This window comes from Dryobates pubescens, chromosome 3 (assembly GCF_014839835.1).
Source record: "Dryobates pubescens isolate bDryPub1 chromosome 3, bDryPub1.pri, whole genome shotgun sequence".
NCBI classification, from domain to species: Eukaryota; Metazoa; Chordata; class Aves; order Piciformes; family Picidae; genus Dryobates; species Dryobates pubescens.
Window position 1 is genome coordinate 43,637,292 of NC_071614.1, and position 243,793 is coordinate 43,881,084.

The 243,793-nt window shown below is 42.1% G+C and overlaps 6 protein-coding genes across 13 annotated transcripts in view; 4 read left to right on the forward strand and 2 right to left on the reverse strand.

The window, feature by feature from the left end:
• Positions 1 to 11,436, reverse strand: part of BCL11A (BCL11 transcription factor A) — a 71,893-nt gene extending 60,457 nt beyond the window's left edge. For 4 of the 5 annotated variants that reach the window (XM_054180060.1, XM_054180059.1, XM_054180058.1 and 1 more), the window contains exons 1-2: positions 10,884 to 11,436; positions 4,961 to 5,290 (exon numbers count right to left, since the gene is read on the reverse strand). In XM_054180060.1, the coding sequence (XP_054036035.1) occupies positions 4,961 to 5,290; positions 10,884 to 10,938 (385 nt within the window). In that variant the 5' untranslated portion in view covers positions 10,939 to 11,436. The remainder of the gene's footprint in view (positions 1 to 4,960; positions 5,291 to 10,883) is intronic. The other variant, XM_054180061.1, reaches the window with a different exon arrangement.
• Positions 11,437 to 105,028: 93,592 nt separating this feature from the next.
• PAPOLG (poly(A) polymerase gamma) lies at positions 105,029 to 140,611 on the forward strand. The gene is made up of 27 exons (XM_054180177.1): positions 105,029 to 105,093; positions 105,258 to 105,416; positions 105,505 to 105,571; positions 106,756 to 106,837; positions 106,981 to 107,090; positions 108,369 to 108,422; positions 109,794 to 109,905; positions 110,919 to 111,008; positions 111,558 to 111,696; positions 111,842 to 111,914; positions 111,996 to 112,116; positions 112,388 to 112,472; positions 112,854 to 112,907; positions 113,660 to 113,779; positions 114,042 to 114,151; positions 115,151 to 115,272; positions 115,352 to 115,521; positions 116,391 to 116,497; positions 116,574 to 116,812; positions 117,676 to 117,747; positions 118,270 to 118,326; positions 118,867 to 118,961; positions 131,510 to 131,650; positions 133,285 to 133,435; positions 134,435 to 134,477; positions 138,883 to 139,005; positions 140,481 to 140,611. The coding sequence occupies exons 1-27, from the start codon at positions 105,029 to 105,031 to the stop codon at positions 140,609 to 140,611; spliced, it is 2,892 nt and encodes a 963-aa protein (XP_054036152.1).
• Positions 140,612 to 140,849: 238 nt separating this feature from the next.
• On the forward strand, positions 140,850 to 174,115 carry REL (REL proto-oncogene, NF-kB subunit). 2 transcript variants are annotated; one of them, XM_054180062.1, is made up of 10 exons: positions 140,850 to 140,948; positions 146,229 to 146,371; positions 149,216 to 149,364; positions 153,572 to 153,663; positions 166,729 to 166,869; positions 170,547 to 170,651; positions 170,920 to 171,132; positions 171,463 to 171,531; positions 171,643 to 171,717; positions 172,336 to 174,115. In XM_054180062.1, the coding sequence occupies exons 1-10, from the start codon at positions 140,942 to 140,944 to the stop codon at positions 173,082 to 173,084; spliced, it is 1,743 nt and encodes a 580-aa protein (XP_054036037.1). In that variant the 5' UTR covers positions 140,850 to 140,941; the 3' UTR covers positions 173,085 to 174,115. The 2 variants fall into 2 exon arrangements, with proteins under 2 accessions (XP_054036037.1, XP_054036038.1); XM_054180063.1 differs by lacking the exons at positions 140,850 to 140,948; positions 146,229 to 146,371; positions 153,572 to 153,663 and having other exon boundaries at positions 149,263 to 149,364.
• Positions 174,116 to 177,434: 3,319 nt separating this feature from the next.
• On the reverse strand, positions 177,435 to 207,942 carry PUS10 (pseudouridine synthase 10). Of its 3 annotated transcripts, none has more exons than XM_054180066.1 (18): positions 207,919 to 207,942; positions 206,261 to 206,397; positions 204,464 to 204,727; positions 202,852 to 202,938; positions 198,156 to 198,190; positions 195,869 to 195,980; positions 194,131 to 194,192; positions 191,604 to 191,649; positions 188,823 to 188,887; positions 187,749 to 187,834; positions 185,104 to 185,229; positions 183,690 to 183,746; positions 182,736 to 182,812; positions 182,588 to 182,643; positions 182,346 to 182,463; positions 180,977 to 181,119; positions 179,886 to 179,985; positions 177,435 to 178,473 (listed from the first exon to the last, which is right to left on the reverse strand). In XM_054180066.1, exons 2-18 carry the CDS (start codon positions 206,384 to 206,386, stop codon positions 178,435 to 178,437), a joined length of 1,599 nt encoding a protein of 532 aa, XP_054036041.1. In that variant the 5' UTR covers positions 206,387 to 206,397; positions 207,919 to 207,942; the 3' UTR covers positions 177,435 to 178,434. The 3 variants fall into 3 exon arrangements, with proteins under 3 accessions (XP_054036041.1, XP_054036039.1, XP_054036042.1); XM_054180064.1 differs by lacking the exon at positions 207,919 to 207,942 and adding an exon at positions 207,816 to 207,901; XM_054180067.1 differs by lacking the exons at positions 194,131 to 194,192; positions 195,869 to 195,980; positions 207,919 to 207,942 and adding an exon at positions 207,816 to 207,901.
• Positions 207,943 to 208,033: 91 nt separating this feature from the next.
• On the forward strand, positions 208,034 to 213,814 carry PEX13 (peroxisomal biogenesis factor 13). The gene is made up of 4 exons (XM_054180068.1): positions 208,034 to 208,144; positions 210,308 to 211,002; positions 211,406 to 211,531; positions 212,539 to 213,814. Exons 1-4 carry the CDS (start codon positions 208,071 to 208,073, stop codon positions 212,832 to 212,834), a joined length of 1,191 nt encoding a protein of 396 aa, XP_054036043.1. The 5' UTR covers positions 208,034 to 208,070; the 3' UTR covers positions 212,835 to 213,814.
• Positions 213,815 to 219,540: 5,726 nt separating this feature from the next.
• Positions 219,541 to 241,629, forward strand: SANBR (SANT and BTB domain regulator of CSR). Its single transcript, XM_054180069.1, has 21 exons — positions 219,541 to 219,692; positions 222,822 to 222,987; positions 224,393 to 224,579; positions 227,209 to 227,302; positions 227,910 to 228,148; positions 229,216 to 229,274; positions 230,061 to 230,221; positions 231,385 to 231,471; positions 231,572 to 231,682; positions 233,566 to 233,689; positions 233,867 to 234,019; positions 234,266 to 234,411; positions 234,720 to 234,819; positions 235,657 to 235,689; positions 237,276 to 237,375; positions 238,420 to 238,514; positions 238,621 to 238,649; positions 238,744 to 238,817; positions 239,866 to 239,954; positions 240,295 to 240,386; positions 241,512 to 241,629. The coding sequence occupies exons 2-21, from the start codon at positions 222,838 to 222,840 to the stop codon at positions 241,546 to 241,548; spliced, it is 2,160 nt and encodes a 719-aa protein (XP_054036044.1). The 5' UTR covers positions 219,541 to 219,692; positions 222,822 to 222,837; the 3' UTR covers positions 241,549 to 241,629.
• The last annotated feature ends 2,164 nt before the right edge of the window (positions 241,630 to 243,793 follow it).

Below are 243,793 nucleotides of genomic sequence, written 5' to 3' on the forward strand. Positions count from 1 at the left end.
ATGCTTCTGCCCATGGTGAGTTCCACAATTACATGTCCCATACAGTAGGAGAAAGAATGCAAAATGTACTTCTGAGCCTGTATGCCTGTATACCAGATTTGACTTGCAGGAAACAACAGACCAGAAGGATTCATGGCACCACACCACCCTCATGCTCCCCAGGAAGAATCATGACAAGGCAGAGGAAAACTTTCTACCCTGCCTCTGTGCTTCAAGTGAATTCGTGTTTGTTTCCAAGAAAGAGCCATTTTTACATGAGTGGTCTGTTAACAGCAGGGAATGGGAAAACTAAGACAATCTTTACTTTGTACAAAGGATGATATTAGTGTCATGGGCTTGCTTCTTAAAAAAATATTATTTATAAAAGGCAACAGGGAAAGCAGAGAAACTACTGACTCTCCCCTGTATCCCAACACAAGTAGCATTGGAGCAACTTTTTGATCCCCTACATTTTTCACATTTCCCCCCCTTCAAGAAGTAGATTTCACAGCCATACAGGCCACCGCCTTTAATTAAGCTTTCAAAAGTCTTCTGACAATGCCAACAATTGCAAGACACTTCTAGAGCTCAATCATGCAATCATCGTGACACTTCTATTTACAATTTGTCTTAGAAAGAGTTTCTCTGACATTGTACTTTGACAAAACAGCAAGCTGCTGGTTCACAACCTTTATCTGTCTTACTTACAAATATATATTGTACTCAGGGTTCCGAATCGCAGGAGTGGGAGCCTTGGAGTATCACTCTCACTATTTTCCTGCCTGTGACTGTTTTCCCCAATCTGTGCTCTGTTTCCTTTGTATGGGGAATGTAAACAGAATTTGACTTCAAAATCTTTCCATACACCCTTTTTTCACCTTTTTTTTTTAAGCTTCAATGCTAACTAGTTAAGGTAGGCATCAATAGTTTTTTGTCTCCACAACAAAACAAAATCATAAGGAACTGCAATTTACAACCTACAGAATTACAATGGCAACTATGAATAATCGCCCAAGAAAATATCTGTGGTGTAATGACTACTCCAAGACATTACCTCCTGAGAACTGCAATAATCAAATGTACTTGGTGCAAAAATTTAGCACCAAATCATGTCCACCTTCCCCTCACTACTGCAGAGAGGATTTTTTCAACGTTATTTTCTCATGTATTTTATTTGAATGCCACAAGCAGATTGAGAATAAAGGATTCAAGCAGTAAAAATGACGTCCCCTCCTCCTCCCCTTTTTGTACAGTAAATACAGCATCTGCAGATACACACTCGGCATTGTAAAGGGTAATATGCAGCAGCACTCAAAAGTGATCCTACCAACTGAATCCAAGTAACATTTAAGATCCTTCCTCACTCAAAAAAATACAATCTTTCATTAATTCCCTCGGATTTATACATTCAACAAACAAACTGCTGAAACCTGACACCGGCAACTGATAAATATTTCTTCAGCCTTTTCAATAAATGACCAGCAATTTTACATTCACTGATCTCCAGATACTTCAGTTAATATTTCCTCCTATTGTAAAATATGAGAGCGGATAAGTAAAGCCCTGCTGTAGCACTCACTGCAAATCACGGGCTGCCGGTATCTGGTGGTAAGGCTTTGACATACATATTGATGAAAGCTGCCTCATTGGACCCACACAACACATCCTATTAATTTTCAGCTAAATTTATGACATTTCAACTCCGGCACTGGATCAGCATCACTCAAAATTTTTATAGCAAGTCACAGTCAGACACCCACATGGAAGAGACAGGTATGCATGCCTGCACCTCAGAGGATCTCACAACTACTGCACAGGTTGCACACACATATATACAAGCTCTCAGAATCATCCCTGTCTCTGGAAAAATGGCGAGGACAGAGAGCAGCCTATCTACAGTTAAAATAGACATCATTTCTCCCTGCATTTGACTGACTCACAGCTTCCTTCCTCATCTTTAGTTGTTGATCCTTAACCATTACTTATTTTCACACTTATTGGTGTGTTCACTGAAACACACCAACTTACAGGGTCCAGAACTGCAGACAGAGCACATCCAGTACTTAAGGCTAATCTACAGCACCTCTGGGTCCAGAGCTAACCTGTAACACCTCCTTCAGCCTAACAACTAACCGAGGACATTTTTATAGTGCACCAAATAGATACTTTCTGGTCTCTTACCAGACAGAATCAGCTCCCTCAGCTCCTGCATATTGTTCTGAAGTCAGCCCCAATCCTGGTTTTTTCTCTTTCTCAGTTACGCACTCACGTCTTTTTGGATTTTTTATTCTTGTACACAAATCTGATAAAAAATGCCAGAATGGAAGAGGTTCACTGCAGGGGCCTTCCAGAAACTGAGCACAGCTCCCTCTAAGACCCTCACTGGGAATTTTACTGAGAGACCCCACAAACTTCTGGCTACAAGCGATGGGTCACTCCAGCTACAGCCATGATTCTTTGTGATACAAGGGAGGTCAGCTCACACAAATGAAAGCAGAGGTGAAAACACAAAAGGGAGGAGCATTGCCAAGACCCTGTAACTCCTAGTGCTCCATACCTCTCCCAAAGCCCAGTTCCCACCAGTGGGAACAACTGGGGAACCCCAGTGCCCCTCAACTTCATCCCAATCAAGGACAGGTGCAGGAGAAGACCTGAGCTCTTGGACCTCTCATCCACAGGCTGAGCTGGGCACTACCGTGCAGAAACTTGGGGCAGGAGATGCCACAACTCGATCTTTGCTGATCACAACAACACGTGCATCACAGACCTCCCCCCTGCATGGTAACACAGCTGCTGCTAGTTGGGCCCACTGCAGAGCAAGAACAGACATGTAAGAGCACACAGAATCAAGCCCCTGGCCATGTGCACCTCTTCACACTCACTGCCCTCTTCTCCCTGAACTATGTTAAGTCAGTTAAAACCAAAGTCTTTACTGCATTAAAATCCTCATGACATCACACAAGGCCAAATCCTGCTCACTTCACATCACCTGCACCAAACGAGTGGCAGAGCAAGACCCTCAGCTGAGGAGTTTCCCTTGTGAAGACCTGGTGTGGCCACCCCTTCAGCCAAGGGACCTACTTGGGACAACAGCGCAGAGAGCGGGTTTAATTCTTGCTTGACAGATACTGTGTTTTGTCTTTTCAACAGAGCAGCACGATACGTAAATACAGCGTTACATCACACCACAGCTCCTCCATATTTGGTGATTTAGTATGGCTCCAGAGCTCAGAAGACTACAAATCCCTTCCGCCAGGCTCCTGATTCATTAATCATGCCTATGCTTCTGCTCCTTTTCCATCAGATTGCGGGCAGCACATGGAAATGGGCACTGCCCTCTACCACTCTGGGAGAAAAATAAAAAATTCTTTAACATCTGTGGCTGAGAAGCGCAGTATGTGTGATTAGCAGGATTTTAAAGCCTTGCTTAAAACATAGCGAGCCAACAGCTGAGCCTCTTTTTGCTCTTAAACACACATATACACATGCGTTAAAAATAATACCCCAACTCTGCAGAAACAGGATGTATTCGTTCACAAGGTACGCGAGCGTACACAGATGGTTTTGCATACATGTATGTGTACAGAAACACATGCGTGCACTGATACTTATTTGCAGCCACTGCAAAGCCTTCTGAACTACAGCTCTCCAGCGTTCATTTACTGGCCAGTGTGAAGGCCAGAGAGGCTGCAGGAGGATTGAGCTGAACCTCCCAGCTCCTACTGCCCTATTATGGTTTAACTTTGTGGCCAAAGCAAGCCCAAGACAAGCTTCAGCACATCATGTGATGATGTACTGTGCCTCTGATAATGCAGAGCGGTCCTGTGGCTCCCCAAAGAGAGGTATCAGCAGTGCCACAGCCCAGACGTCGCTGGGAGAGGGGGTTCTGAAACCAGTTCAGGCATTTATTGGCATTGACAGGCCGCCGTCTCGCCTTTTTTGACTGGCAGTATCGGTGCCGTCTGAAGTGATTTGCAACGCCTGTTGCAAATGGGTAGTACTTTTGTTTACTAGCAGGATTTTAAAAGCAGAGCATGCCTTCTTACACTCCCAGGGCTCTGGGATTTTCTCTCACTCTTTTTTTTTTAATCTCATTTGTGAAAATATCTGCCCAGTGAACGGCTTATTGGCTTAACAAAAAAAAAAAAAAGTCATTATGCTAAGAAATGGAAGTTGGGTGTTTTTTTTAAAAGAACCCTGCATTTCATACTGTTTGTTGCAAAAAACAGAACTATGCCTTGGACATTTGTACGGCTGACATGTGGTTATGTAAACCGCAAACAAAATCAAGATACATCTGTCAAAACCACATCAGAGACAAGAGAGAGCACAGCGAAGCATTTATCATTTGGCTGAGGAGGCAGGCTGCAGAGAGCGGCCTTTCCTGTCAAACCAACCTTTTGAAATTTCCAACATGCCCTTAAACTTTTCGAGTAAGCATGTCTGTGCGCTTCAGCAACTGCCCTCTCTACTCTGGCCTGGCCAGTCGAAAATGGCATCTTAAAGTCAAGGTCGGTGGTGTCACTTTGCCATGGGGCTGTGTTTAATTACAGTCCGTACGCTGACAGCCAATATGGAACCAAGGCTTGCTGATGCTCAGTTAACTCTTTCACCCCTGACTTTGCCAAAGACTCACAAGCTCCTTGCTGTATCACTCGGCAGGCTATGAAAATCTCCTCCTGCAGTGCTACAGCAAGCGAGACACTGCGAAACAGTGACTACAATACAGGCAAATCACAAGAGCAGCCTCAAACAATACCGTTAGAAATGCTGGCTGGCATGGCACGTGCCTGTTGATCCTGCCTCTGCACAGGCACTAGGAAACACCAGTCCTGTGCTCCCCAACCAAAGGCAGGGTATCTAACATGTCGGCAGTCACAGTGAGCAGAAGACAGACAGACAACGGCAGTTTAGAACTATGAACAGGCTATGTTGCAACTGAAACAGAAATACACTCGCAAACACTTCTCCTTGAATTTACCTGCTATATGTTCCTGTTTAGGGCAAATTCCTCTAGATGACGTTGATAAACAATCGTCATCTTCTGGCGTAACCTGGATGCCAACCTCCACAGGATTGGATGCTTTTTTCAGCTCACTTGGTGAGGGTGAAGGTGGCTTATCCACAGCCTTCTCTAAGCAGAGACTGCCATTGCATTGTTTCCGTTTGTGCTCAATAAAAATAAGAATGTCCCCCAACGGGAAGTTCATCTGACACTGGCCACAAGTGAGGAGGTCATGGTCCCCTTCTGGAGCTCCCAGTGTGCCATGTTCAGGTTCCTCATCAGTGAGAATGGCTTCAAGAGGTTCGGCTGCAGTTTGAGAAACAAAAGGAGAATCATTAGAGCTCTCAGGGAAAGGCACTGGGCACAGGAGGGTTGAGGAACACACAGACCCCCCCACTTCATGAATATTACACCCCACTCACAACATCTGCCTGTTCTGCCCCAACTAAACCCATGCAACACGGCTATTAGCACGGCAGCGAGGAGATGAATTCATCAGTTACAGGGAAGAGGTTCTGCAGAAGCAGCTGTAGCATACAGAACTCAGAAAGCGAGCACTGCAACCCTCTCCGTGCTCCTAAATGAGGACAAATTTCTGACTTGACTGAATGATTTGGCGCTAAAATTAAATGAATAGGTTGGGAGAATACACTGCAAAACTCTTGTGGTACTACAAAGAGAAGTGAATAGTGTTTTATTGCCAGAGGCACCACTCATGTATATGAATTCAAGGCTAAATGCACTGCACACGCTCTCTCACACACTCATGGGTGTGTATTTTCCACCAGCGAGACCTACTTTCTGAAATTCAGAAGGCTTAACTACATGGGTGCAGACAAAAGGTGTTTCAACATATAGATACTGCACATTCCCTATACAGGCCATGCAAGTAGCATGTGTTAAAAGAAAGGGAGACCCAGACCACATGGCCACCCACACCCAGGCAGCGATACACAGGGCACATACAGCTTTATAACGCACGTTCACATGTATACATGTGTATTTGCGTCACTGTGCCCCTCAGCCTGTGTTCAGTTTCCAATTTAAAAACTCAAAAGATAGGAGCTCTTTTGGGGGAGGGAGGGCATGGGGCAAATACACTAATGAATGGCAGAATCCAAAATGATAAAAAGCAAGTGCAGCAGAAACGCCTGCGGGGCGAGGGGAGGCACTTCTGACTTTTCATCTACTCCTTGGGATTCAAACAAATATCAAATTCATGATGGAGTCTACCCCAAGATATTATCTAGATGGGATATTTTTAGTACTTAAGGAAACCAGGCAATCAGTCATTTTTTCATTTTTCCCTGAAATAAAGGAATGCCTAAATGATCTCAAATGTGTTGGCACTGGTGGCCCTCAGCACCTAAAAATCAGCATGGCCAAGCAACTGCCACATTTTCTCTTAGCAGTGAGAAGTGCCTTCTTTAAACTGAAAATACCTTGCCTAATGTTATCAATGTTGACAAATTTCCTGAATGAGCTCCAAAAAGCTTCATTATGAGGCTATTTCTGCTCACAGAATCATCAGTAGATGCTCTAACAAGGCAGATGTGGCTCTCCTGTCTTGTAGCCTTTTTTTGTTGTTGTTGGTTTTGGTTTTGTTGCTAAGTTTGCAGAGAAATACCTTGCTAATCTGTGCGCAGCCTCCATCACCATTGCCTTTCACAAGAGGAAAAAAAAATATAAATACTAACAGCGTGCTGGTATTCCTCTCTCTGCACAATACAACACCCAGGCTAACAGCAGCGAGCAGGAAAGGGTACTAGCAAATACAACCCACATCAAAACACTGCCAGGTAACGTAGTGGGAGAGAAGATAACTCCTAAACAGTTAATCACTCTGACCTTCTTTAGCTGGCTGCCAATTTCACATTTAATGAACTTAAAGCCACAGAGAATCAAAAAATAGATTTTAATTTGACTGCACGATATTGGAACTGATTCTGATAAAGTGCAAAAATCCAGTGAACTCAGGTTAAATTTATTTCAACCCTACCCAGGCTGCATATTGAGGAGGAAGATCTAGAGTAGCTCCCAGTTGTGCTGGGTAAAATAATATCAAAAGAGCACACTACCTCACCGTACCTCAGCTCCAACTAGGACACAGGGATCCAGCCCATCATTTCTTGCCTCTGGTACTACTTCTAATTTAACGTAAGGTCAACCACAGGAATATGAAGGTTACATTCCGATTAATAAAAACAATGTCTTAATCGGTGGGGTTTTCTTCTGAACTTGCAGACCGACTAGATAAGCCGAACAGTGTGCGTTCCACACTCCTCGGGAATCTGAAAACGGAGCAGTGTGTTTCTGCGGGATTGCTGGGCATGGCATTCCTTCTCCCCAGCCATTCCTCTGCGTTCAGACCGAGGAAGTAAGTTACGACAGGGCTAATTCCACCAGTAGCTCACTGCACACCACAGACAAAGGTATTTTGCAAAGCCAACTTCTAGCTCCCGAACTCGGCGAAAGACACGAAATAACCCGTATTCCCCTTACAAGTGGCTTAAGTGCGGAGCTCTGCATAATCATTCCTCAATTACAATGTTTTCCCGCGGCCTGATTTCTTTCTGACACTGTCAGTATTATTAAGCAGGAGAAGGTAAGCTGCTGCTTCAACACCAAACAGTTTAAAAAAAGCACTAAACAAAAATAGAATTTGCTAAAGTCTTTACTAGCTGGGCTGATTTACAGTCCAAACCAGGAAATGAAGTGGTAATTCAGAGGTTGCTGATTACACCTCCACATTTCACCTAATTAATTTTATAGGAGGCAAAGTTCTTGAAAATAACAAGATGATCAAATGTACAGATATAAAACCTGTAACCTCAACATTTTCTATGCTCTTAATGTAAATTATTGCTAATTAACAAGAATTACATACTAATGTATGAAATACATCTGGCACCGTGTTCACTGCAAAACATTTGGCTCCTGACAGAGGCAGAACCAGAAAAAAAAAAAGGGGGGTTATTATTCCTGCTACTTTTAAAGCAGTATCTAAAACACTGGCTTTATAAAGAAAACAACAAAAATACAAATCACCTGGTCTCGCTACTGAGCTGCAGAATACACGTTTTAATTCTGGGGCAATCAAAATTCCCTGCCTGGGTCCCTAATCATCCGTCCCTATTTTTCATGCAAATTGCCCTTACACCAACATGTCTTTTCTTTGCCCTCCTACTCCCCCCCCCCCCCCCCCGCCCCCCTTCTCAGTCACCCAAACAACCGCACTGTCTGTCTGGCAAAAAGCGGGACGGATTTTGGAGAGAAAGGAGGTACGGGGGGTGATGGGGAAGGGAGGTGGGATGCCACGGTACGGCGAAGGGAAATGCCCCGGCAGCGCAGATGCACTGCCGGGGCACTTCCCTTCGCCGTGCCGTGAGAAGGATGGAAAAGAGGCTGTTTAATGCCAAGTTTATGTCCTGGGATCGTAGAAAGGGGATAAAACTTGGGGATACAGTGGGTACCAACAGGTTTTGGGAGTGGAGGGAACCCGGGAGATGGTAGATAAGAGCATCACTCGCTGCCTCCCGGAGCAAGCAAACTCCGCGCAAAATTAAGAACAAAGAAGAAGGGGGTGGGGGTGGAGGGAACTGGGCGCCCTCCCCCCTCCCGCCGCGGGCCGGGAGACAGCACAGGAACTGGCCAGGTTCAAGTTCGCGGGGCTGCCCGGTCCTTGTTTGATCTCGCTGTGCCTCCTAGCGACCGAATCGGGCAGGCGGACCTTCCACCGCACCGGCATCCCCCCGCAGCTCGGCTCCCCCAGCTCGGCCTCCCTCTCCTCCCTGTTTCTCCCAACCCACCCACACCTCCCCCTTTCCCATCCTCATCGCCGGCGCAACTCTCGCCGAAGGGAGCCACACACACACATACACACACACCACCCCCCCCATTTCCACGGGACAGTCCCAGCCGCCGCCACTCCCGCCCCACATGTGCGGAAACTGCGCCGGGCCGCGGGTGTCTCAGCGGGGGGATCTCGCTCGTCTCCTCTGCCCCCGGGGACGACTCGCAGACTCCCCCCTCTCTGTGATGTCTTTTCCCCACTCGGGAAAGCCCACCCCTCGTAGACCATTTGGGGGAGGGTAGTGGGAAGGGGGGGGGTGGGGGGGGTGTTGCACACGCCATGAAATCGTAACCCCCACCCTAACATGCAATTCAAAGAAAGGAGAAGAAAGGGGGGGGGGGGGGGGGGGGGGGGGGGGGGGGGAGGAGGAGGGAAATCCCTGAGAAGTGGAGGGGAAAGAGGGCAAAACTGGCGGGTTGGGGAGGCTGAAGGAGTGAGTCCTTCGATCTCCCACTCCGGGTTTTAGGGAAAACTTTGGCAGGACAGAGCTCCTTGGCCGGCAGCGTTTCGCTCACGGGTGCTCCATGTGCGAACCTGGCTGGAAACGTCTGTGCAGCCGTGGGGGGCCAGAAATAACAACGTAAAGTTTGAGGTGGTTTTGCAAACGGATAGGGATTTCTAGCAGGCAGAAATAGTCCTGGATTTTATCTGACATCCCTGGGAACAAAACCCAGGGAGTAAGGGGGGGGGGGGGGACGGCGACAGAAAGTGGGGCGAGTTAAAAGAAGCGAGAAGCATGCATTTCCCCTTTTCCCCCCAGCTCACCCAGAGGAAAAGGGGCTTTGTTGTTGTGTTTTGGTCTGGGGTTTTTATCCCTTCTTTCCCACCCCCCCTAGCCCCAAACGTTTCCAGCTCGAGTTGCCTTTTGTTGTGCAAAGAGCGCTCCCGCTTATCTTGCATCTAGCCCTGGTGTGTGTGCAGGCGGCTGGAGAGAGGGAGGAAGCCAAGGAGTTTTTGTTGCGAACGATGCATGGTGGGGGATCGGAGGTTTAGTTGCCTTCTTCTTTTTTTTTTTTTTTTTTTTTTCCTCCCGGGTACAGCGGATTTGGTTTGGGGTTGCAATGCAGAGGGTGAGAACAGGGGCCGTTAGCGGGTGCGAGTGTGTGTGAGCGTGTGCGTGCTCAGCTCGGGCTCTAGGCTCGCCTGTGTTTGTTGGCAGGAGGCTCCCCGCACACGCGGTGCTTGTAAACATTCAGACACGAGATTTTTCCCAATCAAAATCCACTTCCACTTTTTTTTTTTTTTTTTTGAAAATCTTCCAAAAAATAGTAAGCAAGCGGGAGAACGCGAAGCGAAGGCGAGGAGGGAATCCCTCCAGGCACGGCTCAGCTCGGCTGCCTCGCCTCCCGGTTGCCGCCCCCCGCCCCAGCCAGCCCCGAGTCCGAGCAGCGGCGGGGCGAGGTCGAGGCGGCGGAACCCCGCACGATGCCGGCCCGGGGACGGCCACCCCGCAACCCCACGGCGGGAACAAAAGGGAGGCGGCTCAGTTCGGCTCCCCCTCCTTAGGAGGGTGGCCGCGGGGCGACGGGGCGAGCCTGCCGGCAGCGGATGGGCTGCAAGCGCTGGACTTTCTCCTCGCTCTCCTCGCCCGCAGCTCCCGCCCTCCCGATCAAGGTGTCCGGTATCCATACCGCCGCTCCCATTGGAATTTCTTTACACTTTCGGTCGATTCTGACCCGCGGTAGCCCCGCACCGAGCCCGCGCGGAGCGACTGGCCGCCAGTACCGGGGCGAAATCTGCCGCGCTTGCCGCCAAAGAGCGGGGAAAGCGGGAGGAGCGGGGAGAAAGGAGCGCAGCGGGGCAGGGCAAGAGCACAGGGTAAGAGAAAAGAGAAGAAAAGTGATCAAGGTGATTAAATTAAAGAGGGAGAAATTAACCGGAATGCTGAGAATCCCGAAATGGATGAGTTCATCTTTTTCCCCGACTCGCTCTTACTTTTTTCTTTCTCCCCCTCTCTCCCCCCCCTTTTTTTTTCCTCGTTCTCACTCGAATTAAAAATTAAACCGTGAAAGGGAAATTAAATAAATCGCTCTCCGGGTTACTTACGTGAAAATTCCCGTTTGCTTAAGTGCTGGGGTTTGCCTTGCTTGCGGCGCGACATGGTGGGTTGGTGGCTTCGGTGGCTTGTGAGTCGCTCGGTTCACATCGGGAGAGACGGGTTAGAGAGGAAGGAGACTCCAGAGAAAATATCTTCATCAATGTCTTTTGACATCCAAAATAAATTAGAAATAATACAAAGATGGCGCAGGGAAGATGAATTGTGGGATAGCAGTCATGGCTTTTTTTTTTTTTTTTTTTTTTTTTTTTTTTTTTTTTCCAAGGGAAAAAAAAAAAAGAGAGGGAGAGAGAGAGAGAGAGGGAGAGAGAAGGAGAGAGAGAGATGAAAAAAAATGGCAAAAGCCCCCCTGAGCTGCAAGTTCAAGTGCGGACGTGACGTCCCTGCGAACTTGAACGTCAGGAGCCTGGATGGACAGAGACATACAAAACATGGGCAGGGCAAGCCGGGGAGAGGGGAGGAGGGAAGGCGAAGGCAACACCAATGGACACTCATCAGGGGCTGGACATGAAAAAGAGAGCAGGACAAGCCAATGGACAGTGATCGCAGGGGGGAGAGGGGAGGGGGCGCGGCGGGAGGGGGTGCACCGGCCGCCCTGCGCACGCTGCCGAATGGGGCCGGGGGGCCGGGGACGGAGGTGGCGGCTGCTGCCCCGCAAGTGGCCGCGGAGGAGCGGCTGCGGGAGGGGAGTGGAGAGAGGGGCGAGGGAAGGCAATTAAACACGCACACGGGGAGAAAAAAGGGAGGGAAGAGAGAGGGAGAAAGCGAGCAGCGGCGGCATACGCACGCACACCCCCGCTGCAAAAGCAAATATATCAATGAAGCAGCAAAAGCCGGGCAGGGGGGGCTGCGGGGCACGCGAGCCCCGGGACGTTGCCGGGAGGTGGGAGAGCTGGGGGACGCCAGGTAGGACCGGAGACCACCCGAAAAACAGGCGGGGGCGGGGGGGCACATGGCTCCCGGCTTCCCCACTGGTATGTGTCCCCCCCGCCTCGAAGCTGCCGAGTCCCCTCCTCCCGGGAGCTGCGGCCCGTCCCCTGAGGACGGCGGCAGTAGCCCCGGGGGGGGTGGTGAGGATGGCGGCGGGCACCAGAGGGAAACTTCGGCCTTGCCCCGCCGCTGAGCTGCGGTTCTCGCCGCGGGGGGAGAAGCGAACGGAGTTTGGCGATCGGGAAAGCGGCAAAGCACAGAAGGAGAAGCCGCGGGGCGGGGTGGAGGGGAGAGAAGGCCGGCGGGATCGCGCAGCTTTCTCCGTAGGCTTCTCTCGCCCACCAGTCTGGACACTCTCTGCCGGCGGAACTCCGAGCCCTCGCTGTAGCGACAGACTCTTAACGAAAGCGAAACGCGGGGCTGCCGGCGGAGGGCTGGCACTAGGGGAGGGCGTGGAGGGGAGAGAGACGGGGCGCGGGAGGCACCGAGAAGTGGCTGGAGTTGGGAGGATGCGGCTGCAACAAGCGGCTGCAACTTCGCCCCAAACACTCGGAGAGACGCAGAGGCTGCCGGCACCGGGAGGGATCAGGTTGCAGTAAGGAGTAAGCACCGGAGGCGAACGGGCATTTTGGAGCAAAATGTGGCTGCGAAAGGAATGCGAGGGGGGAATGAGAACAGTGCCCAGGACAGAGGCGGAGGGACAGTGGCCCGGTAGGAGGAGAGAGTCGGACGGGAGACCGGGGGGGGATCGGGAGTTGCTCGCCGCTTGTGAGAAAGATTGGAACTCGACGAGCTGCGATCGCCTGGACACAGCCGTGGGAACATAGAAGGGCGGGTAGGGAGAGGGACTCGGCAGGGGACTGAGGCTCAATGGTGGACGGGGCTTGGCTGGGACATGTTGGCGACGCGAGCCCAGCCCAGCCGGGGCTGTCAGCCCAGAGCGACTGGCTCCCGCGTGGAACCGTTTCAGCTTCCCGCCAGCAGCTCGCCCACACCCCCTGCCCCGGCTCCGCCCGCGCCGGCCGGCCCCGCCGTTCTCCTGCCGCATGCGAGCCCAGTCGTGGCTGTCACCGCAGCCCCCAGGGGTACCAGGAGGGCATGTGGAAGGTAGTCTCCGTCCTACGTGACTTTACGGGGGGTACCTAGCCGCAGGTGACGATGCAACTGCGCCTGGGTTTTTCCTTTAAGGTCTGTCTGCCGTAACCAGCCGTACATATGTTCCTGTATGAAACGTATAGAAACAGGCAGATGGGTGTACCGGAGATACAGATATAGATACGGAATTTTATTTATATCTAATAGCACGTATAAAGCTTTTCAGGGTGGCTCCAGTGTAAAAAGTAATGACTTTTACTAGCCCGGAAAGGTTATGCAGTTCACAGTTAACAGTCCCCTGAATTACAATTCATTAGGCAGTTGTGCCAACCTGTATCAAAATCTGTCTGTGGCAATCCCCAGTAAACAACAGGCAACGTTTCACTGATTTTCTTTACAAAATCATCGCAAATTAAGCACTTAGTTACAACTACATCTGTTTTATCGTCGTACCGTATTTGAGATTCCAGAAGTGACTTCCCATACCGCATCTTCAAACATACAGTGAGGAGCTAATCTTACAGATGTGTTCATGAATGGCAGTGAGGATGTTCCTACTGTTAGCGTACCCTTAATTCCAGCACCGTAAAACGCCTCGAATTAAATGGGAAGTCGCAGCCTTAAAACCTGTATTTCATCCTGGCTGGATAATTATGAATATTGGCATTTGATCTCAATAGTGCTATGCATCCCCCACCACCCCCCCGCGTACATCCCCCTCTTCCACCGCTTCATTGTCATGCGATAGATAACAAACCTCAAGAAAGAAAAGGAGTCAGAAGATATTTTTAACATGGCATAACCACAGATTAATAATGCAGGTGGGTTTGTATTTTATTGTATTTTTAGGAGAAAGGAACAAGGATGTTTAACGAGCAGTCGTGGACGTGAAGTAACTGTATTTACAATCCTTGATGTCACTTTCAGTGGGTAATAAATTATGACAATATTAAAATTATTTTCTGGCATCCCAGTAATCTGCATTGGGGACCGTAAAGCCCTCACTGATTCCATTTATGTGTTGTAATTACGGTCCACAAGCTCTCCCTGAACCCTTTGGTGTACATTGTGTGTAAACTTTTAGCTAATAGACCTTTTTTGAATGGAGGGACTTTTCTCAGTACTTCCTGCAGTATATATTCTGCCTCTGATCTCTGTATGTAATGGCCGAGTCCTGGTTTATGCTTTATAATGTGTTGACAAGTTTTCTAACAGACTTTCTGAAATAATGCACATATATTCACGTCGGTTAGAAACTCCACAGTATTTTTAGAGTCGAGTAGATGTATATCCTAATGCACTGAGAGGGAGTGTAAATCATACAGGATTTCATAGCCCTTTCAGTAGTTTTCTGTATGAAGTATGAGCAGCGTGGCCTCCAGACGTAACCTTTTAGAAAAAAAGACACTGCTTTTATTTTATGGTGTAAAGTGCTTTTAGCTTCAGGGCTCGGAACGTGAATGTGGTCAACAAACAGCTCTTGCGAGGCAGTTTGCTGCAGCCTCTGCCCCATCGTCGAGGCTCTGCCTTCGTAACGGGGAGAGTTACGGGGGCATCTCCAAGCCGTAGGGCCGGCCTCAACCTCACCCCTCACAGCCTCCGCGCCCCGACGAGTCCCGTCCCCCAAGCACCCCCCGCCGCAAGCCGCCGGATGCACGTCTGTCTGGCCCCCACACCCCCACCCCGGGAAACGGGAGGAAGGGGGTGGATGGCCCTCGGCGCAGCGGGAGGGACTGCTGATGGTGGGGTCAGCCCCACTGGGACTGCCTCCGGCTTGCCGGGCGAGGGTGGGGGGGCGGTGTGAGCGGCCTCCAAGCTGGCCCCGGCGCCAGTGGCGAAGACAGGGCCAGGTGTAGAGCTCAGGGGCCAGCTAGCCTTTTGGGGGAGCCGTGGGATAGAAGGCAATGTCTTCCATCGCCGTTTCCCCACTGTACCTCATGCCCTGCTCGTCCTGCACTATCTCCTCTACTCCCTGCTTCACGCACAACCTGCACTACAGCGCTGACACAAAGACCATCGTTAGCCTTGGCTGTACCTGTTACACAGCAGTGTCGCTCTGGTTCATCATACTAACAAACCTAGTGAGCATGGCAATTAAAAACAAATGCTCAAATAGTGACTGCTAACACCTTAATATACTGGTAGATGAAAACACACCCAGACCAACACTAAAAGAGAGCCCACTGATGAGACACTAAGGATTGACACAAATTTGTGACTTACCTCTTCCTCCACAACCTTTGCCCAAGCTGTGGAGGATGCCCCACAATCCTGCCTCAGCAGTTTGAGGTGCTGTCACCCCCAGCCATCTTACCTGCTGCTCTTTGGCTATGGACTACCAGCCCTAGAGCAAAGTCAGAGGAAATGTAGCCCCAGATGTTTGCTGTGTGTGATCAAACTACAAGGTATGCTGAAACCGGGGCCATGGTTGTTTTCAGGCTACCTTCAAGGGTAAGTCAACCTTGGAGAAGCATCTGCATTGTGAGATGTCCATCTTGAGCTGTCCAATACCAAACAGAACACGTGAGAAGCCAAACATCCTGGAGCAGCTGAGGGCACACATAGACACCCATCCCACTCTGCCATCTCCAGGCAAGGGCAGTAACCTGCAGGGCAGGAAAGGCCCAGGTGAGAACACTTGACACAGTAAAATTAGGTTAACGTTTAAATCTGTCCCTTTCCTCATGCCTCAGCTCATTCTGAAAAATAGTGTGATTCTCCTTCCATTCAAGCATGTGAGATGCTTAGAGGTTGCCGTAAAAGGGAACATAAAGCTGCCTAAAATTGAGAAGTGTGGCCTTCCTCCATCTTGCTGGTAGGCATGTGGTCCTCCCGTCCAGGACTGGGACCCAAAGGTGCAAAGGAGTGTGACACAGTTCACACCATGTACTGCTGTCCCTGCCTGTCTGCTAATTTAGCGACAGACTTGGCAGTGGGTGAGTTCAGCAGCTTCGGTGGGCAAATGTTCCTGCTTCAAAACTCCAACTGTCACTCATTTGAAGCAGGAATCTCACTTGCCAACTCCGTATAGAACATTAGGACCAAACACAAATTCCAAAATTCTGCCAGTTCTCCAGAGCTGGGCTGTGTTATGTAACAGCAGAGCACACGGGGTGCTTTCCGACACCATCTTGATAGGCTCAATCAGGCAGAGGCAACGTGGGTGGAACTCTTATCATACCCGGCTAACTCCCCATGAATGAGTAGAGGACTTGCACGTTCTCTAAATAGTACGTGCATTAGGATAATGCATCAGAAAGTTGGGCATGCTGCTTTTCCTTTTCTCTCTCTCTTTTTTCCCCCCTTCTTTTAAAAATAAAGGCTCAAAATAAACTCCAAATCTGCAAGTGCTTACTAGTGAGCACAGCAGCAAGTCTGTGCAGGATCACAAACATCTGAGTGCCAGGTGACAGATTTTGTTGTCAGCTTGCCCTAGGCAGAACCCAGAATAAACCCCTGAACTCAGGGAGGCTTTTTCAGCAAGGTTTGGGATTTTAGCCTGCCTTTGCTTGCACTGAACCAGCATGATGGAGCCCTGAACTGGACTTTCTGAGGATGACTGCAAAAAGTGCTCAGGAAACAGATTTCAGATGCAAAACCCCTCCTTTGAAGAATGCAGTTCTGCTTATGTGTGGGCGGGCAGGGGGAATGCACCAGTAAATGCCCATAAAAATCTCATTTTAATCAAATGTTTGATTCAAAGTGGTTTTAGTTTGTACTCCTCTAGCACTTACTGAACTATTTGTCATTTTGTATGTTTTTGGGGTTTTTTGTTTGGTTTGGTTTTAATAAGGAAACATGTAACTTGTCTCTAATAGTTTCTATCCTAGGTTTCAAACCAACATGATTTAAACTATGTGTGTTTTAAAACCTCCCAGAACTTGACCTATAATGTAAATCCATACAGTCTTAATTATAGCAGCACCCGCAGCCACCACACAAGTGAAATAGTTGAGCTTTCATTACTAAAGAGACACAGTAGTTAAGGTCTATCAGTGTTCCTGTTACAATCCCCATCTTGAAGAGGTTATAACTTGGGCTGTGTAAATTTGATTGAGCTGAAACTTGGGACTCAAACTGTCAGTCCATATAGGGAATTATCTGATGAATAATTGGCTAACCCATTGCTTGATTCACAGACCTTTATAAAACAATTTTTAATGGGCTTTAATGCTTTTTTTCTTTTACTGACATCTAGGGTATGAACTTGGTACTTCCAGCTCTTATGAAGCTCCTTACCAGCATGTATGTAAGTATCCGTGTTAAAGCTACAGCTACCCCGAGGAGTTCATGGGCAATATATGCCACTCTTCCCACCTGTGTGTAGCCATACACAGATAAAAGACCACAAACAAGAAATGGCCCTTAAATCTATCTCAAAAGAGTCTCCTAACAGATGATGAGTCAGGGCTAGAAAGATAAGCCACAAGCCATTAAGCCCACCTCAACAGACAGTTACAGAGCAGGAACACCTTGCTGCATACCTGAACTCATGAGTAGCATCTCCAACAGTTTCAGGAAGAATTTTGACCAAGCCAGGCTGCAGCATCAGGCTATCTCACTGCAGGGCTATTGTGTGCAGGTCATTCTGAACCAATGCACTGTGAGAAATATGCTCCCCACATCCCAACCCGCTGTTCATCAGGGCTACTCTATTTGGCCTCACAGAAATTGATGATGTCACAATCCCAGAGAAGTTGGTGCTTTAGAGTCACTGCTGAGATCCCAAGTCATTTACCTAAGCAGGTCACTAACTTCAAACCTGTGAGCCATAAGGAGAAGAGGTCACTGACACGAATGTCCTTTATGACTCATTTTCTCACTTGGCTAGGACAAGGTACAGAATTACAGCCCATGAAGGCCATGCAGAGAAAGCATCCACCAGCACTGAGGCAGCTGAACTCAAATATTATGAGCATCTGCACAGGTAGGAAAGAGTAAGGCCAGGATTGAGCCCTGAAGGGGCAAACTCTTAGTAAGGTTCAAACCAGTTACAAACAGACTGCAGCTCAAGGTTTAAAGTAACAGCATGTCTAACAATGGGACACAGTCACACTTCATCTCCAAAGTATCTGTTTATCAGTGAGGAAGGGCAGGAGAGGTGGGCAGACACAGTCTGATCCTGACCAAATATATGGGGCATCTACTGATCTTGTAACGCAGCAGTTGCTTATGAGCAAGACCTTCTTAGTATCATAAGAAGATTGTCACACTTCTGTGCAAGATTATATCCAAGGGACTCAAACTCTCCCTACAAGGAAATCTGAAAAGCCTTGTTCTAGATGTGACAGGTGGGAAAAGGAGGAACTGCAAATGTGTTGTCTTGAAGAATAAAACCAGCTGTACCTCTTTTTTTTTTTTCCCTTTCCTTTTTTTTTTAAGTAGACTTGAAAAAAATAATAAACTCCACTAATCTGAGAAACCCACTATCAACAATCAAAAATGTTATTTCCATTGAGAAATTCTGCTGCACAGGGTGAAGAAAGATTTAGTTATTTTCTTGTATGCTGCTGCTTCTTAGCACACTTGGTATGAGGGACAACAGAGAAGGACAGTGCAATAAAAAAGGATTTTTCTTCTCTAACCCTGCTTGATATATCCCCTTCCAGAAGAATCTACTTGGCCTTGGGTACTGCACAATTCTTAAACACATATTTCTCTTTGGGCACATCAGCTGTACTTATATGTTTGTAATAAGCATGGACTCAAGCATGCTGTTAGACTAGCGGCTTAGCATCTTCAATAAATAACTTCTATTGCGTGGCTTTTTAGAGATTCAGCTTTTAGTTACTTAGAATGTATTGAGCTGAAATTTAACACACACAATCATCATTCTCTGTATTCGCTTTACATTACTGTTTCAGGTGACATTTAAGTTTAGCTTTAGCAAGGAAAAAAATGCACATGCTTTGCAGAACAGGACTTAGTTTGAGTGAGGATCCAGAGGAAAAAGAATTAATTGTTGAGATAGCAGAGCTCTGTTTCTGCATTGAAAAATAAGGACAGACTTACTGTGGATGTTCTTCCTGGCCGTATTTATTCTGTGCTGAATTTCAGTTTAATTGTTAGAATGTTCACAATAATATTTTAATGCAACTCTCTGTAGACAGAAGAGTGTATTGTTATATAGCCCAAAGCTGCATGGAAAGATGCAGTGAAGAGAGGTGCTGGAGCAATGGTGAATAAGCTGTGATAACAGCCCACTCCTTTGAGCAGTTTGGATAGTTTTGCAACCATTTGTTATTGTCAGCACATATAATTTTTACTGTACAGTATGAATCGTGACTGCAGTGAAAAGAATGCAGTCTACTACCAGTATGAATAAGATTTCACTCAATTAAAATAACATGCAAGAATATTGTATACTGTGACATAGAAAGCTGATGTGCATTAAGTATGAATGCTGGGTTTGGAGGGAGTTATTGTACTAAAGGAATTGTTTGGTGAGCAACAATTCCTTCAGCATTTAAACAACAACAAAGAAAAAGTAATGAAAATTAAATACAGAAATCAGAAATACATACAATGTTTGATATTACCATACTGTAATTCATGCATTCACAATTTAATTTGCCCTATTGTACTAAGTTGGGCAGCGTCTGAGTGTATTTAAAGGGAGAAATAGATGTAGACACATGGAGAGAGATGAGATCCATAGATTGCCCATGCTGAAATCCACCACCTTCAGATGTTATGCTGATAGGCGCTACGGGTAATGCAGGGTAAATACCGGCCTATCATCACACCCTCTAAGTGCCATTTCCCACCAGCAGAAAGGAGAAGTTTGGTCTAGATGTGGCTGGAGCAATGTGATCTGCTACAATCCCCACTCCCCAACAGCTTCAAAGGGCTCCTCAGCACAGGGGTGAGGTGAGCTACAGCGTTCCCGGCGCCCTGGTTCATGCTCCCCAGAACTGAAGGCAGCTGAACATGTACATATATGGGGACACAGCCACAGCAGCTTCTACGAGGAAGGCCAGAAGTGTCTCGGAGCTGAGGTATATCTTAGGCAGCCATTGTACTCGGAGCCAATAAAAATGAAACTATTCTCTACTGAGACCTAATTAGCTTTTATATACAAACCCTTACTGCACATTTGTACTTTGCTTATGAGCGGGACTGAAAAATATATGTACCATGACACTATACTTTTAAAGTAGTCTATCGAATGTTTTTGCCGTTCTCCAAGGGACTGACTCCTCCCTTGGATGTATACATTCCCTGAATATGACGAGGCTAATTATTTTTTTCCCCTGAAACAATCGGTGCTTTTCTCCAGCAGTTTGCACAGAAGCACGGACCTCGGAACTTAAAACACCAACAAGAACCACCACTGCCTTCATATCCTAAGACAAAAAAACTGTTTGGTAAACAAGTTTCCTGCCGGGGGCTTTACACAGCTTATTCTTCTATCAGAGCCCCTGTGCACGCTGGGGTTTGGTTGGTTATTTGTTGTTTGGGTTTTGCGGTGGTTTGTGGTTTGTTTTTTGTGTTGTTTTTTTCAAGCGAGGGTTCTGTATTTTTCTGCTACGTTTCCCGCCCGTAAAGCAATCACGAAGAACGGCAGGAGGTACCATAAATATGCAAATTGCTGCCAGATAACTGGTTTCGCTGGTTCCGCCGCCGCGGGGGGAGGTGGGGAGCGTTATCCGCGGGGCCTCTCTGCGGCGGAGTTCGAGTACCCCCTCACCTCTCCAGGGTTAGCCTCCGCGGGGGCCCCGGAACAGGGATCGGCAGCGAGGAGAGCGCTTCTGTGATTCCCACTCGCTCCTGCCTGTGTTCGAGCTCACTGCCACGGCTTTTTTGGGTGCGTTTGGGAGCTTTTCTGCTTCATCATCTTTTTGGGAAGGGGGATTTGAGTCCTCTTTGTTTACCTCAAGAAGCACTGGCAGTTTGATAGCACCTCTAATTATAATGTTAAGGTTTTCATGTCTCACATCAGCTCACCTGAGAGGTAGCCCTAGGAGCGGGGTGGAGAAAGGACAAGCTCATCCCTGCGTAGGATGGCAGACCTATTCAGGAACCTCTGAGATCACTCGTAGATTTTTAGCCTGAAACACACGCGAACACCGTCTAAATCTCAGGGGTTTGAAGGATTAAAAGGAACCAGTGTTTTTCAAATTAAAACATAATTCGCAGGTAAATATTTGCGGAAGTATGAGAGACCAGTTTAAAAATCACAGTGATCTGGTGTGGACTCTGGATTTGCTCTTTTGGTAAATTCAAAGCAGCATTGCTTATTATGCCAACCTTTTATTTATTCATCAAGACCAGGGGCTGAGCATTTGGGTGTTTAGAAAACCACCTAAGTAAACAAGACAGCTAATTTCTAAGTGTTCAGATGTGCAGGCATTTAAACACAAATATTCCTATCAGTATGGCAGTGGCCTCACATAACACATGAAGTTCAGTTCTTTGATAGTTTATTGAATAAATAATATGCATTTTTAAGACTGCCTGGAAACGTGTTCATATGGTAAAATCTAATCATTCAGGTGGAGCTTTTACTCTTGATCAAATAATAAAAATTGTTAGAGACCACTTTGTCATCTCATTGCCCACCAGCCTCTATGAGGACTGGTTTATGTTCTTCTCATTTAACTAAGACAGGAGAGCAAGAAGAAAAACATAAACCACGTAAGAGTTACTACAGACATTAACTTTTAAGCCAGAAAAGCACGAGAATTGAGAAGGCAAGCAGGGGAATTGTTCTCATCACTCTATACCCACCGAGGGTACCGCTGAAGCCTCTGGACCATGGATCATATCAGGACAAGATTGCACTCCCCAAGCCTCAAGGGATGTCACCAGTCTGCCCCCAGAATCCCTTTTTCACTGTGTATTTAAGTCTACCAGGGAAGGGGACTGGTTGGACAGACAGTTAGAGGCTGTGGACAGATGAGAGTCGCAGTGGGATGGAGCGAGTGGCTGTGGCCTTGTCCGTGGAGAAGGAAGCTGAAGTGCAGAGTAGCAATAGTAATGGTGATTACTATTAAAGTGCAAAGATTTTCATTACTGAAAACTTCCAATAACTCTCCTGAACTATATTTGAGACAGGGTTTTTTTGATGTTAACTCCAGGTTTGATTGCTGGAAAAGGTTGACCGCTAGAAAAGGAAAAACAGTGCAGCGCACAGCAGTGGGGAATCGAAGCCCTTCTTTACCAGAACCCCTGCCACATACATACTGTCACTCGCCTTCCAGACACTCAGTACAACCATTCAATCTATTGAATCAAGAGACTGTTTGATCTTATCTGCATCTGTGAGCTGACTGTCAACCTGCTTAGGCTGCATATTAAATCATCTATAGTAGCTGTATCAAGCTGGGATGATCTGTTAATTCTAAATTTATTAACCCTTGGAGTGCAATCATCATGTTTAATCTAGTAAAGCCAGCATTTATTTTACAAGACTAAATCCTTCTTTTAAGATATATCTGTGCTGTAGAGGAGGAGGAGATGGTGAATGGGAAGAGCTCACTTTGATATCTGAAAGCCAGCTGTCAGCATCATTGCTCCAAACATGTATGTGTGTACTTGCATCATGCTCCTGTATCCATTTGAGGGGTGTGCACACACCTATGTACCTAATAGTGTTTCTTCAGAAAGTTTTGCCTGAGACAAGAAAGAAAAGGAGAGGCCTTGAAACAATGCCCAAGCCCTATGCCTCCAAAATCACCAATCCCAATGACAACACAGCACTGTGACACAAGTTGAAGGTGGCTGCAGGCAAAGTCCTGCAAGGACCCAACACCAAACCTCTCATCTGAGTGATCTCTTACTTCTTGGTCCGTAACTGCCATCCAAATCAATTAACAAGCATCCTTGAAGTGCTGAGGATCATGGCCACTGCAGCACTTGTGCTAAGTCGAGTGCTGCAATCCACCGATGTACAAGTATACCCCCATGCAGACACCTATACAAATAACACAGAGACGTACATACGCATCAATATGTTAATCTGTTCGTTACACACACAGGCTCTCCCTGCCCCTCTCTCCTGTTATCTATTATCCTTGCACATTGTAGATGGTATCAACATATTCACAGCTTTTATTTCAGTCACAAACTGCTAGGCATGCTTCCTTTTTTGGTAATCACGTGCCCAGTATCTCTCTAATGTAGCTTAATAACAATTTTAGCATTCAGATGAAGCGATTTCATTCTGTGACTGCCTTTTCTATTAGATTTGATTCTGAGAAGCCCCAGTGGGTGCCTCCGAGGCAGAGATCTATCTGTGAGGCTGCAACCGATTCAATAGCAGCCTGAGCTAACCTTGACCTTTCCCTAGACCCTGCTCCATCTGGTGCCAGCCTGGTCCCCCCCTTTTCCTCCTCCATGCTTCACAGTCAGCATTGATCAAGGCAGAACCAAGCGCCTCTCTCCCTCCAAGGGCTGGGCAGTCTCAGAAAGGACAGCACATTTCAATATATGGAAATGACCGAGCCTCTTATGCAATCATAAATCTGCATAGAGCCTTGTGATTTGATATTTCATTCACCTCCAAAGATTCTCCCCCTCCCTCCTTCCCTCCCCCCAGTAAGGATTTATAAACTATAAGACAACGGCTTTCCCCAACACCTGGAAATTATAAAGCTTGCTGCTTATCGGGAATGAAAGCCTGGTGATTCCAGCCGATTGTTTTTCTATTTCCATCTCACTCCGTAGTTCTCCCGGCATGCTAGGGCTATTTCGGTTTTATTTTTACGGTGGGTTCCCTCCTGCCCCGTTTCATTCGCAGTACAGGGAACGTTTTGAAGCCGCTGTTGTTTCAGCCCCCGAAGGAAGGTGCAAGGAGGGCTGAGCTCGGCGGCTTGCAGCGCCGGCTCTCGGTACCGGGCCCCCCTCCCCTCCCCGCCCCAGCCCCAGCCCCGCTCCACACCTGTCGGGGGCCGGGACCGGGACCGCTCAGGCATGGCTCAGCGACTGGAACCGAGCTTCTGCAGAATATCACGATGATTTTCTTTGGCCCACGCCGTCCGCCGCCTCGCCCCCGCCCCCCCGCCCCGTTCCCCCCTCCCCCCCCCCCCCCCCCCCCCCCCTTTTCTTTTCTCCTTTTTTTTTTTTTTTTTTTTTTTTAACGGGGAGGGCGTTTGCGGGGCCGGAGGGACATGCTGCTCCCAGCAGTGCTCCGGGACCCCCGACTGCCTGCCCCTGGCACTGGAGCAGCCGTGGTGCTGCCAAAGGTGCTCTTCATCCCTCCTAAGGTGTGAGTTACATGTTCAATAACAGTCAAAGTGGCTTTTAGCGTTGAGACAGACCCCGTGCTTTAATATTCCCGTGTGATCCTCCATTGCCAGGAAATTTACCAGCACTGGTTTTATTTTTCTTCCAGAGAATTCTGACAGAACCACATTTTTCAAAATCGCATACCAGCCTGGAGATTATATAACATATTATGTAAAATTATAATTGCAAGATAAAATATGCGGATGAATTATTATATAGGGTTTCCTGTGTATCTATAGCGAGGCACACAGCACGTATATTAAGAGTTGGTTCTGCAATGTCTGCAGAGCCAATTCTTCGGGCTGTAGATGCAGCTCTGAAAAGGAATGAGAAATATTTGGCAGTGCATATGTATAAGGGAGAGATATTACTTAATGGGAAAGGTACCTGGAAATATATTTCTCTCTGTTTGGAGGAATTTGTTTTGCCTTATCTCCACAGGTAGTAAAAAATAATAGGAAGAAACTGTGAATTACATTGGGAAAAAAAATAGATATATTCAATTTGTCAGTTTAATATTACACTTCCTTTCCACAGCACTACAAAGATGTAGAACATTTCCAAAACTTTCAGTTCTAATCTGTGTCTCAGGCTTGTTTGGAGAACCTGCCACCACATGCCAGCTAAAAATGAGTGTCAATTAATAATAAAAAAACACCCTTCCTTATTTCTGCACTCATCTAATTTAACAGGTTTTGATAAAACCACAGATGCAATGGTGAGAATTTTCCAATGCATGCAGTATTAACAGTTTTTGTTCTAAAGCATCAAAACTTCCTGAAATAGAATAGCTGAGTATTTATTCACTTTTCCCAATAGCCATCTACACATTCTTATACACTTAAAATATAAAGAATATTCAGCTCCTTAAAAAGTGTAGTTTGTTCTACCAGGAACATGGAAACAACCTCAAATCTAGACAGTTACACTAAGTGCTCTATTATCTGTGACCTCCAAAACAAGACACAATTTAAAACAAGGAGGGGAGGTTTTAAGATAGTGTTTTCCCCTTCATGAGAAGTAACCAGAAAATATTTGCACTTACAATGCAGGAAGACTCATAAGATCTTTGCTTTCTGAGCTACCTGAGCAATCACATAACCTTTGCAGAAGTGCCTGAGCATGGCTTGTTGTTGAAAAGCATATTGTACTTATTAGTAAAATGTGAAATGGCTTAAAAAAAAAACAGTTTGAGCTATGAATTGCCATCTGCTCAATGGGGGGAAAGAGAAAGTAACTGAATATATGTTCTCACCTTTTTTTATAGTAGCATAAACAACACTCCAGAACACTATAAACTTCTGACTGTATGAAAGACATTGGTACAGTTCATCATGCTTCAGGTCAGGACTTTGTCCACACTGTTAAAAGTTGTTTGTTTTAATTATCTGCACATGTCCCAGTGTATATTTTTCCCCCCTATTAAATAAGATGTCTTCTTTAATTTCAGGGATTAAAAACTTAATCCTGCTTCCCACGTGATACTCTGGAAACTGCCTCTGATAGAGAGCCAGACTGAGATCTCTGTGTGCCCCAAGATGCCAAAATATGGGTAAAGGAGAGTATACAACTTGTTCTAGTTCTTTGTTGGGAGGGGAAAGGGAAGGTGTTATGTTACCCAGCTTTTATGTAGCACTAGTGTCCATCACAAGATAAATTAATCTTTGTCCCCTCTCTTCCCCCTGCTCCTTGGAGAGAAAAAATGAGGAACCAAGTGGGATTGCTTCCTCTGGTGTGGAGCTTTGCCACTGCTGACAACACATTCCTCCTGTGCCTGGAAACTTGAGTGACCTGCCCAAGCACTGTGGGGTCAATGCTCCAAAATCAGCTCAATGCACAGGGAGGCCACTGCCCATCCCAGAAGAAAGGCCCCACAGCAGGGCAGTGCCTGCCCTAGTCTGCACCAGGAACTGGACTCCCTGCAAGCACTTAGGGAACCCATCTGTACTAAAAGTTGCCGCTCCCTGAGCCTTGGCTCACCACACAAACACTGTCACAAAGAGAACAAACAAGCATTGTTGTTTTGGTTTGGGGTTTTTTTTTCTACTTAACTGGAATTATTTCTTTGCTGTCCTTCAGCTTTATGCACCTGGGAACCCACACTTTTAAAAATCTGTTTATTCCATTTCTTGCCAACATCTTGACTCGGAATGAGTTTCACAAGAAGCACGAGGATAGGAGAGCTGTGAATTGTTACAGTTCCACCCCACAGGGCAAGCACGTGTCAGCCACTAATTCTGCAATGCAGAAATTTGACTTCATCTGCTTAATGCCTGACATCTTCTGCTCCCTGAAAGACCAACGCGTTGAGAGCATTGCTAAAAAATAACAACAATACAAGGAACAGCTTTTCTGCTCCCTTGGAACTTGGCAAGAGTATAAACACAATGTAAGAGAAGAGCAGAATCAAAAACAACAATAGGAAAGAAAAATACAGTGGTATAAAAGTGGCCTGTGCCTCTCACATTTTTATTGCCACAAATGCCTCGATGGGTCTGGGCAGAGCAAACACCTCAAGATTTACATGCAAAGCATGTAAGCTCATTGCAATAGCTGCATCATAGCACACGCCGTGATGTTTCACCCCTCACATACAGATCACCCCATAGCATTAAGATTCAAACCACCTGGCCTCCATCACTAATAAAAATGAAATATATTAGGGGAAGTTTTAATACAGTGGCCTGACAGAGTATGTCATGTCTCACAAATGAAGAAACGCTACAAGTGCAAGATCAAAAAGTAAATGCCCATTGTTGTGGCATAAGATTTTTCTCTTTCAAAGGGAAAATGCGTGCTTTGAGACAGAGGAAAGCCTGAACCCTTCAACTCCTATAGCCCCTGCGAGTACAGTGTGAGGCCAGCTCAGAACTCCCCACTATGCTGAGAAATACCATACATTTTTATGGGACTCACAGTTTTTCTTTTTGACCTCATTTTCGAGTGCACAGAATGTAAGCAAAGTACAAGAAGCAGCGTTGAATTTTGAGCGGTCCTTCCCTGATGGAGAAATTGTCACAGCAGAACACCACCTTATGGTGGAACTTCCCAATATTGTGACCACATAAAGGGTTTATCAGCATTTCTTTTCTAAACCTAAGCCATTCGGTAGCCTTAGACTCTACTAAGGCTAGAAAACAGGTAGATGAGCACATCTCCTGAGAGCTGCCAGGGCTGGTGGCATTTTCAGCCTGCCCTGGGCTTGTTGTTTCAGGAAAGCAAGAAGGTGGATGGCAAGTATGAACGACGGTGCCTTTGTGTTACAGAGCATTCACAACAGCCATCTGATAAGCATTGCGTCTCTCTAAGAGAGACGCAAACAAAGCGCAGGCACTGTCATTAAGGAAGGACGCCCAAGAGATTGTTTTGCTCTGCGCGAATGGCTACAGTATTGACACAAGTATGGACATTAGCACCTCCTTAACTAGTGCTCAACCTGTTGGAAGCTGTGCCCCTCCCCTAAATGAAGGGATAGAACCGATTCAAAAAGGCCTGTTACAGCTCAAGGGACTGGAGTCAGACATTTGTAAAGTTTGTTTGGTGTGGATTCACGTTTCCAAAAACTGCCACTGCTTCTAGGAAGGCAGATGCTTTAAGAAATTGCCAACAGTCTCATCCCAAGTAACCTCTGGGAAAAGCCCAATAGAGTTGCCTCAAATATGTCTCCAATTTTGGCACCTCAGTAGGTGGCCCTGTTGTTGGTTCCTCTGAAGAGGCACAGACTCCGGGGTCACCTCTTCCTTCTGAGATTGTGCTTCCAGAGATCGAGCTGGTGACAAAGACAGGAAAAAAAATCCATGTGCCACTGCTTGTGCCATACCTGCGTTCTGTAGATAGCGTGAGGACTTTGTTCCTCAGGACTGTCCATCTGGCGCCATTCCTCAGCAATAAAAACTCACCCACAAAGTATTTTAAAGCAAACAGTTGGTGTAATGAATACCTTAATACGCCTGTAGTTAGACAACAATACCACAAATAGTCATTCTTCTAAAAATACCCACTCAGTGAAAAGAACCCAAGTTCACATACCAGCTCCTTTGGCCAGACAGGACCTCACAGAAGCTGCGTTCATATCGCAATGGGGTGACTTTTGTCTCACTCCCCAGCGATTCCCTGTGGCTAATCCAAGCACACCAGCACACTTACCAAAAGAGATGTTCTAGCAACCCTTGAACCTGGAGAAGAGGCAAGCTGGCCACCAGTGCTGTCTCTTAGAAGGTAAATAGAAGTGTGTGTGCACTCACATCTGTGTGCATGGGGGTGTAGGATCAGGCATCAAATGTGATGGGGGGGGGGGGGAGGGAAAGGCGTGGTGGTATTTCTATAGTACACCACCTTCCTGAATATTTTTGTAATCTCTGTACAGATTCTCTCCCTACCTTCATCTAATCTAAAAAAGCAGTCTTGACAGCTGTGTACTATGTCTGATTTATCAGTGCATATCACGCACAGGAGCAATAGCTGATTTCATAAGATACCTGGAGGGGGTGGGAAATAGTGTCTTTACCATTTAAGATCAGAATTTAGGGGCATTATTTAAACTGAGGAATACACGCAAAAATCTGAACATCTGACTTAAAATTACTTTGTTACAATCTGTATTATTGTTCTTGTAATTCTCCCTTTTTAGGTGACTTTACAGAAGGTAGGCTTGAGACAACCCAGGACCAAATACTCGAGAGTTACATCCTAAGCTCTGAATTCCTTGATTCGAATTTTGGTGGTTCAAAACCAGATCCCTCTTTTTAACTTTTGAAACTGTTTAATGTATGTATTTAAAATAATTACATACACCAGGTGTATATATGCATTGTACTTAAGGAATACTTAAGAGCACCTCAGAGAACAAGGGGACTGCATGAAGCCATTTTTGTGACTGTGGTAGGTTTTTTATTTGTTTTGTTTTGGGCTGGGGTTTTTCTTTGTTTGCTTGTTGTTGTGGGGGTTTTTGGCTGGTTGGTTTTGGTTTTAGCATAGTACATTTCATTACTTACACCTTTTTATGTAGTTTTACCTGTATACCCTCTACCTAAAATGAAAACAATATTGATTCATAACCTCCCTGTAGTCCAAATTATACAGGCAAAAATTAGGCTTCTTACTCTTTTTAAGATTAAGTGTATCATCCACTGAACTTACAGCTCTTTTTTTCCACGAAAGCAAGTACTATTTACTGGGGGGGGGGCGGGGACACGACAGAGGGGAGGCTATTTCAGTGAGCTACATATTCTCTCATTTTCTCTAGTTGCTGCATTCAGATTAATAAACCCATTTCCTACTTAAAATGAAAAGAGAATTCAGAAATGTTTAGCACGAAGTGAAAAAAGCAGCAAGAAACTGACTAACAAATATCAACACAGTGCATATTTGTTTTGTCCTGTCAATTATTTTTAAAGGATTCCTTGCTTATGAAGGGAGATTTTTAAAAGACCTGAGCTAGCTATCAACTAACGATGTCCACAAACACCGGGTTCTTAATTTTTTCTCATTTTGGAGAACTACTGTAAAGGTTGGTTGCCTTCCCCCCCCCATTACACTTGACTGTATAGTTACCACTACTGGGGAAAAAAAAATTGCAAAACCCAAAAACCCACCACACTTCAAGGGTCATATCATAAACCTGCATAAAGAGTTTAGGATACTACAGTGACTCGTTTATGAATCGGAATACTCATCAGCATTTGCAGCCTTAGGAAATGGTATTGAATGTTCTTCACAGCACTTCGAAGCAGCAGCCAAATGGAAAGCACCACAGGTACCAGCTACTACTCCAAGTAAATCCTTTTGGAGGCCTAGATCTGGAGGTAATTTCAATGTGCTTGTATCCAGTCATGAACACACAATCATCTATTCAAAGTGTCTGGCTTGGAGTGCAGACAGATGGAGAGCACAGAGGTTAGTACAGCCAGGCCTTAGACTGACCTTTGCAGAGAGAATTAAATCAGTCTGACCTTGTTGTGAAGCCTAAATTATATCCATAGACCCCCAAATAGTGCATCTTTAATACCTCGCTGCCTTTTTTGTTTGGTTTTTTTTTGTATCAGCCTCCTTACCTTGGGGGTATCTTGCTTGCTAACTATTGATGTTAAATTGCAGCTATTTGTGCTTGCATTTGTGACCTAGGTGGACATCTTGTCACATTTTTCATGAACACTTGAAAAAAACAGCGAAATGTTTATATAAAGAAAATACATAAAACTAAGGTCTTGATTCACTTGGACATAAAATAAACACGAATAGGAAAAGAAATCTCCTGCAACTGGAGGGCACTGTATTTATTGTATAAGTCTAACAATAGTCATTGTGTAATTCTGAGCTTCAATATCACTCATAACCTATCATCTGGACAGCCTGAAAAAAACAGAATGGTGCTACATAACAGGATTTACAGTACCTTTGAAACACCTTTTCTTCTCAGGTATTTTTAATATTCCAGGATTATTTTTTTTTAAATTCAGAATAGTACTAAGAACAGAATAACCCCCGTGACACCTGTCAGGTGTGGTAATACAGACCTCTGGACAGAAACAATACCGACTCCTGCCTGGAAACTAGCTCGGTTCAGTGTAGGAAACGCTCAAAGGTACTTCTGTTGACTGTAACAGCAGAGGAGCCCAGTGGACGTTCAGCGGAACTGCATCCCTTCCCACCGGCCTAAAACCTGTGTTTCGTGGTTTACTATTGTACCTTAACCCGAACAAAAGATGCTTCCAAAAAAGGGTCTTAGTCCAGGATGTTGCTTTCCAAGTACCTTTATTCTCAGGTGCATTGAGTTCTCTGGCTTCTGTTAGTAAAAAAAAAAAAAAAAAAAACAACACCCAAAAAAAAGGACAAAACCCACAACAACTTCAGTTTAAACTACGGAAAGGCTTGAGGTTTTGTTCCTCTCCAATTAGTTTGGGGTTTTGGCTCGGCCACTGTCGGTCTTTATACTCTTGGGCAAGTCACAGAGAGCCACAACAGGGAATCCTCTGGGAATCTCCACATGAAAGCTGTGAGTCAACAGGCTAGCCAAAACCATGGAGGTGGCACCATACCATATCTGGGAACACTTTCCCTGGCAGTGGTGAGCTGTTCAGGTGGCTCGCCCATCTCATGGAATCACACATGTTCGCACAAGACATACTTCCACCCCAGGTTTGGCACTGCCACCTTGCTGACCTCATTCAGCTCTTTAAGTCATCAAACAAATATTTGCTACCTTTTTCCAAGACGTTTTCTGCTGGCTTAGCAAGCAGTATCAGGCAATTGAAGGGAGAGGCAAGCACCAGAAGCAGCACACAACAAGAGCGCACAGCTGCAGGGCAGAGAAGAGAGCAAACCAGTACAGAACTGATTTCCGTCAGCTACAGAACCACACCGTTAAACTGCTAGCTGAAAGTTAAGTTTGGTCTAATATTTGGCATTAAAGCAGATGAAATGAGAGAACATGATGCTTTCTCCTAGTTTTGCTCTGCAAAAGGAGCAGGCAGACCAGTAATTCCTTAAACTCAGAAAAGCCCAAACCATTAGAACTCTTATCTGCACTACTGAAGAGCTGCCCTCCAGGGAGAGCAGAATCAGTGACATTAAGACTAGTATTTATATGGTAAAATAAAAATGTATATTTTACCTTTTCCCTGACAGATTGAACTGTTTGTTTTCAAAACAGATGCAACATTGTAAGCTCCATCCCACACTGCCCACTCTTCAGGAAGCTCATTTCTTACCCCAGAAATTATTCTGGAATCAAGCTAGCATCCTGAAGATTCCTCATGCTAATAGAGGCAGTAAGCATCCCAAATGGCTTTGCTTGCACTGAGGAAAAGCTGTCCTCAGAAAATAACAACTGTTGGTTGAAAGCATAGCTGTGGACATAGAAAAAGTCACAGCTTCATTTGATGGAAACTATACGCTGTGATTTTAATGGGGTTTCCTTGGCTTACAAGCCTACAGGTTCCACTGAGAACCATGTAGGGATAATCTATGTAAAAAGCAGAAGTCAGTACAGTCCATGGAGCTGTGCCATTTGCATTTTATGCCTGAATACATGCTAGAAATGACCATAGACTAAAGTTTTATGTTGCCAAAACCACTGCAGAACACTAACAGCCCAGCTCAACCATATTTCTTGCAGATTCTGTCTGTTATTTTAAGGGTCTTCTCCCTGTATTTGAAGAGACAGGACCAGGAGCTGACAACAACAGCAACATACCAGTCTGTGAAGGACCCCAAAGCCAGAGTTACTACTATTGTTGCTGCCACAGAATGAGTGCTTGGGGTGGCTGCTACAGCCTAGGTTGGAAAAGCAGGTCCCTTCTGACAGCAGCAGTCTCTCCCCACCTTCCAACTTCTGACAGCTCCAAGGTATCAAAGCCTGTTCCCAAAATCTCATGGCTGAAGCAGCAAAACTCACTCATGACAGCCCTGTTGAGAAGTTGTGCTCCAGCTCTGATCCCACTGCTCATAATTCTTCTACTTATATTTGGTTCCCTTGTGGTTCTCCACAAGGTGGGTGTGGAGCGAGGAACAGAGCCCCAGGAATGGATAAATACCTATCTGTGTTTGCCCAGCCATAGAAGAAAAAGTTACAGGATGGAAAGGGTATGGGGGAGAAAGAGGTTGTGGGAAAAAGTCTTTGTTTTCAAAATCACTTAATTCTCCAGGGCTGCAAGCTTACAAAAAAAAAAATTTTTTAAAATCAAGCCTTAAAGCTTTATCTAAGCAGTCATATAGGAAATAACAAGTACAAACTAGTACCTACTTTTTTTTTCCTTTGTGGAAGCAAAAGAAGTGATAATCACAATGTTTGATTCCATGGTCTGATTCCTGTGTTACCATATTTTCTGGAGACTATAGCTCTGCGTACCACAACATGCCTGTCAAGATGTGGATTTACAGGTTACACTGTAGTAGAACCTGCTGGTTTTCAGCTCCAATTGACATTTGCTTGTCAGTACATGCCTGACAGAGTTGCAGTCCAGATTAGGAAACATTTGTTTATGCCCCAAAATCCCCAACATATTTTTCCAGTTCTGTTCCCAGTGCTGAGCTCCACACCGCTTCGGCTCTCTGGTAGTCAGCACTCACACTGCTTCCTGGTATAAAATTGATTAGAAGCAGCATGAAATGTCATCAAGCTGACCCATGGGAGGCTGGGCCCAAAAATAACAGATGGGAAAAGTGGCCTTTTGATTAAACTTTCAATTGCCCAAAACTGTACATTTCCCCTCACCATGCATGTGCATACACGTTGGAAGTCAAGATCAGTTTACATGAGCTGCAGACACAACAGTGGAGTTAGTATAGACCTATTCTTAACATCCTGAAGACAGCAGGACTCTTGCCATCAGCTCCAGTGGTGGCAGGAAAGGGTCCTTTGTTCCACTTTTTATTTCTCATCTTTTTCTTCCTGGTGTTGCTCAGCTGATACCAGAGAGAGGATGCAAAAGTAACACAGCAGGCCCAGGCTGGCTATTTGCGAACTAAGAGCTCATGGAGGGGGTGATGCAGTTTCTTGGGAAAGCAATGCAGATTTTTCAGGCATTCTATGAAATCCATGCCAGTGTGTTATCTGGGTGGTGCTGGGTAAGTGCAGATTGTGCCTTTCCAAGTAGCTGTAACTATCAAAAAACAGCCAAAAAGTTTTTCTGGTAGGGTCCTGAGTGATCCAGGTCCCACTCTAAGAAGCCAAATGAGCCACAAAGCTTTTTGGTGGGAAGAAAAACAACAAAGACAGAACCATATCCTCATGCACACCTATACTGATAGGAACTTCTGATAATATAAATCCAATTACATATTCATATATTTATATGTCTGACTGTTCCCATTTCAAAGAGCATTATTACCTAAATTGCTGTGAAACAGCCAGATGTGAAGGAATGAGGGAAGTATGGAATAGCAGACTTTGGAACCTGAATTTCCAGGCCTGTGTAGTTTTGCCACAGTCTTGTTTGCATAGATTTTTTTACTCTATCATACAAGTGCCAGCTTCCATGGAGCTCCTAATACATGCAGCATCTAGGCTAGAGATTGGTAAGAAAGCAGCTTAGCAAGGGGCTGAAACACAACCTCCCAGAGGTCTTCAGGTCCAACATTTAGAGCTTGTCCCTCACCCAGATAAAATCAATGATATCTAGTAACAGGCCATGAGCTACTATAATTTTGAGAACAGCATACATCAAAATTTATCACTGTTTTCCTAGATAGTTTAGTGCTGTCCTAGACCAGAATCTACTCCGTAGGGTTGTGTCTGGGACACAGTAGAATCCCATAGTTATTTTTTTTCTTTCACATATCAGTAGAGCCACAGTCAGTCTAGAATGTTTTTTTGAGATCAACTACAAGATTCATGCATTGTAAATAATAACAACTACTATTATTCCAAAAACAGGGCTTGAAGTGAGCCATCAAGAGCTAACATGATCTATGGCATACATTCTACTTCCTCTCACACTTCTTTCACTCTTTCAGAGGGTATGAGGGCCTTTTTGTTTCAACTGCAGCTGTAGTTCCTCAAAATTTGAAGAGGGCAGCTCCACTACTACCCTGTCACTTTTTTCATCATTTTCCCCCTCTCTTTTCCCCTCTCTTTTCCCATCATCTTCAATCACCGATTATGTAATGTGTATAATAAATTGGGGAAAAAAATAAAGAAGACTTATGTAGCAATTCTCAAGGATTCCCAAGTCCATTGAGATGGTATTTGGGAAATGATGGAAAGAAAGAAGAAAGTCGTGTGCATCACAGGGCACATCCGTCTTGAACAGTGTGTGCGCTGCACCTATGTGCAGCCTGCACACCCACAGCAATTCAAAGTAATATTTTGGTCAGCAGGTGGAGACCCCAAGTACACAGTGACTTAAGACCAGCTTTGAGAGAGGCAGAAACTGGAATTGCATTCTAGGGCTGTTTTTTAACATTCTACATATGTGAGATAGAGAATGAAAGAATAAGAATTATCTTAAAATCCCTGCTAAATCATGCCCTGCTTTCTCACGGCAACCTCGAGCTTTAGTAGTTCAGACAGATTCTCTAGCTGACAATTAATATTAATGGCTAGATTTCACAATGTGGCATTATCACACTGTGAGATGGGTGGGCATACCATCTGGGTTTTGGCAGGTATTAGATGTAATCAAAAGGATTACTTGGCTCAGGGAGAAACAGAAAACCTTGGGTTTGTTTAGGTTTTTTCTTCTTTTGTTTGGCTGCAGCTCTAGGTGTACTTAACTATTTTCTCCTTATCCTTTGTTTCTTGTGATGAGCGTTTCTGAGTTTACACGGGAAACGAGAGACAGACATCCAACACATTGTATTAGTTGAAGCCCGAACCAAATTGCCCGAGAGCCTCGCTGTCCCTCATGCATTGTTGTTTTGGGATCGATTGTCAGCTCGTTTAGCGGTCTGCTGCTGCATTTTAGAAGTCTAAACTGCGAATTTAAGCAGTGAAGGAATTAAAAATATTTAGACAATCAACCAGTCGGACCTTTTTCAAGATTCAAGCTGAAGAAATCAGGTGTGTGAAGAGATGTGCACGATAAGAAATAGACTTTGTCCTCTTCTTCCTACAAAGCAAACACCAAGTGCCAACTTTCCGGTGGGTGGACGAAATTCCCTCCTCCGTTTTCTTCCACCCAACCCAGCCACAAGAAGCCCCCGAGCATCAGCAACACTGCAGGGAGGGGGTTATGTTTTAGACTTTGGGAAAGCTATTGATGTGGCAGCTTTTCTCCTTTCCCGTCTGTGCCCCAGCTGATTGTAACTAAGTAATCCTCATCAATCTGTGGTAATGCAGGACCATGTTTATTGCTGTAGTAGTTAAGTTGTTGTTAATTTTACACTAAACGGTTGTTATGATGATGAATGAATAGCTCGGGCTGCCACCCCGGGGACTTCAGCCTATACAACCAACAAGAGTAAGCTCGCGAAGGGAAAAGACACTTGGTAACTTTTTGCAGACCACAAAACAAAACACAAAAGCTGATCTTCAGGTTTCTACTTGAATTTGGATGGTGGGGGGTAAAAGGTGCTGCCTAACTGTAATTGCAATCCGTTTATATACCGACTGGGATCAAAGAGAAGAATGAAAGTACCATTTCACGTCTTGGCCCACTCCGGCCCGGCAAAGCAACGGATGGGATTCTGCTCAAAAGCATCGCGCTCATTTGTTCTTGAAAATAAATAAATAAAATCCCATCCCTGTAGGTGGTTTTCCTGCGGCGCGAAGGTTCAATAACATAGCCAGCGAGCTGCAGACGCCGGGCATGAATCACCGGGCAGACTCCGGCCGCCAGCGCCACTCCTCCCCCGGCCCCACTGGGCACCGGCCCGGGGCGGTGCCGGCCCCCGCCGCTCGGCCTTTTGTCCCGCCGCCGCGACTCCGCGGCATGGCGCTGCCCCCGTGCGGTCGCAGCGCGGCACTGCCAGCCACAGCGCGGAGTGTGGAGGGGTCCCTGGTCGGTCTGACCCACGCCGGGTCTCCAAGGACGGTGGACACGTAACTAGCAGGCCTCCAGGATGGTCAAAGGTGTGGAGGAGGAAAGCTGAAAGAACTGGGTTTGGTTTTGGAAGAAAGAAGGTTTAGGGGAAACCGTGTCACCATGTTCCAGTATTTAAAGAGTGATTACAAAGAAGACAGAGATTACTCCTTTCTATGAGTCACAAAGGGGAATGGGTGCAAATTACTACTGGAGAGATTCCTATTAGTTACAAAAGGAAAATTTTCCCTAATAAGGATAATCAGCCATTGGAATAATCTCCCCAAGGAAGCAGTCAAGTCCCCTACACTGGACAGTTAAGATTCAGCTGGACCATCTTCTCTAGACCATGCTTTTCCCAAGAAGGGTTGGATCAGATGATCCTTGAGATCCCTTCCAGCCTGATGTTCTATGATTCTGCTCTTAACCTTAAGGAATTTTCCTCTCTGGTGGATGACATTGGTCTGAGAGCAGCACAGAGAGGGTCAACCTAAAATACTGCAAAGCTGAACAAGCTGTAAATCCTGCTGCAAATGAAAGTTCTTCCACCACCAACTTCTCTTGCTCTTGTAGAAGCATAACAGAACTGAGAGGCTCTATCAACACTGCTCAGCTACATGCTGTTTCTTCCTTTCACATTGCACCCTGTCCTTTCCCAGAGGAATTAATGCAGAATCTGAGTGTATCTCAGGGTGCCCATTTGGAGAGGAGGAGGCTCAGGGGAGACCTTATTGCTGTCTACAACTACCTGAAGGGAGGTTGTAGCCAGGACGGCGTTGGTCTCTTCCTCCGGGCAGCCAGCACCAGAACAAGAGGACACAGTGTCAAGCTGTACCAGGGGAGGTTTAGGCTGGATGTTAGTAAGAAGTACTTCATAGAAAGCATGATTTGCCATTGGAATGGGCTGCCCAGGGAGGTGGTGGAGTCGCCATCACTGGAGGTGTTTAGGGAGAGACTGGATGGGGCACTTGGTGCCATGGTTTAGTTGATTAGGTAGTATTGGATGATAGGTTGGACCTGATGATCTCAAAGGTCTTTTCCAACCTGGTTTATTCTATTCTACAGCTGGGCTCAAGAAGCCCTGAGATTCACAAAACCCCTTACAGCAGACAACAGTAGCTCAAACAGGTCTCTCAGGCCTACAGGTGTAACCTTGCTGGGGTTTGAAGCTCAGCACTGCTGGGAGGAAACACCCAAAGCCAATCCTCCACTTTAGCGACGATGGAGGTTATTGGAATCAATACGGCTGACCAATATGATCGGGTACTGATCCTTTATTGTTCCAGTATTGCAGACCTATGGCGCAGGCCTATGGTGAGAGCATGGCACAGCAGAGTAAAGCATGGAAGGAGGAGAGATAGGACAGGCAGAAGAAGAAGTGCGTAGCCAGGAAAACCACAACTTATATAAACTCAGGGTGCCTTGTTGACATGGACTCATTGGTCCCCTATGAGTGACCACACATCACACTGTTATAGATTATTGGTCCAACTACTGATGACACGTGAGGTTTGTTGATGCAGGTGCATGTCCTCTTGTCCCAAGATAACTTGCTATGTTTCTAGCTACCAGTGTCTTGTTTTAGTTACAGTGCTGCAGGCACAGCACTCTTTTGGTACACTGATAGCTGGCTCTGCACTTATGCTGAGCATGGCCTACCACCATGTCAGGCTCTGGGCCTGCACTGCCAGGTTGCTCACACTGCTTGTTGCTGGCATTCCCACACTCCACCCCTAACATAGCCCACTTGGACACATCTCAGACAATCCACCTACATGGAAAACGTCTTTGGAAATACTTGTCAAGTGGACCTGCACAGAATCTATGCAATGCACTCCCTCAGCCATCTGGATGTTCCCTGATGGTCCTCACATATCAGGAGACACTGCATTTGCTGTGCAAGACTATTAAAGTTACCAGAGTACTCTCCCATGCCAGGTTCCAAGATTAGTAGACCAAGACATAACTGGGATTGTGGCAGGTTACATGGTATTTCTTTGCATCTCTTAAGTCAGGGCAGGAACGCACCATTTTCCCTGCCATTCCCAGTCAGGCAGGTCAGGTGCATTTCTATTCTGTCCCAGAGCTCAGATTGAGTGAGAAAAATGAAATTTAAGCTGAGAGGATCTGACAGGGAAAGAATGAGAGAATCCAGGAGCTACAGAGATCCTCTATGATGATTCAAGAACCATCTCCTAGTGGGAGAAATTAGAGGCCAAAATCTGAACCTGAACATTATAAGTTTATCAGGTTCTTCTCCTCACCTGCCCCCCATTCTCCTCTCATTTCTTTCCTGTCTGCCTCCCCCCATCCTTCACTATCAGGTCACAGAAGAGAAACAAAAGACTACAGTCACCTTTCTGTGTCAGAGCTAAGTGCACCAGTGGGACAGCAGAGGAACAACATTTAAGAGGGAAAAAACAGATCATGCTCTCCAGGACAAGAAAATAGTTCTAACTGGGGCTTCTACTTCTAAGTTAACAGCCAAACATGTGAATCGTATAGGGTAGAATCAGAAGGAGTCTTATGTTCCATCCCAGCACTCTAGAAATGGGAAATAAGACAACCAGACCTTCTGAGCCCAACAAAAGCCATAACTGAAGGGCTTTGGCTCAAGAGAGAGTTTGGCTATCTTCAAAGATTACTCTAAAAAAGGTACGTCTCATACCTCACCTACCAGAGAAATACCATGCTTATTTTGCCTAAATGGTGCTTTTCCCCTGTCACTACACCACCTCCAATAGCTCAGACTCAGCATCTACAGGTGTACCTCCATAGCTTAGAGCCAGCATCTACAAGTACCCCAGTTCTGAGGGGTGTCCCATAGCAGTCTGCAGCAATGGGGTTGCAGTAAATAGCTCCATTGGCAGATGAGCTGTTCTTCAATTTCAAGGTTCAAACCCCAGGAAAACAGCTTAAGTCCATTAGAGTCAGAGGGGTACAGAAGACAGTATTTCAGCTCACTCTGACTTTGTTCCAACTCCAGACAGCACTATACTTGCTCAGTAAAAGCCCTGTAGTATTTTTTCTGATAAACCAGAGTTGGGCAGCTCAGAATGATAATGGTTCAGGTTACACTTTAACATGGAAACATGCCCTTGAGCTTGAATTATCTGGACAAAAGCTAGATGTAGGCAAGTCTCATAAAACTACTCAAGAGTACTCAAGAACCATTCTCAAGATGTTAAAGATGTCCATCTATCACACAAAGCAACACATGAAACATACTAGCACATTAAATGAGTACTATTAAGTAGGTAATTGAGGTAATTGTAAGAACCTTTAGTCATGTCACCCATCCTGGTTTTCCATGGTTATTAGCATTTCCAGACACTCAGCCTAGGAAGACAATCTTCCAACCTCTTTGCAACTCCAGCTCCAATGGGGATATTACATGAGTGCTCCAATGGCTAGGAGACTCTGTAAGCCATACATGTGGCTACTGTATACTTTTCATACCTATAGTGAACACTGAGTTTGGCACACTACTCGAAGCATCACCATGGTAGCCCTCTCTAGATCCTGCCAGCCAGCCCTGTACTGAGGCAATTGCAGTAGATGGGATTCTGTCATGAAAGCCAAAAATAAAAATAAAAAATCATGGATGGCTTTGAAAGCTTGACAGTCCACCACTAATTCTTTCTGCTTGCAGCTACTATCCATGCTGAGCAGGTGAGATCCATCTATCTAGGTTTTTGACATATCTATTGCAGATCTTGTATCCTCTTAGAACTTTCATAAAGCAACAGAATATGCCATTCTTTAGAAGAACAGTGAGAAATATTTTGCTTATGCTGCTTCAGACAGTTAGTTCTTCCTGGATCTCCCCTGTTGTACTCAGACTATTTCACAACTGGCAACACCTCACTATCAGGTACTGCCATATGGTCACCCGCCTGGCTCTGCCTGACAGATTTATCTTGGAGCAGGAGAGGGCATGTGACAAGGGAACCTTTGCACTCTTGCTCCCCAGTTAGAAATAAGGGCTCATCACATCAGGTGCTGGGGAAAAAAAAGGCAATTTCTGCCACAAATTGCTTGCAATCCAATGTGTTCTTAAGGCAGGGGCCAATATTTACTTCTTGTTACGAGTAGCTACAATTGGACACTGGAAACAGCCAGGCACATCAGCACTCCTTAAAATTAGTGGGTAATAAAATAAATGAGTTCTAGCTCTTCCTTATTGACATGGCTGTACCTGTTCTGAGCATGCTGTTACTCAATACTTCACTCTACAAGGAACACAGCTACTATGACACATAAGGCCTTGTGGTACCCTAAACAGCAAGAGGACACAGAGCCCTGCACAGTGACAATCCCTTTATATATTTAACCATACATAATCATAAGAAGAAAAAGAATGAGTTGGAGCATATGACATTTGAGTCTTTTCACAGATCTGCCATTGCCTTTCAGCACTGCTTTGAGCAATTCACTCAACTGACTGCGTTTATTTTTTCTCCCTGATTGACAGGTACCCTGTATGAAGCCAAAGGACCCAGTTTGTGGCTACTCTTGCCTAGGATAGTTTCCTGCTAGATGGTCTTCTGTGCATATATATCTGTGCTCCCACACAAGAGACCCTGGCAAAAGGCACCATCATGTCAGTAACAAGCAGGGAGAAGGGGCTGCTGGGTGGTCCTACCCCTAAATTACTTGCTGACTGCTTCCCTAGGGGCCATGGCAACTGTGGTACAGACAAGAAAATCCTTAACAGCAGCACTGAATTGGGTCACAGCCAGCCACTTGCAGGGGAAGAAAAAAGGAGAGGTCCTCATGTTGGCATGGGGATGAGATGCCATCTCTGGCCCCAACAATCTCCACTGTAAATTAAGGGGTACCATCCATTTGAAGAAAGGGGGGAAAAAAGGAAGCAAGTAGCAATACGAAGTGACCAGGCATTTATTCCTGGCCCACTAGCTCTTAATGGAGATAACAATACCTCACTTCTTGACAGCAAAGCAGGGAGACTTAATGCATGGAAGTTTGCCAAGTAAATTGAGATCTTTGTACAAAAGACACTTTAGACATGCCCAACTTCTGGCTTATTAAAGCAAAACAAAAACTGTTCACCTTGAAGAGCATTCTGAAATTAGGAGCCACAATTCCCTGTGGCACAGTGCCTTGCATGATTATTTAAGCTTGCACACATCTAAACAACAATGCTTGACTGTACAAGGGGACTTACAAGAAAGAAGGGGATGGTGTTTTTAGGAGGGCCTGTTGTGACAGGACATGGGGTAAAGGTTTTAAATTATGAGGATAGTTTTAGACTGAAGAAATACTTTTTTTATAGAGAGAGCACAAGTTGCCACAAGACGTGGAAACATTCAAGGTCAGGTTGGTCAGGGCTCTGAGCAACCTGATCTAGCTAAAGATGGTCCTGCTCACTGCAGCAGGGGTTGGACTATGTGGCCCTTAAAGGCCCTTTCCAAACCAAACCATTCTATGAATCTATGACTAGTTTGAACAGACAACATGCAAGGTGGAAAACAGTGAAGGTGCAGGACTGTTCTGTCTCTTCCACATAATTTTCCAGTCCTTCTCCAGGGCCTTACTCTGCTCCCCCTTGAGCAGCATGTGAGTCATCAAACAAGGCATTACATTGTAACCTTATCACCTTCTTACATCTAGTATAAACACGAGTATGAGACTGAGAGGGTTGCAAGTGGCCTATTTGAAAGGTTCCAGAATACTTTTTATGCTGTTTTCTTCTCACTTCCCCATCTCTCCCTCTACCAAAATGGTAGGTAACCAGAGCAACAGCATTGTGTGGATTGATCTGGAGGTGATCAATGCATTGGTATTCAGCTCTGGCCAGCTGCCATGTCATTGATTGTCTTAGAATCAAGTGGCACACCATTCCCACTCAGCACACCTGCCAAATCAGACAGAGAGGGAACAATGAAGTGGGAAAAAAAAAAAGTATTTGTGGTAGACACTTCATGGTGAAGGCACCATATGCCCAGAATTATGCTCCAAGTACTGTAAAACTTGTCCCAGCATGTTTGGCCACATCCCCCTTTCCACTCTCCTTTCCAGAATGGGCACTCAGCCCAGAGCTGGGAGGTCAAAGGCCCAGGCACCAGCCAGACAGCAAAAACAACCCCACCTGCCTTCTAAGGGGTAAATGACTACATGCACCCATCACGTGGGATGGCTCATGCCACTGCCAAGTAAGGGCATAATGCTAGCTTCACGCTTTCCATAGGCTAAAGCTGGTTGTTTACAAGATTGCCCATTGGCCAAATCCAGCCTCGAGAAACTTCTAAGTATTACCCCAACTTATAAACAAGTCACTCTCCCTTTGCTACTAGGCTTCTTTTGCTATTAAGCTGCTTGCTATTGCTTCTATTAAGCTCTGCTGACAAGCAAACTATCAGCCTCTGCAGTATGGAGAAGAAGCCAGATGGGAAAGGGCCATCAAGCCTCAGTTTACCCCAAAAATCTGCAAGGGAGAGTCTGTTGCTGAAGCCCCAGCTGGCCAGTACCATATTGCCCAGCCCCACCGGATCAGAAGAAGAGCCCACCATGTCTTAAAGAGGCCTGGACCTCCAAGGGTAAGCCTTTAGCCCAGACAGGGAAGAACTAGCCTGAGTTCAGCAGTCCAAGCACCTGCTACAGTCATAAGCAGCAGACAACGAGCCACAGAGCCTCTGTGTTTGGCTCGGAAAGCAGGAACAGCACTCATCCACACCCTGTGTAATGCTGCCCTTTGCAGGAAATGAGGAGCTGCCACTTGCACCTGCTCCACAGCCCTGTGCATGCCCAGGGGATTCAGAGCACTGTCCGTGCCTGTGATTCAGAGTCAGGACTGTTGGGAGTTCCGCCAGCTCCCTTCGAGCTACTTTCACTTCTCTCTCTACATCCCTCCCCTCCTCCAGGAGAAGGTGAAGGACCTGGACTGATTTCAGTGCTACTTTTAGCAATTCCTAGGAGAGAAGTCAGTGCAAAAAGGGGAACAACAGGAAATTCCCCTTCCCCAAAACAACCCTTTGACAAGAACCACCTACAAAAGTTAAAGAAACTAACATTTCTGCCTATAACACAGACACAGCAGGCCAAAGTTTGGTCTGGTATAGAAATCTTTTACAGTAGTATGCTCTTGTGCACCAGCCATGGAGGATACAGGTTTCTATTTCCTTATACCTCATCTAAAAGGGGTGCTAGAGTACTCCAACCCAAACATTTCAGAGATATCCACTACCAGTGGCAGCAACAATAAAAAACAAACAAAAAAAACCAAACCCAAAGAAAAACCCAAACAAAACAAAAAAATCAACCAACAAACCAAACAAAATACACCCCAAAAAACCCTATTAAAAAACAACAACAACAAAACAACCCACCACCAACCAAAAAACCACCCAGCCAACCAAAACAAAGAAACAAACAAAAACCTATAAACCCAAACAAACAAAACCAACCCAAAGCCAGAAGTAGTATGCTCAGGACAAATAGCTGGAGAGCCTATCTGATACCTATACTATTCACTAAGGCTATTGGTTGTCTTCAGGCTTCTAGGCAAGGCATGTAAGTAAGAGCTTGATTAGCAATTGGGATATTGTCCATGTCGGAAGTCAGTGGTAACATGGCTTGTGTAAACATGTGTGCACTGCTGATGTGTCCTTATTGCCTGTGCTTCTTAACTTTGGACTCAGGATGTTCTGATATCACAAACCAGCCAGTTATGTAATTTCTCTAATGAGTTTGTGATTTCCCTCCCCCACGTCATCACTGCTCTCCAGCAGATAGCAGGACTGGTTAGGCCACACCTTGAGTACTGCGTCCAGTTCTGGGCCCCTCAGTTTAGGAAAGATGTTGACTTGCTGGAACATGTCCAGAGGAGGACAACAAAGCTGGTGAGGGGTTTGGAGTACAAGCCTTATGAGGAGAGGCTGAGGGAGCCTGGAGAAGAGGAGGCTCAGGGGAGACCTTATTGCTCTCTAAAACTATCTGAAGGGAGCTTGTAGACAGGTGGGGGCTGGTCTCTTGGGCAACCAGCACCAGAACAAGAGAACACAATCTCAAGCTGCACCAGGGGAGGTTTAGGCTGGATGTTAGGAAGAAATTCTTTGTAGAGGGAATGGAATGGGCTGCCCGGGGAGGTGGTAGAGTCACCATCACTGGAGGTGTTTAGGAGGACACTTGATGGGGTGCTTGGTGCCATGGTTTAGTTGATTAGATAGTGTTGAATGATAGGTTGGACTCAATGGTCTTGAAGGTCTCTTCCAACCTGGTTTATTCTATTCTGTGCTATTCTTTTTACTGGATCAAAGATTTATTTCAGATTGATACAAAAGCTTTGCAAGGTGGCACTTGCATGCACCTTCAGCATCAAGATAGAAGTTACTCTCTCATCTTATTTCAGTTCTAATGTCACACATTAGATTCCCTACTTGAATCTTGGACAACTCCAAGTAAAACATATCCTGCTCCTACTATGCTTTTTTTGAAGAAAAAAAAGAAGTGTTCAAATTGCGGCCTCATCAGGGCAGAGTAGAGCTCTTGACCTATGAACCACACCCCTTCTAATACACCCCAGAATGGCACTGGCCTTCTTGGCCACAAGAGCATATTGCTGGCTCATGGTCAACCTTCCGTCCACTAGGACCACCACTTACACACAATTATGCATATCACAAAATCAACCAGGTTGAAGAGACCTCCAAGATCATCAAGTCCAACCGATCACCTAACCCTAACTAATCAAGTAGACCATGGCACTAAGTGCCTCATCCAGTCTTTTCTTAAACACCTCCAGGGACGCTGACCCCACCACCTCCCTGGGCAGCCCAATCCAATGGGCAGTCACTCTTTCTGTGATATAAGAAGCTCACTCACCTCTGAGCTACTGTCTACTTTAGAGACCATGGGAAAAAACCCACAAACAACTTACTGGAAATATAACTCAACCTAACTGAACAAAAATATAGCATGCTCTAGAAGTATTTTATCCCCATCCCCACCCCGTATTTACTATGCAGGGAATTTAGTTAAGATGAGATACTAACACCTACAAGGCAGGTGTCCACATTTAGTCAGTCCTTTTGGATTTCTCTAAGGTAATTAATTTCAGAGAATAAAACATTCATCACCTATTTTGAGGCAGCATGTCATAATAACCCGTCTTTCTGCCCACCTTTTCCCTTCAGGCTCTTCTTGATCCCTTCCATCCCACACAGATTATGAAGGTAATGTTCTTTGCCTTTTACCCCAGTCATTCTACTCAACGCTTTGAATTCCTCTAACATACCCAAACTGTTTCATCGCATCATCTTCAAATGCATTGTTCTGGGCTTCCACCTTCCCTGCTCCACTTACTCATCCTTGTCTCTTACCATGCAGCTCCTGCACCCTCAGTTCTGCTACTATGCCATTGTCAGCTTCACACACAAACAGCCATGCAGAAAGTCCTCCCTCACCATTTCCCCCCTCCACAAAGGGATTCTGTAAGGCCCTGTTCTTCCTCCACAATGTAACACAGGACTCACTGCTTTTGTGAGATCCACAAGACAGTAACAATGATGCTGTTTGGGTGGTGTTGGATGATAGGTTGGACATGATGATCTCAAAGGTCTCTTCCAACCTGGTCTATTCTATTCTATTCTATTCTATTCTATTCTATTCTATTCTATTCTATTCTATTCTATTCTGTTACTTACTAGTTGGGTACAATGAGTCCATATTACACAAAGTTTATATGAGTAGGAAACAAAAATGTGCTAAGCATCTGTCTTCTGAAAAATTAATCATTTAAAGAAAAATGTTTGGGCATCAAAAATTTCTGTAGTTATCCCACAATGGTATAAGTAATTTTGAAAATCTCAGTTACAGCGACTATTTTTCAAAAAGGGGGAGGTGGGGGGGGTGGGAAATGCACTTTTTGAGAGTACAGCCTTTTCTCCATTGCTCATATGTCACTTATACCCACTGGATTGAGTTCCAGACACACACAGTAGGAATTAATAAATCCTTAAAGGTAGTTTCTCAAAAATAGATTGCGAAGTCATGACTGCAACTTTCCTCAGTTCCAGTAGATTGCCAACTATCCCCTGGGCATTTCCTGAAGTTCAGAAAACAGCTTTGTGAAGAATAACTAATTTGAAGACAAAGGAGACTTCAGGGGATACTAGAAGCATTTTGAAGATAGATTCTGATAGAAAATACTTGAAGGCAGTGAGAGTCTGAAAGGCAGAGAAGTGTGGCCACCACTTCACAACAGGAAGCTGGAACACAGCTTCCTTCATCCTGTGGTGGCTGTGTGTTGATATAGATATCCTAATTACTTTCAGTCTAGCATATTAATACTATGTCTTACTGCACCTTGTGCTCTAACTTCAGTGGAGGCACATACCTAGAAAGGTTAAAACTCCTTTCTGACCCCAGGTTTAGGTAGACACCCCCAGCCTTGCTGTGCATGCTGCAATGTTAAGAATGTGCAATCACACTGCACTTACGAGTGTGTGGCTTTTCCACTGACATATTGTGGGGTAAAGAGGCACACTGATGCAAATGTCCAATTAATAAGTAGCTCCACATAAACTTCCTCTGTGGCTCATATTAGATTTGGTATTTTGGTGTATTTTAGGTGCTCTACAGAAGAGTTATTTATAGAGTTGGTTCCAAGAAATATGTTCTGTATCACAAGCTTTTGTTTCCTGTCTGAGAAAAGAGGTAGCTGTGGAATAGAAATAGTTCATTTACAAAGAATCAATCCCATCACACACAACTGCTTTGAACTCAGTTCAGAAAACAGTTCAGTGTGAAATATATCCATTCTCTGAAACAGAAAAAAGTGAGCATGACTGGGTGAATCATGATGGGTTGTGAAACAAAAGGAACTCATTCTGTCCTTTGGGTAAATATCTCCAGTCTCCGCCTTCATTCTGGTCATATCTAGAGCGAAGCTGATCACCTCCACAAGAAGCAGCTGCTTGCGCACTCCTGGTGACTTCAACAGAGAAAAGGTTCTGAGAAGTCTTGTCTCCTCCCTCACCACAAAAAACATATAGCCTGGTGGCTATTAGTTTGACTTGTAATATAACAGGACATCAGAAAAATTCCTGAGCTCCTGTACCTCTGCTATAATGTCTTCTTTCTTAATGCTATTTGTAAAGTTGAAAGCTAACCACAGAAGAGAAAGGGATTAATGTAGAGACTGTGCAGATAATTACTGAAAAACAGCTTGAACCAAAGAGTGACAGGGAGTGGGAGGGAAGGGTTAACTTTAGAGTGTGAAGTGAGCTTTCACTGGTTGGGGTTTTTGGTTGGTTGTGAGGTTTTTGTTTGGTTTTATTTGTCTGTTTTGTTGGGGTTTCTTAGAGTTTGGGAGGGGGGCCTTAGGGGTTTTTTGTGGCTTTTTGGGGTGTGTGTGTTTGTGTGTGGGGTGGTTGGTTATTTTTGCTTGTTTATTTGGGGGTTTTGTTCGTCTGGGGTTTGGGATTTGGTTTCTTGGTGTTTGGTTTTATTTAACTGTACAGCTGTCCAATGCAGAAATATCTTTCTCCCTACAGATGTGGCTATGACTGAAGCAGATTTATTTCTGTGTTCAGCCATGTCCACACACAACAGGTAGTGCTTTAATTGTACCACAAAAGACCTTGTGAAGATAGTTAGGCCATTGACAGATGAATTTTTCACAATCCAACTGAGGGCATTGCTGCTGTGAACTGTTCCTGCCCATCCACTCTTCTGCCAGCAGAAGAGATCACATGTTCACTTTCTAATGCATGTCAGAAAAAATCAGGCAGATGAGTTCAAGCCAGGTGTTTGAACTGGTTAAGCTATATGGGCTACCTTTGCTTGAAGCAGATGAGAGACACTTGGTGTCAGTGCTGCCTCTACAGCCAGCCAGCCGCATCTAGCTGTGATCAGCAGCTACAGGCCTTTGGCCTCCATAGAGGGAACCAGGAGGGGGCACCTCTCAATAGTTTTGCATTGCTGAGGGAGATTCATAACTTTCAGCTATTCCTATGAAGTTAGGAGCATGGACAATGTGGAAATAGGGTGGTTTTCCACCAATGTTTCAAAAACCAAAGGGTTTTATCTGTTATTAGTTAAAGAAAAACCACAATAATTTTAAGCTTAGTCTTTTAAGTCATCTCACACGTCTATATACACATACCAGCCTAAGGTAGTATCTTAGAGGAGAGTTAACACACAGCTTACTTGAGCAACCTCCCTATTTTATGCTGTTAGTAGCTAATTAGCATTCACAAGTTCTTTGAATCTTTCAGACTCACTCAAACCCATGCCAGTCATTAAAGGTTCACTGTATCAAGTATTTGATCAAGAGTGCAGAGAGTATCTGTGCACCGTTCTACTTCTTAATTCTGCATAGTTTTAATTATGAATTATCCAGTTTGTGAAATCTATGTCAAAGGAGTTACATGCTGTTCCTTCTACTTCTTAAATTGATAAGGATCTAATTGAAATTAGTCCATTGCTTAAGGTTATCTAGATGTTTCATGTACCGTGCTGAATCACGTGAGCTCACCTTGTATGATACATACCAATGCTGTAAATAAACTTATCCTTGTATCCTTGCCTCTTCTACCTATGATCCAAACCTTGCATTTCTCATCTACAACTACCAGCAATAGTAAGTCAGAGGCATACTCACTCAAGCAGGTTATTCTTGTGTTTTCTAAACATTCTTTATGAAGAAGCAAGGTGGACATCAGAAGAAAGGTGGACATCAGAAATGGGTATTCAAATATATAATAATGTAACTGTAACTTGTTTCTTAGATGGAAGCCAAGGTTTAAGCCAAAGGTTTCAGAAACTGGCTTTGAAATCCAGTATGGGGAAGTAGCTCTATCCCATCTGACAAAAATAGTCAAGTCCTCGTGGATCTCAGACACTTCTTTTTTCTCATTCACCTTCCACTCTGTAAGTGGCTGAAAGGGAAAGGATTGAGTATTTTGGAATAGATAGGGATGTATATCTGTGAAAATTCTAAGTAACTGTTGACTGTAAGGGAGCTCAGACAACAAAGAATCAGACACAGATTTGTGTTTTGCTGAATGCAGTAGATTTGAAACTGATCTGAGAGGTTTAGCAAGCCATAGACTCAAATATGCAGAGCCAGGAGGAGAAGCATGGAATAAAAAGGAAGAGGACAAACTTAATATCTAATCTAAGAACAACATTAGCAGAGGTCAGAGTCACACGTGCCTAAATCTCAAAATTCCTATCAATGGAACCAAAAAAGCAGTAGCATGACCACTACTGCAAAGTGCAGGAGAATAATAGGGCTGATACATCATTGATCTAAGACCACACACAACTGATGTGGTAAATTCAAAGCCAGGACCTCCATTCTTCCTACTTGGTGTAGTGTTTTTGAGCCTGAATAGTATATCCCAATTCTGTGGTGTCTGAAATTTTTGTTGTTGTCTAACTGTAGAAGAGAACCTTTCATTTCATGCTCAGTTTTAACCAAGGCAGTAAAATCTACTTGAGTTAGGATCTCAAATAATAACCAAGAAATGAAAACTCACCTACTTTGGGATGTTAGTTTCAAAGCATAACAATGGCACATAGAAGGTCAGCATCAGCTCTTCTGCTGAGAGCATTATAACAGATAAAACGGGACAGGTGGTGAATAGCAAAGAGTAGGGTTTGGAGCTCCTGCAAGGAAAGAAAGAAAAAAAAAAGGAGGAGAAACTGAAGAAAAAAAGGGAAATACACTGTGGTCCTAAAAGAGGGCATATTTTCCTACTGAACAGGGCTGTAACAAGGTCTAAACAGAGGAAATCAGATTATCACTAAACCAGTGCGTGAACTAAATGTCTTTGTGAACTCCTTCCAGTGACATCAGTAGTAGTGCCATTGTAGTCTGAAGGAAGGGTAGATTTACATTCACGTTAGCCTGCAGATCAAAACAAAAAGTACAGCTAGGTATTCTTCACCAGATTCTTTTTAATTTGCTCATTTAGACAGATCCTCAGCATTACTAAACCCATGAGTATCTGAGGAACAAAGTAAAACAGAGGGCATTTCAGGAAAACAAAACATCTGTGTTTTGTAGTTTAAAGTATGTGAGGCTTGTCTGGTGAAAACTGTAACATGCTGTTGCTGTTAATGACAGTTGCCACTGGAATGAATTACTGTACATCACCCAAATTCCATCATGCTCCACCACTGAGGGGTCAGTACATGCTCAGACTGAGGGAGGAATGTTTCATATCTGCATAGCTTAGCAGAAAAACTCAAGAAACTCTCAAACTATTTGAACTAAGGAAACAGGCTGACACTAACTTATGCAGGTTGCTTTTCTTTGAAAACTTAACCGAGTTTCTTGGCAAATGAATCAAGAAACATAGAAAGAAACTGTATTAAACAGAGGTATATATTTTGTTGTTAAAATTTCAATCCAAAAAATAAAAAGCTGATCTCAGCACCCCAAAAATTCAGAGAGGTAGGAGAAAGGAGTGAAGGAAGGGGTGAAATAAAGGTCAGAAGATGGTGTCTGAAAAGCACATGGGAAAAGCAGTTTAAAACTGTTTATAACCTAACATCTGAAAGTGAGGCTCTGAAAGCTGACAGTCTCTGAAACATTTTCTGGTGCTCATACAGCAGCTGAGACTGCAGATAGCAATATAACAACTAAAGCACAATTTAATGTTAGATCTTAAAATACGCACCAGGCCTGCCTTTCTGTGGGGAGTGTTTTACTGCAGGTTGACAGTGATGGACACACAGGTCCACACCACACTCTCCTTTCACCCAAACCTTGCTCAGCCCTAAGGAAGTGGCCTTGTAAGGCCTCAGTTTGAGCACCTTCATCTGATGGTTGATTAACTCTCTTCCCCCATGGAGTCTATGGCCAGTATGAAACCTGAATACAGACGAAACCAGAATGAAATACAAACTTGTTAAAAACTCTTTTCAGTGCTCAGGAATCCACCAGCAAGTCCAGCTGCCTTCACCCCCCCAAGTGCAGCACTTCCCATTATTTAACTTACCGTTGTCTTGTGGTATATATTTGCCAAGGCAACTCAGTACATTGCAGTAACATGTCTACACATCCCTGACCTTCCTCTGCTTGTTTTTTTTGTACACTGTTTCACCTTTTCTGTTCACCCTCTGCTTTCTACTGTCATTATGGATCCCCTCAACAGCACCACTCCATGCATGCCACCAGCAAAGATAAGCTGTATCAGCAATATAGCAAAGGATGGACAACAATTATGGCCTATGAGGAGAGGCTGAGGGAGCTGGGGTTGCTTAGCCTAGAAAAGAGGAGGCTCAGGGGAGACCTTATTGCTGTCTATAACTACCTGAAGGGAGGTTATTGTGGGGGGTGGTCTCTTCTCCAAGGCAACCAGCCCCACAACAAGAGGACACAGTCTCAAGCTGTGTCAGGGGAGGTTTAGGCCGGATGTTAGGAAGAAGTTCTTCACAGAAAGAGTGATTGGCCATTGGAATGGGCTGCCCAGGGAGGTGGTGGAGTCACCATCACTGGAGGTGTTTAAAAAGAGACTGGATGGGGTGCTTGGTGCCATGATTTAGTTGATTAGAATGTGTTGGATAATAGGTTGGACTCAATGATCTCGAAGGTCTTTTCCAACCTGGTTAATTCTATTCCATTATCTTGTGAATGTTACAGTCTAGTATCGTATTTTACAGGTAGAGTGGGATAATTAATTTGCAAAATAGGACTTTGAATTTTATTTCTGAAGGTTAGTAACAGGGCTCAAGTCAAAGTATGTTTTGTATTTTCCAGCTTCCTCTATTAACCAGACACCGCTACTCCCGTGCTTCTGGAAAACTTCTCTGCTATTACCTCCCATTTCCAAACAGGTGTATCTGTCACTTAAAGAGTGTTAATTAAGATGGATCCATTGTGATTTCAGAATACTTTTTGTCTAAGCTTGATACATTTATCACAGACAGCCTTAACAATACATAACGAGTTATAGCTGCACTTTCTGCAAGTCTATGCAATTAATTTTCTATTTGTGAAAGGAAATGGAAAATGAAATATTGTGCCCTTTCTAATGTAGAGGCAGATGTAATGAATGGCTTTGGCAAACAGCTGTCAAAGTATGTTAACTAGCATCTACAAAGCTTTTCCTTCCCCAACAATAGTTTTAGGTCCCATGGTAATTCATTCCCTTTTTTTGTCATACTCATATAACATACTGAATTTGCTGTATTGAGATAAAAGAAACATCATTGAAGTTGCAAACCAAATTGTCTTCATTTTTTAACCACTGGCTTGAGAGATTTACCTCCAGCCTCTTCGGGGGAAGGGGTGAGTGTTTCTCGGTTTCTTGCTACTGTCTGAGCTCTTAAACTCCAGTCAAGGCTCAGACCACAACACTCCTAAACTGGCCAGGCCCAAAACATATGGGCATTGGTGGCATTTCAGCATATTCTCTCTCTCTACACAAAGATGATCCTCCCTACAATCAATAGCAACAAACAACATTTCCTTCCAGTATCAGATGAATTAAGCATTCAGATCATTTCATCATGCAAAGAAACAAGTAGTAAGGGAAAAATTGCTGGAGTAATCAGTTGCTACTGATTCAAGTACTATCCCAGGAAATTCAGAGTTTGAGCAGATTTCTCTACCTCAGGTGAATACCTTAACCACCAAGTACTTTGTGCTTTGGAGAGTTCTCCAGTATTCCCTCTTGAGTCCCATTTCTACATTTGTTCAAATACCAAACAACATGCAAATAGAGGAGGCCACAAGAGTTTGAGGGTTAGACTATATGATGTTCAAAGGTTCCTTCCCATCCAAAGCAATTCATGATTCTGTAACTCTCTAGGCCAATGATAAGAGGATGGCTATAAAGTTTAGGGAGAAGATCAGCGACGTTTTTGCAAGCATGACTGGAATATAAGCATCTTTGAAGACCTCGCCAGCTGTACACATGCACATACTCAAAAAAGCCCCAAGCTCAGAAAGCACAGACATCTTTCTGATGTTACCAAGGTGTTTCTGACACACTTAGATGTCTTTTGGGCACGTTACATTTGAAAACACCCAGAACAGTCTAGCCAGTACTGCACCTGTTTCACCAAGTACCCATTACACTAGAGAAAAATAACAGAAACAGTAAAATGAATGCTGAAGACAAGATCATTGCTGAAGTCACAGAACCCACAGGCTGAATAAGCAGCATGAAGCTACTGAAAAGTTAGGTAAATTGTGGTTTTGCACAGATGCAGAAATTTTGTAAAACCATTAAAAAGCATTTATCAAGAAATACTACCTGACTTTTTTTTTTTTTTTACCAGGAGCAAAGTCTGGGTGCTCATTGCCAAAGAGAGAAAAAAGTACAAGTTACTGTGGAAGATTAACAGTTACCTCACTGCATGGTGAACATCATGTGAATGGCAAAAAATGCTATGTGAGACTCAACCTGCCACCGAGCAATGGTAACGTCATCAGCAAAAGCAACCAGCAGGAATTATGAGATTTGGAACAAAAATTGATGATATTCAGGTGCTAAGGGCACCGGCGACGGCGTGGCAGAAGAGGTGGCAGAGGACCGATGTATCTTCAGGTGTTTGCTAGAACACACTAAAGTGGTAAAAGTTAAACAAGTTGAAACTAGAAACAGCTGCAGAACTACACACAGCCAATTCTTTGCAGGAATTACAAGTTGTATTGCAGGAGTTACAAGTTGAACCTGAAAAGCAACTCTGAGGATACTACAGCTGAAAATGCAGCAGGGGTTAGGAGGTTATTTGGGCTTGTTGACATAATTTCTTCTGAGCCTCTTGGATGAAAACTACTGGTGTGAACAATGGGGAAAACTGCAATACAGATGATGTTGGTTTAGTGCAGCACAGCCTGCCAAAGAAGCTGGTGAAAAAGGACACCAGCCTCAGGATGCTGCCATGTAAAAAGAGGATGTTTAGTGAAGCCAAATACAGAGTCTTAGAATCATAGAATACACTGGGTTGGAAGGGACCTCTGGAGGTCATCTAGTCCATCCCTTCTGCAGTGAGCAGGGACACCCCCAACCAGATCAGGCTGCTCAGAACCCTATTAAGCCTGACCTTGGACATCTCCAGGGATGGGGCCTCCACCACATTTCTGGGCAACCTGTTACACTATTCTACCGTCCTCATGGTAAAGAACTTCTTCCCAATGTCCAATCTGAATCTACCCTGCTTGAGTTTAAAACCATTGCCCTTTATTCTGTTGCTAGATGCCCTTCTAAACAACCCCTCCTCAGCTTTCTTGTAGGCCCCCTTCAGGTACTAGAAGGCCTCTATAAGGTCTCCCTGGGGCCTTCTTCAGGTTGAACAACTCAACTCTCTCAGCCTGTCTTTATAGGAAAGGTGCTCCGACCTTCTGAAAATTGTTGTGGCCCTCCTCTGGACCTGCTCTATCAGGTCCATGTCCTTTTTGTGTTGAGGGCCCCAGAGCTGGACGCAGTACTCCAACATGAGGTATCACCAGGGCAGAGCTACAGAATCACCTCTCTTGATCTGCTGGCCACACTAATTTTGATGCAGCCCAGGATGCAAAATTTGCCTTCTGGGCTGCAAGTGTGCACAGCCAGCTGATGTCAAGCTTTCTATCCACCAGCACCCCTGGATCCTGTTCTGCAGTGCTGCTCTCAATCACATCATCCATCAGCCTTTATTGCTACGGAAGATTGCTCCAACCCTGCTGCAGAACCTTGCAGTTGTTTTTGTTGAACCTCACAAGATTTGTCTGTGCCCGCTTCTTCAGTTTGTTCTAGTCTCTCTGGACAATTTCCTGTCCCTCTGTCGTATCAACCACACAGCTCAGCCTGGTGGCCTCTGAAGACTTGCTGAGGGTGCACTCAATCTCACTATCTGTATTATTGATGAAGAAATTGAACAGCACCAGTCGCAGTACAGAGCCCTGAGGGACACCGCTTGTCTCCCATCTCCATCTGGATATGAAGCCATTAGAATAGAATAGAATAGAATAGAATAGAATAGAATAGAATAGAATAGACCAGGTTGGAAGAGACCTTCAAGATCATCGCGTCCAACCTATCAACTAATCCAACCCACCTAATCAACTAAACCATGGCACCAAGCACCCTATCAAGTCTCCTCCTGAACACCTCCAATGATGGTGACTCCACCACCTCCCCAGGCAGCCCATTCCAATGGGCAATCACTCTCTCTGTGTAGAACTTCTTCCTAACATGCAGCCTAAACCTCCCCTGGCACAGCTTGAGACTGTGTCCTCTTGTTCTGGTGCTGGCTGCCTGGGAGAAGAGACCAACATCCTCCTGTCTACAACCTCCCTTAAGGTAGTTGTAGAGAGCAATAAGGTCATGCCTGAGTCTCCTCTTCTCCAGGCTAAGCAACCCCAGCTCCCTCTGCCTCTCCTCACAGGGCTTGTGTTCCAAGCCCCTCACCAACTTCATTGCCCTTCTCTGGACATGCTCCAGCAAATCAACATCCTTCCCAAACTGAGGGGCCCAGAACTAGACACAGTACTCAAGGTGTGGCCTAACCAGTGCAGCGTACAGGGGCACAATGACCTCCCTGCTCCTGCTGACCACACTGTTCCTGATGCAGGCCATTGACCACTACCCTTGGGAAGTGATCATCCAACTAATTCCTTATCCACTGAATGGTCCACCCACCAAATCCATCTCTCTCCAGCTTGGAGAGAAGGATGTTGTGGGAGACCACATCAAAGACAGATGACATCCATTGGCCTTCCCTTCCCCACTGGTGTAGTCACTCCATTGTAGAAAGCCACTAGATCGGTGAGGTAGGACTTGCCCTTGGTGAAGCCATGCTGGCTGTCTCCACATACCCCATGTACTTTAGCATAACTTCTAGGAGGATCTACTGCATGATCTTCCCAGGCAGAGGCAAGGCTGGCAAGTTGTTAATTCCCAGGGTCCTCCTTCCTACCCTTTTTGATAATGAGTGTAATGTTTCCTTTATTCCAGTCACCATGGACTTCAGATGACTGCCAGGACTTTTCAAGTATCATGGAGGATCTTGCTACTTGACCCAAACTGAGTGGGTAACTGCTGCAGGGCTGCTTGAACATTTGGTTACTTCTTGTTCAGGAGCGTAAGAAGGAGATGGAAGTCACAAAAACTATGCTTTAGAGGTTAACCAGGACTCAGATGCATGTTCACAGCAGGCCTGGACAATTCAGCTCCAGCTCAACACAAAAGCATTTATTTTCCCATCACCATCACATGCAATTAAATGGAAGCAGGCACCCAAAAGACTTTCACCGTGTGATACAAGGATAATCAGGTTGAGTGCCTGTGGGTGTAAATTAGAGGAATGACCAACAAGGCTGACATCCTGGTTGGAGTCTCTTATAGACCACCCAACCAGGATGAAGAAGTTGATGAATTATTCTATAGGCAGCTAGAGGCTATCTCAAGATCACCAGACCTTGTTCTTACGGGTGATTTGAACCTGTCAGATATCTGCTGAGAGCTTAACACATCAGAGAGGAGGTTGTCCAGGAGGTTTTTAGAGTGTATGGAAGATAGCTTCTTATCCTAGCTGCTGTGTGAGCCTACCAGGGGTAAGGCTTTGCTTGACCTTCTTTCTACAAAAAGAGAAAGGCTGGTGGGAGATATGGTGGTTGGAGGCTGTCTGGGGTCCAGTGACCATGAAATAATTGAGTTTTCAATATGCAATCAAGCTAACTGCGTACATCAAATATCCTTTTCTTTTTGGTGCTGTAACGTGTCCAGAGAAGGGCAACAAAGCTGGTGAGGGGCTTGGAGCACAAGCCCTATGAGGAGAGACTGAGGGAGCTGGGGTTGCTTAGCCTGGAGAAGAGGAGGCTCAGGGCAGACCTTATTGCTGTCTACAACTACCTGAAGGAAGGTTGTAGACAGGTGGGGGCTGGTCACTTCTCCAAGGCAACCAGCACCAGAACAAGAGGACACAGTCTCAAGCTGTGCCAGGGGAGGTTTAGGCTGGATGTTAGGAAGAAGTTCTTCATAGAAAAGAGTGGTTGGCCATTGGAATGTGCTGCCCAGGGAGGTGGTTGAATCACCGTCACTGGAGGTGTTTAGGAAGAGACTGGATGGGGTGCTTGGTGCCATGGTTTAGGTGATTAGCGTTGGATGATAGGTTGGACTTAATGATCTCAAAGGTCTTTTCCAACCTGGTTTATTCTAGTCTAGTCTAGTCTAGTCTAGTCTATTCTCATCAAAATGTCAAAGTGAATAGGTAAATTATGAACAGCAATGACAATCAAGTCATTTCAGACCAGGGAATATCTAGGAAGGCATTGAGAGGAGCCTGGTGCAAATTTCTCCTCTGAATGCACATCAGTCCCAGTGCTGCTTTTTCCAACAACTGGTAGCAGAAATAACGATGGATGAAAGAGAACAGAGCTAAAATGTACAAGAACCAAAATCCACCTAGCATGAAAAGACAGCATTTAGAAATACATCAGACACTACTTATAAGAAATTTACTTCCTTTGCTAAATCATGCACTTCTAGGTAGTGTTTTAAACAGATGTATTTTCATTCTGATATAGTTTTTCTCAATCAAATTAATAAACTGGAAAAATGATAAAATATTAATATGAATTATTAAATATAAAAAATTATTTTCCCAAGCCAATTTGATTCAGGTTCATTTGCCTGGCCAATGATAGGTTAATTACACACAATAGGATGCTAATAAATAGTGGAATAACAGTCCAGAAAACTCAGAACTTGGAATATAGGGGAACATACTGGAAACTGCTTATACACACACAAAACATACAGCAATGCTGTCTGGGTGGCAAGATGGATCACCCAGGGTTCACAACAGAGTTAACCAAAAGGTTCGGGACCTGCTGAGCCACTTGGACACTCACAAGTCCATGGGACAGGATGGGATCCATCCTAGGGTGCAGAGAGAGCTGGCAGATGAGCTGGCCAAGCCCCTCTCCATCATTTTCCTCCAGTCCTGGCTCACCGGAGAGGTCCCAGATGACTGGAAACTGGCCAATGTGGTCCCCATCCACAAGAAGGGACGGATGGAGGAACCTGGAAACTCCAGGCCAGTCAGCCTGACCTCAGTGCCAGGGAAAGTGATGGAACAGATTATCCTGGCGGCAATAACTGCGCACCTGAAGGAGGGCCAAGGGCTCAGGCCCAGCCAACATGGATTTAGGAAGGGCAGGTCCTGCCTCTCCAACCTGATCTCCTTCTATGATCAGGTGACCCACCTGGTGGACGTGGGGCAGGCTGTGGATGTAGTCTACCTGGACTTCAGCAAGGCCTTTGACACCGTCCCCCACAGTAAACTGCTGGCTAAGCTGTCAGCTCATAGCTTGGACAGCAACACTCTGTGCTGGGTTAGGAACTGGCTGGAGGGCCAAGCCCAGAGAGTGGTGGTGAATGGTGCCACATCCAGCTGGCGGCCAGTCACCAGTGGCATCCCCCAGGGATCGGTGCTGGGCCCCATCCTCTTTAACATCTTCATTGATGATATGGATGAGGGGCTTGAGTCAGTCATCAGCAAGTTTGCAGATGACACCAAGTTGGGAACAGATGTTGGTCAGTTAGAGGGTAGAAAGGCTCTGCAGAGGGACCTTGACCAACTGGACAGATGGGCAGAGTCCAATGGGATGGCATTTAACAAGTCCAAGTGCCGGGTGCTGCACTTTGGCCACGGCAACCCCATGCAGAGCTACAGGCTGGGGTCAGAGTGGCTGGAGAGCTGCCAAACAGAGAGGGACCTGGGGGTGCTGATTGACACCCGCCTAAACATGAGCCAGCAATGTGCCCAGGTGGTCAAGAGGGCCAATGGCATCCTGGCTTGTATTAGGAATAGTGTGGCCAGCAGGAGCAGGGAGGTCATTGTGCCCCTGTACTCTGCATTGGTTAGGTCACACCTTGAGTACTGTGTCCAGTTCTGGGCCACTCAGTTTAAGAAGGACATCGAGACACTTGAACGTGTCCAGAGAAGGGCAACAAGGCTGGGGAGAGGCCTTGAGCACAAGCCCTGTGAGGAGAGGCTGAGGGAGCTGGGATTGTTTAGCCTGGAGAAGAGAAGGCTCAGGGGAGACCTCATTGCCCTCTACAACTACCTGAAAGGTGGTTGTAGCCAGGAAGGGGTTGGTCTCTTCTCCCAGGCAACCAGCACCAGAACAAGGGGACACAGTCTCAAGCTGCACCAGGGGAGGTTGAGACTCGAGGTGAGGAGAAAGTTCTTCACTCAGCGAGTTGTTCATCATTGGAATGGGCTGCCTTAGGGAGGTGGTAGAGTCACCGTCCCTGGAGGTGTTCAAGGGGAGATTGGACGTGGCACTTGGTGCCATGGTCTAGTCGTGAGGTCTGTTGAGACAGGTTGGACTTGATGATCCTTGGGGTCTCTTCCAACCTTAGTTATACTGTGATACTGTAAACAAGCTATAAACCTTAGAAATAACCAGATAAATTGGCATAAGTTACTCATGAACCACTGAGCCGTTAACTACCAAAACCAACGAAGCAATGCTCTGAGTATGTAGTTGTAATCCAAAGGGCAGGAATAATCCAATGGGTAGTATCCAAAATTAGAGGAAGTGAGAGAGGAGACACATTGCTGTGGTGGAGATCTAAACACTATGCTGTTAAGACAAAAGAAGCTAATGCCCTGAAGACAGAAGCATGAACTAGGTGCTTGTCGCTGCCTTGAATCCCATTAACAAATCAGGGGGGGGAGGAGGAGAAAACAAGAGAGAAAAAGAACGTGTGGGCTCTTGAAGTTTCCCCCCTATAAATTCCCTTTTTGAAAACTGAACGGCCCAATGGCACATTAGCTATTCAAATCCCACCAATCAGTTCAAAGTGTTGTCTGGTGGGAAAAACTGCACACGCCTCTTAGCCTCTGACATGTGCAGTTGCCTCTTTGACACGCGAGGCCCTGGGTCCAGCTTCCACCCCCTCCAGGCAGCCTTAACAGTGCCTGCCTATTGGCTCCTCAACCTCAAACCTCAAATGGAGAGGGAGGAGAAAGGGGAGTGGCTCAAACAGGTTTAGCTGGCTTGTTAATGCCTTGTCCAGGACACATTCACACAGCATGGTTATGGTATTGTCTTTCTCATTGAGATGGCAAAGTTGTGTGTGTGGGCAAATATGCCCACACACATCAGATGCATCAAGGACTGCAGAGAATGTTGAAAGTGATAAAACACTTGCTACAGCTGAGTAGGGGGGAGGAGAAAATGGGAAAAAAAAAAAAAAAAAGAAAAAAGAAAGAAGAAAGTAAAAAAGAACATTAGCTCATGAATATCTGGACACTTTCAAAATCCCCCAGACAATAAAGTCAGGACAACATCAAGCTCACAGGGAAATATCTGACTTGCCAATCAAATCAACAGATGCTCTAAAATCTGAGCTCACTATGTTTGTGCATTCAGATGTGTGCATGCTCATGATATTACAATGCTTATGGAAATACAGTAAGAAAGTTCTCAAAGCATGTTTACTTTTCATCTCTGATATATACAACAGAAAGGAAGTGATTAATATTCACCCAGAAGGCAGGAATCCTACAGAAATTATGTGTGTCTGTGGTTATGCATAGGAGCCTTCAGACATTACTTGTGAAAGAAATATCAAAGTAATCTTTAAAGAATTGAATTCAGGACTGAGCAACAGACTAGCTGTAGCAGCCTGGAGCTCAGCAGGGGCTAATTTATCCTGCTGGAAAGCGATCATCATGTAATTAGTGGAAACACCAGTCTTTATTTTGGGGAGTGGCTGTCAAATCTATCACAGAAGTTGTTAACTAAAGTATAATTTTATTAAATATGAAAACATTCTTTAATGATGGTGGAAAAGTTTAGTTCTATTTGCAGAAGTTTTTGGAAGAAAAAATGACTTGTAGACCATGCTTATATGATAGGTCACAAGAAGCAGGTTTTGTACATTGAGACAACAGGGGAACTGCATTCTACCCTAAACTTACTGTCTCGTGTCTTGATTTCATGACAAAACTCCTTTGAGATCCTCCCAGTATTAGTACTTCCTCTTCGCTGGTTGAATAAAGCTTCTGCTTCTCTCTGCTGCTCTATCCTTCTTTTGGGACACAGGAAGTATAAACAACCACAGTTTAAAGTGCTTGTTTCTCTGCACAAGGGAAATTAAGCCTTCAAATGAATAGCAGCAGCAGTATCTCAAATGAAAACAAGGGGCACTATCTCTAACAGCATTGCTTTCATAGTGATACAGCTAAACTGAGATAACTCTGCTGACAAACATCCACTATAGATATGCTGTATCTTGCAAGGTTTAGCTTGCACTGAAGTGATTTAGCTCAATTATGTTTTAATTTGCTTTGTTTAACCAGGCCTAGCATCTTAAAGTTAATGGCATTTGCTGCAAACAAGAGCGAACTAACTTCACTTCAGACAAAGGATGTATACTGCCCAGGAAGATAGCACTGTCTGAGGTGAAAAATCTAAACATTGGGAAGTTCTTCACCATGAGGGTGGTAAGGCACTGGGACAGGTTGCTCAGAGAAGTTGTGAAGGCTCCAATCTCAGAAGTGTTCAAAGCCAGGTTGGATGGCATCTTGAGCAACTTGGTATAGTAGGAGGTGTCCCTGCCCATGGCAAGGGGGTTGGAACTAGATGATATTTAAGGTCCCTTCCAACCTAAACCGTTCTATTATTTTATGAAATATAGCTGCATTGTCACAACCTGCTCCTCAACAGGAGTCTATCAACAGAGGAACTGTCTGACACAGATCATCTTCTAATGGCTGCATTAGGTATTCAAAGATAGCTCAGCTCTTTCTACGAGGCACTGAACCATGCCATATAGTCCCATCCAAGATTGCTCACCAGTATTCTGACCCTTAGTTGCTGAAGTGGCTTTTTTTGCAGATATACAATCTTGCATGTTCTAATATGCCCTGAAACAGCAAAGCAGCTGGACATTATCAGCGTTACAAGCAGACCATCACACTAACACACAGGCAAGTTGAATGAGACATGCTGCTACTAGTTCTTCAGGCTGCCAGCTCATCAAGAGAAGTAATTTTCTCATTCTGCATTCTTTAACTGCCTAATACAGTTAAGTTCTGTCTAGCCACTTGGGTTTCTGGGCACTGTAAAGTAAATAATGATACTGGTAGCTCTGACGGGTGAACACATCCTTCAGCCTCTTCTTCATTATCATGAGGGCTCCATGTCCTTCTCACCAACCCCAGTGCATTCCTTTCACTTCAATGCATGTCACCCAGAAAGCTGCATTTTCAGTGAATGATTTCGTAGGAGGTGGAGAGGGGAAGTAAAATGTAAAAACCCCACATCAACGCATAAAGCACGAGTGGTGTAGTATTTACACAAAGCCATATAGTTGTAAGGGCTTTGAGGAATTAAGACATGCCTTTCACCCCAAGGATCTTCAATGTAACGCAGACAAGCTATAGTATGTGAGGTGAGTCAACATGAGAAGGCAAGAGAACACTGCAGTGATTATAAAGTACATTGATGCTGCCTGTGCTGGGTTGAGGCAGCCCCCTCTCTCCCCACCACGGGCAGGAATAAAACACTCAGACAAACGGATTGCAAAAGTGATGAAAGTTTAAATAGAAAGCAGTGAATGTTACAGAAAACCCAAAGCGCAGTGACAAAGATCCCAAAGCAAACCCAGAGCCATCCCATTCCCACCTGAGGGTACACTCAAGACCCTCAGGGCTCCTTCTTCCCCCTCCCTCTGCTGGGCTAGTCTCAGCTGGCCAGGCCTGAGACTGCCCATCCCCCCGTGGCCTTGGGCCTAGCCAGGCCCAAAGCCAGCAGACATCTCCCCCCGTTACCGGCTGGCGGAGGAGGAAGAAAAGAGAAAATGCTAGACCCCGCACTGGATCTTATAGTGGTGCAAAGAATTATGGTAGGAAATACACACAATTTCCTGTGTCCATCCCTCTGGGCTGGACTTCTGGACACAGGAAGTGAACACACCAGGGGGGCACCCAGCTCAAATTGCAACACTGCCTTTACATGGGGGCAGGGGAAAGAATAGGACATTTCAAATCTGTTCAAACTACTTTCAAGCTGAGAAATTACATGAGCGTTACATGCTTATCTGCACCATTTCCAAGGTGTTGTTTTGGTTTGCTTTTTGGTTGTTTAGGGGTTTTGTGGTTGTGGTGGTGGATTTTTGTTTGGATTTTTTTTCCTATTTAGGTGGTGGTTTTGTGTGGTTGGTTGGGTTGTGTTTGGTTGTTGTTGTGGTTGTGGGTTTTTGTTGTTTTGTGTTTTCAGAGGTTTTGTTTGGGGGTTTTGGGGGTGTGTGGGTTTTGGATTTGGTTTTGTTTACATTTGGTTTTAGGTACATTTCAACTGAATATCTACAAGTAGGATACCGCAGTAGAAAAGGCTGATTGAATTACTGTAGCAGTGCAAAACCTAGCACGAGATTTCTTGGTCAGATTAGATGAGTGACAGAAAGTAGGGCAAAATATTTCATTAATTTTTAATTTTCACAATTCTAGGGCTATTCAGCTTTGAGAAATGCAAAAAGTCACACAAATGCATAGAGATGTCCACTTAAAATTGTTTTGGCGCTCGTGTACCTTAATATTGCAATTATACATACAAATAGTGTTGCCAGTGTGTGAGTGGGCAATACAGTCTCTTTGCACCCACATGGAAAAGGATAGAAACCAATGTGTTTACACAAGTTGAATGAAGGGTGGGGAAAAATGACAATTTCACTTCAGATACTTCGAGGGCTTTCTCATTAGGCCATGAAACTCACAGGTATTAATCATGAAAATAAATGTTTCTTGCCCCTAGGTGCATCACAGTTCTTACTCGAGAGAAATGACCAATACAACTCTTTCTCTGATCAAATTACTGAAGAAGAAATGAATTTTAAAACAATATCCCAGGTGGATTATGCATTTAGCTACTTAAGAAGAGACTTTTCAAGGACCTCCATTTATTAGATAGAAAAGCAAAGCTAGCTGTTGCCAATAATTAAGGCACAGTCTTGTTCACATCTCACCTTAAAGGCTCTGCAGCTAAAGAGCCCATGGATAATAACCAGCTGCCCTATTGTACTTCACATTCTGCCTTGAAAAGTTTTGGAACAAAACTAAAACTAGGTAATGTTGTCTGACCTTAGAACTTTGTTGTTCTGATTTATTACAGAAAAATACAACATAGATATTTTTTCTGTTGTTTTCTAAAAGAATTGATAGGTAAGTACGCATTGGTGTACTTCCTGGTTCTATATACTATATGTGCTTTCACCAATTAAAAAAAATAAATCACTGAAAGGCAGATGTTTAATTAGCTCTAGACCCACAATTTAATAGGATTTCATTTAGGTTGGGCTTCTCACGAGTATAAAATGAAGCATGTGATGTATATTTGCTGGATTAAGGCTTGTGGGCTGATTGCCAGGCCCACTACAGCTCCACTGGGGTTGTGTGCAGCTAGAGCTGCACTCAAACACATGCTGCACCCAGCAGGAGCAGCACCTGCTGTGATACAAACCTTTAATGCCATCCGACTAGCTCTGCAGTTGCTGCTTCTATTCTACTCATCCAACCCAGGTAATTTAAACAAACAAACAAAAATAAAATGACACCAAAAAACCAGCCAACCAACCAACCAACCAACCAAACCACCCCACAAACACCTCACAGCTCATACTCCAAAACCAGGAGGAGGTTGGTTAAAAAAGCAAGACATTAGCAGCCACTTAAGAAAAAAGTATCTTTTCTACTTGAACTGTAACTTTTGAACTCTTGTGAAGTCCTAGTCAATGGAGGCACACTGTGTTTAGGATGTATTTTCAAGCTTTCTTTCACAACACCAGAAGGGCTTGAATGTTTAGAACAAAAGCCCCAATGTTCAGAAACATCACCATTTCAAGAACTGGTGCTTCAGTGTAAAAAACACAACACAACTTAAAAAGAAAAGGAAAAAAAAAATTCACCCAATTCCAGATATGGTTGGAAATACCAGCATGAGTGCAAAGTGCTGTTTCTTTTCAATTCAGACTACAGCTATGACCTTTCCAGCCCCTCTCGCACTATTCATGGCCTAACATTCTCCTCACCGTGTTGTACATCCTTGTCCTCTCTCTTACACCTAGAACCCGAAAGATATCATGAGTTCAGATGCCAACATGAAAGCTCTTCTTTGGGTTTAGGTTCTTGAACTTCCATATGTTAGCGTGAAACAAGCTCCTGTGCACTGTAAGGGAGACAGGGAAAAAAACTGAACAGCACTGATTTAGAAAGGCTTCAACTGCTCTGGAGTCACAGTTACATTTAGCTGCAGCCCAACAAAATCAAAGCCACCAGCATTCAAATGTCCAGAAGAGTAATTATTTGTCTTGAAGAACATTTTCAATTTCTAAAAAGTATAGCAATACGCTCTTTCAGATGTGCCAGTGTAAATCAGCAGAGCCAGCAACAGCAATCTGTTCAGGTTTACCTCAGTGTAATAGAGAATAGCTTTTGGCACATCTGACAAATGCAAGTGGGACAGTGTTTTAAAACCACATCTGAAGTTCCTAGTGCAAGGATTGTTATATGAACATCTCGGTAATTACAACAGCATCTCAGTAATTACAACAGAGCTATTATGTATTATATTCAAGTCAGTCTCAATGAAATGGCAATTCTGTGATAACAAGATTAATACCCAACAATCAAGTAAACAGTTTCTTTCTAATGAGTGTCTGCATAGGAAAGTCCATAAGCTACACAACACTGGGTGAACTTTGAGCTTTCACAGACGATCTTCTGGACCTTAGGAATTTGATCCACATCCTCTAGAAGTCTTAGAGCTGCCCCCCCCCCCTTTTTTTTTTCCCCTTTAAACTGACCCCAGTAAACTCTGATCCTAGATAAGCACTAACTAGGCCAGCACTAGCTTAGCCATTACTAAGTTCAGTGGATGGCTCTTTCCTGCAACAGTAGTTACCCAACACAAGACCAAGAAAGTCTCATAACTGAGATACCACCAAGCACTATCAAAGATTCCTAAGTAACAACAAAATCAAAATGATGGAAATTTACAGGGCACTCGAGTCAGGATAATTCAGGCAAATTCCAGTTTGAGTAATTAGATTGTACGATTTCCAAATAACCATTGTAATTACAAATGTGTTTGTTTCTGGTCTGAAGCATTGTAGGTCCTCACTTCACACCATTAATCAACTGCATGCTTAGGTGTTAGGTGGCATAATCAATCTACACCATTTGTAGAGTGTTAAAGGACTGAAGTATTACATAAATGAAGAAATTATTACTAAAAAGTACTGGTGACACCACAGAAAGGAACATTCATGTGTGGTCTTCTCATTAATGTTTCCTTCCAAGAAAAAAAAAAAAAAAAAGAAAAGAAAATCAAAAAAGAGTGAGGGGAAAAGGACAAGTGAGTTACAGCATGGAAGTGTTCCAAATAAGAAGAAAAAAAAATGGAAAATTGTACAAAAAGGAGAATATGAAATTAAACAGTGAACTTTTGTAGACAACCTATAAGAACTGTATTATGATTTATAAGATTAATTTGAAAGCTAATTTGTATGCCTATAAAGTAGTAAAATATAAGATGGCTACTCCTGAGGGTTTTCCATTTTTGTTAACTTTTTAACTAAGGACAAAAAAATTTTTAAAGGCACATTAAAATTATCATCTCTCACTAAATTACATAGTATACAAATGTAAATGTGATCACACCACACTTAAATTCTTATAACAATAAACTATTCTGTTTTCTTCCCCCTGACATTTACAAATTTCATTTGGAGGAGTAGGATATACCTTACAGAGATTAGTGATAAATCATGTATTTTTAATGAATATCAATAGGAGAAACCCCAGGACATAGCCCACCATCTAATTTGATTAAACTGTGCTTAAGGCAACACCACCTCTCTGGCTGGGGAATAGCACTATAATGACTTTGTGAGCATTATTGCAGGCTGTTTTAATGATTTAATGAACTGCCTCTATATTTAGTTCAATAGCCTTAAAATGATTAGTGTTTAAGAAAAATTAGCTCACTTTGATCTGATTCTATTTGATAGTAAGTTTAAATAACCTAACCCTTCAAAACACAGTGGAAAAAGATTCCTAGAATCACAGCCAGCTAACTGCTAGAAAACATTATGGCAATCATTAATAACAGTTCATTTATGTTTAGCTACAGCATATGGAATAACACATTTGTCCCCCCAAGATGGGCCACAGTAGCCTATATTAAGTTGTGCAATACAATTTTCCTGTGTATTTTTGCTGTGAAAAATGTACCCAGAAAAAACCTCCTGAGTGCCCATATAATGCAAAAAAAAACCCAATTATCCCTCCATCAACTTAACTGGTATATCCATCAAACTCTTAAGATACCACTTAAGATTTTTAACTCATGGGCCCAGAGGATGGTTCTGCTTCTCAGTGCAATGCAGGAAGAACTGGTCATTACCAAGGCAGGGCCAAGAAACATTGTCTGAGACCCTCTCACTCTCCCAAATGCAGCAGTAAAATCAAGGTTACTAACCTGGAACTGCTCTGGGAAGGGGAAACATTGCTTGAGAGGTAGATTCATGAAAAGAAATACCAGAGTGTACAATCTTCCACTGCTGACACAGCTATGTGAATAAATGGTGTGAACTAGTTAGCAGGATGCATGCTGCAAGAATATTTTGTTGGCATTTCCTGCACGTTTCAGAAAAGGAATGGCTAGAACACATTACCAATTCCACAAAAGCAATAAGCTGTGAAAGTGGTGAATAAGCAAACTAAGTTTATTATACAAGTTTATTTTATTTCTGTGCTATTACTTCTATGATCACCAGTGTGATCTAGAGACTGAAGAACTGTGTTGGGGTTATGAAGCCCCAAATTATGCTTGAAAATATTAGTCAGTGTTGGCAAAACACTTGAAAATGCTCAAGCCATGAACATAGCAGAACTGCTTGGAAGAGATGTTAAGATCATCAATTCCAACCATTAATGTGGCACTGCTAAGTCACCACTAAACCATACCCCACATCCCTTCCAGGATGGTTATTCCACCACTTCCTGGACAGTCTGTTCCAGGGCCTGGCAACCCTTTTGGGTAAGAAATTCATCCTCATATCCACCTTAAGCCTCCCCTGGCACAGCTCAAGACCATTTCCTCATGTTCTGTTACTTGGGAGAGGAGACCAACACCCATATTTCTTTTCAGTCTCCTTTTCTCCAGGCTAAACAACCCCAGCCACTCCTCAAAGGACTTGTTGTCTACACTCTTCACCAGTTTCACTGCCCTTCTTTGGATCTGCTCCAGCACCTCAATGTCCTTCTTGTAGTGAAGGGCCAAAACTGAAACAAATATTCAAGGTGTGACCTCATCAGCACTGAGTATGGAGGTACAATCACTTCCCCAGTCCTGCTGCCAACAGTATTTATAATACAGGCTAAGATGCTGCTGGCCTTCTTGGCCACCTGGGCACACTGCTGGCTCATATTCAGCCATGCTGCTGAGAAAGGGAAACAAAAAATAAGCCACAGTGCTAAAAATACTGTTTCTGAAAGGTAGCTCACAATATTAAGCTTAATTTGTAACTACAAAGCAGTTCATTTTTGGGAATGATGAAGGCAAAAACATCCCCTCTGTAGGGTCTTCCTTGTACTCTTCCTGTGCAGACATGGTGTGATCCACTTCCAAGCCAGCCTGAGAATATTGTATTAGCACCCTTCCTTCCATGAAATGACTAGATGGAAGACTATGAATGTCCAAAACCATAACATGCTATGCAAACTCAAAAGTAGCTGCCCAATCCAACCAAGAATCAGCCCTCTTATGATACAGCACTAACAAGCAGATCCTTAGGTATTTGTAGTGATTACCTCAGGGGACATCTCAAGTGAAAACTAAAACAGGAGACTCACATCGTGTGATATGCTTTTACATTTTCCTTTTCTTACTGTTTCTAGCACTGTAATCATGGACTAGTCCTTTAGATTTTAGTCTCAAGCAGTTTATCTAACTGCACCAGGACAGGTTAGGAAGCAATCTGCTAGAGAGCAGCCCTGTGGAGAAGGACCTGGGAGTCCTGGTGGATAACAAGTTATCCACGGGACAGCCATGTGCCCTTGCGGCCAAGGCGGCCAATGGGATCCTGGGGTGCATTAAGAGGAGTGCGTCCAGCAGATCAAGACAGATTCTCCTCCCCCTCTGCTCTGCCCTTGTGAAGCCACACCTGAAATATCGCGTCCAGTTCTGAGCTTCCTAGTTCAAAAGGGACACCAATCTACTCAAGAGAGCCCAACAGAGGGCTACCAGGATGAGAGGACACAGTCTCAAGCTGTGCCAGGGGAGGTTTAGGCTGGATGTTAGGAAGAAATTCTTCACAGAGAGACTGGCCATTGGAATGGGCTGCCCAGGGAGGTGGTGGAGTCACCATCACTGGAAGCATTTAAAAGAGACCAGATGAGGCACTTAGTGCCATGGTTTAGTTGATTAGATGGTGTTGGGTGATAGGTTGGACACAATGATCTCAAAGGTCTTTTCCAACCTGGTTAATTCTATGCTGTTGAAGAACTGGAGCACGTGCCCTGTGAGGAGAGGCTGAGAGAGCTGGGGTTTTTAGTCTGGAGAAGACTGAGTGGGGATTTAATAAATATTTATAAATATCTGAGGGCTGGGGGTCAAGTGGGAGGGGACATGCTCTTCTCAGTTGCACCCTGTGATAGGACAAGGGGCAATGGATATAAACTACAGCACAGGAGGTTCCACCTCAACATGAGGAGGAACTTCATTGTGAGGGTCACAGAGCACTGGAACAGGCTACCCAGAGAGGTTGTGGATTCTCCTTCTCTGGAGACTTTCAAGATCCATCTGGATGTGTTCCTGTGTGACCTGTGCTAGATTCCATGGTCCTGCTCTGGCAGGGGGGTTGGACTTGATGATCTTCGAAGGTCCTTTCCAGCCCCTAACATCCTGTGACCTACCAAACACCATTCTCTTCCCAGTGAAGAAGTTCAAATAAACATATTGCCCACCAACCTACTGCATAGCTGCCAAGTTACAACTGCAAACCCAGGAACTGATTCCATCATCGAAACAAACATTTCTCAGTGCCCCTCAGCAAGGACACAATCCAGCAAGTTCTAAGTACAGGAGTTTAATTTACTCAAGAAGAAATTCTTTGTGGGATTTATCTAAGTAAATGTATTAGGGTACCTCCAGGACCATTATATTACTTTTCCCCTTGGTCATTTCCTCACATGTCAGTGCCAGCTCCTGATTTTTCAAGCAATCCTCAGGAACAGCAGGCCAGGTTCTCCCAGAGGCTGGGTTTCCAAGTTATTTCCTTGTTTCTACAGTGTCTTTTCCCAGTACCCTGACTTCTATCAGGGTGGTCACTTTCTGTTCAGTAGATACTTTCCAATGTTCTGTTGCAGCCTGCCATAAAATCTACCCCCACCACTTTCTTTCTAGGTTCACAGGATTGGCCAATACCTTTTCCACGGATATCAGGATTTGGATTTTACTCTGCCAAGTGTCCCTCAAGCTAAGCAGAATTCCTATTTTTCAATAAATTCCAAAATTTAAATTTTTTTTTGTTTTGTTTCAACCCAGAATAAAAATACCAAAACATTCTACAGAAGGGACATTTGGCAAAAAAAATTGTGGCTACCCATATGTTCCATTTTAACATTAATTATTGCCAACAAATTATTGTGTAGTAGATAAAATACTTAATATCATCCATTCAGACTCCTATCTTGGTAGATTAGTATGATTTATTTCATTCTGCCTTGTTTCAACATGAAACATGTCAAGTAGTTCAACAAAGCATACGTTGTCCAAATGACACATTCCCATATTACTAAAATGCTGGAAAATTGAGTTAATTTTCTCTTTCTGTCAAAAGCTACAGTCAAATTGACATAGTCCCATGAAACATTCTGATTTCCACTAAAGTGCATTTTCTAACAGAAAACTGTTTCATAGAAAAAAAAAAAAAAGCCATCTCTAATGTGCCTGAAGTCTATGCAATTAAAAAAGTTTCTAAATATAGCTTTAATCATGGCCAACCCCAATCTTCTCAGAAGTCCTTGCCCTCTAGGCCATCCCAAAGGGATGGGAACATCCAGTAACAAGCCAAAAGTCTCATGACAGTGTATTGACCTCATTTGATATTTATCTCTAGCCATTTGTGAGAGCTTCCCATGAGCTTAATTAAGCTCATTCATTTCCACAAATTGTGGCATCTTAGAAAATATCAGACTTTTCTTTGATAGATGAGATTCAAATGGGCAGAATCTTATGGGAGGCTAGGTGTCTCAGGCTATTTGACAGAGTAGTTCATGAAACATCTTCTCTAGTCCCTCCCCTCCCTAATGGGGAGGTGAAATACACATAGGATTGTATCATGTCCAATGCAGACCACAGCAAAAAGCCACTTGCTACAAACTTTATAAAACCACATGCACATTGTGGAGGAAGCTGCACCCTCTAACCATAGGAGCAGTGCTGCAAAGCCCAGAATTATTCCTGTTCTTTAAGGGGATATTTAGGAGGAATGACTCTTGCATCAAGAAGGAACGATTTGATAACCAAGCAGGGTGATGTTTTGCTGCACTGGCATTTGAGTTTGGCTTCAGGTATCATCTTTGCTTTTCCTAAACGATATATTTCTATGTGTGCTATATCCAACTGCCTTTAGCAGAGCTCTTTTGTGAAGCAAAGCCTACTGAGATGCTGTAAATCCTCTACAATGCAAAAGGCTGCTGCAAAGATTCACTAATAATTCAACACAGACAAGAAATAAGGGACTTAGATTCCTATTTATCAGGTAAAGATAGACAAATATGTGAGCAGATGAAAGTAGGAAGAGTTAAGTCTTTATCATAATGGTTTTTAAAGGGAAGCCAGACAAACTTTGGTCTTGAGTAACAGGCAAATTGATCCTACCTCAGGGCAGAAAAATATATTAGCCAATTCCTCAGAGTTCCTTCAGATTGGGATTTCCTTGATGTTGTTTAGTTGTTGTTTAATTTACAAAATTGCATGATAACTGTAGTCTGAAAAAGCATACCTCAGTCTCCTGTAAAATACTTTTCCTAATACCAAACAGGAGCATAAAAAAAGTCCCTTCTTATCACAATAGGAAATAAATAAATAAAATATTGTGGTGGGTTTAGGCTATGCCTTTATAATTTAACTGCAGATTTTGAGCAGAAAAGTAGAGACATATAAATAAATCACTATTGGATGTAAAAAGGAAAACAAAAGATTATTCTAAACAAATTCATTGGAGAAATATTTGCTATAAGGTGGGCTGTACCAAAACAATTTTCTCTCTTTTCTGATCTCTTCTCTGCTTGCTTCACTCAGGAGAGATTAATCTGCTTCTGGCTGACCTTGGCTGTTTTGTTTAGTTAAGTCTAACCCCTGCTTTGTTTCGGCTCCTTTCTCTCTTGGGGCAGGGCGAGGGGGGGAGGCAGTGGAATGGCTTCCTTGGTCTCTTTGACCAGGGGGGTTTTCGTGTTGTTCACTAATTGTAAATATCTGTATAATATTGTAAATGCTGTATATTGTGTACATATTCATTGCATTCCATTGTAGAGTGTAGTTTTGCTTGTAAATACAGCTTTCATTTGCTTCTGAGTTGGTCTGGCAAAGTTAATGCTGGAGGAGGACATTTCAACCCACCACAAACATCTAGCTTTATTTCACACCAAAAGATTGAAGCACAAGGAAGAAGCTTAAACTTTGTTCATTACATATTTTTACAGAATACAGAATTAACCAGGTTGGAAAAGACCTTTGAGATCATTGTGTCCAACCTATCATCCAACACCATCTAATCAACTAAACCATGGCACTAAGTGCCTCATCCAGTCTCTTTTAAATGCTTCCAGTGATGGTGACTCCACCACCTCCCTGGGCAGCCCATTCCAATGGCCAATCACTCTTTCTGTGAAGAATTTCTTCCTAACATCCAGCCTAAAGCTCCCCTGGCACAGCTTGAGGCTGTGTCCTCTTGTTCTGGTGCTGGTTGCCTAGGAAAAGAGACCAACCTGGCTACATCCACCCTTCAGATAGTTGTAGACAGCAATACTGTCTCCCTTGAGCCTTCTCTTCTCCAGGCTACACAACCCCAGCTCCCTCAGCCACCCCTCACAGGCCTTGTTGCCCTTCTCTGGACATGTTCAAGCAACTCAACATCTTTCTTAAACTGAGGGGCCCAGAACTTTCTCACACAAACGCTTTCCTTTGCAAAGCTGCCTCAGTCTAACATGTGCTCCATCAAAGACCAGGGCAAATATAACAGTATTTTCATTTCTAGCATATATTTAAGCACTTCATTTGCTTTGGAATCTTGGTTCATAATTCCTATGATATTGTAACTGCTTCATTTGCCCTTAACACATTAACACAGAGTCTGTATGAATGAGTTCAGGTACTTCATAGGAAAGAGAAGCATTTGGTCCCCACACTGGTTTAATCATTCCTATTTTTCCAGTTCCTTTAACATCTGAAGTCAAGATCTGTCATCACAGAATTTCAGGGGCTGGAAGCAACCTCGAAATATCATCTAGTCCAACCCCACTGCCAGAGCAGGATCACCTACACCAGATTACAAAGGAATGCATCCAGGTGAGTTTTGAAGATGTCCAGAGAGGGAGACTCCACAACCTCCCTGGGCAGCCTGATCTAGTGCTCTGTCACCCTCACAGTGAAAACATTTTTCCTCATATTTACATGAAACTCATGCCTCAACTTCCACCCATTTCCCCTTGTCCTGTCATTGGGCACCACCGAGAACAGCCTGGCTCCATCCTCTCAAAACTCACCCTTTACATATTTATAAACATTGATGAGGTTGCTTCTTAGTCTCCTCTTCTCTAAGCTAACAAGCCCCAGCTCCCTCAGTCTCTCAGTGTATGGAAGATGTTCCATTCCCTTCATCATCCTCATGGCTCTGCACTGGACTCTTTCAAGCAGCTCACTGTCTCTCTTGAACTGAGGGGCCCAGAACTGGACACAATATTCCAGATGTGGCCTCACCAATGCAGAGTAGAGGGGGAGGAGAACCTCCTTTGACCTACTGGTCACATCCCTTCTAATCCACCCCATAATGGCATTGGCCTTCCCAGCCACAAGAGCATGTTGTTGGCTCATGGTCATCCTTCCATCCACCAGGGCCCCCAGGTCCCTTTCCCCTTCACTGCTCTCCATCAGGGCCATCCCCAACCTATACTGGTGCATGAGTTGTTCCTTCCCAGGTGCAAGCCCTTACACTTGCCCTTGTTGAACTTCATCAAATTTCTCCCTGCCCAGCTCTCCAGCCTGTCCAAGTCTCACTGAATTGCAGCACAACCTTATGGTGTGTCAGCCACTCCACCCAGTTTTGTGTCATCAGCAAACTTGCTGACAATGCATTCTGTGCCCTCATCCAGGTCATCAAGGAATATATTGAACAGTACTGGTTCCAGTACTGACCCCTGAGGGGCTCCACTAGACACAGGCCTCCAACTAGACTCCATCTCATTGACCATTACTCTTTGACTCCTTCCCTTCAAGCAGTTCTCAATCCACCTCACTACCTGATCATCGAGACCACACTGCCTCAGTTTAATTGCAAGGATGCTGTGGGAGATGGTGTCAAATGCCTTACTGAAATTAAGATAGACCACATCCACAGCTCTGCCATCACCAACATGAATTCCCGTTGGTAAAGCCATGTTGACTACTCCTAATGACCCTCTTATTCTTGATATGCCTATGGACAGTGCCAAGGATAAGTTGCTCCATCACCTCTCCAGGGATGGATGTGAGACTAACCCATCTATAGTTACCCAGGTCCTTCCTCTTACCCTTTTTGAAGATCGGAGTGACATTTGCCTTCCTCCATTCCCCAGGCACCTCTCCTGTCTGCCATGACCTACCAAAGATGATGGAGAGTGGTCTGGCAATGATCTTTACCAGTTCCCTCAGCACCCACAGGTGCATTCCATCAGGACCCATGGATTTATGGATGTGCAGATTACTTAACTGTCCCCTAACTCAGTCCTCCTTTGTCTTATCCCTTTCTGGGGCCCCAGGGACTTGGGGCTCCTGAGGGCAGCCTCCAGAAGAATAGACAGAGACAAAGAAGGCGTTTAGTAACTCTGCCTTCACTGTGTCCTCTGTCACCAAGGCACCCATCTCATTCAGCAGTGGGCCTACACTGCCTCTGGTGTTAGCTTTTCTTGCAACATATTTGAAGAAGCCCTTCCTGTTGTCCCTGACCTCCCTTGCAAGGTTGCATTCCAATGAGGCTTTAGCCTTCCTAATTGCTTCCCTACATCCTCTAACAACAGTCCTATACTCCTCCCAAGTGGCCAGCCCCCTCCTTCCATAATCTGTAGACTCTCTCCTTCCACCTGAGTTTGGTTAGCAGCTCCCTACTTAACCATGTGGGTCTCCTGGCTCCCCTTCTCAATTTCCTACCCTTTGGGATGCTCTGATCTTGAGCCTGGAAGAAGAGGCCCTTGAATACTAACCAACTGTCTTGGGCCCCCCTGCCTTCTAGTACCCTGTCCCATAAGATTTCCCCTACCAATTGCTCGAAAAGACCAAAGTTGGTCCTGCTGAAATCCAGTGTTGTGATTTTACTTGGTACTTGTTTCCTACCACACAAGATCCTGAACTCTACCATCTCGTGGTTGCTGCAACCAAGGCTGCTCTCAACCTTCACTGCTTCAATCAGTCCCTCCTTATAGAATAGACCAGACCATGTTGGAAGAGACCTTTAAGATCGAGTCCAACCTATCATCCAACACTATCTAATCAATTAAACCATGGCACCAAGCACCCTGTCAAGTCTCTTCCTAAACACCTCCAGTGATGGTGACTCCACCACCTCCCTGGGCAGCCCATTCCAATGGCAAATAACTTTCTATGAAGAACTTCTTCCTAATATCCAGCCTAAACCTCCCCTGGTGCAGCTTGAGAGTTGGTGAGTATCAGGTCCAGTAATGCTCCTCTCCTAGTTGGACATCCACTATTTGCATCATGAAGTTATCATCAATGCACTGAAGGAACCTCCTGGACTGTGGGTGGCTGGCTGTGTAGGCCTTCCAGCAAATATCTGGGTGGTTAAAGTCCCCCATGAGAACCAGGGCCTGCCATGTGAGGGTGCTGTAAGTTGCTTGTAGAAGGCCTCATCAGCTTCATCAACCTGATCAGGTGATCTGTAATAAACACCCACACCAGTATCACCCATGTTGGTCTGCTCCTTAATTCTCACCTGCAAACTCTCAACTTGCCCCTCAGACCCCCTGGGCTGAACTCAGTGCATTCTAGCTGCTCTTTCACATAGAGAGCAACTCCATCATCTCGCTTTGTTGACCTGTCTTTCCTAAAAAGGACATAGCCATCCATGATCACACTCCAGTCACTGGTTTTCCCTTCCCCACTGATGTATTCATTCCATTGTAGAAAATCAGTAGGTTGGTCAGGCAGGACTTGCCACTGGTGAAGCTATGCTGGCTGTCTCAAATCACCTTCCCATACCCCACGCATATCAGTGTATTTTCTAAGAGGATCTCCTGCATGATCTTCCCAGGCACAGAGGTGAGGCTGACAGGTCAGTAGTTCCCAGGGTCCTCCTTTCTACCCCTTTAAACAATGGGTGTAATGTTTCCTTCCTTCCAATCACCAGAGACTTCACCTGACTGCCAGGACTTCTCAAATATCATGGAGAACAGCTTGGCAACTACATCACCCAATTCTTTCAGGACTCTGGAATGAATCTCATCAGGTCTCATAGATTCATGTATGTTCAGGTTCCTCATGTGGTCCCAAATCAGATCTTCCCTTGCAGTGGGAGGGACTTTACCCTCCATGGTCCTCAAGTAGGAGTTCTTTAACTTGGGAGAGGCAAGGAGCAAGGTTGCCAGTCAAGACTGAGGCAAAAAAAACTTTTCAGTACCTTAGCCTACTCCTTGTCTGTTGACACCAGCTCTCCATTCTCACTCCTCCGCATGGGTAGGCTTTCTCTAACCTTCCTTTGCTGGTTAATGTTGTTATTCTTTGCATCCCTTGCAAAAAGCTCCAACTGTGCTTTGGCCTTCCTGAACTCAACCCTGCACAACTGGGTGGTATTCCCCTACTCCTCTCAGTTTACCTGTCTCTGCTTCCACTGCCTGTGTGACCAGCAGGTCCTGACTCAGCCATGATGGCCTCTTCCCTTCTTTGCCTGATTTCTTACACCTGGGGATCAAGAGCTTTTGCACTCTATGTAAAAGTGTCCTTAAAGTAATACGCTTTCTTTTGTGTTTGGTGCCACTAGTCTCTTTACTTACAGGAGTTCACAGAATCACCAAGGTTGGAAGAGACCTCAAAGATCATCAAGTCCAACCTGTCCCAACAGACCTCATGACTAAACCATGGCACCAAGTGCCACGTCCAATCCCCTCTTGAACACCTCCAGGGATGGTGACTCCACCACCTCCCTGGGCAGCCCATTCCAATGGCTAACAACTCTCTCAGTGAAGAACTTTCTCCTCACGTTGAGCCTAAACTTCCCCTGGTGCAGCTTGAGACTGTGTCCTCTTGTTCTGGTGCTGGTTGCCTGGGAGAAGAGACCAACCCCTTCCTGGCTACAACCACCCTTCAGGTAGTTGTAGACAGCAATAAGGTCTCCCCTGAGCCTCCTCTTCTCCAAGCTAAACAACCCCAGCTCCCTCAGCCTCTTCTTGTAGGGCTTGTGCTTGAGGCCTCTCACTAGCCTCGTTGCCCTTTCTATAGCCAAAACAGCCTTTTTTTTTCCTCTCTAATATTTCCTCTTTATAGATATAGCTTCCTTGGAAAAGTGTAATGGATATATAGTAGCCTTTCTTAGATTTTATATTTTTCTACTTGTACAAATTCAGAGTGGCATGATAAGATATTTCATGCAGATGAAGATATCTGAGGATGAAGCTATCTAAAAATCACAAAGCTGGGCAGTCAGCTTGTATTGAACAGCTTCAAAGAAAGCCAGCTATAAGGATCTATTTACACAGATCGTGCTTCCCCAGAGCCTACAGGGTATTTTAAAAAAACCAAACTAAACACAACACATTTTTGGTCTGTTTTGGGTTGGGTTTTGTTGTTGTTGTTGATTGCTTTTTAGTGTGGTGGGTTGTTCTTCTTTGTTTGCAGTCTGGTTTGGTTTGGTTTGGTTTGTTGGGGGTTTGTGTGTGTATGTGCTGTTGCTTCACGGTTACTGATGTATTTTGGGACACAATGCAGGTGCAGTAGATGAAACCACTATTGAAGGGATGGGGATGAAAAAGAGTGAGAGAGAAGCAATTTTGCTGCTCCATATCTTGGTCCTGTACTTGCAAAAATAAATGGCTTGTGGACAGCTAACCTAAGGTCAGAGAAGCTTCCACTATTAAGCAGTTCCAGCTGGTAGGGATTTCTTCATTCCCCACTTACAGGAGCCTGTCAAATTACTTGTTTAAGTTCACACAGACCTGGGATTCCAGATGCAGATTTTAGAATACCAAACACAAAATAGAAGCTATTGCACCATAAAACAAAAAATCATAACTTGGACTGTAAGTGAAGTCATAACAATGAGATCTCCAGAAAACTTCCTATATGATGCTTTTAGGCACAAAGCATACACTCACAGAGTATTCATCAAAAACTGAAGGAAAATAAAAGCCAACCTTATTCTGTCAGCGTTGACCTATTTTGTTCAGGTCTAACAGCTCAAAAAGCTACAAATTTGGTGAAAGGTGGATTGTAAAACTGTAACACTCCTCAATTACTTTTTGTTGGTCAGACAGGCAAACCTGTAATTTGACAACACCTCATGATCCCAGATAGTAAACTTTATCACTCAGGGGTCATGAGAAAATGCCCACAAGTACAGCCTGCTAACCTTCACCAGGTAGTTTTTCACAGTTATCATCCAAAAAGTGTAAAAGCATAAAAGATATGTTATCTTTGAGGTCTGTTTATTGTAACATGGGTGAGAATCCCTGTAAAACCACTTACTAAGTAACTGTTGTGTGTTCTTCAACACAGAAAGTCAAATCAGTAAAACATCTTCTTGACAGCGTGTCAGGAATAAGACAACATCTCTCTTTTCAGAGACTAGCACATTATTTATCATTCTCCTCTGGCTTACCTTTGCTTGCCACCCACCATTAACTCCAAAAGCACTTCTCTGTCTCATTTCTTACTCCATACAATATGTGCGCTACTATTTGGAGCCAAAGCCAAGCCAAGGGTCTCAGAACTTGCTCTGCATTTTCCCAAATGCAAAAATAATTTTGAGTTTTGCTCTTACTTGTGAGGTAAGATGCTCAACTAGGAAATTTTGGCTTATAGTTGTCTGTGTCATATCAAGTGAGCAGTTTCTCGGGGCAGGGAAGTTTGAAGAACAGATCTACTTAATTTCTCCTGGTTCTCCTAAGAAAGTGTTGTTCTAATAAATTTCTCCCCTACTCTTATTGCAGGTACAAGCTCACAGACTGGTTTTAAAAATGGAAACAAACATCTACAGGAGTATGGTTTCAAGTGAAGCATGTCCAGCAGCCCATGTGGAAATTTGTAGTCAGATTGATAGACAAATCCCAATATTTTTGATATCAAATTTGAACTCTGTACTGAATCAAGTTCAAACTTAGTATCAAAACTTTTCCTGTTGATTCTTAAACTGGAGTCCATTACACTGATGAGAACAGTTCTCTCTTGCATTGTCCAAAGAGGTATTTAAAGAAATAAAAATCAGGCATATGAAGCTTCTTTTAAGACCCCAAAATTATCAAGACCTGAAAAGAGCCTAAAACACTAGCGGCTCACATTGAGATAGGAAAATGTTAACAGTGTGTTGTGTACTCAGTTTACTCTAAAACTGGACAGGCACAGAATTCATTGATATTAAAGGCATCGTAGCTGTGTCTCTTATTTGGATTGTGTCATAGTGTTGAGGCAAAACAGAAACAATCGTCATCCAGACAACTTCATAGTGAAGTCAGCTAAAGTCCAGTAATATGAAACATTCAGCTCTCACAAATTCATTTACACAGGAACTAGACAACAATGGCCCCTAATCGAAGCATTTCACTAGATCAAGCTGCTGTAATAGCACATCCTTAAGATTACGTATCTTATTTCCTGTCTATTTAAGTTTGCCCTTCTCAAGACTTAGATTCCTGTGCTTATGCATCACCTGGTTGCCTTTATATTCTTTCTAGTGCTGTAAACCAGCAGATGTTTTAGATAACTTTCAGTTTCCTCATCAGCAGGCTGTTCAGTTATTTGGTTTATTTCCTCTTTGAGCAGTGTTTGGAACAATATAGATCTTTCACTATGCAATTAAAGCCTTACCAAAAGAACTTTGCTTGAATTTCTCATTGATAGCAGAGCTCCAGGATGTAGAACTTGCTCCATGCTATCCCACAAATGATTATTCCTGGCTGTTTGTGTGGTCCTTTATCTCTTAGCTTATAGCCTACTCAATACCTCCCTACAGTCACAGCAAGTTCCTTCCCTCCTCCTGTGCATTTTGGAATTACATCTGACCACAGGACAGTGGCCCTCCATAAACACTGTGTGCAAGGCTCCTGTTCTTCCCACACCTGAAGCTGAAATAACTGAACTGCTCAGTTCTCTGGACCACAGCACATCTGTGTAAGCTACACATTCCCAGGAACTAAAGTCAGCCACAAAATCATCAGTCAAAGGCATCTTGGAGACACCAAGCTACAGCTCAATAAAACAATTCCAGAAGCAGCTGCACTGTTTCAAACTCACTACCATTTTGGAGCACATTCATCAGTAACAAGGGGACTGTTCAAAGAGCACCCAAAAGCTTCACTGGTTTATAGTAACACAAACCACACTTGAAACCAGAGCACAAAGAGATGGGACAGACCTTTTGGAAAAGCATACTAAGATTTGTGAAACTGCAGTGGGATATGACGCTGTAAATAAAGAATTCTTTATTGACTTCCAAGAACAAGCTTGAGAATGCAGCAAGGTTCACCTCCAGGCTTATGTTTCTCAGTGACAAAATCATTTGGAGCCTGACTTGCCCAAGGACCAAGCTGCAGGCATCATACCAAGAATATACATCATCCCACTAGAGCTAATTTTTTATTTTATAACAAGTAAATGTCTTACACTCCCTCCCACCTGCACATATACTGGTGAACATATTCTGAATACAAACACTTTCCTGCTACAACAGTTTGTTTTCCAAAAGGCTACCAATAACAGATTCATAACAAAAACAGTATCATTTATCTTAGGAGACTGATTAACTTGCAGCAGAGTTAAAGCAATGCTCAAAGCACACATGTGGGCATCATGTGACCCAAACCAAATTGGCAATCTTTAAATCCTCCTGTAGTCAATCCCGAAGAGCATCACTTGGTGCAAAACAACACACAAAACAGGCACAAAATAGAATCTGACCCCTGCTCTAGCCAGCAATCCTAAAAATAGTCACTCTGCACGTAGAGAAAGGACATTCACAGGTAGAATTACAATAAATGTATACTCAGTCACTTAACCAAAAGGAGGGGACTGACCATCTTGCTTCTGTTTTTTGTCCACCCTTTAACCTTTTATAATCTTTCTGCTGTTGTTATCTTAGTGGGTTAATTGCAATTTTTATCCACTCACATTTTATTCTAAGTTGATGAATATGGATCATACTTAGAGCTCTCCTTATTCTTGCAGTTGCTTTTCTGTAGTCCTTTGTTCTGTTCCTCCTTTTCATTTCATCCTAATCTTCTTCAAATAGCCAGGCCCTAGTCTCTATAAGGGTATGTCTACACTAGCAATTTAAAGCATAATAATGTTGAGTATTTGATGCAAATATTTAACTCCAAATTAACCTCCCACCCAGGCTAAGTAGAGATATGAGGAGCTCAGAAGCAAGTGCTTCAGGCCAATGCTTTTCTTCCATTACCATGAGGAAACTGTCAGTGTAAACACTGCCTATTTCTCTGCAGCTTAGTGATTACTTACAAATTTGTTCAGTGAGTAAGTAGTATCTGGTAGTGCCTTGCACCCACTTTCCTCGAGTATAAATGACTACAGGAGATGACTGCTAGTGCAGAAAGATCACTGAAATTTTTGTTTTGTTTTAAAACTAAAGTATTTTTATGGCCATCTCTACAGCTGCTTTAAAGCTACATACTTCAAAAGATTTGCCTCCTTAACCTGTTTGTTGTGTTAGTGTCTTCTGATTATGCCTTCTAGCATGAGAAACAGCTTTATGCCAATCCTACAGCTGCACTAAGCTTAAATTAGATGCTGAGGTGTAAAAATCAGCATTTTTAGAATGTAACTAAAATATTTTATTTGCATGAGCTAGATCAGATAAATTACAAAGAGAAAAATTCTTTAGGCAGGGGATAAAAAGCCCTAGCTTCAGATGATTTTAAAATGCAGTTCATTTGTTTGCTTTTTCCTACTCAGCCCAGGATATTAATGATAAAGCACATTAGTTACCATATATAGAAAGACTTTACCTAATCATAAGGACTACAACAAGTATTTCCTTCACTAGAGCAAATAAAATATTAGAAATACCTGTGAGGCAGAGTAGAATTTTATTATAAACAGGAATTTTCAGCACTAGTTTGAACCTGTTTGTTAACAGATTTAATCCTTAAGGGCTCAGGCAGACTCAGAAGTGAACATCTTTGTTGACATCTCTTAACACGGAAGCTTATAACCAACATCCTTCTATTTGCACAGCCACTCCTGGATTTGCTTGTTTCAGTGAAGAAAGAACTACCCAGGGCATCAGTAATTCCTCAGTTTCTAGGGGTACATCTAGATTGGCTACACACAAGGATTTGTCTTTTTAAGAGTTTTTTATAGGCATTCATGGTTTGCCCAACTATTACTTGAAAGTCTACATGTGCCAGATTAAAATGCAAAAATCAGTTGCAGTAAATCCTTATACCAGACTGGCAGGAATTGTCACATATCTGTTTTCACAGATATATTAAGAATTGCTCTAGATGAGATTCAACAGACAGCTGGGGGGGTTATGTATTTTTATACACAGAGTGTAACTGCAGTGGCCATTTCCATCAATTAATAAAAGTTTTGGATAAACCTTGAGTGAAATAGATAAAACCTCTGTCCACAAAATAAGAGATTAAATTACTCTGCAAATCACTCCTGATATTTAATATTCCATCTGTTGTATTTGCTTTGGCTAAAGACTGTCAGCTTGAGCAATTTCTGCTCTACCTAAATGACAGCTCCAACCAGAACACTTACTTTATGACTTATTTTTCATTCGTCTGAAAAACCAAGACTGCCCCCTTTTGACAATTCCATATATTTCCCCTGTGAGGCCAGGAGAGGGAGTAGTAGGTTGTATTTTTCCGCAGAAAAATCAACGCTCTGGATGTCAAGTACAATATTGGGTTCCCCGGTAGACAAAAGTTTGGCCCCTCTATTCATTATTCTTTTTCAAAGACCACAGAGAGATTTTTTTGGCCAGGAAAAACTGCACTTGAAGAGAAGAGCCTCTGTCACAAGAAAGTTTCAGACAAGAGCAACACACTTTGTAAAAAATAAATCAATCTCACACATTGATGGATGGAAAGATATGCAGGTGTCTGCTCAGGTTAATCTGCACAAGCTCTGTGCTCACTTACCCTGCTGAAAATACAACATAAATCCAGGTCACCTGCAATCATGGAGCTGTGCTGATGCTGGCCAAAATATGATATTAAGGTCAAATAAAAATAGACCCTGCTACGCTTCTGTCTCTAGTCATACAAATTTTAATGGGTGGGAAGTAACACCCAAAAAAATCCCCCCACAGAGAATGGTTATTTTTCTACATTTCCACACAAATGTTGAGACTCTTGCACTGCTGCTGGGAAGAAAAGACTGTATATGCTTTTGCTTCAGTTTCATCATCAGCAAAGCCCAAAATAGCAGCTTTAAAATTTTCAGGAATTCTGAAAAAAAAAAAAAATTACCACCTGAGCTTAAGCAATTTAAATTCCTGTGTTAGGAAGAATAGCCTGCATGAGCTCTCTAGGCAGACATTGCTGAATTCCGGAAGGCAGCTCCAAGGCGGAAGAAGAAAACCCCAAAAGACAAAAAACTTACTTGTGTATTTTCCAGCTCCTCCAGAAGGCAGTTATCTCAGCCTGAAAATAAGAGAGAAAGAAGTCCACAAATGAAGTCATAGAACATCAAGTGTTCTATGTCAAGTGTTCTGAGAGACAGAAATAACACTATTGCACTAGTCAAATACCAGTTTGTGGTTATTCTCACCCACATCTCAGGTGAACTAGAAGTGAAACAGCTGCACAAGCTTGTACCAGAGGATCTGTCTCTCCTGACTTCAGGGACTGCCTGAGTGACTGACAAGCTTAGAGAGATCTGTTAGATGAGTCACCTGCAGAGAGCAATGCCAGTCTTAAACTCTCACATTCAAACAGAATGAGCTCTATCTAAAGGATACTGGGCTTTGAATCCTAGTCCACACTCCTGGATTCTGTTTCTCTAGCTCACCCATATGATCCTGGAAACGAGATGCATAAAATCTTCTTGATACTTATGAAGAAGTCACTCTATATAATAACTAACTATTATTTGAAATTGTAGCCTCCTTCTCGAAGAGGCAAAGGTGCTTGTTGTATTTAATTGTATCAGTATTTAAATAGTGTACAACAGCTTTATAACAACTGCAAAACACCTTACTCAGCTGAAAAAGCACAACCGTTGAACAAGCAGCATAGAGTGACAACTGATATTAAAGTTTGGAAAGAAGGGTCAGACCTGGGGGAAGAGTTATCACCAGACCAAATAAGGAAGTAAAAAATCCTAAAGCTACACGTGCAGAGTTAATTTACAGCTGCCAAAGAAAGAACATCCTAAAATCCTGCTGTATACTCCTAACAAAAGATTCCACATGACAGAGTGAAAAATACTTTGGCTGAGTTCCAATTTCAAGTATCGGACCAGCAAATAAAATTTCCTCTAACAGCACTGAGCTGCTGGGTTTGAAGTGCTTATTACAGTCACTATGGCTTGTTGCAATCCAGCTGTGTATTTTCAAATTGCTACATGGTTATTTAGCCACATACCTCCTATTAAAGCTAAATTGTCTTAAGTAAAAGTCATTGGGTATCTAACCACCCATGCAGCTCCTTAAGAAATTTTAAGAGGCTACATTTATATTATATTCTCCCCTCTTCCTTGAAAGTGGAGGGAAGAATCATCCTTCTCAAGTAATTCTGCTTGCAAACTAAGCTTTTATGCATTGCATTAGCGGCATTCCCTGCTGGCAGAGAACTTACCCACTTAAAAATTAGTCTTCACAGTACTATCGAGGTACTTGAGGTGGCAACAATTAAACTATGCGAGTTTGATTCCATATGCAAATTTTCACCAAATGAGAATTTAACTCATTTTTCAGTGACAAGATCTACAAAATTATGAACAGGAAAAAGAGGAAAATGTTTTGTAAAGCATGATATTGAATGTACTACATATGATCAGTCATACTGAACACTTTGTTGTGCTGTATCATTATTTACTTTAGCATGCTATGACTTAACTCACCTTGATATTTTTAAACTGTGTTTTGCCCCCTAAACACTGAAGATTTCTATGTTAACCATATAAGGGAGTGTTCCAAAATAAACAAAGATCCCCCCTTACAACCAAAAAAAAAAAACCCACCCAAAAGCACCTTCAGCAAAAGCTTCCCCATCTCGGTGTCTTTTGCTTTTCTTCCCATTTGACAACAGCTAAAGGAGAAACCATGAGTTTTCTGGCAGAATTTGAAGAATCAATTCATTTCAGAGCTTATCACTTTAGACTGAATTCAGCTCTATATCAAACTCTGTTCAAATACAAGTAGGGTGTTCAGTTTCTTAGTGACTTGCACCGACTTATCTTCTACATTAAAGCTATAGTTTCAGAGCAGATTTTCATCCCCCTTGGATTACCCAGAGTTTTAGTTGTCTATGTAGCAGTCAGTCTCTGTTGTTGCCACTCCTGTTCAGTGTCACTAAAAGTTCTGTTTGTAATAAGTAGTGGTAACCTTGGATTTGTTTCCAATTCCCTAAAAGAGGGCTGTGATCAGAGATAACAACTTTATGAAAGATTCATAAATTATCTGACATTACTTCAGCCTTTCTCTCACACCTCCAAGGACATTCACTCCTCTGACCACTGTTTTCTTTTCAAATGAGTTTTGTGACTAATTTGCGTTACTAATGCGTTACTGGAAGCAAGTTCCAAAGAGCCTCCTTCTTACTACATTCAATGTTAAGCATTCATTATTAGTTCTGGGATTTACCAAGAATTCAGAAAAGTCTGTTTGCATTCTCTAACAAAGATGAAAAAATTTAGGTATTTCGATAGTTACAATGAACTGGTTTCTAAAAATCCCTTTATCAGGAATGAACTCCACTGAAATTAGACTCTCCTTATCATTCTGTTAAAAATTCTCTAGCCAGTATTAATGAGATTCCACTAGTGGCTACGCAACTGGCATTTTCTATGCTCTGTCCTCTCCCAGGAAAGTGAAGGCTTTTATCTGTTGCCACCCAAGAAATATTCACTGACAATCTACTGTATGCTGTTTTGGAAAGTTGCAGGGCTGGAGGTAGAGGCTGAACTGCACTGAGGTTTCTTTTCTAGTTCTGCACTTCACATTGCAGGCAACTCCTGAATACTGTCAATTACAGTACAGTACGAAACCAGAAATACGAAAAGCCTATTTATTCTCTTAAGTAGGTGAAGTAATTAATAGTTTTATCTTCCTACATGCTTCATTGATGGGATACATGAGAGGAGAAATTGAAAGAATTCACAGGTAGCTTAGAAAAAAAAAAATTAAAATTAGTCTATAAACTTACACTCTCAGTGAAGATGTATGTCAGTCTATGTTCTAGTCTCTCAGTGAAAACAGAGATTTCTACAATAGTAAATATAAGCAAGTTGCTAAGCTGCAGGGTGATAGTTCCACATCTGTCTCTCTTACCGCTTCAGATCCAACCTTTAGGGGAGACCTTCACTCAGACTTTATTCTACCTCATGCTATTACAACAATAACAAGATTTGCACAACATAGTCATGAATGAAGAATTTGGCAAATAGGTTCTTCCCACAGCCATGACTAACTAGGGGTGGTAACACATACCGCAAATCTCTGAATGCCTAATCACAACTTTTTTACACCTCAAAAAAATTTTACATCCTGTTTTTTGCTTCCAGGAATTGTGAACATTGAAATAAATCCTTAAGCAAAACCAGACAATTCCTAGATACTGTTACACTCACATGGATGACACATTGAAGACAATACTCACAAGGACAAAAATCACTGAAGTTTTCTTGCTAGAAACATGCAGCCTAAGCTTCAGAGCTAAGCTCTTCATAGCCAGGAGGATCACATGCAAAAGAAGTCAGGTTAGAGAATGCAGACAGTCGCAGCAGAGGCAACTTCATACAGTAAGGCACACACAGAAAGACCTTATGTCCATTAAAACCCCCTGTGTAAGCCTCTGGAGCCTGAAGTTTATGCAAGAATCATTCATGTTTTAGGAACACCAAACTAAAGGAACACTCATACCATATACCAATCACTAAAACTTAACTCAAGCATTAAGAAGATAATCATGAACAAAAAAAATAAATCTTTAAGGTATGACTCTTGGAGCTTACATTTGTCCCCAGTTTCACACTAGGGTAAAACATTCCCTAAGTCTGGCATGAGAGCATAATTAAAAGCAACTTTGCACAAATTAGTATTGTTTCCTGAATATCTGAAATAATTAAATGTTCTTGTACAAAACAGCAAAGAATACCTAGAGACTGCTCTTTGATGAGTGAGCTGAGCCATCCCAGAAAGGGGTTAGGGTTGGTTATTATTGGTTAAATAAGAGCTCCTGTGGCAGTTTGGGCTGGGTGCCTCCTGCCACTGCCATAAGGGGGACACCTCTGGTGCCCTGGGTGTCCAACCCAGTAGGTGGTCGCAGGAAGCTGCGTATTTCATAGGCATAATGTCCTACTCCCTATAAATCCATCAGCAAGGTCTCACACTTCCTCTTTCTTCCTTCATCTGCTCTCATGGGAGATGCTCCCTATCTGGTAATGGAAGGGGAGTTATCTCAAGGCCTCTTGGGACTGGCTAGGCCTAATGCCAAGAGGAGAACAGGGAAGGGCAATCTCAGATCTGGCCAGCTGAGATTAGCCTAACAGTGGAGCGGGGGGAAGAAAGGGCCCTGGGGGTTTTGGGTATACCCTCAGGTAGGGAGCAGGGAAATGCTGGGATGCTTCTGGGTATGCTTTGTGTTCCTTTTTGTCACTATGCTTGTAGCTTCTGTAAAACACTCACTGCTTTTCCATTTAAACTTTCCATCACTTCTGCAATCCATTTCTCCAAGTCTCATTTGTCTGCCCTGGTGGGAGGCAAGGGAGGATCTGCTTCAAGCTGGGACAGCTCCTTAGGAAGCAAACAGTACTTCAAGGATGAAAAACTTACATGGCCACAAATTCCTACTGAATTGACTTTCAGTAATCTCAGAAAACAAAAACACAGAACATCTAAAGTCTTCACAGCAATCTTCCCTGAGAATACTTCCCTTTTATTACATTGCTTGAAAGAACAAGAAAAGAAGGAAAAACACCTATGCTAAAATGAAGCTTATTAATGCAAAGAGGCCAAACATACATTATTTAAGATGAAGCTGGTGGATGAAAGTACAATGAAGACATAAATGTGACTGCTATATGTATTAAAAAAATCCACAACAACAAAACCCCAACAATGTAACACAAGAGGAAGTACTTTCATACTTTTGATTCTGTCCCATACACTTTTTTTTTGCCAGTCATTGAGGAAAAAGTGATTGGATACATATATCCATATACACAAACAGAGATAGGCAAGAAGTCCTAAAGGATACTCACATCAACTACATAATGGTAATAACTTTGCTCTGTAATACTCCTCTTCACTTGTCACTCTTTTGCTTCTTTTTTGGTTAAAATTATTTTGCTTAAAAAGACTAGTTGAGAAAGTCAGCACTACTTCCATGCTTAACGTGCACATACCAAATTTCCCAAACAGACCACTGATCAAACAGAAAATGCCCAATTATTTCTGGTTTACTTTATCAACTACAATGAAGAAGCCCCCAGAAGCAAAACACCAGGTGGTATACAAGTGCCCAAACCACAAAACCCTTTAAAAGAAGATGACCTCTAGCTATGTCTACACTCTTCTTCTCCATTTGTTCTCCAGCTACTCTATTTTTACTTCAAAGAACACGGCAGTAGGCTTTAATTTTTTCCCTATCTAAATTGAGAAGTATAAATACACTGGAAAAGCCAAAACACTGTTTGTGTCACACTGTATTTTTCCAACCCTTCATAATTACCCAGGAAAGCACACTACAAATGTACAAATATCCAGTAGGAATCCTGGAATGAAAACAAGCTTACAGAGAACATCAGGAGATTGTTTTCACCTTTCATTTTCTCCCTTCCCATTGCAGTGTAAGGAATACCAGAATGCACACACTATGGGAAAATACAGAGTCCCCACAAGAGCACAACTTGACCCAAAGATTATACAGTTTGGATGCACTGCCCATCCACCACATTGCTGTCAAGAAAGCAAATGTGGATTGGCAAAATGTGACTCCCATCTACAAGGGCGGGAAGGAGAACTTGGGGAACTACAGACCTGTCAGTCTGACGCTGGTGCTGAAAAAGGTGATGGATCAGATCATCTTGAGTGCCATTATGCAGCACATACAGAGCAACCAGGTGGTCAGGCCTAGTAAACATGGGTTCATGAAGGGCAGGTCCTGCTTGATAAACTTATCTTCTACAGCAAGGTGACCCATACCTGGACTTTAGCAATGCATTTGACATCCTGGAGAAACTGACTGCTCTTGGCTTGGATGAGTGAGCACTTCCCTGGTTAAAAAGCCAGCTGGATGGCTGGGCCCAGAGTGGTGGTGAAGGCAGTTAAATCCAGTTGGCAGCTGGTCAGAAGTGGTGTTCCCCAGGGCTCAGTACCAGGGCCAGTTCTCTTTAATATCTTTATCAGTGATATGGGCAAGGAAATCGAGTGCAGCCTCAGCAAGTTTGCAGATTTATACATTCACAGAATGATTTAGGTTGGACAGGACCTTGAAGTTCACCTAGTTCCAACACTCCTGCCATGGACAGGGTCACCTTCCACTAAGCTGGGTAGAGTGTTGATCTGCTTGAGGGTAGGAAGGCCCTATAGAGTGACATGGACAGGCTGAATCAACAGGCTGAGGCCAACTGTATGAGATTCACCAAGGCCAAGTGCCAGGTCCTGCACTTGGGGCCACAATAACCCCGTCCAATGCTACAGGATTGGAGAAGAGCAGCTGGAAATCTGCCCAGTAAAAAATACCTTGGGATGCTGATGAACAGCTGGCTGAATACAAGCCAGCAGTGTGCCCAAGAAGGCCAACAGCATCTCTGCCAGTATCAGGAACTGTGAGACAAGCAGGACCAGAGATGTGATTGTCCTCTTGTACTCAACACTGTTAAGAACGCACATTGAGTACTGTGTTCAGTTTTAGGGCCCTAACTACAGAACAGACATTGAGGTGCTGAAGCAGGTCCAGAGAAGGGCAACAAAACTGGTAAAAGGTCTGGAGAACAGGCCTTAAGAGATGCAGCTGAGGGAACTGGGGTTGTTTTGACTGACAGAGGCCGAGGGGGGGACCATCTCACTCTCTATGACTACCTAAAAGGAGGTGGTAACAAGGTTGTAACACGTTGGTCTCTTCTCCCTAGCAACAAGTGATAGGATGAGAGGAAATAGCTTCAAGCTGCAGCAGAAGTTCATATTGGATATTAGAAGAAACCCCATGGAGGTGATCGAATCCTCATCCCTGGAGGTATTTAAAAGACACCTAGATGTGGTGCTAAGGGACATGGTTTATCACCAGACTTGGTAGAGTTAAATAATGGTTGGACTCAATGATCCTAAAGGTCTTTTCCACTCAAAACAATTCTGATTATTAAAAGGATCCATATAATTTTTAATATTTTTTTTTACATTAGACTAGAATTATTTATTTGGTTTGGGAAGGGGCTTCTGTTTTGTTTAGGTTTGGGGGGGTTTTGGTTGGTTGTTTTTATTTTGTTTGGTTGGGGTTTTTTTCCTCTTCAACAGGTCATATTGAGATCTGGTTAAAAATCAAGCACACCTAGTGTGACCGTTTGAGGCTGTGCCTTTAAGAACAAGCAGTGCTGAGACACTGGCTAAATGTTTTCGGTACTAGAACCAAAACATTCTGATATTCTAAACGAATTTCATTGGTGGATAGACAAAATGCAACTTTAGATTGTGGAGCAGTTGGAATCTTTTTTTCCTCAGTTCAGTTTCGTTTGGGAGTTGGGGGAGTGTGGGTTTTCAGCCTGTTCTCCCTGCCTGCTTCTCTGCGAACTGCTGGAGTTGGCCTTCAGATAAGCAAAAACTAATCCTGCATGGGCTTTTGAAGCTTACTAACAACTTTTCCCCTTAATAACTTGCCTTTCTTTCTCTCTAACCCCCTTTTTGGGGAAAAAAAGGGAGGTAGGGGGGGAGAGAGGGGGCTTACAGGGAGGGAATCCCTCCTTGGGGAGGGATTTTTGTTGTGTTATTTCTCTTTGCTGTGTATTTCTGTGTATATATTGTAAATACCTGTATATATTGTGCTATATATAACCTGCTTTCCATATATGCTTGTAAATATATAGCTTTGCTCCTTCAACTGGGCTAGTTGTGGTTTCTTACTCTGTGGAGGAGGGAGAGATAAGCCCTCTCTCAACCTACCACACCTAGACAATCTTCCTAGAGCCTTGCCAGCTAAAGAGGTGAGTCTCTGCCTTCTCAAGCATAAAGCCATCAGATGAGTGTTCTCTGCTATGGGCTCAAGTTTACAGTTCACCTGACTACTTTTTGCCAGATTTTAAGTTGCTCTATAAATTTGAACGTACTGCTATCACATAGAAAGGCAAGGGGAAAAGAACTTAACCATGGTCTTATGACAAGATTAATGGACATGAAAATTTCTCCCAATCTCACAGAGAACTGAGGTGTTTCAGGAATTAGCGGTATCCATTCCTCTCTTCAAAGTTTCCCTGCAAGCAGCAATCAGAATTATATACCATCTCTGCATGAAACTAACAAATTCATGACAAAGATGACTCCTCAACATGGCAAGAGAGAGTGCATCAGTGGTATTCACATCAGGCTTTAATGCCCCCAAAACAATCTCACAGCCACGTTCAAACTATAATGGAACTAGAATACCGGTGTGACATGACAACAGCTGTCCAGGGACTTGCTTGCCCGACCCCACTCAAAATAAAAGTAAAGAACAATGCAGACATTAAACATATTTGTTCTCTTCCTCCATTCTCCTCTCTCCGTAAAGCTGTTCATAGACAAAGATACAGCACATTAATCTGTGGAAACTTCCATTCAGATCAGACAAAATACTTTTTAAACATTAAAAAGTTACTCCTCTTCAGCAGTCTTACAAAATAATTAATTGCAAAATGAAGGTACTATGGTAAAGAAAGAAGAACTACAAGAGGTATATGCCATCAAATTTGGGCAATACCTCCCTGGCACCTGTTTCTGACCCAAGAGACTTTCTGAATCAACACCCAAAAAGCGGTGGGGAATGGATATAGGTCCCTCTTAGGAGATGTAAAGTAAAACCCCCACACCTCCCCTCACCTTGCCCGCTGCCCTTGCAAAAAAAATATGGGGCACTGGAAGTTGAGGGTGAGGTGATTCTGATGGCAGAAGACACACCATCTGAGGTGTTATCTGAAGCCAAACAGCCTGCCCCCAGCATCAGGACTTGTTCCCTCAAAAAAAGAGGAGGGTAACTGTTGTTGGTGATTCCCTCCTGAGGGGAACAGAGGGCCCCATATGTCAGCTGGATCCTGCCCACAGGGAAGTCTGCTGCCTCCCTGGGGCCCAGGTCAGGGGTGTTACCAGAAGGCTGTCTAGTCAGGTACAGTTCTCTGATTGCTATCGTGTAATAATTATGCAGTTAGGGAACGATGATGTTGCAACCAGAGGTCCCAAGGCAATTAAAAAGGACTTCAAGGCTCTGGGAGAACTGGTTGAGGGGTCAGGGGCACAGGTAATTTTTCCATCAATATCCTTAGTTGCAGGAAGGAAGACTGAAAGGAACAGGAAAACAGGTGTAATTAACAAGTGGCTCAGAGGCTGGTGCTACCAACAGAATTTTGGGTTTTTTGATCTTGGGGAACTTTGTATGGCACCAGGTCAGCTAGCAATAGATGGAGTACATAGGTCCCAAAGGAGGGAGAAAGATCTTAGTGCACGAGAATGCCTATCCCCCAAAGGGAAAAAGGTTCTAGGAAGGGATTTGGCAGGTCTCATTGACAGGGCTTTAAACTAGATTTGAAGGGGAAAAGGTCTGAAACCCTTCCCCCTCCAAATCTGAGGGGCTAAGTGGGAGTCAGGGGTTAAAACAGCATCCCAGCTAAAGTGCATGTACGCTAATTCACACAGCATAGGTAACAAACAAGAGGAGCTGGAAGCCTTGTTACAACAGGAAAGTTATAATGTGGCTGCCATCACAGAAACATGGTGGGATGACTCACATGACTGGAGCACTCTAACACAGCAGAGAGGAGGCAGTCTAGAAGGTTCTTAAGAGTGCATGGAAGATAGCTTCTTATCCCAGCTGCTGTGTGAGCCTACCAGGGGTAAGGCTTTGCTCGACCTTCTTTTTACCAATAGAGAAGGGCTGGTGGGAGATGTGGTGGTTGGAGTCTGTCTGGGGTCCAGTGACCATGAGATAATTGAGTTTTCAATATGCAATCAAACTAAGAGGGGCAGCAACAAAACCTCCACTCTGGACTTCTGGAGGGCAGACTTCAGGTTACTCAGGGAACTAACTCAGAAGGTACCTTGGCAAACAGCCATTAAAAACAAAGGGGTCCAGGAGGGCTGGACCTACTTCAAGAAAGAATTCTTGAAGATGGAGGAATAGGCTGTGCCAGTGTGCCAGAAGATGAGCTGCTGGGGTAGAAAGCCAGCCTGGTTGGGCAATGAACTTCTGGGTGAATTAAGGGGAAAAAAAGAGGGTGTATCATCTTTGGAAGGAAGGTGAGGTAACCCATGGAATGTTTAAGGATGTTGCTAGGTCATGAAGGAAGAAAATTAGAGAGGCAAAAGCCCATTTAGAGCTTAGACTGGCCACTGCTGTGAAGGACAACCAAAAAATCCTTCTACAAATATATTAATAGCAAGAGAAGGGGCAAGGACAACCTCCACTCCTTAGTGGATATGGAGGGGAATATTATAACTACAGATGAGGAAAAGACAGAGGTACTTAACACCATCTTTGCCTCAATTTTTAATAGCAAGAAAGGCTGTCTTCCTGACAACTGACCTCCTGAGCTGGAAGATGGAGACAGGGAGCAGTGGAATTCCCCTGCAATCCAGGAGGAAGTAGTTAGAGATCTCCTTAGCCACCTGGATCCCCACAGGTCCATGGGACCAGATGGGATCCATCCTAGGGTGCTGAGAGAGCTGGCAGATGAGCTGGCCAAGCCACTCTCCATCATTTTTCAACAGTCTTAGCCCACTGGAGAGGTCCCAGATGACTGGAAGCTGGCCAACATGATGCTCATCCACAAGAAGGGCCAGTTGGATGAGCCAGGGAATTACAGACCTGTCAGCCTGACCTCAGTGCCAGGCAAGATTATGGAACAGATCATCCTGAGTGCAATCACACAGCACTTACAGGGTGGCCAAGGGATCAGGCCCAGCCAGCATGGATTTAGGAAGGGCAGGTCCTGCCTGACCAACCTGATCTCCTTGTATGATCAGGTGACCTGCCTGGTGGATGTGGGGCAGGCTGTGGATGTAGTCTACCTGGACTTCAGCAAGGCCTTTGATACCATTCCCCACAGCAAACTCCTGGCCAAGCTGTCAGCCCATGGCTTGGACAGCAGCACTCTGCTGGGTTAGGAACTGGCTGGAGGGCCAAGCCAGAGAGTGGTGGTGAATGGTGCCACATCCAGCTGGCAGCCAGTCACTAGTGGTGTCCCCCAGGGATCAGTGCTGGGCCCCATGCTCTTTAATATTTAACACATCTAAGTGTTGGGTTCTACACATTGGCCACAACAACCCCATGCAGTGTGGTAATGGTTGCAATAAGCAGTGTGAGCAATCTGGCAGTGTAGGCCTAGAGCCTGACATGGTGGTAGGCCGTGTCCAGCATGGGTGCGGAAGTGGCTAGCAGTGTAGCAGAGTAGTGCTGTGCCTGCAGCGTGTAACCAAAGCAGGGCACTGGTAGCTATAAACACAGAGAGTTATCTTGGAATAACAGGACGCACACGTGCATCAACCACCTCACGTGTTATTACTAGTTTAACCAATAATCAATAGTAGTACAGTGTGTGGTCACTTGTGAGGGACCAATGAAGCCATGCCAGCAATGCCCTCCAAGTTTATATAAGTTGTAAAGGTTTTCTTACTACGCACTTCTTACTAGCCTGTCAGCTCTACTGTCTGCTCTGTACTGTGCTTGCATTATAATCAAACAACACTGAAGCAATAAAGGAACAATACTAGATCATACTGATCAGCTGTATTGATTCCAATCTCCGTCGTCACCAAAATGCAGTGCTACAGGCTGGGGTCAGGGTGGCTGGAGAGTGGCCAGGCAGAGAGGGACCAGGGGGATACTGGTTGATAGTAGGCTGAACATGAGACAGCAGTGTGCCCAGGTGGCCAAGAAGGCCAATGGCATCCTGGCCTGTATCAGGAATAGTGTGGCCAGCAGGAGCAGGGAAGTCATTCTGCCCCTGTACTCAGCACTGGTTAGGCCATACCTTGAGTCCTGTGTCCAGTTCTGGGCTCCTCAGTTTAGAAAAGATGTTCAGTTGCTGGAATGTGTCCAGAGAAGGGCAACAAAGCTGGTGAGGGGTTTGGAGCACAGCCCTATGAGGAGAGGCTGAGGGAGCTGGGGTTGCTTAGCCTGGAGAAGAGGAGGCTCAGGGGAGACCTTATTGCTGAACAACTTCCTGACAGGGAACTTCCTGAAGGGAGGTTGTAGCCAGGTGGGGGTTGGTCTCTTCTCCCAGGCAACCAGCACCAGAACAAGAGGACACAGTCTCAAGCTGTGCCAGGGGAGGTTTAGGCTGGATGTTAGGAAGAAGTTCTTCACAGAAAGAGTGATTGGCCATTGGAATGTGCTGGCCAGGGAGGTGGTGGAGTCACCATCACTGGAAGTTGTTTAAGAGGAGACTGGATGAGGCACTTAGTGCCATGGTTTAGTTGATTAGATGGTGTTGGGTGACAGGTTGGACTCAATGATCTTGAAGGTCTTTTTCAACCTGGTTAATTCTGTATTCTGTAAAAGTAGTACAGGCAAACTTAAGTCTTTATTTCCTGTTCCTGGCTATCTGACATAGATCAAAGATGAGCCGCTTGTCACAGGCCTGGTTAAGCAGCCAAGCAGGCACTAAGGTACTTTTAGAGTAGGGCTCTCCTAATAAGGTACTTTGTACTAGGAATAAAAAAATAGGTTGCACTCAATGATCTCAAAGGTCTTTTCCAACCTGGTTAATTCTATTCTATTTTTCCCTTACATGTTAGATAGCAGAGATCAGTGTTCTTGTAATTTAATGTTGCTTCTCTAGAACAAGTGCACTTTTCACTTAGCTTTCCTCCCCAAAAGGAAATGCTTTAGAAGAAAACTGCAATGGCAAAAGAACTTGATGCACATAATACCTTCAGTATAAATTAATACTGCCAGAATACTGTTGCTGTGCCTGAGGCATGCTGGTGGAATCAAAGGAGGCCCTTCTAAGGACAGAGAGGATTGTTGTGTGGGCAAAAGTGAAGAGGAAAGGTAAACAGTGGATTTGGACTCTGTTGAAACAAATATCCAGCATCAAAAATAGTTGGAAAAGCAGGAAAAATCCTCAATACCCTCTGCTATCATCTTGGTAATTCCTAGACCTTTAAGACTGTACCCTACTATCACACTGCAGAATAGCAAAGCCCTTCAGGTGACTGGCTCAGGTAATCGAAGTAGAAAACAGCTAGAAATAACACTGAGTGGTTAGAAGAGAACTGGTTGTAAATTTAAAGACCATTTTGATTCATTAATCTCCAACAGCTAAAGACAAACCTAAAGCAAAATTAACATGATTGTAAACTAAGCACTCATATCCTGTGGCTATTTTTTGGCCTGCTGAGAGAGAATGAGCTGATCAAAGAGGCACTTCATTGAGAGCAGCAATATTAGTGCTGCTTCAGTGAGCTCACAGTTATTGCCCATTAACTAACTTGTTTTAGAAGCCAGTAAGACCATAATTAATCTTAGCTTCAATTGGAAGTGAAACAAGGGAGTGACCCATTCATCTCCTGATGACATTGCTCCTGCCCTACAACCCAGTACAAGAGTTTGGTTTTGTTGTTGTTGACCAAGCGAAAAGCCATAACGAATTTCACAATAAGGGACACAAGCATTCGTGACTTCACTGGGAAAGCAGAGCAGAAGTACTGCTCTGCTGGCTCCACATACAGTGGCAAGTTGAAATACTACCAAGTGATGACATTTAAGCTCAGAATACACTCTAACTGTCAGTGTGAGGAGCTAATAGCCATTAGCAGAAGGTGCAGCGAGAAAAAGACACACCAGTATGATCACACAGTCCCAAAGTCAGGCCCTCCAAGGCAGACTTAGTGTTTCAGCAGCAACAGGAAGACTGACTTAATAAAAAGGCTTGCAGTGATAGGACAAAGGGCAATGGTTTCAAACTAGAGAAGATTAAATTTAGATTGGATGTTAGGAACAAGTTCTTTACCATGAGGGTGGTGGAACACTGAAAAAGGTTGCCCAGGGAAGTAGTTGAGGCCCTATCCCTGCAGATATTCAAGGTGACCCTCAACAGGGGTCTGGGGAACCTGATCTAGTTGAGGATGCCCCTGCTTACTGCAGAGGGGGTTTGGACTATATGACCTTTGGATATCCCTTCCAACCCAAACCATTCTATGATTCTATTCTATGATAATATGATTTTTTGAGTAGCTTATGAGGTTATGAATACTAATATTTCCTAGAGTAATGTTCCTTAAACTGATTAAATTGAAAGGAAATAAAACCAGAACACAACAAAATTAAAAAGCTTTCAACCACCACTCATTTAAATCCATCCATCTGAAATCTGTCTTCAGCAATGCCACATTCTGCCATTCACTGTTACCTCTTACCCTACATCTTCCCGTTTAATGTGATAGATTAGTAAATCTCAAGAACATTTAGTATAAACTGCAAATTCCCAGGATTGAATTTCATCTTATTTTTAGATACTCATCAAGGCCTAAATATTTATATATACACACATACAAGCTATTGCTGACAAACATGCAGTACATTACCTAGATAAGATCTTCCAAATTTTTAAGAAAAATCCAAAGTCTGAATATTTTTTTCTGATAAGTTTTTCCACTGTCCTATGGACAGCATTTTAATATCACACAAATACTTTCTCTGCAGCAGTTTCACCTTTCAGTCAGATTTTGTATCTTGAAGCAGAAAGGTTTGGGTGCAGTATGTGGTACATAACTCCTCATGCATGTATCTGGAGTTCCTCAAAACTGCCTTCAAAAAGGTCTGTTTAAAGTTTCACCCTCCTTTAGTCATTAAAATGTTAGAACATTAGAATAGAATAGAATAGAATAGAATAGAATAGAATAGAATAGAATAGAATAGAATAGAATAGACCAGGTTGGAAGAGACCTTCGAGATCATTGTGTCCAACCTATCATCCAACACTACCCAATCAACTAAACCATACAACCAAGCATCCTGTCAAGCCTCGCCCTGAACACCCCCAGCGACGGTGACCCCACCACCTCCTCAGGCAGCCCATTCCAGTGGGCAATCACTCTCTCTGTGTAAAACTTCCTCCTAACCTCCAGCCTAAACCTCCCCTGATGCAGACTGAGACTGTGCCCTCTTGTTCTGGTACTGGTTGCCTGGGAGAAGAGACAAACCTCCACCTGACTACAACCTCCCTTCAGGTAGTTGTAGAGAGCAATAAGGTCACCCCTGAGTCTCCTCCTCTCCAGACTAAGCAACTCCAGCTCCCTCAATCTCTCCTTATAAGGCTTGTGCTCCAAGCCCCTCGCCAACCTTGTTGCCCTTTTCTGGACTCGTTCCAGCAAGTCAACCTCCTTCCTAAACTGAGGGGCCCAGAACTGGACACAGTACTCAAGATGCGGCCTAACCAGTGCAGTGTGCAGGGGCAGAATGACCTCCCTGCTCCTGCTGGCCACACTGTTCCTGATGCAGGCCAGGATGCCATTGGCCCTCCTGGCTGCCTGGGCACACTGCAGGCTCATGTTCAGTCTACCATCAACCAGCACCCCCAGGTCCCTTTCCACCTGACTGCTCTCCAGCCACTCTGACCCCAGCCTGTAGCTCTGCATGGGGTTGTTGTGGCCAATGTGCAGAACCCGGCACTTGGATGTGTTAAATCTCATGCCGCTGGACTCTGCCCATGTAATAAGAGCAAGAAGTACTTTGCCAAATAAAACATGATAAAAATATTTCTAAATAAAAATATCTTTATGAGTTGCAAAACATAATTCATCTGAGAAAAAGCTACAAAACTAAGAAAACAAGAGTAAAATATCACCCCTTTTCTATTTGCATAGACACATTGTTACCGGTCACATGACTCCAGCAACACACTCTCTTAGCACCTCAGAGATGTACCACTTAATGAAAATAAATAACTAAATAAATAAATCTGGAAACATAGACAACCAGCAGTGCCAGGTCAGTTAATAGGCGGCACATTTGTTAAAATGCAGATCTGAGCATATAATTCTCCCTCTTTGAGAGGAGCATTTTGATTGACAGACTTCTAAAATCTAGCAAACACATTGTTTACTGCAAGTGGCTTCTAAAATGCATCAAACTACTATTAACTTTACAGATAAGACTAAAATACGAGATAACACACTATGATACAGGAAAATGCACAGTCTATATACAGCACACCTCCATAAAATCAGTACTATCCATCTGAAACTCTAGAAGCACTCAGATATCACCTCGTTTGTACTAGAGAGAATACTTCCTTTTTTAGAATATACCAGCAATTAAAAAACAAAACAAACAAAAACACCTAACCAAACAAACACAAAGCACCCCCCTAATCTATATCCCCCTGGGAACAGATTTTACTTTTGTCAATGTGTTACCTACATAAAATGTACAGACACCAAAAAAGAGCCCCAGTTAGCAACACTTAGTTATCAGGCATTTTTATAGTGCAGGCAATACACTGAAGTTTATATAACACATACAGCAGAGGAAAGCACTACCTTGAAACAAACTCTCCCCAAAAATACACCCCCTAAATCAAAATGCTTTTAGCCACTGTTACACATAATATTGTAGTGATGGAGTAGGAAGAATGCAACAGTTGCATGTTTAAAAGGACACAAGTACCTGGCAAACAACAGAAGAATCTTATTTTCTATGAAAAAAAATGATGCTTGCAGAATAGCCAACCCACTTAGTCTCCTCAGGTCTGTCCTTCAAAGAAGATGCTCAGGTATCTTCAAAAGATGGTTCTGGAAACTAGAACTCATAAACTCAAGCAAAAACATATGAAGGCTATCGAAACAGCACCTTCACAGCACTATGGAACCACTCCTTTTCCAGAAAAATTAAGCTGTTTCTTTCCTCAAGCTGTAACTTGATGACTTCGACCATCTCACTTCAGCTGCTCTTAAACTTTGTTTCCCAGACATTCACTGCCTTTTTTTCCTTACTACTTCACACGACTGAAGCAATCAAGTTAAGGTTGATTAGTCTTAATTTCCCTGTAACATTAAAATTGAACCTGAGGAAAAACTTCTATGCTTGACGACCTGTTAGGTTTTTTTCCTATGTGTTGCAGGTGATTTAAAGAAAGCATCTGTAGGCAAATGCAGCTGCCCTTAAGATAATAAAGCACTGAAGGTTTAAAAAAAAAAAAGAAAAAAAAGCCATCTAAATTCAGTAAAATAAGGACAGGTGTTTTTCTCACAAAAAATAGATGGTATCAACCTGAGAGAAAAGAACAAGCAGTATACAAACAATGGGTTCCCTGATTTTTCCAACCATAGGTGCATTATAAGAATCGTAAAAAAAGAAAGCCATTATAAACTTCTGTGAATAAAAAGGTCAACACTGGAGCTTTAAAATCAAAACAAAACCAACCAACATTCTCAAAAAAAACAAAAAAAATTTGCTTGAAAATACGTTAAAAGGGTCTTTTGGCTTTATTGGTGCAGCTCCTTGCAGGAGCAAAGCTGATTTTCAAAGACTCTGAAATATCATCACAAAAACTGCCATGCAAATAATGTTTTTTTCAGTAGTTTTTAACTCTCTATGAAGCTATTTAAGAAGGTTAGGTAGAGCCATCCTGCTAAAACTAGCTTTGTGTCTGAACACCAAATATTTATTTTGTTAGCTTATTCAAGACTAAATTTTGTTTCTTGAAAGCTTCTTGCAAAACAAAATGTATTTTACTTCAACAAAGACACGTATACACAACTCAGAAAACTACACAATTGATACATGTGCTAAGCTCAGAGGAAGGCTGTGATATGGCAAGACATCAAGGCTATTGGGAAGCAACTCTTCCAAAGGAAGATTTACTCAATTTACAAAAACAGTATGTTTTTATTTCTAACTTTTTGCAGGCTTGAATGTGAGTGGGGAATTGTCCTCTAAACACGATGGTGCAGAATAGTCTCAGGGTATTTTAGTTGATTTAATACCCAGACTGTGTTGGCCCAAAATGATATAAGTGATGATGAGCACCTACTGTCATTAAGATTGTGTTTTAAATCCTCCCGATACCAACTTAAGAGACACTTGGCTTAGTCTTCTGCTCTTCGGCACTTACTGGAATAAACGAATACAGGCTTGATTTCTGTCATTTTACCTCTCTTCTATCTGAGAAGGGGTGTTGAGGAGGTGGAATGTCCCTGAGCTGTAGGAGGGACAGGTGTGCTGGGGGAACCATCTTTAGCCCGTTCCCCGGTGGGTCCCGCCCTATGGACATCTCAGCTCTTTGCTGCAGGGATCCTTCAGAAGAGAGGTCCCGGGCGGGCAGCAGCCAACTGAGAAGAGTTTCCCCCAGTTTCCAAGCCAGTGGCAGAAATGTCGAGAGGCATCTTCCTGCCGTCCTGCCGGTAAGACAACCCTCCTCGTGTAGGGAGCGGGAGATACCCATTTCCTCCACCCTTAGGAGGGATTCCCGCCCTCCTTCCTCCTCCGCCCGCTCAGAGGTAGCTACCGCAGCCTCCCTGCCTCACCTGCCCACATTCTCTGTCCTGCCAGAGAAACAGTTTCTGTATCTCCCGGGTTAGGACCTCGAGGACCATCTGCCCAGTCCCCTATTCAGTCCAGTGAGGGACTAACCTCAGCCGCGCGCCGCCGCAGCAGCCACCAGGGGGCGACTGGCGGCCGGCCCTGCCCCGCCGGCTGCTCGGCTCCATTGAGGGCTCCATCCCGCCCCATTGGCTGAGCACCGCGGTGTCCATCGGGAAGGAGGCGGTGGGCGCGCGCAGGTAGAAGCGGCAGGCGTCGGCGGCTGCTCGCGCTGTGCGCTCTGGTTCGTGCGCGCTATGAAGGAGATGAACGGGTGAGGCGGAGGCTTAACCCTTACTCAGCGTCTTTTCCCGCCGCAGCCCCGGCCGGGTCGGGGGCCCCGGAGGGGTTTGGAGCGGGGAAACTGCCTCCTGGGAAGGAAAACCCGTCTTGAGAATAAATGTTACAGCTTTTCCTTGTGATGACGCGCACGGGTTAGAGGTTCTGCAGGGTTCGGCCAGGCTGTTGGTACCACTCACTTCTGTGTAAGGTTCCAAGGAGAGAGCTCTCAGTGGGTATCCTGCTTGCGGCTGTGCGCTGGTCTCGGGCCGCGCGTCCAGTTTAAACACGGGGAAAAAGTGCTCTGAGTGATGGCGTCCAGAGCAGTGCTTTAACTTGCTGGCAGGTGTCTGCAGGTTCTTCGTAGTGTGAGATAGGATGAAGGGTGTAAGTGGTGTTAATTTGGTGAAGGCTACAGGATTAGGGGTTGGTTTTGTGTTACCAGTTTTGGTGGCTTAGGGGCTGGTTTCCAGTTACTCCTCCCAGATGGTGGAAGAGAAAGAAGCTGGAGTGATAAATTTCAAAACTGCTTGAGGCAAGCTGACCTTAAGAGTTGGATAAATGCCTTCACAGCACACTTTCCTGCGATGTGCTGATGGCTGAAGGCGACTTCCTGAACTGTCAGTGTAAATGTGTCCACAGTCTCAGAATATGTAGGGGGAAATGGCTGTCAGCTTTGTAATGCTGTAAATAAGTGACAAAACCTGGAACAAATCAATTTAAGTTAACTTCTTGTATGAAATTAGGTTGTATCAGAATAGAAATACATTGGAGCTGTTCTTAGTGGTGGAAAATCCTACTGAGAGCTGGCAAAATATTCAACTGCTGCAGGCTTCTCGTTTAAACAGAAAGCTGGTGGATGAATAGATTGTATGCCATCTATGCTACTTTATCTTTTCAAATCCCTTCTTTATAAGTCACTCTAAAACCTTCCAAGTGTTGTTTTCCTCAACTTGTAAAATCAAACTTTCAGTCATATATAAAGGAAACAGAAAAAAAAATTTATTGACTAAAACAATTTGATGTTAATAATATCTGACCTAAGTGATATTGTTCTTTACGTTCATTTCTAAGTGTGATCTCTGTAGGAAGAATGGGGCATTGAAAGGCAAATGGTGGCCTTCTGTACAATGGAAAGATGCTAGTGATGTCTAAAAACTATTCTTGTTCAGTGAAAATGTTGTGAAGAGCAAGTTGTACAATGCAATTAATACCTAAAACGTGTAGGAAGTTGCTGCTGTGTTTTGATTTAGATGTAATGCACGGCAATTAAACATAGGCTTTCTGTCTGTGTTTGCTAAAAATGTGATACTGTAAGAAGGGACTGTTCATTACTATTTTTACTTATGAAGTTGATGGTGCCTATTCTAATTGCAAATAAGTCTAAACATGGAGGGCAAGCAGAGGATTGGAAATAAAAAAATATGCCTTGCTGGAACTGGAGTTCCAGGGCCTCCAAACTCAGGTGCATGACATCCTGCTGAATCTACTCAGGCAGTGAGATGGCTAAGCCAGATTTGAACACAGGTGTATGTGCAGGTACACTCTGAACTATAACAACGGAATGCTGTGTTAAGAGCACAAAACTCTCCTAGTGGTGCCAAAATGAGTAGAAGCACAGGAAATACATTTAAGTCAAAGAAGCTGGTGTTAAATTGTCTTGTTTAATGTTAGCAGGAGGCTGTGTCCGAAACCGCTGTATGTAGCGTCACCTACAAACTAGTGGATTTCAACACTTTTTATTTACTGGTGATCATTTCCATCTATCTAGAGCAAAACGAATGAGTGGAATTAAGATGATAGCAACTTGGATCTTTTTAAAAAGTAGTTGTGATTTCTATGTTAGGTAAGTTATCTAAAAAGCATAAACAGTGGGATTTTTTTTTCTCATTTATGGTAATGCTAGTTAAAAGAGCAGAAGTTGATTTAGAAACCTGTAAGCTGAAGGGTGTCTTCCACTAAGTTTGTTGTGCTTTTGTGAAATCTTCAGTATTTTATTTCCTCCCACAGTACTTCTAGCCTGCCAAAGCAGTCTCTAAAACATTATGGAATTACATCACCAATTAGCTTGGCTCATCCTAAGAATGTTGATTTAATTCAAACTCAGAGGCTGATTGAAGCAATGAAGCCATTTGATGTGTTTGAGGATGATAAAGAACTCAATCACAGGTATAGCCAGACTGTAAAACTTGTTAACCTTTTTTTTTTTATTTATTTATTTTTTTTTAAGCAAACTTAGCATGAATTTTCTTTTTAGGTTCATTGTTCTTGGCAAACTGAACAATTTGGTCAAAGAATGGATTGCTGAACTTGGTGAAAGCAAAGTAAGGATTTTTTTTTTTTTTAAAATACATTTTAAAGAAATATGTTCTTATCACAATAGCTGAAGCCTTCTTATTTATTAAAGGCCATACTACCAGCATTTGTGCTTAAGTTCAGCTTTTAACTTTCTTCTTCTTGAGCAGATTTGTAGTAACTGTCATTGAAACAAGTGTGGCCTTTAAGAAAGGGGCACACTGGCTAAATGTTTATAAAATATTTTGGTATTCTAGACGAATTTCATTGGCCAAGTTAAGGTGGGAGGTGAGGTTAGTCCCAGCGCGGCTGGAACTTTCTCTCAGTCTTCCTTTCTTCGCTGTCCCTTTCGGCTGGATCTGTTTCTGGGCTTCTTGCCAAGAGATAAGAACTAACAAACTCCCTGTAACAGGCCTCTCCTCTTCTTTCCCTGTCCTGCTAACCATCCTTGTCTCCTTTTCTACCTCTTTTGGGGGAGAAGGGAGGTAGGGGGGTAAAGGGGACACAGGGGGAAGCCCCCTCTGTGGGGGGTCTGGTTTCTGGTTGAGTTCATTTGCTGTATATTTCTGTTTATATTGTAAAATACCTGTATTTGTGGTGTTACATATAATCTGTTTCCTTGTAAAATATACTCTCATTTCTCCGACTGGGTTTAGCCGTGGTCTCTTTCTCAGTGGGGGAGGGAAAGCAGAGCCTTTCCTTTCAAACCACCACAAACAAGGTATGAAACCTTCAGGTTAATGCCTTAAATTTTTTAGGGCACTTAATACATTTGCAAAGCTGCTCCATCAGTTGTAACAGTTGACAAAGCTGAAACAACATGTTGTAGGGTGGTGGTAAATGGGCACTAGTCTTGCCCCAACTAGCCTACAGTACTCACAGTACTCAGTCTTATTTTAAAATAATTACACTATGCTTGTCTCTTTTATAGCTTTTAAACTGTGCTAATTTATGTCTGCTGCAGGGAAGGCTAATAATAGTCCTCAATTTGTGTAAATTAATGAAAAGACTGCTATGTTACTCATCCTGGTTTTGAGCTGCAAGCACCCACTTAAGAACAGTATCGGTCCATTAAATTCAGTACAGGAATGAGAAGACATTGTTCAGGGAGGCTGTTGTAGTCTTCCTATGTATTTTGTATCCTAGTTAAACTTGCACATAGGTCAATGTGTATCTTGTATTCTCAGCTAAACTCTTGTGCTTCTACACACAGAACCTTCCCCCCTCAGTGCTAGAAAATGTCGGTGGAAAGATCTTTACATTTGGATCTTACAGACTTGGAGTACACACAAAAGGTAGGACTTTCATCACTTGATTTTAGTGGAAGGGACCTGAAGATAATCTAGTTCCAACTACTGTCTGGGGGACACCTTCCACTAGACCATAGTTTTAATGTTTGTAATTGACTTTCAACAGAAGAAAATAAATCTCTTTGCAGGTGCAGACATAGATACTCTTTGTGTTGCTCCCAGGCACATTGAAAGATCAGATTTTTTTCAGTCTTTCTTTGACAAACTTAAACATCAGGAAGAAATAAAGAATCTAAGGGTGAGTAAGCCCTCTCCTTGTTCAACTTCTTCTGTTAAAGGCTCATATTAGTAGCAAACGTCTTATGAGCCAAAAGTCAACAAGAAATTGTTTCTGAGCACTTAAAATACTACTTTATGCACCATGAAAATGTTGAAGTCAAGCTTTCACTTAGTTTACCCAATGACTGTACATCACATAGGAATCTTTGTGGAACGGTTCTCCCCTATCCATGATTTGGGAGTGAGTCAGCTGTATCAAAAAGTAAGGTTGTCCCTGGGAATCTTGCTTTAATCTTAGATGTAGCAAGAGGCTTGGAAATAAGGTAATTTGTTTTCAGGAAGAAGGGGCAGCCTGGAAACAAAGGAAGTTGAATGTGATGTTAAAAGGCTTCTGCTGGTACCTTCACTACAGTGTTCTTCTGGGTGTACTGTAGGACCTCTAATTCATTCTCCTCTGGTCATGTTCCTTTCTGGTTCCTCTGAGACTTGTGTAATGGGTTGGGGCAAACCCCCTCCCCACCATGGGCAGAAATAACAACTCAGACAAACAGATTGCAAAAGTGATGGAAAGTTTAAATGGAAAACGGTGAGTGTGTACAGAAAGTCAGAAGCACAGTGACAAGAGAAACCCCAAAACAGACCCAGAAACATCCCATCCCCACCTGAGGGTGCACCCAAGACCCCCAGGGCTCCTCCTTGCCCCTGCCCACTGCTAGGCTAGTCTCAGCTGGCCAGATCTGAGACTGCCCATCCCCCCGTGGCCTTGGGCCTAGCCAGGCCCACGGCCAGGAGACATCTCCCCCAGTTACCAGGTGGTGGAGAGGAAGGAAAGAGGAAGTACCAGACCCTGCCATGGATTTTATAGTGGTGCAGGGAATCATGGTAGAAAATATCCAGTTTCCTGTGTCCACCCACTGGGCTGGACCTCTGGACACAGGAAGCACCTCACGTCGCAGAGGGCACCCAGCCCAAACTGCAACAACTTGGCAGAAGGAATGCACTCAGCTTGATGTACAATTAGTAGGAGCTGTGCTGTAAACATATAAAACCGCTTTTTAAAATCACTCCCAGAAACTTAGGTTGTGTACCTTCCTTGCATATATAACTGAACTCCTGAGAAGCGTTTATCTTAGCCTAGTTCTTCCTATTTCCTAGTTATTTTTTTTTGTGTTCAGAAGCCACTTGGTCTTTATACTGAGCAGTTTAGTACTGTAAATCCTGCGTTTTATTGTAGCTCAGGAAAAGTATTTAAGTAGCAAAGAAATATTTTCTCACACAGTTATCCTCTCCTTTACAGGCTGTTGAGGATGCATATGTGCCGGTTGTCAAGTTTGAGTTTGATGGCATTGAGGCAAGCATTTTGTTCTTTTCATTAAGAGACTACTTTTTTTTTCTTTCTTTTTTTTTTTCCCCCCTCCTTTCCTTGCCTTTCTTTGGAATAGGATAACTTTTCCAGGAACCTGTGGCTGTGCTATTTTTGACCACAACTCATCCTGGGAGAAGACATTGCAGTAGAATCAGAGAAACAAGCCACTTGGAAGCCTGGCAGACATGGGGGAACATCAGGAGCACCTCTTTCTAAGCCTGTGCTGTAGACCAGAGTAGCTTGCTTGAATAGCATCTCTCTAAGAGTTGTGCAGAGTGAGAATAGAGGCAGTGTATACATGATCCTGTATGGATCATGTGAGCATACTCAATGTTTTATTGCAAATCAGAAGTGAAGCTGAGGGTTGTTTAACTTGAAGAAAAGAAAGCTCAAGGGAGACCTTTGTCAATCTCTGCAATTACCTAAAAGGAGGTTGGTAGTAAGGTGGGGGTCAGTCCCTTCTCCCAGGTAACAAGCAACAGAACAAGAAAGAGCCTCAAGATGTGCCAGGGGAAGCTTAGGTTGGATGTGAGGAAAATTTTTTTTCCCCAAAAAGGGTTGTTAAGCCCTCTAACAGACTGCTTAGAGCAGTGGAGTGCTTGTTACTGGAAGGATATAAAATGTGTCTACTGCTGAGGGGCATGGTTTAGTAGTGACCGAACAGTGTTAAAGGTTGGAGTTGATGATCTTAAAGGTCTCATTGAACCAAAGCTATTCTGTGAACAGTCTGGAAAATGAAGAGTAAACAGACTCATTTTACTCCTCCCTAGACTTGTAGAAATCCTTCTATCTTGACTACATCTTATACAGTGAATGAAGACCTGCATGCTGTAGCACCTAAGCAAGTTACTGCTTGGTATCACTATCATGAAGACACTTACTCAATGACCTTGTGTAGCCTTTATCTGGTACAGACTCACAGAATAATTTTCTTGCCTCAGACTGTATTAAAACCCAGATACTTAGAATCCAAAATGCTTACTGCATAAATGGTCTCTCCTTTGCTGAAGTATAGTTGAGGTGACTGAAATTATGACCTCATTCTTTGATTAATGTTAATCTCCCTTTTAATAGAAATTCTAAGTGTAATCTTTTAAACTTAAACTCCCTCCTTTCTAGCTCTAAAAGAAATGGGTGATACAATGAAGATTTTGTAAATAAAATATGGAATTTCTAGCAATTTTCCAAAGTTTTCTGTCACATGTATCTCTTGGGAGATGTACCTATATAGGCACATAATTCTATATACAAAGTTCACCATACATTTTTAGACTTTGCTAACTGTCCCCAGCTAGCTTGCTGTTTGCAAAACTGTGCAGCATTTGAACTTATAGTTTACTATTTTCTCCTCTTAAGATTGACCTGGTGTTTGCAAGATTATCAATGCCAACTGTTTCTGACAATCTGGATCTTCAAGATGACTCATGCCTGAGTAGCCTGGATATCAGATGCATACGAAGCTTAAATGGTAAGCGTATTTACACACCTTTCAAAAGTAAGTGTTACTTAAATTGGTATAGGACATTAGACAACCCAAGTTTGTATACACAATGCAAAAATCAATCTCCTGTATATTTCACATCTGGGGAGGTGGTGTGTGATCTTAAATTTAGATGTTTCAAGGAGTTGTGTGTTTAGATAGACCAATATATGTTTCTTTGGTCAGTTTGCCACAGAAACTACTTCATAAGTAAGTAGAACACTTGATAATGTGTGATAGTTCATTTAAAAAAAAAAAAACAAAACAGAATTCTAACACCTGAAGCCTAACTTGCTCACTGTTTAATACTGACTGGTTTAATAGCTCCTGGCTGTCAAAAGAAACCTGTTAACTGTAGTCTAAAAACTGTGAAAAAGCTGTTGAGGGCACCAGGGATAATTACTAATGTTTTATGTAAGCTATCATTTTTAGGGTAACACAGAGCAAGTAATCCAAACTTATTTGCATAAACTTGGATGATAAACTGTAAGCTCTTGATCCAGTATAGCATAGAACTGATTTGTGCCTGTTTATAGCAACTTTATCACAGTATAACCAAGGTTGGAAGAGACCCCAAGGATCATCAAGTCCAACCTGTCCCAACAGACCCCACAACTAGACCATGGCACCAAGTGCCACGTCCAATCTCCCCTTGAACACCTCCAGGGATGGTGACTCCACCACCTCCCTGGGCAGCCCATTCCAATGACAAACGACTCGCTCAGTGAAGAACTTTTTCCTCACCTCGAGTCTAAACCTCCCCTGGCACAGCTTGAGACTGTGTCCCCTTGTTCTGGTGCTGGTTGCCTGGGAGAAGAGACCAACCCTCTCCTGTCTACAACCACCTTTCAGGTAGTTGTAGAGGGCAATGAGGTCACCCCGATCCTTCTCTTCTCCAGGCTAAACAATCCCAGCTCCCTCAGCCTCTCCTCACAGGGCTTGTGCTCAAGGCCTCTCACCAGCCTTGTTGCCCTTAGTACTTCAACTTTGTTTTTTTACAGGCTGCCGTGTTACTGATGAAATTTTAAATCTTGTGCCAAATAAAGAGAACTTCCGACTCACACTCCGTGCAATTAAACTCTGGGCAAAAAGTGAGTAATGTCTAATGTAGTCTTTAAACAGCACCTCATGCTAAAAAATAAAGACCATTAGAAATACTTCAGCTTTCGAAGGCTGTTTTGATGACAGTTTTAAACTTAAAAATTGGTTGGGTGTTGTTTTGATTCAAGGTTTGTCCATGTGGTAGAATTTGCATGGTTTTTAATGGGGGTAGAATGGGGACAAGAGGGAATCTGACTAGAAATTATAAAAATGACAAGTTAGGTATAAAAGCTTGATGCATAAGGAGTAAGAAAACTCTGTTTGTGCACATGGATTGATCAAGTGCTAGGAGAATGGCAGAACTTTCTTCCTAAAGGAAGCTGGAGTGAAGCTGTAGCAGTGTAGGCCATTTTGGAAAGTAGTGTGGTAATGATTTGTTTTCTCATCACTGCATAGACCAGCAGTTTGGGTTTCACTGCACTGTGAAAATAACTGACTTAGAGGCTGAAGCATAACAAGTGAAGTCAATGCTGTCAATGTGAAGGAACATAATTTGGAATTTGAAATGCTACAGGCTAATTACAATGTATCCATTGCAGGACGTGGCATTTATTCCAACATTCTGGGATTTCTTGGTGGTGTTTCCTGGGCAATGCTTGTGGCCAGAACATGTCAGCTCTACCCCAATGCTTCAGCTTCAACTCTTGTCAATAAGTTCTTCTTGATTTTTTCAAAATGGTAAGATCTATAGTTTATGACTATTTTGCACACAGAAGTAACTTTCAGAGGTATCTCCTTTTGTTTACACCAACAACATTCAGTCCTTCCCTGAACTGCATAGCAGTTTTAAATGGACAATTAATTACTGACCTCTCTTCTGTAGGGAGTGGCCAAATCCTGTCTTGCTCAAACAGCCAGAAGACAGCAACCTTAATTTGCCAGTGTGGGACCCTAGGGTATGTAGACATTGAATTCAGAAGCCTTAAACTTTCTCATGACCTGAACTGATGCTGAGCAAAATTGTTTTAACATCACAGGTGAACCTATCGGACAGATACCATGTAATGCCTATCATCACACCTGCCTATCCACAGCAGAACTCCTCTTACAACGTATCTACATCAACGCGAGCAGTAATGGTAGAGGAGTTTAAACATGGTAAAGTTCTTTCCATGTTTATTAATCAACTAAAAAGTATAATTCTTGCTCTGTGCAACTGCATTACTTGTATGGGTTATATTCTGCAACATGTTCTGCCTTTTTGGGTAGAACAGGTCTCTAGGAAATATGTCTGTTACAGTCAATAAGGTGCCAGGTTTACTCCTGCTTTTGTGTCTGTCAGTTATCATTCATAATCTTTATCTTGTAAAGTTTATATCGTGCTCTGCTAGTCTTAAAATAGTAACTGGGTTTTCAACATTAATTCTAGGGCTTGCAGTCACCAATGAAATTCTTCAAGGAAAATCCGGGTGGTCCAAGCTATTTGAACCACTGAACTTCTTTCAAAAGTACAAGTATGTATGAAATCTGTTGTCTGGACTTGAAGTGATTTATCTACTGTTTAGAGTAGTGAGTTTTAACTTGCCATCTAAATAGAAAATGGCACTGGAATCTGTTCTTCACAAACTGGAGGCAGTCATATGAATTTTGGTAAGGATAAGTATAGGGAAGGTAAAAATGTATATGTTGCCATATTTTTATTAGAAAACATCAACTGATATTTAGAGTGTATCAGAATGGAATTCTAAAAGATGTAGCCAGATTTCCTTCAGCTATTACTCTGCTGAATACAGGATATCATCTCTCTTGTCTGGATGTCGTTTTAAGGCAGTTTTGGTTTCCCTTGAAGGAATGTAATGTCCTGAACTATTATATTAATTTACATTTTCTTCCAGGCACTACATTGTGCTGACTGCTAGTGCCTCTACTAAAAAACATCACTTGCAGTGGTAAGTCATATTTCAAATGTGGATTCAAGTGGTGGAGTTGCCATCACTGGAGGTTTTTAGGAGAAGACTTGACGGGGTGCTTGGTGCCGTGGGTTAGTTGTTTGGGCGGTGTTGGATTGGTTGATGGGTTGGACGCGATGATCTTGAAGGTCTCTTCCAACCTGGTTTATTCTATGTATATGTATTCTATAATTGAAACTATTGAAACTCAAATTGTTGTGCTTTTTTTTGCTAACTTGATTAACAAAAGAAGTATAAAACTGTACAGCTAGGCAGGGAATATGGTATCAAGTTAAGCAGATGCTTCATCAGCTAAATTTAAAGCTTTCTTGTGAAGGGAAATGAACAGAAATGCTGTTATAAGAACTTAACCTATGCATCTGAGTCATACGAAGAAACAAAGAGGCCTAGCGTGCATGTGCCTGAGGGTCAGATGTTCCACGTCATCTGGAGAAGCAAATGCTTGGAGTCAGAGAAAACTGGTGACCAAGCACAGCTCAGTTAGGAAGATGTTCCTTGTTGCAGAGACTAAAGCAAATAGGAATTGCTCAATGTAACCAGATATGTAATGGACACTGGAGAGCTAGATGTTTTACTGATTTAGAGCAGTGGTCTCCAAACGTTTTTGATCATGCACTCATCTCAGCAAAAAGTTTTAAACACGTATTTGAAATATGTATATTGTTATTTAAATGTAACTACTCTATGATGGACACTGTTAAAAATGAGTAAATATCTCTTGTTCTTACTAGGATTGGCCTGGTTGAATCAAAAATTCGTGTGCTGGTTGCCAATTTAGAAAGGAATGAATTTATCACCATTGCACATGTGAAGCCACAGGCTTTCCCTGGAAAGCAAGAAGTCCATAAACAGTGAGTTTCATTACTTCTACAAAACAGGTTGGCCAAATTAGTGGTGTCTGTTTATACTAGTTCACTACAGGCAAAGTTCTGAGCATGTCAGATCTTTTTAAAGGGAGAACTCAAAGTACTTCTCTCTGAAGAACTTAAGACTCAATTCTTTAACTGCTGTGTATAACTAAACCATTTGGTTTAGTCCGTTCTTGAGAGCAAATACCAGTAGCCAAATAAATGGCATCTGTGCCTAAATGATTTATGAACCTCTCTTTTTTAGGAGTGAATGTGTGTCAATGTGGTTCCTTGGAATAGTATTTAAGAAAGTGGAAAATGCAGAAAGGGTTAACATCGATTTAACATCCGTTATACAGTCATTCACAGATACAGGTAAGCAGCCTATATTTTGCTCTAGTCTTGTGGAGTTTCATTTTGTGTTCTAGTGGAAGTTGATTTGCAAAGTGACTTGTACTCCCTTCTGGTATTAGATATTTCTATAGAGAGCAACATGTAGATTAGCTTTAAAAATATATTATTTTGACAAGTCTATCTTGAAACAAAAGTGCATACTACTGTCATATAGCGTATGTGAAATAACAGTTCTGTGGATGATAGTAAAAACACCCCCAAAGGAACTGGATTTTATGTGGTGAAGCCAGGAGATGTCCATTTATTTGATGTAGTAGCAGCACTTGTCAAATACAGTTGTCAGTTGCTGAACTTTGAAAGTGGGAATTAGCTGTATCAGGCTCTAAAAAGAGTTGGTAGTGCCTGTTGACAGTATTTTTCCAAAATAACAGTTTGTGTATGAAGTGATCTCAGAACTTTGCAAATCAGTGACTTGTCATGTTGCAATTACATGCAGTCTTGTGTCTAAACCTTCGTGATCATCTTCTGTTATTACTTTTGAGAGATATAGAAATCAAGTAGTAGTGCAAATGTTGTTAGATGATTCTGGAATAAAGAGGGTTTTGGGTAGTCAATTGAAAACACAGATCTTTTCCATAATGTGTTTATTACTTCTGAATTTGACTCTTAAGCCTTTCAGCAGTGGATGTGTTCTGTCAGGCTCATGCCTAGCTATCAGAAGTGAGTTGTATGAATAGCAAACAACAGCTGTAACTGAGCACATAAATGCATATTTGAACTTAGAGCTCTTATATATCTGGTCTGTACTAGGTGTGAACTGGGCATCTTAATTCACATACATCCTCTTGAGGCTGTATGTGGAATGCTTGAGTAGCATTTCATGCTCAGGCTAGAAACTTCTTGCTCTCTTTGGGCTGGACACACTTAAAGGCTTGCTGTTTCTGAAGAAGCTGTATGTAACTCTGACAAGCACTTAATGCAACCATCCCCACTAAACTACAACATTAAAGTTCCTCTTAGTTTATAGACAAGCCAACAATCTCAACATGTTAAAGGAAGACATGAAGATTGAGGCAGCTCATGTGAAGAGAAAGCATCTCCACTATTTTTTGCCTGCAGAAACCTTACAGAAAAGAAAGAAGGTATAATAAAAATTTGACTCCTATGGCAATTTTTTTTTTCTTTAATAATTTCTTGAACACTTCATTATTTTTGTTTCAGCAAAGCGTGCCAGATACTAGTCAAAATGTTGGTGGGCATCACTGCCAAAGGACATCTTCAGATAAAAGCCATTTGGACAGTTCTAGAGGCATGGACTCAAGAACATCAAATAATTCCTCTCTATTAAATAAGACATCTAAACTGGACACCTCTACAGCAGAGATGGGAAGGTTAGCACCATAACTGCTAAGAAGCTGCTGCTTTTAACTGACTTGTAATGTGACTGCAATCTGAAATTTCTTGTTTGAATCTGTGTACCGTAAGCGTGTGGAAAGGCTCCAATCACTTCAGCAATAAGGCTGGTGTCTCCTCTGGGCACATGGGGAAAGATGGGTTAAAGAAATCCTTGAAAAACTCAATGTTCATGAACACATAGGAATGAAGAAGAATTTTATACTAGAGAAATTATTTGGACTTTACTCTATATCTTCTTAGGTTAGTGTGTAATTTGAAGATGGAGTAGTTTATGTGTAGATAACTGTTTTTCCTAACAAAAAGCATGGCTAATGCCAGGCAGTATTCACTTCTAGTGAAGTGCTATTCTCGATCACAGAAACACTAGAGCTGCTGCTGTCTTAGTGGACCTGTATGTCAACTTGGGCAGCAAAAACATCTGTCACTTCCTGGGATTTCTGTCTATGAGCTACTAGAGCAGGAGAGGAATATATAATCTAGAAGTAATAGCTCAATGCTACCAAATGTGTAATGCCTGCTGTGTTCAGACCCCTTGGTCCTGTAGGAATAAAATGAAGAAAATTTAAAAAAAAATAATAATCACATGAACATTCATTAAAAGCAGCACAGAGTGCTGGATATACTAAGCTGGAAAACAGTACCAGTACATAGAGACTGTCTAAAGAAAATGCTGAAGTTTAAATTTGTGGTCTGAAGTTAAACAGAATGAAGATCTCATGCTAGATTGCCTGTGAGTGTGTTTAGTTGGCAATGAGCAAAGATAGATGTTTGTCTTGCATGAACTTTCTGGGAATTAAATGTACAATGTTGCAAACAGGTTAACTCAAGAATCTGATGTTTACAGAAATGCTCTATATCAGAGATCCAACAGTGCTAACCACGGAGAGAAGATGCCTCAGGTTTCTGTGCCATCAGTGTCTATGGGACTGTCCTTTCCTGCTACTGATACAAGTATGTATTGAAGCAGTGGGTGGAATACAGCCTTCAGTTTCATGGATGATCTCTAAAAGCTTCATGTCTCCTACAGAAATGGAGGCTACAGTTGCAGTAAGAACATTGGGACCTCCCATTGTGTTTGCCATTCCAGGGCATAATGTAGCTTCTCAATTCAGAGCACATTCTGTCCAAGGACAGCATGAATTAAGTGGGACTTCAAGTACAGACCCTAGGAAGGCTGCACCTAAGCGACCTTATTCACCAGCCTCTGAAGGACGTTATTTACCTGCATTGGAAGAATGCCCCAAAAAACGAGTAGACAGAGAAAAGGTAAGGAAGGGGAGCTAGGCCCATAAGGGTTTGAAGTATTACTGATTATGGATTAATTATTTACAGAATATTACACTGAATCACAGAATGCTAGGGAAGGGACCTTGAAAGACCATCTAGTCCAATCTGACTGATGTAGATTGCATGAATTAACTGAGAAGAAACATACATGAACAACCCCAATGGATTCAGGAATCTAAATTTCAGCATGATGGTAGTTTTGCTAGGATGTAGTTATGAGAAATTGTCTTGAATATGATGTATAGCTATTTTCTTCAAGATAGTGACAGTTTCTGATCTGCTGCAAGGGACTCTAAATACTGCTGTACATGCCTACCACTGCATTGAGTAATTGCTGAGTGAACTGACTCATTTGGAAGCAGTTCTTAAAAAAATTCAGATAAGCTCTCAAAATGAGGAGAATATGAATCTTATGACTGTAAAAGTGTGAGTTCATCTTGTTCTGGCAGATAGTGTTTGAATGCCTATTTGATAGTTCTGCTGCTTTAAAATCAGCCTGCTTAGTAGGTCATCCACTGCTGAAATGACAGTGTGGAGCTGCTTGTGAAATTTTGGTTTTGTGAAAGCTTTAGATTAATGCTGATTTGAGGCAAAGGTTAAGAAAAGCTAGGGAAAACATCAATTTTGATGCCTGTGAAGAGTCTATTTACAGAGCTGTTATTGAATATTTCAAGGTTTGGGTAGTACGACTGTCTGTGAGGATTGAGATCCCTGTGTGGAAATCATAGACTTCTGTAAATGTTTGAAGAATGGCCACTAATATGTGTAATGTGTTGACTGGAAGCTGTACTCAAATATTTCATAATTTTAGTAGAGCACTTATCCTGTGTATTCTGTTCCAGTTAACTGGACAGGATTCAGCATTTGGAGTTGGTGGCCGTCCAGAAGATGTTGGAAGCATATCTACAGAAAATGTAATTTTGACATGATTTTTCCTTAGTGAGCTAGCTGAAAAGCTGAATGGATTGTTCTAGTGCCTAGGCTACTTCACAAACATTCCACACATTTATTGACATAAATTTCCTGTAACAACCCGTTAAATGTTACTTCCAGATGATTTGATGGTATCTAGCTTTTTGCTATGCTTGAAATTGGATTTTATCTTTGTTTTAGACCACTTGATTCACTGCTGCAAACTAAACTGCTATAAAGACTAATGCATTTGGCCTTTCAAAGGGGGGGATAGTGTTTTCTATTTAGTGCAACTTGCTACTAATTCTTGTGGGCACACCCTCAAATCAAGATGTGGTCTTGTTAGAGTGAAGGCTGAAATACCTTAAGTGCTGTATGTGTATATAAAGGGCTGCTTTAAAAAGGCAACAAGTTGGAGGTTGTTCAGTGCTTACATGTTTCTAAGTCACCTAACTGCCAGACCTTGCTGTCTCAAGTTGTGAATTTGATAATGCTGCCTAATAAATCCTTTCTGCCTTTTTTAGGATGTCTGTGGAGAAACCTCCATGCGGATTCCAGTTATTGACACATCAAGATCACAGGTATTATTTATTGTGACTTTATTTATAGGTAAAGCCAAGGCTAGAATTTTTATGTACAAAATCTTACATGTTATTAATTCTTGGACACTTGTATCTAAGTTGCTAAGCTTTTGTACATCACACAATTCTGTGTCATGTAAACTGTTCTGAAATGGAGGATTAGAAGACTGCAAGTTATCTGGACAGTATTGATGTTCTCGTTTTCCTGAAACATAGATCTGAGCAGAATGTTAGCTTTCTCTATTAGGCTGTTGAGCAGCTTCCAACACATTCCTCTCCCCTCTGGGAATATAATTGCCTCAACTGATGCTGTGAAAGAAAAGTGCAGTGGAGAAAATGGTCTTTCTCTGTAAACTGGTGAGAGCTGAAGTGATGTGGTGAAAAATCCTCTGTAGCTATTTGGGCTTGGGCCATATTGCTTAAAACATAAAGAATGTTGTTAATATTTACCTAGGAAAGGGTTTATCTGCTGCTACTTCTGAATCAATTAATTTAAAACTTTCTTTTTTTACCTTTGTGGCATCTTTTTGTGTGTTTTAGAGGCTCTCCAGTAAAGAACTCCCAGATTCATCATCTCCTGTTCCAACAAACAGTATTCGTATTATTAAAAGATCCATCAAACTTACCCTTAACGGGTAACCAGTATCTCTTCTAGGTAAAGGTGATGAAAACTGCATGTTTAATGATCTGTATTATCAGTGTGTACTGTGCTTACTAACAAAGTATGGGAGGTTACTGTTGCCCTACTGCAACTGGCCGGTTAATATCATGTTTTATTGTATTGTTAGATGCTTGCTTGGTTTTGACCTACTCTTTGCATGCTCTTGTAACAGTTATCTTTGTTAATCTTAAGTCTGACCTGTAACTAGCTGAAACAGCTTCTGAAAAAGCCACAAAAAAGCACCTGTCCTGTGACTTGAATGTCTGTAAACAGGGTTAACCTAGTCACTGCAACCACATTCTGGTTTCAAGTGTAAATGAACATGCTTGTATTAATTTGTGTTCTCCTTGTTCATGTTCATATATTGTTCTTTAATTTTTCATTTGGCACGTACACCCCTGTGCATTTGACACTGGGGCACAGCTTCCTTAGCTGGTAGCTTTCCACAGCCCATCACAGCCATGTACCACACAAGTTCTGCCTCCCATGGAGGCCTGTAAATAATTAAAATATTGAAGTAAACACAGCAGAAGATTCTACCAATTTATGGGGATGATGCCATGTTATCTGTTTTTTGTCCAGCATGGAAACTGAGGGATTTGTTGTTGTTGTCATTGGGTAGTAAAACTAAACTCAGAAACACATGTTTTAACATTGCAGTAGCTGGGTCTATTGGGATAATACTACCCACATGCAAGCTGCAGCTATGAAAGCAACTGGCATGCAGAAAGTGGTTCCAGAGAAACCCTGAAAGCTGTTCTAAATGGTTACAGGAAAGCTTGTAGTAGTCTTAAGTCCAGGTCTGTAAATTGATAACCCTGCTTACCCAGATACGTGCATTAAGATTTTTTTTTTTGAGGGGTGGGAACAGATTCTGATTGTATGAAACACATTGTTACCTCTCTATTATAATTTCTTTATAATTTGGTGGTTTTGTAAATGAAATTGTATGTTTTTTTTTCCCCAGAGTATTTTTGTATGCCCTGAAAAATACTACCTTCCAAAGAGAAATTTAAAATCTTCAGGTTTTGGTTTTTTGTTTGTTTGGGTTTTTTTTTAAATGCAAATGTGATCTGCTTAAAATACCAAACTACTAATCAACTGTAAGTCAAGGGGGCAGTGCTATACACACACAGTGTTCTACAAAATGGTACTGTCATGCTAGAGTACATCTGAAGAGACTGGGAGTACTACCTGCTTGCTTCTAGAATTTCCAGGTTTGAATTAACGCTATCTGAATAGTGTAGTTTGCAAACTGCAGTGACAGCTGAACTCCTAGTGTGGACAGCAGATACCCCTGAATCCTTTTAAGATTAATTGCTTGGCTTAAACAACAGTTCTGAGTTCTGATTGCTTTTAAGCATCCACCTAAACCTTAGTGATAAGAGCAACAGACTATAAAGGAGTAAGAAGAGCCATGTATATTGGAAGGTCTCCATGCTCTTGCATTCCACCTTCTGCTAGTATTCCAAACTTGTAGAGAAAGTATGACTATGCTTATCACAATATACTTAATTTTTTCCCATTCTTCCCCCTCCCCTCCCAAAACTTAGACTGAAAGGTGTAGGTTTAGTCACATGTTAAAATACAGAAACAGTACCCATGTTACTTAAGTGGCTTTTAGAAGAACTACACCTTGAGTTTATAAAATTGTTACCTTCCTTTTGTGATCGGTGTTAAAACCATGGTATTTAAATATTGTTAAGTCAGTGCACTAGTTACAGTAGCTACACAACTTCAGCACCTATGTAAATAAAAATACATTGTGGATTTGAAGGAATCAAGACTGGAGTAGGTAATAAGAAACACAGTGAAGCAAACACAAAAAGTGTTTTGTAGCAATCTAGAGCCCTGTAATATTACCATGCTTTAAACATTCTTCCACTTCAGTATTTCAGCACATGTATTTATGCAACTAGTCTCTACCTAATAGACATTAGACATTGAACATATATACCTTTACACAGACTGATTTTTCTTTTAATGCACTTGCTTTTTAGTGATCTTTTAATTGCTTTTCTTTGTTTTTTTTTTCCCTCTCACTCTTGGGCTTTAAGAAGTGGTGTAGAAAGAAGTTTAGATTAATAGTTTCTTGGATCCAGCATAGGTGAGATTACACACTTTATCTTAATATACCTGCCTCAATGCTTGGCCCAGTGGTGAGTGACATCAGTGTTCTGGGGTTTCCCTGGATGTTACAGAAGTTTGATATTACCCTGGGACTAGTCAAATTAGACATCAGTTTTTAACTGTAACGATACGATCTTTTCTGTTTGGTGGGTTTTTTGTTTGTTTGTTTTTTCTGGAGCAGGTCAAGTTCCTCATGAATAAAGACTCGGTGATGGAGGCTTTCTTCCTGCAAACTTTGCTCTTTTCTTATCTGCTTGTTTTGCTGATGGCTGTATATGTGGCTTGGAGATCCAGATGGAATGGGTGAGGGATGCATGATGCATCTGCAGAAGGAGGAGTAGCTCTGTGTTGAAATTCTGTGGTCAGTAACTTTATGCAAGAAATTCCATTGCAGGAATTAACATCTCTTGGTTTTGCTTATTAGATATAAGCAAAGAAACACTTAATGTGCAACAGCAGAAGTGGAGGTGACTTCAGTGGATATCCATGTAAAGAACTAAGCAAGCAATAGAATATTTGCTTTTTGCCTTAACTAGTAAAAGGCAAATTGAAAACTGTTAACCTTGACTTCAGGAGCAAGGGCTTACTTAATGCTGCCTTTATGTAATACTTGGTGACATAAGCTGTTTGGCCTAAAACCCAAGCAAAAACTTCTAGTTGTTTTTGCAGTTACCTCATTGTACTGCTTATGACAAATCCTGTATTCTTTGTTAGTCCAGTAAATGAGAAGCTGTGTTTGTAGTGTGCTGCATACCTGTGTGCAGCTGAAAGGCTAGTAACCACCTTGGGCTGGAGGTGCTCTGTTCCCTGTTTCCTGAGGAAACAAATGGGGATGCCTTGGTCTGAGTATTAACCTGCTCCTGTGAGAAGAGACATCATCTCACCTAGGACTACCCTGGTCAAACGCAGCCTTGCTCTTCCATCCACCTACTGCAACATAGCTGTGGGGACTGTGCGCTGTTTTCCCACTAGGGAGAGCTGTTAGGGTGCCGCGGAGCCTGGCCGAGGTTGCTTCCCACGCTGAGGCTGGTTTCCTGCCGTCGGGCCGTGGCGGGGGAAGGCTGGGGGCCGAGAGCTGCGTGTGCTGTGACGGTGCTGCCATGTGGCTGCTCCACTGTAGTGCTTGGAGGGCGGGCGGTAGGAAATACCATCTGTCACCCCTGACCACCAGCCCGGAGGTGTTGTGGGGACCAGTCACAGCCCCCTACTTCCTGGCAAGCTCCACTAGTGTTTTGCCTTTCCTCAAATCCTGATGGGTCAGGCTGGACTATGCAGAGTACAGTGAAGTGTTTATTAGCCAGGAGTTGAGAAAGTGGGGAGTGGTGGGCTGGTCAGCACTCCTTGCTGCTTCCATAGACTCCTCCGTAGCTGAGGGCTTCGCCAGTCCTCGTTGGAGCAGGCCCAGAGGAGGGTTACAAAAATGATTATGGGGCTGGAACACCTCTGCTACAGGCTGAGAGAATTGGGCTTGTTTAGCCTGGGAAAGAGAAGGCTATTGCAGCCTTTCAGTACTTGGGGCCTATAAGAAAATGGGGACACCTCTTTATCAGAGCCTGTTGAAACAGGACAAGGGGCAATGGTTTTAAACTAAAAGAGGGCAGATTTAGACTACATATAAAGAAGAAATGTTTTGCACTGGTGAAATGTTGACAGATATGTCCAGAGAGGGCAGAAGCCCCATCCCTGGAAACATTCCAGGTCAGGTTGGATGGGGCTCTGAGCGACCTGATCTAGTTGAAGATGTCCTCACTGCAGAGTGTTTGGACTAGAAGACCTTTAGATGTCCTTTCCCCTCCAAAACATTCTGTGATTCTGAGGTCACAAGCTCTGAGCAGGATGCAAGAGCTCAGGGTTCTAGACTGTTGGATCCTGTGTATTTTTCTGGGGGCATCTTAACAGAACAGCAACCTAGGAGCTGATTCTTCTCTTGTTCCAGAAGGTACAACCTGTTACCTTTCAGTTGTCTCACTTTCAAGAAATTGATAGGGGAAAGAAAAACTTGGGACTGCTTGTTCCTGGGCAGTTCCTCTCTTTTGGGAAGACCCTATCTGAAACATCCTGCTCTCTTCACCCAACTTATTCATGTCTCATCTCTTTATTTCATCTGATCTCAGAATTTTGCTTGTCTTTTTCCTTTCTCATAAATCACATCATCTTTTTTTTTTTTTTTTTCATCCAAATCCATGTTGGCTTCCTCTGTATATGAGCAGAGTGGCACTTTATAGTGGGATCATCACTCTATCAGTACAGCAGTCCTGAAACCAGAGAAGAAATAATTCACCTGGTATCAGTGTTATTGTGTGGCACCCAGATGCCTGCTTGCAGGCACCCATTGTAATGGGTTGGGGCAGATCCCCTCCCCACCACAGGCAGAAATAACGACTCAGGCAAACGGATTGCAAAAGTGATGAAAGTTTAAATAGAAAGCAGTGAATGTTACAGAAAACCCAAAGCGCAGTGACAAAGAAAGATCCCATCCCCACCTGAGGGTGCATCCAAAACCCCCAGGGCTCCTTCTTCCCCCTCCCTCTGCTGGGCTAGTCTCAGCTGGCCAGGCCTGAGACTGCCCATCCCCCTGTGGCCTTGGGCCCAATCAGGCCCATGGCCGGGAGATCTCTCCCCCAGTTACCAAGTCTCGGAGAGGGAAGGAAAGAGGAAGTGCCAGACTCCGCACTGGATCTTATAGTGGTGCAAAGAATTATGGTAGGAAATACACAATTTCCTGTGTCCATCCCTCTGGGCTGGACTTCTGGACACAGGAAGTGAATGCACCAGGGGGGCACCCAGCTCAAACTACAACACCCATCCAGCTCACTCCCTGCATTGTGCAATGGAGAAGCTGGTAACATTGCCTACCAAGCAAGTTTGGCCAGCATGTGTAAACTCAAACTTTTCAGAGATTCAGCACATACCCAAATATGTGTATTTCTCAAAGAAATACTGGAAGGACTGGCTGACACACCAGAAGACTGTGCTGCTAGAGAGCTGGGCAGGGAGAAACTTAATGAAATACAACAAAGGCAAGTGCAGAGTGTTACATCTAGGAAAGAACAACCCCATGCACTGGTATAGGTTGGGGACTGACCTGTTGGAGAACAGCAAAGGGGAAAGGGACTGGGGACTCCTGGTGGAGAGAAGAAAAAACATGAGTTGACAATATGCCCTTGTGGCTGAGAAGGCCAATAGCATCCTGGTGTATTAGAAGGGGCGTGCTTAGTAGGTCAAGAAAGGTTCTCTTCCTCTTCTACTCTGCCCTGGTGAGGCTGCAGCTGGAATACTGTATCCAGTTCTGGGCCCCTCAGTACTAGAAGGACAGGGAACTTCTTGAAAGAGTTCAGTGTAGAGCCACAAAGATGATTAAGGAGTGGAACATCTCCCTTATGAGGAAAGGCTGAGGGAGCTGGGTCTCTAGCTCAGAAGAGGAGATTGAGGGGAGAAATAAGTAAAGGGCAAGCGTCAGGAGGATGGAACCAGGCTCAGTGATGTGAGGCTAGGACAAGGGATGCGAGCTGGAGCATAGGATGTTCCAGGTGAACATAAGGGAAAACTTTTTCACTGTGAGGGTCACAGAACACTAGAACAGGCTGCCCAGAGAGGAATTGGAGTTATCTTGTCGGGAGACATTCAAAACCTGCCTGGATGTGCTCCTGTGTGACCTACTCTAGGTGATCCTACTCTTGCAGGATAGTAGATCTAGATGATCTCTCAAGGTCTCCTCCACCCCCTAACATTCTGTGCAATCCCATGATACCAATACAGCCTCTCTACTTAATTTCACATCCCTGTTTCTGAATGTGAAAAAGAGTGTCTTAATAATAAAACTTTTAGAATTCTTTGAATGTTATTAAAGCAGTATGTTTCCCCATGATCATTCTTAGAAATGATTGAATCATGTGCCTTTTGTTTTTCCTAAAACCCAGATGGAGATGTAGTGTATGTAATCATCCTCAATTTTTTTTTATTTTTCTGGCAAACTTGGAGTCACTACAACTGTGGCCTTAAAATAGGAAGTGTTGACTAGCCACAGCCAGTGAAGTAATATGACAAAAATAAAATACACCACTGACTTTAGTTAAAGCTAGAAAATGCCAGATCTTTTTTTTGTCCCTGCAGTTTTAATTCTGCTCCATTTTTCTTGTTTGATTGCTTGGCAATAGCAGAAAGTCTCATAAACCCTTTGTCCAAGCGCATGCACACAAAAAGCAAAGCAAAATCTGTGGGAATCACATGACATTAGAAGCACTTGGCCATAGGCCTTCAGGACTGCTTTGGTATCTTTGATGTGATTTTTATTAGATTGTTTTCTCCCCACATTCTTTGATACCACATTTACATTTTTTTAAGTACAGCCTTTACTACTTGAGCGAGAAGACATAAACCTGTTGCTGGGAGCAATGTAATGGATTTCTAATAATGGAGCTAAAGAAGTAATAGTTACATGTTTTCTGCGGGCATTAGTCCATCAGGAACCAGAAAGTTAGTCCTGCTTCTGAACTGAGCACTTGAAGTATTTCTTTTAAGACTTGCAGCTGATCATTACATTCACTTCTGGTTTTGTGTAGCTGGTGTAGTCTATGTTGGTTTTCCCAGCTCATTTTGAGTGCTTATTTATAGGTCTTTACCCAGACTGTACCTTTTCTGCTCTGTAGGATAACAGCTCTTGGTAGAGTCTACAAAGCAGCAGAGTGTAGGTTTTGCTCAATGCATTTACAACAACAACAACAAAAATCCAATCTGCCAAATCATAAACAACAGGAAGGTCAAGGAAGGTCATATATATATATATGAGTCCATCATCAGTAAATTTGCTGACGACACCAAGCTGGGGGCAGGAGTTGATCTGCTGAAGGGTAGAGAGGCTCTGCAGAGGGACCTCGACAGGCTGGGCAGAGTCCAGCAGCATGAGATTTAACACATCCAAGTGCTGGGTTCTGCACATTGGCCACAACAACCCCATGCAGAGCTACAAGCTGGGGTCAGAGTGGCTGGAGAGCAGTCAGGCAGAGAGGGACCTGGGGGTGCTGGTTGACGGTAGACTGAACATGAGCCTGCAGTGTGCCCAGGCACCTAAGAGGGCCAATGGCATCCTGGCCTGCATCAGGAACAGTGTGGCCAGCAGGAGCAGGGAGGTCATTCTGCCCCTGTACACTGCACTGGTTAGGCCGCACCTTGAGTACTGTGTCCAGTTCTGGGCCCCTCAGTTTAGGAAGGATGTTGACTTGCTGGAACGAGTCCAGAGAAGAGCAACGAAGTTGGTGAGGGGCTTGGAACACAAGCCCTACGAGGAGAGGCTGGGGGAGCTGGGGTTGCTTAGCCTGGAGAAGAGGAGACTCAGTGGTGACCTTATTGCTCTCTACAACTACCTGAAGGGAGGTTGTAGAGAGACGGATGTTGGTCTCTTCTCCCAGGCAGCCAGTACCAGAACAAGAGGACACAGTCTCAGGCTGCACCAGGGGAGGTTCAGGCTGGATGTTAGGAAAAAGTTCTATACAGAGAGAGTGATTGCCCATTGGAATGGGCTGCCTGGGGAGGTGGTGGAGTCGCCATCATTGGAGGTTTTCAGGAGAAGACTTGATGGGGTGCTTGGTGCTGTGGGTTAGATGTTTGGGTGGTGTTGGATTGGTTGATGGGTTGGACGCGATGATCTTGAAGGTCTCTTCCAACCTGGTTTATTCCATGTATTATATATATATATATAAAAATTTAGTATAGTGGTTGTTTGCAGTTATTTAGTTAAAAAACACCAAATGGAACAAAAGTGTACCTCTGGGAGTTGCATTTTGAGGAAAATTACTGTGTTGCAAACAGCAATGAGAAGACAGGGAATCCCCTGTTTCTGTTCCCTGATCACCTATTAAATCACTGGGCTACACCAGATGCTAAGTTGTGCAAGTACAGAGATGCTTACTGTAACTCAGGGTAAATGTTGGGCCTGCAAGGTTGTAAACCTGCTTATTAAATTATCTTCCTGTTATGGAAATAAGTAATCAACAGTGTTAATTTTTCTCTTTCATTCTTAATATGTTGTGACTTCAAGTGAGGAAAACTCACTAAATGTAAGTTCTCAATTTTCTTCAGACTGTGCTTTACACTTGTTTTCAGTTCACCTTTCAGCTGAGGTGGACTAGGCAGCAGCCCAACTAGTGAGCTCGAATAGAGGTTCGTATGTTCAGCCTCAAATCTTGTGTATGTGTGTTCAGCCTTAAAGGTCATCCCTGATTTTAGTGGCTGTGATGTCAGTGGGGAAACTCTGCTGCACTTTTGTTTGTCCTTGTGTGAAGGTCAAATAAAAGCCAAGTGACTACTTAGAAAAACTTCAGGCTTCAGCATAGAAACTAACCACAGCTTCTTAGCGACTCTTAAGCAAGACTTCATTATTTCATCAGCTTCTGCTTGTATGTGAACTTGGGTCTTCTCTCCTTACTGTTCCTTTAGCTTGGGTTGCTTTTGTTTTCAGCTACTTCCTCTGGTGCAGCTACTCAAGCTGCACCAGGGAAAGCTTAGGCTCGAGGTGAGGAGAAAGTTACAATTGCATACCCCATGACAGTGTAGGAGGCTTTGTGCTTAAGATGTGTGGTGGGTTTTTGCCATGCCTTTAAAATTTAGCTGCCATAAAGGCCTTGGGCATCACAAAATCCCGTTGAACTGCATGAACTGGAGGGGCTCTGTTGCTTGGTGAAACATGAATCCCTAAGCTGTGTGTTCCAGACTACAAGACAGAGCAGCATACGACATGGATTTGCTTCCAACTCACAGCTGTGTTACCACATTTTTTTAAGCATGCATTTTAGTCCCAAACTTATCCCCATTTAGATCCACTGCTAGAAATTACTCTTGCCTTCAGTAAAAGCAAAATCATTTCATTTAGGGAAGAGTTGTAGGTATTAAGTCAATTGAATTATGAATATTACGTATGTGAACTGGTATATCTGAATGACAGTTTACAGCAAGTTGCTGGGAGCCATCTCCCTTACAATACTTACATGAATGTTGTGTTTGCAGGGATGTGTGTTTAATATCACTCAGACAAAATTCTAGACAGCCTAAGTGGAAGCTTTACCTGTAAGAAAGATGATTCATTAGGTTTGTGACAGTTCATTGCTATGAATATTAAAATTGTGGCCATGCAATAATACAAACTTACTCCTGTAATCAGAGATTGTGCTTGCTCACTGTACTGAACAATGAGCCTCCAGGGCCCAAGAATGTACTATTGCTTAATGAGTTGCATAAAGCCCCTCAAAAGTGAAAGAACTCAGTTGAAGAAAGGTGATGTACCCCTTCTCTCTAGCTTTAGGAGTATGAATCTTGCTAGATTTCTTGAATAAAGCTGTTGAGCAGTCTTTGCTGCTTGAGCATCTCCCTCTCTATTCAGCCCTAGTTAGACCATATCTCAGATATTGTGTACAGTTCTACGTTCCCCAGTTCAAGAGGCACAGGGAACTACTGAAGAGAATTCAACAGAGACCTCCAAGGATGATTAAGGGACTGGAGCTTCTCTCTTACAAGGAAAGACTGAGAGACCTGGGGTTGTTTAGTCTGGATAAGGCAAGGCTGGGAGGGAACCTTATGAATATCTACAAATATCTGAAGGCTGGATGTCAGGAGGATGGAGTCGGTCTCTTTTCAGTGATACCCAATGATAGGATGAGGGACAACGGATGTGAAGTCAATCACAGGAAATTCCATCTCAACATGAGAATTTTTACTGTGAAGGTGATGGAGTACTGGAACCAGCTGCCCAGAGAGGTGGTGGAGTCTCCTTCTCTAGAGATCCTCAAAACCTGTCTGGCTCCTATGTAACCTGCCCTAAGCGGTCCTGCTTTGCAAGGGGGTCTCTTCCAACCCCTAGCAGTCTATGATTCTATGTTATGAGCAAAGATGGAGACACTTGTAATGGGAGCCATAGAATTCTGTCTCCTTTCCATCTTACTGAGCCAGAACAGGAATTTATGAAGGTACCAAACTCCTGTTTGTAAGGCACTGCTGTGCACACTGCATTAGGAAGCTCTGGGTTGGAAGACAGACAGGGTTTTTTTTGGTAAAACTTGAAAGAATTGCAGGTTAGACTCTGTATTAAGGGAAGGGTATTACAGAGGAGAGAGAACTGGGCAGGATTGATAGAGGGGCTATGGTCACTATTAAGGAGAAGGATAAAATTAGTTGTTCAGCAGGAGCTAATTTTCTGTTTATATTCTCATAAACAATATTCTGTTTGGGGTTTTTATCACTTTAGTGTGTTCATACCCAGCATGCTTTAATCTTCTTTTTCTTTCCTGGCTGGAGACTTCTGCTTCATCATCTGTGGTGAATCAACTGTTTGTATATAGGTAAGGAGCCAAACACTGTTAAACAGAGCAAAAATAACACAGCATTTATTTGCCCCTGTTTTTTGTTATTTCAAATTAATTACAGGGATATTTATACGGCAGGGTTGTTGACCACACAAATATGGGTTGTTCATAATACATATAGTCTGGGAGAAACTGTAATTGCTATGCTAACTATAATTTATTCTGTGGTTCCGTTCAGCTATATATTTATTTTTCTGTTCTTCTTCTAGGGACACTAGTAAACATTCTTCCAAGCAGGGATAGTAATGATGAGACAGTAATTGTCTGAGTAAATTATCCAGGTGGCCTACTTCCCATTTTTTCATTTCCCACATTTCTGGTGTCCTTTGGCATCAGAACAGAAGTATATGTTAGTCCTGGGCTACGTGAATAAAAGGTTCTGTCTACATTACAATTGGAAACGTCAGGTGACATGGTTTCAGCTTGACCAATTACAGCAAGTGCTGTTTTGTAAATGAGGTTTTAACTGTGTTGCAAGTGTGAACTGACCAAGTTCTTTAGTAAGGGGGTCACTTGTAACAGGTTTTTTTGTGTGTGTGGTATGTGATGTAGGTCACAGGAATATTTGCAGAAGAAGAAGTGCTACAACTGCATAGCACTGTTTTCCCCCGTTGACACTGAAGCTTAAAGATGCATATTCAGGAGGCAAAACCACAATACCACGTGTAACTAAGATATATAAAAGGAATATAAATTATAATTAAAAAAAAAAAAAAGTCACAAAATGACAGGGATTTTTTGAAGAAACATTTTAATTCTTTCAGGTTTACTTATTGGCAGGCTTTTTGTACCCTGAGAGCTGCCTGCTGTTGGGGAGAGGAGGAGTAGTAGCATAACAGAGCTCAGGGACCCCAAAAATAAATCGGTATACCACTGCATGAATCGCTGAAACAGCAGAACAATTCCTGTCCTGTAGAGCAAAGGATGTGATGAATTAAAGAGCTGTTTTGAATTAGAGAGGCTCTATAACAGCATGTAGGTATTATCACATGTAGTTGCCTCACCATGTAAGAGATCAGTTTGACTGGGGGGTTGCCATGCAGCCAAGGTGTTGTAGTCTTAGACCACGCTGTTGGGCTGGGAAGGCAAGATGATAACCCCCCAAAAATTGCCCCAAAGCACTCTCAGCCTAAAACTACAGCAATAGGACAGGTGAAGATGGTGAAATAGGGTAGCACCAGCAATTAAAAAAAACTCACCTGTCATCAAGCTGATCACTGTCTGTAAAGAAAGTTGGAATTAATGCTTTTCTTGCAGCTAGGCCTTCCTCCTTCCTTCAGACCAGATAAGTTTGAAAGACTTGCAGCAATAAAAGTATCCTGAAGTGAATCAGGTCTTAGTACCAATTTCTGTCTTCAGACTTTTTATAGGTGAGTGTAGACCATAATTAGTATTAAGTATGCATTGCAGGTAGTTGTAATTTATGGAAGTCTCTCTGCTGTTACCATGTTTGAGTATCCTAGAATCAGCCAGCTACAAAATGTGCTTCTTACTGGATTACGCAGCATCCGTGCTATTTGGAACAGGGTTGGTGGCTCACTTTTATTGAACTATCAGTCGCTAATCTCTTTAAAACTTTGAATGCTTATTAAATCTGAATTGGTTTACTTCTGGGATTTTGATTTTGCAGGGTAAGAGAAGGTAACAAAAATTGAAACAGCTGTTTTAGTAAAAAAAAAAACCAAAAAAAAAAAACCAAAAGAAGTTGTTTGCAGGGCTGTGTGTTTAATATCACTCAGACAAAATTCTATACAACCCAAGTGGAAGCTTTGCCTGTAAAAAGATTTGGCTGTTTTGATTTCTTATAAAGCTAGTGATTATGTATATTTACAGAAATGTTTTGTAGGAACTTTTGGTCTCAGTTAATTTTCTGTTATGAGAATCATTATTTGTGCAGGTTTTCTTTTGATGGAAACTCCTGGAAAAAGCACAACTATCCTTGGCTGGCTGATTTTCTTGGAGATGAGAGGTTAAGGTACCACAGAGAGTACCGGTCTCTGCTTTTTGCATGAAAATCTTTACCCTCTTGCACCGGAAGAAGCATGAAACCACGAAAGTATGACAAACCGGTAGAAACAGACGCTGTGAGATCTACTGGGAAGGCAACACCTTACCTGCCCTTTGAGGAAATAGTTGCAGTGACCACGAGAGGGCATTTTGAGACACCGCAAACCCAACCGTATTGCTCATCATCACGGGGGGAGTGGCATCAAGGCTCGAAAGGGCAAGCTGCTGTGATAGCCAGCAGTAAGGCCGGTGCAGCAATAATCAGGCCCTTTGTTTCAAATCTGCCCCTTTCTTGGTTCCTACTCTTCTGATACTGGAGCTTATCTTCTAACTGATGAGGCTGGTGCAATGGAAAACTTGAGCGAGCATCAGCCTTTGTGAAACACATAACTCATCAGACTGATTTTCAACACTGCTGACTTGGCTTGTGCTCCAGGGTCTCCCCCTGGAACTAGGATACTGGTGGCTTTTCTATGTGTAATTTGTCTTCTCTATGTCTGCATGTGAAGGAACCTTTCCATTAAGCAGTTTTCTTTTGTCTTTATAGTCAACTTACATATGACATTGCCCTTCTAGCCAACTCTAGGTCTTGTTCTAATTAATCCTTGCCACTGGCTCATTTCTCTCATCTCTTTCTGGGGTTAAGCCTTTTCCTTCCATTAGTTCCTGCATTTATTTGCCAGAATAAGCTTGTGATAGCAATTCCCCCTTCATGTCTGGGTTTTTTTCAACAGACTGTGTGTCTGGATCTTTTTCCTGCTGCACAGGACAAAGAATCTCTTCAGTTCTTTTCTCTCAAAGTGTATTGTGCCCCAAATGTCTTGAAGTATTATTATTCTTCCAGCTTACTGTTTCTTTTAATAAAAAATAAAATTAAGATTGACACATATGCTCTTTACTCAGAGGAAAGTACTTTGTCCAGACACCTGAAAATGTTTTGAGTTTCATGGTGACTGACACATTGTCTATACCGAAGGCACACTATTTCAGAGTGAAAACCTGGAGGATGTTGATTGGATTTTACTTATTTTCCGCAATATTAAGGTTTATAGAGTGGCATTTCTGTGCCAGTTAAGGAGTATTTATCAAATGTATTGTTATGTAATCACTACATCCAAAAGGATGTTGAACTTCCCATAAATGCTCTAAAACTGACAAGTCATGCAGCAACTGCCAAATGACCAAGGCTATGAAATAAGCAAAACTCATCTCTGTTCTGTGAGAGAAAGAAAGCAATTTCAACCTTGTAATTAAGAAAGCTCAGACTAATAATTGTAGCCTTACTAGAATGTTGATCTCTTTAGTAAATCTAAATACTTTTGTTGCAGCTTACTAGTAAATTGGATGTATATGCCACACAGTTTGAACTGCACCGTGGAGATTAACTGTCCAAGTGAGGTAAGGCAGTGGTGCTGATTATGACTGACTTGCAATTCTTGACAGTAAGACTTTGCAGGGTGAGGTGGCACTGTGACGCACAGCCCTAGGCAGTCTATACAAAGGGCTAATGCGGGTCTAGATAAGGTGAGTAGCTGGCCAGTTAACAAATCATACATGTGCTTTGCATATCTATGAGGACTTCATGCATAAACTGGTCCCAGTAGGCGTTCTGTATTTATGTTCAGTGGTGTCACTTTCTGTGATTCCTGGGTGTAATCCTTCAACTGTGTACTAGTCAGAACAACCCAAGTCATTGGGGTAGAGATTTAAAAAGAAAGTATAAGACTTCAAACTAAAAAGAGATATATCTGATAGAGCTGTACTGAAACAATACCACCTTTTTTATTTCTTTATTATTGGTTGCAGATGTGGTCTTCTGAGACTCTTGAAACTCAAGGTGATGTCAAGCAGCCTGAACTTCTTGCAAGCCCTGAGGGAAAAGGGAAACCTTGTAATAAAAACCTTCATGAGCGATTGTTATCCTCTGTTGGTGGATCCAGTGCATAATGGCTACATGGTATGTATTGGAGCAGAAAAATTAATATGAGCATATGTTCTCTGGTTGGTGTGGGGTTTTTTTGGTTTGGTTGGTTTTTTGTTTGGTTTTTTTTTTTTCTTAAGTATGTATTTTTCATGTTACAACTAAAGTCCTCTAATAACTTGCTGTTGCCAAAGGGATGATTCCTATCCTTCCTTCTCCATCCTGTTTTGGGTTGTGGTGGGGTTTTTTTGGTTGGTTGGTTTTTTTGTTTGTTTGGGTTTTTTTTTGTGGCTGCAACTAGAACATTTCTGTTCATTCTCTCTATAAAAGCAATAGCACTCTACCTTGCAGAGATTTGAAAGAAATCACTCTAGGCAGAAAAGGTTGATTTCTGCAGATTTTAGCGCCTTATGCGTAGCTCAAGTTCATCTCATCTTAAGTTCTTTCACTACAGCACTACTGCATCAGATTAGTCTTGTGGCATAAGGAAGTTTGCTGTTTGTCCATTTCAGAGGTCACTAGATTAGCTTTACTGTAATATGCGGCTTTTGTGTAGTGCAGTGGAAAAAGAAAGCACTCCTTGTTGGTTTTTTCTTTGCTTGCCAAAAAACATGAAAGATTTTTCTTTAATAAAATGATGCTACAAACTGTGTTTGTAGCGCTAGGAAGAGAAGAAAGGAATAGGAACCACTTGAAAGGGCTGGGACAGAAGGTGCGTGAGAACTTCTGCCCTGAAAACTAAGTCTGAGAAGGAGGGACTGTGAATTAGAAATTCCAGAGAGATTTATCAGTTTCTCAAGCTAAAAAGGACAATATTATGCTACAGTTCCATGAAGCTAGCAGGAAGCTGGCACCTCTGCCCAAATCTGTCTTCCAGAAACTTGTCCTGGCCTTGGTGCTATCACATTCCTTGCTACTGGTACAGCCATTCCTGTGATTGCACATGGAACTGGCTCAGCAAAACCTGAGCCAGCAGAAAACCAATCCTTTTGTCTCCCCCAGCTTACTTCTAAGTAAGCTTCCATATGGCCAAAGGAGTGCTTGCAGCACCATAAGAACATGAGCAAGTTGCCTGAAGGTAAGGCAAGAAAGAGGGGAGACTGTCTTTCTGATACTGCCACTATCTAAAATATTACTGGACCTCTTATTTTATTGTGCTGGCACTTTCATGTGAGTGGTTTATCTCCCAAAGCAGCTGCATCTTGAGTGAGTAAGGTGGAAGTATGTGAGCAGGAAGTGTCTTTTCTGGTTTCTATTGGGGAAATCAAGGCTCAGAGAATTAAACAACTTGCCTAAGAGAGGCTGACTTGCCAAGAATGAAATTCCAGTCTCCTGAATCATAGCCTTGTGCCTTATCCACAAGACCAGCCTTTCTCTATTAGCATTTCCTTTCCCTTCACCCTGTTTTGAGAGGAGGCACAGTAGCATTGTTCTGTGTCAAGCAGAAACATTTCCAGCAGAATGGCTTCAACAGCTTCTGAGTTTGTCATTAATCTGGAAGCCAAGACTTTCCTTGGAACAATTTCTGCATTAGAACCTTCCTCAGGACCAATAACCACAGAAGCTTTAACCATCCAAAGGCCTGACAGTGCAAATAAAAGGCCTCTGAGATTAAAAAACATACTTCAAACAGCAAAAGTTTTCTTAAGGCATAGATGATTGGAAATTATTGATCAGGTGAGTGTGTGAGGCTGGAGATAGTGGACAAGAAAATGGGATTTAATGTCATTCTGTAAGGAGAGAAGTAAAACTTTTTTTATTCCTAGTACAAAGTACCTTATTAGGAGAGCCCTACTCTAAAAGTACCTTAGTGCCTGCTTGGCTGCTTAACCAGTGACAAGTGGCTCATCTTTGATCTATGTCAGATAGCCAGGAACAGGAAATAAAGACTTAAGTTTGCCTGTACTACTTTTACAGAATACAGAATTAACCAGGTTGGAAAAAGACCTTTGAGATTGAGTCTAACCTATCACCCAACACCATCTAATCAACTAAACCATGGCACTAAGTGCCTCATCCAGTCTCCTCTTAAACACTTCCAGTGATGGTGACTCCACCACCTCTCTGGGCAGCCCATTCCAATGGGCAATCACTCTTTCTGTGAAGAACTTCTTCCTGACATCCAGCCTAAACCTCCCCGGCACAGCTTGAGACTGTGTCCTCTTGTTCTGGTGCTGGTTGCCTGGGAGAAGAGACCAACCCCCACCTGGCTACAACCTCCCTTCAGGTAGATGTAGACAGCAATAAGGTCTCCCCTGAGCCTCCTCTTCTCCAGGCTAAGCAACCCCAGCTCCCTCAGCCTCTCCCCTCATAGGGCTTGTGTTCCAAGCCCCTCACCAACTTCGTTGCTCTTCTCTGGACTCGTTCCAGCAAGTCAACATCCTTCCTAAACTGAGGGGCCCAGAACTGGACACAGGACTCAAGGTGTGGCCTAACCAGTGCTGTGTAAAGGGGCAGAATGACTTCCCCACTCCTGCTTGCCACACTGTTCCTGATACAGGCCAGGATGCCATTGGCCTTCTTTGCCACACTGCTGTCTCATGTTCAGCCTACTATCAACCAGTATCCCCCAGGTCCCTTTCTGCCTGGCTCCTCTCCAGCCACTCTGACCCCAGCTTGTAGCACTGCATGGGGTTGTTGTGGCCAATGTATAGAACCCGACACTTAGATGTGTTAAATCTCATGCCCTTGGACTCTGCTTATTTGTCCAGCCTGTCAAGGTCCCTCTGCAGAGCCCTCCTACCCTCTAACAGATCAACACCTGACCCCAGCTTGGTGTCATCTGCAAATTTACTGATGATGGACTCAATCCCCTCATCCAGATCATCAATAAAGATATTGAACAGGATGGGACCCAATACTGATGCCTGGGGAACACGACTAGTGACTGGCTGCCAGCTGGATGTGGCACCATTCACCACCACTCTCTGGGCTCAGCCCTCCAGCCAGTTCCTAACCCAGTGCAAAATGCTCCTGTCCAAAGCACGAGCTGCCAGCTTGGCCAGGTGTTTGCCATGGGGGTGGTGTCAAAGACCTTGTTGAAGTCCAGGTAGACTACATCCATAGCTTTCCCTACATCCATAACGTTCCACACATCCACCAGGCTTTAGCAAGCTTCATTGGGCAGTGCCTGCACCAAGTACCACTAAAGAGCCATCATCCTCAGTTTGACAAATAGCAATATCAAACACTCAGTCCTTTGCTGCAGGAAGTTTTGGTGGCGTTGGGTTTTATTAACCTCTACCCTTTGCTCCTGTTGGCTTGCCCCATGACATCCTTACAGCAATCTAGATGCTAACTGTGCTAGTATAGCAGCCAGTGAAGAGCAGGAGGAAGGACTTGTCCTTGGACTTGATAAGCAGAGAAAAATGGGATCTTAAAACACTTGCTTTAACTGGAAGACAGGAAGTGAAGTACTGGATCAAACTGGTCTTAAGAATTCTGGTATATTGCCTCTGGCTATAGCCAGTCAGCTGACAAAAATAATAGTGATGCACCTGGCTTTCATTATGCAATGCTACAGGAGGGGAATTCCATCCTGCTTATTGCAAAGATCCGCATATGCCCGGAGTTATGACATGTTCTTAACTTCATGTCAGCTGCTGACCAGGTTTCTGTAGTTCATAGTGCTATACTGCAATTCTCTGCCTCACTCTTGTGGGATAATCCTTGTGCCACAGATTGAGATCATAGCAGCACAAAATTGTATACAGGGTAGTCACAGGAATAGAGGGATTTATCTATATGCTTGCATGATTTTGAGTAAGGCTTCTTTAATTTTCTTAGGGTTTTGCCTTTTACTTGAGAAGGCTTCTGTAGAAGTTTTCCTGAGTTTAGGAACATGAACATAAACAGCCATGCTGGGTTTAGACTAAAAGATCAAATTGTCCTTCTGTGGTGCTTTCCCCTGAGAATTGGCTCATGGCTATTGCTGGAGAGAGAAAAACTGTCAGAAAATATCTCCACTCACACTGTCCTTCATCCAGCAACTTTATTCAAGAACTTTCTGAGCCAGATTTTGTCTCTGTGTATTCAGATGATGGATCAGTGTATAGATCTTAGGCAGCTGATGTTCCTCTTATTTCCTTTTATTTTAGATTGTTCTCATTTTAGGGATGAGGTAGGGATATAGCTAAAGTTTTTTTGAGATGCTGGAAGTTCAACCCACTGATCTTTCTCTTAGAAATACTATCAAGCAGCACTTTGTACCATAGACACCGATGTGTATGTGAGACACTGCCTCCATTTCTAACACATGGTTTCCTATTTGACTTTTACATCATTGGTCACAGGCAATCCAAGAAATCCCTGAAGCTGTAAAGTTCTGGTTCTAATTTTTCACAGTTTTAGAGCACTGCTGGTTTGAAGCTTTCTTGGGTGTTTTTCATTTGTTCATGGGAAGGAAAATGAGAAACCATGATTTTCTGTCAAGAAACTAACCCACAACCATAGAATTATTATAGCATAAAATCTACATGCTCTTGTTTCCTTTAATCTTCTAGAGGGAATGTCACAGACCCTTTGATTATTCTGTGGCCCCCCTTAGATTCTTCTGCCCTGATTTCAGTTATAAATTTGACAGGGCTCTAACAATCTTACCACACTGTGAATCTTAGGAAAGTTTTGCTTGTGAGGTGGAGGAAGATGATTTCCATTTACAGAAAATACAATGATAGTTGGGCAAAACTGAGGTTATAAACAAAAATCCTGTGAAGTTGAGGTGGACCACTGAACAGGATGACAAACATTAGGCAGTATCTTCTGCTTAACTGAGTTAAGCATATGGACTTGCAGATTATAGAACAGCATCTTCTGCTGTGGTTTGTTTCTGTACATCCCAATAACCTTTGCTTTGAAAAAGGATAGTGAGAAAGAAGAGCTAAAAAAAATACCAATTGTGTATGTTGATTGAGTGTTGAGACTTTTCTTTGTCTTATTTCCTTTTCAAGTATATTAATTCATTTAGCTGCATTTACACATGGCAATGTAGAATAGACCAGACCAGGTTGGAAGAGACCTCCATCCAACACTATCTAATCAACTAAACCATGTATTGCATTCCTAAAGAGTTAAGAAAAAATAAAATCCTGTTGCTAACCAAACAGTTTTGTACTCAAGCTAGGTGTGCACTTAGGGTTCTTTTGTGTTCCTCTTTATAGGTGATTTTAGTCCCCCTAGATTTGCTTGTTACTGATGCCTCCACCTGATTCACATTTCAGGCTGTAGAGTTGCTCCCATGGTGGTCATCTCCTTCATAAACTGATCTAGCTATGTCAGGGCCAAGCTGTGAGATGTATTTCAGATATGGACCTAGATGGTCTTTAAGGTCCTTTCTGACCCAGACCAGTTTGGATCTGAAATGCTCTGAAGGTCAGGTAGGTTTTAGGTTGACCTTGATTACTTGATTTACTTGTTGCTGATTAGTTTCTCCTTACTGTAAATATTAGTCTATCCTTACTATATTTACTTTTCTGTTATTATAGGCTGTGTGACCACCAGGCCCCATGCAACTGAGAAAAACATGGATATCAAGAAAGCTCGGTCTCTTCCAGAGAGGGAAAGTCATGTAAGGATGCTTCACAGGCAGGTGCTGAAAAAAGGTGAAGGTAATAGAAGAAACATGCTCTAAATACCTCTTCTGTGCTCTGAAATTAGGATTCTAGTAAAAGGAATTTTAACTTTTTCACTTCTGGCTATCACAAAGAAAAGGAAATGGGGCTCAGAAGGAGCACAAGCAGACCATTCAGGGAAGAAAACATGCTACCAGGACTATCAACCACATCAGTGTTTTTTATCAGTTCAGCATCCTTTTTTAGCCTTTTATTGAAAGAAACGGAAAACAAGGATTCAATGGAGACAGGAAGTGGAAGATGTATCAGAATTTAGGTGAGTTCATTGCTGGAACTACTGAAAAAACAGAATACCTTGCGAAGACTTCTGTCTGGACACTGTAAATAAAGTTAACAGCTCTGAAGCTGGTAAAAGGTAGTCCTCAGAGTGCGATGATCAGCTGTGCAGAATTCACAAAGGCAGTGCGAGAACAGAGGCCAACAATCCTTTCTCCTCGGAACTCACACCGAGACGTATTTCCTTGCCCTTAGAGGGATGACAGTGAGATCTTAAAAACAGATCAACCTTCAAAATAACATTGCACAGTAAGTAAATTCACACAAGTAAGAATTCTAAAATATAACAAATGAAAGGGCTATAATTAATTGTTCAGATTGTCAGCCACCAATGAATTACATTCCTTCACAGTGGGACAGGGGCAGCTGCTTTTCTCTGCAAGGGAATGGTTGGTGTCCGCTGCAGTTTCACTCCTTGTCCCTGGAGTAGGGGAGGGGATCTTAGGCTTTCTTACTGACAACAAATATGTGGTACAGACCATAGTGAGTGCATTGAGACATTGTATCACCATAGAAGTAATTGCTTAAACTGCAAAATAAGGATCTGGATTACCAAAATAGGTTCCTTCCTTAAACTTGACAAGTAAGATTTATGCTTAGCACCTTATGGCAATATTGACACATGCCAGATCCTGACTGTAGTTTAGTATTTTCCTCTCCTTCCATAAATTACTTAAGATTTTATTAGATGTTCAGTTCTTTCAAAAGACACGGATCTACGGCCTAGAGAAACCTGGGCTGATTTTCTTCTGTCAGTGGTGGGGAGATGAAAGATCAATTACTGAAATGACCAGCCTTCCTTCTAGGAGAGACTGGATAAACTGCATGGGTGTTTTCAGTCCCCTGCTACTGCAGCATGCACTCGTGAAGACATGCACACTGTATAGCCTAAAAAAATTTCATTTTGATGCCTACTTAGTTCAATTAAAGACAATTCCAGTATCTGAGCACACCAAAACAAGAAGACTTACTTAATTGAGTAAAAGGCCCACTTGTTTTATTTGCAGGATTTTGTCGAATTGCCTCAATCCTGATAATGTTCCCTGCCTTGCTGGGCCTTTAGCTCTGGCATGCCTGCCCTTTCCATGGACCTGACTACTTGGGTTAGGACTTCAAAACTGGGAAAAGTAAATGAAATTCGTGTCAGAATCGAAATCATGTACTGTTCCTTTTAGCAACACGGAAGGTGAAACCCCGCGGAAGTAGCCACTTTTTGCCTTTGTCGCCTTTTCCTCGGAGCTTTCCTAAATCTCCCGGCTCTTCTAGCGCAGACTTTTCCAAGGCACGCCCCCCTTACTACTTCTGAAATTAATAGCTGGCTATATCTTATTTGAAGAGCTACCACCGGGCCTCCCCGGACCCGCACCGGGCAGGAGTGGTGAAACAGTCGATGCCGGGCGGGGCGCGGCGGGGGCGGGAAGCGGAGCTGGGGCAGGGGGCGGTGGCAACGGCTACGCTTTCGTCGGCCGGTCTGACCGCTCGCCTGCCGGGAAATTCCCTCTGAAAAGGGCGGAGGGAAGGAGGGGGTTCGGGCCCAGGCGTCTCTCCGAGCGGGCTTTCGTCTGTCTCTCCAGCCGTTCCTCCGGAGGTGTGCGGGGCCTGGGCGCGACGGCAGCGGGGCAGTGGAGCTGTCAGCATGGCTGGTGAGTGGCAGGACGGGCCTGGTGGTGGGGTTGGGGTGAGGTACAGGGGAGCGGCCACTGTTGCGCCGGTGCCAGCTGCCGGTATCGCTGCGGTACGAGCGGCCGAGAGCTGAGCCCCCCACTCCGCCCTTCCTCCCTGCTTCGGGCAATTTCGTTATTTAAACTGCGTTGCTAAAGGAGGGCGTTGCTGCTTTAGAGGAAATGAGAAGTGTCGGCTGGCTCTTGCTTTTAGGCTGTGAGGGGTGGTTTGCTTTTCCTTTTCCACCGTCTTTTCGTTGTCTTGAGCTCGCAGGCAGAGATGGGTGAGTATCAGTGCTGTTAGCCGTCACCTTAGCATCTGTTTTTTATATTAAATCCGTGTCCTGTAGCTCGTTTAAGCAGGCTTATAGAAAAAGTTCATAATACTATTGTTCAGAATGCTGCGTTCGGTTTGGCCCCCTCACTACAAGGAGTTACAGCAAGATCTTATAATGCTGTTGTGCTTTGGAATGGGTCTTTTAAATCCTAAAATTGTTTCCTTAAAATATTTACGCATTAAATAGAAGCACATGGGTCTGGTGTCTGGACAGTGATAGGCTAAAAACACTGATGCTCAGCAGTCCTGTTCGCATAAGAACTTGTCTTCAAAAGTGCAAATGAATAACAAAGAGACAGCATAAATGCGAAGTAATGTAGGTGAGGGATCATGGCTTGAGTTGTTACAATAAAAAGCACAATTAAGTTTCTTTAGGCTAAATTAAAGTGGTTTTTTTGGTCATCCTTTCAGAAGATGTCTCTCTGGGACCTTTCTTAGGGTTTAAAATCCCCCCAAAACTGAAGTATTGGCAGTGTTCATTAGAATAGTATTTCTAGGGAAAGATGCTTTTCCAGCCTGTAAAACTTAGGGGGGGAGTGGGGGGTGTTCTGACTGGTTAACAAGGTATGAGTTTTGATTCCTGAGAATTACATAGGGGTGCCAGTTATCAACGGAGAAAACACAAGTGAATTTGTTTGGAGGTGTCTTTTAAATGTTAAGTTGTATTTTAGGGTGACAAAACTGAAGCAGGTAATAGCACTTTTGGATGTTTGGTGGTGTGGGGTTTTTTGGTGCGGGAGTTTTGTGTGTGTATGTGTGTGTTAATGTATTTTCATTGTAATTAGGAACTAGATAAGGAATTTTTTCAGTAGGGGAAGTTCGTAACTTCCTGGTACCAGCTAGCTTTTGTAGTTGTTTTTTTTTTTTCTCTTGGTTGCTGTTCATAACATAACATGATAGTGTAGAGGAATTTCATGAGCAGTTTTGTCTTTCTGTTAGAATCCATACAGTTTATAGAGTCCTAGATAGATTACTGCTTTGTTAAATAAGAATGACTTCACACTTTTTGTTTTAGATTGAGTAAGAATCTGCTATAACAAATCTTTCACCATTGTCTCTTTTTGCTCGAGGTGTTGCAGACTATTATAAGTGTATCGGTTGTCAGTTCTTGCTTCTCAGAAATGGCTATTGTTGTGAAGGACCTAGGGTCGTCAATGATATGTACAGAGCAATAACATCAAAGTTGAAGGGCAATGCTTCCCCAATCTGTGTCTCACTGTAGTCACCTCGGTTCACAGGATTTCTCATCGGTACTTTCACATCTTCCGTGAAGACCCACAGCTACTTTGTTTTCACATGCAGATGTTGCTGGAGAGTGTTCACTAGTTGTGCTAGAAAATAACAAATTGTGTAGTCCCTCCAGAGCATGTTTCCTTCGAGCAAAGGAACAACCCAAAATGTCTTAATCCTTGGTCCTGTTGTCACTTTGCTTGATGACAGCATATTACACTTCTTCCTTAATGGTTCAGGCTGTGCTAAACTTTGAACCAGCACAGGTTTGTCATCATGGAGAGGTCCGATGGCACTATTGAGTTTTTGAGATTGTCCTGTTCTTTTTTGTATTGCTCAAAACAGATGAGAATAAAGCAACTCTCAGTTCTTGAAAGATACGAGCTGGCTGATCTCCTGGAGCTGTTACAGTTTTTAACCTGTTTTCCTTGCATGTGTAATTGGGACGCTTGATTTCCTGTCTTCTCTTTGAAATTATTTATTCATCTTTTAAATTATTTATTAAAATTTTCATGATGTGGAGAGAATTTTATAAAAAAAGCACAAGAGGCAGGTTTTAATATGTAGCATCATGTTTCCATGGCTAGCATATGTACAGGCAATTATAATTAATTACAAAATGCAAATTAAATTCGCAAGCACTTGGATGAAGGATTGGCCAGATACTCGCTTTTCTTCCACGTCAAATGTTTTTCCAAGGAGTTGCAGGCAGGTAGGTAATGTGAGTGGCTGTGTATTTCCCTTCCAGAACTGTCGTGCAAGGGGTTGCTTTTTGACATAGCTGGTGTTTGTTTGACAAACACAGCAAGACCTGAAGAGGACAGGTCTTTACCAACGGCGTGGGAACTAACAGACCTCTCTTTGTGAGAGTAGATTCTGAAATAGTTAAGCATTGCTACGTCACAAGCACTATTGCCCATTTACACAAACAGGGAACACTAATGAGCAGGCCTCCACGTTGTTGCAGAGTGCTGGTAGTACCTTTAGTTCCAACAAACACTTCAGTGTTTCTTCTCCACACAAAACATGATGATACTGATAATCACAGTAGAGATGACAACATGATTCTTAAATGGAGTGAGAGAGAACCAAGAGAAAATTAATGTTAAATCTCTGGGAGCCACTGTATCATTGAGCTTTACTTCCCCACTAACACACCTGCTGTTAAACAGTGGATTTGCCTTCAATGACATTTGTTTCAGCCACAGCCCTGTAAAGATCACTGAGCCCAGAGTTTTAAAATAAAGTGTTCTAATGGATGAGGGAAAAAAAGTCCTCTTAAGCAAGCATTAGTAGAGCATGAGGGGAAGTTATAGTTAAAGCAGATATTGTGTTCTTGTAGTAGTTTTGAACAGCAGGGCTCTAGCTAGTTTTGAAAATAAGGCATGTTTGTGGGTGAGCTGCAACTCTGGTTAACATGTGCCCCTCCAAAGTCAGATGATTACTAGGCACTTTGCTGCAATTTTGTCATTATAACTTCTAAAATATATTTTTCATTGAGACTATGGATACATGTCTGTATTTGTGGCATTCTGTGTTACATAGGAACAGAAAGGTGAGATTCTTTTCTATCCTGATCTGCTTGGTGGGAATGGAAGGCTGGCTAATAGGCAGCAGCCACTCCTCACTGCTGGCAGGAGTCCTCTGTCTGGCCTGCTGGACTGTGCTGATAAATACAATAGTGTGAGTAAATTTAAGTGTGAAAGTTGAATAGCCATATGTTGGTATGTGAATTTGGTTTTATGAGAAGCTCAGACTTATGCTCTCTCTGAAACCAGCTTTACATCATTTCAGGCTTTTTGTTATCAATGCCTGTCACCCTTTCCCTTTTGCTGAACTTATTTTCCAAAAAGAAAAAATACACAAAGCATATCTAAAGTAGGGTAAAGTCTGAGAAGCAAAAGGAACATTCTTGTAAGTAACCAAAGCTAGAGTGGTAGCTGATCTGTGTTTAATGTGACAGTTCATAATTTAATTTCAGAAAATTGTTTGAAGTCTGTGTGATGGGTGGTGATTGGTTTAGGTTCAGAAAGGAATATAAAGACTCCTAAACCATAATTCTAAAATGTTTGGCACCAAACACAGCCTGGAGTTGGAATGCATGGTGCCTTTTTAGAAGGCCTTCAGGTTTTAAGAAAGCATATGTTGAAGGCGGTTTCAGTATAAGAGCTGCTTTTGCACAGTGCTGTTCCACAGCTGTCTGTAGGTGACTTACAGTTGAAATGTGCATTCAGGTCAGACCAAGGTGACACCTCAGATGTAGTTCTTTCCAACCCTCCTATACTTCTCTTAATTACTTTATCTTTTAGGTTATAATGTTTTCCTACTTTGAGTATGAACTGCTGCAGCACTGGAAATGTCTTGCGATCAGCAAATCTCAGGTGTAAAACTCAAGCTTTGTGCTGGCAGGCACACCTAAATCATTGTATGTGCAAAAAAATAGAATCTTTTATTACAAAATTAAGACTTCAATATTTTGCCAAAATTCATATGTAGTGGACTCAGGTTGTATGAATCTTGGGCAAAAGGAAGTAGGGGATCTTTTACCCTTTAAGCATTTTCAATGTATTTAATAACTATTTTGCTTATTATGTTAAGATTCAAGCACTTTTTTTCAGTGCTGTGCCACAGGATATTGGCTGTCACTGTTTGTGATGCTCAACCTTGCTTGAGTAGGCTGCTATTATATGAAGATGACAGAGAGCTCAGTAGACATTTCCATAAGCTACATTCTTCTGATCATGCAGCACCATGATGATTCAACTTCTGCAATATTTACTTAGCTTCTTGTTTGTTTTTCACATGCCATCCCACTGTTGTCATTGTTTGATTGACTCTCCTGTCAATCTCCTCTTTGAAGTTCTCGGTGAGATCTATTAAATGGTTTGTTACTACCTGGCAATAAAACATCAGTTGGAAAGTACTTACACTCTTGCTAAGTTAATGTTTTTCTAATCCCCCTATGTAGGAGTTTTGCTGTCTCTTATGCTTGTCTATCAGTAGTGTTTCCTGAAAACCTCTTTTTGACAAGTGCTAGATAGCTTTTATTGAGGTTTCCTTGCCTGAGGAGATGGTGCGACTAGAAGCTGGTCCTGTGGGAGGTGGGCAACTCAAGATGTAGACTTCAATACCAGCAATCAGGTATTTTCTGAGCCTACAGTGATGATATTCAACCTAGTAGGAGTTTTGTGGGTTTTCTTCCACATAATTTGCATAGTTTCTGCTTTGCTATAACAGGCTCTAAATCAGTCAATTCTGAGGAAGCATCTTCACTTTCAGAGGGCGTCTATGAGAACAGAGTACTTCACACTACCTGTGCTTTGAGAGGACAACCATTCCTGAAAGTGTATTATGGTTAAAAATAGTAAATATTCTTGTGAAATATTCCTGTGTTTTCTGTTGTGTAAAATCTTTCAGCAGACCCATTTTCTAATAGCTAAAAGAAGCTACGTTTTAGGTGAAATGGAGGGATGAGTGTTTGCTATTTACTTAGCATCAATACCTGAGGCTTCATTTAGATCTGTTCTCTCCCTTTACGCCCCACCTTCAATGTGTGCATGTACATAAAGATTACATTGTTTGAGGAGGCAGACCAGGTGGAAAGATGGTAATGCCCGTCAAAGAATCTAGGTAGAATCTTCTGCTGCTTTCTCAGCTCTGCTATGTACTAACATTGAAAATGTTTTGTTTCAAAGGTGGCCCTGAGCCCTACATTGAAATTTTTGAACAACCCCGGCAAAGAGGCATGCGTTTCAGATACAAATGTGAGGGAAGGTCAGCAGGCAGCATTCCAGGAGAACACAGTACTGAAAACAATAAGACATTCCCTTCCATACAGGTAAGTACTGCTTTTATCCTTGTATTACCATTAGCATTGCGCTGTAGCTATGCGTTGGACTTGGTGCAGTAAATAAAGCGCTTTTTGTTTCATCTTCTGTTATTCTTTCTTTGACGTGCAAATGTCATTGCAACAGAGTGGAAAAAAAGAGTTCTTTGCTCCTAGTCTTTAAAGATTTTGTTTCAAATTTGTAAGAGGAGAAGGTGTAGAGATAGTTAACAAACCACTGGTAGAGAGGGAGTTCAGTGAAGTTACTAACTGTCTGGGAATCATTCATGATTAGCTTTTTCTGTATGTATATTGTTCTGCTTTCTTAGTTATGTGCCTTGGGTTTATTTTCTAGTGTTTGAACTGCAGTATGAATTTTGGGAGAGCTTGTGTGCAAAATTTGAAAAGGCTTTGAAAAGCTGCTGGGCACAGCGTGAAAGAGTACTTTGTACAAGTGAGCAAAGTAAGAGAGTGACTTGCAGCTAGGGATTTGGTGATTAAGCTCTACAAAAGAAACTACCATGAAGTATGTGAAATCAGAAAGGGATACAGAATTTAAAGTGAGCTGAGAAAGGGGAATTATGTGGTCAGAACACCTGCAATGAAGATGAGCTGTGTGGTTGCATTATGGATAGTTTGGGAAATCCAGAATGAAGGTATTCAGAGTAGCCCTAGCAGCTGTGATCCAAGAAGGAACAAAGATACAGACAGAGGTGGAAATGGAAGCACTTTGGCAGTAGTCTTCATAGGTGGGATAAAGGAATGTGTTAGAGGCTTTAGATGGGTAGGGTAAGAGAGAGAACTTTCTGGTCTCCTATTTGAAGTTTAAGTTGCTAGTGTTTGTCATCTTTCAGTTCAGAGAAAATATGTCAGAGATGAGATTAGAAGAGAAGGCTCAAATATAGATGGGAAGTTGAGAGTGCTGACCATCCTTGAGTATGTTACAGCCCCAGGAACAGAAGCTGCATATCTGTGTTTGCAGTGCATGCAAGTATGGAGAGGGGAAGGAAAAAAAAAAAAAAGGCAAAGCTGAAAATGGAGTCTTTGGAATCACAGCAGAAAAAGAACAGATACAGAGGACATGAAATCTGACTATTATGAAATAGTTTAGGCTGAGGCATAAAAGTTTTTGAAGAAGAGGGATAATTTGAGAAAGCTCACGTTGGCATTCATGTTTTGAGCACCAGAGTAAGTCTCCACTACAAAAAGCAGCTGTGGAGGCTCATGTAGCCCTGAAGCCAAAATTGCTAAGGGAAGAAGCAAACAAGAAGGTCCTCCCCTTGACTGTCACAGTGCCAGATTTGATTTAAGGAATGCAGGAAATAGAGATCTTGCCAGACTTTTTTTTCAGCACTCTACAGTTGAGCAAAGAACTATGCAGGCTTCTGGCAAGAGTAAATATTTTCACAGACTCTCAGCCTAAGGCTCTGTGTCAAGGCACAAGTTGAATGGGCAGTATATGCCCTCGATTCCTCACTGGGAAGATGGGAAATGGTAGCTGACCATGGAATCCTGGCAGAGTTTGTACTTTAAAGATGACTGTTGATGACAGCTGATTGTTACCTATTGCAGGTGATTTCTAGGTGAATTCCTGCCTCCTTGGAGCTTGTGGGAGGCTTTAATGCTGATTATCTGCTAGGGGAGTCCCCTTTAAAGATGGAAACATCAATGAGAATGAGAACAGAGGCCAGGAAGAGATGAATTTTTTGGTGCAGAACATCAAGGAGGAACTGGAGAATCAGAAGTGACTAGATCAGGCTTCAGGTTCAAGCGACTGGGTGTGAAACGAGAGAGGAATGATGTGATAGTTGAAGAAAATGCAGGAGTGGTGAAAGTTTTATTTTAAGGGTGAAAAGTAACAGTAACTTGTATGAAGGCCAAGGAAGGAGCCATGTTGTAGATGGAGGAAGCTAATGAATGATTGAAACTAGAAGAGCACAGGTCAGGTTTGAGGTGTCAGCTGAAAAGGATGTATCATGGATCCTTGGAGTCTCAGGAAGAGGGGGGAAAAAAAGGCTGTAAGAAGAGAGGAACAGTTAGTTATAGGGCAGGGGAAGTGGAGGCGGGGAGCTTGCCACTGTACAAATGTGTGCCTGAGCAAGTCTTCTCTCTGCTTTCAAGTGTTTATGCTTCAAACAATTTAGGCCAAACTTTTTTTTTTTTACATTCGCCCACACAACCCTTGGTGACTTCATTGGTAGCCATGAGCATGAGGGAGGACTTTTATCCATCTGAGAAACACATTCTGAGTTAGACTGCTGACTGCTGTGAAGGCTCTAGTAGGAGCCTGAGAATTCAATGTCCTCCTTCATGAATATGATTGACTTTTTCATCTGATAATTAAAGAGAAAAAATAATTAATAGATGATTATGCTATCCTGTATCTATTAAGATCCTCTTTCACCACTTAGTCTTATGTGCACAGGTGATGTTCTTGTCTGTGAGGCTTTAGGAATTTTTTCCCAAGATCTTTGATAGAGTAATTAAAGAGAATGGAATGGATTGGATGCTGAATACTGGCACTAGCAAAATTTTATTATTCCAAAGAATCAACTTTGGCAAAACTAGCAGCTGACATATGTTGGGTTACCTTCTGAAAGAGAAGAGATAGTAGTTTTGAAAACAATTACTGCTTTTCAAATACTTTGCTAAAGAATTTGGGGGTGTAAAATTAACTGAATGGCATAAACACAACTGCTGAATGATCTCGGTCTCTATGAAGCAATAATGCCATTTTCATAGCTGTCATGTTTCTTCCACTAGAGTATTATAGGATAAAACGTATTTTCTATTGCAGTTGGGGACTGTACTAGCTGTGATATCTAAAATCTAGAAAATATCTCACATTTTTTGTAGATTCTGAACTATTTTGGAAAAATCAAAATAAGAACCACATTGGTAACAAAGAACGAACCCTACAAGCCTCACCCTCATGATCTGGTTGGAAAAGACTGCAGAGATGGCTACTATGAAGCAGAGTTTGGGCCAGAACGTCGAGTCCTGTCGTGAGTAATTGTGTTGCTTGGGAGTTTGATTAATTATGCAAGTGATTAGCTAATCTTATGTTTTAGAGCCATGACTAGTGATTAAAAGACTAATTAATAGGCTGCCTTTGCTGAAGTTTACTAAATCATCTCAGAGACAGGGCAGCTTCTCCTTGAAATATTTCCTTCTGTTTCAATGTTTCACACACTCATCTTTGGTCCTATTGTTTTCCTATCACCCTTTTTCCTTTGTTAATTCTCCCAATGTTTGTTTCATTTTCCTGTCTTGTTGGTTTTTTTTCCCCAGTTGTTTTCAGTAACACTTTTGAGTATATCTCTCTCCTATGTATGAAAATGCTGAGTAATAGCATGGGGAAAAACATCATTTGAATTAGTATTTCATGGTGATTAGGGAATTTCACCTTTCCTGTGGGAGTTTTATGTGGACTTTCTGGAGACTGATGGAGAAAGTTTGAACTGGCCCAATATCACATCACTTAGAAGATAATAGTTGTGGCACATGTAGAGATACGTTAGTAGCTGTCACTGTTGTTGCTGTTTGTTTGGGTTTAGAGATTTTAAAAACAAAAATACAGATTCTGCTCAGGCACAGCTCTGTAGAGCAAACACGCCAAGGAAGGATCTGTTTGTGGAAAACATGGGCTGTATATGAATGAGGTGTGTTTCTCAGTGCTCTTCAGAGGAATAGTAGCAAAATCTGAAATGCAGCTGTATTTGATGGGATTTCCTGTAGGTTTACCAAGTCTTATGTGATGAGGTAAAATCAGAGTAAACTGCAGCAAGTAATCAAGAGATTATTGCCAGAGAGAGGAATTTAGAATGGACAAACTATTTGTGTGTGTATCACAGTTTGTGATGTAGTAAATTTGGAAGCAGACTGTTGCTTTTGGGGTTAAACATAATTGAGCTGGGAAGAAAATAAGGTAAATACTTCAGCGTACAAGTAGCTCTTATGTGCCACTCTCAGGCTGATCTGATTCTGTTACTGTTAGTGAAGTTACTCCATATTTATGTGAAGAACACTATTAAAGGGAAGAATGGAAGACGCAGTCCATTTGAAGATGGTGATTGCCTAATGGTGAAATAAACAGTTTGTAATAGCGGAGATCTTCAATATGTATCCCTGGCTCTAGGTATTATCGGTGTACTACAGTGGATCCAGATGGCATGCAGCACGTTTACTGTACTCTGTTTTGCTGTTGCAATGCTAATAGTGTTATTAGTGTATTGGTTTTAGCTCTGCTTACAAAGTTGTCCTAATTGGCAAACGGAAGAAAAGAATTAGTGAATGTAATTCCTATAACTTTTTCCCCAGTGTCATACCGCTCTTGAAAGAGAGGGCTGTCCCTTCAGGCACTTACCTTCCCATCTTGCTTCTTGTAACCTCATCCTCGCTGACTTCCCTGCAAACAGAATTCACCTTCACCTCATCTAAAAGGCAGTTGCAAATACATTCAACTGTTAAGGAACTTTGTACCTTTCTCTGACCATTCATTCACCAGCTTCTCCCTGGTCTTCTCAAATCTGGCTTCCTCTCCCAGGGTCAAAAGATGTCTGCTGCTCTAGCCCATTCCACTTCCTACTCTCAGCTCTATGCCTTTGAATCAGAAGCAAAAAAACCTGATTGCTTAACACCATTTCTGGTTATGTTTCATTCACTGGGTGCAGGAAGCCACTGATGATTGTTTTTCCTCTTGGCATTTTATTGCACAAGATTAAGCGTGTAAGCACAAGGCAGGTCTGTAGTGAGGCCATTACAGGATGCAATGGCAGAAAACCATTGGGATGTTCTACAAATATTTATTTGCAGATTTTTGTTTCATCTCCATTATATGTGTGCACCAAATCCTGTCTTCATTAAGGCACTTGTGATTGTTTGTTCTATCCATCTGTCTTGTTAGGTTGTAAGCCTCTCAGTTTCTTACAAAATAGTAAGTGGGCAACTTTTGCTGTACTGATACTAAACTGTAAGCTTCAATTGAGCTTGACATTGGAGATCCTGATGGGAGGAGGCTTAAAAGATTCTCTTTGAAATGTTTCCAGCACTGGGTACACTCTTTTTTTTTTCCCCCCCTTTTTTTTTTTTTAAACCATTGGTTGCTTTAAGATGAAAGAAGAGTATGGTCCGTAATTGGATCAGGATGTTTAAAGTAATTTTCCTTTTTGTGGCTGGTGACTCAGCTTTCACATTATTTTCTTCGAGTCCACATTGGAGAAAAGCCTTATATAATACTAGTGAGCCAGAAGTTGGCTTTTCTTGGGGGTGTTTCTGGCTGTTTACTCTTGCTGAGCATCCCAAGTGGAGCAAAAGTCCCATTTATTAAGTAGGGCTTTTGTTCTGCAGAAGTAGAACTATTAATTCCAGATTTGGGGCTGGTCTGAGTAATCACTCAGCCTTCTGCTTGTTTAAAGTTCCATGTAGTTCCGTTTGAACAAAGTGAGTTTTTTCTGCCGGATCTTTGTACTGCTGCCTAAACTTGATCAGTGCCCTCCCTGGCCAAAACATCAAGGTGAAAGTATGAATGTTGAAGCTTGTGTGACTACCTATGTACTTAGATTTTTACTTCCTCATTTGAAGTCTCTCTACACAGATGATATCATAGTTTTAAAGATGTTTCTTCTTTGGTGTTTTTTTCTGTCTCTTCTTACTTCTCCCTCTCTCTTGTTACTTTGCTTGCTTCCTGTCAGCTAGTGTCAGTGTGATATCCTGTGGCCTTGCTGAGGTTCTCAACAGTTTCTCCTCTCAGTTGTCCCTCTGTTCAGTGGTAGTTAAATAGACACTTTCACTGTGACAGTGTGTTTTTAAGAAAATGTTTATACTCTGATAATTATGGCCTAGTTTCTCTCCATTAGAGTCTTTGTTCATAGTGGTTGAGAGTAATGGCTGTCAGTCTTTGCATATTTGGGTGGAAATTTATTCAAGGGTAGTTCCACATATGTACTTGCTTGATAATTGTGGTGGAGAGCCTGGAACTGCTAGATGGCAGTTTGGGAATATAATATGGAGCTAAGCCTGTTAATGGACTTTGTGTTCAGACTGAGTCTGTGGAATGCAGGGGGTGTTCTGGAGGGGAAAAAAAAAAGTAGTATGTGCTGTGACTGAGCCCTAAATAAAGTGCTATTCCCAAGAGAAGAAATAGGATTGCTTATCAAGTTACAGTACAAACATGGAATGTCAGTAGCCACAATACAAAGCAAAAATACTTTAGTGAATTATGAGTCTGCTGCATTTTATTTTCCTCTGTGTCACCATATCAAGTTCAGGTTCAGAAAGAAGCTTATGCATTCCTGTAGTGAATAAAGGGGCACAGACAAAGGAGTATAAGGAAATTAAACATAACATCATGCTGGGGTAGTCTCGTTCAGAGCAGGGAAATGTATAACTATTCTTGAGAGTGTTGGCAGGGCAGAGAGTATCTTTAAGTGCCTTAATGGTTTTTAGGCATAGTCAAAGTAAAGAACTTTTGTGGGGCTTCAAAAGAAGGGAAATTGCCTGTGGTTCTGGAGGAAGATGCCTGCTGGCACAACCTATCTTTTGAGCTTATTGTAACATCATGAAACACAGATATATTTTTTTAATTATTATTTTTTTTTTAACTTCCTGCTTTACATCCACTCATCTTTGATGATGTCATGGTTTTTCCATGTGGGAAAGAGTCAGCTTGCCTGGGACTCCCCCCACCTCCTACATCAGGGTGACCTACACTATTATGCAAATAAGGAAGAGTACAGCTCTTCAGAACTTTTCTGTAACCATGTGAGATTTAAAAACCTTTGTTGACTCGTTTCAAAAGCCCTTTAAAATAGTGTTTGAAATTCAATTTCCTTGATAAAGGCAGGAGAGCACATCCTAAACTACTGCAAATCAGCAAGTTTATTGACAGCAGAAAAAAAAGTGAATTTAATTGAAATCAACTATTTAACTTTGAATCACTGCAGGTTTATTTCAGGGTAATTTGTAATATGGAAGTATGTTCTTAATAAAGCTATAAATCCTTTAGAATTTTACTTCAGTATTTTTCATATGTTTGTGCTCTTATTTCTGAAAACCAGCATTTCTGCCTTTCAGATCTCTTACACCCTTCTCAAAATAAGCTTGTCTTCATTTTTTTACACCGTATGTTATCACACTAGTCAACAGCAAATGATTTCATATTCTACGTGGAATATTTTATTCCTTGCTGAAATCCTGCCACATGTGCTTTAGTTTTCAGAATTTGGGCATTCAGTGTGTGAAGAAGAAAGATCTGAAGGATTCAATTTCTTTACGAATCTCAAAGAAGATTAACCCTTTCAATGGTGAGTATAGCTTGGCTGGTTCACTCTGTAGGCTGGTGCTTTTGTGGCAGGGCTTTTTTGAGAAATGCTCTTCCCCTTCTGTGTCTCTCTTAGTGTTTCCTCACTGTCATCACATGATGAATCTGTTTGGATAGATGCCCCTCTTCCTTTTTATTGTTTTTTTAAATCACCAGAAGCAATGTATGAGTTGCTGCTTGGACAGAAGCAATGGGATAGCAGTAGAATCTTCCCTGGAAATTTCTACAGTTGTTTCAGGAATCAGATTTCTCCAGTTTTGGCAGCTGTGAAAGACTGAATTAGTGTAACTCTGCAACAACGTAAACCAATATAAATCTAGTTTGCTGCCATCCCATCCATTCTCTTATTGTGACACTGGTGTTTGTGACCCCTCAGCCAGACAGTTCAGGGAACTGATAGACTCCTTGAAGTTGTCTCTCACTTGATTTTTGCATCATGGAGCTGGTACAGGCACTCAAAGTCCACAGCAGTATTGGTCTCAATCAAGTCCAAGTCAAGTTGTGCGACTACAGGGAGCAGGGAGGTCATCGTGCCCCTGTACTCTGCATTGGTTAGGCCGCACCTTGAGTACTGTGTCCAGTTCTGGGCCCCTCAGTTTAAGAAGGACATCGAGACACTTGAATGTGTCCAGAGAAGGGCAACAAGGCTGGGGAGAGGCCTTGAGCACAAGCCCTATGAGGAGAGGCTGAGGGAGCTGGGATTGTTTAGCGTGGAGAAGAGAAGGATCAGGGGTGACCTCATTGCCCTCTACAACTGCCTGAAAGGTGGTTGTAGCCAGGAAGGGGTTGGTCTCTTCTCCCAGGCAACCAGCACCAGAACAAGGGGACACAGTCTCAAGCTGTGCCAGGGGAGGTTTAGACTCAAGGTGAGGAGAAAGTTCTTCACTGAGCGAGTCATTCGTCATTGGAATGGGCTGCCCAGGGAGGTGGTGGAGTCGCCGTCCCTGGAGGTGTTCAAGGGGAGATTGGACGTGGCACTTGGTGCCATGGTCTAGTTGTGAGGTCTGTTGGGACAGGTTGGACTTGATGATCCTTGGGGTCTCTTCCAACCTTGGTTATACTGTGATACTGTGATAGAGTCACACCTGTAAGGGTCTACCCAAGAGCTGTAGTTTTGTATGATAGCTGATCTGTGGGTTCCTCTCAAAAGGAGTCATCCTGCTCTTCCTTACATCTCTGGTCAAACACTCCTACTACTTTCCTCACACCAGATGGAGAAGCTGCGTAGCTACACGAGAAATGGACTTAGCAAGGTGCTCCAATGGAAAACCACCTTGAAAAAAAAATCCCAGGAAAAAACCCACCCCACATCCAAAGAGTGGTGTCTCCTTGGATCAGCTTGCTAAACTAATTCATCTCACAGCTACTTAACTGTGAAGTTCGATGCACAGAGGGGGTGGGGTGTACACAGCAAATTGGGACCAACACTTTCAGGCATAATAGAAGGAAATTAAATGAAAAGCTTAAATACCCCCAAACTGTTAGTTCAACATTACAAACAAAGTCATGTATTTGCTTAAGTGTGGCAAGAACTTGGAGATTTTTCCAAATATGTGGGGTTTTTTTAATACTTAGAGTAGTCTTCCTAAATTCAGGTAAGACCCTCTGTAGAAGGTTGAGAGATAGATTTCTGGATGGCTTCAAAATAGATGTCCCTGAATTGGGACGAAAAGAAGCATGTTGAGCTTACTGCAGAATAAGAAACGGTTTAGGTATCTTTCTTAAGATTAGAACAGCTTTTTGAAATAAGGGTAATGGTCCTAATGGTTCATCTAAACAATTATCCTGGTTCTGATAATATATACACACAATAGAATCAGTTTTTACATGTTTAGTCTATCAGCACAATTTAAACAGTTTTAAAGTGTTTTACTTATGTTGCCTTGGCTCAGCCAGCTCTACCCCAGGCATCTGGGCGTACTGGTTGACAGCTGGCTGAACATGAGACAGCAGTGTGCCCAGGTGGCTAAGAATGCCAAAGGCATCCTGGCCTCCATCAGAAATAGTGTGGCCAACAGGAGCAGGGAAGTCATTCTGCCCCTGTACTCAGCACTGGTTAGGCCACATGTTGAGTACCGTGTCCAGTTCTGGACCCCTCAATTTAAGAAGGCTATTGAGCCACCTGAACGTGTCCAGAGAAGTGCAACAAGGCTGGTGAGAGGTCTCGAGCACAAGCCCTATGAGGAGAGGCTGAGGGAGCTGGGGTTGTTTAGCCTGGAGAAGAGGAGGCTCAGGGGAGACCTTATTGCTGTCTACAACTTCCTGAAGGGAGGTTGTAGCCAGGTGGGGGTTGGTCTCTTCTCCCAGGCAACCAGCACCAGAACAAGAGGACACAGTCTCAAGCTGCACCAGGGGAAGTTTAGGCTTGAGGTGAGGAGAAAGTTCTTCACAGAAAGAGAGACTGGCCATTGGAATGGGCTGCCCTGGGAGGTGGTGGAGTCACTGTCACTGGAGGTGTTCAAAAAAGGATTGGACGTGGCACTTGAAGCCATGGTTTAGTTAGTCATGAGGTGTTGAGTGATAGGTTGGACCTGATGATCTCTGAGGTCTTTTCCAACCTTATTGATTCTATGATTTCTGTTGATCCCTCTTGGCTTTGTTTTACTCCATAAGTAAAAAAGAGTTAGCATTTTCTTTTGATGTTATGCAGAATAGGACATGATAAAATGTGTATTTCACCAAAGAAACTTGAGGAGCCAAGTAATTAGCTCTGTTCCCAGTGCTGCCAAGTGTAGCAATGAAGACATGTTTAACTCAGATAATTTGAAAGTAGGTTGTTACAGCACTTCCTATCAACAGGGCAGATTCTGGACTTCTTTCCACCATTCCAGCAGCAGAGAAGATTACAGCCCTGCCCTGGCAGCAAGGGAGAGCCTCACTTGGGTGACACACAGTGCAGCGCCCTGCTCTGGGCAGGGGTTGTGCTGAGAAGGGGCCGCTGGCAATCCCCAACCTGTGTAATTACTTTTTGGCACTTGTTAACAAGTCAGCACAAAGCAGAGCTGCCTGAGAATTGCCCCCAGCCACTCCAAGGCAATCCCACGCAAAGTAGAGCCCAGAAAGATGTAGGACCAAGGCCTAATAAAACAGGATGAGTGACAGAAATATTTTTATATGTGTACTCAGTTGATCAAAACAGTTTCATTAGCAGCAGTCACCAAAATGTGTGCTGCTTGCTAATACTGAAAGTTTTATGTATGGATTTAGTTTGTTTTTCAGGGTCAGAAAAGTATCACTGCGTTCTCTAGGACTGCACAGGCTGTATTATGCATGTCCTGCATTGTGCTTGCTTTATGTGTCTTCAAAAGCACATCTGACTTTTGTATTTAGAGGCATTTCAGAGTAAGGTACATCCTCTATGGTCACAAGTTTCTTGGATAAAGGAGCATCATGGAAGAAATGTACAGCTGAAAACTAGCCTTCAGGATGTTTGTGTGTTGGTTGTTCTTTCTTTTTTTCTCCACCTTCTTCTGAAAGTCAAAACAGTCTTTGTCTTGAGTCTCCTTTCAGGGAAAAGGTTCAATAATGACCCTATTAACAGATGCAAAATGCTTCCAGCCTGCCAGCATAGATATGTATTACTTCTCTTGTCAGTAAAGGGAGGAAGTAATAGCGTGGCATAAGTCCACAAAGTTGCTTCTGAATTTCCTTGTGTAAAGGAGCCATTGTTTTCCAGGGAAGCCCTGGTGCCACAGAAAATGGGGATGACAAAGGGAGAGTAAGCCCTAATATGTGTTCTCTGGTAGTGTCACCCCTCCTCCATGCCTTCCAGCATACACTGGGGATGCTGAGTGTATCAGAAACAGCAGGAAGTTGCTTGACCAAGACTCATGGGATTTTAAGATCACTTTCTCCATCACTCTTGTCTACACTGTTGAGGCAACTGATGTCTCTCTCTGAACTCCTGGATGATTAGAAGTCAGTGTTTGCAAATCATGCCATGTGCTTTGCTGGAGTTGTCTGCATCTGAGTCATTCTGCAAATGTACCTGTGAAACTGTTTCACAATTAATTCCTGCCTCTTAGCAGGCACCATTTATCCCTTGCTAAGTTCAGTGAAGGTGGTACAAATTGTGTTCACTAGGGTGCAAGCTGTATGACTTGCACTTGGGTTGCTCCTCTCGCATTAGCCTTGTTTGAGAGAGAATTGCAGTTTCCACAGCATCACTGTTCATGATCTGTTGCCTTCACAAGGTACATCCCATATACTTGTGTCCTTTAACAGTTCTAGGAATCTGTTTTGTCTCTCATCCCTGAGAACACCAGGGAAATGGTGTTCTAGGACTCCTTGGTGTGATGATGATCTAAATAGCAGAGCACTGAAGAATCAGAGTTACTCCTCCAGTGGAGCTGGTCCATGTCTGCTTTCTAGGGTGTTTGTTTTCTTTTAGTAACTGTTGAGTTGTGCTATATCCTTGTCTTCCCATGTACTGTCTGATGTACAGCCAACTCAAATTAAAAGAAGAGCCAGTCTTCAGTTAAGAGCTTTTGTGGGTGGGTGTGACTTGACAAAGAGACAACAATTGAGTTAATAACAACTCAGGTTAATTATTGATGAGGAAGAGCCCTAAGTGTGTTCTTTAAATTTAGGGGGAAACTCTATTTAGCACAGTGTTACAGAGGACTAGCCTTTTTCTAGCCAAACAAATGACAGCATGAAAACCCTGGACTTGTCTTAAACCCAGAGATATTTCAGGCAATTGATCAAGATACTACAAATAGGCTTTTGCTGGAGTTTGACACATGCTTGAGGTTCATGTTCCTTGGAAATTGCTTCTGCTGGTAACAATTTAATTCATTTTCAGGCTCTCCCCTGCACCCCACAACTACTTCAGCTCCATCTGCCTCTACAGTCTTTCCTTTGCCATTTCCTCTTTCCACCCACAAGCAGCTGACCCTGCATTGGCTTTGTGTCATCACAATCTCCACAACACTGTGAGCACACCTCCATGCTACGTCTGGGTTTCTCCTCACGCCAGTCACCCTCGCTTCCTGCCCAGGCACCCTGTCACCCTCTCTGCAGCTTCCCTCACTGGCCCAGTGTGGCTGTGCTTATGGGACACCACTCCTCCTCCTAAACCCTCAACCCTGTCAACGGAGTTTGCCAGGATCCATCCTTTTCCAGCCCACTTGCTACTGGGGAGCCCCTGGTTTATAGTAGGTGGGGGTTATTTGGCCACAGATTATGTGAGGAAAGGGGAAGGAAAAAAAAAGAAAAAGAAAAAAAAGAAAAAGAAAAAAAAAAGGGGGGGAAAAAAAAGAGAAAAAAAAAGGAAAAAGAAAAGAAAAAAAAAAAGGTAAAAAAAGGAAAAAAAAAGGAAAAAGAAAAAAAAAAAGGGAGAGAGAACCACCACCAAAAGACTGAAGTAGTTTGAAAATGGAAGGCTCTGTAATGAAAGCCTCAGGTGTGACAAGAGACTTTAAACTTCTGTTCTTACATTAAAACAAATGTGTAACCCCCCTGACTGAATTCTCAAGGTGAAAATCTCAGTAAGTGAAAGTTGTCAGCTTTTTAAGAGGCACAGAGGAAATCAATTTGAGGAAAGCGAAATGTCATGTTCCTAACATGACTTTAGATTTTACCTTTGGAAAGCCCTTTGTTCTTTTGATCCTCATGCAAATGCGTCTTGCTGTTTATGCTGAAACGTGTTGATAAATCTAAAGGGCAGTTCATTTTGTTTAAAACCAAAAATTGCCAAGTAGAGACACAAAAAATGCTGACTTTATTTTTATTATTTTTTTCTATTATCAACAGAAATGTCTAAGGAATGTGTCAGAAATGTACTGAGGCTGATGAATATATTTGCTTAAATCCGTTCCAATATTACCTTTTTCCAGTGGTACTTAAACCAGGGAAGGAACACAGCTTGAGTAAATGTTGTCTAGACAAAACCAAGACCGAGTTTCAAAAGTTTTAATTTGTATTCCCAGTTCTTCCCTTGGCTTTGGTCTGAGGCCAGGCCATTCCCCTTCCCTGCCTTCCTTTTTTTTGTGAAGCAGGGAAATGTAACCACAGCAGTTTGGGCATTAATTGACTGTAAGTTAGCATCTGAGTTTTACAGTCGTTTGCAGAGCCCCCTTTTTGCTTTTTAAAAACTGAGTGGTGTTGAGGCATGTTCTGCTTATAGGTACATGCAAAGGTGCTTTTTTTCTGCAGAACTGATTTAACCTTACCTCTTCATGGATCACAGAGGTATAAGCCAGGCATGGGTGTATTACAGAATACAGAATTATCCAGGTTGGAAAAGACCTTTGAGATCAACCTACCATCCAACACCAGCTAAACAACTAAGGCACTAAGTGCCTCATCCAGTCTCTTTTTAAACAATTCCAGTGACGGTGACTCCACCACCTCCCTGGGCAGCCCATTCCAATCACCCTTTCTGTGAAGAATTTCTTCCTAACATCCAGCCCAAACCTCCCCTGGCACAGCTTGAGGCTGTGTCCTCTTGTTCTGACACAGGTTGTCTGGGAGAAGAGACCAACCCCCACCTGGCTACAGCCTCCCATCAGGTAGATGTAGACAGCAATAAGGTCTCCCCCGAGCCTCCTCTTCTCCAGGCTAAGCAACCCCAGCTCCCTCAGCCTCTCCTCATAGGGCTTGTGCTCCAAGCCCCTCACCAGCCTTGTTGCCCTTCTCTGGATGTGTTCGAGCAACTCAACATCCTTCTTAAATTGAAGGGTCTGGAACTGGACACAGGACTCAAGGTGTGGCCTAACCAGTGCTGAGTACAGGGGCAGAATGACCTCCCTTCTCCTGCTGGCCACACTAGTCCTGATGCAGGCCTTCTTGGCTACCTGGGCACACTGCAGGCTCATGTTCAGCCAGCTGTCAACCAGTACCCCCAGCTCCCTTTCTGCCTGGCCGCTCTCCAGCCACTCTGACCCCAGCCTGTAGCACTGCATGAGGTTGTTGTGGCCAATGTGTAGAACCCGACATTTAGATGTGTTAAATCTCATGCCCTTGGACTGTGCCCATCTGTCCAGCCTGTCAAGGTCCCTCTGCAGAGCCCTCCTACCCTCTAACAGATCAACACCTGACCCCAGCTTGGTGTCATCTGTAAATTTACTGATGACTGACTCAATCCCCTCATCCAGATCATCAATAAAGATAATGAACAGGTTGGGGCCCAATACTGATCCCTGGGGGATCATAGACGATCAGGTTGGTGAGGCAGGACCTATCCTTCCTAAATCTGTGCTGGCTGTGCCTAATCTCTTGGCCATATTGTAAATGCTGTGTGATTGCACTCAAGATGACCTGTTCCATAATCTTGCCTCCTTTTTCTTGAGAGAAGAAACATAGTGCTGCTGTGTTCCTTCTGTCCCCTTGTTTCCAGCTTCCATTTCTCAGCGTGTGCTAGTAGATGGTATTTACGCCTCTAGACGTGTAGCCAAGCAGACTGGTCCATCATCTAGTATTGTGTGTGTAATTGATGAAGAGAGCAGTGTTCTGCTTTTGACAGCAAGGGACAAACAGCACACCATGGCATTTACTCTTTCCTTTGTAATTCACTTAGAAACAGCAAATGTAGCACTAAAGAAGCTGGTTGCAGAGCTCAGCTGTGAGACACATTAGTAAAATACTTGGGCTATTCAGTGTGTGCTGTGTTGTGTGTTTGCTGTAGCCCTTCCTAAGGCTAGCTGCTATAGAACTATATGGTCACAACTGTGGCTGCAACACAGACATAGGCTGAGGGGAGTAAATCAAATCTGAAATGTACCTCCCAGATACTAAAAGCTGTGACTTGCTCCCTCTTTTTCTGACTCATTGAGCCTGGCATAAACCAACATCAGCACTGGAACAGCTTCCCTCTGCCTCCACCATTTCCCTTGTGTGAGGGCTAGTGGTCGTGGGAACCTGCTGGCTGAAAACAAACCTTTTCCTCTTCTGGCAAGTTAGTTTTGAGCCAGACCAGTTCCTTTATCTGGTTCACCCCATGAGAGCTAGGCCCAGCACAAGAGTGGCGCTGGAAAAGACGATTGGGCAGAGCTTGCCTTTACATAGACTAAGTTAAACTGATCAGTTGGTATCAGGGGTGTCCAGGAGCAAAACTTGAGGTAGATCACCTCTGTGTCATCACTTAAATGAAACTGAGCTCCCAGCATATCCATAAATTAAAAGCAATCATCTACGTAAGCGAGAAGGCAGAACACACACAGCTCCTCGTGATTGTTGTTAATGTGTGTTCTTGAGCGGTCTCCTTAGTGAAGTTTTGTTGGCTGGAGGTCATTCTCTTGGTTAGAGATCTAATGTAGCTTATGCCCCACCCAGCCCCTTGTGGAGCAGGGAAGGTCACAAGATGTTCTTTTGTAGGGTGAACTGGTGTTCTCAGCGTAGCCCTCTCTGAATGTGTCACACCACATTATTTGCTCTGGAAGTTTCCATGCAGGTTAAGTTTAGATGCTAAAGTACCTCCAACTCCACCCACTCCAGAAGTTTCTGATGTCATTAGTCTAGAACTGGGGTGGAGGGCTGTATGTGAGGCATCTGCTATTTAATCAGGCATCACATTATCAGACAGAACCCCAAATGCTTCATCATTTCTTTCCCGTGTTCAGAATAAGCTTTCACTTTCCCTGTAGCATCACCTTATGAGTAAACATCAGGGCCTTTAATCTCCCAGTAATTTAATCAGATGAATGGTATTTTATTGGCCTTTCCCAATGCTGAAAACTGTTAAAATAGTAAAAGCCACTAGAAATTAATAAACAGGAACAAACAGGAGGCCTTATAGTGTTTGCATCTTAATTTTTGTCCCTGAACTTGAAATTATGTGTTGGTGGGTTGCTCCCAGAAGGTCCAATTTTGTGTTACAGAGGTAAATCAGGAAGTTTTTACATGCTATAGAAATCCAGTGGGGCATCTCTGGACTTCAGTAACATAAAGCTCTGAGACAGGAACTACCCAAACCTAGTGCCTGTGTTTAGCCAGCTCAGGTTGGAAGGAGTTCACATTTTAGTTTGTGTGGGGTGTTTTCTTGCCCACACCAGGACTGTATCAGTCTCTTCCTGTGTTAGTGGGTAATGGTTTAGAGACTTAGTGGAGAATGGATTAGAGACTTAGTTCAAAGGTAATTATTTTTTAATTGGATAATCAGCATTTCTTTCAGAAGAATTGTCAACAAATTTATAAAGAGGTCATTTGCTACCTGTAGCCCCTCTCATGTTGAACAGTTTATACTCCTTGGCTTTGACTGTAACTCCAGGTACTGATTTTGAAATCCTGTTGCAGGAATCTTAGTGAGTGGGGCTAGCTTTCTTTTGCTGATATGCTGGTGGCATTTTTTTGTTGTGGGTTCTTCTTTGGTTGGTTGGGGGGTTTTTTTTAGGGGTGGGAGGGTTTGGCATTATGCTCTGTATTTACCTTAGAATTTTAATTATTTTTTTTTTAGGTGTTGTTTTAATTTCTATGTGTTTGAGCAGCAGTCAGAGGAGGAAGTTGAGCTCTTGCCAAAACCAGAGTACTTCTTCCTTTTATTCATGTGTCATGTTTGAGCCTTTTTTACCCTCTTTGCTCCCAACACACCACATTGTGTGGCGTTTTTACTTCATGTGTGTAATGTCACTGGTTTCAGTAGAGTTGTTTGTGTGGGGCTTGCACAGGTTGATGAAGTGGCTACTCTTCTTTTCCAGTCCTTTCTGTTCCCCAAATCTTCCATGGCATTTCTTGACTTCAGTAACATCAGGTTTGTCAGGTTTAACCCTGTCTGTTGTCCTTCTGTGCAGAAGTCAGTGAAATAACAGTGACTGACACGACCATCCTCCATAAGGCCATGTTCCAGGCATTAGTCAGTGTGTTTGCCTGCCTCATTCCTGTTTGTGTTTAATATTCTCAAGGTGCAATCCAGGTCCAAATTAGTGGCTACTCTGAAATTTACTTCAGAGGGAGCAGAGCTAGATGTTTGTTAAAAATAACAACATTTTAATTTGTTTGGGTGATTTAGGTGGAATGAAATATGTTTTGAAACAGATGGAAGCTGTGTGCTTCTTTATGCAAGCATGGAATCTAGCCTCTCTCTCTCTTTTTTTTTTAAGCATTTCATCACAAGATGAAGTGTTGCAGCTGTCTTGTTCTCCATTTGTGCTGTTATGTTCTTCTCGTCTGGTTAAAAATAGCCTGAGAGGAATCAGTCTTGACTGAGCAGTTCCTCTTTCAAACTACAGATTTTTTTTTTTTAAAACCTCTATTAAAACATTGATAAGAAAATGCAAATCAGGAGCAGCATTTCTTTTGCTGCAGTACCGTGAGCTGCATACAGCTCGTTCCTTGAAGTTAATGGCACACCACACCTTTCCTGTATCAAGTGGCTAAACTGGTTTATTGGGAATTTGTGGAAGATCATACTACAGAAAATGATGCAATTTGAACAATAGCATTCCTGATTTTCTTCATCTCTAATGTATTTTTGCACTTAGAGTTCTCTTAAGCTTAAGCCTGCTATTATTTGTTTCTGAGGAAGGGGCTGCTGCACCTGTTGGAAACATGGCACAGGACTGGTACTGCTTTAATGTGAAAGAGAGGCTTGATTGCACAATGCCAAAGTCCTTTTGAGAATCCAAACCCAGATCTAGATGTTGTGCTTGGCTTCTATCTAGAGGGAGCTGTCTTAGGCCGAAGTGCTCAATGTAATTTTGAAGAGGTTTGAAATTTGGCTACCACTTGGGCTCTCTGACTGGCTCCACATGATCGCTGGTGGCTAATAGAACTCGGGAAGATAAACTTTGATGCCAGAGTGTCCTTGGGAGCTAATTGCTTGCTGGCTGTGATATCAGAGCTGGCATTAAAATCATCTGAGCTGCTGGGAGCAAGTACCCATCCCAGAGCCTCCCTTTTGCAACATGCAGTCTAGAGAAGGCACTTAATTTATTCTCTGAATCAGGGTGGATCTAGAGGCAGTTGGGCTGTGGCATCTGCCAAAGTTGAGTTAGGCACAGACAATTCTCTCTTCCAAACCTGTTCTCCACTGTGGCAGTGTTTCACCACTCTTAGTGTAAAAAAATTATCTTTTCCCTCTAGTTTAAATCTCCTCTTTAATGAAACATCACCACTTGTCCTGTTGTAACCAGCCTTGCTAAAACGTATGTCCCCATCTTTCTTATAGGCCCCTTTTAAGTATTGAAATGCCTGTAATAGGGCATTTCCAGGCTGAACAACCCCAACTCTCTCATCCTGCCCTCACAGCAGTGGTGTTTCAGCTCCCTAACAATTTTTGAGACTTCCTTTGGAAGTCCAACCAGTTAATGTCCTTTCTGTGCTGAGGGCCCCAGAGCTGTACACAGTACTCCAGGTGGGGTCTCACCAGAGCAGAGTATAGTGGCAGAATCGCCTCTCTCCACTTGCTGGCCACGCTTCTTTTGATGCAGCTCAGGATGTGATTTGCCTTTTGGGCTGCAAGCGCACACTGTTGTTTTTCCACCTGCCCTCGGGCCCTTTCCTGTGAGGCTGCTCTCCATCCCATCATCCCTCAGCCCATGCTGGTACTGAATGAAGTGCATTAAATCATAGAACTTTGCCCTGCGTGCATGGTAACAGTCAACCCCCAACCTGCAACGCGCATGCTGGCAGAACTCTGCCGGGCCTTATGATTTCTGAAGTTGCACGTGTAGTTTCTGCTCAGTTTTTCACTTGCTGGTGTATTTATCTTGAAATACTGCAGATCATGAGCTTGTGAAAGGGAAAAGTGACTTGATTTCACAGTGGAGTCCAGGAGAAACAGAGATGTTCAGAGCACAAGAAAGACTAAAAACTACCAGTGGAAAGTATTCTGAACTCAATGCATTTATTATTTCACACTATCAAAAGGTGAAAGGAAGAAATTGTTCAAGTAGGCATTGTGGAATCCGACTCATGGCAGGGTGGAGACTGACACAGTGCTAAATGTTAAAGGTCAGAGCATTGCAATCTAATCAGTTCAGTGTGATCCCCAGACTTTTTATCATGGGCATATTTAATCTTTTATTCTTGCAAGAGACCTTTGAAAGAGCGGGGGAACAAGTGAACTTGAGAGGTTGACTGTTGACTTGGCACATGTTAACTTTGGGTAATTGTGAGGAGTATCTGACTATACTGAACTGCTGCTTGGAACTGTTCTGGAAAAGAGAGAGCCGCTTTAAATTATTTTAAATATCAGTATTTCTGCTTAAATGAAATTAAATCAGTTTCTCATCTTGCTAGCATCAAATGTCAACATAATAGTTTAATATCAGACCTTGAAGGAAAGCAAGGAATTCAGAGAGGGGTGATTTTTCCCAGCATTGTCCATTAAGCCAGGCATACATGAAATGTTCAGTAACAATATCCCAGGTCCTGTGTCTTGAAATTGAAGTGAAAGAGTGATCAAAACTGAAATGCTGAGCTTGGGTCATGCATTACTGTGTTTTACACTGGGAAGAATGTAAGGAAACAGATTTCTTTCTAGCAAGGCTTCACTTGTGTTATGAATTCATACCGTAGTGACACCACTAATCGCAGTTCTCACAGGTAAGGGAGTGACGCAGGTGTTGATGAGAGTGGGGAGGTGGTTTGTGTTTTTTTCAGCTTCATTCTTGCCCCGAGAACTGCCTCTGAGTACTTTGCTGTGTCTCAATTTCTAGCAAAGAGTAATGATATCGTGTAGCTGAAGTCTCCCAGTGTTGCAGAAAATCTTCAGCTAAGACTTAGGACTATTTCATACTGAAATAGTGATTTTTTAAATCTGATCATGCACGAACAAGAGAAACACATCTAGGGAATGACTTGATAAAGTGTATCTATATGAAACTGGTCTGGCAGACAAGGTGAGGAATTCAGATGCAAGAAATGGCTGGAGAATGTGGACAGTTTGGCTTTGTTTGATGAAGAGAAAGCATTAAAAGTTTCTGTATCGTTTATTGTGCACAAAGAATTATTTGTGCAGCCCTGGTAAAGCTAGCAGGAACTATGGGCACATTTTGTCTTTGGCAGCACCATGTCTTTTTACCAGCGGGGATTCATCTCCAGACTGTTAAAGAACTGCTGCTGGGTTTCATGACTCATCCTCAGTCTTGTCTTTCCTTCTGCTGTTCAGTGCCTGAAGAACAGCTGCACAACATCGATGAGTATGATCTCAATGTCGTCCGCCTCTGCTTCCAAGCATTTCTCCCTGATGAACATGGCAACTACACGTTAGCTCTTCCTCCTTTGATTTCCAACCCCATCTATGACAACAGTAAGTGCCAGCTTGTTTGTTTGTTTCTTTTTGGTTTTCTGTTTTGCTTGGGATGAAAAATGCCAGGCCAGTTTCTGAGGTCTGTGCCAGGCTTCTGGGTTCCTTGTGTGACTTGGGATGGATAGAAGCATGTTTAACATATGGCAGATCAGTGAGCATATACTCAAAAGATGATTCCAGGGTGAAGTGTTAGCCAACCAGTGTAAGAATTGTCTGTCAAATCCATAGACTTGCACACAGGTGCTTTCTCAGCCCTTGTTTGTACACTGAAGTCATGATTCCAAGGAGAGGCCTGCTTCTGTAGTTAAAATAAACAGTAATGAGATGGATAGCTGCCCTAAGACTGATCTGAGGATGTCCTGTGAGTCTTGCCTTTGCCTTGTGAGGGCTCTGCAACATGACTTGAAAGAGAGATTTATCCCAGTGGGAAACATTGTTACATATCCCTTTTGTACTCCTGTTGTGCGCTGTTTTCAGTGTATAGGTAGGTAACAAGGGAATGTTGGTCATGCTCTTGGAGGGTGCAGAAATAGGTGAAGCACCCCTCCTTGGCACTATTTTCCACGTCCATATGGCTTTGGTAGGTCACTGCATTGAGGATTTTAGCCCTTGATGTGTGCTGGACTTCTCTCCTGGAGAACAGCAGAAGACCTTTTAACAATTGGAAACTTTTTGGCAGAGTTTCTTTTCTGCGGTGAAAAGTATTTCTGTGCTAAATACTTAAGGCTGTTACTGCCGCAGAAACTACAGAGTAAAATGAGGCCTGCATTTACAAAGTCTACGTCAGGATTGTGTTGGTGTGGGCATAACCAATACGAAAAGGTTGCATGTGCACTCAAGGTGGTTTTGGTCTTTTTAGAGTCTCTTCTAGAATTACATAGAAGCTAGGTGGTTGTGCATTGTGTTATTGAGAACCCTTGCGGTGCTAGAGTAATTAGGATTGAGATGAAGTTGACGTACAAGATTGGCAGCTATGCTTCAGATGCCATTTAGAAATGTGACAGTGCATGATTACTTGTATATGTTGATTGACGTCACTCTGCTAAGCTGCTGAAACGACAGCTAGCTGTGCGGTGGGGTAAGCTTGGTTTTCTAGCATGGGTGTATGTGGGCAGCTTCTGATATGCTATAAATATCTGAAATCCTCCATGTAGCGTAGCAGCAATATAAATAAAACAGTGCACAACTGCAACCACAAGTCATAAAAATGATGCTATTCTGATCTGGAGCAGTAGTTTCAGATCTGATTTTCTTTTTAAAACGTGAGCCTTTATATACCTCCCCTGCCAGACAGAAGTGGGGAAGGTCAGGTTACAATGTTAGGTAATGATCACGTGGTAGAGCGGGCTTGAAAATCCTAGGTGGTTAGATTTTGAGCTTTTGCTGATCTCTTCAGATCAGAATCAAAGAAGGTATTGAGAGCTTCTCTGAAAATCAGTTTGCTTATTTTAAATTGCCTCCACCTGCTAATAAAAATACAAAAGAATGACACAAGCATTATACAGAGACAATCATGTTATCAGAGGCTGCAAGTGCATCAAATTTGGTATTGCAGGCAGCTTCTGTTTTCAGTTGCTTATAACTGGTTTTGAACCAAAATTTCCCAAGTTACCTCTCTTACCACGCTGAAAACTCTTGGGAAAAGTCAGCTGAAGCAGCTCACCATTTCTGAGAAGCGAGATTAGGGAGAACAAGTTGTCCTGCCCATGTTGAAACTGACATGATCTTTTGTGAGAAACTCATTTTTCTACCTATTTGTTATAAGGAATGGCTTTTGGAGAGCAAGGAACAGGAAAAGGGCAGGGGTTGACAACCTGTCAAGGCAAAGGGGTGCATAGGGGAAGAGAGACGGGAAGCAACATGGTGCGACAGAGGCCACAGGGAAGGTCTTCCTCTGAGGCTGGTGTTGAGCTGAGCATTCCTGCCCAGCATCAAGGCTGACAGCAGAGAGAGTGCATCCATGTCTACTGGCATTTGCACTTCTTTCCTTTATTTTCCCTTTTAAATTTAAAGAAAGCAACAAACTCCACCCTTGGAGGCCTTTCCAAAAACCTGTTGAAAGGACACTGAGTGCCATTCAAGCATAGAGAAGTGAAACAAAGATAACATTAGGCTTCTCCTTGCAAGTCTTAAGTTAGCCTTTCTGTGAAAAACACACGATGACAGTGTTAGTCATATGATCCTGTGCTGTTCCTGCATTTGTTTTGTTTCCCCTCCCTTCAAAGTTTGATTCATTCAGCAAATGAAGTGGCATGCATCATGTAGTAAATGAGGCTGCAGATCCCCTTCTAATAATAATAGCAATAGATACAGACAGTAACGATGTAACAGGGGTCTAGACTGAGGTTATCACTCTAAGCAGAGTTGGTGGTGTGCTCCAGCATACCTGTACAGTACCATGAAAGATTGGGCAGGAATTGATTAAAGCTGCGAGTCCAAAGCCTGTGGTAGTGGAGCCCAGTGTTGCTATGGCAGTAGGAGGGTTGGTTTCTGGATCACAAAGCAGCACCAGCCAGATACTCCCAGGTGTTTTTAATACACGTGGAGTTGATGTCTTGATGCAACAAGACGAGAACACTGTGGCACAGAATAGCTTTATTCTTTTGATTGGAGGAGTGGAAAAGGGTTTAAGGAGCTATGAATATGGTCAGACAGTAGCAGGAAAATGAGCTTCAGTTACTTTGTATGCTAAATGAATATGGGGTCCTAAAATCGGTATGTGCTCATGTCCTTACAAGTATCAACAAAGCATAGGCACAAGAGCTGAACTTGAAATTCTTGAGGTCTTCTGTTTTGCCTTTTGTTTGCCCTTTGTTACTTCTTAATCACTAGAATGTGACACTAGTGCCCTTTTAATAAACTGGAACGTGGCCCACAAAGCTCCAAGGGGGCTGTTCTTTCTTGCAGTAGTCTCCTGTCCATATTTACCCTGCTGGAAAGCAGCTGAGCAAAGTGGGGCCAGACACCATCAGGCAGTGCTGGTCTCCATCCTGCATGAGTGCCCTGTACCCATCAGATTGTTTGGGTGCAGTGTGCAAACTTCCAGAGGTGGTTAATTTGTTGTGACATAGACCGCTACCACAGACTGCACAGGACATGTCTCTATCTGCAACTATCACGAGTGCTGTGCATGTACAGACAGATTCTGGACGTTGAACTTTGAGCATTTTTGGGTGAAACTTGCTCCTCTTGAGGCATGAAAAGTCAGGTCTCCTAAACCTAGAGAGGGATAACAGAGGAGAGGTTTGATGGACAAATGTGTCTGATATAGAGAGAGGGAAATATTCTTGACTTGTTTGCCTGGCTTTTTACAGAGCATTGACTGTAACTGGTAGTCAGTCCCTCAAAGAACTGCTTTGAATTGCAGCTCAAGGCGCAGCAGTGCCAAGCACAATCATGTCATTTGGGGAAGTATTTTGAGGCCATTCTAGGATAGAGTGTGAGTGACACAGCTGTGCTAGTATGTTGTTTGGAGATGAATGGATGAGAGGTGTAGGATCACGGAACATGAGGCACTGCTTCTGAATTTTCTATATGGAGGAACCTGTTTTGTATGGATTTTGAGGTGTCACTTTTCTCCAACTGTGGCCTTCCCTTCATGTGCCTCAACTCCAGCACCTGAAGAGGTGACAAAGTTACAGTAATTCTCTACCATCAAAGTGCCTGTTTGTTTCCAGGAGCTCCCAACACTGCAGAACTGAGAATTTGTCGTGTGAACAAGAACTGCGGAAGCGTAAAAGGAGGCGACGAAATATTTCTACTGTGTGACAAAGTTCAGAAAGGTAATCTTCATCGGTTTTTTTTTTCTTCCCTGGTTGACACCACCACTTTCTAGCAAGGGAACTGAAGCCCTTCACCACACTCCTGTGCAAGGAGTTTGGTTTTATAGCTGAGCAGAATAGCTTTCAGCTTCAAGGGCTCTTAGCACCTCTGAAAGACACTCAGTGCTCCTGAGTCAGGCTCCTTCCTTTGTTCTCCTTCTCCCTTTTATTCTGCTGCATGTTTTCAGTCCTTTAGCTTAACAAGCGTCTTTCATTTCTAATGGCCTAGATGACATAGAAGTCAGATTTGTCTTGGACAACTGGGAGGCCAAAGGTTCCTTCTCACAAGCGGATGTTCACCGTCAAGTTGCAATTGTGTTCAGAACACCGCCGTTTCTCAAAGATATCACTGAGCCTGTCACAGTGAAGATGCAGCTGCGAAGACCTTCAGACCAGGAAGTCAGTGAGCCTATGGATTTCAGATACTTACCAGATGAAAAGGGTATGGTTCCAATTAGCTGAGTTTATGAAAAGCTATTATCAGTGCAGAACCCATGCTGGTAATAAATAGTAGTTCAATTAGTAAAAATCCTACAACACTGCTCCTACAAAGTAGAGTTTTAGTTTTTAGAAGTAACAATAGTCTGTTCATTCCCTCTTTCAATGAAGATATCCAGAATCGTGGTTGATACCACTGTCTTGCTTTGTTAGTGCTGAAATACTTGTTTAAAAATACTGTATACTGCCAGTGGTGGAAGTTTTAAGAAGTTCCTTTACTAATTGTGTCCAAGAGAAACTAACACTTTCCCCTTCCATTCTGTTTTTTCTGTAGATCCATATGGCAACAAAGCAAAAAGGCAAAGATCAACGTTGGCTTGGCAAAAGCTCATACAGGACTGTGGTAAAGAAAAGATTTTACATTTTTTCTTGTTGGTGTGACCTTAAGACAAAGTTGCAGTTATTTGTGTAAAAGCATACACTTAGTGTAGACTCATCCTTCCTTCCATCACAGGATCAAATGTGACGGAGAGGCCCAAAGTGACTTCGTTCCCCACTATCACTTCTGAACGAAAGCTGATTAAGAAAGGTAGGGTTTTGCTTGTTATCCAATTGTGGTTTAAAACAGATAGTGTCCAGTTGCTCTGGGGAAGGGCTGGAGCCTTTTAAGGGGGACACTGAAGTTTGCAAGCTGGCAGTAGTAACAGCCTCTTACTTTTCCTCCTTCAGATTCTTCCCAAAGCCTCAGTCATGCTGCAGCTTCCCCTTAGCACAGAAGGGTGTCACACCTTCTTCATCTTAAACAGCTGCGAGGTTTTTTTATGTTAATTTATATACTACTTACTTTTTCTGTATTCAGTTGCCCAGCACTTCAGACATAGTCTCTGGCCTTCCCTCCTCTTTGCTTAAATTGTAATATTCTGTGGAGGGTTTCTTCCTGTAAGTTATTGGTACTTTTGACTATACGAACTAACCCATCAGTTCTTTACTTAAAAGTACCTTCAGCATTTGCTGTAGTGGGATGAGGTCAATAAGCTACCTTGCCTCTGTCCAGAAGTCTGTGGTTCACCCTGGAGAGCAGTTCAGCAAGTACAGAGTGCAAATGCACATCTAATCTTACTAAACTAGCATGGGTTTTGCTTTGCTTTTTACTATTTGTAATCTTAGACAAAAAATGATATTAAAATACAATCATCTTTTTCCATAGAACCAAACCTGTGTCCATCCACACTGGCGATGCCAGGGCTAGGAACCCTGGACAGCCCTAGTCAGATGTACTCTGTGGGCAGCCAGCTCGCACATCCGCCTGCGTCAGTGGGGCCAGGGAAGCAGGACACGCTCTCCTCATGCCAGCAGCTCTACAACAACTGTTCTTCAGCCAGCAGCCTGCTCAGCATGCACCCACAGCACAGCCTCCTGCCTCAAGGCTCTCTCCCAGCTTACCACGAGAACCCCCTGAACTGGCCTGATGAGAAAGATTCGGGTTGTGACTGGAATTTAGGTGGCATAAGTGGCATGGGAGTGGGGCTGTCAACTCCAGACCTGCAGAGCATTTCTAGTAACAGCATCACGCACCAGGCTCGTCTCACCAGCACTTCCACAGCCAGCATCGTGAACATGGAGACAGATGACATGAACTGCACCAGTATGTACTTAGAAAAGTATAGCCCAGTGTTAAATACAAGCAATCACAGGCAGCAGCTTCATCAGGCACTTCCAGCTGGCCCATCTGTAGCAGCCCCAGGCAGTGCACCTTTTAATTCACACTTAGATGATCCAGCAGTTTATGGCTTTCTAGACCAAGTGTTAAACCAATCAAGACCATTCACCAACCCAATCCCAAACCATCAGAATAACGTTGCAGATATCCAGTACTGTGACACTGTTGGTGTCTCCACTGAAGAGCTCTATCAGTCTTTACAACTTGAAACCATGCTGCAAAGCAATAACCATTGAGCCAGCAGTGTTGGGATGGCAGTGGGTATGTGGGGCTTTTCTGATGGCTAGCTGTGTGAAGAGGAGTCACTTACCCTTCTGGAGTCCTTGCTTCCTCTTTCATGCAAGTTTCATGCTATAACTTAAGGTTATGTACTACAGCCCAAAGCCTGGTGCTCATAAAGAGGTGGGAGTAGGGCTTGGGGTTCTCTACCTTAAAAGTACCTTGTATACATATTTTTACACTGTTGGAACTGCTAACACTTCAATCTTCCTTACCTGTGGGGACTCAAAAGCTGGTATCTTCAGAAGGGTTAAAATTGTTTGAAAAAATAACTATTTTTGCTATGGAAATCAGAGTTTAATTTTGACAGGACAGAAGTTAGGAGAAAACCTGCACACGGGCACTCTAGTTTAGAGTCACCTAATGGTGTTAAAGTTTTACTCCACTGACTTGAAAGATTTAGGTTACTTAACCCTCTTCCATATAAAATCTTCCTCTCCTAAAACAAGATCGCACATTGATTTTTCCACATTTTCACCACACTCCATTTGCTTTTGAAAGCAAATTTAATCTAAAAAATGTTTAATGACTATGTCATTGTTAGATGTATTTTAAAAGACCGGAAGGTTTGAGTTTTTGAATAGTCCAGCTCTGTTGTAAATGAATCACTGCACAAAAGTACGAACAGAAAGTGAGGACTTCTCTGCACTTCATCCAAAGTGCACTGTTTTAAATGACAAACCCCTGTTGCTTTAGGAATGGAGCACGCTGTTATTTCTCTGGAAGTTTTGTGTGTGTATGTGTAGCTGTGATATACATGTTATTCTGAACTCAGAAATACGCTGAGCCAAAGCATCTACCTATTCTTTCCTCAGGTATCCCAGCAGTTTCCTGCTATGCAAGTGACTGCTTAGAAGGCTCAGATTCTAACTCTCACAAGAAAGCTTTGGGGCCAAGCGAGAGGTAGTCTTAGTGCAGCCTCGTCTTGATGCACTCTATTAACAACTTAAGGCCATTTCAGTCAGTACTAATTAAAAACACTCCTCTATGCTCTTCCTCCCTTCCACTTGATTCCCAGTCTTCGTCCTTAGCCCGAGTTTCAAGCTGTTCAGGGACAGCACGTACAAATGTAACTGGCTAGGTAAGACACTCTATTCTGCATTATAGGGCTTTGCTATTTTATAATTATTATTATTTTTTAAGAAGCAACACAGCAAGATCCAGATGAGTTTTTTCTTATGTTGTACAGCTGTTTTATAAGGTTTAAGAATCCATTTGTTAGTTTGGCAGTGTAAAACTGCACCATGGAAAGAATCAACATAAAAAAACAACCCCAAAACACAACCCCAAATGAAAAAAAAAACCACTTGAGATATGTAGTTGCCTGCTCAAGGCAGAGAGGAGCTGCAGAACACTGTGGTTTATAGGAAAGCAATGACTCCTGACTACACTCATTCAAAGCAGTGACACTGCTGCTGTAACACATTACGCCAGTTACCCAGGTCTGACAGAATATGCTTCCCCCAACTCCCAGTGCATAAGGCAATGAAATGACTCTCCCCCTTTCACAGCATTTTTTCCTTCACTTCTGCAGTCTGAAGTAACAGAAAGACCAAAGAAATACAAAGAAAGTTTGAAAGGTGGTGTTTATTCGTTTTTTTTTTCTCTGAAGTTCTCAGTTTTAAGTATATTAAATGTAAACATTTTACTCACTTCATAGAAAGCTCTTTATAGTACAATTTGTTTTTACTGTATAATTAAATATTTTCAAAGTCCTGTTTTCCTTTGTAAACGAGTTGGTTTGGTAATTAAAAAACTGGTTAGACGAAGTACTCAGCTCCTGAAACCTTGGATTCATGACATCTCTCACCACAGGAAATCCAGAGAAATGGGAGAAGGTAGGTTACGGCTTGCTTATCCTGGGGCCCTTTAGAGCACGTTCTGCTCATGGTGGCTGTTGGCCACTGCAAAACCTGAAGTGCTGTGTGCAATAAGGGTTCATCTGGGCTTGGCCATTCTTTGTGGCAGAGCAATTGAGATTTTACTCAGAGCGGGTAGAGAGGACAGAGGGTTTCATGCTCACCTGAAGCTGTACTACAGAGGTAGCTTTCTCCAGGTTCAGCTAAGCTGATGTAAAATTAATAAATACATGGGAGACATTATAGGTGACCATCTATTTGGAGAAGTACAATGGCTTTATTGTGAATCCTTCCACAGCAAAGAATTACGATGCTAAGGAACGCTAGACCTCCTTTTTAAGTATTGTTCACGTGCTAGAAAATATCTACATCTTTCACGTGTGCCTAATGAACTAGATGAACTCATCTTGCAATAAAACATCTGATTTAAGTACTGACATGTAGGTGTTGTAGTTTAAAAAATAAGGTGAAGGCCAAAGTACACTAACTGCTGCAATATTCACTGAAGATTATGACAGTTTCAAGTGTTTGCCTTGTATTGGAAAGTGCAGACTTTAAACAAAGATCCAAAAACCAGATGACCTCTCCCATTTTTCACGTGAGCACTGAACAGTAAGTAAAAAGCTGCAGCTTTTGCATCACCCACTTCTCCCCCCCCCGTCCCCACTTTTGGATACTTAGCATTTATAAAAACTAAACAAACTGCATTTTTGGTGGGGCCCTCTCCATTGAATGGAGATTAGCCTCAGCACACTTTTATAGCAGGTGCTTTAACACACTTGAAGCTGTCTTTATCTGCACTTTGATTCCTTACATTATGCCCACTGTCCCCCTGTTAACACTCAACATAGTGCAGAAAGAGCTGTGGGTCTCTGCAGTAGGGCAGGAGCAGGAAGCCATTTCTGCTGCTGCCGCCTTAACCCTATTTTCCCCTTGGAACAGTTCTCATGTATGTCATGGCCACGGTGCAGTTGTTTGCAGCTTTTCCCCCTGCAGTTTATGGAATCTATAAATCCCATTTTAGTTCACAGTGAGTTGCAAGAAATCAGAGACTGAAATGCTCTTTTATTTTCTGAATTCAGTTTCCATCATTAATTACACTTCCTTTCTGGGTACAGATTCTTACCAGAGACAGCTACTCCTGGAATCTGTTGCTCATAACAGTATCATTTTTTTTGTTTGTTTTTACTCTTTAAGCTGTCTGAATCATGGTCCTACTATTTTTGTGTTAAAAAACAAGGAGCTTCTGAATCACCGTCATACTTATGCTACAGTAGAATAGGAAACAAATGAGGAGAGACAAGCTTTGACAGCCCATCACAGGCAGAGTGTATGATATTTAGACTTAATTTTTCAACCCTGGGTTTTAGGAGCTCCTTGAAAAATGTATTTATTATGCCTGTTTGGGCCTTCAGCTAAAGTTACAATGCAGTTGTTGTTCTATTATGTGTGGCCCTGGTACCACTGAAAGAAAGACATCCCAGTAATGTAACCACCCTGTTCTCACACTGTTTTGTCTTAGCAAATGCTACCCTCTTCCTTTCTGAAGTGTTAATTAATGAAGCGCCCTTAAATTCCAAACCTTAATTTCTTGTTGATCATTTAACTTCCTTCTGTACTTCAGGTAAGCAGAAGCATCTTCCTAATGGTGTAACACCTGGGGGTGATGATTGACACCCGCCTAAACATGAGCCAGCAGTGTGCCCAGGTGGCCAAGAGGGCCAATGGCATCCTGGCCTGTATTAGGAATAGTGTGGCCAGCAGGAGCAGGGAGGTCATTGTGCCCCTGTACTCTGCATTGGTTAGGCCACACCTTGAGTACTGTGTCCAGTTCTGGGCCCCTCAGTTTAAGAAGGACATCGAGACACTTGAACGTGTCCAGAGAAGGGCAACAAGGCTGGGGAGAGGCCTTGAGCACAGCTCTGTGAGGAGAGGCTGGGGGAGCTGGGATTGTTTAGCCTGGAGAAGAGAAGGCTCAGGGGTGACCTCATTGCCCTCTACAACTACCTGAAAGGTGGTTGTAGCCAGGAAGGGGTTGGTCTCTTCTCCCAGGCAACCAGCACCAGAACAAGGGGACACAGTCTCAAGCTGTGCCAGGGGAGGTTTAGACTCGAGGTGAGGAGAAAGTTCTTCACTGAGCGAGTCATTCGTCACTGGAATGTGCTGCCCAGGGAGATGGTGGAGTCGCTGTCCCTGGAGGTGTTCAAGGGGAGATTGGACGTGGCACTTGGTGCCATGGTCTAGTTGTGAGGTCTGTTGGGACAGGTTGGACTTGATGATCCTTGGGTCTCTTCCAACCTTGGTTATACTGTGATACTGTGATACCATAGCGACATAAAAGTATCTTTCTCTACAGCTATAAGTGGTGTTTTGTATGAAACATTTAAAATCACATGAGAAAAGGGAACCTCAGGTCTTCCCTATGCTAGGCAAGTTCCTTGGCAACTCTTCCAAGCCTCCACACAAGGGTAGGTATTAGAAAAAAGTACTGTGGTACTAAACCAGAGATTTTTTTCTCTCTGTATTAGTCCTCAGTACCAACATTTTTCTCTACATTTTATGTCTGCCTCCACTTTGAGGTTCTAGTTTTCCCCGTCTGTCCTTAGATTTCCACTGTGCACCACTGCCAGGACTTCCAAATCTTGTTAGATATGGTGATTCAACTGGGAAAACCCTGCATCTGGAGGGAACTGTAACAAGGCCAAAGAGTAGCTGAGGCCTCAAGTATCACAACAGCTGTTCCTAGGAAGCATCACTGAGGAAGCATCACTGATGTTTTTAAGTGAGAAAAATTTCAGTTTAAGTGCAGAGTTTTCTTCTGAAAACTGTGTTTCCCTTTGGAAAGTACTTTGTCCTGGAGACATATTTGCCTATCTCTACAACTGACACTGACCAAAAGGCAGTCAGCAGAGGGTGAAGTGGTGCAGACAGGCTTCTGGGATTTCCTGCATGAACTGGTCAAAAAAGTTAGGCTTGATTTTCAGGTACCTCAGTGCTACCTGCACCCAGACAGGAAAGCTTACAGCATCCAATATGAAAAGAATTAACAAAACAAAAACAGAAAAAAAGAAAGAAGTGTCTTGAGGGTTATTTTAATTAAAACATTTTAAACTCCTCTACAGAAAGTGTGCCTGATGTACTTGCTCACTACACTCCTTGTATGTTACACGCAATTCTTTTTCCTAACTGTTTTTAGACACATTATCAACAAACTAGGTTACCAAAAATCTTTTTAGGACCATAAGAAATTAAAGTAAGGCTAGAGACTGAACATGGCCTGTTTCAGAGCATCAGAGGTTGATTCAAAGTTAATGGTATCCCTTTGGCAGATCAACATGATCCAAATGTTCAACGGAAATACTTTGCACCCAAGTTGTGGTACTGTACAATGTTCAGTAACCAGATGCTGACAGAGGAGCTGCTTTTTTCTTGTCCCAACTTCGAAAAGTTAATCATCCAAGGTTGGAGGCCAGTCAATGTCAACAGACTAGGAGAGCAGGGGGTTGGAAAACAAAGTCAAAATCAGCAGAGTTTTTACTTTATGTATATAAAAAGATACAGTATCAGAATTCTGTCATCTATAGCCTAATTGTGCAAAGAAACAGAGTAAGTAAAGGACATTAAGATAAGCAATGGGGCACAAGACAAGCAGAAGATCGCAGCATGAAACAGCCACCTTGTTCTACTGGCTCCACATATGTCTGGAGAGAGCCACCTACATGCTGAGCTTTCTTCATAAAACAGAATCAGAACTCCTTGTACTACTATTTCCCAGCCTTGTTCCATGTTGGGTTGCATTTAGCGTGTCCAGAATTGATAAGTAAAAACCTGAATCATCTTCATCTCCTACCCATCCTACTGCTAGGCTGTTATGTAAAAACAATCAATCTCTGAGCAACCCAATCAAGTTGAAGATGTTCCTGCTCACTGCAGAGGTGTTGGACAATCACTGTGATTTTATAACTAATGCCAGAGAGTAGGGGGCAGTGCAAGCAAGGATTGAGCACAAAACTCATCTGTCCCAAAATGTGTCTTCTAAGCAAGGAAAACTAGACTAAGAGAGTAAGTTGTCACACATTACACGCAAGCCATCCTGACTGTTAGTCAAAAGGCACAGAACATGCCTGACTTTTTATTAGGAGCAAATGCTGCAGTTACTACATGTGCATGATTAGCAAGGTGTCTACTGATTTTGAAGTCTCTAGACATTTTTTATAGGCGTGTCCAACAACTGTAGTGACACCTATGCATAAGAGAGCAATGTTTACCAGCCTGAGCCCCAAGGCAGGTGTTCCTATTTTCAGAGGTAACCTAACTGCCCTCAGTAAGTACTCTTTCTGTATTATCCTACAAAAGATACACAACAAACTGCAAAGCCTTTCTGCAAAACCTAACATGTAGGCAGCTTTCCAGAAATATGTAAGATGCTGATCACTGGCTGCTTGAAATGAAACCCTGTGTTTTAACTCAACTTTACCAAAGCACTAGGTTAAATATTAAATCCCTATCTCTACATACATTCTTTTAACCAAAACAAGTCAACAGATATAATTTCTTGCTGGGTTTGAACCAGCACTGAAAGAGGAAGTTAAGCCTCTCCTGGTTTTAATCTGATCCTGTTTTGAAAAGAAATTCTGCGATACATGTAACAGTGCTAAGCTCTGTTCCGGTAGCTGCTGACAGTGTCATTGGTTCATGGTAGGTCCTGCCATCCCTCCCTAACATGAGTTCAGCAAAGGAACCCTGTTGTGTGTGGTACAAACCACTATTTTTGCAGTAACATAGGTCTATTAACTGGGGTAAGCAATGTTGCTTCAGTTAGAGCCATTCCGCTGACACTCTCTTGCAAACACAGCTACATTACAAGTTTCCAGGAAAGATCAAAAGCAAACAACTTACTTCTACATCCAACTCCAGAATGTCAGCAGTTCTGTTCAGAAGGGAGCCAATATTGGGCTTTGTTCTTCCAAAGTCTCCATGCACAAACTCTTTAATATAGCTAGAAATACCGGCTAAGGAAAGGTGTATTTTACCTCCAGGAAACCAACGGGAAAGAAAAAGAATACGGTGAGAAATACTCAAAGCCAAAAGAGTGTCTTTTTCTACTCCTAAGCCAATTTGCAGTGGTCCTGTTAAGCCCATAGCCATCTTTAAAGAATTTCCAGTACTTCACTTCTGGCTAATGCCAACATCTGTGCTTTCTGTTTTATTCCAAAGTGACTGACAGCTTTACGACAAGACGTTAAGTGGGAAGTAGCAGGAATGTACAGTCTGTGTTGCAGTGCATGAAGCACTGTGGAGAAGTTTATCAAGAAAGGTGAAAGACTTTCAGTTAAGTTAGAAAAAGCAGCTTTGGTGTAACTTGAACCAGCACGTTTTTACAGCTAGCACATACTTTAATTTTTGAATAAAAGTCTGAACATGAAAGGGACATAAAAGCAAACATTTAGCCTGGAGAAGAGGAGACTCAGGGGTGACCTTATTACTCTCTACAACTACCTGAAGGGAGGTTGTAGACAGACGGATGTTGGTCTCTTCTCCCAGGCGGCCAGTACCAGGACAAGAGGACACAGTCTCAGGCTGCGCCAGGGGAGGTTCAGGCTAGATGTTAGGAGAAAGTTCTACACAGAGAGAGTGATTGCCCATTGGAATGGGCTGCCTGGGGAGGTGGTGGAGTCACCATCACTGGAGGTTTTCAGGAGAAGACTTGATGGGGTGCTTGGTGCCGTGGGTTAGTTGTTTGGGTGGTGTTGGATTGGTTGATGGGTTGGACGCGATGATCTTGAAGGTCTCTTCCAACCTGGTTTATTCTATGTATGTATTCTATGTATGTATGTGTGTATTCTATGTATTATGCAGCAACATATGACTGCTGAAGAGCAGAATTTAGAAACACCCTAGCCATAAAACCAGGAAACCTCCCATTACCCAAACTGCTCTGGTCAGCTGGCTGTTGCACAAATGCGTTGTGTAATGGCACCTAAGGATACGTCCCTGCCTGAGTCTTCAGATGCAGCCGAAAATGATGCTCGTCTATGTACTCAGATTTCATGGTGTGAATGATCCGACATCTTACAGCTAGTGGCCTTCTGTGAAGAACCCGGAGAGGTGTCTTCTGGTCAAGTTTTAATTCCTTTTACAAGAAGTAACAAAATAAATGAGGAAGGAAATATGCAACATATTGCACAAGAGTCATATGGTAAGAGTCAGACTTATCGTTAACCAGTCACATCTTTTTAATACTGTATTATGGTAGCTAAGGTATACTCTGATTTTTCCCATGCTTAGCAAAAGGAAAGAAAAAGAACAGTCATCTCAAAGGCTAAACACGACAAGGCCTCGTATGAACACAAACTGATGGAATCACAAATACAGAGGAATGACCTTGAAGTCTCTGAAGCCCTTTGCTGGAATGACTCCAGGATTTAGAAGCTCACAGAGAGCCTCAGGGCAATCAAAAAAGAGAAAAAAAACCTACCCACAAATGCTCTGTCTAAACCACAGCCACCCCCCTAGAAAGAAAAGCAAAAAATCCCAACCAAAACTAAAATTAAATTAGATATCCTAATAGTTTTTAAAGAAGTTTATTCCCCACCTCCTTTCCCAAATGAGATGCAGCAGTTTGAAAGGCATTTTGTCAGGAAGTGAGTGGCATGCTAAAAAACAAGCTTCATATCAGTTGCCTCCCTGAACTGCAGTGGCTCGAGCCCCTGCTTTGAGAATGACTTCATGGCCAAGGCCCCTAGCAAATGGTGCAACACAACAAACACTGAACGTCCTTCTCCATCAGCTGTATGTCCCTGAACAGCATTTGAGAAGGTTCTTGTTAAGGCAATGTGCTTGTTACACAGAGCCCTCTTGGCCATTTACTTTTGCCATTTTTTGAGCACTCTGCTATTTTCTTTGCCATTCTTTATACTGAGGCCTCTTTGCATTATTTTCTATAGACATTTCAAACTCCCCCGTTGCGGTGCCTGTGTAAGAACAGCCTTGGAACTTGTGCAACAGAAGATCATCTCTGCTCCTTTCACATAAGCAAAACACTATCTCAAGTAAAGAACAGAGTGTAGGCATCAGGTTTCCTCTTCCTCCATTCACTACTATTTATTACTTGGTCTATTGGAAGGTCAGTGTTATACAATGATTTGTTGTCTTGGCTAGCAGCCAGCCAGCTGTACTACTAGGATGACAGTGGTGAAGTAAGGAAGGGCAAGGCAGGTACCAAAGTCCCTGTAGCAAAAGAAACTCTGATGAAAAAACCACCACATAGAGAGATATGTCCATCAGTATGTGTACATAACTGTCCCCTAAGGCAACAGGACAGGTACTATGTAAATCAGCAAAAAGGGCTACAGATACCTTGATATCATCTAAAAATGCAAGATCTTCTTTCTGTATTGCTTTGTCTATCCATATTAAGGCACTATAGGTCTTCGTCTTTTCCTCCTCACCTTCCTTCATACGACCAATGGCCTCTCTAAACAAAAGAAATCAATTACTCACATAACATAAGCATAATTGTATAAAGCTGTGAGCAAGAAGACTTGCGAGACTCATAGAGCATCACTTTGAAATTCTTGCCAATGATGATAAATACTGACCTGGTGACAAGCTGTAAATCTCGAACCTGTATTTTGTCTGAAGAGTTATTAATTGTCTGTGACATTTAGAAAAGAATCAGTTAGCAAAACTGCTCACTTAGAGAAGAAACACATGCTTTATGAGTTCCATGAGGTGCAAAAGATTTACCTGCTGAAGTCCCTTCATCTCCTCTGCAGTGAAATGTATTCTACGAGGATTCACAAGCTCAATTGCAAAGGGCCTTCCTGGCAACATGCACAGCCATAAAACATAAAAACATGTTGTTCTAAATTAACATTTGAATTTATGCAGTAAGGTTGGAAGGTGTGAAGTCTGTCTGCTGTTATGCAAACAGGGAGACGGCTTGCAGGTTTAGGGATATAGTATCAGATGCAAGAAAAGAAACAGGGGACCTTTTTTGGCTACTAAACCCCAGTATCAGCAGTAAGTGCAAATTACAACTTCCCAGAAGACATCTTGTACAAGTCTGTGCTAATTAAAAAATAAAATAAGAAAAAAAGTTAATTAGCTTATTTTCTGTCACCTACAGCAATGCCCAGGTGCAAGATGATGTTAAATCCCGCTCCCTCAGCTAAACATCTGTTGCAAGAGCTGCACTTTTGTGCTCAGGGCCAGGGATGATCCCCAGTATGAGCAATGCCAAGGACTACACTACAAATCAGACAGCAACTGAAACACATCATTGTTAATTTTCTTCCTCCTTTGGCCATAGTAGCTTCAGCATCTTAGAAAGCAGCTGACATTTATAAAGGACCCAAATTCAAGGAGAAAGTAAGGCTTTCACACTCACCAGTGACAGTGAGGCAAAGCAGAAGGATCCAAAAGAAAGCAAGGTAGGAATCAAGTCTGCTCTAAATGGCTTAAAAACAGAAGATGAATATGCATGTTGGCAGCCAAGGCCACCGAGAAAAAGCTCCTCTTTCAGTGAAACTGTTCGGTCTTCAGGAATAAATGCAGAAATATCACTGAAATGCTTCAGAGAGAAAATTTCTAGCATGCCTTGTTACATAATTTTGCACTTCACATTCAGCAAGATCTGTTAGGGTAGCTTTGGTTAACCATTTTGTTTCTGTGTTTCACAAGTAATGTTCCAAGCCTTACCATTGCCTAGTGTTCTTACATCCACATCTTCTCTTCCAGAGGAAGAAAAATTAAAGCCTGTAAGAGATTTGAACAAGGCAGGTGAAATTTTATTTTACATTTTTAGTAATCTCTACAGCTTTTAAAAGGTGAAATATTTTCCTTCTAACCTTGTTTGCAAATCTGTTTCAAAGAGCCTGCACATCTTAACAAAAGAGGAAGAAAATTCAAGTCCAAACTCAAAAGTAAAGTCTGTGTGTTTTTTTCCTTCTCATCTCTCAAGCCACAACAATATACTGTTGGGTAGTTTCCTTCACACCCTTTCTACCTTTAAGCTTTGTCTGAAGGAGGAATGGGGGAAACAAACCCCATACTAGATATAATTTATCAGCTCTCTTCCATCTCTGTCTCTGAAAAACTGATGATTTCAGAATTTCTTCTACCATTCTTCTACAGAATGCATAAAGATTTCCTCAGGTTTTATTCTCTCTCATTCCTCTGGTCACACTACCAGAATTTTCTTAGTTGGGAATGCTCCAGACCCTTAATCATTTTAACAACCCTTTGCTGGACTCACTTTGTTATGTCCATGTCTTTCTTGTACTGGGGAGCTCAGAACTGGACCCAGTACTCCAGATGTGTCTCCCCAATGCTGAGGAAAAGACAAGGATCATCTCCCTTGGCCTACTGGCAATGGTATCACTATTCTTTTATCTCATAGCACTACTGCACATACATTTCTGGTTGCCACCTGTGGTAATTCTGCAGGCTGAAATCAGGAGTGACTTAGCACCTGGCCTAAACACAAAGTTTGAGGATTTCCCCAGTGCTTAGATCAACACATCCACTGGGAGGAGGGAGGAGATGAGGGGAAAGTAGTTGCTCTTTCCAAACTAATATTTAATGCAATTTTTCCTTGGGCTTTCTCTGTCTCCAGTTGCACATCTAGTAGATGACAAATGTTGGGCAGTGATTCTTTTATCTGGGTAGTCCCCGGATAAGCATTCAGCTTGTGGAAATTCATGCACTGAAGAAAATAAATTAATCAAGGTAAGAAAGATGAAGGGGTCAAAGGCTAAACAGGTATGTAATGCCCATGACAAAACCTTCTTTTAACGGGTCCCTTTACAAATTACCAACTGTTGAGAAGTATGACTTGGCAAAAATACCACCAGATACAACCACAACATTTGTGTCACTAGATCAACTGAGAAGATATTGTAATAGGCTAAAAGACACTGCATAAAACAAAATAGTCATCTAATTAGTCAGAGATCATAGCTAAAGAAAGTTTACAAGCTTTATCCCTAGGAGAGGGGTAAAGGAAAAACGTGTTTTTTCCATCAGACTTTTGTATTAAGTGAGTAGTTACTAAAAGAAAATATTCTAGTAATGATGAAAAATCTATATGGTAAATGAGCTTCTGGATACTTACTATCTGCTTTGAATTCTGCCATTAGATGCTCTGAAATCAGCTCTTCCACTGAAGAGTCCAGCTTCCGCTCTCCATCAATAATCCAGGGAGTCTGAGGTAAATTCCTTGAATATTTGTTGTATCTTCCTGTAAAAAACAAGTTGCCTGGAATAATTCTAAAGCGATGGACAAAAGCTCCAGTATTGCACAGCACACCACATTTGACTTTCACAGGAGCCTTCTGAAAATAAATTTACAGTCTCGTTTTATGGCAAGAACATTGCAGCAAAAGTATGAAACACATGGTGCAGCAGCTATGAGTTTCAGTATCCAAGACGGCCAGCTTAAGGCTAGACTTGGGAGAGCCTACTGCTGCATTCAAACCCTCAGGTATAACCACAGAAACAAAACTGCATATAGCTGGACACAAATGGGAATAAACCCAAAGGTTCAAATGCCTACTCTGAGTCAACTGAATTCTGGATGGAAAAAGCTGGGGGTTTTTTGAAATCAGAACATGGTCTTGAACCAGCCTCCTGTACGCCAAACTAGCGCATAGGTGTCCCAAGGAAAGCAGCTCCCACACTCTCCTCTATCAAGTAGTTCATATTTCAATCTAAATTCTATGCTTGTCTGAACATTTAACTCAATAAATCCATACTAGAATCCATTAGCTTATACAAAGAAAACCATGAGAGCAAAATGTCTTAATAATAAAGTAATGTGAACTTCCAAAACCTTGAAAAGTTGCCATGTAAAGGGATTGCCATCCTCTGATTCCAGTCATGGACTTGTGTTATATCTCCTGTGACATGAGGACTGCTATAACCAAGGAGTCTGACACAGATGACCATGATGAGCTTTCTTATTGACAGGTTTTATGTGAAAATATGCACAAAACAAGGAACTCTTTCATAAAGGACAGTGAGTAACCCCCTTACACAAACATGTTCCAATCTGAAACCTTGCCTACAGAAGAGAAAAAAAGGAGTTCAAAGGAGTCATGCATATTACACCACGCCTCTGTCATCTCAATTTTGGGGGTTTTCAGTATCATATTTTCCTATTTCTAACAATGTTTCCTCCTTGCATTTTGATCTGCAGAAAAACCTACACAAATAAGTGGGGAGACTTAGTAATACTGTTTCACTGGGGCAAATACTGAAAGTGCTATGACTAATCACTCAGAAATCAGGTTCACTCTACTAAATTCTCTTCCCATAAAACTGAGAAAGGAAAACAACATTTTTTTTTTCCTTTTCAACTCCCCATTCTAATAATTGCAGCTTTTAATGTGAACGAGAGTGGGTAAAAAAAAGAAACCAACAAAACAAACAGATGGTGTTTTGGGGTTTGACAGCTTCTCCTGAACCTTTAAAAAAAATAATCTGGGGGATGGAAGGGCTGAGTGACCACTTAGCACCAAAGATAATGTCAGGAGGGCAATACCAGCTCTGAAACAGTACTTGCAAATTAAGATCCCATCTCATTTAACAATAGCAAAACAACTGCACTGTGCTCTAGACAGTCTGTTCTGGATTGAATTCTTCAAAAATTCGAGACAACATTCTGCCTCTTTGTTTGTTGAGGTTATTTTGGTTGGAGCAACCTATAAACCAGAAATCCCCAAATCAGTATTAAACCTAACCCTCTGTCTCTCTCCAGACAGATGAATTCTGATGACACCGTCCAACAAAGCAACCTAAAATAAACCGGTGTGTTTAGAAAAGGCTAACAGGCACTGGGTATCTTGGATTCATGAAAATGTACTTCTAGCTGTAATTAGAAATAATTACTACATTGCTGTAAAACAGGTATGTGTAGAACATCATGCCATGAGAACACTGGCTTTTGCCTTTTTTTCCTATTAATTTTGTGTTTTCCTTGATTCAGGATTTGTACTGTCTTTTTAATGCTGGATTTAAACTGTAGGGTTTGAAAACAATAATCTGTTTGCATGTATTTAAACCAACAGTTGTTTACACACAGGACTGGGGGAATGATAGATAATCTTGCAGGCAGGTGATACAAGAGTGTGACAAAACTCAGTGACACCAAGGTATTGCTGCATTACCTGTCTCAGCTAATTATTTCAGATGCTATTCTGGTTTGGAGGGAGGAATTGGAAAGAGCTAAGCTTTCAAGAAATTAACCTTTATTAATCCCATTAGGACTGGCAGTTTAGGATGGAATAATAAGCAGATAAATCCAGATGGTGAAACCTTCTGAATCCAGATCAAAACCCAAGCCAGTGAAAAGCACTGCTGGGAGCTTAAGTGCCTTTCTCAAAACACCTGCTTGTTGTAAGGGGACACATCACAACTGCAAGATTTGCAGGGATAAAGGTTTTCTGAAGGAGAGAGCACGCTTAGACTACAGGGCACAATTCTTCGTTTCATAAACTGCTTCTGGGTAAGCCCCCTCAATGAACAGGGGCACAAAGGAAGTTTTTTATATCTTCACATCACCCTGTGCTATCTCTAGAAGACAGAACTACTCCACCTCTCAAAACAAAAGAAAATCAATGGCAAGATTAGAACAGATTTGTTTCTTTGCTCCTTAAATCTTAATTACGGGAATCAACAAATTGCAAGAATCTACTGGGTGTCTTGGCAGTATTATAGAAGTACAAGACAACACAGCAGCAAATAAATGGATCACTTTACCAGCCACAAAAATAGCACCATTATTGCACTGAATTTCCAGCACATCACAGAAGTTCTTTGGTGAACTTGGGGGACAGGAAAAATGCCTGTATAAAAAAGATAATTAAACATTACTAGCAACACCAAGACACGATTGGAATAGTAATAATGGCATGAAAGATGACGTGTATGTCAGTTACACAAAACACAGCTAGAGTATATGTTCACATTAAAAGTCAGAGCACCAAGAAATGGATAAACACCAAGCAAACCAATTGCAAATACTTCTGTCAATCTATCATCGAACCTTACCCAAGTCTAATGCTCCAATTAACACTCTGCCGTGACAAGCAGTACAATGCCATAGCAATCCTGAAACTAAATCCAGCAGGAAAACCACCTTTAGGATCTACCACTAAACCTTTGCTTGGAAGAGAAAGTTTCTCAATGTCCTCTCAGTGCCTGTGACTTTTACCACATTACAGCCCTTCTTGTTTTCTTATAACTCAGTTCCCACCCTTTTGGAAAGATGGGACAAAGTCTTTCTTGGAAAGAGAAGCTTGTCTTAGAAACTCTTAAGGTTCAAAACACAGAAGAAGGTTCCACAATTTCTAAATCTCTTCTGTGGTTTTTGGGATATACATAAAGATTTTTGAATGTAAATGACTGGCAGTGTATCAACAAAGTGTTTTCACTTCTAACCATCCTAAATCCCATGCCAGTCCAGAGATCTGCCAAAAGGTGAGGTACTGCCAAAAGCACAAAGCAGAACTGCAGCTCTCTGACCCTCAGTTTCTTCTCTGTGCTGCTCCTGGGATAATAAACTTATGAAGCACTTTGAATAATGGGAAAAACACCACCATTTGTGTTACATCCAATTTTCCATCTTCCGTGCCTTAACTCAAACATTTTGAGATTACTCTGTAATGAAAAGATCTGGAATGCTATTCTGTTACCAGAAGAATAGAAAACACAACACAATTAACCAGTAAATGTATAGATATCTTACCACTACTCATCTACCTAGTATTTTGCTCCTTATCCTAATTCTGTGCAAAAACACAAGACTAAGAACTAGTTTCAGTATATACTTACTTGAGAAAATCCTCTTCTTTTATCTTCTCTAGGGCTTTTAAAACTGCCATTCTGGTGAAAACAGACTGCACAGTGAAACAAAAAAAACAAGTCAAGAACTGTGTGAAGGTAAGAAAGACTATGCCTAAGGAAGACACAAAAAACAAAGCCTAAAATATACACACTGTACTTCTCACAAAGCAAATTTTTTTCACTTGTGTTTTCTAATACCTACAAGCAACTCTGTATCAGCAAGAACTCACTGTGATCTTAACCCTAATTTTAATAGGGCAACCAAGAGCAATAGGTAATTTTGCCAAAATCTATTCAAGCAACTTTACTCACAACATGAAAGCAATGCAACCAACACAGCTGACAGTTTAAAACATAACACCCTCCAAGCATACCCTGGTGCTGCTGTTGAGAAGCAAAGCTAAGGCAGAAAACAGAATTTAGCTTCCTCCCACAGGTGAAACCAGCATTTTAACAGGTGAGGTGGAATCCTACTTTAGGAAGGCTGAGGACAGTAGATGGTTTCTAAATGAACCTTCTAATCATAGCATGGTCAGCTATGAGATCGAATCATATTGCCCAGGGTTTTATCCAGTAAGGTCTTGAAATCCTCTCAGGATGAAGCCTGCACACCCTCTCTGCGTAGCTTGCTCCACTATCCAACTGTCCTCATGATAAAAGGATTTTTATTGTATGTACTCCAAACCTCTCATTTCAACTTATTTCCACTATCTCTCCTCCTTGCACCCTGCACTGTGAAGAACAGCCTGGCTCCCTGTTCTCAATAATCTCTCTCTTGGTACTAAGGGGAGATTTAGCTAGGTCCTCCTGAAAACCTTCTCTTCTCCAATCTCAAGAAGTTCAGGTTCCTCAGCACCCCCTCCTCAAGCATGTGCTCCAACCCCCTGACTGTCTTGATGGCCAACTGCTGAATTTCCAATTTAATGCTGTATTTTTTGAAAAGTAGATTTGGGAATTGGAAAAAAAACACTTGGAAAATACTGGGTCACTGTTTGGGACAACTCAAATCTTTGCAAGCTCCTGGATGCCTCCAGGGAAGCTGCTCTTTCTCCTTTCTAAACATAAATTAAACACAGTAGCATTTCCCTTCCTTATAGAACAGATGAGCTGGAAAATCCTTACACCAGCAGTTAAGTTTAAACAACTATCTACAACAGCCGACACAGAAATTTTTACTTGGAAATTAGTTTTTATACTACTACTCTGATTAACACAGCCCTTGAAGCTTCAAGCACAGCTTCTTTGTAAGGATGAACCTCCACAGGTGTTATTTTTTCCTTTAGATTCCTCTGAATCTTGTTGCCTGTGTGGTTTTAACAGACAGGCCCTGTTAGTTTAGATCCTTATGTGAGACTTTCCCCCTTTCTAAAGGAAAGCATTGCAGCAAGTAGTGAGTTATAGCAATACAATCCTTCTAAAACAAGACTTGCATTTGTTGGCCAGGTGGAGTAGAGTAGGCAAGATTCTGGGGTCAGACTCCCTCTACCAAATGTTGGTAGACTCTTCACCAAAAAAATAAAAGGCCTTGCACAGGCTTCTGACAGAAGTTACTTTTCTCCTTCTGATCACACCAACTATTGTACTTGTATTGGTTTCTCTCCAACCATTTTTTTCATTCTTACATGTCCTCTTTCCCATCAATGATTGTGTGTGGGCTCAGGGTCTGCAATAACTGACAAGGTCCTTCCTCCCCTCCTCCAGAGGCAGACATGATAAAAACATCCTGCATGTATTGTGTCTTTTATTCAGATCAGAGGACGTGAAAACTGCAGTGTGGTCATTTCTCTTTTGGCTGCGGAACCTCATCTTCATGATGTGACTTTATCTGAAATGTTTTATCCACAGAGAGCTTGAGGAACATCTTTTATGCTACTTCTAATGCATGACAATCAAATTCCCCAGATCTTAAGGAAGGTATTTCCAGAGAACAGTCTTAAAATTATGGCCTTTAGACAGTCTGGAAAATTAATAGAATAGAATAGAATAGAATAAACCAGGTTGGAAGAGACCTTCGAGATCATCGTGTCCATCCTATCACCCAACACTACCCAATCAACTAAACCATGCAACCAAGCATCCTGTCAAGCCTCGCCCTGAACACCCCCAGCGACGGCAACCCCACCACCTCCTCAGGCAGCCCATTCCAGTGGGCAATCACTCTCTCTGTGTAAAACTTCCTCCTAACCTCCAGCCTAAACCTCCCCTGATGCAGCCTGAGACTGTGTCCTCTTGTTCTGGTACTGGTTGCCTGGGAGAAGAGACCAACCTCCGCCTGACTACAACCCCCCTTCAGGTAGTTGTACAGAGCAATAAGGTCACCCCTGAGTCTCCTCCTCTCCAGACTAAGCAACCCCAGCTCCCTCAGTCTCTCCTCATAGGGCTTGTGCTCCAAGCAACCTTGTTGCCCTTCTCTGGACACGCTCCAGCAAGTCAACCTCCTTCCTAAACTGAGGGGCCCAGAACTGGACACAGTACTCGAGGTGCAGCCTAACCAGTGCAGTGTACAGGGGCAGAATGACCTCCCTGCTCCTGCTGGCCACACTGTTCCTGATGCAGGCGCACCAAGCTCTTCGTTTTCCTCAGCACATAAACATCAAGTGAGTAAAAAAGACAAGCTTTACTTTCAGATAACCAAAACCTAGAGAGATTATTGCTGAAGGAACACCAGACATTAAACAGTGACTGAATACCTGTCTAAGTTCTTCATTGTAGTTACCGCTGGGAGATTCTGAATGTTAGAGAAGAAATACAACAATGATGAGATCCTACCTGTTTGTTCTTTGCTGGTTTGAAACAGTCTGGACAGGCTGTGGCTCTAAATACAGAAATGAAAATTAGCTGCTGCTCTTTCAGAAAAAGAAATGAACAGATTTATTAAGTACAGCATGTACATGGTCTTTGTATCAATGTATCCAGTATCTCACTTCCACAGCTTAACAGTGAATAGATTTTAAAATGAATGTTTTCCTAAACCTCAAGCGACAGAAGGTGTGCATTGCTCAATCTAGAAAGACATCATGTGTAAGCTTCTTTTCCTCTGATCAAGACAAATGTGTCTCAGCTTTGAGATGAGTTGAAAAAGTGAACAAGAAATTTAGCTTTTTGGTTCTTTCCAATCCTTCTCACTAAAGGTCATGATTAATTTTTAAGTTCTGTGCAAGGTTTGCTAACATTTGACATCTGTGCTTGCTGCTCTTAGACAATGTACATGACAAACTAGAGATTCAAACTGCTGCTTCTGGATAGCAAAATTCTATTTACTACAGAAAAAGTAACTCCAGGTGTTCAATACCATTTTTGCTTTGCCTCTTCAAAAGGAAATTATTGTTTGTCTAACAAAAGTGAAAGCCAAGTCAGTGAAATACCTTTTCTGAGTACTGTGGAGGAAGCTGCTGTTCCAATTAGTGGATTACTATGTATGCAGTTAGAGATGATTTCTAGCCTACAATACAATTTATCATTTCTTGCTGGTGCCTTTCAAAGCCTCTGTAACTACTTTAGACTACAAAGAAGCAGGTCCATAAAAACAACTTGCCTGGCCAGTTTGTGACACAAAGCATTGCAAATTCCCTCTTCCAGAGTTTCAGTATCACCTTACCTTTAAATATAAATCTCCATATACAAACTAACAAGAGAGCCAAATCAATCTTCCATGTCAAACCAAAGGGTCATTTTAGCACGCCTTCTACACAGAATTGTGTAAGAATGGCTTGAGACAGGATAAATGGCAGATGCCATACTTGGAAATCCCAGCCAAAAGAGCACCTGGGGGACTTCACCAGGTTAGGAAAATGTTCTGCTTGGCTTCCACAAAAAACATGACTTCCATTACCCAAGCTTTGAGACCTGCCTAATTTACCATATTTACATTGAAACAGAACCATTGCCTCAGAATACACCCAGAGCCAGCCATTCGCATATGCAAAATGCCTTGACACCTAAGAAACTACTACGTAATTACATTTGGTAATTAGGTAAGATGTTGTTAAATGTTTAAAACCTTAATTGCTGTGTAAGTTTGTTACAAAGAGAAGGCAAATAAAGGGATATTGTCAGGTCACATGGAATAAACCTGAGTAGTTGGAATGTAGAATGGAACGTCTTCACAACTTTCACTTCTACAACTATTCCCACTGGAGGGCTAACATTGGCACCACAAAAAGGATGGAAGGATGAGCTGAAAATAAGAGTTGTGAAGTTTCAGAGAAAGACAGAGCACTACCAAAACGAGAAGTGATCAAGTAAAATGCAACAGGTAAGAATAAAAGGACGCAGGATCCAGAAACACTTGAGTTTCAACAAGATTATTAGTACTATTAGTTAGAATTATAGCTTGGCCCTACCACTTTCTTCCCCTTTCACCCAGTCTTGAAGAAGCTGGACAGGAAAGATGTTCTGAAAACACTGGTAATCTGTTCTTCCTAATACCTGGTCTGTCACCAAACATACATTCCCTCATCAGCTGTCAAAGGCCAAGGTGGCAAACTGGGCATTCTAACAAAGATCACAAATTGACAGAAGGGGTAAAATCAGGGAAATATATAATGGTTGGAAAGGAAATCTCTAGTCTCAAGAAATTAATTCCCTGTGCATCAAAAAAGCCTATGCCAAGCCTCCTTCTATGCTAAAATTTATCCTGCAGTAAGAGCACAAGTGATGAAACTGAGAGAAACTTACGTTTTCTGGGAAGCATCAGCAAACAGGAAGAGTGAAGCTAATTATTCAGCTAGATTTTGAGAAATCACATTAAATGGCAGCTAAATTCACAGAAATATTTTGCTTCTTCGTGTTTACCAGACGCTCAACTGGGCCAGGCCAAAAACTGCACAGCAGCCAGGAAACGTCTGTTTGTTTTAATAAACCAGTGAAGTTGGATTAACTCACTCAAAAGCCTTCCCTCCCACTCATGTCTCCTGTAAGAGCAGGAAAGCCTAGGCATGACCTCAAAAGATTCCCCCACCTGCAATTACATAGTTTGAATTTATTCTTTAAAAATTATATGGCTATATTCAAGAGGGTAGTGAGTTTAAAAGGGCAGAAATTGAACTTCTCTGAATATTCTCCTTCCAGCTCAAACCAGAATTCTGGATGATTTTGTTTACTGGCTTTAATGCATAGAATCAACCAGAGATGGTGTAACTTTAAGCTCTGCAGTTCTACCTGAATATGAGGAAGTTCAGATACAGGTTCCATTCTAGTTTATAAACACTGCGTATTCTCATCTGTAGCAAATTCAAACCAACCATGTTACACAGTATTTAGATGAAGATCTTTTGTTATTTATATAAAAACTTACAGGAAATGGCACTCCTCGTCTGTTTCTGGATGAGCAAAGACCACACTAACTTCAAACAAACTCTAAATTTAAAAGAAGACATAAAAAAGAACAAGGTGGTAACAGTTTCTTAAACAAATAGGGAGGATATTTTCAAGCATCCTTATTGTAGTAGTAAGAAAACAGTAAAAAGACAAAAGAGGAAGTAACCCGTTTATTCTACAACATCCTCTAAAGGCACTAAAAGATTCGCCATAACAGCATTTGCATTTCTGAAGTAACCAAAGATTATCTGAGAGTGCTTCAAAGACCTGAGTGACCTACGCATGATAGATACTGGCCCCATTCTGCACAGGGGGAACTGAGTCAGAGACAACGCACGCTCAAAGCCTATTAGGGTCACTAAACTTCACAAACCTTCTGGGAGAGCAGTGCATAGCATGGAATCAAGATAAAAACCCTGTAGTAGTCACCACTGTAAAATTTTTTTTAGGGGCTTCATTTGCAATGACTGGATGGCCTTGGGGCAAAGAAAGCCAACATGTCCTAGTGGATTGACAGCTAGACCAGAAACTCTAGTGTAATCTCAATTCTACCCCCAATTCCCTCCTTGGCCTTGGGCAAACAACACTCATTACTTCTGTTATTCAGATACCAGAATACCTCAAGAGGGCTATTGAAAAGATTGGCTAATATTCAAGTGCCTTGTAGATAAAAAGCATCAGACAAGTAACTTTTATGGTACAATGATGTCTGGAGTGGCTCAGTGCCAAGTGTTGTAGAGCCTTGCTAACTTGGTATGTAAGTTTGTTTCTTCTTGGTTCATCTTCACTGTAACTGAGCATTTGTTTCTTCACTAAGGTAAAAAAAAGGATGCTTTCAATTAGCACTCCTGGGAAAAGACAATCTGTAATTATTACAGAAGCTGACAAATCCATGTAAAGACTAAGTGAGTCCTGGGGTCAGTCCTGTGAGTGATGACAAGTAAAAACTGCAGACTGCCTTGTCCTTGGCATAAATTTTAGCCATGTTTACAGAGATTTTACAATCAAGATGATGGTGTTTCTGAATTTATTTGGCAACATCTCAATGTCATGTTCAATCAATGAATTTCAGAAACATTACAGAGAATGTTAGTCAGAAGCTGAAAGCTCGAAATAGGGTGTGAAAAAAAAAACCATTTCAATCGCCTACTTACAGGTATTGCAGGTTCCAACATACCTATCTCTAGCATTCATCAAAGTGAAAAAGGACAAGCCTTTCCTCTTTCAGTGTGTTTCAGCAATTTATTTTAATCCCTAGAATTTAACACACTAATGACCTAAAGGATTTATCTCCTAGAACAATAACAGCGTTGGCAGCAACAGGAGAGCAAAGCAGAAAAGTGCTCCTCAGCCTCTGAAGAACAGAGATCCTCAAAAATGTCAAAACTGAGTATGGCTCATTGATAAAAGGAGGGATGGCAGCCCAAAAGCAAGAGCTTTAGCAGAAGGCCACAATGGTTGCAGAAGATGCAAATATCTATGTGTAGAAAAATGAAGATTGGACCACTCAGTTTGAAATTTGGGAGATCTTTGGTTAAAAGAACTTCCCCCCTCCAATGACTATCACAGCAATGCTTATCTGCTAATAAGGGCTAAAAAGTATGATTATTTTCCCCTTCATATACATAATTGTAAAAATATATACACACAAACAAACACATATAAAAGGAGGGAGAAGAAACAGGAAAAAAAGTATTTTCTTATTTATACAACACCTTTCCATCAGCAGGAACACCCAACTCTTCTGACAGCTGGGGATGAATAATCCACTTATAAGCTTCTTTCAGCTGAACAATGTCATCCTTTGACAAGGAAAGCCCCAGATTTCTGAATCACAAAGAAATAGTAACTTGCACAGAAGTCTGATAAATACAGATACATGACATACAATGTTTCTAGACAAACTCAAGTAACTCGTGCCAGGTAAACAAGCACTCCATGAATATAAAAAGGACAGAAGGTACTAAGCATATAGACCATGGCATGAAAAAAATGAAAGGCTGTTCCAAGACCTTGTATTACAGAACTGAATCTTTGTATTAAATTAACAAAGTGTTAAAGAAACATTAGGTCAGACTAGGATTCTAAGTCAGGTACTTCCCAATAAACACCTGAGAGTCTGGCAGGGAGTAGATGAAGGTGTAGCTACTACAGGCAGCTCAAGCACAGGTAGGACTATGTTGCCTCCTCCCTGCCTTTGGATCTGCATTTCTGCCAGAATTTGTATGCTGACACTACACAGCTATTTGCTAAGGAGCCTCCTAGTTTCCACCCTGAGTAGTATCTTGCTTTGCCCTGATTCTATTTGCCAGTGTTTCTTTCACTAACATTTAAACAGATTCTTTTTTTCTTCTATAAAAGAACATGCACTGAAGGAACTCGTGCCACAGCTTTGTGGTAGATCAAAAGTTGCAAAAAGCCTGGAGCAGAGCAGAGAGAGATGCATAAAAACTATTCATTTAAAAAAAAAATAAAAATCTTAGGCTTCTTTTTATTGTTAAGGCAATCCACTCCTTCATTAAAGGAGGGCATGAACTCCAGTGGGCACAAATTCCTAACAGGAAAAGCAAGCCCAGGTGACAGCTTCAGCTGACCTTGCTGGGACAGGTACAAGATCAGGCCTCAACTCCTGTGTCTTTGCCTACAGAAGAAGTTAAAAGGTATGGATGTTTGTAAGGATGCCAGCATACAATTTCGTATCACTCTTTTCAAACTTACAGAGCAAAGCACATGTCCTCTTCAAATGGCACCAATGGTAGGATAAGTGGGCAATATTTGCCCTAAAGGGCTTCATCTTCTTTCCAGCAATTTAATGAAATAACTGCTTTTGAATCAGTCTCAACAGAGGAAGTGATTCACCATAATTTAGTCTAGCTTTCTATGAATATCCTGAAATGGTACTTCCAGCCAAGATGGCTTCCACCAAAAACTAGTTCAGTATCCTTAGCTAATTTTGAGACAAGTGGATTTCTTTCCTCTTGCCAACAAGGACAAAATGGCTCTAATACGTTCTCATTTGGCCAGGAGTGGAAATGTCCTGCAGCAGACAAAGAACCAAGTGTTTAAAATTATTTCAGGACACTGAGGTATGAAAAAAAGAAGAGACAAAACTAAGGTGTACCCACTGCACTAATATCTTTCTCTCTATTGATTTTTCACCGTTATTTGACCAACAATTTTCAGACACTATTAATGTAAGCTGAATTCAGTCACTATTAATGTAAGATACAGCAGGAAAAAAAAGGAAAGGTCTGCATTCCATTCTGTTGTCCATGTACAAGAAGATTCTGGCTCACAGATGGCATCATGGCACTTCTCAGGAACGTTAAGTTAATGCAGAGCTATATAACTGGACATACAGCCTGCATTACAAGTTGAAATGCCACATCCTAGCTATAATCACATTATGAGTCAAAAGAGATAAGAAACCCCATTTAAGGTCAAACTAGGTTAAAAAAAACCCAACACAAAACCAAACACAGAAACCAGCTGCCATCTTGTCCTTCATAAGCCTCAAATAAACTGGGCAAGGCTATAAACTCAACTTCTTGCCTGCTCAATATTTATATAGACAAATGATGTCTGTATGAAAGAGCTCTTGTCAGGCAGCAAAAGCTATGGACAATGAAAAACCCCTAACAAATAAAATGATAACCCATCTCAATTTTCATGTCTTCATTCTTAGATTTTAGAAGGCACAAAGCAAGTTAAAAACTTGGCCAAGGACATAGGAAGTAAGTCTACACATTCCACAATTGTTATCAGAAATACCTTTATATGAAACCAACTGTCGTGATCTCGAAAACATGGCATTAATTGCTTAGTTAAAATTTTCTCTTAACACACATGTCTCAGCAGGTCCACAGCATGATGTGGTTTCTCATCCTGCTTCATTATACTATGCTGAGATGCAGTTGTAGTAGCTCTCTTGTTTTTTTTCTCAATCTAGGGAACTCTTCAAAAGAAGTGGTATGAAGGTTGCCAAAACAAAAAATTACTCACCCCATTTCCTGTTTTACCAGCAGCCAAGCAGCACGCTATAGGTCACCAGCCATGTCCAGGAAGAAAAGAAGAGAGAGAAGAGAGACAGAGAGAGATAAACAACAACAAACAATTTGAGGTACTCTTAGCGAAAGGAAAAAGGTTCTAAAAACCTCAGGACAAGAAGGATTTTAATTTAGTTTTTGCTTTAGAAGTGGAAAAGTAGAATTGTTTGGTTTCACTTGTAAGACATCACTTTGTAATTCACCTCAAATCCTATCTGGCCTCAAAAAAAACAGATCAACCTGCATTAAACACACTTTGAAAATTGTTATTAACATTATTAACTGGAAAAAGACCTTGAGGCCTAAATCAAGTGCAACTAGCAGTTATCTACCATACATAGAAGTGAAAAACAAAGTGTCTAAAGACATGGTATACGAAAACTGATTTGACATAAAAATTTTTAAAAGCCCCAAATCAGAACAAACAAATTCAATTATCATCCCTTACAGAAATGGGAAATGAAAGGACATAATTATGTTGAAAAAATTATTGCCTACTTTCAAGGAACTAATTCTAATTAAGAGGTCTGGAAACATGTATTGAAGAAGCATGTGATCATTTAATTGATATCAGAGGGAACCACATCATAGATCTCTTTTACATACTGATAGAGGAATGTGAATCAGAAAAAAATGTTTATTTTCCTTTCTTTGGTCCATCTCAAAGAATGAAGGAATCCTAAAACAGTGCTAGAAACAGGAGCGGCAAAGAAAGGTGGCAGAGAGACAACACAAACTTTGTTAGATACACACTACACAAAACTGCACCCTACTGAATAAAATAAATACAGTTGTATCCATGGAATCCTGTTTACTCAAATTCACTGTGATTCATTATCCTGCATATGTAGACAGCATGAATAAGATTGCTTCACAAAACACCATGAAGTATATTGTAATCCTGTTTGCATAATGACCTAGATGAAATCATAAATAAAAATAGTTTCCAATTGAAATTCCTTGAACATAATTCTGAACTGGAGAATATGACAACCATAGGACTGAGTCTAGATTTGCATTTGACAAATGTCAATTTAAAGTCTCACATACCTTGATTTAAAGCAAATACAGGTTTGGTACTCAGTAGGGTGGCCAATCTCACTCCTTTCCCCTGTTATATGGGGGTACAGTTACAAAACAGAGAAACCTTCTGCATCTAAGTAGCTATGCTAAAATGAGACCACATGTCAAATTTCAACTCCTCTCTCTTGACTTCAACATTGAAAGATAATTGAAGAAATTACTTTCTCCCCCTTCAGTTTAGAGCAAACAATAGACAAGGGTTCTGTGGGCACGGAAACCCACAGATCCCAAATTCCAAATCACATTCAGCCACAGAGCCAGCCAAATTTCTCCACTCCTATGCCTTCATTCCCCTGCTCTACCCTCTCCCAGCTGCACATGGAGCGAGGGATCAGATCCTTCTACTTCATAATTACTTTATGTTTGTGAAGTGGTTTGGAAATGAAAAATGCTCATTACAGAGCTCAAGCCTGCAGGGCAATGCTTAACAGCAACTATATTTCTGAAATATGCTATCTCAGGCACCATATTGATTACAAGCTGCAGGATATTATTCTAATGCTATCTGAGGGATCACAGTGGCAACAGTTGAAATACCATGTGCAATCCCAGCCACAGCATTTCTTCACTGCATTAGAGAAGAGCTTCAAGATGGGGAATTCCTTGATGAGGTGTACAGTCCTACAGGGAGTAATGACTACAGATGCTATTTGCATCAACGTCCTTGTAGCAAGTACCAGGATGATGGATCACAATTGAGACTCCAGACACAGCTAACAGTCAACCTTTTGAAGGGCATGACTCACTTCATATTCTAATATACTTGTCTGACATAAACTTGGGACTCTAGTATTTCTGATGTATTTTAATCAAATATCCTACTTGTGGAAAGAGGTGATAGCTTCTTTGCATTACAGATACAAACACTATGCAAATGTAAATTTTATGCCCCACTCCTCTTCAGCTCCTATTGTACATTTTAGACTTGGCAGGATGACAACTGTCATAATTAAATTAGTTGAAGGTAACATTAAAAGGCAGTTTCTGATTTTTTTTGTTGTTAAAAAAACCAGAGAAAAATCTGTGTGTCATACAAAAGGTCAGTGGGACAGAGGCCGTCTTTGGGGTGTCCTTGAACAGTGCAGTTCAAAGAACTAAAACCAGAATTTACCAGAAGACCTCTTTTCAACACAAAGCATTTTGAGATATTTTAACATATTAATTGATGCTTTTCTGTAACAGTAAAATAGGAACAGTTTTTATTGCTTTTACTGAAGTGTTAAATGGGTGGGTGGTAAATAAAGACCCATGATTCTAAGGAGGTTCTTTCTCCACCATCACCCTTTTTCATCCCCCCGGTTAGCACAGAGCTACACAAACAGCTGATTTAGCATTTGACAAGTTTGAAGGGATTGAACAGAAGAGGAAGCAAGAACTTCCTAATGCAGACTTACTCCTAGACAAACAAAAACTGTTTCCAAAGAGAACAGAGACAGTTTTGCAGCTTCCTACTCCCTCATCTTACTCCCTCTATTCATTTCCAGACAAACACCACAACTTTTATTCCCTTGGTTCTACCAAGCACTGCAGTATTGTTTGTTCACTTGAACATAAGGCCGAGACACCTTTACTGAAACAGATGGACAGGTTAAAAATTACATCTCATCCCTTTTATCAAACTAATAATTTATTGCACTTAGAAGACGTAGTTATTATAAAGACATAAATCTGGGTTTCTGCCAAATCCATTTGCCAAGTCAGTTTGCCCAGTCCAGAGTCTCAGTGTACTGTCATAATTTTAATCATCAAGAGGAACTCTCTGAAGCAAAACATTGTTTTGGCTTCCTTTTACAGGCAAGACTGCCTGAAAATCAGGAAGAAACACTTGCCCTGCTTCTTCAGATCAGTGTGAACTAGAACTGCAATGCAATACCACCCTCTACCGAGGTATTCTGGCAAAGACCCATGAGGAGGGTGAGGAAGAATAGCAACATCACATTTTTCTTTCCTTGCCTCCATCCTTAAATTAAATATGCTACAGAGAAAAACCCAAACACAACAAAGAAAAAAACCCAGTTACTTCTGAACTAGATAAACTATATATGTCAAGCTAAAGATACATAATGAAAAAGTATTAAGAGCCTGATAACATGGGAATTGCAGCTGGGACTCTAGCCAAAAGATTCTGTGCATCACTTTGGTATTTGCTCATTGAGAGTATAATGAAGAGAGTAAGTGAGATCTCAGTAACGACTGGCAAACACAGACTGGAAACGGACAAGGCTTATCTATAGTACCTTAAAAATAAGAAGGCTTTTCTTTTCTTAAGCAGTTAAACTTACACTGGGCATAAAGTTGGAGTAAGTTTGACCTACATTTGGAGTTTTACAGAGCATCATGGACACACACATGCGCATCCATAAACTCACCTAGCCTGATGGAGGTTTTTTGACACATGATGACCATAAATTCAAATGGGACTAAGGGCAGCTCACCCAGACAGAAAGCACAAAGCCTTTTTTCTGGTATTATGTTACCAGCTACAGTGGCAGCTGAAGCAAACACACCGACTATGCTAAACTTCAGACAGCAAGCAAAAAAACCCTACATTCAAGAAGATTGAGAATTAGAATGTATGTTAGCACAACACAGCCATGACACTGGCATTTTGCCCAAGATGCCAGAACTAATGGTACAAATCAACACTAAAAGTGTAGTAGATTATTTAACAATCAAACTGTGCATGGTGAGAAAAGACTGCACCACCAGTTTATATATAAATCTCAGACACTTCTTTCTGACATGTTTGCTTGATGCTTCTACTACCTCGTACCACAGCCAGTATCTACTGGGAAGATATACATGTTGCCCTTTAGAAGAGTATTTTTGCATCACTTTATATCAGAAAGCAGGGGAACATCATAAAACATCCTACAACTAAGCAAAAACTGTCACTTCATTAATCAAGTTACATTATACTTAGTATTCTCCCTCAATTAAAAAAACCAAAATAGTTACCAGGATTCTGCACTGCTCTGTATTATCATTATCCTCCTTAACTAAATTGCTGAAATGTAAACAATTTAAGTTTGATTAAAATTGCCAGCAGGATCATTAGTTTCCGAAATCTAGACTGTATAACTGGTAGTTTTACAAATCTAGACTTTCAACAGTGCCCAAGACAGGTGACTATTAAAATGTCCATTAAAATGCTGAACAGTTAAGGACTTTCTTCAAATTCCTTCATTTGTATTCTGCACCACCCTTTATTTCAGGAAAGGCACCAGCTGTGCAGTTCCTTCTCCGGGAAGAGTCACAAAGCAGAGCTGGCATCTGTACCAAAGGGAACAATACACCAAGGATTTTAAAAAACTCCTGTTAAATTTTCAGATGCAAAGTAACTCCTGGGCTAACTGAAAACTGAAGCAACTCAGACACGTTATTAATGAAAATAATACTGACCAATAAGGAAGAGGAGAGCAGACTTTGCTTCTGGCATGTGGTTTTTGGTTTTGTTTTGGTTTTTAAGCAATAGCAATTAAAAATCAAATCACCTCCAGCCTGTACATTCCTTAGTTACTTTCTTTAATACACATTTAAGTTATGAAGAAGTATCTGTAAACACTTACCTCCCTAACAGACAGCTGTGGTGGTAGTGACACAGAAAACACAAAACTAGTGAACTGGTAGTTGGCAGAACTAACCTTTTGGCACACCTGTAAGAGAAGGACTTCAACATTAAACCACAGCAATGGAACTGAGTTGATAATCTTTTAGGATTCAGGTGTCCAACATACACACCAGAGTAATCTCTTACAACTTACTGGAACATAAGCTTTTTGGTTCTGTTGAAAGACATTACTAACAAACTCTATTCTTATTGCTATGAAACAACCAAAATCGGTATTTTAAGGCTAAGAGCAATTGCATACAGAAATCTCAACATGACAAAATCATACCACAGTGACCAATGTCTAGACCAGCTGACTCAGAATGTCTTTTTTCATGGCAGTGATACAATTCTATGATAATAAAAATGTGTAAGATCCTGGGATAAGACAGGGGCAAACAGGTATCCACAGTATAATTTATGATCACTTTTCATCACACAAAAAATCATGTCTGTCACTGGAAATCAAGTAAGAACCCAAACATGTATCAAAGATTTTAAAACAGGCAAATGAGAGCTGATGGCTAGATGTCCCTACTGCATGTAAGATTAAACACACGTGAAGTGGTCCAAAGTATCAGTGATTTAAGTGAATGTTAAACATGAATGCTGAACTTTCAAGGTGAAATCAGTATCTCAGATATGCAAATCTCCTTATAAATTAATCAGGTTTTGGGGTGTCTTAACAAATGCTGTCACATGCTCCATTGCTACTCAAGAAAGCAACTCTGAAATAAGTCTTAGAAGTGGATTCTGTAAAAAGATATATACTCTGCCAATGGAAACAAACAAAAAAAGAAATATCATGCACTGCAACAAAACCTATATACTATGCTTTCTGTTTAGTTCCATTTCTAGATATATCCACATTATAAAACCAAATTTTTCTCTACTAAAACTCTGCTAATTATCTCAAAAGCAGGCATGGTTTATCTATCCAATATTTCTGCTTGTCACCTAAGCCATTTTATTGCTCTGAGATTATGTTTGCAACACTCATTATGGCCATATTCTCTCCTAAATTCTCCATTATCTACATTCTGTTGTATCACCCAAACATCTTCATCCTCTGTGGTTTTCTAAATAGTAGTACTCAGGCTATATTAGGAACATGTAGTTAAGCTGAAGAGCACAGCAGTTGATGCCACCTAAATTTCTCTTCATGTAAGAAAAGTGAAGAGAGGTCATCATTTACTGTGAGGTTTTCCCTGTAACCTAAACAGCTGAACTTCAGGTTGTCTTCTGAAATCATGTCAGAATGTTTCTTAGGAAAAGATGCTCCTAGAGGTCATTCCATTGCATCTGCAGTAGTTATATTATGACATTATGGGCAAAATACAGTCACACCAACAAATTACATTTCCCAAGTGTATGAGATGCACACATTGTTGACAAGCAGTTCATAGCTGAATGGCGCCATCTACATTTCAAATATTCAAAACAGGTTAAGTGTTTCAGATTGGTTTCCACTATTTTTTTCCTTAGTTGTTTAACTGTATAAAGTTCCTAATCACCAGCTCTATACTGTAGGCCCCAAGCTCCAGAAAAAGTACGTAACAACAGGTATTTACCCTTTTAACAAAGTCAGTCTCACAGAAATCCTGGAGAATTCCCAAGCACACATTGCAAACCTTCACAGCCAAGTTCTCCACTGCAGTATTTTCATCCTTAACCAATGGAATCTGATGGAGAGCTCCATTGTGGTTTGGATCATCAGGCCCTTCTGTGTGTTCAAGTCTGACTCTCTTAGAAGGTGGATCGACTACATCAAAACAATCTCTATCTTCTTTCCCTTGGTTATTTTTCAGAAATTCTTCTAAATCCTTCATCAAATCCTAATACAAACAGAGGAATCATATTGTTGTTGGTTCTGACTCTTTTCTCCAATGTTGTAGCAAGCGCTTACAAACACAGTTCTAAAAGGCAGGACCATTCCAGTTCAGCCTTAGTGCATGGCAACTAAGAGCTCAGAATTTATACCAAAAGACACAATATAAAAGCCCCAATCTGCACTTCTCTCAGTATGTTAGCCAGAGAAATTGCATTCTACTGAATAGACTTTTTATCACCCAAGAATGAACACATTTTATAGACCTGATTTGCAGAAATGCATTTGTCTTTGGCCCCATGACTATCAAATGAAAATAGATGTTTATTGCCTTTTTGTCATTTAGATTATGTTAGAATTTAATACCTCCAACTCCATTAGCCCAGATGACTAGGAAGACAATTGGCTAGTAAAAGAAAATGAGAGCAGATTCAGGTGAGGGTGAAATTAAATACACAGAGGAAGAACTCCATATTCAGAGAGAAGCCTACAAAAATTAAAGGATGTGCTGGTGAGGAGGGAATTACCTGCATACTTCTGAATTTTAGGAAGGATGAGAGAAAGAGGCAAGACATAGTTCAGAAAGAAAGAAAGACTTTTGAAAAGGTCTTTAGTAACAAAGACAGCAGTTATGGTGTCTTTGTTACTGAAGCAGAAGAAAACTCCAAAGAAAATTAGGTAGGGATGCAAAAGAATAAAAAATGGCATTTAGAATGAACAGTCTTCAAGTGATTGATAGAAAATGGAAAAGGACAAGGAAGAAAAAAGTTAAAAATTAATTATGGAGAGCCTAAACTTGGACAAAGCTAAAACAAGCAAGACAGACATGAAAAGTTGCAAGTGTAAAGGCATGGGATTAGGTCACATAAATGGAGACATTTACTTGGCCTACACAATGAAAGAGATCTCAAAAAACCAATATGGAGGAGGCACAAAGAGCCAAAAGCAAGTCGAAGATTGTCAAATATAAGTCAAAGGTAAGAATGATTGTGCACAGTTAAGAATAATGTGAAGAGTACTGAAATTCAGCACTAAGGTCTGCTACAAAGGATGTGTAATAATTGAAAAGGAACCTTAATCTGTGCTCAGCAATCCTTCTATTACATTGCTCTACTGATTTTGCTGAAAGAAGGATGCATGAGGCAAAAAGGTTTGGAGCATAGATGCTTTCCCCCCTGCATCAGCTGCATTAAAGGAAACAGAACAGAGGGAACTGTCATATCTGGTCTGCTTCAAAAGTGCTAGAGGCATGCTCTGCAGAAGCTAATGTGCCCTGAGTTCTGGTGTTTTAAGGGAATACATAGCAACTTTCACAGTCAAGCTTAACATTTAACCCACAACAATTGTTACATTCTGATTCTTGTGATTTCTCAGAATTACACAGTGTAGCAGCAGCCAGTTTTCATAACTCTTGCTGCAAAGCATTCTCCCCTGAGGCCAAGAGCACAAGACCATAACCAACCACCTTCTCTTCCAAAGTAGCACAAAGAACACTGCATTCCTATGTTCACACATTCTAATTAGGAATATGAAGAACAACCCTGTATGGATGCCTATAAAGTGTCTGTGATCCCACGCGGCAGAACCTCAAAATACACCGTGGGCAAGTGCCAGTGTTCAGTAACAGCTGAACAATCGGTCTGTCCTTTTCTGTTAGTGAAGACATGCTGGACAATTCTAAAATTAAAAAAAAAAAGAATATAAAAACACCATTCAGCAACTGAAAAATAAAAGGACTCACTTAACTACATTACATCACATTTAGAATCACTGCTTGTTTTGTTTTTTTTTTCCCTTTTCTTTTCTTTCCCCTGTAGGGAAAGTTTAGGATACACATTCGTCTTAAATCAAAGGCACAACAGAACCAAAAGACCAACCCAGAAAGAATGCTGACTTGGGGGAAAGTTTCTATGCTTCCTAGAAAAACCTGAAGAGTTCTGACAAAGCTATGCTGAGCTTTTAACCACTCTAGTCACCCAGAGCAGGGATAAACAGCTGTCACAGGAAAACACGTGTGCAGGGTATATACCTCTGCCTCCAGTTATTTCTGGTTTGGGGAATTAATTTGATCTACTGCCATTTGTCTGTTGCTAACAAATCTTTCCTCTAATCTTCTGGTGTCTCTGAAATTCTTTTGCCTCCACATCCTTTGGCAAGGAATTCCACATCACCTACCGATGAATGTACCACCTACCAATGAATGTACCACAAAATTTTGTTTTTAACATGGATCCTAGAAGCAATATTTGATATCCTCTTAGTTTTTGCATTGCAAGAGGTGGCGCAGAGGCAGGATATATCAGCATTTTCACACCAGTCACAATGTCACACCTCTCATGTCGCATCCTAGTCAGGAGTACCTTGCATAGAAATAGCTCAACCATGGAAAACTTTCACAAGATGGATGGGAGAAGTTTTAATTCAATTATTTTTGTTTCTGATTCTGATTCTTTACAGTAAACTGCAAAACCGACTACACAGAGAACTCAAACCTCCTTTTAAAAAGAAAAAAAAAATCCCAAACACACTGTTACATCGAACTGTTAGTTCGACTCAGCTTCATCAGAGTTAAAATATGGCCACAATACTGTCTAATCGTCTGAACCCAGAGATTTAAGAAGAAAAAGCCCACTCGAAGCTTCTGATGAAGCCCAGGGGCGGACTGAACGCCGCCGCCGAACACCAGCAGCAGGGCCTGGCAGTCACCGGTCCCCATGGAAGCCGCTCCCCCAGCCGACACCCGGGACCTCACACCTCTCCCACGACCGCAGCCCCCGCGACACAACAGGCGGGTCGCGTTAGGCCAGCCCTGAGCGGCCCAGCAGCTCCAGGGGTAGCTCAGCACCACCGCTCCCAGCCCGACGCCTCCGATCTCCGGGAGGCGACAAGCGCCCATAGCTCCCGTCCCCACACGAGCGCGCGCCCCGAGCCTTAGAACCGTTACAGCTCCTCCCCGGCTGAACCGGGGTCGGAGCGGGGATCGGGACAGCACGGCAGCGGGCCGTCCTCCCTTAAGAAGGCCAAAGGAGACGCAAACGGGCTCCTAGAAGCCGCCGCCCCCCTGCCCAGTGCGCTCCCCAGGGAGCCACGACCACCTCACAGCAGCTCCACGCGGGGCCTTGCCCCGCTCTCCCGGGTGCGCCACCGGAGCCGGCACAGGCTTGTGCAGAGGCCAGGCAGAGTGTATCGCTGGGTTACCGTGGCAAGAAGCCCTGCCCCACCGGCGGCTGGTGAATAGCTCGGCGCTCTCGCGGTTGTGTCTGCCGGTGGGCGGGCGAGCGGAGGAGCGCGGCGCGGCGGGCCGGGGCGGGGCGGGTCGGGGGCAGAGTGGGGCCCGCAGCGCGGCGGACATGGCGTCGCAGCCGCCGCCTCCTAAACCCTGGGAGAACCGGCGGCTGGCGGGTACCGTGGCGCCGGCCTTCCAGTAAGTGCGTGCGCCGACCTTCGGGTCTCTAACTGTGGCTTTTCTGTGTTCGCCCCACTCCGAGCGGCAGCGCCTCCCCTGCCCGGGCCTCCCGCCTTGGCCTTCGCCCCTTAGGGGGAGCTCAAAGGTCGGGCCCAGCCAGGAAGTGTTTTAGCAAGCTAGTGGCTGAGCAGAACTTGAGGGGGTTTCAGTTACATGCTGAGGTGTTTTGCGGTCGTTCGCCCTGATTTGATGAGGGTTGTGTGCCAGACAGGAAAGGATCATTGTTGGAGACTCCTCAGCGGGGAGAGGAAGTGGGAGTGGGAGGCTCATGCAATGCATTGGTTGCAAACCGTATTTGTACCTTTGGAAAGCTGCATGTTTACTGTGAAGGTAAAGCTGTACATGTTGCCATGAGTGGACAGTGTGGATGTCCGTTCCTGGGGATTATATAGTATGCATATATATATATATGTATATATAAAAAGTATATATATATATAAATTATATAGGTGAGTGTGTGCATGCCTGTCTAGGAGTGGAGAAGCTGCGTATGATCCCCAGGAGCTGGAAAAGATGCATCTCTGTGTTACTGTCTTTTTGTCACACAGCAATCTGAGTCTTTCCAGAAAACCCAACCTGCTCACAGGGAAATATGTGATCTGGAAAGTGTTTGCAAAATCCTTCCTTTTTATCAGAAATCGAGGAAGGCTTGGTGATTGAAGATTGGTCTTGTTTTTCATTTGGTGCTAGTGATTGCAATTAGAGTTATCTGAAACTGGGCAAAAGGTTAGGCTGAGACTAAAACACTGGACAGAATCTTTGCTGCTTTCACTGCAAGCTGAAGCTTGCTGAGCAGGACATTCCATGTTAATTTTTCTTGGTGGGGTTATCTAACTTATTTTGCATTGCTTCAAGCAGCTTTAAAGGTGGGGACTTCTGGGGAGGGGACCGTGGTGTGACTTAACAAGTTATAATACCTCTGGTTTTTGTAATACCAACTTACTTTTGCTTCTATTTTTAACTGCTGAGAGAGTGAAAGTCTACAACAGACCAAACAAACAGTGTAGAGATATAAATATTATTATTTGCTGTGGAAACCTGTTAGATTTGCTGAGATGAAATTGTCCCCTACCTAATACGGAAATAGCATAGCAAGCATGTGTCACACTGAAAGCAATGCAGAAGACAGCAGCTCCCTAGCAATTCAAACCTGACTTTTTTTAATAGTTTTTTTCTGTGAAGTTAATGGACTACAGAAGTGGGAAGTCATGGGATGAAGTGGTAAACACAGGAAATGGTCAAAATATTTGACTTTTAGGATGCTAATGTAGCAAAAGCAAAAGTTGGACGGCTACTTGGCAGAGATTAAATCCCAGTCTAGTACTTGCAGTCTTCTTATGAAGGGCATAGGTAAAATTACTTAAATTTACAGGCACACAAAGAATAAAAGTTTGTTAAGTTTTAAAAAAATTGACTTATAATACTTTCACTCCAACAGTGAACAGTAATAGATTCAATCCTTTGACATGCTACACAAAGGTAATTTGATAGTTCAGGTGTAAGAGGGGGAAATTGGGGCATCCAAAACCCTTTCATGTGTTGTATAATTCCTTGAATTCTCAGTTACATCATGTTGCACTTTTCTTTGAGGGTGGATTCAAAGGAGTTTTGAAATTTTCTTCCTGCTGTATCACTGCCTTACTGTATAAAAGAGCTGAGAACAAATACTGGAAATAAAGCTTTCAGATTGAAAATTTCATAAATATTCTTGGCAGTGCATAGGCTTCTGTGTGAGAGAGATGACCTAGGTGTTAATGGCATCAGGCTTGATGGATTGAGATTTAGTATTTCACACTTTCATAGTCATGGATTAAGTACACAAGGTGTATGCTTCAAATATGCTGCAATTACACATTTACACCAAATATCTCATTATGGGGTTTTTTTGTGTTTTGGTGTGGGGTGTTTGTTTGTTTTTACCTCTGAAAGACTTGTATTTCCTGATGGGAATTTTACCTTCCCACAAATGATGTGCAGTGTACAGAGTGTTTTGCTACTGAGTTCCCTATCCTAGCACTACTGAAACACACCATTGTATTTATGCAGTTACCTAAGAGCTCTGGGGAAATGAAGATACAGACTTGCTTTGAGTACTGATCTTGCTTGTCTCAATTTATTTAGGTCTGCTGACTTGGGTGATAACCTGCTGACCAGGCCTGGACAGCCCACAGCCACTCGAATACCTCCACCTATTTTGCCAAGACCATCACAGCAAACAGGAAGCAGTAGTCTGGGCACTTTCAGGCCAGCATATACTAGTTCCTTTTCTCCAGGCTATGGTTCATATGGAACCTCTTTTTATGGAAGCTATAGTCCTTACAGTTATGGATATGGTGGTTTGGGTTATAATCGCTTCCGTGCAGATGATATTCCTCCCAGCAGGTTTGTTCAGCAGGCTGAAGAGAACAGCAGAGGCGCATTCCAGTCCATTGAAAGTATTGTGCACGCCTTTGCCTCTGTCAGCATGATGATGGATGCTACCTTTTCAGCTGTGTACAACAGTTTCAGAGCTGTGTTGGATGTAGCCAATCACTTCTCCCGCCTCAAAGTACACTTCACAAAGGTGTTTTCAGCTTTTGCTTTAGTGAGAACTATAAGATATCTCTACCAACGTTTACAGCGATTACTAGGTCTGCGGAAGAGCTCTGAGAATGAGGATTTGTGGGCTGAAAGTGAGGGGACAGTAGCTCGTGTCGGCCTTGATGACAAGGCTAACTCGGCAAAATCCTGGCCCATTTTCCTGTTCTTTGCTGTTATCATGGGAGGTCCCTATCTGATTTGGAAGCTGCTTTCTACGTACAGTGATGAAGAAACAGGTAAAGATGATCTGCAGCACAAGAGAAATGAGGAATATGTTGTTCCTTTTGTTACCATGTATAGCAGTTAATCTCATACTGCAGTAGTGTGTAAGTTAAAAAGTACTGGGGTGCAATACTGAATTTTAGGCATGTGATGCAAGCAACGACCTGTTTTGAGTAGCTTGTTGAGTTAAAAGGCAGTTTCATAGTAAACTTAGAGTGATTCCAAAATCACGATTCCTTTCCATTAGATGTGGCATTTGTTGCAGGGGGGAAAGTATTGTCTGGATTGACTCAGCAAATGCTGCTTTGTTTAGTACTCTGTTGAAATTAAGTGCTTTCTTAGTTTTCCTTTAAAAAAGAACAACCACGAAACTTTATATTCAAAACAAATAAACTTCTGATTTCTGTTTGGAAACAGTATCCAGTAACTGGGCGAGTGGAGAAGATGATCATGTAGTTGGAAGAGCAGAATATGATTTCAGTGCTCTCTCAGAAGAAGAAATTTCTTTCCGTGCTGGTGACATGCTAAAATTAGCACCCAAAGGTATGCTTCTAGTTTTGTATTTGTTTTCTCTTCACATGTGAAGTAAATCATGTTGTGAAAACCTGAAAATGAAAACAAAAAAAATACCACCTTAATTGACCAAACTCCTCATCCACACTGACGTTTTTTTCCCCCTCTCTTTCACTGTACTAAAACTTATGGAATAGTTTCATTTAATTTCCTTAAGGTGTGACAGCCTAAAGTGACTCAGTGTAATTTGTGGTTATTCTTATGGTTGCCTGTGGCAATGCCAGCGACGAGCAGTGTGAGCAATCTGGCAGTGCAGGCCTAGAGCCTGCCATGGTGGTAGGCCATGCTCAGCATAAGTGCAGAGCCAGCTATCAGTGCACCAAACAGTGCTGTGCCTGCAGCATGTAACTAAAGCAAGGCACTGGTAGCTATAAACACAGCAAGTTATCTTGGGACAACAGGACATGCACCTGCATCAACAAACCTCGCGTGTCATCAGTAGTTGGACCAATAATCTACAATAGTGTGATGTGTGGTCACCCATAGGGAACCAATGAGTCCATGCCAACAAGGCACTCCGAGTTTATATAAGTTGTAGAAGTTCCCTTGCTAGGCACTTCTGCCTTTCCTATCCCTTCTTCTTCCATGCTATACTTTACTGTGCTATACTCGCACCCTAGGCTTGTGCCATAGGCCTGCCATACTGGAACAATAAAGGATCGATACTCAATCATATTGGTCAGCTGTACTGATTCCAATCTTCGTCGTCAGTTACCTTTTTGTCTCCTGTGCTGTACAACTGTGAAGATCCCCAAGCATTTGCAATATGGTGGTGTCATGAATTTCAGAACAACCTGCTCTTCCCTTATACCTTAGCTTACCTCCCCAATGTAGACCCTAGTCACTTCTCTCTCGTGATTTGTATTTGCCTTTAATCACAGAGGTTTTTGTTCTCTGCATGATGAGCTCTTGTGTTATCTACTGCAGCATATTATGAATAGTTTTGTAATTTGATGCATTTGCCTTTTCTTCTTCAGAGCAACAACCCAAGATCCGTGGTTGGCTTTTGGCTAGTTATGATGGCCAAACAACAGGACTTGTGCCAGCTAATTACATTAAAATCCTGGGCAGAAGAAGAGGTAGGAAAACAGCAGACCTGGAAAGGATTACAGAGCAACGACCAGCCTTTTCCAGCACATCTGTTAGAGGATCCACTGCTGCTGTGACTTTAGAGGAGCAGGAAGCTGCTTTTAATTCTGCTTTTGCTGAAAGTAATAAAGTTCCTGTTGCAGCTGACTCCACTGTGGTTAGTGGAGAGAAACAGGAACTCTGATGCACTTTCATCAATAAAGCACCTGAACTGTGCTTTATTGATCATTTTAAAAAAAAAATCTAGGATTTGTTGAAATTCTCTTTGTAGTGCAACACTGATGGATCTGTACCAGTTATTGTTGCTACTGACTGGTGAAGGGATGGATAAATGATTGCTCAAATTTGTAGTATTTATTTTTGACTCATCTAAGGCTGTACATTAGTGATTCTACCCAACCACCTGGTGGCAACTTAGTTCTTGAGACAGGAGTATTGAGACATTTATAACAAATCAACAGAAAAATGAAGTAGGCACTGCTGGCCTATTCTTGTTGAGACAAGCTGTTGGTAAATGATAATAATACCCAGTGTTCACTGAAATGTCATTTTGACAAGAGGCCTCTTCCAATATATGTGCAAAGGGTATGATGCCCTCCAATAGTAGATAATGAAGTAATAGTAACAGTGCATTGTTTCCCTCTGAAAGGAGGGAGAATTGCAAGAGATTTAGGTGACACAATAGAATGATTGGAAGTTGGAAATTCCTTGCTTTTCCTAAGAAGCAGGGCTGTTGTCATATAGACCTGAGCCCTTAGGAAAAAAGGATTTGTGAGAAAGGGAGAAGTAAAGTTTACAAAGAGCAATGAGGCTTCAGCAGTAGCTCCAAACAATTCTGTTTTCTTTATTGAACATTAAAATAAAGGGTATCCTGCAGTCAGGCACTTTCCAGCACATTTAGTTGTTGTTACTCCCTTCTGACTTTGCATCAATCCTAGCCATTATGTGTTGTAACCTCTAAACTGCCTATCAATAATCTTATTAACTACCATCAGCATCTCAATTTATCTTTGTTCTTTATTGTTTTTATATGAATGTCAAAATATCTATCCTGCCTTTTAATGCAATAGGAAAGCATTGGATTGGGGTCAAATTTAATGTAATCCCAGTGGCAAATGTAATACTACTCACTTAACTTGTCTCAGTTAACTAAGGTGGTGGAGTTATAGAGTTGTAGAATCAGTAAGGTTGGAAAAGACCTCAGAGTTCATCAAGTCCAACCTATCACCCAACACCTCATGACTAACTAAACCATGGCTTCAAGTGCCACATCCAATCCCTTTTTGAACACCTCCAGCAAGGGTGACTCCAACACCTCCCTGGGCAGCCCATTGGCCAATGGCCAATCACTCCTTCTGTGAAGAATGTTCTCCTCACTTTGAGCCTAAACTTCCCCTGGCACAGCTTGAGACTGTGTCCTCTTGTTCTGGTGCTGGTTGCCTGGGAGAAGAGACCAACCCCCACCTGGCTACAGCCTCCTTTCAGGTAGTTGTAGACAGCAATTAGGTCTCCCCTGTGACTCCTCACCGCTAAACAACCCAAGCTCCCTCAGCCTCTCCTCATAGGGCTTGTGCTCGAGACCTCTCGCCAGCCTCTTTGCCCTTCTCTGGACACGTTCAAGTGTCTCAATATCCTTAAATTGAGGGGCCCAGAACTGGACACAGCACTCAAGGTGTGGCCTAACCAGTGCTGAGTACAGGGGCACAATGACTTCCCTGCTCCTGCTGACTACCCTATTCCTAATGCAGGCCAGGATGCCATTGGCCCTCTTGGCCACTTGGGCACACTGCTGGCTCATGTTTAGCCAGCTGTTAATCAGTACCCTCAGGTCCCTATCTGCCTGGCTGCTCTCCAGCCACTCTGTCCCCAGCCTGTAGCGCTGCATGGGGTTGTTGTGACCAAAGTGCAGGACCCGGCACTTGGACTTGTTGAATGCCATCATGTTGGACTCCGCCCATCTGTCCAGCCTGTCAAGGTCCCTCTGGAGAGCCTTTCTACCCTCTAACAGATCAACACCTGCTCCCAACTTGATGTTGTCTGCAAGCTTACTAATGGTGGACTCAATCCCCTCATCCAGATCATCCATAAAGATACTGAACAGGATGGGGCTCAGCACTGATCCCTAGGGGACACCACTAGTGATTGGCCTCCAGCTGGATGTGGCACCATTCACCACTACTCTCTGGGTTCGGCCTTCCAGCCAATTCCTAACCCACCGCAGAGTGCTGCTGTCCGAGCCACGGGCTGACAAGTTGGTCTGGAATGCTGCCTTTCGGGTGGTTTTCCATCAGCCCATAAAATTTGAGGGCTTTGGTTTTTCAAAAGCCATAAAAACATTAAAACTGTTCAAAGTATTTAGTATTTTCTTTGTATTGGTGTTTGAAAATTCTGTATTGAAATGCAAGGGTTTTGAGGGGAGGTTGGGTAGGGTTTTTTTGTTTGGGGTTTTTGGCGGTTTTATGTTGTTAGGAGGTTTGGGGTTTTTTTTATTTGGGGGGGGTTGTTTGGGGTTTTTGTTGGTTTGTGTGTTTTTTTTTAATGGAGCAAAGATAATTGAACTTTTTTTCCTTGTAGTATATATGTACAATATGTTGAGCATCTGAAGGTTAGAGTGATGGAGAAAATAACTAAAGCTTGTTTTGATCATTAAAATAGTTTTTATTCTTTTATTTTAGAGGTACTCAGAAGTATTGGTAAAAGGTAGGACACATGCCTTTGCTTAACTGATCCAGTAATTTAATTTTGTTTCTACAGAGATCTTTAACCACTGTCTTGTGTTAGCAAAGGTTACAGTATTTATACTTTAATTGCATTTCCTGGTCTTAAGTTCTTAAAATTCTGTTCACCACAACAAAACTGACAAGAAAAATAGAAGTGAGCACAGTTATATTCATGTGGCTGAAAAGATAAATGTCTGTTGTTGACAGAGCAAGAACTGAAATAGTTGTGTTTGTGTATTCATACATGGTGCAGAGAATAATTTTTGCTGAGTTGTTAGATCTCCAAGCACTGAGGAAAAGGAAAGAGTAGTTAAAGGGCAAATGAGAAATTTAAAACTAGGCTCACTAAGGCATTGAGGAAAATTATCTGTATTTGGAAATGACATCTGTTGTTGAAATAAAAGTAGCAGACAATCCTGAAATATAAAGTATATATAAAGTATAGAAAGGAAAAAGCTATGTGGGGGGTGGGGTATCGAATGTACAGTTCTACTTAGAGTGTGTGTTCCTGGAGGGAATTAATTTACTGCTGTGAGGTTTAATTAATGCACTGTCAGCCTCTCTTGTGTCAGTGGCAGATTTTAATCAGAGGAAGGGTCTTTAAAATAAGTTAATAAACCCCATTTTGTAGAGTATCCATTCAAGTAAATTGCTCTTTTCCAGCTCAGAACAAGTTGGGATGGCAATGCCATAATGTTTGTTAGGAATCTTTAAATCTTACTAACTTTTAGAAGGATGAGTTTTATTTTGTGGTTTTGAAAACAACTCTTTTATTAGGAAGATAGGCTATTAATAATTTAATCAACTTGTCTTTATAGGAGTTTGGCTTAGTCTACCAATTGCTGTCATGACTACATCTGCTAAATCTTGACAAGAATTTTGATCCCTTCAGTCTTGTGATTAATGGGGAAAATAGGCTCTGAAGAAATTAAATTATTTAACTCATAATTAATTGTACCAATTGCAGAAGCATGTTAGAATGTGTTGGAGTAAAATAAATACCATGCTTTTAAGATTTTTATTTTATTTTTTAATGCACAACCTAGCATAAGGAAAAAAGTGAGTTATAGTCTTATTGTCTGTGTTTCTGCCTGTATGTCAGACTACAGGAAAACCCACAAACACCTCAAAGAATGCAGATTGAAAAAGGGAGGCTAGATGACAGGCTGCTCAAGACTTGGCCAACTTCAGATAGGTGAGCAGATTACAAAGAGCAGTTCTGGCTGCAGCAGCAGTGTGTAGAAGAGGAGATCAGAAAAGAGGAGGCAGTTGAAATATTGCTAAACAGGCATTAGACAACTGACTTATTTTAAGGTCTGTACATACTAAGTTATGTTACTCTTTGAAATTCTTTTGTGTTCTCCTCCTCCTTTACGCTGCTCTGGTTAGGCCACATCTGGAGTACTGGGTCCAGTTCTAGGCTCCCCAGTTCCAGAGAGACAGGGAAGTACTGCAGAGTCCAGCAGTGGGCTACAAAGATGCTGAGAGGAGTGGAGCATCTCTCTGGTGAGGAAAGGCTGAGAGACCAGGGCTGCTTAGCCTGGAAAAGACTGAGAGGGGATGTTATCAATGCTTACCAGTATCTAAAGGGTGGGGGTCAAGTGGATGGAGCCAGTCTGTTTCCAGTGGTGCCCAGTGATAGGACATGGGGAAATGGGCACAAACTATAGCACAGGGTATTCCACCTAACCACAGCATAAATCTTTCCTGTGAGGGTGCTGAAGCACTGGGCCAGGATGCCCAGAGAGGATGTGGAGTCTCCTCTGGAGGCACTCCAAACTCACCTGTATGTGATCTTGGGCAATGTGCTCTAGCTGACTCTGCTTTAGCAGGGGAGTTGGACTAGATGATAGCTAGAGGTCCTTTCCAGCCCCTACCATGTGAGGATTCTGGCTTTCATACTATAGCAGACCCGGAAGTCTGTAACAGATCTGTGACATTTGTTTATATAACGCTTTAGTTCAATCTAACTTTAATCTTACTGATACTGTACATTATCCCAACCATTTTATGTTTGAATACAGTCTGAACTAATGACAGAGGCCAGTTCTGACTGGTGCTTTAGGTGCTGGCAGTACACGGACGCGCACATGTTCGAAGCTTTGTTCAGATCTCTAAACAACAAATATAAAATAATTCTCTAGTAGAACTTGAAATTACCTGCTTCTTTTGCACAGGTTCAAAAAACTCTTCTGTGGAACTAGACTGCATCTGAGCTAGTAAGATTGTTTTGACTGATTTGGTGATAGCAGTGAAATTTACTAATGAGGTAAATCCAAGGAAAATACAGCTTCTTATAAACCTGCTTGCAATTAAATTTTTTCCTGAAGAGAGACAAACTCAGAAGCCAAAAGAGTGATTTTCTTGATGCACTACTGTAGTCATACTCCTGTCTATAATGGTAGTGGAACTGTACTTATTTTACAAAACATAGATAACACAAAAGCGTATGGCTTAATTTGCTCCTTCCTGTTTGTTTATCCATGGAGGCGTGACTGCATGTGGGGATTGGCAAACATTTTTGACCTATAATGGCAAATAGTAATTGCATGTGTCCACTTGTATCTTTGGATTGGTTCCTGTGCAGATGGATTTGAGGCAGGCTTGGGATGATAAATTGCCTGCTACATGCTGTGGCCAAACCAAACCCAGCCTTCAAGCAACTGGATAATCTCTTCTTGAAAGAAACATAATTGTGTAACTGGTTTAACTAGTAACAGGCATGATATCAATGTGAGGCACTCCTGGGGCTCTTACCTACAGTTTTTAATGCTACTTTAAGATACTAAAGTTCCCTAAATTTCATAGTACTTGCAAAAATGTGAGACTCAAGCAGATTATGCTTACTACTTACGCTGTCGGATGTTTTTAGAAATAAAAAGGCTTTAAATGCCAAAAGCTAGTTCTACTTCCTTTGAGTTGCCCATAACTGGACAGGCATAGTCTCTAGACTGTCAAATGAGTAAAATTTGAGATACTGGGGTTTTTTTCTTCAATTACTGATGTTACTATTTTTTTTTCTTATGAACAAGAATAAAAAGGAGAGAGAATTTCTTCTTAACAGCACAAATTCTGTTTCATAGCAAATTTCATAATAAAATATAGCACTATTGCAGCATTAGTTATTCTAAGGATTGTTCTGAAACACTATGAAAGCTGTGATTTAGAAGTTCCATGGTTGCTTTTATAGTTACAAGTGGATTTAATATTCAGAGCTGCTGAAAGGTTGGGAAAAGTGGAAATTAAGGCACCTGTCTTCAATCAGCATCTTTTTGTGAGTGTGATGCAGTCTTTACTAGAGTGCTTTAAGACATAGTCTTAATTTTCTGTGCTTGCCTGGTGAGACTAATATCTGATGCATTATTTTGAAAAGTGGTAAGTACTGGATGTGCTAGGGCTGCCCACCTTTTCCCCTCACATTCCCGTTTTTGCATAGGGGGACATAAACCTGGATTTTAACTGAAAAAGTAGCGTCAGAGTTGTGCCCGTGGCATGAGGTACTTCTCAAAAGCCTGAGCTGGGCTGGCTGTAGGCGCAGCCAGCAGGGCTTGGCTTACCGTCGCACTGAGCTAGGGAGAATGAACGTGAAGTGTGAGACCACCAGGGGGAACCCTGTCTGTCGGGACTGAAGCGCGGGCGAAGGCCGGGTTGCGTTGCCGTTTCGTGACGACTCGGAGGCGCAGTCTGGTGTCAACGTCTGCGTCACGTAGAGGCGGGGAGAGCTCGTCCTGCTCCCCCGCGTTGCTAGGTTACTAGACGCCGGGCACAAGGCGGCAGGGGGCGCTGCTGCTGCCGCCGCTGCACTGCGACAAGGCGGGGCCGCCGGGGCGCCGCCGCAACACTGCCCGCGCGCCCGCATTCCGCCCTCGTGGCCATCCCATTGGCTCTCCCTGGAGGGAGGAGGCGGGGCCCCGTCACTCGCCTGGCGCCGATTGGCCGTTGCCGGCCTCCTCAGGGCGCTCACCGCCCGTGCACTCTCCCTCACTCAGAGGGTGGGGCTGGGCGGCGCCGGCCTGTGAGAGCGTCCGTCTCCCGCGCTTCGGGTACGGCAGGTGGGGGCGGTGGTGGCTCACGGGTCCTGCTGGGCTGAGGAGCCTCGGGGTGCTCTGCCGAGGCCCTCTCAGCAGGAGCAGCCGTGCCGGGCGGGGCTGCGCCCGGGCTCAGCTAAGCCCGGGCTCTCCTCCGCCAGTCACCCGGCGCGCCGCTCGTCCCCTCAGAACAGCGGCGCTGCCGTCCCGCCGCCTGCCCCGGTGGCCCTTGCCTTCGAGAAGGAACCGCCACGGTTGCCCGTCCTTCCGAGCCCTTGCCTGGGAACCAGCCAGGTAACCCCCGCCTTGCCCGGAGGAAGCCGAGAGAGCCTCTTGCCGTCCCGGAGTGCCGGCGCTCGCGCTTTTCAGCGCCTCTGACCGATGAGGGGTGCCCGACAGTGGCGGGGGCTGCTCCGGCGGGAGGAGTGAGGTAGCTGGCAGAGGTTCCCGCTGCCGAGGGCGGGTCCCGCCACGGCATTATTGCATGGGGAGTCTGCGTGCATTTGCAGGATCTTGCCCCCCAAAACCTAGGATCAGTTGTGTTGTTTTGTTTTATTGTTTTATTTAAATGCCTCGTTTTAATTTTGTTTGGACTAGCATGAGGGTGAACTGCAACCAAAGTTGATATTCCTTCTTTCCTTACCTCATTCTGCACCATCCCACCATCTTTACCTTCCTGTAGGTTATGCATATGCAAGGAGACAGTAATCTTAGTTTTTAAATTGATTCTTTCGTTTAAATAAAATAAATAAATATATCAGTCTTAAATGAGGTGGTGCCTTTCAGTAATGTAAACAAATTCCTGTGTAATGCAGTAACTGTTTAAATAATTTCAATTTTATGAAATACTAAAGTATTAGGGATTCTTTGCACCACAATTTAGAATTCTGAGTATTAATAAGACTGTTTATTGCCACCTATTTCTATATATTATGCATATCAAATTAGTTGGTCAGAACTAAACAACTCTGAAACTTTTTCCTGCAGTTTCCGTAGCTGAGGAAAGGATTAACTTGAGCTTTATGTGAAGTAATAAACAGGAGAGAATCTGTAGAAGTTTTCTTCTCTCTTAACAGTATAATTTGGTATAGAGTTTATGTTACTCTTCTTACAGAGTACAGTGTCCTTGCATGAGACAGAATCTTGTGTGTCTTTGACTGTACTCCTGGCAGGATTTCCTAAAGGATAGGAAGGAAAATGTTGAAGATGTTGTATAAAGTCACAAAGTCCTGTCTTTTTCTAGAATAAAAATAAAAAGACTAAACTTCTGTATGCTTGTAATTAAGCATGCTCCTTCGTTTATCTTTGCAGTAAAAAGCATACATTAATCTGTATTTTCATGTACAGAATTAGCAAAATAAATGTATTTCAGAGCAAAGATTTCTTCCTCTTTGAATGTGTCGTTATGTTTTAGGGTACCTCTCCTCCCTTCATGGTCAGTTGCTTCATGGTCATGTACTGATGTGTACATAAACTTGTTACCAGCAAAGTACTTGGTTTTTTTTTTTAACTCTCAGACTCTAACTAGTGCAATATAACTTTTTTTGTTCTTTGATTACCTAGTATAATCATACCATGGAACTACTTCAAATGGTTATTTATGTAACATTGTCATTGCTAGTAATTTTACTTTGTTGAAGTGTATTTTATGGAGCAAGACCTGAAGATCCCAATGCTCCATTTACTTACTGCATGCAAATGATTATTTTTTTTTAAACCAGCTGCTCTGTGTGTGTACAAGGTAGCACAAGAAGTCAGCTTCATATTTTATCACCACTCAGGTTTGCTACTGGCACTGATCTATCCTGGCTCAGTTGTTTCTTTTCAGAACAGCAGATATGGTGGATATTCAGTGGCTTAAATATAATTCATACTGACATCTGTCTGGGTACTGACAGTGAGAGGTCTGCACTGGAATTACTGCTGTGACACCACTGGGTGGTATGATCAGAGTGAGGGCTAAGGACTCTGACTGTAGGCACTAATCTGCCTTTACCTCCTAGTCGCATCTGTCTTACTTGGAAAGTTTAGACTCTCATTGTCTGTGAGGGACAGTGGTCCCTTAAAACTGGATCTTTGGCACGCGTTGCAGTGGCTTTCACATTTAGATAGAATTGCTAGAACAGTGTGACATTTTCTATAGGACTCATCTTTTGTTTGTGATTCTCATGATATATGAAACATAGGATAAATCTTGGGTTCAGAGCTTTTTCTTTCTGATAGTTTCAGCTTCTCTGTTGTGAGAGTGAAAGCTTACTGTTGCTTGCTATTGTGATTTCTGTTTCTATAAACAAAACAAACAGAAAAAGCACTGGAATAGCTTCTAGTGTCAGAAACAAGATCAGGGCTATTTTGTATATTTTATTTAGAGAATGATGTAAAAGAAACATGTAGGTATAATATACTTCTAGTAACAATTGATCACCTAAATTTGTTATCACCTAAGTGTGTTTTCTCTGACATTCTCTGTAAACTATTCTTTATAAGTCACAATTCTATATGATTCTTAAGTTCAGTTATGTGATCTATTTAAGGTACTTCAGAAATGTGAATCCTTATTAAGCTCTTTAGCCAGGCATTATTTGAATATGAAAGCCTTGATTCATGCCAGCAGGTTTCTTCCAGCATATGCTAAAAAAGTGCTTTGAACACTTACTATGTTTCCTGGTGCTATACATAGATTCCTTTGGAGGGGGAAAGAAGAGGGGGAAAAAAAAAGAGGAAAAAACCTCTAACACTTTCTTCAAATTAGGAGAGCTGCATTTTTTTAAGGCGTTCACTGCTGACCTTATGTGCTTTGTTCTGGTGTTCAGCTTAAAAGCTGAAGGTTTTTTGGAGCTGGTAAATCCCATCTTATCAGGAGTTAAGTGTCTTAGGACAACTTGAAAGTCGGGTCTTCAGGATGAGAGCTGAATGACATCCAAGGTATCCTTGATGGCCCTCAACTGGGTGCCCTGGGTTAGCTTCTACAAAGTGGAAGTCAGGTGTGCAAAACATATAGACAGAGGAGACTGAAATTGAGTAGAAGAAAGTTTGAGGGAGTAGATGAGTGTATTTGCATTCAAGTAAATTTAAATTGAAGTGTCCCTCTGTAGTTGAGTTCATTCTGAGATTGTGGGAGGAATTTTTTTTTTTTTTTGTAATTGGAGGTCACAGTAGTGTGAAAGAGGCAACTCAAAGGAATGATGGGCAGCACCTACTGCCATTGAGTTGGTTTTGGTGTGTTTTGCACATTTGCTTCTCCCCCTGCGTTTTTGTGGATGCAGATGTGAATACATAACATTTTGCTAAATAAAGCATTAGCACTTAGCTGTAATGCTGTGGTTGACATCCCACAGTGATTTACAGAGAGCTGCAGTTAAGGTAGCTCAGGCTTTAGGAAACCATGCAGTGAGACTTATTAATAAACATTTTCTCTTCTAGGCTTAAGTAGCCAAAGATGAGTCGTGGACTTTCAGAAAACAATAACTTTCCATATGACAACAATCAAATGGTTTTGGATATGATCCTGTGTTCCCTAATCGGCGTTCCTCAGCCTATCAACTGGGACAGTGTGGCAAGGCTAGTTCCAGGATATACATCCAAAGAGGTGATTTTACTAATAAAAGTATGCATGTTACAGTTCAAAGGAAGTATGAGTGATAGATCTCCATTAGGCAGTTAAGAGTGCAGTTACATTTACTTGGTCCTGTAAGGTGGATTTTGATTATCATAGAGTTGGAAGAACCTAGTATCTCTCTATACTGAATCTTTCTGGATTGCTGAATTTTCTGGTGAAATGATTGGGTTTTTTTAATAACTTCAGATTTTTTGTTTCTGAGGGGAAGTGAGCTAAGAGAGGAAGATGCATCTAGCCCTTGTGATTCAGCAAAGCTGGAAGAAAACAAGCCAGCAAGTTTAATCAAATATGTCAGCTCACATGTTTAGCTTTGCTGTTAGGCATCACTGTAACCTTGTATTTGGAACATAGAAATGAATGATGGGGAGTAGAAGCTTCTGTTAAATATTACATCCTTTCAAGTACTTGGCAAGGCACTTGTTTACCTTTCAATTTGCAAGCAGTACAGTGCACATTAAACAATTATTAACATATCAGTGAGCTCTCATTAATTAGGGTAAAATGATTAATACATGTCTGATTACTCTGATTTAAAAGAACAAAGTGTGTCTCATATGCAGAGTACCTCTTCAAGGCAATAAAGTAAATGTCTGTCTCTGCTTTTCTGTATGTTGTATATAGACCTATAGAGTTACAAATTTGAGCTGCTGTGTTAATATCAGAAGGATGTCACTGTGTGCAGCTCTCCCAAAAGGGCAGGTGGCATGTGTCAATGTCAGCTAGCTCAGTCCAAAAGAAAGAAAGAAAACCACCTGCTTGAATGGAACCTGACAAGCTGTGTCACAGTAGGATCGCTTGCAGAATTAAATAGACTTGTATGTGTGAATTGCCTGTGATTTGCTGAATCAAACATGTAATTGTTACTGTATCAGTATGAATTTACAAAATGTAAAGACTTTCTGGTTTATCAAAACAAGAAATGGAAAGTTAGTAGAACTGCAGTGGAAATCACCTGCCCCTATGTCCAAATCAGAATGGAAGTCATAGAGTAAAAGAATACTAATTATGAACTAATTACTAAAGCTACTTGTAACAATGTTTGACAATGTCTAGGGTGAAAGAATTAGTTACAAAATTGTAATTTAAACTCTTCCCGTAACTTTTCCTTTCTGAAGATTGGGCTTAAAATCACAGGGTTGAGGGAAATAACAATTGAAACAGGTTCTATCTTATTTTTTCTGTTAGACTGTTTAGTTATGATAAATCTTACTTATGCATGTACTTTCCTGATATCAGTAACGAAATAGGAAGCATTGCAAGTTTAATATCATTCCCATGCAGAAGATATGAAATACAATATCCATCTCACATTATAGTTATTAAGCACATACTGAAGGCTACTGCTTCATTGTCCTATCATTTAATCTTGTGACAGTGTGCAAAAAGGTTTGATGAACTAAAAAGCAGTGGAAGTTCACCTGTTGACAACCAATATAATCCCCTGATGGCTGCTGGTGGGAGTCCTGTGGAAACTTTAGCTACGTACATCAAATCCTCCTTGCTCGATACACAGACAGAGTTTCAGGAGCCTGCTATTGGGCAGGATTCCATTACTATAACTGGTATGTTTTTAGTCATTCTGAAATATATTGGCTTTGGTTATAATCAGTATGTGCATGCTTTTCTGTCCTGAGTGGTAAGTCCACCCAGGTATAGTAGTTGTCCATCTCTGAAAAAGAAAGTTAAGTATAAATATAACATGTACATGAAATCACTTTTAGTTAGTTTAGATTAAGAATTGATACTTATTCATATATTTTTAACATCCATCTTGTCTCTCCACAAGTCATAACTCCTTAGACTGAATCCTCTGTTTGGGAGCTTTGTTGGGAAGAGGACTTACTCTCCTGCTTAGTATCCCCAGTGCTGTACTGTTAAACCTACAGCTACTTGTAATCTTATTAAGCTGTGTTATTAAAATGATGAGAATCTGTTTTGTGTAGTAAAGCTGCAAAGGCTGATCCCTAGAGGGCAGACCCTCATCTCCCTGCTTTAAGGCCTGTGGTGGCTAGCTAGCTGCATAGAAGTTAGAGCATAGCATAACTACTTCTTGACACAAGACAGTCTTGCAATGACATATAATGTATTAGTTGTGTCCCAGTAATAATTTGGCAGCAGAGGACCAATCCTAATAGGTGTGATTCAATCACAGCACAATTAAATATTCTTCACATTTCCTTGAGTAGTTCTCTTATAAGCAGTTGTAACTAACAGTATGATAGTTACTCTCTGGTTTTCATTGTAGCCTGAGATGTTTTCAGTGTGCTGTAGGGCTTGGCAAATATGTTGCATGGGAAGTTTGCTTCAGTAATGAGTAAACAATTTCTGTGTTAATTCTTAAGACATGTTTAAACAATGTTCTCTGTTACAATGTCCTTCATAGGGCTGCAGCTTTCTAGTCACTGTTGTCTGTGCAGAGGAAAACCTTTGCTGGAGAAAGAATAGAATGTTTTTAATAACTCTAATCAAGGGACATTTTAAGACTGTATATGAAGTATCTAAATGAAAATTATTCCATTGAGTGTTCAGTTATGTGATTATTTCATGCATGATGTGGAATAAATGCTTCTTACAGCCACAGTAGCTTCCCAGGAGGCAGTTAACAAGCTAACTCTGCTTATAGAACTCTTTAGACGATTAGTGCATGTTTTCTCTTTAACAATGTTAATGCATGTAATGAGTGTTAACGCAGCTGAGTACCCTAATGTTTTGTATGACCATATCCTAGCCTGAGATTTTTGTTTCCCTTGCAGCTTTGGTAAATAATTTTCCCCTCTTTACATGTCATTTATTGGTATGAAATTAGCATCATTAATCATCTTCTCACAGACTTGACTGAACTCACCGTCTTAATATTTGTGAGGTAGCTGTGTATTTCAGAACTGGGGATATGAGAAAAGCCTACTTGTAAATGTTTTTCTTGTGTAATTACTTCCTTGCAGAATTATTCACATCTGCTTATTGTTAGGATCAAGAATTCAGGGCCTGTTTGGCTTTGTAGACATGAGTAACAGCAAGAAAAAGCAGTCAGACCAAATTCATTTTGGCTGGATTATAAAAGCTCTTGCTAATTGTAAGGCAAACTGCTATTAAGTCCCTGTGAATCCTTGTTATGGCAGTAGACAAGGGCATGACTACTGTCTTCTGAACAGTAAGGAGCTTCCAGATAATTTTTGCTATTAGCCTATCTTTTGCTATTTAGCCGTAAGATGAGGTCTGTCTTACTTCTCTTCCGAAGGGTACAGCCTATTACAGGACATGAGAAGGGAGAAGATGCTTCTGGAACTCTTCCAGAAATCTGAGAGTAAGGTGTAATCATGGAAAATCATGCCTTATAGGTTTTTGTCACTGGAAAACAGATATATGCCCTTCCATTTATTTAAAAAAGATAATGATCTTTATGATTTACAAGCAAGATTATTGAAGCTTCAGATTGCAGTAATCCATTCATCAGTCAGAAAAGGTATTCAATGTCTGAATGCTGGTGTCATTTTAACCCTAGAATCGAACTTTCTGGATTTGGTGACCAGACCTCCTGGACTTCACTGGGTTTTCATGTCCAGGTTCCACTGTTTAAAGCGCATTTGTGAAGATAACCTCTTTGAACTAAAGTGCAGCTGTCTTTTATTCCTGGAATAAGCTGTATGATGTAGCTCTAGGATGAGATAAATTTCATGGTCTGATTTCTTTGAGTACTGTTTTGTATAATCTGCTCTTTAAGCCATGCTGAGATTTGAGAACCTCAGCAAAAATACATCTTAAGAAGCTTCTGTGGTACTGTTCGGAAGCAATGCATTTCCAAAGCTAACACATTAAGAAGTGGAGCTGGTCTCAAGTTCTTATGTCCTGACAGCAAAGCTTCCTGAAAACAGAGGGTTTGATGTGAAAGAGTCTCAAGACCCACATTCTACAAAACACACAAGGAGAACTAAAGGAACAGATTGCATCTTACAAGGAAATGCTGAAGATCTGCGTGAATCTTATTGAGACAGGACCAATCTAGGTCTGCAGCCAAGTCTCAAGGCAACCCAGCAATACCGCTTGTCTGAGTTGCCAATTCATGGCATTCAGAGCAAGAATTTTGATTATCTGATAGCCCTTATGACATCTTCAGTTGTGTTTCCAAGATGCTGAAGAGCAAAAGGTCAGGCTTTTTTTGTTCTAATGCAGCCTTTTCTCCTTACATTTAAGGAAGGCCCAGCACAACCTCCACAAGGAATTGTCCTTCAGAATCTGAAAAGGGTCCTGTACATAAAGGTGAAGAGAGCACTGACGATAGTCAGGGGTAAGAAGATCTTTGTGTGTTTTGTCTAGGAGATTATAGAGCTGACAGAGAGCTGTCTAAATTGCTGATACTTTTCTACTGTCAGAAAGAAAACAGCTGAAAACATCCTAATAAATGCTGTAAGGAATTTTTACACCTTACATTGATACAGAAATATCAGGGGTGGGGTTGAGAATTTCTTATGAGAAATAGGGATATAAAACTGTCCATAGTGTTCCTCTGAGTGATTCATCACTGCTGTGGTGAGAATGAGAAACATAATCTGATTTTTAAACAGAAATGAAACAAGATTGATGCTCAGTAACATTTTAATTAGAAAAATATATTAATGTTCTATGAACATAGATTTGTCCTATGTAAAAGCGGGGGGGGGTGGGGGGGGGGAAATGTATAAATAAGTGTGTAGGAATTCTATTACTGTGAATTCAAAGAGCCATGCACATCACTTTTTCACACTATCACATCCCCGTTTTCTAAGTACATGTAATGTGGGTGTTTGAAACTAGTAGGGCAACTGTCTTTCTGTAGAGATCTTTGTTGATTGTTTTTTTTGTTTTCTAATCAATTTATGGTCCTAATCTGGCTTTTGGCTTGTTTTCTTTTTGAGGCCAAATATGGTGATCCATGTCTGTGATGAAGCAAAAAACCTCAAAGAAGACTTTGTGTGTCCTCGAGACCTTTTGGTTTCAGAAATGAAATACTTTGCTGAATATCTGTCAGTGGATGCACAGCGCTGGGAAGAAGTGGACATTTCAGTGCATTGTGACGTTCACATCTTTGACTGGTTGATGAGATATGTTAAAAGAAATACTAAAGATTCTGAAGCTAATGAAATGCCCACTTTAGGTAAAAGAAAATCTTAAGATAATTTGCTGTAGGTTCATTTTGTTCTCTTAGTGGAAGATTAATGTTTCTGATTCAGTTCAGCCCCAATTGCTTTATTTCTAACTTTTGCCATGAAGCTTATAATTTGTTAGAAAAATGTTGCAACAGAGATTTTCTGGTCATGATAGCACCAGATGTCTCTGATATGTCAACATTCATAGTTTTGAGGAAACATTGTGATAGCTGGCACAGTGAAAAAGGGCTAATGTATTTTGGGATTTGGTGTTTTGAATTAAGAATCGTCAGCCCTCTTCTGAACAAGAGCAGAGCAGTAGCTTTAAGAAAGTGATGATTATTGGGTTTTGATTTGTTTCCCCTCTGCTACCCATCAGTACAATTGCAGTGTTTTCTTAAATTTTAGTGCAGTCTGATACAATGGTAGAAGAACTTACATCTTTATGAATTTGAGGCAAGATTTTTATTTTTTTGAGCCTTCATTGCCATCTTTACAAATATAAATAAGCCAAGAGAATAACTTGCAGTGTAAAGTTTAAGCAAAATCTCAGCTGGGTGTGATGGCTGCAGATGAAAGTTAATCTTGTGTAATTGTTCAGTCTCTGTGTCCCTATGAAACTATTTTTTTCAGTTTTTATCAATTCCAGGTCATTATAGTTGTACTCTGGCCACCTAAATGATAAAGTTTTGTTTGTTAAGATGGAAAATGCTCTACGTATAGGAAGGACAATACAATGAATGTATTTAGTATCTGTTGTGTATTTAGTATCTGTTTTAAGTATAGATGGAGTGATGTGATAGGCAATCAAAAGAGCTTGTGTGGAAAACAATGATTTTATTGTGTTGCCTTTTAGAACATTATAGTTGTCATTATAGTTGTACTCTGGCCACCTAAATGATAAAGTTTTGTTTGTTAAGATGGAAAATGCTCTACGTATAGGAAGGACAATGCAATGAATGTATTTAGTATCTGTTGTGTATTTAGTATCTGTTTTATGTATAGATGGAGTGATGTGATAGGCAATCAAAAGAGCTTGTGTGGAAAACAATAATTTTATTGTGTTGCCTTTTAGAACCATCAAACGTTATATCAATTCTTATTTCTTCTGAGTTTTTGAAGATGGATTTATTAGTAAGTATTAAGAAAGATAATCTGCCATAAGGGCACTGTTAATTACCAGCTTTCTAACAGCAATGTTTGTTATGCTTTGACTGTTACATAAACAGATGATGCAGTGAGGAGGTTTTGAGATTTTTACCACCTTTCCTGTTCAATAATCTAGTATTTGCGAATCTCAATGCAAGAAAACTTACTATACATTATTTTTAAACGTGATAGTGGGATCTTGAATTTGCCTTCTGATTGCTGGATGAATGTCAGTATCTGACTTCTGATAGGTTTTATCAGAAAGTGCTATGAAATCAATTAATACCTTCTGCTTTATATCTTTGTGTGAATGACACTTCTGCAACTTAGGATCTGGTTCCTCAGCTCTGTATAAGGAACATCTCCTGACCTGTTTGTTAAAATGTTTGTCAGAAGGTCTGTCATGGAGGTGACCCACAATTCAATACTCAGTAAACATAGATGTTTAAATTGAGATCCAAGCACTACAACGTATAATGTGTATTGTGTTTCTGTTGTCACTAGCAGCTGGAACTTACCACTTGTTGAAACATTTGTGGAGTAGTTTTTTGGTCTTTAGAAAGCCATTGGAGTAGGTCAAACTAACTTGGAACCATGTTAATTCAGAATCTCCTTTAGACAAATCTGAGACTTACTTTATTTCTGAGTTGAACTGAAATAGTTTTCTAAAACATTATGCTTAAAAAAAATAAAAATCTTGAAGCAAATAGTACACTTTTTAGAGATACCTCCAGAATTCCTTAACATTTTTAATGTTTCTGTTTTTCCTAGGTAGAAAAATGTATTCATTATTGTCACAAAAATATGAATGCTATTGTAGCCACACCATGCAACATGAATTGTATCAATGCTAATCTTGTTACACACATTGCTGATCTCTTCACACACAATGAAATAGAAGACCTGAAGGACAAAAGAGACAAATTTAAGAGGTAACTGTAATTAATACACTGCTGAAATGCTGTCAGGCTTTTGGTTTATTTTTCAGAGCAGCTAAGACATTATGGGAGTTGAAGTTGTAGATCCACAATTTGCATTCTCATATAATGCATCTTTAACACATAATATTATGAAGTGACTTCAGAATTTTCTATTAAAATATGAGCAAAAGGAAAGATCTTTTTATAGGAAATGATCAAAAGGAAAGGCCATAGCAGGAGTGTGTCATGGGCAAATTATTCATGAATTCTTAGATGGGAGCCAGGATTACAGTAAGGAACCTTTTTGGGATGTTGTGCTCCTAATTCATAGAGAATGGTTTGGCTGTGAATTCTGAAGTTTAGACATTGAATTTAGGGTGGTGTAAGGGTGAATGGTTGTGATGGAATACTAATTTATGGGAAGCACTCCAACTTAGGGCTAGTTGTTGGGGGGCAGACTGACAAGCAAGGTGCAAGTAAGGAAGGATTTTAATCAATAGAGTTTAAGACATTATAACTTTTAGAATTAAAATTAGGTGTAATTTCACAGAAGGATTCGTTGAAGAAAGGTCTTTTAGTCAGGGTAGAAGCTGGTGGTTTACATTGACCAGCAACATAATAAAGAAAAAAAATAATTATGGTATCTCTTTCCTCATATTTGTGTAAAATTAATATACATAGAATAAACCAGGTTGGAAGAGACCTTCAAGATCATCACGTCCAACCCATCAACCAATCCAACCCACCTAAACAACTAAACCATGGCACCAAGTCTCCTCCTGAACACCTCCAATGACGGTGACTCCACCACCTCCCTGGGCAGCCCATTCCAATGGCCAATCACTCTCTCTGTATAGAACTTCTTCCTAACATCCAACCTAAACCTCCCCTGGCGCAGCCTGAGACTGTGTCCTCTTGTTCTGGTACTGGCTGCCTGGGAGAAGAGACCAACATCCACCTGTCTACAACCTCCCTTCAGGTAGTTGCAGAGAGCAATAAGGTTACCCATTCAGGAGCCAGCTGTTAAAAAAGGCTAAAGAAAAATCATATTATAAGTTAGATTCAAAGAGAAATGTGAACACTTTGCTTATCAGAATATAATTGTTAGTCTCACTATACATAAAAGAATTCCCAGTTTTTTTCTAATGCTTGAGCTGTGTTGCTGTCATTAATAGTAAACTTTTCTGCAAGAAGATTGAGAGGCTGTTTGATCCGGAGTATGTGAATCCAGATTCTCGAGGCAATGCAGCAACATTATACAGGTATGGTCTCTTTATATTAGTACTTTTAGCTCCTAGGTCTGTCCCTGTGTATTGATCCGTACTTGCTGCCTTTCTTTCTTTTTTTCTTTTAATATTCTAGGTGTTGTTTGTGTAAAAAGCTGCTAACTAAAGAAACTGAGAGAAGAATTCCTTGTGTACCAGGAAAGATCAACATAGATCAACATGGCAATATTGTCTATATTCATTTAAGGTAGTGGAGATATACCTGTATATATAAATAAAATGTTCTTTAACTGCATGAATTTTGGGATGATTTTTACAAAATACTGCATGTTTAGGCATTATCAGATACTTGCATTGTAAAATGAAGTTGGAGTTATGAAGAGCAGTATGAAGCATCTTAACTTGTTATTCAGCAGTGGTGCTGCTGAATAGAAATGGAAAAGCTACAGCCACGGTTACTGGGAGGGTTATTTTGGGTGGTACTGCCTTAAATAGAAGATACCCAGATAATTCTTTCATCAGAGGGTTTTAAGATATGTAGTTGATGTCAAGCTAAATTAAAGGCTATGTATTACAAGGCTTGTTACGGAATAGATAGATCCATCTCTAGCAGCAAAGAACTGTGAAAGAGTATTTCCTAGGCTGGCTTTATACTGACAAATCAAATACTTAGCATGCTTAAAGACTACTCTAAATAAACTTTGCCAGTTGTTTTTCTGTTCTCAAGTAATTTGTCAGAGGAGCCTCCAGGACCTGTTCCATATGCATGCCTGATGCACTTGGCGCAGACATTTAACTCAGTTCTGTCTGATCCATGATTCTTTTTGATCCATGTTTGTGAACAGCTGGATTCTCCTCTTAATGATCAATCTGTGATCAGCTGCAGTTCTCGCCCTCCCCACATGCCCCCTTTAATGAAGATAAGGGGGAAATTAAATACAGTAGACCTTTCTCATCAGATTTGGTTTGTTCAGAGCAACCAAAACACAGTTCAATATCAGCTCCCAAAGTAACACGTTTAGTAATACCTCTCACCTCTAAAGTGTGAATAAAACTCTGATTCAGCCTAAAAAGAAACAAATCTTGTGACACTGTCCTCACCCCTTAGGATCATTGGTGATTAGCCATGTAAAACTCATTAATTGTATTACTTCAGTTAAGCTGACTATATGTAGCTGCTATGCAATTCCTAATGTATAAATGTGGAGGGGTTTAAAGTTACTCAAAGGATTATTTAGGTTCTAAATATTTGCCTTCTACTTGTGAGTGCTTTTGTACACAGAATCCATTTACTGTTCCTTAGGTGAAGTGATGCTGGCCACTAACGAATTTAGGTTTATGAGCTAATACAAGCCTATCTTTAATGATTTAAAAATATGTTTATATTTATGGTCCTCTAGTGGTGCCTAGAACTAACTTCCAGTATGAAGTACTCTCTTAGTCTGTATTAGTTGTGTGTGTATATATAATAAAAAACAGTTCAGGCCAGGGCTTACAATTGTGGGCAAAACATTATCTGCTCTTTCTGAAGAAAACATGCACCAGTGTAAGTTGCATATTGTCTTTTGAATTCTGAAGAAGTGTGTGTCATTTTATCACTAGAAAGGAACAAAGTCTGTATTTTTAAGATGAGAATTCTCAGGTACATATACTCATCAAAAAGTAATTGCCATTGTGTCACAGATATATAGAGACATGGTATGTTTGCTTTAACAATAAATAAAGCAGAATGGCAGTACTTCAATTCTGTGTGCAACTTCAAAAACAGAAGACTGCAATGTAACTGAACTTGTTTGTGTGCATATTTTGACATTTTTCTACTCTGTCTTGGTTTTCCTCTTGTTTTGTAGTTCTCCTGATTTCCAAAAGGCTTTATATTTATCGTAGTTTATGCAATATTTAGAGCTTGAGATGAATCAAGCTGTAATTCTTTATGATTAGAAAGTTTAGGATGTTGTGAAAGAATAAAGGCTTCTCTGTCTGGTCTGAATTTAATAATGCCTGTTCTGTGTTTTATCCTTCCTGCTCTAAACTCTTCTGTAGGCTTTTTACCAGTGGAACGCATGGTGTTCTGCTGCTTCTGATATTAGGGTCAAGAGGGAGTTATGACCTGGTCTTCTACTTTTTCAGAGACAAAACCTGGGAAGTCCACGAGTACTTAATTGGCCTTCATGAGGAATTGAAATCTTGGCGGGATGTTTACTGGCGTCTTTGGGGGACTGTCAATTGGTTGACCTGTTCCAGATGTAACCAAGTTAGTATATTTTCTCTTGTTTGTCTTTAGATAGCTTGTTGTGGGTGACGAGACAGGGACTAAAGCAGTCTGTGAAATATTTAGCAATAAAGCTTGGTATAAATTTTTTATAGTCCAAAATGCTGTCTTCCATAGGTCATCTCACCTCTTATTATTTCTCTTTTCATTCTAATGTAGTCTTTCCTGTGTACTGAATTCTCCCATTGCCAGTACCACTCGCAGCCAGTTCTTTATCCAGGTGTAGCAAGTGCTCTGGGCTCAGATGGGACAGGAGTGTATCCCTGTTGTAACCAAAAAGTACTTCGATTTGATCCTACAGCCCTCCCAAAGGTACTTCAATAGTAGCTCACTTTTAAAAGATCTTAAGACATGAGGGATGGGAGGGTAGGGGGGTGTGTGCATGTGACAGTGTATTATGATAATAGGCCTTGTCCAAAATAAATCTTGTAAATTGTTGCAGTGTCCCAAGGCAGACTTGGCCCTTGAGATACAAGAGTTCCAAAGCTGAACCTCTGTTATTGTATCTACTGAAATCAGTTCTTCCAGTAAATCAGGTATTTGATCACTTGTGTATAGGGTTGCCAAGTGAGGGATCACATGGTGGATGTACCCTCAGGCAAAGAAGATGGGGATGTTTTGCAGTCTCAAACTACTAAAACGCTGAATGATCTGCTTCATCATAGAGATATTATTGTTGTTCCTTTCACTAAGGATGAGAATAGGTAAGAATATTGTTGCTGAAAATAACTTAGCCTTCAACACTTAGTGCATGTGCACGTTATGTTTGATTTCCTTACCATTTGGAAAAGAGACATAGGATTTTTAAAGGTAGCTTTGTTCTTCTCTTCCCAATTTTCAACTATGAATCAAAACTAATACTTTTTCCTTTTACATTTCAAGCATGTATCTAGTCATCCTCCATATGCATTCACTCCTATTGTCTTCTCTCTTGGCATGTGATGAGTAAAGAGAGACTGATTCTAAAGTTATGAAATAAAAAGTATTTTAATTTCACATTGTTCTCTTTAAGTGATTCTGGTATTGGGCTCTGTGATGAAAAAGGCATCGAATGTGATGTGGTTGTAGAACCAAATACACTGTGGGGTCCCAAAACTGGAGAAATAAATGCTGTGAGTGATAATGTTTTTTCCCCTTTTTTCTGACAATAAGTATTCTCACAAGGATACTTTGAATAATTCATTAGACAAATTTTAATAGAAAACATACGTTGTTGGAGGAAGAAGTGTATTGCTAAGCATTGCAGGATGATAGCATAGGCACAAACTATCTTGTTGGTGAAAAGACTAAACTGTTCCCATGTCTGCTGGAAATTTTTCTGTATATCAGAAGTAAATCTTTGTGCTTTCCATCCCATTTTTAAACTGTTGATACTTAAGAATCCAGTCCTACTGTGAAATTTGTTGTTGCAGATACTTAAATAACTGTTGCCTTTGTTTTGTCTGTTGATGTATCTGAGCTTGCCCACATGACCTCTGCAAGTCCATAAATGAAGAGCAGAAACTTAGGTTGTGTTTTGGGCTGTTTTTCATTTTTTTTCTTCCCCATCTGGCTTGTGTGGGGTTTGGGTTCTTTGTGGGGCTGGGGAGAGGGGGTGTGTGTTAGTTTTGTTTTGTTTGTTTAGTTTCCTTTTTTCCTAAGATGTGAAAGAATTTGCTTCCCAGAACTATGATGCATATATGTTGCTATGTGCATGTGAGGTTGGGAAATGCTTTCTAAGGACAGTTTAAGGAGACTGTTCATAATCCTACTGCTGTATTAAAGAGAGCTTTGATGCAGAGAAGTTTTGCACCCATCATGGAACCAAAGTATATAAAGATGGGAGTAGGCCTTCTAGGACTTAGCAGTGTAGATTGCTTTAGTATAGCATAACACTCCTGTTTTAGAATTGCACTAGTTTTTAAATTATTGTTACTTTAACTTGTGCCTTTTTCTTTCTCTGCCTACAGTTTCTTTCTCTGAAGAACTGGACGTTACAGCTGGTTAGTAAAATATTTTGTTCATAATTCTAAGTATTTCCTCTTCTGCCTTAGCAGAGAACTAGCTTTAATTTTTGCCTTATTTTCTAACTAATTTGGCTTAAAATGTATTCTCTTACTTTTACTCTAATTTAGAGGTTGCACTATAGCAACACTTTTTACAGAAAAAATAGGAAGAAGTGTGAAACACTACTTTGGCCTGAATGAAAACTCTAAAATTCCTTTTAAAATGTCTTTAAATTATGACAAAAAATGGACCAGCACTGCACGTGTCAGTTCTTAGTAGTTATTGGGCTAACAGACAGACCATGTAAGTCATCAAAATTAGAGTTCAAGTGTTTGTCTCTGTGATGTCTTGACTGAGATGCTTCATGTTGTCTTCCTGTTGCTGCTTCATTGCGAAAAGCTTTTATCAGAGTTGGGAACCTTGCCTTGTTGTCTTCCAGTAGCATGTGATGTCACAAGGTTTACTGCTTTTGTATATCAATTCTAGAGAACAGCAGTTCACCCTTGTTGCCCTTGAGAGTCTGTTGCAGTCTGATGTTCCTAGTGTCTTATAGTAAGATTCTTTTTGCAAAAAGTCAGTTCCTAAACTTTTTGAACTTGTAGTCAACGTTAGGCTTCATAATTTCTCATGGATTACAAAGCACTTGCTATCTCTTACTTTAAGCAGGGTGGTGTGTGCACATATGTTCAAACAATGTAAACATCACTCTCCTTAATATTTGCATTATTCTGTGCTGATCAGTTAGGAACTATTCATTGTGACCTTATCTGTTGCAATATTGGAGCCCACAGATTATGATGTACGGCATGGATGGGAAAAAAATAGTTTGGGTATTAGGATGAGCTCATTAAAAAAGCCAGACCAACTTGCAATATATTATTAATGCATATATCCCCCGTGTACATAATCTGTAGTGCACTACAATATGCATGCTTTGTGGTATTTAATTATTGAGCAGCTCAGCAATTTCAGGCAGTTTGCAAGATACAGCAAGTCTCAATTGAACCATTGGTAAACTTGTAGTTTCCTGTGTTCTGTGATTATGTGGCTGGCTCAGACTTGTGCTGCCATAGCATTTTGTTAGTAATTAGAAAAATAATATAGCCAGCAATACGCTGTCTCTTAAATGATGAATCACAGCAGTACAAGCCAGCAATACACTGGCTCTTAAATGCTGAATCATACAATACGGTCTTCTGTATTTCCTCTCACCCTCCAAGCAGGGCCAGTTTCACAGTTAGATACATTTTCAAAGCTATTTAACTTCACTCAGGGTCACGCCCAGTCAAATCTTGATTATCTTCGAAGATGGAGATTCTACAGCCTCTCTAGGCAACATCTTGCAATGTTTGGGCACTGGAAAGAAATGTAAATAAAACCATTTATCAAAGCATTTGAAGCAAAGGTTCAAAATTACTTTCTCAGCACTTGAGAATCATTTTCTCAGACCTAGTTGTGCAGACGGTTACATCACTAACATACAGAGCTTCGTTTGAAGTCAGCTCCAGAAAGACAGATTTAATGTATTGTTTAACAGGAGTCAAGCCTCATGTGTAATCTGTGGCCTTTTCCTGTTATTTAGAAACAGCAGTCATTGTTATCTGAAGAGGAGGAGTACACCACTGGCTCAGAGGTCACTGAGGATGAAGTAGGAGATGAAGAAGAAGTATGCAGGAAACCAGGTACAGATCTCTACAGCCATCCTCCCTTGGATTTAGACATAGAGATTCAAGGCAGCAGAATTCTTCTGTAAACAAATCTTAAACATTAGACACTTGTAGAATAAAAACTGCTACTTGAATTTTATTTCTAGCTTTTCTTTATTTAGAAACACTGCTCAGTGTCATCAAAAATTACTGGAAAAATGAGGAAAGCTGCAACTGCTGATGTCTGAGATGTTCTCAGAGTTCATCAAGGATATATTTTTCAGGAAAGGCCATAGATAATTCTTGGAAAAAAAGACAGTATCTATGTTTTTTGCATGGGTTTTTGCATAACATTCTGGTTACGTGGTGGAACAACTGGGAAATGAGGCTGGAATTATCTGCATGATCGAAAAATATTTGGGGTTTTTTGTTTGTTTATTTAGTTTTCTGTGGTTTTGTGTGTTTGTTTTTTGTTTTGGTGGGTTTTTTTTAATATAAGAAGGGGTTAGGAACACAGAAAGCCAAAGAACTGCTTCTCCTTTTTACCCTATTAATGAGAAATTTTACTTTCAAATTTTTTTGGTCTGGTATAACTCGGAGCACGTTAGTTTGAAGTAATTTACTTAAAGATGTCTTATACATGCACTTTTAATTTTGCAACAGAGAAGTTGTACCATTAAATGTAATCACTCTGCATTTTAAGTATGTACTTGAGTTCCTCTATGCTTCTCAGAGAAATGCATTTTGAGTAACCTGCAATGTTAATGTTAAGGAAAACAGCCTTATTTTGCCTTCTAAAGGAACAGAGCGAGGGGAAAAATCCTTTGTAGCTATGTATTTGAGAAATTTCAAGTATTAGTGATGGTATAAGAGGAAGTTTTACACAGAGTGATTGCCCACTGGAATGGGCTGCCTGAGGAGGTGGTGGGGTCGCCGTCACTGGGGGTGTTCAGGGCGAGGCTTGACAGGATGCTTGGTTGCATGGTTTAGTTGATTGGGTAGTGTTGGATGATAGGTTGGACATGATGATCTTGAAGGTCTCTTCCAACCTGGTTTATTCTATTCTATTTCTTCAATTAGCAGGGAGAAAGGAGAAATCAAAGAAATCATACAAGCATCCAAAGAAAGTGGTTTCTTCACCTAATGTTCAGAAAAAGGAGAAGCTATCTGATAAGGTAAAATCAGACCTGTGTAATCAGCTTCTCCTGGCTGTATGATAAGGAATTCCCTTAAATTTTGGACTTGATCTTGGAATAACGCATTATTTTCTTTCTTTGATAGTCAAGTTCCCGAGATGCATCTCCATTCATGTAAGTAATTCCAAAACACTTGAGAACATATTCTAGAAGATCTTTTAATAAACTGTTACTGATGCCATGCCATGCATCTTTCTTTTCTAACCAGTGTGAGTATGCAGCAGAACAAATGGGATGCCTCCAGGTCACTAAGATTCAACCAAGATGCTCAAAGAGAAGATGGTCGGTTCTTGCATGAGTTTAGCTTTCATAAAATTAATATTATGCAAGGAAAAGTATTATTTCACCTGAGAACTGCCTAATTTTCTTCAAACCTAGCGTAGCAACCTTTAGGCTGAATTAATTTCAGGTATAGCAGTGAGGGTTTGGGTGGCTGTTTTTATAGTTGCTTTGCATTTGGAAAAGAACAGAGTTCAGCTAGGTTAATGGTAAGTAATCATCTGTATCCAAACCACACAGCAATCTCAGGCTCTTCCAAGCAGTGCAAAAATACCCATACAGTTAGGAACATCTTTTGAAAACGTTGGTTTAGGATTTAATTGGTATTTATTATCAACCTCATCTATTCTGCAAGAGAAAAAAATGTTTGTGTTAGGAAAATGGAAAGAAAATTCACCGTATAAACTACAGGTTGTAGTCTTGCACACATTGACAAATAAATTAGCAGTATTTGGCTTAGTGTCCCGGGAATTATTGGAAAAGAGTTCAAAGTTGGGGGTGGGTGGGTGGGGTAGGAAATAAAATGCATTATAAGCATATGTTAGCATGGTTTGTGTTCTTTATTTGGAGTGCCAGCACATAACCTACAACGATTATAGTTATGTCAGCTGTTGACCATATAAGTGTGCAAATATTTTTTCCTGCATTCCTGTTTGTTGTCTGTACAGATAAACAAAGAAAAACATTTGATTCTGTCTCTTTCCCTGTCTTGGAAATACTCAGAATTCTGTCTGTTTGTTCTACTTGTTTTAATCTCTCCTGAGACACTTGTGCATTTTTGCAATTTTGAAAACATCTGTCTCAAAATCATTCCCATAGATTTTAATCTCTGTATCATGCCTCAGGCTGATTCTGATATCTGCCAAGAACACTGCTGAAGCCATATTGTGTCAGGACCTAGGATCTTATTTGCTCAAGATTTTTCTGTGAGCTGAAAAGAAAGCTATTTTTACAAATAGTGAATCATTGAAGTGTGCATTTAATTCTTCTCTCTTTGTACTCAGTATCAAGTAAAATGTCTGTTCTAAATATTGTTTCTTATTTCTGACAGATCAGAGAAGAATGTCTGAGATTACAGGGCACTTAATAAAAATGAGGCTTGGAGACCTTGATCGAATCAAGTCAAAAGACGGCAAAGAAGTAAGATTTTTGCAGTCACAGTGTAGTGTTTACAGAATTGAAGTGAGCCTTGGCAACAAAAATGTGTAACACAAATTAAAATACTTTCTATCAACTGTTTTAGCTAATGAACTGAATTTTATCAGTCTTCATGTTGTTCCAATCATGATCTCTTGGGGAAGGTAGTTTATGGTGTTTAAAAAGAAGTAATAGGAAATAGGATCAGTTTAAAAGGGTGCAGTGCTTGTGGTGACAAAGAAAAGTATGCTATAGGTTTTCCTGAGTGTTAGTGATTTTTATGGAAAGTTGCTGATTAAGTTGGAATAATGTCAACACTTTTTTTTTTCCCCCTGCATTCCAGTATGCTGGAGGCATTTATTCTAGACTTGAAGCTCAGATAAAGGCCTCAGCGCAGGTCAGTGCACGACAAAACAGTGCTGAGAAGAATGCTAGGTAAGATGCCAAAATGAAAGAAGAGAGCAGAATGTGGATTTGGGGGATGGATGGGCTTTGTTTATGCCTTGTTTCATACAATGTTTTACATTAGACATTCCTTTCAGCAGGTTAACCATATAGGATGTGAAAGCTGAATTTGTCAAATTACTGTTAAGAGAAGGAAACTTTTCTTCCCATGCTGGAAGAAGTGCTTTACAGATTCTGTATTGGAAGGCTGGATGCTGCTCCAGTATAATGTACATATCAGTCCCTTCTCCCAAGTGACAAGTGATAGGAGAGGAGGGAAATGGCTTCAAGTTGTGCCAGAGGAGGTTTAGATTGGACATTAGTAAAAATTTCTTCACTGAAAGGGTTGTCAAGTCCTAGAACAGGCTGCTCTGGGAAGTGGTGGAGTCACCATCCCTAGAGATACATAAAAGACTTTTGGACGTGGTGCTAAAGGTTTAGCGGTAACTTGGCGGTGATGGGTTAATGGTTGTACTTAGATGATCTTAAAAGTCTTTTCCAACCTAAATGTTTCTATAGTGTTCTGCAAAATTATGAATAATTGGAAGTGTGTTAGCCCAGATTCTTTAGCCTATTCTTTGGTCTCCTTCCAAAAAACCCACACCAAACCCCTACATTACTACGTACTGTCTTCTGTGGATAAACCAAAATATGAATGGCACATCATGTGCAGTAGTAGAGCCTAAAATGGATCGTAACTTGAACAACAGATGAGCCTCTTGAGCCCAAGTTTATGGTGGAGTTGCTAAACAGCTTTGAAGGGACAGACTGGAAGTTTCAAATACATTATTAGGAATTTCTCACAGCTCTTATTTTTGTCCAAAAAAATGCATTTGACTTTCTGGTGAATTAGTGATTTCAGAAGATGATATATGACGTCGCAGTTCTATCAGCCGTGTGCCTTCCTAGGAATATATAGTTTGTTGGTACAGATATCCTGGCAGAAAGGCAGCTTCTTCAATAACAGATTTTGAGTGGTTTTTTATTTCCTTCTCTCAAAAGGCAATTTAACACGAAAGTAATTTCAAAGAAATACTGTACTAGAGAGCTGACTGGACAGTAATTCCAAATTCTAGCAATAATAGCCTATGTATGTGTCTTGTATTTTTATTCTAGGTCAAAATCCCGTTTTGCTCAAGGCCGTCCAACGTAAGGACTCCTGAAAGAACTTTTGCCAGAATTTATTACTGCTTCCTGAAACTGCACTGCACTCTGACATACGGAGAATGCACATCTCCGAAAGCTTTCCAGTGACTTATTTATTACTTTAAGCCTTGTAAATTATTTTGTGTGATAAATGAATGCAAATCCAATAAGGTCTGTATTTATTTTAATTGTAAATACGCAATTTCTTAAATAGAATTGCTTTTTTTTTTAGGCCGTTGCGTTGAGTAGAAAATATTTTATAAATCTACAACGTTAAATTATCAGACTAACCTTATTTATGGAGGAAGACATAAGTATGCCTTTCAGTGTGTTAGAGATACTGAAAAGGATAAAGCAAGACTACTGGATTCTGAACACCGTCAGCAGCATTAATACAAGTTGCCTCCTGCGTTTATTTTGTGTAGTATTTGATGGTACATTTTTAGGTCAGCCCTCTGGGGATTTGCATTTAAGGTCCATGACAAATACCTGTGACCTAGACTAGTTTAAGCAACATTTTAATGCAGCTCTGAGGCTTCCTTCTGTATATTGCACAACTCTCATTCATATGAAGGTAGGTATCAGGTAGAGACTAGACCTCCAAAGATTATATAAATGCCATGATGATGCAGTGCTGCATCTTGCACAGGAAATGCTTGCTTTACCTGTATGTGAAATTATAATACTCATTCCCACTCTGTGTCTGACTCCCATTGCACAATACAGTGTTTTGTTCCCTTCTAGTATCCAGCCCTTAGGATGAAAAACAGTTATCTCTTAACAATGCTATGTCACAAAATTTTCAACAGATATGCTCTTCGTTCTGCATTTTTGTGCATGCAGATCTTCTGGGTCTAGTTACTTTCTGAAACCTGCCTGAATAATACTGTTTAGAAGTCAGATGCACTTTCAAGTTCTGTTATTCGAAGCAATAGCTTACAAGTTTGTCTATGTGTGAAATCCAGGGCTACCAAAATTAAATGACTTGCCTAGCAAATATGTTGCATATTAGCAAAGAATATGGCAATAATAATGGCTGGATTCAAGTAACCACATTCTGACTTTTTGAAACAGGTAGAAAGAGTACTCAGGGAAAGCTTATTCCAGGCCATGGCTAAACAATAAATTGAGAGTTCAAAATTAAGTCAGCAAGACTCTGAGTGGGAGGGTGGGGCAGGGTAAGAAGAGGGGGACTGTTGTTTAAATGCACTTCATTCAGGCTTTTCTTGTCTTGTTTCTTGAGGATTTTCAGTAGGTGTTAGAAAACTAGGATAGCAATACTTGAAAATACTCCTTTGATGGTGAAAGACTTTTATTGAAACAATTTAATGTTGTTGTGTGTGTTGTTCAATGCTGTAGCAAATTTAAAGCCCAATGAAACCAACAGGCAAAACAGTGTGTTTTTGATGGCTTTGATTTTGGACAGGAGTGCTTTACTCTGTATCAGATAAATAAGGCTTCATTAATGCCTCAGGCCTGTTTACAAGTAGTACTGTGGGTTTAAGATCTTAAAGTAAAAACCGGAACACTGTTAGTTGTTTGTTGAGGAAAAGGAAGGCCTTTCAATAATATCCACTGGGTACAAAAGTGTTTTGCTACAATTCTGTTGTTTCTGATAGAGGATTGTTCCAAATTCCCACATCAACTTTTGCTATGAAAGTTGCAGGCTGCGTCTGTGTGTGTTTAATTTTCACAGAATTGTGAAGAGAAGGGAAAACTCTATTGGGAAAGTGCCAGTTCTATGTGCCAGTATTCTTTTATTCAAAACTAGTATAATAATTACATACATAATCTGCAGTTTTATCTTTTTCTTTTGTTTTTTTTTTTTTTCCCCCCTTGCCAACCACCTTGAATTTCTATCATGTATTAATTTTGAAATTTTGTCTTGGTTCAAGGGAAATAAATGTTGTTGGTTTAAGAAGTGTGTGAGTTCTTTGTAGATACTTGTAAGAAGTTAAGTGCATAAGTGTTGTTTGATGGTCCCAGTCACACATGTATTTGATTAAATTGCAACATCATGGTACAGGCTGCTTACCTGTTGAGAACAGGATACCATTGAACACAGAGCTGCTACAACTCTAGCAGAATGTAAAATAATTATCTGCATTGTGTTTTGAAGCTGGATTAAAAGTTCACAAGTGAGCTGCACTACCAAGGACCCAAGTGTGGAAAACATCAAACGAAGCTTCATTACAGATATGTTTAACTTGGCCTTTCTTTGCCATAGTGCTGATCATACCCTTTAAACTGTC

Coding starts and splice junctions, on each gene's coding strand:
- PUS10 (XM_054180066.1), bottom strand. CDS start 206,386: ATGTCTTCACTAACAGAAAAGGACAGACCGATTGTTCAGCTGTTACTG. Junction 188,888..191,603: donor AACCAGCAAAGAACAAACAG/GTAGGATCTCAT, acceptor TTCACTGTGCAG/TCTGTTTTCACCAGAATGGC. Junction 183,747..185,103: donor GGCAGAATTCAAAGCAGATA/GTAAGTATCCAG, acceptor AATCTCTTACAG/GCTTTAATTTTTCTTCCTCT.
- SANBR (XM_054180069.1), top strand. CDS start 222,838: ATGAGTCGTGGACTTTCAGAAAACAATAACTTTCCATATGACAACAAT. Junction 238,515..238,620: donor AGGAGAAGCTATCTGATAAG/GTAAAATCAGAC, acceptor TTTCTTTGATAG/TCAAGTTCCCGAGATGCATC. Junction 239,955..240,294: donor AGTCAAAAGACGGCAAAGAA/GTAAGATTTTTG, acceptor CCTGCATTCCAG/TATGCTGGAGGCATTTATTC.
- PAPOLG (XM_054180177.1), top strand. CDS start 105,029: ATGAGTGGAATTAAGATGATAGCAACTTGGATCTTTTTAAAAAGTAGT. Junction 112,908..113,659: donor AAAAAACATCACTTGCAGTG/GTAAGTCATATT, acceptor TGTTCTTACTAG/GATTGGCCTGGTTGAATCAA. Junction 134,478..138,882: donor CATGAGCAAGTTGCCTGAAG/GTAAGGCAAGAA, acceptor CTGTTATTATAG/GCTGTGTGACCACCAGGCCC.
- REL (XM_054180062.1), top strand. Junction 171,133..171,462: donor ATACTTACCAGATGAAAAGG/GTATGGTTCCAA, acceptor TTTTTTCTGTAG/ATCCATATGGCAACAAAGCA. Junction 171,718..172,335: donor ACGAAAGCTGATTAAGAAAG/GTAGGGTTTTGC, acceptor CTTTTTCCATAG/AACCAAACCTGTGTCCATCC.
- PEX13 (XM_054180068.1), top strand. CDS start 208,071: ATGGCGTCGCAGCCGCCGCCTCCTAAACCCTGGGAGAACCGGCGGCTG. Junction 208,145..210,307: donor ACCGTGGCGCCGGCCTTCCA/GTAAGTGCGTGC, acceptor CAATTTATTTAG/GTCTGCTGACTTGGGTGATA. Junction 211,532..212,538: donor GCTAAAATTAGCACCCAAAG/GTATGCTTCTAG, acceptor TTTCTTCTTCAG/AGCAACAACCCAAGATCCGT.